The 288,358-nt window shown below is 41.2% G+C and overlaps 4 protein-coding genes across 11 annotated transcripts; 2 read left to right on the top strand and 2 right to left on the bottom strand.

Annotated features, from left to right (window-relative positions):
• Positions 1 to 45,972: 45,972 nt before the first annotated feature.
• Positions 45,973 to 64,913, bottom strand: ANAPC16 (anaphase promoting complex subunit 16). Of its 8 annotated transcripts, none has more exons than XM_043983007.1 (7): positions 64,785 to 64,888; positions 62,167 to 62,318; positions 61,641 to 61,717; positions 55,015 to 55,163; positions 54,489 to 54,572; positions 48,326 to 48,400; positions 45,973 to 47,239 (listed from the first exon to the last, which is right to left on the bottom strand). In XM_043983007.1, exons 4-7 carry the CDS (start codon positions 55,154 to 55,156, stop codon positions 47,124 to 47,126), a joined length of 417 nt encoding a protein of 138 aa, XP_043838942.1. In that variant the 5' UTR covers positions 55,157 to 55,163; positions 61,641 to 61,717; positions 62,167 to 62,318; positions 64,785 to 64,888; the 3' UTR covers positions 45,973 to 47,123. The 8 variants fall into 8 exon arrangements, with proteins under 8 accessions (XP_043838942.1, XP_043838945.1, XP_043838943.1 ...); XM_043983010.1 differs by having other exon boundaries at positions 61,678 to 61,717; XM_043983008.1 differs by lacking the exon at positions 62,167 to 62,318 and adding an exon at positions 61,035 to 61,113 and having other exon boundaries at positions 61,678 to 61,717; positions 64,785 to 64,862.
• On the top strand, positions 64,890 to 194,511 carry ASCC1 (activating signal cointegrator 1 complex subunit 1). Its single transcript, XM_043983014.1, has 12 exons — positions 64,890 to 65,023; positions 66,483 to 66,627; positions 85,931 to 86,030; positions 87,995 to 88,092; positions 97,828 to 98,006; positions 138,179 to 138,315; positions 160,068 to 160,187; positions 163,344 to 163,468; positions 166,592 to 166,650; positions 168,198 to 168,218; positions 192,985 to 193,102; positions 193,981 to 194,511. Exons 2-11 carry the CDS (start codon positions 66,516 to 66,518, stop codon positions 193,099 to 193,101), a joined length of 1,068 nt encoding a protein of 355 aa, XP_043838949.1. The 5' UTR covers positions 64,890 to 65,023; positions 66,483 to 66,515; the 3' UTR covers position 193,102; positions 193,981 to 194,511.
• Positions 134,751 to 135,769, bottom strand: LOC122740595 (receptor of activated protein C kinase 1-like). Its single transcript, XM_043983005.1, has one exon. It carries the CDS (start codon positions 135,767 to 135,769, stop codon positions 134,816 to 134,818), a length of 954 nt encoding a protein of 317 aa, XP_043838940.1. The 3' UTR covers positions 134,751 to 134,815.
• A 5,062-nt stretch (positions 194,512 to 199,573) lies between the features above and the next one.
• Positions 199,574 to 232,138, top strand: SPOCK2 (SPARC (osteonectin), cwcv and kazal like domains proteoglycan 2). The gene is made up of 11 exons (XM_043982499.1): positions 199,574 to 200,060; positions 219,597 to 219,605; positions 220,132 to 220,177; positions 220,441 to 220,555; positions 221,600 to 221,714; positions 224,772 to 224,886; positions 226,235 to 226,354; positions 227,615 to 227,833; positions 228,540 to 228,602; positions 230,330 to 230,467; positions 230,659 to 232,138. The coding sequence occupies exons 1-11, from the start codon at positions 199,860 to 199,862 to the stop codon at positions 230,802 to 230,804; spliced, it is 1,287 nt and encodes a 428-aa protein (XP_043838434.1). The 5' UTR covers positions 199,574 to 199,859; the 3' UTR covers positions 230,805 to 232,138.
• Positions 232,139 to 288,358: the final 56,220 nt, after the last annotated feature.

Raw genomic sequence — 288,358 nt, 5'->3', positions numbered from 1 at the left:
CCAGCCCTGGATTCAGGAGGACCCGAGTTCAAATGTGGCCTCCGACCTTGACACTTCTTAGCAGTGTGACCCTGGGCAAGTCACTTAACCCTCATTTCCCCTCCAAAAAAACAAAACAGAACCAAAAAATGAGATAACATGTATAAAGTGCTTTGCAAACCTCAAAGCCCTATGTAAATTCTTATCATAATATAGATACTAAAACAGATACAAGGAGACTTTGAGGGGTGCAGGAGACACTAGCAGCTGGGGGAGATTAGATGTGGAATTGGAATTGTCTTGAAAGAAACTAGGGATTTCCCTAGCTGTCCCCCCCCAAAAAAAATTACCTGGTATTTATTTTAGTTTGTACTATATGGGTACAAGTTCCTCCCTCTATAGAATTCAAGCTCTCTGGGAGCAGGGACCGGTTCTCATTAGTCTTTCTATCCTGGGCACAAAAGCACATGCCTCAACAAATGCTTGTTGATCGAGTAATTAAATAGATGACTTTGTCTCCTGGGCAGTGAATCTTTGATATACTTAGAAAATTCTACATCCTCCGTCCCATTCTCCTTCCTAGCCTGGAGCCCGAGGATTTGGGAGCATGTCTAGACATTCTCCTCTAGCATCAGCCTAGAAGGATTATCTTTCAGGACCAAGCCCGAAGGGTGTGGCTTTGCTTTTGGCCGGGGTGGGGGGGGAATGGGGGGAGATTTCTGAATGACCTCTGGAGTCTTCTCTTGAGAGTTGTGTTTTACTGAGGTAGCTGTCCAGGAAGAAGGGGGGAGGAAAGAAACTACTCCAGGCTTACTCTAGGGAAGAGACCTGGGGAGGCTGCCAACATTTCTTTTAAAGGATTAAAAGTACTTTAAAGTCATTGTTCTTGGGAATGGAGAATGGGGGAGAGATCTTCCTGAGCTGGGGCTTTGAGGTGGGGGGAGGGGGGCGGTGCCCAGGGTCCCACAGGAAGTCAAGAGTGGGTTTCCGATCTCTAGCCACTCAGGTCAGTGTCTGGCCATTTGGCTACCCAGCCTTCTGAGCCCCATTCCCGTGGGACGCGCACCACACTCTGCAATTTTCAATGAGCATTAACTATCCAGACTTGACTCGGCCCCTCCCTGTTCAGGCTGCTTCAGTCCCGTGCACCAGTTCCCAGGGCCTCAGTCTGGCAAGCCACCTTGTTCGGGTTTGGGGAGTCGAACCAGATTTGGAGGTGGAGGAGGAGGAGGGGTGAATCTGGGAACCAGGGAGATCAAGATGGCCAACTGAATGGTTGCCTTGGAGGCCCTGTTCAGAGCATTCTCCCAGTGGGCATTGCTGGTCACATATCTGGGTCAGGACAGGAACTAGGGAGGAGCATTGGGGGGAGGGTGGGGGGTGAGATCTAGACAATGCACACTGTGAAATAATGATAGCTTACATTTATATAGTGCTTTAGGGGAACAATGCCCTTTGCATACATTATCTCATTTGGTCCTCATTAAAAAAGCCTGTGGAGTAAAAGAAGGGAGTAGAAGAATTCTTATTCCCTGAGAAAAGTGGAAAGAGCCTAGGTTTGGGTGGGAATCTGAGAAGTCAGATTCTTGTCCAGTCTGGTTTCTGCCGCTTGTATAACCTTGGGTAAGTAATTTCCCCTTACTAGGTCTTTTTCCTTAACTGTAAAATGAGACAGATGAGAAAATGGAGGTTTGGAGAGATTGCAAGTTGCTTAGGGTTATAGAGTTCATGAAGGTGGTTGGGATGGGCAAGAGAACCACAGCCCCTATTTGAGGCCCCCAGACTGAGTGACCTGCAGGATGTGATTTCTCTGCTTCCTAACTATTGCCATGTGGGGTGTTTGACTTCTTCAATCTGGAGACCTTAAAAAAAAAAGTTGTGTAAATATTACAAGTATTCTGGCCATGAATGTGAAAAGTTGTGTGGAAATTTAGCGTTGGTCCCTGGTTGTTAAATGCCAGAAGGGAGTCTATAATGTCAAGAAACCTGAAGATCCAGGAATCTTTTTGTAGTGGAAATAACAAACACCATGTACAATCTTCATTTGTTCGTTTGTCCATTTATTTGTTTTATTTAGAAACCAGCTTTATTGTCCCCCTTTCTCTGATGGGGAAACTGAGGTCACTTGCTTCTGTTCTTGCTGGGAATCAATTTCATTTACTGAATATTCACCAAGTACTTTGTGAACCAGCCCCTTATGAAGTACTGGAAAAGATATGGGAGAATGAATATAATTAATATACAAATAAGCATAATAAAAAACATACCATACTAACTGCTTAAAGAGAAAAAAGGAAAGGCATTTCTTAGCGGGAGGAGGGAAAGATAATTTTCACCTGGGTAAGAAGCAGGGAAGTATGGAGGAGGTGGAATTTGAGTTCATTTGGGGAGGGAGTATATTCCAGTTCTAGAGTCTAGCAGTAGCAAAGGCCTACAGGAGAGAAGACTAATTTGATTGTAAATGGAGTATGTATGTAGAAGAGAAAGTGTGAGATAAGTCTTGGAAGGTAATTTACTATATCATGGGCCTTGAATGCCAGGGCAAGGAGTATGAATTTTATTTGGTAGACGCTGTCGGGATGCATTCCTTGTCCAAATCTAACTTTTTGAAGGGCAACAGAACTCAGAATCCTGAACCCTGGATTCTAGATCTGGTAGCTCAACTCACTTGCAGGGTAATCTTGGCAATCACTTAACAGACACATAATTTAATTATAATTCAATAGTCATCATTCTTTGTGTGTTGTCTTACAATCACAAATTAGTGTGCACTTGACAAATTCAAAGAAGTTCAGAGTCTCTACTACAGTCCCCTTTTAGAGGAAGCCTTCCCCAACCTTCTTTTTATTTTAATTAATTAATTAATTAATTAATTTTCTGGTGAGGCAATTGGGGTTAAGTGACTTGCCTAGGGTCACACAGCTAGTAAGTGTTAAGTGTCTGAGGCCAGATTTGAACTCAGGTGCTCCTGAATCCAGGGCTGGTGCTCTACCCACTGCGCAACCTAGTTGCCCTCTTCCCCAACCTTCTTACCTCTAGTGTCTTCCTTCTGTTAATTATTTCCTATTCATCCTGTATATAAAGTTTGCTTTGTATATATTTGTTTGCACCTCATCTCCTCATCAAAAGCTCCTTCAGGGGACAGGGACTGTCTTTCACCTCTTTTGCATGCCCAGGGCTTAGCACTGTGCTCAACATATAGTAGGCACTTCATAAACGTTTATTGACTGTTTGCTATGAGAATCTAGAGAGGAAATATCAATTTTTTGCTTTGGTGATCAGGGAGAGCTTGTTAAGGGGCAAACATAGAAAATGCCCATGCATGAGCTAAGATACAGAGAAATGAGAGCAGTGTAGCACTAGTCTGGTTTGGCTGAAAAAGTCCAGTATGTGAAGTAGGTAGTGTGCGATAAGGCTAGAGTCTAATTCATAAGGGCCTTTTAGTCTGGGTAAAAAACCTATACTTTATTTGGTGGTAATGGGGAGCCACAGAAGATTTCAGTGTAGACAAATGGTTTGATCCAGTCTGTGCATTAGGAAGATAATGGAAAACAGTTTTAAGAACTGTTTAGAGAGGAAACTGGAGGCAGTAGACTAGTGTGGAGCCATGATGTGAGGCCTTGAAGCAGGGTTATTTCAGTGGCAGTGGAAAAAGGAACAGATGGCAAGGATATTGTGGAGGGAGAATCAACAGGGCTTGGAAACTGATTGGGGCAGCGAGGGAGAGGGAGAAATGAAAGATGACTCACAATACTTCTAGCTCATTTTTCTTTTATGTAAAATGAGGGGGTTGGACTATGACAGTGGTTCCCATTTAGTGGTTTGGATGGTTTGTTGACACCTTAAGCATTAAATAATTGTACAGGATGTTCTATTATGAAAAGTAGATTAAATTACCCTAGGGATTTACAACATTTATTTTTGTTGTTGAAAGGGATTCCCAGAACAACAACAACTAATTGGGAACCACCGGACTAGAAGACCTCTAAGGTCCTAGCCAGATCTACATTTCTGGGTGATTCACAGGTAAATGGTTAGAGAGGGCAGAGACTACTTTGGAGGCACCCCCTAGAAGCCCATCTTCTTAGCCTGAAATCAAAAAGATGGAGAGAGGCACCAGATCTGTGATTTTACTGATAAAGAGAGCTCCCAGACGAAAAAAGAAAAAAGAAAACTCCCTCCCTTGACCAAGGCCAGTCTGCTTCTTCTCTTTAACTTAGAGACACAGAGGACTGCTTAGAGGTCTAGGAAGTTAAATTACTCGCCTAGGATGACAACCCAGAACATATGTACTGGAGCCGGCTCTAACCTAGAGAGAATAGTGAAATTGTCAGTGTGAGCATTTACACCTCATAAATCAGCAAATGCTACAAATCTGGGCTTGATTTATTGTTTTATTGATTGTTTAACCCAAGAAAGTGATGGGGGAAAATGTTAATAAAGCAAATGAAACATAAAAGTGTGTCAAAGTACATTCTCCCCTTTCCACCCCTTTTTCCTTTCCCCCCAGGTAGACTTTTACCAGCACACTCCTGGCACAGCCAATACATTTTATTTTATTTCTTTTTTAGAGGCAGCCGCATAATTATCCCAGGAAACCTTATTACCAAATATTCCTGTTTTGGCTTGTGAGGATAGTGGATGGTGGTAGGGAGAGATACTTAGAATTATTGATATTTATAGAGCTGCTTTAAAGTTTGCAAAACCCCTTTTCGTGATCTCTTTTGGTCTTCCAACAGCCCAATGAGGGAGGTGCTATCGTTGCTCCCATTTTACAGATGAGGACAATAGTGGTGAAGAAGACAGGGTGAGGCTGCAGGACAAGTGTGATTTGCCTAGTTAAGAGTCTGAATCAAGATTCAAACTCAGGTCTTCTGTGACTCCAAAACCAGTCCTTCACTATGCTTCTGTAGGAGGAAAGAACATTTGCTAAGCTATAAACATTTGTTGTCTCAGTTTAGGAGTTTTGATCTTTGTAGACTCACCCTAGATGTATATCAAAGGGTGTACTAGCACTAAGAAGAGAGCTGGGTTGAGGCAGAAGGGAGTGGGGGAGGGAGGGTGAAGAGAGGAGGGAGAGGGAGCAGGGTACGGGGAGTGGAAACTTTTGGCAAATTTCTTCCCTAGGGGCAATCAAATGAAAACTAGCCAGGAATGATGAATGCCATAAGGGCAGCCCCAACTTCAGCCCCAATCCTGCCGAGTGCAGCATAGAGAGGATTTTCTTTCTTCTCGGGTTAATACCAGGACAGAACAAAATAGCCTTGCTCAGGGCTGGAGGCATTTTCTAAGATTCGGAACAAGACAATCTACTTACCCACATTCTAGCCGAGCAGCCTCGGGTCTGAGAGATGCAGTCAGAGAATTAGAGGATGCAGTGGGGGGGGGGGGGGAGGAGAGAGACAAGTTCCATTCTTTTCTGTTATCAGGGAACTTGGATCTTTCATAATCAGGCAATGTCCCAAGGAATGCAAATTTCTAGTTACATTGAAATTCACTGGATGAATGGATGAAAAAGGATTGATTTATTAAGTGTTTATTATATGCCAGCCACTGTGCTAAGTACTGGGGATGCAAATACAAAATTGAGAGAGTCCCTGCCCTCAAGAAACCTACATTTTAAAGAGACCACTCATTCGGGGAGTTGTAGGCAGGAATGGTGTAATTTGGTCCAGCAGGACATGATGATGCTGAGAATTAGTGGCCATCCGCTTTGATCTCATTTTACAAATGAGGACATTGAGGCCCGGAGAGATAAAATAACTTGCTCAAGGTCACATTTGTAACAAGAGATGATGATAGATAGATGGGTAGATAGATAGATCATATATGGATGGATAGATGGATATGTAGTAGATGGATAGATGGATAAATAGATGATAGATGGAAATAGCCATCTATCTTCTATCTATCCGTTTATGCTCTATGTCTCCATCTATCCATTCAGCTCTCCCAGTCTCAAGAACAAGCTTAGGGTCCCTCCTGGCTCATAGCAAACCCAAGCAAAGGGGGTTTGAGGGAGGAAGAGGATTTCCCAGAACTGGTTAGGTAGTTCCTGGAGACCAGAAACCAGTGAGTCAGTACATTCATGAAAAACCTTAAGTGCGGATGATGAGATAAATAAGTAGATCGATGGATGGATAGATGATAGATAAATAATTAGATTGATAGATGGACAGAGAGATAATTAGATAGATAGATAGATAGATAGATAGATAGATAGATAGATAGATAGATAGATAGATAGATAGATAGATGACAGATATGAATGAAGAGTCAGGGAGAGAGAGAACATTTAGTAAGTAACAAATTTACTTATTATGTGCCAGATACTGGGCTACAAATACAAGCAATCAAGACAGCCCCTATCCTAGGTTTGTGAGGAAGAGGAGAAGGAACATGAAAAGAAGTCTAGAGAATCAAATTCTGAGTGATAGAGGTGGAATCTGAACCCGGGTCCTCAGGGCTCAGAGCCAATGAACTTTTCACCATAAGCTCTCTTTAGCCTCCACAGGCAGAAGACTAAGGACAATCTTTCAACTGCAGACTTCTGGGACTTTGAACATTTCCCAGTTTCCCAATCTTCAGAGAAGGTCTTGAAAGTCAAAACCTTGAACTCCTTCCCCTAACCCAGACAAAAACCACAAACAGCCCATTCTGTAGAGGATGCTTCTAAGAACACTGTTACAATATACCCAATGATCCCATTCCTCCTCCCTTTTTTAACTGGTGGCAGTCATCTAGTTAAACCATGGGGTCAGGCCTGTGCCCTTGTACTGGGTGTCTTCTGTAGCTTTGCCGTCCCAGGCTCATTCCCTTGAACTGGACTCTCATGTCCTTAGGGACAAGAAAAGGTCACTGAGCCTTAAGCTTTCTGTTCCTTGCAACAGAAATGTGAGATAAAATAAATTGTTACAATATGTCCCCATAGCATAGTCAGTCAACAAACAATTAAGCACCTGATCTCTGCCAGGCACTGTCCAAAGTACTGAGGACATAAAGAAAGGCAAAGGGGCTCACTTTCTAAGAGAGAGCATGTAAACAACTAGGGACATAGGACATTGATACTGAGTAAATGAAAGGTAAATCTTTTTTTAATTATAAAAGTATTTTATTATTTTCCAGTTACATGTAGAGATAGTTTTCAACATTTGTTTTCCTAAGATTTCTAGTTTCAAATTTTTCACCCTCCCCTCTCCCCAAGATAGCAAGTAATCTGATATAGGTTATATATGTACAATCACATGAAACAAATTTCTGCATTAGTCATGCTTTGAGAGAAGAATCAAAGCAAAAAGGAAAAACCTCAAAAAAGAAAAACAACAGCACCAAAAACAAAAGAAATAGTATGGTTCAATTTGCATCCATATTCCACTATGGGAGGTAAACAAAGGTAAATCTTAGAAGGGAAGGCCTTAGCAGCTTCTGTCAATTGAGTCTGAGAAAGCCTGGCAAACCAAGCAGCAAAGTGGGGCAGGGAGAGCATTCCAGGTGTGGGGGCAACCAGAGCAGAGATGGCGGGTGGAATGTGGTGTGTGAGGAACTGCATGCAAGGAGGCCCCCTGCTGCCGCCTGGCTGGTGTCTAACCAGATACTCCATCTCCTGACTCCAGGAGTTTCCTCTGTCTGTCCCCCATGCCTGGAATCCACTCTTGCTCCCCCTTCTCTTGCTCCTCTCCCTCCTGCTCCTACCTCCCCACCCCTCCCCTGCTCCTTCTCTCTCCCTCTCCCTAACCCTCCCCTCCTCCTCCTCCTCCTTTTTTCTATTTTCCTTGGCTTCTTTCAAGTCTCAGCCACAGCCTCAACTTCTGCAAGATGCCTGTAGCCGTCCCTATTCTATGTGCCTTTCCTCTGAGACTACTGCCAATGTATCCAGTCTATATCTGGTTTGTACACAGTTGTTTGCCTCCTGTCTCTCCCATTAGACTCTGAACTCCTTGTGGGTAGGGACTGTTTTTGGACTTTCTTTATATCCCTAGCACTTAGCACAATGCCTGGCACATAATGGGTTCATTGACCTACTGACTTGAGACCCAAGCTCAGGAGAACAACTGGGACTGGGTATATAGTTCTGCATGTCATCTGCATAGAAAAGTACCTGTGAGAAAATGGGTAGTTGTCTCCTCTCAATGTGGTATAACAGTCAGTCAAACTCCTCCTGACCAGTTTGTAGGACAAAGATCTCAGATTCCCCTCCTCCCCCTCAGGTTAACAAAATCACATGGTTCAAGGAGCCCTGGTCTCAATAAGGTCCGCTCCAGAGTTGTGTCCATATAAGGAAGTATAAGGTCTACTCCTGAGCTATGCCCATACAAGGAAGAGGGGTGGGAATACTGTGTTCAGATTAGCTAGTTTTTGCGCATAGATTGTAACCCTTGAGTAATTGGACCAGAGATGAAAAAGGGGAGGGTCCATTCACGTTAGGGACTAGGGTATAAAACAGAGCCTGCAAGCCCCTTTTCGGGGCACCCACTAGTTGCACACTAGGGTGCCTCCCCATGAGAAGAAAATAAAGAGCTTTTGTCACATCCCTGTTGAGTTCCTGAGAATTATTGAAAAGAGGATGGGTTTTTTCCCTTTACAGTACCCATGCCAGCTGGTGAGAAAGCATGGAGCAAAAAGAGAGGAGGGCCATGGACAGAGACTTGGGAGACACCCATAATTAGGGTAGTGGGCATGGGCAGAACCAGTAAAGGAACTGATCATTCAGGAGGATCATAAAATCAAGAGAGGGGACAATAGTCAGGAAAAGATGGTGAGCAGCAGTGCCAAGTATTGCAGAGGTTGAGAAGGATGAGGATCCAGAGAAAGAAGGAAGGGAGCATTTATTGATTTGATGTGAGGGAGATGTTATCATTCACATTTTATACCTGAGGAAACTGAGGCAAACAGAAGTTAAGTATCTTGCCCAGGGTCACACCACTTGTAAATGTCTGAGGCTAGATTCAAACGCAGATCTTCCTGACTCAGAAATTAAGAGATCGGTCGTGGGCAACTTGGTAGGGGAAAGAGAACTTTAAATTTTGAGTTAAAAGTTTCAAAACCTGGTCCTACTATGTGACCTTGGGAAAGTCACTTAACCTCTGGCTCCTCATCTGCAAAAATGAGGGGTTTGGGTCAGATCACAGGATGACTTTTTTTTTTTTTTTTGGTGAGGCAATTGGGGTTAAGTGACTTGCCCAGGGTCACACAGCTAGTAAGTGTCAGGTGTCTGAGGCCGGATTTGAACTCAGGTCCTCCTGAACCCAGGGCCGGTGCTCTATCCACTGCGCCACCTAGCTGCCCCTCAACCTCCTCATCTTAAAGATGAAGAATTGAGGCTTTGAGAGGTTGTGGACTTGCCCAAAGCCACATAGTGAGAAAATTAATGAGAGAGGTAGGATTTGAACCTAAATCCTTCAAGTTCAGATGCAGAAATCACAGTTCCACCTTTCTTCAGGTTCCAAAGCCTATAAACCTATAAGTAATACATCAGGGGCAGTTAGGTGGCGCAGTGGATAGAGCACCGGCCCTGGGTTCAGGAGGACCTGGGTTCGGGTCTGGCCTCAGACACTTGACACTTACTAGCTGTGTGACCCTGGTCAAGTCACTTAACCCCAATTGCCTCACCAAAAAAAAAAAAAAAGTAATGCAGCCCCTGCATCTGTCATCCTAGAGGCTTCTAGGTGGTATAATGGATAGACAGTTGGATCTCAAGTAGGGAAGACTTGAGTTCAAACCCAGCCCAAGACACTTATCAGCTGCATGACCCTGCGTAAGTCACTTGACCTCTGTCAGCCTCAGTTTTTTTCAACTGTAAGATAAGGAAAAGTAGAATAATAATTGTAAAGCACTTAGCACATAGTAGGTACTATTCTCTTCCCTCCCCCTTCAATCCCATCTCTTGTTTCTCTCCATTCCCTCTGATTTGGGGGGAAAACCTCAGGAAGCCATTGCCTCAGGAAGTGGGGCCCATAAACACCTCCTGCACGAAGTCCATTTTTCATCACGCAGACTTACAGCTTTCCATGAATGCACTGACTCACTGATTTCTGGTCTCCAAGAGCTGTCTAACCAGTTCTGGGAATTCTGTCTCCTCCCCAGAGCCCCTTTAGCTTGGGTTTGCTGTGAGCCAGGAGGGACACTGAATTTCTTCTTGAGGCTGGGGGAGCTGGAGGCAAAATAGGGAGAATTCAAAGAGACATTGAAAGGAGGGTGGAGAAGGGGACCTCCTGCCTCTGAAATTCGGAGTCCAGGATCCTGGGATTGTACAAATCGATGGGGAATGAAGAACATTGGCTATGAGGCTATATTTAAAGACAAACAAACAACAGCAGCAGCGAAATGCTACAAGTATATGGAAAACAGAACAGATGGGACAACAAAGAATGACTTTTTTAAAAAGTGTTTTTCTTTTGTCAAAATTTAAGTAATTTGGAGTTTATGGCTTTATATGGGGTTTTAGTCCTCATTCCATTTATTTGATGGTATTTGATGAGATTGTTATTCTTATAATGAAAAGTAAGCAGTTGGAGGGGGAAAGAAGGCTAAGAAAAAAAAAAAGTTAAAAAAAACAAAATACCAACCCACCACCAAAAGCCCAGACCCAGGAGCTGCTGTGGTAAGCGGGAGCCTGGGAGTTGTTTACACAAGACTCTTTCCTCGGCCTGTCTGTGCCTTGGCCCCAGCTGTTTCTGCTGCCCTCTGTAAGGGTCCAGTGGGGCCCAGCCCAGCAGATGAAGATACTGACATGCCATCACCCTGCTCAGCTGGGCAGAATGAGAAAAAGCCATCCAACATCCAGGGAAGGTGCCCTGCCCAAACCAAGAGCAGGAGTGGGAGCTGGGTGCAGACTGACTGAGGCTGGCTCCTTCTGCACCTCCCCTCCCCCAATTCCCACCTGCCCTCCCTCTCCAGGCATCAGAAGATAAGGCTTTCCGGGAGCCAGATCTCTCTACTGCATGGCTCGGGTTTGCTAGGAGATAGATTCTCTCCCCAGGAGATCCATCAGTAATTAGGTTTTAACTTAGATCAGGCAGTTTCTGAACTTGTTACCCACCCCATCTCCCTATTTATTATTATTATTATTATTAAATTCTGGTTGGTTTGGGCAACCAACAATGTGCAGGGAGATAGTAAATTGACTTTTCCTTAAACCTTCTGTGGATTTGCTCCCTGTGTCTGGAGGGGGTGAGGGGGAAAGGTGGTGGAACAGGAAATTATTCTTAACACCCCCACCCCACCCCCAATTTATTCCCACCTCCCTCCCCCAAGCCTAGGTGGGTTTTGCCTGGTACAGTATATATATTATTATTATTATTATTATTTTTTGAATATTCTGAATAGAATTTTATAGTATATATATTTTTTAAAAAAGAAATGCCACCTCAAAGGTAACATGCTGAGCAGCGGACACCAACATTTTGTCCCCTCTGACCCTCAGTGTTAGGAACCTATATGCTAATGAGGCTGAAACGTGACCCAGTGAACGTGCTACTGAGGGAAGGGCTGGGAAGCTGGGGCCGAGGGGGCTGGGGTTGGGCTTCAGATCCTGCCTAGTTGCATCAAGAAAGGGAAAGCCAACCACATAGTTGCTGTGAGCTCAGCATTTTTTGGCCTGCTTGGGGCTACTTGTCTGGGGGAGGGACTGCACATACATCCTCCACCTTCGGACCCTGGCTGGCTGGGGGAGGAGGAGACTGGAACAGCCTGGAGGCTTTCAATAGTTCTGCAACGAAGTTGTACTAACCCGGGGAAGTTTTTCTTGGGATGGGGGGAGGGCAGGATGGTGGGAGGGAGGAGAGAAGCCCACTGAACTTTAGGAACTAGAACTCCATGGATCAGAAATCACCTGATCTGACCCCTTCATTTGATAGATAGGGAAACTGAGGCCGAGAGAGGTGAAGTTAATTGTCCAAGGTCACGCCAGTGGTAGTATCAGCAAACATCTGTATAACATCTCCTAGGTGCTGGATACAGTGACTGACACCAAGATTGAATGAAAAAGGAGGAGTCACACCTTCTGTGGACCCCTTGTCAGAATCAAGTTTTAAAGTAAACAAATGGGCAGCTGGCCTCCAAGTGGACAGGAGTCAGGAAGACGAGTTCAAATTTAGCCTCAGACCCTTACTTGCTGTGCAACCTTGGGCATGGCACTTAACCCTGTAGGCCTCAGTTTCTTCATCTGCAAAATGGAAGAGTATAATCCTAGACCCAAATACCACTAGTATGGGACTCCTCATTTGTGAAGATGAATGCCCTGCCCTTCGTAAGGGGGGAGGCAGAGTAGGAAAGAGCTCCAGAGAGGAAGCCTGCCTTCTATGGTTGTTGTGAGGATCTGGTGAGATAATATTTGCAAAGCTCTTTGCACGACTTAAAGCACCATATAAATATGAGCGTTTATTATGGAAGGAAATGCTACATTTTAATTAGAGGTTAGAAATTAAATATGAAATGTGTTTTTTTTCCCCTTTGGTTGTCTATCCCTATACTCCTTGGAGGGGAGAGGGTGTCAGTAGACCCCAGGTTAAGAACCCCTGCTTTAAACAGATAAATAAATTATACTATTCATTATATTACAATAAAATATCAAATACAATATTAAGCAGATAAATAAATTATAATTCAAATTCAAGGAGAGAAAGGGTACTAACAATTTTGGGACTCAGCAATTGCTGCTATTAGGAGAACCAGGAATCCCTAGAACCTCACATTCCATATCTCAAGGCTCTTTTTCTCCTATGCTACCTTCCCCCTTTCTGATCCTCCCTGATCTTCCCCTCCTTTTCCAACCCTCATGGTAGCTGGTAGTGGTGGTGGGTTTGTGGTAGAGGTGAAGCTGAGCCAGAGAGAACAATTTCCTGTGTGAGGTCTGTGACCAGGACAGTCAAGCCTCACTCTTTCCAGATAGTTTGGAAAAGACTTAAGGAAGCATCCTTTAAGTCAGTCTCCTGAGTTAAAAAGAGGAGTAAAATGAAGAAAATCCTTCATACCCACCTGGCACAAAGGATTACTCACCCAGAGCAAGGAGGTGGGAAGGTGTCTATTGTTGAGTCTGACCTACATACCTGTTTGCCTCTTTAAACTTTTATGATCACACATGATTATTATGTAGCTTTCTTTCACCCTCCAAGCTCTCCTTGCTCTAGACTTGCTGGGTTAAACATCTTGCTTCTTGAGGGTCCAGCTTTTATTCTCTCTGAGAAAACTCTTCCCTAGCTGGACATCTTTTTTTTTTTTGCGGGGCAATGGGGGTTAAGTGACTTGCCCAGGGTCACACAACTAGTAAGTGTCAAGTGTCTGAGGCTGGATTTGAACTCAGGTACTCCTGAATCCAGGGCCGGTGCTTTATCCACTTTGCCACTAGCCGCCCCCCCAGCTGGACATCTTAAACAAGCTACAGCTTGGTATCCAACAGACCTTGACGGCCAGAAGTGCTAGGGGAAAGGAGCGATGGTGGAGGGATGTAGTAGGCATTGGCAACTATTGTTATGCTTGGTTTTCTTTTTTAAAAAATGCTTGTTGGGGGTGGCTAGGTGATGCAGTGGATAAAGCACCGGCCCTGGATTCAGGAGTACCTGAGTTCAAATCCAGCCTCAGACACTTGACACTTACTAGCTGTGTGACCCTGGGCAAGTGTGACCCTGGGCAAGTCACTTAACCCCCATTGCTCCACAAAAACAAACAAAAAACAAACAAACAAAATGCTTGTTTTTTCAGCACAATTATTTCTGGATACACTCCACCTACTCCTTTGCTTACCCCCTTCTTGCCCCAGAAATGAACTGTATCTTATCACCAAGAAAAATAATGAAGCAAAACCAATGGGAATAGTGACCTTATATGATAGTGTACATAACATTTTGTACCTGTAGTCCCCTATGTAAAGAATTAATTGTTGGGGCAGCTAGGTGGCACAGTGGATAGAGCACTGGCCCTGAGTTCAAATTTGGCCTCAGACACTTAACACTTACTAGCTGTGTGATCCTGGGCAAGTCACTTAACCCCAATTGCCTCACTAAAAAAAAAAAAAGAGTTAACTGTTATTTGAGGTTTTGATGACCCATCTTTTGGCTAGAATTTAAAAAACCCCAGTGTATGCACTGGCCTGGGGCTCAGACGCAGCCCCTCTGCAAACTCACTGTGTGGTGCTCTACCCACTGGTTGTAGCCGTTGCCATGGTGCTGGCAACTTCACGTCTGGCAAAATTATGACTGGAAGCCCAATGAGGGCAGTCATGTGACTGTCAGACTGGCCAGCCAATTGACTTGGGGCTGTGTGTGGTTAACCTGGGGTCTGCTGGGAAGAAGGGAGGTTTTTCGCCATTCTAGCTTGAAGCTGGAAGGCGACAGGACGCTGCTGTGTATTCTCAGCTGATTCCTGGGCGGTGGTGTGATTCAGGTTGTATTATTTCCCTTTCCCCATTTTATTTGCTTTCCTTTAATCCTACTGATCCTCTTTGTGTTTTTTAAAGTTCGTTCTTGTTAAATAAATCCTGCTCTGTCTTGAAGGAGGCTGTCAGTCTCCTTCCTTGCCCCGATATTGCGGCGAGCTGCCCAGCTAACACTCCCCAATTAAAATTGGTCCCTACACCTGCTTCTCTACTTAGAAGGCCATGTGTTCTCAAAGAGCATGTTCTCTCAGAGCTTTTAAGAGTTCAACTACCTTTTAGTGTTCTTTTCATTTACCTTACATTGGTCTCCCGGCTCTGCTTGCTTCATTTAGCATTAGTTTTGATGTTTCTCTGGATACGAGGATCTCAGATTTGGAGCTCGGTGGGACCTCAGAGGCAATCTAGACCAACCCTAACACTGAGGCTCATAGAGACGAAGGGACTGATCCAAGGATACACACACACAAGCATAATTGGAACCCAGGTCCTTTAACTTGAAATTCTCTCTTCATATTCATGTTTTTTCACAGCACAATAATATTCTATTATGATCTTATACCACACTTATGGCTTGGTATTCACTGAGGCAAGCCTAATGGCTAGGTCAGGCCTAGTCGTTTGCCTGGCCTGTCTTTATTCTTTGGCTAATTTCAGAGTTTTTCCCCCTCGGTCCAGGCCACGGAGACCATGGAGAGCAAGGCTTGGAACGTACAGCTCCGAAGCTCTTCAGCTCCTGGTCACTGTGACCCCTCAGTTCTTAGACCAGTGGGCTGGTGCTTCCAGGAGCGAAATGCAGTGGCTGGCTAGTACTTTGAAAAATGAGGAACAAGGAGAAGAGGCAAAGCTGGTATTTCCAGCGTCTTTTCCTCTTCTTTGGCCGTGCCATTCAAGATGACTTCTGTGGACTGCTTCCCCTTCAGTGAAGTCCTTTTCTAACCACCCTCAGACCACAGCGGGGTGACATCTTTGTTTCTCCTAGGAATGACTAGAACCCTGAGATGGGCTTTAGCTGGAAGGAAACTTGATGCTTAACTAACATAGCTCTCTTTATTTTACAGGTAAGGAAAGTGCAGGCCAGAGGAAAATCACAGGTTTTTGTTTTTTGTTTTTATTTTTAAGAACTAGAACAGGGGGCAGCTAGGTGGCACAGTGGATAAAGCACTGGCCACTTGATACTAGCCGTGTGACCTTGGGCAAGTCACTTAACCCTCATCGCCCCACAAAAACAAAAACAAAACAAAACAAAACCAAAACCAACAAACAAAAAGAACTAGAACAGACCCTAGAATAGTCTCTTGGCCCCCTGGGGCATTCCACTCATGTCCCCGGGGGAGATGAAGAGACTTCTCCAAAGCCACAGATTTGTTAGAGGCAGGGTTCGATTCCCAGGCCAGGCTTCTCCCCTGCACACCAGGCTCCATCCTTGCACTCAACAGTGTTTGGCACTCCTATATATCACGGGTTATCTTTGAGGAGTCTTATCTTCTCACCTAGATGGAGACCCTCAAGGACAGAGCCGGTATCTGATGTCTTAAATCTACCACAGAGCCCTTTCTCCTGGTCTCTGTCGGGGCCCCCCACCTCCTGCTGCTGTGGCACCTTCCTCCCCTGTCCCTTCCCTACAGTTCTTCCTGGGGGTTGAGAAGACAGGTACTTTGGGGTATGCTTGGACACCTGTGTGACCCTGTACTTCCTAGAGGCCGGCTGCCCTATCTTCCAGCTCAATTCAACTGAGTCCTTTGCTGTCCACAACCCACTCCTCTTCCTCACCCCAACCAAAGTTGCCCTGATTGCAAGAATTCCTGGTTAAGGCTCTGCTGTGCACAGCAGAGTCCAATGACTATTGCTGGGTAGGAGTGATCTCCTCCAGCCGTGTTCCATGAGGCTTAAAAGTGGCTGGAAAACCAGATGCTGGTTCTCCTGTGTCTGGGAAGGCCCGCGTCCCAGGGGAATTCCCAGGGAGGCGCTATCGTGCACGGCGCTCTGGGCACAGCTCCTCCAGATGCACAGCTCTGGACTGGCTTTGTGAGGGGGTGGGGAAAGATGCTTGCTGTGCAGCGCTGGGGAGGGCGTGCAAACTTGGGGATGGGTGACCTTTAGGACCCCACGGATTCCTTGGCAGCTTGCCCCAACTTGGGGTTGGGCCCAACTCTTGGTACAGACCGTTCTGAGGCTGGGCTGGGACACAAACAAACAGAGGCCACCTGGCTGGGGAATGAGGTTTGCAGCTCGGCCTGCCTCCCACCCAACAGCACAAACACCCTCTGAGGCCGATGTGGCTGGCCTTGCCTTCCCTTCCCTGGTTGGCCCACCGAAGTGAGGGGTGGGGGGCAGGCCAGCTGCTTAGTCCTGCCTCAGTCCTGGGCTGGGAGTGTCTGGCATTAGCCCTTCTGTGCCTGGGAGAAGCCCTTGGAAAACGCAGTTCTTTGGCCAGCTCGGCTTCCCCCCAAAGCTAAAACAATACAGCAGCCTTCGAAGATAGGATGTAGTGATCCAGGGAGGGGAAGAGGGATAAGCAAGAGAGAAGGATTTTCTTGGCTTAGCAAGGATAACATAAAGGCAGAAAAAGGTCAGTGATGAAGCTCTGTTCTGAGATTTCTAAGAAAGGCCTGTGCTGTTTTCCAAACACTTCTTCCGGAGCCCCCACTGATTCTAGGGGATGGGGGTGGCAGGCCAACCTCCAATGAGTGGTGAGAACCTGCTAAAGAAGCTACCAGCCCTTTCCCACAAGGAGTTAGCACTCTGTATTTCAAGTGACTCCCATTTGAATACAGTCTCCAAGTCTGCAAACACCTACACGGTCTTTGGGTAAGGGGGTCACAGAATCATAGTGTTAGACCAGAAAAACTGGAGGTTTATATGAGAGCAGGAAGAGAGGTGACCTTATCCAGCTGAGCCCCTTCATGTTATGGGTCAGAAAATGGAGTCTCAGAGTGGGGAAATCACTTACTCAAAGTGGTAACTATATGGAGTATCTCTACATATCTGGGAAAGGCCAAATGTTCTTAAACTTGTTTTTTGTCATGGATCTGTTTATTGGTCTCTTGAAACTATGGACCCCTTCTCAGAATCATAAAATACATAGGATTTCTTTTTTTTTTTAATCTTAATAGTATTTTATTTTTTTTCCAGTTACATGTAAAGACAGTTTTCTTTTCTTTTCTTTTTGTTGAGGCAAGTGGGGTTAAGTGACTTGCCTAGGGTCATACAGCTAGTTGTGTTAAGTGTCTGAGGTCATATTTGAACTCAGGTCCTCCTGACTCCAGGGCCTGTGCTCTATCCACTGCGCCACCTAGCTGCCCCTCAACATCAGTTCTTAAAGTCTTTCCAGGTTTTTCTGAAATCTGCCTGCTCATCATTTCTTATAGTATGATAGTATTCCATTACATTCATATACCACAACTTGTTCAGCCATTCCCCAATTGATGGGCATCCTCTCAATTTCCAATTCTTTGCCACTACAAAGAGAGCTGCTAGAAATATTTTTGTACATGTTTTTTCCATTTTTTTGTACAAAATTTCCTATTTTAGTACATTTTCCCCTTTTTTATGACCTCTTTTGGATATAGACCTAGTAGTGGTATTGCTGGGTGAAAGGGTATAGACAGCCCCATAGTCCTTTGGGCACAGTTCCAAATTGCTCTCCAGAATGGTTGCATCAGTTCACAAGTCCACCAACAATGCATTAGTGTTCCAATTTTTCCACATCTTCTCCAACATTTATTATTTTCCTTTTTTGTCATATTAGCCAATCTGATAGGTGTGAGGTGGTACCTCAGAGTTTAAAAAATTTCCATTTATCTAATCAATAATGATTTAGAACATTTTTTCATATGGCAATAGATAGCTTTGATTTCTTTACCTGAAAACTGCCTGTTCATATCCTTTAACCATTTCTCAATTGGGAAATGATCTCTATTCTTATAAATTTTATTCAGTTCTCTATATATTTTAGAAATGAAGCCTTTATCATAAACACTGACTGTAAAAATTGTTTCCCAGCTTTCTTCTTTCCTTCTAATTTTGGCTGCATTGCTTCTGTTTGTACAAACCCTTTTTAATTTAATATAATCAAAATGACCCATTTTGCAAAATGCATAGGATTTCAAAGAAAACCAATTCTATTGAAATATAATGATCAATATACTTAAAAAAAAAAACCCTCTAGGGGCGGCTAGATGGCGCAGTGGATAGAGCACCGGCCCTGGAGTCAGGAGTACCTGAGTTCAAATCCAGCCTCACACACTTAACACTTACTAGCTGTGTGACCCTGGGCAAGTCACTTAACCCCAATTGCCTCACTTAAACAAAACAAAACAAACAACCCTCTAAGTTTACAGAGTCCAGGTGAAGAATTCCTGCTCTAGCCTAAAACCCTCATTTTACTGATGAGGAAACTGAGGCACTGGAACCTTTTCCCCTCCCTTATCATAGAAACAATGTTATAGATGATTGTCAGGGTCCACAGGCAGCTTATAACAGGAAAGGCAGTGTGGTATGGTAGAAAGAAGAGACCTGGGTTTGAACTCACCTCTTGGACCAGTCACTTAATTTCTCTGAAGTTCAGTCTCCTTATCTGTAAAATGGGGGTATGTTAATGCTAGTGTCTTCCCTCTATTAATATCCCTCATTTGTTTGTACATGGTTCTTTTCTTGTTCTCTTTGAGAGCAAGGACAGTTTTTTCATTTCTTCATTTGTCCAGGGATTTGCATAATGCTTGACCCTTAGCAGGAGCTTAATAACAGCTTATTGACTGACTAATTACTCCAGTACCTGACCTGGAGGGTTGTTGTCAGGCTCAAATGAAATAACTTCTCAAATGCCGAATCAGCTTCAGCACCAACTAGTACTAAAAGCCTGTTTTGCCCATAATATTATAATATGTAACATAATCTATAACATAACACAATATAACATAACATACTATAATATAAATTAGTAATATATGGTGGGGGAAACAAATCTGTAATTTCATTAGAATAAGGAAGCTTCCTCTACCAGTGTAGATTGTCTCGTCACCCTCTTTGCAAGTTATGATTGAAGAGTTGTCTGTAGGCATTGAGAGTTTAAGTGACTTGTCCAGGGCCACACAGCCAGTATGTCAGGCAGGACTTCCTGACAGCAAGTCCAGTTCTTTATCTGGGATACCTCACTACCTCAGAAAAGGTATAAAGTCAGGGCAGCTAGGTGGCACAGTAGATAAAGTACTAGCTCTGGATTCAGGAGGACCTGAGTTCAAATCTGGCCAGACTCAGATACTTGACATTTACTAGCTATGTGATCTTGGGCAAGTCACTTAACCCTCATTGCCCCACAAAAAGAAAGAAAAAAAGAAAAGAAAAGGTATACAGTCAGTAGAGTAGTCTTTGAACTTAGCTCATGGGGATACTATTGGAGTAATAACCAAAGGGCGTGAGTTCTACTACATTTATATATATATATATATGTATATATATATATATATATATTTTTTTTTTTTTTTGTGTGTGTGTGTGTGTGTGAAGGCAAGTGAGGTTAAGTGACTTGCCCAGGGTCACATAACTAGTATGTGTCTGAGGTTTGATTTCAACTCGGGTCTTCCAATTCCAGGTCTGGTGTTCTCTTCACTGCCTAGATGCCCCTGTTCCTGCTGCGTCTCAGGCTTGAATCTGTCTTTTTATGCCCAGGGATGGAAGTGTCTTAAGTGACTTACTTTGTATCATGCTGTTTTACAATTTAACATTAACTTAAAATCCATCATCTCTTTTATGTTTCACAAGAATCCTATCATCTGGTGCTCCAGGCATTATTATTCCCAATTTACAAATTAGAAAATAGAGGGTAAGTAATTGGCCCTAGATCACATAGCTCTTAGGGTTGGGATTTGAACCTGAGACTCCAAGCTCTGTATGCTCTCCATTAAGGTACTCCGTGTTGCCTCTCCAAGTCTCAATTATGTATGTGTGTTTGTGTGTGTGCGTGTATACACACTATATATACATATTACATATGTATATATAGTGTGTATATAGCATATATGTATACATGTTTACTTTTATATGTGTGCACATATACTTACACACATACTATAACACATTATACAGTATATATACTGTATGGATACTATAGATACTGTGTGTATGTGTACTTATATATACACATAATATACATTACATCATATATACGGTATTGTAGTATATATACTATATGTATATATCCATGTATATATAATTGTATATACATACTATAACATATATTATCTAGTGTACATATACTATATGTATAATATATACTGTATGCATATATGTATGTGTATTTATAGAGATGCCTGTATATACATACACACATACATATACATACATTCATAATACATATGTGCACACACAGAGTACCTTCCCCAGTAGACTGTAAACACCTTAAGTGCAAGGTTCTGTTTTCCTCTTCTTATCTCCAGCACCCAGCACAAATCTTTGCACATAGTAGGGTGCTTAATAAATCTTAGTTGATTTGAATTTGAATCAATGAAAGCATTATAGGTCTATGTTTCCAGTTCAGTTGTTTTAGAACAGATGAGATAGAGGCTGAGCTATGAGCTAAGGGGGGTTCGTTTCTGCAGATCCAATTTACCAAAGGGCCATTCCTGCCCTCTAGCACCAAGGAAACCTGTTTATTAGCAGAAAAGGTTTCCCAGGAAATATCTATCTAGTAGGCTTAAATAGGATAAGTGGGAAGCTGGGGGCGGGGGGGGGGGGGGGGAGGTGCAGGAAGAGGCTTGTCCTGGGACTGTCCCTTGCTCTGCAAACCAGGAGATGGGGAGCTCAGGGCCCTGTACCCTGACTCCCCCCTTCCCCATTTTAGTCTGAGGTCTGTTATAGCTTTAGTGTCGAGAAACAGGCTCCAAGAGATCTGGGCTTTAGCCCCAATAACTAGCCAGGTGACTGTGGATTAAGTCACTTATCAGAGGCTGTCATCTTTAAAAAGTGGAAAGAATATTATCTACCCTGCCTGCCTCACAGGGTTCCTGTGAGGATTAAAAGAGGCAAGGTATGTAAAAATAGTTTGAAGACTTTGAACGACTGTACAGGAAAGGTATTATTATCCTAAATTCTCTGGTTCTTACCTAATCACTCCCTTACTTAATCTCCATCAGCTGCTATCACTGTTGCTTCCACTTCTTGCTTCTAGCTCTCAAACCTAAACGAAACCAATTCTGTCCTTGCTCTTGGAAAAGGTGGGGTGTTGACCTATTTTCTTATGCCTCCCCTCACCAGTCTCGGAACCTAACAAACAAAACATCCCTCCCCGGTCACTACTTCCCAATGTGTTGTCTCTCCATTGAAGGCAAGCAAGTCTTTGTTTTTGTATTTGAATCTCCAGCATTCAGCACCGTCCTTGGCACATAGGAAGCACTTGCCTAATGCCTTTCTTCCCCCCTTCCTTCATCACAGACTTAGATCCCTGGAAGGGATCTCAGGGCCAACCTTGGCCAACCCCTTCATCTTGCCTCGTGAAGTTGGCAATTTAATGGCAGCCCACATTTATAGAAGGCTTTTGACATCTTTCCCTCCCTTGATCTCCGCAATAACCTTGTGAGGCTGGTGTTATTATTAATCCCATTTTAAAGATGAAGCAATTGAGTATCAGAGATGTTAAGTGACTTGCTGAGGACCACACACCTAACCAGTGTCTGAGGCAAGAGCTGACCTCATGTTTTCTCCACTCCAAGTCCAAAGCTCCGTGCAGGATAACGTGCCCCATTCATGAGACTTACACACCTCTAGTCTTAGAAGACGGTCCTGAAGAGTGGCTATAGGTGGAAAAAGTTCCTTTGTGGGGACAGCCAACCTAGGGACAGGCCTTTTTGCACTTAATCAAGCTGCTCCAAGACAAGAGGCACAGAGAGTCCATTACATCAAGCCTTTCCAGTTTGGGAGGCTCTGCCAGAAATGACGCCCTGCTTGCATAGCCTTAGAGCACTCAGGCTTGCCTCCATACCACAAGGAACCATTGATAAAGGACTTGTTTGCAATGGCATTTCATGGGACTCGTGGGAATATTTATAATATTGTTTCCACAGGAAAATATATTCCAAATTCCAAAAAACTGACAGTAAAAGTTTAAAAAAAGAAAGACTTTTATTTTGTTTTGTTTTTGCAGGGCAGTGAGGGTTAAGTGACTTGCCCAGGGTCACATAGCTAGTTAAGTGTCAAGTGTCTGAGGCTGGATTTGAACTCAGGTCCTCCTGAATCCAAGGCCAGTGCTTTATCCTAGCTGCCCCCAAAAGAAAACCTTTTAATGATAATAGCTATTACTTTAGGGTTTGCAAAGCACTTTGCAAACATCATTTTCTCTACACAACAATTCTGGGAGCTAAGTGCTGTTATTATCCCCATTTTACAGATGAGGAAACTGAGGCAGACAGAAGTGACTTTCTTAGGATTATGTTGTTGTTGTTTGTCCTTCATTCTCAAAGAGGACCATGACATTGGGGTGATGTCATGACTTGCAGTGAATTGGATTTAAGTGAGGGAGGGCTGTGCAAGGTTACCAGCCTCACTCTCTCCTCCAGAGCCATCTGGGTCCAGTGTCAAGATAAATATTAGGATAACTAGAGACTGCCCTGGATGTTTTAAGGCAATTCAGGGTAAGTGACTTGTCGAGGGTCACACAGCTAGTGTCTGAGGTGAGATTATGTAGCTAGTAGATATCCGAGGCTGGATTTATATAAACAGGCCCTTGAAGAAACTCAGCCAGCCCCAATCTGCCCATCCATGTAGCACTGACAGCAATAGCTTGGCTGCATTTTGGGTTAAATAGGTTTTTATTTAACTCAAGGAAAATGGAGGCTCTTGTGGGATGGTCTGAGAACCTAACCATAATTTTTTTTTTTCAGGGCAATGAGGTTTAAGTGACTTGCCCAGGGTCACACAGCTAGTAAGTGTCAAGTGTCTGAGACTGGACTTGAACTCAGGTCCTCCTGAATCCAGGGATAGTGCTTTATCCACTTCGCCACCTAACTGCCCCCCTAACCATCATTTATAACAGTGTTTCTATGGAAAAAATGATCCTGCCAACAAGTGAACATCAATGGAGCCAAGAGGCTCTTTCAGGTCTGATTGAACCAAGGAATGTGTCAAAAACTGGTCATGCACACACATTTTCTCCTTCCACTGTAAGAAATTCCCTTCATGGAGATCCTCATTGGGAAGGAGGTGGTAGAGCTTCCTCCAATTGGGAGATGCCACAGTGCTGGGGAGGGGACCAGCTTTGCTTGGGCTCACTTAACCTTGATGGGGATGCAAGGTGACTCAGCAGACACATATTAATCACTCAGAACATGGCTCCACAGGGATCAAGCATTAAAAGCATAGGTCAGGGGCAGCTAGGTGGCACAGTGGATAGAGCACCAGCCCTGGATTCAGGAGGACCTGAGTTCAAATCCGGCCTCAGACACTTGACACTTACTAGCTGTGTGACCCTGGGCAAGTCACTTAACCCCAACTGCCTCACCAAAAAAAAAAAAAAGCATAGGTCAGTGGCAAGGCTTGACCAATCACAACGAGGGACTCTAGCAGTGTACCCTGGCTGTGCTAACCATCCCAAGATACAAAGAAGGGCAGGGAACACAGTGATTGAAAGCTTCGAGAGGGAAAATCTCACTGTCTGCTTAGGAGCATGACCACCTCCTCCAAACTTGATGCTACCATCTGATCAGAAAATCAGGACCTTGGTCCATGGCAAGAAGCAGTCCTGGGCTCCCCAGAGGATCCTCTCTCTTGTTACCCACAAAGTGCTGGTCAGCTACATGGGTTTTTTTGTTTTTTGTTTTTTGTCTTTTTGCAGGGCAATGGGGGTTAAGTGACTTGCCCAGGGTCACACAGCTAGTAAGTGTCAAGTGTCTGAGGTCGGATTTGAACTCAGGTCCTCCTGAATCCAGGGCCGGTGCTTTATCTACTGTGCCACCTAGCTGCCCCAGCTACATGGGTTTTTAAGTTGTATGATTGTAAATCTGGAAATGCCAGTTGGAGAGTGAGCCATGATGATTTTCTTCTGAAAGATTTCTCTCCCTTCCTCAATTCAAGACTAACAAACATTAATTAAACACCTACTGTGTGCAAGACACTTGTGTGAAGCATTAGGGAGATGAAGACAAATTTGTTAGACAGCATTTGCCCTCAAGGACCTTATAGTCCACCTGGGTCTACAATGTGTATACCTAAAGGCAGATGATAGCCCAAAGAATTTTTTTTTAGTGAGGCAATTGGGGTTAAGTGACTTGCCCAGGGTCACACAGCTAGTAAGTGTTAAGTGTCTGAGGCTGGATTTGAACTCAGGTACTCCTGACTCCAGGGCTGGTGCTCTATCCACTGTACCACCTAGCTGCCCCTAGCCCAAAGAATTTTTGTTTTGTTTTGTTTTTTTGTGAGGCAATCGGGGTTAAGTGACTTGCCCAGGGTCACACAGCTAGTATTAAGTGTCTGAGGCCAGATTTGAACTCAGGTCCTCTTGAGTCCAGGGCGGGTGCTCTATCCACTGTTCCACCTAGCTGCTCCCCTAGCCCAAAGAATTTTAAGAGGAAAGAACACTAGCAATTGAACTGGGGAATCTGAAAGGGACCCATGTCAGAGGTGGAGACTGAACTGGGCCTGGAAAGAAGATGGGGAATTTGATGAGGTTGTGGGGAAGCCTTGGCAGGAGATTGAATAGAGAAGATGGGGACTAGCTAGTAGTTCAGTTTGACTGGAACAGAGTACATGGAGGCAAGACCCAAGATGAGACTGCAAAGGTGGTGGGAGCCTCCCTCCCTCTCTCACCATCTCCTTTTGCTGGACTGAATGAGGTTACAGGTTTCCTTCTTCAGAATAGAAGACCATCCCTATTGGCACCAGTTTGGAAGTCCATGATATGCATGATAATAATGGCTGACATGTGAGTCAATGTCTTCAGCACCCTCCTGATGTCATTGGTCCTCTTTGAGAATGAAGGATGAACTGAAGTCTCCCAAACCTATGAGCTGAGAATGGTAAGTATTATTGTTCCCCTCTCACAAGTAGTCAATGTTGTATGTAAGGACTCGAACCCAGGGCTTTTCTGACTACAAGTTCAGTGGTCTTTCCACTATAAAAATAGTGTATTACCAGGGTCAATTTATACAAATATATCTGCAATTTTTAGGTTAATCTCCATGAGGACACAGATTGTATTTGTTCTCAATTTTGTATCTCCCTCAGAGTCTGACCTGGTAGGTGCTTATTAATTAATGCTGAATGGAGGAAGGAAAGAAGAAAGGAATAGAGTGTTCTTGGGGTTGAATGAATGAAGGAAGGAAGGAAGGAAGGAATAGAATGTCTTGAAGGACTGCTATTAAAAAGTTGGGTGTGGGTGCATGTTCCAAGCACTCTTTCCCACAAGCAATAAATAGAATCCCCTGCTTCCCCTTCTTGTTTCTTCCCTGGAAGGAGAGGGGCTGGTCAGTGGAAGCACAGAGCAACAAATCGAGGAGGACAGAGGCCTTGGCTTACCCAAATTTCAAGGTTTGGGGCCAGTTTTCTCATCAGGTGGCTTTGAATGTAGGGCCCACCTTGAAAACCAGAGTCCAGAGCAGAGGGTCTCCCCTAGTAGGGAGATAGTGTGCTGCAGGTTCCCCATATCGGCTGCCCCAAACTGCTCATCAGCTCCCTCCCCTTTCCACCCTGGAGCCTGTGCTCTGAACTCTTTTCCTCCCGGGTCCCTGCTGTGCTTGACCATTGCGGGCAAAGGTCTCTCTGTCTTCTTGAAGTCAGCCAAGCCCTTCTGTTTGGAGGTCAGCTAGAAAGAATGGCAAAGCACAGAATGTCAGTCTAGAAAATCCAGGGGAGATGAGGTAGGTAGTGAGGTCTCCACAATTCAGTTAGTTTAAAAGCAGTGGGGGAGAGGAGGAGTGAGGACAAGAGCATCGCTTCTGATGGAAGTCATGGGACCATGAGCGTTGGTCAAAGCCTTAGTTTCTTGTAGCAGCTCCAGCTGCCATTTGGGAAGACACCTCCTGTACCTGGCCTCTTCTGATCCCTACAGTTAATAGTGCCCTCCCTGGGCTGATTACTTTGTATGAATCTTATAGAGACAACATGGTGTAGGGGGATAGAATGCTAGCCTCAGAGTCAGAAAGGCCTGGGTTCCAGACCTCTGATCTGACCGTGTGACCCTGCCCAAGTCCCATAACTCCTCAGTGGCTACTTTAAAAGATGCTTTATGCTGATTGGACCATACTATTTCTTTTGCTTTTGGTGTTGTTTTTCTTTTTTGAGGTTTTTCCTTTTTGCTCTGATTCTTCCAACATGACTAATGCAGAAATATGTTTAGCATTATTTTATATATATATATATATATAAAACCTATATCAGATTACCTGCTGTCTAGGGGAGGGGGGAAGGGAGGGGAGGGAGGGACAAAAACCTGAAATTGGAAATCTTATATAAACAAATGTTGAAAACTATCTCTACATGTAATTGAAAAATAATAATATATTTTTATTTTTTTAAAAAAGATGCTTTAAATGGTAACCTTTGCCCCCTCTTCCTTGGTAGGGGGAGTGTTCCTCCTCAGGAGTATTCTGATTCCTCAGCGCTTGGCACATAGTAGGTGCTTAATACATGTTTATGAATGAATGCATCTGAAAGCAGGTATTTGTAGGCACTACCTTGCCAGGCTGGTGGTAAGGACACCTTAAAAGGTCCCCTCCAAGTGGGAGTTATTTATTTGCATGGCCCGGGTTCACTTTTCCTATTTCCAGGCTTGGCTCCGGGCCCGGAGCTGAGCCAGCAGATCTGGGCCCTTTGGTGACGGTCCCTGTGGATTTGACCGCCAGCGCTGGAAGAGAGTTCCCATTGTTCTCGATGTGGGAGGCTGCGGGCCGCGCTAGGACCCAGCGGCTGAGCGACCGCGGGCTCCTCGTACACCGTGTTCTCTCCCCAGCCACAGGAAACCCTAAAGGGAACTGAACGGGGGCCTCGCTTGGGCGTGTTCTCGGCTCGGGCTTTTTCTGCTCCTTCCTAACCTCAGCCCCCACTTGTATCGCGCATCCTGTGTAACCTGGCCTGGCCCAGGACCTGGGCAAAGCATCAGCTGAGCAACAGATGGCCTGCTGGCTCCCTGGAGGAGACTCATTTTGTGCTAACCTCAGTTTCCTGATGCAGCCTCTCGGGGTGGAAACTTTTCTTTTTTTTAAACAGGGCTGAAGACAAGGGAGCAAAGGTAGATTTCAGTCTGGCCCAGCAGACGGGAAACAGCTGATGGCCCTGCCCTTCCTCACCCTCCTCCTCCTCCTCCTCTCCCCCCCCCCCTTTTTCCTCCCTTCCTTTCTGGTGGCTCATCCCCATCTGGGACCCGCAGGCCTCCTCTGCCTGCTGTTGGGAACATCAGGAGAGGCTGGAAGCTCCTTGCCAAGTGTGGAGCAGAACGTTATAGGGGCTGGTTCGGTTTTTGTTTCCAGGAATGCTGGGATATGCCGTCCCACCAAGCTATTTTTACGGCATGGAAAACAAACCAACCAAACAAACAACCCAGCCATCCCGGGACAAAAACAAGATGGGACACTACACTGTCAAGTGTGCAATCACAACATGAACTTTTCACATCTCCTCTCCCTGCCAGTCTGCTCACATGTGTGGTTTGGTGCCCCCCCCCCAAGTCCCTGCCCAGGCCTGCCTGGGGCTGGGTAATCAGTGGCCTTGTTTTGCTGGATGCCAGGGCCAAGCCCTCAGTCCGGGCTCCAGTGCCCCTCTGAGGGGCTCCCCGAGGACACCTCTGGTGTGTGTGGTAGCTTCTCCCAGCTCCCTCACAGCACCCATGAAATCTGGCCCCTGCATACACAGGCAAGGTACCTGGCTGGAGGCAGAAGGGGAGAAAGTGAAACCCTGTGAAAGCAAGTGTGAGAAACCAAATAAATTCAGAGCTCCAAACACTCGTAAGTGCAAACTCCACGGAGATTTCTGAAGAACCACCTTACCCTCCCCCCTCTTCAACTTGAAGAACTTCTCGTTTAATTTTATTCTTTCAAAAGCATTTCCAAAGGTAATTTTGAAAAGGGATATTTATTGGGGAGATGTAGTAATACAATAACTTCCCTCCAGCACCTATGGCCACTCTCTTCCCTGTAACCGGCTCAGTCTCTGGAACAGTGGGCTCAGAATTAAGGCAGTTTCTACCTGTAAGGAAATGTCTCATGGTCTTGGGATGTTGTTTTTGGTTAATACACCTAACACTCCACCAAGTTTACCCCCAGTTTTGGCATGGCTAATGGATGAATGAGTCTGCATCTCTGCTACTTCTGGGCTGGGGTAAGCAGAACCCTGTATTTTAAAATAAAACTGAGTTCCTATAAATTTGTCTCGTTTATAAGGATCCTTTCACTTGGAGGTTTCATAGTCTTTCCCACATATTTTTAAAGGACTGTGCCTTACTTCTGGCTCTGTTGGAGGAAACAGCTGCTTGCCAACCCTTTCCTAAACTCAAGGGCTGGGCATCTGGAAAGGAGTCACTAAAATGGATGCTGCTGCTGCTCCCTGGTTTCTTTCTTTCTTTTTCTTTTTTTAGTGAGGCAATTGGGGTTAAGTGACTTGCCCAGGGTCACACAGCTAGTAAGTGTTAAGTGTCTGAGGCTGGATTTGAACTCAGGTACTCCTGACTCCAGGGCTGGTGCTGTATCCACTGCGCCACCTAGCTGCCCCTGCTCCCTGATTTCTGTGTTGGGTGTTGGCATCTGTAGAGACATCAGAGTGTGATGGGAAGATCCCTGGATGTGGGAGTCTAGGGGGTCTGGGATTAAGTCCCAGCTTCCCATGTGTCTGGAGAAGTCACTGACCTCTCTGACCTTCAGTTTCATCAGATGGTTTTTCAGGTCCCATCTAGTTCCAATGTTTTGTGATCCTTTCTTGCTACCCCCTTTCCACAATACTCCTATTTCTAGGACACCCTTTCCTGAACCCATATACTGCTACATTCTGAAGGCTTCTCCATTCCAGGTAAGGGCAATCAGTGCTGCAAGACCACATTAACATGCATTTATGCACTTATTAAGTACCTGCTATGTGTCAGACACTAGACTAGGTGCTGAGGCTACAAAGACAAAATTAAAACGATCCTTGCTTTCAAGGAACTTATATTCCACTGGTGGAGGGAGCAACATATACATGTTGTTCAGCTGTGTCAGGACTCTTTGTGACCCCCTTTGGGGTTCTCTTGGCAAAGATACTGAAATAGTTTGCCATTTCCTTCTCCACATGAGGGAGAACTGAGGCAAACAGGGTGAAGTGACTTGTCCAAGGTCACACAGCTACTTAAGTATCTAAGGTTGGATCTGAACTCAGGAAGATGAGTTTTTCTAACTCTAGACCAAGTGCTCTGTGTCCTTCACCACCTAGCTACCCAATACACACAAATATATTATACATGTAGCACATATTATATGTCATATACAACATCACATACTACACGTAATATAAAACAGTATATAATATACCACATATAATAGTATATATTATAGGCCTGATATTACTCATAACAGCATATAATATATAAAAATACACATTATATATAATATGCATGTAGTATATATTAAATGTATTTATGTATAAATCATATATTAAATATAATATGATGCAAAACATCATCCACCATTTAAAGTAACATAGGTAGGGCACTAGCCAATAATAATAGCTAATATTAATGTAGTGTGATCTATGTGCCAGGCACTATGCTAAAGACTTTACAAATATTGTTACATTTAATCTTCATAACAAATCTGGCAAGGTAGGTGCTATTACAGATGAGGAAACTGAGGCAAACAGAGGTTATAAGACTTGCCCAGTGTCACACAGCTAGTTACTCAAGTCTAGTTGACTTCAGGCTCTGTGCTCTATCCACAGCACCTCCTAGCTATTTATCAGGATAGGCTACCTACCTTGAAGGTGGGTCTTAGGCCGAGTTTTTGAGGAAGCTAGAAATTCTAGGATGTAGAGGTAAGTGAGTGTATGGGAGTGCATGGGAGACAGCCTATGCAAAGGCATGGAGGTGGGAAATGAGATATTGGGTAGTAGAAACAGCAAGTCACACAGTTTGACTGGGACATAATAAGCAAGAGAATAATGAGCAATGGACCGAGTATGGTAGATTGGGGCAAGAGTTTGTATTTTATCCTCAGAGGCAGGACCTTTGTGATCTACTCACCTTGTGATCCTGGATTTCTAGCTGGAATGGGCCCTAGACACCATCTAGTTCCACCATTTTATGTATGAAGTCCTGAGAGGTTAAGAGATTTGTATAAAGTCACCCAAGTAGTGACAGATGTAGAATTTGAATTTGGGGCTTAGGGCTAAATTTTGCAAGTGATTCTGGTCCCAGGTGTATGACTATCATTCTGGGCAGGTAGGGTCTACAAGTGGAATTCCCACTAGCCTTTTTTTTTTTTGGTGGGGCAGTTGGGGTTAAGTCACACAGCTAGTAAGTGTCTGAGGCCGGATTTGAACTCAGGTCCTCCTGAATCCAAGGCTGGTGCTCTATCCACTGTACCTACCACCTAGCTGCCCCCCCCCCACCAGCTTTTACAAAGGAAAACTGTGACAGCCTAATCTTGAAATGATCATGTTAGTTATGCAACAACCTGATTGTTAATATCACATGTTTCAACACATGACACATGGAGACTCTGCTTGCCCTGGCAACTAGGCAGTGGATAGTGGATAGGGATATGAATTCAAATCCAACTTCAGATGCTTACTGGCTGTATGGCCCTGGGCAAGTCACTTAACCTTTAGCTGCTTCAATACCCTCATCTATGAAATGGGGATAATTCAGAGTGCATAGCTCCCAGGGTTGTCATGAGGATAAAAAGAGGCACTTGTAAAGCACCATATCAATGTTACCTGTTGTTGTTCTCATGCTGATCGTGTCAGCCTCTAGAACCTGCAGAACCTCCTAAAGGAGATCTGTAATAGCTCTGAAAAGTTGTTCCTAACCTTCCACACAGGGGAAATAAAGTGATTGAAGAAGGCCTATTTTCCAGATTATGGTATACAATTAGATGGACAAACCATCGGAACTTATAGCCTGTACAGATGGTGCCAATGGACACTTCATGCATTCATTCATTCACTCATTTATGGTTTGGACTTAGGATTTCATGGATGTAAAAGATCACCAGTGTGGATAGAACACTGGCCCTGGAGTTAGCAGGACCTGAGTTCAAATCAGGTTCCAGACACTTACTAGTTGTATGACCCTGGGCAAGTCATTCAACCCTATTTGCCTCTGTTTCTTCATCTGTGGAATAAACTGGAGAAGGAAAAGGCAAACCTCTCCAGTTTCTTTGCCAAGTAAACCCCAAATGGGGTCACAAAGAGTCAGACATATGGGGGCAGCTAGGTGGAGCAGAGGATAAAGCACCAGCCCTGAATTCAGGAGGACCTGAGTTCAAATCCGGCCTCAGACACTTGACACACACAAGCTGTGTGACCCTGGGCAAGTCACTTAACCCCCATTGCTCTGCAAAAAAAAGAAAAGAAAAGAAAGACAAAGAGTCAGACACAACCGAAAATGACTGAATGACAACAAAAGCATTTATATAGTGCTTACTCTGTGCTAAGAACTTTACAATTACTATCTTCTATAAACCAATATTCATAGTCACATAGCCCTTCACAGTCTACCAGACATTTTGAGGTGTGTAATACCACTATTATTGTTTCTATTTCCTAGATAAAGAAATGGAGCAAAACCAAGAGGAGTGAATCGACTTGTCCAAAGTCACCCAGCTAGCCGTGGTTCCCAGGACTGTGACTCAGTGCCAGGTCTTCTGAACCCTCTGTCACATCTCTCCAAATCGGTTAGCCAGCACATTATCATTTGAAATGCTTGGTGGAACTTGGTGGCTTTTTTTTCTTTCTTTCTACTTTTCAATGAATAAAACTCACTTTGGCTTTGAAGGCAGGCGACAGGGTCAGATGAGACTCTCCCCAAAGCTCAGGAGAAAGTTCAGGGTCTCCAAGCAGGAAACATAAGGTTTTATAGGGAGGAAGCAGTGATAGAGTTGTCTCCTATATTTCCCCACTTGTCCAAGGGGGATTTGACTTCACTCCATCCTGATCACAGATTAACTAGAGGTGGGGCTTTATGCTTCTGAAGAAAGGGACAGTATTCTTCTTGCTGCCTTCTCCTCAGCTGGACTGAATGCCCCCACTGTGTTTCAAGATGGGATGAGGAAGATAGACAGCTTTTTCTCTGGCTTACCACTCTACCGGCCTCCTAAGTCTGACGCGTGTCCATCTTCTGCACATTCCATCTTGTAAGGGTCCCTGTCATGGTGAGATTGTTTTCCTTTCCATTAACTGAAGGGTTTTCAGAAATCCCACCTCCTTCCCTAAGGGTTGAAACAGGATTTGAAAAGCAGCATGAGGCCGCTAAACGCACCCAAGCTGTCACTAGCTGGGAAGGTGAAAGGGGAGAATGAAGAGGCCCATAGCTTTGTCTGCCGAATGTTCCAGGTCACCTCCTTTCCTGAATTTGCCGTGCATCATATAGCAGGGGAGGGAAAAAAGCAAGTACACAGGCTAGAGCCAACAGCCCTGGAGTGCCTAGGTCAATTGCATGAAATTTACAACCCACTGGCAGTCTTGCCCTCAAAATGTATGCTTGACGATTTCTGAGAATAACGATTCGGGGAAGAGAGTTGGAGGCTACTTTCAGGCCCACAGTGACTGACCATGGAGGGAAGAGAGAGACTTTTTATGGAAGAAGAAAAAAAAAAAGAAAATTCTCAGCATCAACCATCTACTTGAAATTTAATCGTTTTAGGCTGTTTCTTTTCCTGCTTTCTTGGCACACAGCCCAGAAGGGGAGGACCCTTTAGCATCCAGCTTTTCCCTTAAAAAAAAAAAATCTTGTCAGTGTTCATTTTCTAGACAGATTCCAAATATGTTCTCACCACCTAGTGGCCTGCAAAAATCTCATTCAACACATTTTATTGGGCTACATGTACGGTTTAACTATTCCAGGAGGCTGGGAACATTGTCTTCTGGCTTATTGTTTAACTCAGGTATTCATCTCATTTGTCAGATGCACCTTGGTGCTGAACAATTCCAGAAAAATGAGATTTGTGAAGGAACATCCCTCCCCGCCCCCCTCATTTCTCAGTGCCAGTAGGGTTAAATGACTTGTCCAAGGTTACACATGAGGTCACATTTGAACTCATGAAGATGAATCTTTCTGACTCCAGGTCCTGTGCTCTATCCACTGTCATCTACCTGCCCATAAATATTATGCATATGATATATATATATTTTAAAATTAAGATAATTTTTTTGAGAAAAGGAATACACGTTTATATAGCACTTACTATGTGCTAGTCACTGTGCTAAGCACTTTACAAATATTCTCTCATTTGATTCTCACAACCCTTCAGAGTAGGTGCTATTATTATTCTCATTTCTCAGTCATTGAAACAGGTTAAGTGACTTGTCCACAGTCCCACAGCTAGTAAATGTCTGGGGAAGGGGGGAGGTACTAGTAGCCCAGGGTGGGAGGGGGGAATATATCTCACATAGAAAGTGGCACATTAACTGAGCTTTGAAGGAAACTTGGGATTCTAAGAGGTAGAGCTGAGGAGTAGCTTCCCGGCATGGGGGATAGCCTATATAAAAAAACACACAGCAAAGGGAGGGGTGTCCTCTGTGAGGAATAGCAAAGACAGGGGCAGCTAGGTGGCAAAGTGGATAGAACACTGGCCCTGGAGTCAGGAGGACCTGAGTTCAAATCTGGCCTCAGACACTTGACACTTACTAGCTGTGTGACCCTGGGCACTTAATCCTGATTGCCTCACCCAAAAAAAAAAAAAAAAAAAGGAAAAGCAAAGACAGTTTGACTAATCTGGACACTTCATGGAAAGGAGCGAACTATAATAAGGTAGATTAGAGTCAGATTTTTAAGTGTTTTTAAGTGTCAAATAGAGCAGTTTATAGTTGATCCAAGAGGTAATAGGGAGCCACTGAAAGTTGTTGAGTAGGGCATGTCTTGTACTTTGGGACAGGGCTTCTTAAACCTTTTCTACTGGAGACCCCTTTTCACTTAAGAAATTTTTACTTGACCCTGGGTATATAGGGTCTCAACCCACAGTTTAAGAAGCTAGGCTTTAGGATATTCTTTTTTGGGAGGGAGGGGTAATTTAGGGTTAAGTGACTTGTCCAGGGTCACACAGCTAGTAAGCTTCTGAAGCCACAGGAGCACTCAGGTCCTCCTAACTCCAGGGCCAGTGCTCTCTATCCACTGCGCCACCTAGCTGCCTCTTTTAGGATATGCAGGAAGGTTTGGAAAAGGAGACTTGAAGAAGGGAGCCCCATAGGAGCAGTCAGACAGGTAGGAGAGCCAAGCAGGCAGTGTCATGAAAACAGAACGGTGTATCCAGGAAAAAATAATTGCCTTAATCCTGTTATGGGGATTTCAGGTAATAGCAAAGAGATGAGAGAGTGTGGAATTGGGGATGAAGGAGAGGAGAAAGGAGCCTTCTTGCCCTGGGGTTTGGGCTGGTCATGATGGTTGGAAGCTTGGGCAGGAAGGCCTACTCCCTTTTCCTCTCCTTTAATTTCTTCTCTCTCTCAGATTCTTCAGACCCAGAGCTCATTCTCCCGATGGTCTTTGACCTCTCTAGCTCCACCACTGATGAGGTCCTGGGTCTCCTCATTGCCCTGTAGACTGGTGATCCTGATATAATCTGGGCCATGTTCCTGGATTTTGGGTGATTTTTGACTCTCCAAGCAGCCAGGTTACCTAGCTGGAAATATGGGTTCATTCGATGTTGGCCAAAAGGGGCAAGGGGGTGTGCACCCCATTTCTTTCTATGGAGTAAGACTGTGAAGACACGGCAACTCCACTGAACTATTAGAAAGTTAATGTCCAGGAACAAAGCTGACCCTGAGGACAGGATTCAGAGCTGGGAGGGACCTCAGAGATCATCCATCAATCATCAGGATTTCATTTTCATTTTGCCCTGGGCCCCTTGGGCAGTTCTGTAAACCTTGCTGAACACTTCTGAGAACCATGTTTACTTTGATAATTGAAAGAAATCGTAATTTCAGTTAGAGGTTACTGAAAATAAAGATGGCATTTTTTTTCTATACAAGTTCATGGAGCTCTTGAAATCTATCCACAGGTCCATGGACCCCAGATTAGGAATCCCTGGTTTGACAGAAGAGGAAACTCAGGCCTGGAGAGATAAAGTGAAAGGGTCCAGTAATAAATCACAAAACTGGAATTTGAATCCATGTCCTTTTTTTTTTTTTTTTTGCAGGGAAATGAGGGTTATGTGACTTGCCCAGGGTCACACAGCTAGTGTCAAGTGTCTGAGACTGCATTTGAACTCAGGTCCTCCTGAATCCAGGGCTGGTGCTTTATCTACTGTGTCACCCAGCTGCCCCAAATCCATGTCCTTTCATTGCAAGTTCAGGACTTTTTCCACTACAGACTGCTTAATGATTCAATGGGACATGGTATCAGGGTAAATTGTTAAATGAAACTGATTATAAACCCCTAGAGAACAGAGTTAGAGGAAAACCAGAGATTTGCTCTGGCTGTCTAATGGTAATGCTAATTATAGTCATTTCTGTGAACTGTTTACTATTTCCATTTGTGCCTAATTACCCTGCAGCACAATAACAATTACATATACGGATATACACACATATATAAAATTAAACATGTCAGATTAACTTTATTCTAAGTTTAATGTGGTTATAACAGCAAACTATAAATGCTTAGCTTGGTAGGTTCATTAGGACGCAGAGCATATAGGACAGCTCAGTGTTGGTCATTGGTGTCTGTGGCTTGTCTGCAGTCTTCCTCTCACTCAGGTGGTTCCCAGGTTGATTGCCAAATTAATTTAGCACAGCATTTTAATTTTTTTTCCTTTCCTTTTTTTTTTATTTTTAAGTGAGGCATTTGGGGTTAAGTGACTTGCCCAGGATCACACAGCCAGTGTTAAGAGTCTGAGGCTGGATTTGAACTTAGGTACTCCTGACTCCAGGGCCAGTGCTCTCTCCACTGCGCCACCTAGCTGCCCCAACACAGCAATTTTATAAACAGACTCCTGAAAATGGAAAATACCTTGAGCTTGGCTTTAGAACCCCACACCGCTACTTACTAGGATGGAGATGGGCAATTGGCTTCATCCTTTTACACCACGTCTCCCATTTCCCCAGCCATCTTGTATTTATTCTGTATAGGTTTATTTTGGCATGTGTTGTCTTCCCTAATAGAATCCAGGTTTGCCTTTGGCTCTCTGGTGCCTGGCAGATGGGAGGTGCTTCTTGGTAGTAGGATGTAAGCAGGAAGTACTCTTGTCTTTGTAGTCTCAGGGCATACTACATAGTAGGTGCTTGGTGAATGCTTTTTACTGTTTGGGTTTCTAGGACCGTGCACCTGAGTGATATCTCTGAGCACGGGTGTCAGGTTTTGCCTTCGGTCCAGTCTCAATTCGATGATGTAACGATTGGAATAACGCCACCTGCTGGATACTTACTGTAGAGGAGTTCTGCCCATGAAGGGAAGGTCTTTGAGGGCAAGACCAGGAGTCAGGAAGTGACGCGGGCTAGTGGGAGGAGGAAGGAAGAGACTGGCGCTCAGTCTCGCTCTCTTTCCTGAGGACGCTGGCGGAGAAGGGAGCTAGAAATGTGCTCTCCCTTTAATAGATAGGAATCTAGACCTTTCTCTCTCTCTTTACCAAATTCTTATTCTCCTTAATAAATGCTTAAAGTCTAACTCTTGCTAAAGCTTATAATTTATTGGCGACCACTCATTAGATATTTTAGACAGACTAGCTAGAATTTTAGCCCTTAACAGATGGCTGACCACGAAGAGGAAAACTAACCCTCAGTCTTCTTCTGATCTGCTGGTTGGGTAAGAAATTTCCCCTCCCTCTCCCTTTAACTGCTAAGTACTGGTGTACTGGCTGTGTTTTTCCTTTGAATTTTTTCGAATGGACCTTTTAAACTCCCTAATTATCCTATTTTTGATTTTGGTCTGTTTAACCAGACAAATGGGAGATAAGATCATGTTAATGCTTTGTTTTTGTGGATTTTCTATTTTTCTTTTTATTTTTGTTAAAAGAGCCAGCAACTTACTCACACAAGGAAATATCTCTCCCTCTCCCAACCATGCTTTTTCAGAGAAACCTGAAGAGATTCCCGCAGCTTTTCCCAGTTCTAACACTAATTGTTGCTCTAATTTTGCATGCCTGGAGGCAATGACCCACCCTCTAGAAGCTTTTAATCCCCTAGCACCTGGAGGCAAAGTGGGGGAAGAGGAATCCAGGCCTGAGTTCAAAATCAAGTCTGATTCAAATTGCTCTGGTCCCTCCCCTCCTCTCCAGACCCCACCCTCTACTCCTCCTATGGCCAAGCCCATTGCTTCCCCTGCCTGGGAAGTCCAGAGATCTGATGCGCATGCTCAACTTTTTCTACCTGCATTTGCAGCTTCAGGCTCAGCCCTTCCCCGGCCTGGCTGTGCTTTTGAGACAATCTTAGAAAACTCTTTAAATTCCAGATATGCTTGTTTTGTTCATAATTTTGCTAACCTGCTTTTGTCTTTAATTAGTAATCTTATAAAGCATTTGTATGGTGAAAAGACTGACAGACAATATAAAGGGGTTAAAGAAGAAAAACTTAAACTGAATAAGAATGACAACCATCAACATAGTTCAAGACTCTGCTTCTTTTGCCATGGAAGGGTATATATATTTTAGAGAAATGTAGAAGTAAGCAGCAAGGTATTGATACGAGTGTTGGGGATTTTAGATATCGGAATCAAAAGTGTTCTGAATTCACTCAGAGTATTAATGTCAGTTCAGAGGTTACATAGGATTTCTATGCTATTATATATACATTTTGAAATTAATGGTATGGGTTTATTTTCATAGAGATTTTCATGCTTTTGAGATTGTGTCTTATACTTAGTTTTTAAAACAAGGAGAATATTTGTAAAAGCTTTTTATAGTCATGTGATCAAGTTTATATTTTATAATACTCTTATTGATATTAAGTTCATATTCATTTAGATTTCCTTAGTTTGAATTTCACTGTCTTTTATTGTTCCATTTGTATTTTCTTCTATTCATTTGTCTATCTAATTTTGAAACATGGCAAGATGGTTTTGATTTCATAATACAATGTTAATTCTAGGAGTATTGTGCTCCCATATTCTGAGTTGTTTGTTTTTGTTATTTTTTCTCAACTGATTATTTGATCAAACTCTTTAAAGCATTTCCCTGGCAAATTGGTTGCCATGGCAAGTGTAAATTGATTCTAGAAGTATTATTTTTGATAAGCATATTCCAAAAAAAAAAAAAAAAAAAAAGAGGGGAACATTTGTAAAAGTTTTCTTTTTTCAAAAAAAAAAAGTTCTTTGAGATTCTGTTGTGCTTTAACTTGTATTTAAGTATGTTCTGATTTTTCACAAAAGTAATTGTATACTAAGTAAAAAAAAGGGTATTATTTGAAATTGTTGCATAATTATATATTATATTTTGAGTCAAGATGTATTCACATTTTTTGCAATCATTTATTATCCTCAATTTTAAATCCATATGAGACTTGGATTATGGGAACTTATCATTTAAGACAATTAATTGCCTTTATTCTGAGTTATCAGATGCCAGTTGGCCAAGATGCCATCCAATCACAAGAGGAATACATGCAAGAGCAGACACTGAACTGTCACATGAGGGGAGACATGCATGAAGTCAAGGTATGGCCGAGGGAACGGCTTTTGACAAATGTTGAGGTTGGATTCTCTTGGTTTAATATTTTATTCTCTTTTTCCCCACAATATTGTACAGATGGCTGGAAGTATTCATCCCACCCATCTCACTTCTACACCTGGCTTCTATGCTCCCTCCTATATGCCTGATGCCATGGACATCTCAATCCCATGCATCTGATTAAGTCTGACTCAGTTTCTTCCAATATGTTTGGTGGCATGGACATATATTCCATCCACCTATTTTAAGCCTGGCATACTGTATGGGCAGTACATATCGCTCAAGTGTGGGAATGCTCATATCCCATCATTTCTCTGTTCTTTTATGGTAACCCCCATAATTATCTCAGGTGTCATGATAAATACAGTGTTGAATTTGGCCTTGACACCTGTTACCAATTATATTAGATTTTTTAATTTCTCATAATGGCATGAGGATAATTAGGCAGATGATGCAAAAAGTGATGAAACAAAGATAAAAAATTATTTTTAATAATTAATATCGCAGCAATTGTCTTCTCAATTACCCTCCATAAGGGGGGGACTATAGTAATATTATAACTTTAAAGAATGTTTCAATTTTTGTTTTATTATATGTTTCATGTGTAACAACTAAGATTCTGAATTCCCTTAGACATGTTTTTGAGAACTTTCATTGTTTGATTTGATTATTGACAAAGCTATTTTAAAGTTGTGTTAAGCTCAATTTTGTAGGAAATTTTCCTGGCTGATTACCAGCATCCACACATCAACCCCTGAAAAGACTTCCATTCCACGACTACACCTAGAGGACATCTGAGAAAAGACTTTCAGAGACTTTAAATGAACAGTTTTGATTTGTTGTTTTTGTTGTTTTTTTTTCTCTTTCTGTTATAATATACACCATCTGTAACATGTATTCTCTGCAGAGGCCCTCCCTTTGCAAGACTAATGTCAAAGCGTCGGTTCATGAGGACAAAAAAAAAATCGCCCCTCTGGACAAAACTTTCCTCTCTTCCTTTTCTATATTGTTGTTCACATATTATTAGTTAGCAATAGTTATCATATTGTTTTTACTGTTCCGTCAAGGAAACATTTTGTTTCTTGAGGAACAACAGGGGGGACTGTAACGATTGGAATAACGCCACCTGCTGGATACTTACTGTAGAGGAGTTCTGCCCATGAAGGGAAGGTCTTTGAGGGCAAGACCAGGAGTCAGGAAGTGACGCGGGCTAGTGGGAGGAGGAAGGAAGAGACTGGCGCTCAGTCTCGCTCTCTTTCCTGAGGACGCTGGCGGAGAAGGGAGCTAGAAATGTGCTCTCCCTTTAATAGATAGGAATCTAGACCTTTCTCTCTCTCTTTACCAAATTCTTATTCTCCTTAATAAATGCTTAAAGTCTAACTCTTGCTAAAGCTTATAATTTATTGGCGACCACTCATTAGATATTTTAGACAGACTAGCTAGAATTTTAGCCCTTAACAATGAAATACCCACCGTTTGAAGGCTCTGGACTGGCAGTGGCAAATTCCTGACCTTTAAGGTGGTGGTGACTTTCCAGTGGGTGAAAGGGAAAGGAGGATGCAACATATACACACAGAAGGAAGATATGAGATAATTTGAAGGAGAGAACACCAGCAGCTTTGGGGGTTGGGGGGATCCTGAGGATGGGCTGATGAAAATTCAGAAGTGACGATGGGGGGCAAGGGAGGGAAAGAGATTGGGGGAAGTTAGAGGGAGTGAATGAAATGTTGAACAGAAGAAAATGGGAGAATCTGAATGGGAGCAACGTAGAACAAAGCTCTTTGCATTTTCCCATGATGTCTCCTCTTTAGGTTTTCAAGTTAGTTCTATATTGAAGAATTCCAAATTTCTATCCATGTGCCTGGCTTTTCCCCAGAGTCCATCCTGTATTTTCAGTGGTCTGTTACAAACCTCCATTTGGACGTCTGTTGGCATCTCATACTCAAAAATCTACGCTTTCCACACAGCACCATCCTTCTGAGTGTGTGTGGGGGGGCATCTCCAGTTGTCCTGATATCTATCTTGCCACTGGACCCAGATGGCTCTGGAGGAGAGGAGGCTGGTGACTTTGTACAGGCCTCCCTCACTTAAATCTAATTCACTGGAAATCATGAGGTCACCTTCCTGATGTCATGGGTCCTCTTCTAGAATGAAGGACAAACAAGGAACACTGATATTCAGGTTCTTCCTGTTCCTCACCTGACTCATCTAATCAATTGCCAAATCCTATTGTTTTTCTCTCTCCAGTAAGAAGTCTTTTCCTCTCCCACTATTATCATCTTAGGTTAGACTCTTTACTTTCAGACTGGGCTATTCTCATTGTGTAACTTGGTCTTTCCTATCCATCCTTTATGTGCCTCCCCAAATAATCTGAATTCAATGCCCCATGGCTATATCATTCCTCTACTCTAAAACCCTCAGCTCCTTGTTGCCCATGGAGTATTTAAACTCCTGACCCTCGAATTCAGGGGGCCTCCGCATCTGGGTCCAACCTCCCTATACAGCCTTATCCCATCATTACTCCCCTTCTGTGACGGGTAAAACTAAATCACCTTACCTGCCCCTCAGTGTGGGGGAAGCTAGCTAGGATTTACTTATAAATTAGAAGCTTCAGCAACAGTTTAAGCATTAAGCATTTTTTATTTATTTATTTTTTTTTTTTTGCGGGGCAACGGGGGTTGTGACTTGCCCAGGGTCACACAGCTAGTAAGTGTCAAGTGTCTGAGGCCGGATTTAAACTCAGGAACTCCTGAATCCAGGGTTGGTGCTTTATCCACTGAGCCACCTAGCTGCCCATTAAGCATTTATTAAAGTATATTAGAAGTTGGTGGGGGCAGCTAGGTGGCACAGTGGATAAAGCACCGGCCCTGGATTCAGGAGGACCTCAGTTCAAATCCAGCCTCAGACACTTGACACTTACTAGCTGTGTGACCCTGGGCAAGTCACTTAACCCCTTGCAAAAAAAAAAAAAAGTTGGCAAAGAGAGAACACACCTATCTCTGAAAGAATAGAAAACCCTAGCTAAGGTCTACGCGGGAGAGAGAAAAAACTGCCTCCACCTAGCAGATCAGCTTTCAAGAGAAAAATCCTTTTTTTTTTTTTTTTTTTGCAGGGCAATGGGGGTTAAGTGACTTGCCCAGGGTCACACAGCTAGTGTCAAGTGTCTGAGGTTGGATTTGAACTCAGGTCCTCCTGAATCCAGGGCCGGTGCTCTATCCGCTGCACCACCTAGCTGACCCCTAAAATCCTGTCTTTTTGAACGGAAGCTTCCTGAGGGACAGGAAGAGGGGCCATCCCCACACACAGCTCCAAGCTAATTGGCTGGTAGCATTCAAGTCTATTGATAGACATGACTTGAAGATGGTCCATGAACTGTGAGGTAACTTCTGGACACTGAATCGACCTTGGAAAAGTCACCCCGTGTTCTCTCAACAGGGAGTTCCTGGTAATAATATTCTTACACTTCATATATCATTTTGTTATGGACAAACTGGACTAACGTCTGCCATGCTTGGAAGTAGTGCCACCCCTAGACCTTTCTTCATCTATTGAAATCCCTGTTTTTCAAACTAAGGGAACACATTCCATACCCAACTCTACAAATACTCCCATTTCCCTCAATAAAGGTCAAGTGTAGCTTCCTTAAGTCCTTCTAGAATATCACACCACCTTTCCCCCATCCCCTAACTTCACTAAGGCTGTTTCAATATTACTTTGAATTATTTTGTACATAGATTGAATTTACTTCTCTGTGTCTTCCTATCCCTTACCCCCTATTGTAGTTTGAGAGTAGAGATGATTTCATTTTTGTCTTTGGATCTCTAGTGCTTAGTGATGCCTTGCATATAGTAGGTGCTTAATAAATGTTTGAAGTGCCAACTTAGATGCTACCCCTCCCCCCATGGATGATTTCCCTTTCCTTAATTTTTTTATATCCTTTATCTCCTTTTTCCTGAATCCTATTCTTACTGGGATGATGCTTCTCATGGTACACACTGTAAACCCTTCATCTCCAGACAACTGTAGTAAACTCCTTAAGGGCAGCTATTACATAATTTTTAACCTCTACCTCCAGTCCTTAGCAAGTGCTTAATAAATGGCTGAGCTGAAATGAAATTTCTTCACTTCTCTGGGCTTCTTTCCTAGACAGAATACTGCATGTAAACATGATTTGTAAAGTGCAATATATGCTTTAAGGCATTATTATAGTTAATCTTTTTTTGGTGAGGCAATTGGGGCTAAGTGACTTGCCCAGGGTCACACAGCTAGTAAGTGTCAAGTGTCTGAGGTCGGATTTGAACTCATGTCCTCCTGAATCCAGGGCCGGTGCTCTATCCACTGTACCACCTAGCTGCCCATATAGTTAATCTTAAACAAAACCAAACCAAACCCTGAGATACAATTAATTTACATCAAAGGAAAAAGAGAGAGTTCTTTCAGAGTACTGGAGAAGGGAAGATAGGATGACAAAGCTGACTTCTTTCTTTGAAATTTGTGGGATATGTGTGTGTGCGCGTGTGTATATATAATATGGACATATTTAAGCTTAGGGTTTGTAGAAAATACCAATAAATCAGAAACTAAACCAAATGTGGGGGAAAATCTCCCAAACATGAAGTATTTACTCTGACCAAATAGAAAAAAATCTAATAAAATTTTATCAAACCAAAACATTTTCTATCCTACTCCAAATCTATCTAAATAATTGTAGTCAATATGAAAGCTACTTATTTACAGTCATATGAAAATATGTTCTCAATCACTACTGATTAGAGAAATGCAAATTAAAACTACTCTGAGGTACCACTTCATACCTAATTGACTATTATGACAAAAAAGGAAAATGATACATGTTGGAGAAGATGTGGGAAAATTGGAACCCTAATGCACTGTTGGTGGAGCTGTGAACTGATCCAACCATTCTGGAGAGCCATTTGGAACTATGCCCAAAAGGCTATAAAACCCATTGACCCAGCAATGCCACTACCAGGTCTATATCCCAGAGATCATAGAAAAGGGAAAGGGACCCACATATACAAAAATATTTGCAGCTGCTCTTTTTGTGGTGGCAAAGAATTAGAAACTGAGGGGATGTCCATCAACTGGGGAATGGCTAAAACAAGTTGTGGTACATGAATGTAATGGAATACTATTGTGCTGTAAGAAATGACGAGCAGGCAGATTTCAGAAATACCTGGACTTAAATGAATTGATGCTGCGTGAAATGAGCAGAACCAAGAGAACACTACAGTATCAGCAACACTGTGACAATCAGCTATGACAGACTTAACTCTTCTCAGCAATACAATGATCGAAGACAATGCCAAAAGACTCATGGTGGAAAAGGCTCTCCACATTCACAAGAACTATGGAGTCTGAATGCAGATCAAAGCTGACTATTTTCACTTTTGTTGTTGCTTTTTATTGTTGTTTTTTCCCCTTTTGTTCTGACTCTTCTCTTACAACATGACTAATGTGGAAATATGTTTAACATGATTGTAATGTATAACCTGTATCATATTGCTTGCTGGCTTTGGGAGAGGGGAGGGTGGGAGAAAAATTTGGAACTCAAAAAAATATCTTTACATGTAATTGGGAAAAAAAATGTAAAAAATATGAAAGCTACTTATTCCATTGCCTTACATTTCTATCACTTCATAAGTCTTTTTTCTTTTACTCTTATTTATGGCATCACAGCATCTCATATATTACCCTTTATTCAATCATTCCCATTGTTGGTTGCAAAAATTGCTTTTTAAAAACCAGTTAATAGTATTTTTATATAGACAGAGTAGAATATTGATAAACCATTTTTGTATTCATAGGCCTTCCCTGCCCTCTTCTCCCCCTTTTCCTTTCTGGCTACCTTTGGGTCAAAGGGTATGATTAGCTATGTGATTTATACAGGGTGTCCCAAAAGTCTTAGTGCAGCTTAAAGCTATTAAGGAGCTTTGGAAAAAAAAAAAATCCCCAGCAGCCCACAGTCCAGCAGTTTTCCTGAAGACCTGGCAATGTTTTGCCATTTGCGAACTGTTGGATATGAAGTAGTCTTTCAACGTCTTGATTTGTATTTCTTTTCCTAAGGGAATCTGAACTTTTCATGGGGTCATTAACAGGAGGAATTTCATCCAAAAGAAATCATTTGGGTCCTTTCGGCATGTCTCCAACAAGCACGCTCACTGAAAGCTATCAAGGAGGAAGACACACAACCTTCTGGTCCCCAAAGGTGATGCAGCAGAAGTTGGATGGCTGTACACTGGGGTGCTCTCCCTAGTGGTAGGTCAGACTACACAACTGCCACAGTCCTTCTTAAGGATGTGTTTCTGTGATAAAAAGACAAATGGTGTACTAAAAGGAAAAACATCACAGTCAATCTAAATGTATTAAGACAATGGCTGTGTAAAGTCATTAGGCAGCTGTGTACAAAGTTACAAATGAAATAAAAAGGTAAAAGATATTAAGTACTTTTGCTGGAAAAACTGAAAATGTTTACAGGCTTACTAGAGGCAAGCACTTAGAAAGTCTTTCTTGGGTAATTACTGTTAGTTTTGATGCTAATATGTAAAATCTATTTAGAAACATGACTGCTTTCTAAACGTGAAACTTGTTTACTTTTGAGTTGAGAAAACTAAACGTGGAAGCAGGTTTGTCCGTAGCTCGGGACTGGCATTTTCTGCTTTGGTTTCATGGCTCCAACCGTGGTTTGAGTTAAGATTAGCAACTCTTGGTGGGATTCCAAGGTCCTCTACTGACCCTGCTATATTACCATGAGCAGGTCTCTAACTATCTTCAGCTCCACACTTACTCAACAGGGTCAACATCAAGTGCCAGGTAATGTTTGTGAAGTATTCAGAACTTGTGAAATCCAAGACAACCAGTTCCAGTTACTTGTTTATTAATGTGGTCTAAGTAGGTCAAGTTTAAGTCACTAAAAAACAAAACAAAAAGCTCAACCCAAAACAACAAAGACGCTTTCTAAAAGGCAAAGTTTGCACATGGTCCAATAATGATGTTTGCAACTCTGGGACCTCAGGAGGGCTAGCAGAAGGACCAGCTGTCCACTTTCAGGCTTTCCTTACCACTGGAGAAGAAATGTATTCAGGCTTTGGTGAGGAAACTTCATACATTTGTCCACAGACAAATCCATCTGATGCAAAGTGAAACACCACCATTTGCTTATGAGAAATGGTTTTGTTTCCCTATGGACAACAATGCAATTTAACCTCCTCTCCCTTCTCAAATCCCTGAGACTTTGAAAGGATAAAGAAACCAATTTGAAGCTCTTTGAAAGGCTTTCTTTGCCACAGAACAGCTTGAGTCCAGCACTGAGAAGGGCCCTAGATTTCTGGGTTGAAAAGGGTCCTGCTGTTTCACTTCTACACTGTGCCAACATGAAAACGGCAAGTCCCTTTCCAAGCATTCTGCATGCAGTCAGCAAGGTCGGGTCACAAAGCTGGACTCAGCGGTGCCGAGGTATCGATGACAGAAAATACAGCTGATATTTTTTTCTGTTCTTCATTTGGATCTGTCCTGATTATAATCCCATTCATCTTCAAATGGAACTGCTATCTTTCCTACCTCTTTATTCTGACCATGACTTGGTGGGGTGTCCTAGGCCCAGAATGACTAGACAGGGTGGACTCTTCTCAAGTAGATGGACCACTGTGGGCACATACACTGCTTGCTGAGTGAAGTTTCCTAAAAATCCCTCAAACCCCAAATAGAAACTTTCCAATTCTCTGAAACTGATCGTCTCACTCAAACCCAATCTCCAGCGGGTTCTTAGGGAAGAAAAAATGCTCCCCAGCCAGATAACCTAGTTAAGTTGTAGTGGTTTCCCCTCACCCACAGGTGTTCTAGCTGACATGGAATGTAGTTTATTACAGAGGCACCAAGTGTGAATGTGAGCAAACCATTTCATATGCAGCTCTGAATCCCTGGATCCCAGATGCTGTGCAGAAAAGACCCTCCCCAGCTATGCCCTTGCTTGTGCTCCAGAGGTAATCCCAGCATTGTCAGCCCGAGGAGGGGGTAAACCCCAGCAGCTGTTCAATGGGCTTGTACCGCCATTCATCTGCCTCTAGCTCTTCTACCAAGCCAGCCAGTTTTTCCATCCGAGCAACTTGCTGATCTGGAAGGAATCGAAGAAGAAAGATGTGGTACGGCAATATATCGTACACTAAATACGCAACAGCCACAGAGATGCTCATTAATATAATCAATAAACAATTCTCAGTCGGGCTTAGCTTTGTGCTGGTTTGACTATTTTACAAAGTTTTAATCTGCACTACTGCTGCTTGCCAGTAAACAACTCTCATGACAACAAAACCATCAGTCCTTCCTCCACTTTCAATTTCATTAGTTTACAAGTCAGAAGGCCTAGAAAGGTACAACGCCTATTGTTTTGTCACGCATCAGTCCCATTCAATCTCAAGGAGTCCTAATATGTTTAGAGCTTGGACTGAGAAGGTCAGGGAGCCAAGTTAACTGGCCCACGCTCAATGAATACCCATGGTAATGTATTTGATTTGTATACACCAGAGTATCAACAACGATGAGGTTTCTCTTCAAAAAGTCATCATTTATACTCACTCCATTCATGAGAAAAGGAACCCTTCTAATTCCTTCCCTATCCCAGACTGCTTTGCATGCTACAGGCCTAATGTCAGAGGTAAAAGGAGCCTGGATACTCTCCAAATCTCATGCACTTGTGGAGAAACAGTTTGGGGGAAACGGGGGTGCTGGGAAGGTGGAAGGAAAGAAGTATCGTAATGACGTTGTTTTACTGTGCGTAATGTGACACACAGATAAAGAGCAATAACCAACGACATAAAGTAGCATGAATGAAGTGACCAGGACTGAAATTACTAGCATCTCGGGCTTTCTACACTGGAGGGTTAGTAAACAGTAATCAAGATTATTATAATTAAATTGATATTCCACAGACGGAAGAACATGGAAATGAATGGAACAGAAAAAACCCCAGAGGCAGAATACACCAGTGCCCTAAGAAAACCGGACTACTCCAACTTCAGCTTTGAGCATTCATTATGTTCGGATCAAGACCTCAGAATATCTTTGATGACCGGTAACTGAAGAAGTCTTGGCTTTTGGCGATTTGCATCACAGAGTGCCCTGACCTTTGGGGTTCTCTCTCTGTGGCCTACACAGCCAATTTGCCCTCGAGCTGTGAAGCATGCAACAGTCATGCACTTACCATGTTTCACCTGTTTAAGTGTAGATGCCACTTGATAGCTGAAAACAGACTCACAAAGGAATCTCTCTGAACCATCTGTAAACAGGAAAAGAAGACAATTTATCTGTCCCCAAGACTTATAGTTCTTGACAAACTGAGTAAAGGCCGCTGATCTGTTCATGTTTTTCTATCTCAGAATTAATTTCTATGTCTCTTTCTGGAGGGTCTATATTTTTCAATTGTGGTCAGTCTTAAAAACATTTCTTAAAAAAAGTAAATGCAAATAACCCCACCCTGATGCCCTGGTCAACAGCTTCCTCTCACAGATGAACAGATTCTTTCTTTTAACCTTTTCTGTATATGATTTGCTCTAAAGGGCACTCAAGTAACCAATGGACCCACCATGGTATCTCTACCCCATTGCCCTGTAAAGCTTACTGAGACACAAAGAGCACAGAGGTGTACGGTAGCTTAAGTTCAATTCCTTTTCATTCTAAGAAAAATAAAGCTGAAAAAAACAACTTGTTGATTTCTGAGGTGACACTACTATCCTTCCCTCTGATCACCACAACACATTGTTGGGTAATTTTATCCTTTAAACACAGACTGTGACCTTGATTTTCCAGATGAACCAAAACATGACAATTCTGAAGGAGATTAAGAGTATGGTACAATTTCTGAAGCTAGCACTATGCCTGTCCCAAGAAACAACACACAATGTGGTGGCTGACTCATTCATGAAATCAGCACAGAAATTGGTCTTGCTATGACACAGGACTTGGAAACCGATTATGAAGCTGGTATGATTGTGTGTTACTTGCTATCTTGCAGGAGCTATCAAAGAATACAACCCGAATGTTGTATGTATATGACATCCCATTCCTCCCCAGGAGAGCAGGAAGCATTTGCTGCAGTTGTCTTATTGCAAAATTCTAAGCCGTGTGAAGGTGGTGGTCCCCAACGTCTTTCGACAGCTGGCCATTCATGACAGCATCCCCAGGTCATGTACTCACTCAGTGACTGATCAATCTTATGCTATTGCATCAACCTGGTATTACATGACAGAGATAGGGCTAATTCACCCTGTTCTCCGTATCATTTTTACCCTATTTAAAAAGTTTATAAAGTAACAAAAAATAAATCAAACCCAGCACATGATATATCTTGACTACACAATGAAAGGAGTGCAAAAGAATTGCTGATTTGGAAAATGATTAAGTGAGGGGTTAAAAGTAACCTCTTCTCTTGGGGGGCAGCTAGGTGGCGCAGTGGATAAAGCACCAGTCCTGGATTCAGGAGTACCTGAGTTCAAATCTGGCCTTAGACACTTGACATTTACTAGCTGTGTGACCCTGGGCAAGTCACTTAACCCTCACTGCCTCACCAAAAAACCAAAACAAAACAAAAGTAACCTCTTCTCTACATATTGTGCAAGAGATCGAACCCTTCTTTCATTTCATCCTCAGCACCTAGTACTGTGCCCAGCACACAGAAGGCAACACGTGCCTGTTGAACTGACTTGGACACTATTAATCTTCTATTCTTTTGGCTGTGTGCAGGCTACTCATAAACCACGATTTACTAAGAGCCTACTATGTGTTAAGTGCTGGGGTTACAGAAACTTCTATTAGAGTCTTTTGACTAGTTGAACTCAATGGAAATGCTAAATGTGGGATGGCAAATAACTATACTTGAAACCACAGATGGATTGATTATTTGACACCAATGCTGAAACTTACTATTTTAGCTCCTTTGTGTAACTGATGATTTAGTGTTTATTATCCTACACATAACCTTGTTTAAACTATTTAATTATATATAAGCATAGGGAATCAGGGATACTATACTGGAGAACTTGGTCCTATATATTAGTATTCCACTTGAGTTAATAGAGAAACACACTGGGGTTGTAAGGAACAGGTCCAGACAGAGGGCAGCAGCTCCAACTCTCTTTTTTGTTTAATTACTCAGGCTATTTGGATAAAACACTGCAGTATTTATTGATCTTTTATGATAATGGACTTACAAGTTAAAATAATCCTCCAAAAAGCAGCATACCAATTCTATTTCTATCATTACTATCCCTTTATACTCTGATGTATCAAACAGATTTGCTGAGAATATTAACCACCTACCCACATCCTATTAGATATATAATGTTTATACCAATCTTAGGCCTGGAATTTCTCCAGAGAGGAGCTAGCCTATAATTTTCTGGCTTCAATTTTGAAACTACAATCAAATTCCCGTATAACATACCAAGTATAGATAAATTAGCTTTCCTTTTAAGGAAACAGAAGAGGTTATAGAATAGGGAAAAATTCAATTGCCCAAATCTAACAACCTCAGCCAATTCTTACAGATTGCTAATAGAGTGATTTAAAGGAGTATCATCTGATAACAGGAAATCAAATAATGACTAACAATTTTAATTTACCTTGCATTTTGATACAAGGCTTTTACAGGGTTACGAAAAAGCAGCCTCTTGTGGGCTATGAAGTACCACCTAACTAGCTCTATACTAACTATATAAAAGGGCAAGGAAGAATGAAAGCTTAGGGCACTGGAGAGCCCACTTCTGTACATTTTATGTGGGGCTTCACCAGGAAGTTTTCTTACAGGATAAACTGCAAGATATTTGGTTTATCTCATGGAAGGTTAAAAAGACTCCAGCAGAACCTGAGAAGGCACACTGAATGTGCAATCAAGATTTCTGCATTCTAGTCCTTACTCTACCACTAAGTCACTAGCTGAGCTTGATGAAATAATACTGCCCAACCTGCCACCTGTGCTGCCCACCCCCCCAACCCCGGGCCTGTTTGCTCATCTTCAAAATAAGGGTGCTGTATGAGAAGATTCCCAAGGCTCCTCCTAATGTCTAACCATCTACTGTATGGCTCTGTTGGGATTTTAACCTATACCTCTTTTTAAAAATTAAATTAAATTGATTAGTATTATTATTGTTACTTTTGTGGGGGGTTAATGAGCGTTAAGTGATTTGCCCAGGGTCACAAAGATAGTAAGTGTCAAGTGTCTGAGGCTGCATTTGAACTCAGGTCCTCCTGAATCCAGGGCCGGTGCTCTATCCACTGTGCCACCTAGTTGCCCCAACCTATACTTCTCTCTTTTTTTTTGTTTTGTGGGGCAATGGGGGTTAAGTGACTTGCCCAGGGTCACACAGCTAGCAAGTGTCAAGTGCCTGAGGCCGGATTTGAACTGATGTACTCCTGAATCCAGGGCCGGTGATTTATCCACTGCGTCACCTAGCTGCCCCCCTCCAACCTATACTTCTAACATCAGCCCATGATCACTTTTATTCAAGAGGCAGACAAATCTCATTCATGTGTTCTATGACATTAAAGCAAAAAAAGAAAAAATCCATGGATGACTTTATGAAGACTAATAATTTTACTTAATTATTAAAAAAGCTAAACGAGGGGCAGCTAGATGGCGCAGTGGATAGAGCACCGGCCCTGGAGTCAGGAGTACCTGAGTTCAAATCCGGTCTCAGACACTTAATGCTTAACTAGCTGTGTGACCCTGGGCAAGTCACTTAACCCCAACTGCCTCACTAAAAAAAAAAAAAAAAAAGCTAAATGAAAGAAACAAGAGAAGAGATTCTTACAAAGTGAGTGTCCTTATCAGCCCCTATTTATAGGTGCTATCTTCATTCTAATTATCTCAGTTTGTTTTTAATTGTCCTCCCTCTATCATCACTGAAAAAGAGAAAAATAAAACTCTTGTAACAAAAGGAGAGTTAAGCAAAACAAATTCCCACATTGCCCATGTCCAGAAAATGTCTCACTCTACTCTGAGTCTATCACCTGTCAGGAGGTGGGTAGCAAGTTTCATCATGAGTCCTTTGGTGTCGGTTTTTAAGTCTTTCAAAGTTGTTAGTCTTTACAAGTTGTTATTGTGTAAATTGTTCTTCTGTTTCTGATCATTTCACTTACTCTGCCATTAGTTCATAAAAATCTTCCTGTTTCTCTGAAATTGTCCCTATCATCATTTTTTTACAACACAATAGCATTCCATGACATTTATATGTCATAATTGTTTAGTCATTCCCCTGATGATGGGCACTCCCTGAGTTTCCAGTTCTTTGTCACTACAAAGAAAGAGCAGCTAAGAACACTTTTGTACATGTAAGTCCATTTTAGGTTTCTCTGATGTCTTTGGGGGTATTGGTCTAGTAGTGGTATTACAGGGTCAAAGGGTATGCACCGTTCAGTCACTTTTTGGGCACAGCTCCAAACTCCTTTCCAGAAGGGCTGGACAAATTCACAGCTCCACCAAGAGTGCATTAATGTGCATATTTTCTCATAATTCCTCTAACATTTGAGACTTAAGGTTCTCAAATTGGCAAAAATAGTTAGGGAGCAACCATCCTCTGATTATTTCTAACAGTTTGCTCTCTGAAAGGTTCGGTAACATTTCCCCAGATTTTGGTGAAGTTTTACAACCAAGAAAATGAATTAGTGACGTGCTGTGAATGGAAACTTACTGGAGTTAGTTTACTTAAATTTTGAGACTCACAAGTTTATACTAGAAAACAACCACACCTGTCCATAAACTGTAATGGGCTGGGAAAGGAACTGATGAAACCGTAACTTAGAAAAGCATTAACATTTAGACTCAATTCAGAGGGCTTTCTTTCCTCATGTTAATATTTGAGGGCAATCTGGTATACACTGAAAAATGATGCTGATGATCTCATGGATGTGAAAATACTATGTTAAAAGCAGAGGTTTTTTCCCCCTTCTGTGGCTAGAATGAAATGTTGCCAATTTGACTTACTTATTTCTAAATCTAAATGAAGCATCTTCTGCCTATGTGGAGTACTAAGCAATTAAAATTTTAATTTGCTTTAAGGCCAAATTCCTCCATTCCCTATAACTCATACTGCCATATGGGGTATTGTGCTTAACAAACAGAACACTCGCTACAAGTTGCCTACAGGGTCAATGGTGCTAACACATGCATCCTGCTACAAAGAACTCCTTCTAGTTCCAGATTTCTATAAGCCACATTAGAACTGTTACTAATTACACTCCAAGAACAAATATAAAACCCTCTGACGTTTAGAGACCTTCCTAAGCCGGCTCTTCCTCACCCTTCTGGGCTTACTCACTCCCCTCCACACTCTTAGAACCAGCCATGTTGCCAGTTCTTGTACAAGCGAGAATTCTCCATCTCCTCATCCCGGGCATTTTCACTGGCGACCCCTTATGCCCAGACTCTTCTCCTTGCTCATCTTTGTCTCCAGCTAAACCACCACCTTCTAAAAAGCAGCTTCCCCCAATCCTCCTAATTCTTCTGCGGGCCTTGTTTGTATGTGGTTCTTTGCATGTTGTCTCCCTGTTTTGCCGTTCTTTGTATCCTAAGAACTTAGCAGTGCCTGGCACACAGTAGGAGCTTAACAAATGTTTGTTCACTTGACTGAACTGCTAAGTTATCCACTATCATTAACAATACGAACCAAGTCTAGCAGTCTTCATGGGCTTCACAGATAACCCTCCTGCATTTTTCTTTCACAAATTACCTTTCTGCTTCCCCAGGTTAAAAGCACTGATTCCACAAGCAGATTCCTCAAGCGGCAGATTTCACTTTTCTCACGTGTATAAGCAAAGAGAAATTTCCAGATAAATTTATAAATGTGGATACTGAAGGCTGTAATAGCCAAAAGAATGATGGATTGCTTTTTTTAGGGGTGGGGCACAACTTTACACCAAATAATAAACCCTCCTATTTATTTATGTTTTGCTTTAACGTTTATAAAAGAACTTTTCTCAAACCAACTTTATGATGTAGCTGGGGCCAATACAATTATCCCCATTTTACAGATGGGGAGGATTCAACTCAAGAAAGGTAAAGTGACTAGCTACACAGCTATCAAGTAGCAGAATGAGAATGGGAAGTGAGGTCTTCTGACTCCAAGTCCAGCCCTCTTTTTACAGACCACAATGCCTGCCTCTCATACACCCTAATCTTTCCAAGGATCTGCTGAGAGGCCTACATGTACCCGTGACAGTAGAAACAGAGATAAAGGGCCAATCACCCATATACAAGAAAGAGGTTAGTGGTGATCAGAAGGGCTCCCATACCCCCAAAAGATTAGCTCAGTTGTTACGGCACAATGCTAGAGGCCGAGATCCAGGGTTGGTTTCCCCATATGTCCAGTTACCTTTGCTCTTTTCCATGGCCACAGACTGCATCCCTAACCTTGGCCAGCTGTTTTGCAAATGTCTGTTGTTGGTCACAAGGAGGTCTGAATGAGAGAGTGAGGATGGTTCAATGTAAATCCATCTCTACCACTGGAAAAACTCAAAGCACATACCCTGGCAGTGGGGTTAGTAATGCCATCTTTACATTTAGTCTATTTTAAGATTGCTTATATATACATAGTTAAGTCTACATTAAGATTATTTTCAGCTCCCAGAAACTACCTAGGTAATGAAGTTTACTTTCCTTTAGTTTGGTAAGCTAAAAATAAAAAATACAACCTGCTAACTAGAGGTCAGAGTTTTCATGCTTTGGGACAGATGTTGCCTGGATGTTAGGGACAAAAAAGGGAACTTGAAAAAGAGCCTATTTTGTTCTGAGGCTGGCATACTTTTGTCTACATCCCTTTTAATATATCCTTTACTATTTTGATAATATTAATTACAGATTTGAGTCCAATTATTCAGCAACAAGCAGAGTATGATCACCTTCTAACATTTCTCCAGCTCCTTTGGGGTAGGTGAAAAGGGCTTTCCGTGGTGGGGCAAGGTCTGAGACACTAAAGCCAGATCCAGTTACAGAACTTCCACTGACCCCTCCAGCTGAGGAGGAAGATGAAGAGGCAGCCATTTTCTTTCTAGTCAATGAGAGAGAAAGGAAAAAACAAAAACAAAACCAAAAACAAACAAAGACACAAAACAGCAGTTGGTAAATTTATGGAACACAGAACCAGAGAAGACTGAACTCTGTTCTAGGCAACCGCCAGATCTTTTCTCACACCCTCCCCTTTTCTTATGTCCTAGGTAAAATCCTGACTCTAGTTTGGAAGAGAAAATAAATTTGCTGGTAGTTGGCTTTCTTAAAAATAACAAAAACAACAAACCCCCACAAACCCCCACTAACCCCCCCCCCATTTCACACCTTCTAAACAACATCATTATTGATCTGTTAAAACTAAGCTCAGGAAAGAAGGTGTGAACAATCCATAGGTTATGACCCAGGTGCCAAGGCAGGCAATGCTGATGTAACAATGTGACTGGAGAAGAAACCAAATGATGTCATTGAGAATGCAAGTATTCCAGAAAGAACAATCTGTCCTGGATACACATTTTTCATTCCACGACAAAACCAAGAACAAAAAAGTATTTCCAAGTAAGTCTCCAGCCTCCTAAGGTGAACAATGGCTTCCATTCCTGGGGTGAGATAATCAGTGAGAAATACAAATTATTAGCCTTTTCATTTTTAGAACTTTGCATACTGTAGATTTAAAGCGAGTGTAGTACTCAAAGTCATCACCTGGTGGCGTCCCAAGCTAAAAATACTCCTCCTCATTAAAAGATAACTAAAACCAATCAATGTAATAGCCTTGTAAATGTTTAACATTCATGTTGGATTCAAGTGCCAGAAAAACAAAGGCTCCAATGAAAACAGAAAAATTTGTACTGAACAAACCAACTACTCACAACTGGCAAATCTTTTTTAAAAAATACATTTTTGCTAGACTTGTTTAGATAGTGTCTTGCATATAGTTGGTATTTTAATGTTTGCTGCCTGGAACTGAATTACATTAAACCTAAATGTCTCTGGAGAAAAGGTCCCCATTGAAGCTTATCTGTTTTCTGAAAAGGATTCTCTATGTCTGGTTTTCCACATGAGGAAAAAAAACCCAACACAAAACAAAACCCACTTCTGAAACACCATTCTGCTTCCTCACTTCTCTGATGAGAATTATTTATAGGCTGTTCAAAACAAGGAGTTTGGTTTCTGGTTTATATGTGCAAGTGATACTGAAATAGGTTACAGGTCTATAGGCTAGGGGGCAGTATAGAAACTAGTAGAGCTGAGAGACCATTAAAAGTGTGTTTCAATGAATGAAATTAACAATCTTACTATGAATGCTTTACATAATTGTACATGTATAACCTATATCTGATTGCTTACTGCCTCAGGGACAGGGTAGGGGAGGGAGGGAAAAAAATTGGAACCCAAAATTGTAAATAAAATGTTTATTATTTAAAAAAAAACCCCAATCTTACTATGTCCAACATCAAAAACCCTTCTTACTTCCCACTGAGTTGATGATAATCACCCATAGGGAGAAATTGATAGGATTATAGGTTTTAGAATTGGAAATGACATTAAAAAGGGAAGGAAATAAACATTTATATAGTCCCTTCTGTGTGCATAGTGCCAGGCACTGTGCTGAACGTGTGTATGTTTTTTCACCAACTATCTCATTTGATTCTAACACAACCCAGCAAAGTAGGTACAATTATTATGTCTAACTTACAGTTGAAACTGAAACAGAGGTTAAGTGACTTGTCCAGGGTCATACAGCTGGTAAGTGTCTAAGCTAGGATTTGAATTCAGGTCTTCCTGACTCCAGGCTTGCTGCTCTATCCACTGTATTACCAAAAGGCTCTGGTCATTTAGTCTAACCTTCTTGTTTTACAAGTAGTGGGGAAGATGAGGTAGGTGTGGAACTGAGGCTCAGAAGGTAGAAATGAAATGCCAAAACAGAAGTTAAGTAGAACCCAGGTCTTTTCATTGTATATCTCTTCTCTTCCTACACCACCATTGCTGCCTTCTCTGTGATGCTGATGGTAATAATAAGTAGGATGATTAAAATAATAATGAATGGTGAACATGATAAGTATGATGATGTATACAATTTATAGCAAAAATCTTAGCTACAATGCACAAAAGCGGAGTCAGTAAAAAGTTACTGGATCAAAAGAAGGCTTTACAATATTTTTTGAATGCCATAATGTCTAACAAAGAGCCTCAATGGATCAAGCCTAAATCTCCCAAGTGAGTCTTGATGTTAGCTTGGATAATAAGTGAAATAGGAGAACCATACCCCTCCATCCTGCTTTGGGAGAAATCAGAGACCTTATTTTTCCCCAATTGATGTCCCTCCCCCTAAATCTTCAAGTTTTTTTCACAGAAAAAAAAAAAGATGCTATTAATACTTTTGTATATACGGGTCCTATCCTTTTCCTCTTTCTTTGATCTCTTTGGGAGTATAGAGTTAGTAGTGCTCAAATGAAGTTTAATAGCTTTTGAGCATAATACTGAAATTGCTTCCCAGAACAGCCAGACCAATTCCTAGCTGCAGCAACAGTGCATTTATTAATGTGCCTGCTTTCCTACTGCCCTTCTTTGTTGTTTAGTCATTTCAGTTGTGTCTGGTTCTTCGTGATCCCTCTTTGGGGTCCAACAGATCTTCCTAAGGCACAGGTCTGACCATGTCACTCCCCTATTCAGTAAACTACAAAGCTCTTTTTGAAGCCCTTCAAAGCCCTTCATAGTTTGGCTCCTTCCTCCCTTTCTAGTCTTCTTACACTTAATTTCCCTCTCCACACCCAGTGATGCAGTGACTTTGGTTTCCTTAATATTCCTCACAAAAGACAATCTCATAAATTTTCACTTGCTGTCCCTTCCATGCTTAGGAATGAACATTTCCTTTATGCCTCATCCTCCTGGTTTCCTTCAAGTCTCCACTAAAATACTACCTTCAACAAGAAGTTTGCCCATTATTGCCCAGAAATTTTTGGTCACAGTTTCATGGCAGAGAGGAGCTTAGGATAGTGCTTCTCCACCCTTAGGTGAATAGAGCCCAACTTTAACATGAAATTCAAAGTCAGAAAAACAAAGTGAACAACAACTTGACCAGAAAAACAAACAAACAAACCAAACTTCTGTAGTGGCAGGAAAGACCAACACACAAGCTAAGAAAACAACAATGTGAAAACAGCTACAACCAAAGCCTCAAAGAAAAATGCTAATTGGACCTAAGACAATAAAGAATTCCTGGAAGAGGGTGGGGGTCTCTCTCTCCCTCCCCCCATTGTTGTTTTTTGGGCGGGGCAATGAAGGTTAAGTGACTTGCCCAGGGTCACATAGCTAGTAAGTGTCAAGTGTCTGAGGATGGATTTGAACTCAGGTCCTCCTGAACCCAGGGCCGGTGCTTTATCCACTGTGCCACCTAGCTGCCCCTGTCCTGGAAGAGTTAAAGAAAGATAAGAGTGGTGGAGGAAAAACTGTGAAAAGAAATGATAGTGATGATGAAAAGAGAACTAATAAACTGGTAAAAGAAGCACAAAAAAATACTGAAGAAAATAACACCTTTAAAAAGCAGAATTGACCCAATGGCAAAAGCAGCATATAAATTCACTGAAGAAAAAGTAGAATAGTCCACAAATGGAAAAGGAGATACAAATTCACTGAAAAGAACTCCTTAAAAAGCAGAATTGTTGGGGCAGGTAGGTGGCGCAGTGGATAGAGCACCGGCCCTGGAGTCAGGAGGACCAAATCCAGCCTTAGACACTTAACACTTACTAGCTGTGTGACCCTGGGCAAGTCACTTAACCCCAAATGCCTCACTAAAAAAAAAACAAAAAACAAAAAAACAAAAACCCAAAACCCAAACCCAAACCCAAAAGCAGAATTGCCCAAAAAGAAATACAAAAGTTAACTGAAGAAAATAGAATTCCTTAAAAACTAGAATTGTAGAAGTAAAAGCTAATGACTCCGTGAGACATCAAGATACAATAAAACAAAGTCAAAAGAATGAAAAATTAAAAGAAAGTGTGAAATATCTCATTGGAAAAACAACTGACTTGGAAAAGAGATTGAGGAGAGATTATTTAAGAAGAATTGATTGGATTACCTGAAAGTCACAATCAAATGAAGAGCCTAAACATCATATTTCAGGAAATTATCAAGGAAAACTGCCCTGATATTCTAGAACCAGAGGGTAAAACAAATTGAATGAACCCACTGATCACCATGTGAAAGAGATCCTAAATCTCAGAGCTCCCATATCAAGGAGAAAATATTGCAAGAAGCCAGAAAGAAACAATTCAAATATTGCAGGTTCACACAGGAAGATTTAGTAGCTTCCATGTTAAAGGAGTAGTGGGATTGGAATATGATATTCCAGAAGGCAAAGGAGCTAGGATTTCAACCAAGAACCACCTATCCAGCAAAACTGGGGTATAATCTTTGAGGAAAAACAGACATTTAATCAAATAGAGCACTTTCAAGGATTCCTGATGAAAAGTCCAGAGCTCAATAAAAACTCTGATATTCAAACACAAGACTCAAAAGAAGCATAAAAGGGGCAGCTAGGTGGCACAGTGGATAGAGCACCGGCCCTGGATTCAGGAGGACCTGAGTTCAAATTTAGCCTCAGACACTTGACACTTACTAGCTGTGTGACCTTGGGCAAGTCATTTAACCCTCATTGCCCCGCCCCCCCAAAGGTAAACATTAAAGGGACTCAATAAGGTTAAAGTGGTTACATTCCTATATGGGAAGATGATACATGTAACTCTGAAGAACTTTGTCATTATTAGGGCAGTTAAAAGGAGTTAACATAGACAGAGGACATGGATATGAGACAATTTTGTGGGCATGATTTCCCCAAAAAAATGAAGGGGTAAGAAAGAGGGGATCCATTGGGAAAAGGGAAAACAGAATAGGGAAATTTTTCTCACATAAAAGAGGATTGTAAGGAAGAGCTTTTATAGTAGTGGTGGCAGGCAACACTGATCAGAATTGGTTCAAAGAAGGATATATACATGCTCAATTGGGTATAGAAATCTATCTTATTCAATAGGGAAATAGGAGGGGAAGGGGATAAAAGGAGGAAGGCAATAATAAAAGGGTGGGACAGAATAAAAAGAGAAAAGGATAAACAGAAGAAAATAGGATAGAAATACATAGTAATCCTAACTGTAAATGTGAATGGGATGAGCTCACCCATAAAATAGAAGCAGATAGCAGAATGAATTAGAAACCAGAATCCAGAAATATGTTTACAAGAGATACACTTGAAACAAAAAGACACACAGAGAGTTAAAGTAAAAGGCTGGAGCAGAATCTCTTATACTTCAGTTGAAGCAAAAAAGGCAGGAGTAGCAATCATGATCTCAGACAAAGCAAAATCAAAAATAGACCTAATTAAATGTTCATCAGGCAATTGGTGGTGCTGGACTGGTGTTCTGGAGTGAGACTAAGGCTAGATATAGGAATCTGATAGTTTTCTGATAAGGTGATCAAGTAAGAAAGTACAGGGAAAGAAAAGGAAGAATCCTGGGAAAGAGCCTTAGGGTATACTCACAGCTAGGAGCAAGATATGGATGATGACTCAGCAAAGGAAAATGACCTCTGGTCAGGTAGGAGGATAAAGAGTGTCAAAAATCCCAAAGACAGTAGTCAGTATTATTAAATGCCTAGTGAAGAGGTCAAGAGATATAATGATTATGCAAAGGCAAAAATTGAGTAGGGTTTTGAAGAATGGATAGGAATTCAACAATCAAACTAGTCTACTGTTATCTCCCAGTAGATATGTCCCATATTTCCTGCTTCTAAGCCTTTGTACAATTGGTCTCCTATATGCATGCCCTCTCCATCCAGTCTCTCAGAACTTTTAGCTTCCTTTGGAGCACAGCTTAGTGTCCACTGATTACAAGTCAGCAACAAGCATTTATTAAGTACTTACTATAAGCCAGGCACAGAGCTACAGTCTGGAGATACAAAGAAAGGCAAAAGATTGTTCCTGCCCTTGAGACACTCCCAATCTAAAGGGGAAGACAACAAGCAACAAATTCATACAAACAAGCTACGTACAGGATAAATAGGAAATAATTCAAGGAGGGAAGGCACTAGAAATAGGATGGATTAGGAAAGGCTTCCTCTGGAAAATGGCATTTTAATTTAGATTTGAAGGAAGTCAGGAAGCAGAGATGTAGAAGGAGAGTATTACACAAATGGGGACAGCCAGAGAAATTATATGGAGTCAGGAAATTGGAATATCTTGTTCACTGAACAGCTAGGAGTCCAGTGTCACTGTATGGAAGTTATATGTTGTTGGTGGTGTATAAAGTGTTAAGAAAACTGTGTGTAAGTGGGGGTGGGGCAGAGTAAGTTATAGAGGGTTTTAAATGCCAGAGGACTTAGTATTTGGTCTCAGAGGCAATAGGGAGCCAATGCAGTTTATTGGGTTGGGGGGAGTGACATGGTTGGACCTATGCTTTAGTTAAATCACTTAGGTGGGGGCAGCTAGATGGCGCAGTGGTTAAAGCACTGGCCCTGGATTCAGGAGTACCTGAGTTCAAATCCGGCCTCAGACACTTGACACTTACTAGCTGTGTGACCCTGGGCAAGTCACTTAACCCCCATTGCCTGCAAAAAAAAAAAAAAAAAAAAAGAATAAATCACTTAGGTGGCTGAATAGAGGATGTATCGAAGTGGGGGAAAGCTGGTGGCAAGCAGATCCATCAGTAGCTATTACAATAATTCAGGTACCAGGTGATGAGGAACTACACTAGAGTGATGGCTATATCAGAAGAGAGAAAGGGGCATATTTGAGAGATGCTGCAAAGGTGAAATAACAGACCTTGGAAACACATTGGACATGAGAGGTGAGAGATAGTGAGGAGTCCAGGATGGAGCCTCCTAAGCTATGAGCCTGAGTGACTAGGATGGTGGTGTTCTTGACAGTAACAGGAAACTTAGGAAGAGGGGAAGGGCTTGGGGAGAAAGTTAGCAAATTCAGTTTTGGACATAAGATGTCTAAAAGATGGACTGGATAAATAGATTTGGGAATCATCAGCTGGTCATGAGGTTAATACCTGAGAAGTATAGAGAGAAGAGAGGAGGGCCCAGGACAGAGCCTTGGGGATAAGCAAGGCTACCAGGTGTGAACAGGATGAAAATTCAGTACAGGAGACTGAGGAGTGGTCATAGAGGTAGGAGAACCAGGAGAAGGCAGCATCAGAAAAACCTAGAGAAGAGAATATCAAGGAGAAGAGGATGAGCAATATCACCAAAGGCTGCAGAGAGGTAAAAAGGGCAAATGAGGATTGAGTACAGGGCTGGAAGTGGGCAGTTAAGAGAGCAAATTAGAATTAGAGCAAAAGGAAGTGGGCTAGGTGGTTCAGTGGATAGAGCACCAGCCCTGGAGTCAGGAGGACCTGAGTTCAAATCTGACCTCAGACACTTAATACTTACTAGCTGTGTGACCCTAGGCAAGTCACTTAACCCCAACTGCCTCACTTAAAAAAAAAGAGAGAGATTATTGATAACTTTGGAGAGAGTTGTTTCACTTGAATGAGATAAAACGTCAAGCTACAGATCATGAAGGCATCAATTACAGAACAGCCTTCTAGAGGCATGGGATTAGGGATATAGAGATGAATGGATTAAGTGAGACAGATGGTGTATTTGTAGGCAGCAGGTAAGCAACACTGAAGGCCTTTCATTACCCTTTCAGTTGCTAGTTCTCTTTCCCTCTGGAAATTTTCTTCTTTCTTTGTTGGTGTAAATGTCACATTCCTTCTCTCTCCCAGTAGACCATAAACTCCTCCAGGGCAGGGACTGTTTTGTTTTTTGTAAACCCCAAGCCTAAGCAGTGTTTAGTTGTATTTATTTGCTGAACAAGCAAAGAACAAGACCTATGGTAGGGAGGTGGGGGAAATGTGAACCGGATAGGGAGGCAGTAAGAGGAAAAAAAGACAAAGTAGTGTCCTATTAGGGAGCCTGAACTTTCATGGATACAATGGATAACCACTGAAGAGTTGTGAGCAGAGGAGTGACAAGTTTAGTGTGTTTAATGCCAGATGTCTGCAGGATGAACAAGGGAGGGAGACAACAGAAGGGGGAAGGGGAAAGACTGGTTAGGGCTTCCCCCTTTTTTTGCAGGACTAATAATGATGGACGGCCTGTACTAGGGCTGCTGCCATGGCAATAAAGAATAAAGGATATATTTGTTAGAGAGACACTGGAGAAATATCTTAGGGCTCTGACCTCTGAATAAGACTCGGGGTCACAAACTGCAACCCCGAAAGAACCTACTCTTTTTTTCTGCATTTATTATTTATTTATTTTTTAAATCATAAAAGTATTTAATTATTTTCTAGTTACATGTAGAGATAATCTTCAACATTTGTTTTCATAAGATTTCTAGTTCCAAATTTTTCTCCCTCCCCCCTCCCCAAGACAGCAAGCAATGTGATATAGGTTAGATATGTACAATCACATTAAACACATTTCTGCATTAGTCATGCTGTGAATTAGAGCATGAAAAACCTCAAAAAAGAAATAGAAATAGTAATAGTATGGTTCAATCTGCATCTAGATGCCACAGTTCTTTTTTCTGGATTTGGAGTGCATTTTCCATCATGAGTCCTTTGGAATTATCTTGGACCATTATATTGCTGAGAAGAGTCAAGTCTATCACAGTGGATCAACACACAATGTTGTTGATACTGTGTACAGTGTTCTCCTGGTTCTGCTCATCTCACTCAGCATCAGTTCATGTAAGTCCTTCCAGGTTTCTCTGAAATCTGACTGCTCATCCTGAAGGGACCTACTCTTTTTTTTTTTTTTTTAGTGAGGCAATTGGGGTTAAGTGACTTGCCCAGGGTCACACAGCTAGTAAGTGTTAAGTGTCTGAGGCTGGATTTGAACTCAGGTCCTCCTGACTCCAGGGCCGGTGCTCTATCCACTGCGCCACCTAGCTGCCCCAGGGACCTACTCTTAAAGGAGCTCATAAAGTGATGTCCTTTTAAAGTACTTAAATCACTCTGACTTTAACGGACAAAGACCACCCAAGTGGGGGTATCAGCCCGTTTCCACCTCAGGGCCAAAGGTATCGTTCAGTAATTAAGAATGCATTTCTAGGAACTACTGTGCAATGTATGTGTTTCTCCCCAATCTTTCTAATTTAAACCTCCTCTTTGACAAGCGAATGAAGCACCAGGGGCAGAGCAGATAGTACTTTGCGGGTGGGGATGGTGACGGGGTAGGGGGTTGAAATTCTAGCTACAAGGTCCTCCTTAGGGGCTGGAATTTACGTCGGTGCCAAGCCACGCCACGCCACGCCACGCCACGCCGATCTAAGCCAAGCCAAGCCAAGTCAAACTCAAGTATATTCTAGCCCTTGTCTCTCCTAGGGCACGAAAGAGGAATCACATTGCGCACGCGCAAACTACGGGAGGGGGGTGGTTGGGAGTGAAAGAGAAGGCTCGATTCCGCATGCGCAGTGGGAGCAGCGCGGCCTGAAAAAGAATTCCATCAGCACGCCCGCCGCTTGGACTGGCTTCCTCCTCTCAACCCAGTGCCCTTTTACTTCTCCCTCGTTTCCATCGTGACGGCTGGAGCTTTCGGAATCCCCGTCTCTTCTCGCCCTTTCCCACCGTCCCTCCTCGCTCAAGCTCCCGAGCACGCCTGCAATAGCCAGGTCACTTACCTCAGCTACTGGCCTTTCGGCCGCTCCGGCGCTCGCTGTTCCGACCCCTCCCCCCGGGGGCCGTGCGGGCGGCAGTGACGAGAGCGACGTAGGGTACCGCCCGCGCCCCGGGAGCTCAAGGCGGGGCGACGTGCTCGCGCCCGTCCTCAGCGCGAGGCGAGGGCGCGCACGTCCCCCGTAGGGTGGAACGCCCTCTTTCCAGGCCCTTGCTGGCTGTTCTGGGGCAGCGCTGGGTCGCTGTAGGTGTTCTCTTCTCAATTTTCCTTCCCATACCTACTTTCCTCCCTTTGTGCCTTTGACTGCTGTGGTGGTGGCTTCCTGCACCGCCTCAGGGCTTCTGCTCTTCCGCAGGCCTCTCCTGAGCCTCAGACTCGGGGGTCGTTTTTTAGGGCAGAGCTGTCACCCTGAGGAGAGGAGGGGGAGGGGAGGCTCGGGGCCTGCCCATCCCGCCCCTCCCCCCAACCAGTCCCGTGAATGGGGGAATGGAAAGCGCTGGTTCTGTTCCCTCTGAAACTGACCCTCCTCACCTCCCTTTGGGGACGGAGAGCTTGGCTGGTCGGTGTTGTTGGGGTGTTGATGCCTCTCGGGCCTAGAGAAGACGCAGAATAACGCCCTGGGTGGGATGGAGTGTCTGAATTGTCACTGTAGCAAAATGAAAACTGGTGCCTGGGCTTCCTTTTCTCCAAACCCCCACCAATCTCAGTTGATTTAGCAGCTTCCTTTCGCCTCATTCTTTTAAAAGTTGAATGTAAGCTCCTTGAAGGCCTGGGTTACATTCTTTTTTGTCTTGGTATCCTCATTGCTCGGCTTAGAATGGTTCCTTTGCACCTAGTAGGTTCTTAATAATAATGGTTAAATCTAATTGGGTTTTCCCCCTTACGTGGTTAGACTTGGTATAAAAAAAATGAATTATTGATCCAAAGCACATCTTGGCCTTCGTGGATTCACAGTGTTGACCTGTTTGTACTAGCTTTTTGGAATAGTTTGATCTTCTATAATATTGGGGGATGACCTAGTTTGGATTGTAGAATCTAGCCAGAACCTTTGCTGAAATCCTAGTCTGTTAAACAGAGAGCTGAAGTTAGTCCATGGTGTGAATTCAGCTGGCTAGAAGCCCCACAAAATGGTATGCATGCAAGGAAAGTCATCAATTAAACTATAGTACATTGGCAGAGCTTTTTGTCAGTCCCAAGATACATTTTGGTCCTTTTCCTTTTATTTTACATACAGAAGATGGTAATACTTTGAAATGTATAATTCTTGGTGACTGTAGCTAGGCTTATGTTTAGGGAGATTGACTTTTCCCCTGTATAAACAAACAAACAAACAAACAAACAAACAAATAAATAAATAAATACAAAAGGTATTATTCTCTTTAGGCTAATAATACAGGCAGACCAGCTCATATTTTGTTTTTCAAACAAAGGAAATGGACTAAATGCCCTCTTCTCTGGGTATTAACTGAGTATACAAATAAGTTGTTTAAAGCAGAATATGTTAGAAAAGTTAGGAAATAAAAGTGACAACTTTCAGATGTTAGATATCCAATGGAGGTGGTGGGCCTTTTTTGGGGGGGGGTTCCTAAGGGTCAGATGTATTGTGAATGTATATTTTTTTAAAACCTCAACTTTCCTCCATTGTGTAAGGAAAGAGCATGGGTTTCTTTCTTTCTTGGTAAGGCAACAATTTATTTTCCAGAATTTTGCTGGAAGATCTTTTGGAAAAAACATCATGGAAGTCCTCCGTCCACAGCTTATAAAAATCGAAGGGCGCATCTACAGGAAAAACTTGATACAAGAACAGACCTATCAGCATGAAGATGAAGATGAAGATTTCTATGGAGGTAATAATACCTCATACCTCATAGTCAGGTTATAGATAGGGTATTCTCTCACTTTTTAGGTTAAAGATAAAGATGTTACTTATACCATAGTAGTGATTCTTTGCTTTAGAAGTTTGTCAGCACCTAGGTTTGAGGTGTTAGCTAGGTAGCCTAATTCTTCAGACTCCTTTAGGGGATTATTGTCAGGCATCACATTGCTATTCTAGATTCTGGAGGAGATACAAAAGTTAGTTAAGACTGCCTTTGCAGTGGATAGATAGCTATTCCATCAGGAAGTCAATAAACATTAAGTATTTACTATGTACCAGGCACTCTGTAGGTGCTGGGGGTAAAAATACGATTTTTTGTTTTTGTTTTTCTTTTTCTTTTTTTTTTTTGCAGGGCAATGAGGGTTAAGTGACTTGCCCAGGGTCACACAGCTAGTAAGTATCAAGTGTCTGAGGCCAGATTTGAACTCAGGTCCTCCTGAATCCAAAGCTGGTGCTTTATCCACTGCACCACCTAGCTGCCCCCAGAGGGGTACAAATATGAAAACCGAAAGACATTCTTCCTTCTCAAAGGGCTTACAATCTAATGGAGGAGGACCATGCATAAAAGGGAGCTAAAAAGCTAGAGGGTGGGGAAAAGGCACCTAATGAGGTCAGAGCATGGGGGAGAAGCCAGAGATAACCCAGAGTAGTGCAGCCAGATGAGGAATTATGTATGAATATGTGTGTATACAAATAATTATAGTACAGCATCCTAAAGATCCTTTAGGATTAGGATATTCTTGTTAAGTGACTTGCCCAGGGTCACACAGCTAGTAAGTGTCAAGTGTCTGAGGCCGGATTTGAACTCAGGTCCTCCTGAATCCAGGGCTGGTGCTTTATCCACTGCGCCACCTAGCTGCCCCAGGATTAGGATATTCTTGAAGATGACTACTATTGTAGGATTTAGAGCCAGTTGAGACATTAGGATTATCTAGTCCAGGGCTTCTTAAGTTTTTTCTACTCTCAACCCTTTTCGCCTGAGAAATTTTTATGCAACCCCAGGCATGTAGGTATATAAAATAGATAGATATAACCTTTTTCTGTTGCCAAATTTTTTGCAACCCTTACATTCAGTTACTTGACCCTACATGGCAGTCAAGAGCTCAGTTAAGAAGCTTTGGTTTAGTCTAGCCCCCTCAATTTTACAATATATAAGTACATTAGGGTAAAACATTCTGTGAAGAGGGAATGAAAGGCCATTACTAATCTTGGGGTGACATTGTTTAAAACTTTAAAATATGGGGGCAGCTAGGTGGCACAGTGGATAAAGCACCAGCCCTGGATTCAGGAGGACCTGAGTTCAAATGTGGCCTCAGACACTTGACACTTACTAGCTGTGTGACCCTGGGCAAGTCACTTAACCCTCATTGTCCAGCAAAAACAAAAACAAACATACAAACAAAAAACTTTAAAGTATAGATAGATATTCAACAGGTGGGTTAGAACATTGCAAGAATAGGACTCAACATGAGCAAAAGCATGAAAAGAGGGAAATAGGGGTCATCTGTGGGGAATGCCCTGAAGTTTGCTCTTTGTCTGTAGTTTAGAACTTATGGTAGGAGAATAAAGTAGTATGGAAAGACTGAAGGTCTAGAGTGGTCCCAAATTCTGAAGAGTCTTAAATACCAGGCATGGGAATCTGAACTTTACTCAGTAGAAAATAGGGAGTCAGTGAGAGAAAAAGGGATAGTTACATAGTTAAGTGGATAAAGTGCTGGACTTGGAGTCAAGAAGATGTAGGTTCATTGCCACCTCCGACACAGACTGTGTGGGTTACTGTAGGCAAGTAGCTGTTCTTAGCCTTAGTTCCTTACCTCTTAAATGGAGATAATCAGAGTTGTGGCACTTGCCTTGTTAGGGTGGTTGTGAGGATCCAAAGAGAAAATGTATATAAAGTTCTTTGCAAACTAAAAAAGTTCCGCATAAAATGTTTGCTACTATTAAAATTATAGTGAAAGTGTCCTGGTCCTCTGTCTTTTTTGCTCCCTTCTGCTCCTGGGAGTCTTACTTTTTGGGGTGCATCATGGACCCCTTTGCTAGTCTGGTGAAGCCTGTGGACCCCTTCTCAAGATAATGATTTTAAATAATTGAAGAGAGTGCTAAGTTTCAGTTAGAAGTCAGTGAAAGTAAAGATGTAATTTTTTTTCCTATCCATGTTTATAAACTCCTGAAGTCTACCTCTGGAACTCTTGGGTATCTATGGACCCCAGTATAAGAACCCCTGAATTTGAGAATTTGGGTTTGAGTCCTGGTTTTCATACTTAATAGCTACATGATTTGGGGCAATTCCCTTCTATTCTCTGGGTCTTAGTTTCCTTATAAAATGAGGGCACTGCACATTGCTTCTGTGGTTCCCTGCTGCTGTGAGGATAACCCACAGAGTCTTCTGTTGGACATTTGAAGTTCTCTGTAGTCTGACTGACTCCAGCTTACTTTTCCTGGCTCATTGTGTATCACTTTCATTCCTGCACTGTCTTCCTCACTCCTCCTGGTGGTTCATTTCTAGTCTCCATGTCATGCATAGATGCTCTTTCATGCCTAGGTTGCACTCTTTACCTCTTAGGATTCCTGACTTTCTTCAAAGTTCAACTCAAGTGCTGTCTTCTAATTATAAATACACAAAATCCTTCCTTCTCCCCCTGCCCTCCCCAGTTGTTAATGCCTTCTTCATCAACCTTCCTCAAGTTACTTTGTCTGCACTTATTTGTTTACATATTATTTCTCCCTAGAGAACTAATAGTGTGTACTTACTGAATGAAAAAATAATGAGTAAATGACTCCAGACTTTTGAAGTTCCACCGAGCTCTAAATCCTGCAGTCCTCTCATCCTCTGAGGATATTTTGAGGTATCAGCTTTTTGAAGCTGAGGTATGTTGCAGATATGGTTTTAGAGAGGCATTAGGGGATACTGGAAAGAGCTTTAAACTTGGACTCGAGAATTCACAATGTGAATCCTGCCTCTGATAGTGTGACTTTGGACGAATGACTTAACTTCTATTTCTTCTTCCTTAAATGAAAATAATTTCCATTGTTTCCACCTTGGAAATGTTATTAAGACCAAATAAGATAAAATATATAATGTCCTTTTAAAATTTTTAAGTACTATCTGTGTATCAGCTATCATTATGATTATATTAAGTTTAGTTAGGTTTAATTAGATTAAGGCACTCTGATAATGTTTCCCATTAGTCTGCAGCTTGTTCCATTAAATATATAATATGCTTTTGGGTGGGGTAGTCAGACCTCCTTGTTTCCATGGGTCCCCTAGGTTCTTTTCCAGACTTTCACACCTAGAGTTAGGCCCTCTTGGATCTTTGAGGTTCAGAATGCTAGATGATCACGGGCCTTGTATGGTCTCTTAGGTCCTTGGAGCCCTTGGTTGCCTTGGCTATCCTGGTCTAAACATTGAAACTGTGATGGGTAAAACTAAATGTGTGTGGTCACCTTATCTGTCCCTGGTGTGGGAAAAGCTAGCTAGGATTTACTTATAAATTAGAAGCTTCAGCAACAGTTTAGGCAGTAAACATTTATTAAAGTATATTAGAGGCTACCAAAGAGAGAACACATGTCTCTGAAAGAATAGGAAAACCTATCTACCCTAGAGGAGAGATCAGAGTTCAACCTGTCCTGGTTCTTCTGCCACCACCACGAGGTTCCAGCAATGAACTGAAAGAACACAGCACTTCCTGTGTCCCCTGAAGAGGTGGTCCTTACACATTGCTTCAAGTTGATTGGTTGAGGGTGGTCTCATGTTGTGAGGTAACATCTGGATGCTGGATTGACCTCAGAAAGGTCACCCCATTGCTCTCCCAGCAGGGGGGGCCCTGGTAATAATAGTCTCACACTCCCCCTGTGCTTCATTGAGAAACAGAAGTTTCCTTAAATGAAGCAATCACTTTATAGATACTTATATAATACTTATAATCACTTTATAGATACTTATATAATACTTATAATCACTTTATAGATACTAACAGTGTAAAGGGAATGAAAAGAGAGAAAAGAAATTGAGTGACACATTGACAAAAACTAAAGGGGACACTCGCCTTTAGTAGATGGACAGTACAAACAAAGAAAAACTAAAGGGGGCAGTCCCTTTTAGGAGGTAGATGTTACAAATATCATATGCAATGGGAAAAGGAAAACAGGTAAATGTCCATTTAAGTCTTTGGAAGTCTTTTCTCAGATGATTTTTGAGATGTTCTCTGGGTGTAGTTGTAGAGTGAGAGTCTTTCAGTGTGGATGCTGATGATCACCTAGAAAGTCTCAGGTGGAGAGTTTCAGGTGTGGTTGTAAGTCTCTCAGGTGTTTCAGATACTGATAATCAGCTGGAAAGTTTCCTGCAAAATTGATCTTAACACAACTTTAAATAGCTTTGCCAGTAACCAAATCAAACAATGAGAGTTCTCAAAAACATGTCTAAGGAAATTCAGAATCATTTAGATATATAATAAAAACAAAAATTGAATTTTTAAAAAACTTAATATTACTGTAACCCCCCCCCCCCCCGCCACCGTGGGGAAGAAATTGAGAAAACAATTGTGATATTAATTATGAAAAGAATTTTTTATCTTTGTTTCATCACAGGAGGGGCCCTGGTAATAATATTCTCACACTATGCTGCATTGGTCACTTCTTCTCCTTGGGGCTTCTAAAGTTCTCACATTGTGGCTTTATGATTACTCTGGGATTTTCCTTCTTCCTTGGAGATTTTTTTTTTAGGAGAGTCCTTGATTTTTGCTGCCCCATACACAGTGTGTCTTTGGTTACTCTGGGAAGCTGTTGACTTGGTTTCTTTGCACTGTACTGCCACACTCAACTTGGCATGCTTTCCTATTACCTATGGGGCTTCTGGCTGACTTTTTGTGCAATTTGTGAGTGGAAGAAGTCCCTGTAGTTTCTCATTGAATTTCTTGTAAACAGCATATTTTTGGATTCTGGTTTCTAATACATTCTGCTATCTGCTTCCATTTTATGAGTGAGTTCATTCCATTCACATTCATAGTTATGATTATTAATTCCCTCCATCCTATTCTGTTTATCCTTCTCTCTCTCTTTTTACCCTGTCCTTCCTTTGAAGTCTCTTTTGTTTTCAACAATTTCTTTTTATCTGCTCTCCATTTTATCACCTTCCTTTTTCCTTATCCCCTTCAGCTCCTACTTCTCCGTTGGGCGAGATTGATTTCTTTTTTCTTTTTTTTTTTTAAAGTGAGGCAGTTGGGGTTCAGTGACTTGCCCAGGGTCACACAGCGGTAGATTCTTTCAGTTTCTATTTTACCCTCTGGTTCTAGAATATCAGACAGTTTTCCTTGGTAGTTTCTTGAAACATGATGTCTAGGCTTTTTCTTTCATCATTGGATTTCAGGTAATTCAGTAATTCTTAAATCTTTTCTTATTCATCTATTTTCTAGGTCAGTAGTTTTTCCGATGATATATTTCACACTTTCTTTTCTTTTTTTTTTTCATTCTTTTGACTCTGTTTGGTTTCTTGATATCTCATGTAATCATTAGCTTCCACTTGCCCAATTTTAATTTTTTTTGCAGGGTGGGGCAATAGGGGTTAAGTGACTTGCCCAGGGTCACACAGCTAGTAAGTGTCAAGTGTCTGAGGCAGGATTTGAACTCAGGTCTTCCTGAATCCAGGGCTGGTGCTTTATCCATTGTACCACCTAGCTGCCCCTCCAATTTTAATTTTTAAGGAATTATTTTCTTCAGTGAGATTTGCACTTTTTTCATCTGGCCAATTCTACTTTTTTAGGAGTTCTTTTTATCAGTGAATTTACCTCTTTTTTCCAATTCTGTTTTTTTAAAGGTGTTATTTTCTTCAGTATTCTTTTTTTGAACCTCTTTTACCAAACTGTTAATTGTCTTTTCATAATTTTCTTCCTTTGCTTTTGTTTCTTTACCTAATTTTTCCTCTACTACTCTTATTTGATTTTGAAAATCCTTTTTTAGCTCTTCCAAGAATTTTTGTTGTGCTTGCGTCCAATTCACATTTTTTTCTTTGAGGCTTTACTTGTAGCTGCTTTGACTTAATTTTCTTCTTCTGAGTTTGTGTCTTGATCTTCCCTGTCACCATAGTCACTATTTATGGTCAAGTTCTTTTTTGTTGCTGTTTGCTTATCCCCCTTACCCCCACCCCCTTTAAAAATTTGGAACTTTATGTTAATGTTGGGCTCTGTTCCTGCTGGGGGTGGGGTGGGACAGGGGAGGGGAGGGACTAAGTTTTAGCCAACAGGGTTTTTCCCCCCACTGTTGTTTTCAGAGTTAGTTCTAGGGTTTTGGAATTTTTGCTTCCAAGGTGGTGTGATCTGGGGAGGGTTGTGGTTACTGCTCCTTTGGTCTGCACTCTGATCCTTCCCCAGGAAGGGCCTCTCCTGCCTTGGGATTGGAGATGATACTGACCCTAAAGGTTTCAGATCCCTTGGGACCAGAAGTGATACTGCCCCTCAGGGCTTCCACTCCCTCTTTTTTTTTTTTTTTAAAGACTTTCAAAGCAGTTTACATGAATTCTTTTATTTGTGGTCACAACAGCTGTGTGAAGTAGGTACAACAGAGATCATCCTCTTTATTTTGTTTGTTTTGTCATAAACGTTTTTTATTTATACTTTTGAGTTCCAATTTTTATCCCTCCTTCCCTCCCTCCCTTTCCCCTCCCTGCAGATCAGATATGAGTTATACATGTGCGATTATGTAAAACATTACCATATTAGTCATTTTGTACAAGAAAACTTGAGTAAAAGAAAAAAAATGAAAGAAAGTGAAAAATAGCATGTTTCAGTCTGTGTTCCAGCAATATCAGTTTTTTCTTTGAAGGTGGATAGTATGTTTCCTCCATAGTCCTTTGAGATTGCCTTGGATCATTGTATTGGTGAGAATAGTTAAGTCATTCACAGTTCTTCATCTAACAATATTGCTGTCTCCATGTACAACATTCTCTTGGTTCTGCTCACTTCACTATACATCAGTTCGTACATGTCTTTCCAGGCCTTTCTGAAATCATCCTTCTTGTCATTTCTTATAGCCCAATAATATTCCATCACCATCACATACCACAGTGTGTTTAGCCATTTCCCAATTGATGGGCATTCCTTTGATTTCCAATTTTTAGCCATCACAAAAAGAGCTGCTATAAATATTTTTGTACAATAGGCCTTTTTCCCTTTTTTGGGATGTCTTTGGAATATAAACTTAACAGTGGTATTGCTGGATCAGAGGGTATGCACAGTTCTATAGCTCTTTGGGCACAGTTCCAAATTGCTCTCTAGAATAGTTGGATCTTTTCACAGCTCCACCAACAGCTTCCACTCCCTCTTGATAGAACGTGCTTCTTTATAGGCTGTGGAGTTGCCAAACAACATCTGGTAGTACAGGAATACCCTATAATCTCTTTCTGACCACTTGCCAAGTCTCCTTTTCATCTCTTGCTTGAGAGCTTCTGAAACTGCTGCTGCTTCTGTCACCAGCTCTTAGTTCCATTGCTGGTGTTTCATCCTCTTGGACTCCAGGCTAGCTTCTTCCCCTGTGTCTCTCTTCCTGACATCATATGTTGACTTGGGCTGGAAGAATGTCTCACTCTGACCTTTTATTGGCTCTGCCACTCCAGGGTTCTCTTTGAGCTATTCTTTTAAAGTTGTTTGGAGGGGAATATTGGGAGATCTCAGCTGAGCGAATCTCTATTCCACCATCTTGGCTCAGCGCCACTCCCCCCCCCCCCCCATTGGCTTTCTTGCTCATCATTCAGTGTAATGTGAATTTTAGGTTTTTTCTGGAGTAGGTATGAGCTGGGCATTTTGCTCTGGTAAGGTTTCTCTTTTGACCAGCAGTCCCTAGATCTTTTAATATTTCATTTATATGATTGCAACTCTTATTCTGGCCATCTGTTAATTACTTTCTCTTGCAACAATAATAATAGTTAGCATTTACATGGTACTTTAAGTTTTGTGAAGTGCTTTATATATGCTACCTCATTTGGCTGTCATAGCTGTGTGATGGAGGTGCTATTATTATCCCCATTTTACAAATAAGGAAAGTGAAGCTGAGAGAAATTAAATGACCTGCCCAGGGTCACTTAGCTAGTAAATGTTGGAGGCAGGATTTGAATTCAGGTCTTCCTGATTCCAAGTCTAGCATTCTTTACTTTGCTCCAACTAGCTGCCTCAAGATTAAATCATTTTGGGGCAGCTAAGTGACCAGTGGATAAAGGACCAGCCCTGGATTCAGGTGGATCTGAGTTCACATCTGGCCTGAGACACTTGATACTTACTAGCTATGTGACCCCGGGCAAGTCATTTAACCCTCATTGCCCTGCAAAAAAAGAAAAAAAAGATTAAATCATCTTCTTTTCTATCATTCATGTCCTTATGTAATGCATTTTACATAATTTTTTTATGCAAGTCATTATTAGTGTGACATTTAAAATCTAATGTGTCACCTTATTCCTTTCCCAAGTGTAGGGAGAACTAGCTAGGGTTTACTTATAAATTAGAAGCTTTAGCACCAGTTTTTGGGGCATTAAGCATATATTAGAAGAAAAGAGAGAACACCTGGGTCAGAAAGCCAAGAAAAAAACCTATCTAACCTAGCATCCTCAATTATCCCACCACCAGCTGTTCGAGAGACAAACTGTGAGAAGGAAGCTCTTCCTGTGTCCCTGGAAGAGGCCGTCCTTCCACACTACTTCAAGCTAACTGGTTAGCATCACCCAAATCTATTGGTTCACTGGACTTGAGGGTGGTTCTGTGTTCAGGTTAGCTGAGAACAATACCCTCTTCAGAATCAGCCATGTATGGCTTCAACTGAATTAACTTTAAGTGGGTTAATCAGTGAAGTCAGTCACTCTCAGTCAATCCAATCAGTCCAAATCAATCTGGGGCCTTTGGGCGTTGGCAAAGTCCATTATTTTTTTACATAAATCTTTCTACTGAACCTTTGGTGCAATTTTGAGTCTTCTCTTTGATGACTTATAGCCATGTGACATCACTGGGAGGACTGTGATATTGAAAGATGGGCTTTTGTGGTAGAAAGTAGTAGCTTGGGACCTCTGAAAGCTTTTCATCTCCTAGATGCAACCTACCCAGTCTTCCTTCTTAATTTGGGGTCTAACTTGTTCATTTTTAGTATATTTAGTTGTATAACTCTAAATACTTGGTTTTCTGTGGAAAATCATCTGAAAGTCTGCCAGTTTTCTTTTTGTATTTTTATTAGTGTTACCCTGATATAGGAATAGCCTATTTCCACAAACATTTTATAGAGATAATAAAATATGCTTATGGGTCATTAGCTGCTGATGTTTTTCATTTGCTTTTTTAGTACTTAAGGGTCTGCTATTTGTTAGGCACTGTGTTAAGTGCCAAGGATACAAAGACAAAAAGGAAACAGTTCCTGAACTCAGCGTGTTTACATTCTGCTGGGGGGAAATACCATCCATATACATTAATATATACAAAATAAATACAAAACACTTTTTTTGAGGAGAAGATTACTGATGACTAGGGAGCTTAGGAAAGGTCTCTTGTAGGAGTAAATACTCTCTGTGATCTTTTCTAGGCTTTGGAATTCTCCCCTTTTTGTCAAATTTTGAAGACTGAGTATTTTTAAAATTATTGCTTTCTGCACAGATTTCTTCTGTCAGATCTAGTCATCCTTCCTTATTTCTTCTTAAAGTGCTATTTTTACTTGGGGACTGAATTTAGTGGTTCTACTTTTTTGTGTGTTTTTGTTTGTTTTTGTTGTTTTTTTTTGTGTGAGGCAATTGGGGTTAAGTGACTTGCCCAAGGGCACTCAGCTAGTAAGTGTCTGAGGCCAGGTTTGAACTCAGGTCCTCCTGACTCCAGGGCTGGTACTCTATCCACTGTGCCACCTAGCTGCCCCTAGTGGTTCTACTTTTAGTGGTTTTTTTTTCTTTCCATTTTGGCCTTTTTTGGTATAACCAGTGCTTAGCACAGTAACTGGCACATAGTAGTTGCTTAAAAATGCTTATGGACTTGAGGGTAGTATAGAATTGCTGGCAGATGTGTTCCATTGTGTGTTTATATATTATTCCCCTTCTATTTCCCTCTGTAGATGCTCTTAGGATAATTTTGCCTATTTGAATTTCAGTGTTACACTTTGTGCTGGCTGCTTTTCCATTCCACTGCTTCGTGAAATGATTCTGTCAGTATCACAGATTCAAAGCTGGAGGGGACTCTAGAGCTCATCTAGTCCAACTTCTTTATTTGACAATTTAGGAAATTTGAGAATTGGAGAGATTAAGTGATTGGCTCCAGGTCTCACAGGTGGTCAGCACCAGAGCTAGGATTCAAGTACAGATGACCTTCAATTCAGCACCCCCTCCATAATGTTTTGCACACGAGCTTATCTTTCAAACTAGCTTGCCTTCCATTTGGCAAGGAAATTGAATTAACTGCCCAAGGTGGTTTCAGGACTGTTGGCTTCTCAGTATGGAGAATGTTTTATATAAATTGTGTGTTTAGAACTGTGAAATCATTGGTATGAATTCCTGGTGAAGAGATTCTCTGGAGCATTGAGAGGTTAAATGATTGGCCCAGGGTCACAAAGCCAGTGTATAAGAGACAGGACTTGAACTCAGTGCTTCTTGACTTGGTTCTTTAATTACTATGCCATACTAGCTTTAAAAAAAAATCAGTTAAATTTCTATAATAAATCATGATAATTAGAGTGAATTTCTTTACTTTTTTCTATTTCCAGTTTTCCATTTCCATTTTTCTGTTTCAGCAGCTTATTTAAAAAGGCTATCATAACTGAGTGCAGCTTTTTTCTAATTTGGTATTGATTTTCCATCTTTTCCCCTAACCAGTTGGTGATCTGACTGCACATAGGTATCTGGTTTTGAAATAACTCTTGTGTTAGTAACTTTTTTTTTCTTTATAGTTTGTAGTCAGAAGTATATAAATATGGTTTGAAAGCCAGTCCATTGACTTAATATAACAAGACACATATATGTGGGCCTGGCAGTGGATATGGACAGTGAATTGGGCCTTGAATTTATAGTAAGAAAATTGCTGCCTGGATTACATTTGGGAAATTGCACACTGATTTTAATGGTCCCAAGCTGCTTTCCAGCACATAAGTCCCATCTTTTTAGCAAATACATTCTGGTTGTAAATCTTACGGTGCCGCTGTCTCCGAGGAATCTAAGTTGTGGATGACACAGAGGTCATTGGAGAGACTTCTGGTAGTTGGAAGTAGGCTGGAGTGTATTTTCAGGGATGATATGCATTAAAACTGGCATAAGGGCTCTCATTCAGGAAATGGATGATCAGAAAAAGGGAGTGAACTGGTCATTGAAGGCAGCGTGGTCTGGTGGATAGAGTGTTGGATTTGGAGTGTGGAGACCTGTGCCCAAATCTTCCTTCAGACTCCTCCTTGCTGTGAGAAACTGTAGGCAAGTCATTTAACACGCCACGGCTTCCGTCTCCTAGATAGAAAGTGGGTATATTTGGAGCTGGAGCAGGCTCTGGGGCTCAACTACTCCAGTTTTCTCATTTGACAATTTGGCAGCATGTGAATTACCCAGGTGACAGAGTCGTGATGAGTAAAGCACTTTGTAAACATCACAGTATTATATGAATAGGAATGATGAAGCTGACGTTTTATGGTGTTGTGAGATTAAGGCATTAACAGATGGAAAGCCTGAGCACTGATACTGATAAAATGTCAATAAATAGGAGGTAGAGGAAGGCTTCCAGTGTATGGAGCAGATTCTCTCTGGAGGATCTGTGGGAGAGCATGGATACAAATCATTTAGGATGAAAAGGCCTGGATGATGGATGGATGAGATCGCAGGTCTACAGAAGTTTTAAAGATATAGTCAGTTTCATTTTTTTGGTAGTCATCATAGTTCTGTGTCTAGTGCCTTTTAGTTCTATTCTTTTTTTTTTTTAAGTATTTAATTTTTTCTAGTTACACGTAAAGAAAATTTTTAACATTCATTAAAAATTTTTTTTTTGAGTTCCAGATTTTTCTCCCTCCCTCCCCTTACCTCCCTCTTCTCTAAAATGTCAAGCAGTTTGATATAGGTAGTTCTGTTCTTTTTTTTTTTTTCTTTTGTTGAGGCAATTGGGGTTAAGTGACTTGCCCAGGGTCACACAGCTAGTAAGTGTCAAGTGTCTGAGGTCGGATTTGGACTCAGTTCCTCCCAAATCCAGGGCCGGTGCTTTATCCACTGCGCCACCTAGCTGCCCCCCATCTTATTCTCAAAAAAAAAAAAAAAGAATAGAATATAACTACCAGGGCAGCTAGGTGGTGCAGTGGATAAAGCACCAGCCCTGGATTCGGGAGGAACTGAGTCCAAATCCGACCTCAGACACTTGACACTTACTAGGTGTGTGACCCTGGGCAAGTCACTTAACCCTCATTGCCCCACAAAAAAGAAAAAAAAGAAAAAGAATAAGATGGTAGTTTATTTAGGGGCAAGGGAAGGGAAACCATGAAAGAAATCCTTGGACTTCTCATGGGGAGATAGGTATGGAACAAAGCACATGGCTCTGAGGTACCAATCTCCGGTAGTTTTATTCTTTTTTTTTTTTTAAATTAAAAAATTTTTTTATAATTTTTTAATGAAAAATTATTATTTTTTTGTGGGGCAATGGGGTTAAGTGACTTGCCCAGGGTCACACAGCTAGTAAGTGTCAACTGTCTGAGGCCGGATTTGAACCCAGGTACTCCTAAATCCAGGGCTGGTGCTTTATTCCTCTCCCCCCCCCCCAGTTCTATTCTTAAAGAAAGTATTCATGATATACATGACTTGATATTTCTGAGTCTTTTATAAGCCTTTGCATTCTTTGTTTCTTCAGCCAAAATCACTGTCTTTCCTTGTACTAATCTTCACATTGAAATCTTCAAGATTAAAATTATACTTTGGTTTGGAGTAACTCATCGATTTCTTTTTAGAATTTCTCTCCATCTTCCTGTTGGTGAATAAGTTAGAATTCTCTTCATGGTGGCATTTTACTTTTTTGCTTATCATTAACACTGCAACTCAAAATGATCAAGTATCTTAAGAAATTATTTCTTCTTGTCTTTGATTGTATAGTGAAAGAAACAAATTCTACCAAATGTAGTCATAGAGAAGAACCTGTGAGTGGCCCTTCCATCTAGCTACAACTTGGTTTTTCCCTATTTCCTGACAATATAGATATGGTTTGGTTTGCCCAGTGTCCAAAAAATTGATACACTGGAGAAGTTCTTACATTTATGAGTAGTTAAATTAATGTTTCTAACTGGTTTTAAAACTTTGTTATTCTTTAAACCATTTATCCCTCCCTCCCTTTCTTTCTGTGCGCCATTGGCATTGTTGCATTGGGATAGAACTATGGCAGATCAAAGTGGGTATTTTTGTATTTTTGTTTCATAGGTTACTACATCAGTTTTTCATGTGGGTAATCTGGGATTTTTTTAGAATAATATACTTGGCTAAGATTTCCATAACATGTGTAGCCAATACTTGGAATGTTAAATGCATTATAATCTAATTGTAGCACTGTTTTTAGGATCATTTTTTGGAATGAAATGGCCTTTTATAGAGAGGTCTTTTTGGTCCTTTATTATCCCCAAGATGAAACTTGCCTTATACCAAACTTCACTTTATGTGAAATAGTGATATAAAGTTCCAATGAATATAAGTAATACTTATTGAGTACTAGTATATCATACTTAGGCCGTATGGAGGATGCAAGAGCATAAGACACATTTCCTGACATTAAGGAAACTATCATCTATATCAGAAAATACAACAAATGTGAAAAGTTAAATTACTTTCAAGACAGTATGAAAAGTGCCCAATGAGTGGCAGTGATAACACTTATCTAGGAGAGATGAGAGATCACTACTACTTGGGAGAATTAAAGAAAGCATCACAATGTCAGTTGGATTTCTTTGACCTGAAAGAAATAGGGAAAGAAGTTTAGATTAGCAGGTAGTGACATAAGCAAAAGTATGTAGATAGGATAACAAAAGATGTATTTGGGGAACAATGAGTAGACCAATATGACTGGGACAGTTTATATGATGGAATAGTGAGAGACTAGATTGCAGAGAACACCTTCAATATTTGTCCTCATGGAGCCAGTCAGTATATACTTCTTCAACTTGATTTATCATTTGGAGCAGTGATTATCAAAGGATGTACCATGAGTTTTAGGAAGGTGTACCGTGAAATTCTCAGTCCCTCCCCAAAAGCAGTTTTCTGTTCATTCTTCCTGGCTTGGCATTGGGAAGGACACAGTAGCAGCTCTATCTGCAGAGGTGCAAAGCTGGCTCTTCCAATGTGAGTCCTGGCGAAGTAAAGAAAGAGGAGGGAAGGGGGCGGCTAGGTGGCGCAATGGATAAAGCACCGGCCCTGGATTCAGGAGTACCTGAGTTCAAATCTGGCCTCAGACACTTACTAGCTGTGTGACCCTGGGCAAGTCACTTAACCCCCATTGCCCCGCAAAACAAACAAAAAAACAAAACAAAAAAAAACGAAAGAGGAGGGAGAAGAGGAAAAGGTAAAGGAGAGGTGGGGAATCTCAAGGCTCAGCTAATAGGTCTGGAGGCCTAACTGGAATCCTTTTTTGACAGTTTAATTGTTCAGTGTACTGCAATTCCTCACTGTAAAGAATACTCTGCTGTGAGTAAAAAAGGTTTGAGAAAGGTGGGACTCTTTTTTTTTTTTTTAAATGTATGAGGTATTTTATTTTTTCCGTTACATGTAAAGATAGTTCTCAACTTTTGTTTATACATGCTTTACAATTTCAGATTTTTCTCCCTCCCTCCCCTCCCTCCCCCCTCCCCTAGACAGCAGGTAATCTGATATAGGTTATATCTATATATCTCTATACATATACATATAGATATATATACATATACACACACATATGTATATACACATAATAACATTAATCCTATTTCTGCATTAATCCTGTTACAAGAGAAAGAATCAGAGCAGTGATGCAAAACCTCAAAATAGAAAAAAAAACAGCACCCAAAACAAAAGAAATAATATGGTTCAATCAGCATCTATACTCCACAGTTCTTTCTTTCTTTTTTTTTCTTGGATTTGGAGATCCTCTTCTATCATGAGTTCCCTGGAACTCTTCTGTACCATTGCATTGGTGAGAAGAATATAGTCCATCACAGTAGGTCAACACTCAATGTTGATGATACTGTGTACAATGTTCTTCTGGTTCTGCTCATCTCACTTATCATCAGCTCACGTAAGACCCTCCAGGTTTCTCTGAACTCTTCCTGCTCATCATTTCTTACAGTACAATAGTATTCCATTGTATTCATATACCACAACTTGTCCAGCCATTCCCCAATTGATGGGCACCCCCTCAACTTTCAATTCCTTGCTACCACGTAAAGAGCAGCTATAAATATTTTTGTACATGTGGGTCCCTTTCCCCCTTCCATGATTTCTTTGGGCAAAAGACCTAAAAGTGGGATTGCTGGGTCAAAGGGTATGCACAGCTTTATCGCCCTTTGGGCATAATTCCAAATTGCTCTCCAGAATGGTTGGATCAGTTCACAGCTCCACCAACAATGCATTAGTGTTCCAATTTTCAGGTGGGACTCTTTTTAAGAATATTTCTTACTTTTCCTAATGTCTGACCTCCATCTTGAGTGACACTTAACCCCAATCTTCATCCCTCTCAGGAAAAATCCAGACTCCTTCTTTATCTAGACCAGGGTTTCTTAAACCTTTTCACTCAGGACCCCTTTTCACCCGAGAAATTTTTACATGACCCTGGGCGTATAGATATATAAAATAGGTATGCAAATTGAACATTTACTGCCAAATTTTTCACAACCCTCACATTCAGTTATGTGACCCTATGGGGTTGTGACCCACAGTTTAAGAAATTTTGATGTAGACTCTTCGGCCCATTTCTTCCTTTCAAATGGTGATGGGCTGCTCCAGAGGGTGACGTCCTTGAGAGCAAGGACTAACTTTTTCTATTTGTGCTTCTTGTGCTTATCACAGTGCTTGGCATGTAATGAAAGTTTAATACGTGCTTCTTACTCATTCATCCATTTTGGGAATCACAATACCTTATAATAATTTGATTTTATATATTGTCTCTTTCTCTATTCCCAGTACAGTATGGGATGTTCATAATCATAAAAATAGTATTTTTTCTTTTTTCTTTTTAAAAAATATTTTATTTTCTTTTTAATTTTTGCCAATTACATGTAAAGGTATTTGTTTGAGTTCCAAATTTTTCTTCCACCCTTCTTCCCTCCCCTCTCCCAAAGCCAGCAAGCAACCTGATATAGGTTATATGTTATAATCATGTTAAACATATTTCCGTGGGCAGCTAGGTGATACAGTGGATAAAGCACTGGCCCTGGATTCAGGAGGACCTGAGTTCAAATCCAGCCTCAGACAGTTGAAACTTACTAGCTGTGTGACCCTGGGTAAATCACTTAACCCTCATTTCCTTGCAAAAAAAACACCCCCCCCCAAAACCAAATGAACATGTTTCCACATTAGTCTTGTTATAAGAGAAGAATTAAAACAAAAAGAAAAAAAAAACACAAGAAAGAATAAACAAGAACAATAACAAAAAAGCAACGACAAAAGTGAAAATAGTATGCTTCAATCTGCATTCAGATTCCACAGTTCTTTTTCTGGATGTGGAGAACATTTTCCACCATAAATCTTTTGGCATTGTCTTAGATCATTGTATTGCTGAGAAGAGTTAAAGCTATCACAGTTGATCATCACACAATGTTGTTGATACTGGGTACTGTGTTCTCTTGGTTCTGCTCATTTCACTCAGCATCAATTCATGTAAGTTTTTCCAGGTTTTTCTGAAATCCATCTGCTTATCATTTCTTTCTTTCTTTTTTTTGAACAGTATTTTTATTAAAACAAATTTTGTCAGACAACGAATGCTACAAATTCCGGGTATGTTTAGCAACAGTACAATCCCTAAGAATCACAAGATTTTAGAGCTGAAAGTGACCTTAAATAGACTTCATTTCACTCCTCACCACCAATTCCTTTTTTTAAAAAAGATATTATCTGCTTATCATTTCTTACAACATAATAATATTCTATTACATTCATATGCCACAACTTGTTTATCCATTCTCCAATTGATGGGCAAAGAATTTCCAATTCTTTGCTGCTACAAAAAGAGCAGCTATAAATATTTGGTACATGTGGGTCCTTTTCACTTTTTTATGATCTCTTTGGGATACAGACCTAGTAGTGGTATTACAGGGTCAATGGATATACAGTTTTATAGCCCTTTGGGCACAGTTCCAAATTGCTTTCCAGAATGGTTGGATCAGTTCACAACTCCACCAGCAATGCATTAGTGTTCCAATTTTCCCACATCACCAACATTTATCATTTTCCTTTTTTGTCATATTAGCCAATCCTATAGGTATGAGGTAGTACCTCGGAGTAGTTTTAATTTGCATTTCTCTAATCAATAGTGATTGAGAACATTTTTTCATATGATTATAGATAGCTTTAATTTCTTCATCTGAAAACTGCCTGTTCATATCCTTTGACCAAGAAACATGTATTCTTTAGTAGTCTTTATCTATTTATTTATTCATCCATCTATCTATCCATCTATCCATCTATCTATCTATCTATCTATCTATCAATCTCTCATCTTTGACTTGGTAAAAAAATCATTCTTTGCCTCATTCTTTGCGTACTTAGCCTTAATTACTGAATGGGCTTTGCCTCAGGCAAACTGAGACCTGGGAAAGACCTTATTTTCAAAAGACCAAGGTGTCTTACTTCATCCAGGGCCATCTTCAGTTTTTCCCATCTATATCTTGCCACTGGACCCAGATGGCTCTGGAGGAGAGAGAGTGTGAGGCTGGTGACTTTGCATAGCTCTCCTTCACTTAAATCCAGTTCATTCAAATCACAACATCACCTCCCAATGTCATGGTCCTCATTGAGAACAAAGGATAGACAATAACAACAAAAACAACAATATTAGCATATGTGTGTGTGTGTTTGTGTATATACAAAAATAAAATTCTAGTTTCTCCCTTGGTTTATTAACTAATATATTTTTGTTTATCTTTCTTTAGACTTATCCAAAACTGAGAGACATTTAAATCTCCTGTCACTATTGTGTTACTGTTTGTGTCTTTTTGTAATTCATTTAATGTTTGCTTTATGAATTTAGAGGCTGACATTTGGAGCATATAATTTCTGTATTGATGTTGGGGGTGTTTTTGGTATGTAGTTCCTTTCAGCATAATATAATTACCTTGTTTATCTCTTTTGTTTCAAATGTTTGTTTTTGCTGCTTCTGTTTCTTTTCAGTAATTTGATACCTAGTAAATTTCTGCCCCAGACCTTCATGATTCTGTCTGTCTTTGTTTTTAAACAGATTGTAGGCTTTTTCTTATCCAATCTGTTACTCTCTTTTATTTTAATAGATTGCTAAATATATCATATTTAAAATCATGAGAGTTAGGTTTGTGTTTTCCTCCATTTGTCTCTATTATGATGCTGTTGTTTTTTTCAAATTAGGTTTTTCCCCTTCTTCCTCTGTAAAAAAAGTGCTATATCGCTTTACTTATTTTAGCTTACTCTATTTTAAGACAGTCTTATTCATACAGACTGTCTTCTGTTTATTCTCAAACCCTCCTACCCCCTTGTTGCCCTTTTCCCTAGTTTTGCAGTTTTGCTTATTAGTTCATTTTTCCTTTTTTGCTTTTATCTATTTATTCTTCCTCTCTTTCCCCCCCTCTCAGTTAAATGGTCAAATGATATTTCTTTCTTTTCTCCCTTTTGGATTTTGTTTATAAGTTTTAAAATTTCATTTTCTGCATTTTTTTCTTTAAAAAAGTCTTTCCCTTATTATATCTTTATTATTTATCTTCCCTTTCTATCTATTTAAAATTTTTTCTTTTGATTCATGGCCCATATACTTATATAGTCCTTCTTTAGCATCTGTATTCCTCTTAGAAGCATTAAAGCTTCTAAGGTGCCTATTTTGGCATTCTTCTTCTGAACAGTTACTATGTTACTGTCTTGTAGATCTTGCCCTCTGACCCCCTTTTTCTTTTGTACTTCACTTGTAAAAATACTAATTCCTGTAGATGATAAAGATTCCTACTTGGTAGGAATTTTCCTCTGGCCCTGATTGTATATTATTGATCTTTGTCCTGAACAGATTATATTGGAATAAGCTGTGCTTTAAAAAATGAAACACAAAAAAATGTGAAGATGGGGGAAAGATTTGTAGTCCATCCAGTTTCTTAAAGATTTAATTGTTTCTGTGCAGAGCCCATGGAGTATTCAGAAGAGCTCAGTGATTCCTGTATGGTGGAGCAGACCGAAAGAGGCTTCCAGTGTTCAGTGGCAGTCCCTAGTCTACTGTTCAAGTAAGTTCATTAAGTTTTATATAAGTTTTATGCTCATAGGAAACATGGTAGAAGGTAGAAACGTGATTCTTCCCTGCTACTTTCATTTCAACTGAGATATCTAATGGCTAATTATGTTTTAGTTTACCTGTATTCATTGTTTTGGGAGTAAGCATTACATTACCACCATTCTTTCTGATCCATACTTCTTAGTAGTTATACAAACATCTCTTTTGGAGCACTAGGTAATACACTTTTCCCAGATCCATCTTTGTAGATAACTTGTAATCTTTGTATGATAGTCACACTGATAAATTTAGTATGCCATACTAACATATTTACTTTGCATATTGAGTATTATTATAGATTAATTATAGACATAATTTAGTATTCTAGAATGCCAGATAATTTGACATTTCCTCCTGTGAGGTAAGCATCTTTCTAATTTTGAGCTTCCTCTAAACTAGATACCTTAGAAATAAAAGTCTTTTTTTTTTTTTTAACAAAAGGAAAACTATCAGATAAGTCTTTTGACAGATTTCTTTCCTGATGTTATCCTTTTCATGGTTATTAACCTAAATGTTCCTTTCTCTTCTCATTTGTTTTATGGTTCCACTAGTTCTTGGTCAAAGCCTATTTATATCATTGTTTTACCTCTTAAATCTTTAGATAGACACACATTTCTTTTTGGAGACAAAGTCTTTATCAGTCTTTGTTTTGTAAATGCCAAGATGTCCAAACTATTGCCATCTTCTTGCAAACATTGTATATTCCCATAATTCTGGGGCCCCAAAGCAAGACCATTTTTTTCTCCTTATTTGTTATTTCAGAACTAGATACAACAATAAACATATGTAGAATGTTCATCATATTCAAGGCTTTGTAGTATGTATTGAGAATACAAAGTAGTGTAAGAGTCTTTGCCCTCTTACATCTCATAATCTGGGTGGGGAGTTAGGAGGTATGTATTATTAATAACTAATGATACAAGGTGGCATACCCTAGGAAATAGAATTTTTTTTTGTTTTGCTTCAACCTTATCATAATAATAATAGCTAATATTTATGTAGTGCTTTCACTGTGCTAAGGACTTTACAATTATTATGTCCATTGATCCTCCCAACAACCCTGGCAGATAGGTACAATTATTACCCCCTTTTGCAGATAAGGAAACTGAGGCAAATAGGGTTAAATGACTTGTCTAGGGTCACACAGCTAGTAAATGTCTGAGGCCAGATTTGAACTAAAGTCTTCCTGACTCCAGGCCCTGGCCTCTACTTTGCTACCCAGCCCCGTATGTTATAAACTAAACCAATTCTCTCACTCACATTTTCTTTCTTTTTTTTGGTGATCCTCCATATGCTTTGGGTTTATTTCTATTCTACTATTCCATGCAACTTTATAGTGGATGTTTCTATAGTTTCTGATATCTTGTACCTATACTGACTTTTTTTTTTTTGTTTTTTAAGTGAAGCAATTGAGGTTAAGTGACTTGCCCAGGGTCACACAGCTAGTAAGTGTCAAGTGTCTGAGGTCGGATTTGAACTCAGGTACTCCTGACTCCAGGGCTGGTGCTCTATCCACTGCGCCACCTAGCTGCCCCTACTGGCTTTCAATAAGTTGGAGCCTGGTATTATAAAGGAAAATACTACCATACCTTACTCAGCTTCCTACAGCACAAATGGAGAAGGAACATAGCTCAGTGAATGCACAGAAGGCCCTGTGAAGGTGATAAGCTGGGGGTTGGCCTTCAAGAGTCACAGTTGTTGAATCCAGGTTAATAATCCTGCTTCTCATGTCTTTAAGGCTTATCTGAAATCTATGTATTTCTCTCTATCATAGACCTTTTGCCACTTGCTAATTTTCTTTACTAATATAGAATTCACGATGCTGAGTGAAATAAAATTTTGTGACATGTTATGATTTAAAACATTTTAGCCACTTATTTTGCAAACATTTGAATTACTTTTTTCTTTATGTTGCAGGTATATAATTGGGAAGAAAGGCGAGACCAGAAAGAAACTAGAAATGGAAACTCGAACTTCTATTAACATTCCTAAACCTGGAATGGAAGGAGAAATTGGTGAGATTTAGCATGCATGTAAAACAGTCGTTTTCACTTTTGTGTATATGTGAAAATAAGGTATGTCTAGCTGAATGTAGTTATATTCTTTTTTGTTGTTTTTAAAAATATGAACAAAAATCTATTTTCTCTTTTCCCTCATAGAGGAAAAAAAGAAAAACCAAACCCTTGTAACAAATTTTTAATAAGTATGTAACAAATATAGTTAAACAAAACTAATTCTTTCATTGGATATATATTTTTTAAAAAACCCACATATGTTTCAATTTGTATCCTTAGTTCATTACCTCTTTCAAAAGGGGAGTAGCATGTTTTGTCATGGATCATCTGGTTTCCCTGGCTGGTCATTGTATTGATTAGAATTCTTAAGGCTTTCAAAGTTGTTTTTGTCCTTACAGTGTTGTTATTGTATATAAAATTGTTCTTTTGGTTCTGCTTACTTCACTCTATCAGTTCATATGAGGCTTCTCTGAAATTGTCCCTTTCATCAGTTTTTATAGCACAATAATATTTCATTACATCATTGTGCCCTAATTTGTTTAGCCATTCCCCAATTGATTCCTCCTTTAGTTTTTAGTTCTTTTTCACCATGAGAAAAACTGCAATATTTGTGTATATATGGGTCCTTTTCTTCTTTCTTTGATCTTTTTGGGGTCTAGGCCTAGTAGAGGCATTGCTGGGTCAGAGGATATGCATAGTTTATTTTTATTTTTTATAAATATTATTTAATTTTTTTCAAATTACATGTAAAGATAGTTTTCAACATTAATTTAAAAAATATTTTTGAGTTCCAAATTTTTCTCCCTTTTTCCTTGCTCTTCCCCCTTCCCAAGATAGCAAGCAATCTGATATAGATTATACATGTGCAGTCATGTTAAACATATTTCCATATTAGTCATGTTATAAAAGAAGAATAAGAACAAAAGGGAAAAAACCATGAGAAAGATTAAGAAAACAAAAACCAAAAAGTGAAAATACAGGGTGGACCAAAAGTCACAAAGGGGTCTGATGCTTTAATAACTTTTTGAAAATTATTTTTTCTTTATTTTTCACCATTTACAAGATTGGATTTTTCACACATAAATTCATTTCCTTTATATACTGTATACAGTACTATAGTATTTTAAATTAAATAAAAATAAAGGAGTTATTAAATATTCATAACTTTTGGCCCACCCAAAAGTTATGAATATTTTGACCTGCATTCAGACTCCATAGTTCTTTCTCTGGATGTGGAGAACATTTTCCATCATGAGTCTTTTAGAATTGTCTCAGATCATTGTATTGCTGAGAACAGCTAATTCTATCATAATTGATCATCATTACAATATTGCTGTTGCTGTATACAATGTTCTCCTTGTTCTGCTCACTTCACTCAGCATCAGTTCATGTATGTCTTAACAGGTTTTTATGAAATCCACCTGCTCATCATTTCTTATAGCAGAATAGTATTCTGTTATATTCATATACCATATGCATTAGTGTCCCAGTTTTCACAATAGGATATGCATAGTTTAGTAACTTTTGGGCATAGTTCAAAATTGTTTTCCAGAATAGCTGGATAGTTGGATCCAGATTTCCAGAACTGTTGGATCAGTTTACTGCTTCACCAACATTGTATTAGTATGCCTATTTTTTTATAGCTCTTCAAACATTTTTTTTTTTTTGGTCAGCTTTCATAATCTGATGGGTATGGAGGGTAGAATATCAGAGTTATTTTAATTTGCATTTCCCTATTACTGAGTGGAGCTTTTTTTTCTTTTTAAACATAGCTGTTGATAGCTTTGATTTCTTCCTTAGAATACTATCTGTTTTTTTGTTGTTGTTTTTATTTGTTTTTGCAGGGCATTGAAGGTTAAGTGACTTGCCCAGGGTCACACAGCTAGTAAGTGTCAAGTGTCTGAGACCAGATTTGAACTCAGGTCCTCCTGAATCCAGGGCCAGTGCTTTATTCACTGCGCCACCTAGCTGCCCTAGAATACTACCTGTTAATATCTTTTGACTGCTTATCAACTGGGAAATGGCTCTTATTCTTATACATTTGAATTAGATCTTTATATATCTTGGAAATGAAACCATTATCAGAAAAACTTGCTTCAAAGATTCCTCCTTTCCTCTCCTCCAGTTACCTGTTTCCCTTCTAATTTTAGCTGTATTGATTTTTGTTTGTGCAAAAGCTTTAAATTTTTTTGGGGGGTGGGGCAGGGCAATGAGGGTTAAGTGACTTGCCCAGGGTTACACAGCTAGTTAGTGTCAAGTGTCTGAGGCTGGATTTGAATTCAGGTCCTCCTGAATCCAGGGTCAGTGCTTTATCTACTTTGCCACCTAGCCGCCCCTAAAATTTTTTGTTATCAAAATTGTCTATTTTATTTTCTGTGATTCTCTCTGTCCTTTGTTTGACCATGAACTCTTCTTCTATACATAGAAAAGAAGGATGATTTCTTCTGTGCTCCTCTATTTTTTTTATGATGTCACCCTTAATGTCCAAGTCATATATTCTTTTTCAGCTTATCTTGGAATACATTGTGAGATGTTGGTTTATACCTGTTTTCTGGCAGACTGCTTTCTAGGTTTTTCAGAAATTTTTAGTCAAATATTGATTTCCTTTCAGATCTACTTCAGGAGCTATGTTTTGGGATTTATCGTATGTGAGGCTATTGTGTTCTTTTGCTTCTTTATATCGTTTACCTTCTCTGTTCAGTGATTAATCTCTATTTCGTAGCCAATACCAAATCATTTGGATAATTGCTACTATGTTTAAGTTCTGGTACTGCTAGACCCCTTCCTTCTCAATTTTTTTCATCATTTTCCTTGAGATTCTCGATCTTTTGTTCTTCCAGAGGAATTTTGTTATTCTTTTTCCTAGCTCTACAAAGTAATAATTTGGTAGTTTGATTGAAGTGTCACTGAATTAATTTAGGTAGCATTGTCATTTTTATTGTATTTACTTGGCTTATCTATAAGGAATTAATATTTCCTCCATATTTTATTTGTATGAAGTATTTTGTGGTTGTTTTCATGTAGTTCTTTTGTTTTTATGTTACCATAATGTTCCCTGGTATTCTCTGCTCCAAAGGAGTCATCTGATGTCACAAGTAGTATATTTAATTTTTAAAAAATAATAAATATTTTTATTTATAGTTTTGAGTTCCAAATTTTATCCCTCCTTCCCTCCCATCCCCCCCTACTCTGAGGCAGTAAGCAATCATATATGGGTTTGTGAGAAAATAATTGGTTTTGGGATGCCCAGAGGCGCCCCCCCCCCAGGGGATAATATTAAGATTGATTAGATTGACCTTGCTGATTAACTCACTTAAAGTTAAGCTTTCAAAGCTTGGCCCTCAGAGGGTGTGTTCTCTGAACTCTGACCTCAGGATATTCTGCCCATGGACCTCAAGTCCCATAAGCCAATAGATTTGAATGATACTAGCGTTGAGCAGTGTGGAAGGGCCACCTTTCCTCTGGACTCGGAGGAAGCTTACATAGACACAAACTTGGAGAAAGAATGAAGCCAGGCTGAGCTCTGTCTCTCCTCTAGGCTAGATAGGCCTTTTTAACTTTCTGAGCCACGTGTTCTCTCTTTACTAATATTTAGTATGCTTTAATAAATGCTTAATGCCCCAAACTAGTGCTAAAGCTTCTAATTTATAAGTAGCAATATATTAGAAACCCCAGTGTAATGATTGGAATGATGCCACCTGCTGGAGACTTACTGTAGAAAAGCTCTGCCATGAAGTGAAGGTCTTTGAGGGCAAGACCAGGAGTCTTTTCTTTGGTGTCAAGAAGTGACATTTGCTTGTGGGAGGAAGAAGGGGGGAGCCTGGCGCTCTGAGTGGGGCCCTTTCCTGTGGACTCTGGTGGAGAGCGGAGCTAGAAATGCGCTCTACCTTTAATAGATAGATGAATGTAGGCCTTTCTATCTCTCTTTACCAAATTCTTATTCTCCTTAATAAATGCTTAAAAGTCTAACTCTTGCTAAAGCTTATAATTTATTGGCGACCACTCATTAGATATTTTAGACAGACTACATAGAATTTTAGCCCTTAACAGATGGCGACCACGAAGGGATTTGTAGACAGGCCCACATTATTTTCCCAAATTTTACAGCAGGATCTGGCCTCCATTACCTTTAAAGGCTCCACCTTAGTACAATATGTTGATGACTTACTTTTGGCCTCCCCTAATGCTGAACTTTGTCAGGAAGATAGCTGTCACTTACTACTAGAGCTGCACAAGAGAGGCCACAAGGTGTCCAAGTCAAAAGTACAATGGTGTTTGCCCCAGGTAGAATACTTAGGATTTATTCTGGCTGCTGGAACTCGCTCTGTCTCTTCTAAGCAAGTCCAGGCAATTCAACAACTCTCTGCCCCCACTATGAAGAGGCAGTTAAGAGCCATTCTGGGAGCAGCTGGGTACTGCAGACAATGGATACCTTCTTTTGGTGAAATTACTAAACCTCTCATAGCTCTAACAAAAAATTCTGTCCCAGACACTTTACAGTTGGATCCCCAGCATCTCTCAGCCATAACAGAATTAAAATGGGCCTTGTTATCAGCACCTACCCTAGGACTCTCAAATTATAGTAAGCCCTTTACTCTCTCTGTGCATGAACAAAGAGAGGAATGTGGTAAAAAAACAGAAGTTTTAGCTGAATCATTTGAGAGTTGAGCGCATGCTACTGAAGCGGCTTTTGAAGGACCGCCCTTTTGGGGAGGAGACCGCAACGAACGGTGGTGCGCCTGCTGCTGCCCGGAGAGCATGGCCAAGTGCGCCTACTTCCGGGATGCCAACTTAAAAAGTGAGAGTGGGAAGGAAGTTTGCTCTGTGTCTCACTGACTCTGGCTTCTCAGCTTAGCGGTGACGCTTTGGTGATCGGCTCTGGTTCTCGGTCTGGCAGGCAGTTTTGGGATTCAGTGAGTTTTATAAAAGAATATAGACTAAGCTTAGATCTAAGATTATTCATTTGTATTTCTACTTTCCTGTTTCCCTAATTGGTATCACCTATTTGTTGTCTAATTAATTCCCAAACAATAAAAGCTAATCCCTCACTGATTAAAGCTCAGAGGCTTCTTTTTCTTAGTGGTCTGGGAGATATATAAGGGAAGAGTTAAAAGGAGAGTTTAATGCTCTTATATCCAATTTTAAATCTCACACCAGCTAATTTTCCCTAAACTTGGGACAGAAATAAGGCAACCACATATATTTTTATGTTGTTGTCTTTTGTTTTTTGGCCAGGCAATGAGGGTTAAGTGACTTGCCCAGGGTCACACAGCTAGTAAGTGTCAAGTGTCTGAGGCCGGATTTGAACTCAGGTCCTCCTGAATCCAGGGCTGGTGCTTTATCCACTGCGCCACCTAGCTCCCCCCAACCACATATAATTTTAAACGCCACAGGTTATACATGTGTGATTATGTAAAACATTATGATATTAGTCATTTTGTACAAGAAAACTTGAATAAAAGAAAAAAGTGACAGTGAAAAATAGCATGCTTTAGTCTGTGTTCAATAAATATCAGTTCTTTCTTTGGAGGTAGATAGTATGTTTCATCCATAGTCCTTTGGGATTGTCTTGGATCATTGTATTGCTGAAAATAGTTGTCACTTACAGTTCTTCATTAAACCATATTGCTGTCTCTGTGGACAATATGAACTCTTTTTTAATGATTACTCTTTTGCAAACTGTTTGAATGCTTACCCTATGTTATATCACCATACTAGGAATTTTACATTTTCAGATTCTAGTATTATTCTTTGCTGTATCTATCATATGTTGTCGTTCAGTTGTGTCTAACTCTGTGACTCTCTGGACTATACTGTCCATGTCCATGTCCAGATACTGTCAAAAATAAATATAAGGACTTTCCCTTTTGGTGACTATATGAAAGTTTTATTACATTATTGTAAGAATGGGCACATACTGGAAAAGAGTGGCAGACTTTGCCACAGCAAACTTCTCTTTTTATCCCTAAATCTTACGCAAAGTCTTATCTCACATTGTTTGAGGACTAAGAGGTGTATAATCTTCCCAGAATGCCTCTACATATTTCCTCTTAACGTGTCCTCCCTCCTGTTATATATGTTGCATGTTTGAAAATGGTGGCAGTCTCCACTTTTGGGGTGTTGGCAGTTACTATGCATAAGCTAATTAAGCAAGCCCAATATAAACTAGCTTTAATCTTTGGCATACTTGACTAGCTAGACTACTGGCCTTGAAGCCCCCTTCTATATCTACTTCTAGCCTTCAAGACTCTCTTTTATCCTTGAGGCCCTTTTCTGCAATTCTTCTTCTTTACCCGGATTCCCTCCCAGTCTCATTTTTCTGAGATAACAGCATTTTTCTGGTGTGAAACTTTTTCTCTCAATAGTGTCTGGTACCTAAGGATACTGAAGTGGTTTGCTATTTCCTTCTCCAGTGGATTAAGATAAACAGAGGTTGAGTGACTTGCCTAGGGTCATACAGCTAGTAGTGTTTGAGGCTGGGTTTGAACTCACTTTTTCCTGACCTCAGGCACAATGCTGAATCCACTGAGCCACTACCTTGTTGCCTACTGTAGCATAAGTAGTTTTTAATGGCTATTTATTTATTTATTTTGGTGAGGCAGTTGGGGTTAAGTGACTTGCCTAGGGTCACACAGCCAGCAAGTGTCAAGTGTCTGATGTTGGATTTGAACTCAGGTCCTCCTGACTCCAGGGCCGGTGCTCTATCCACCGCACCACCTAGCTGCCCCGGCTGTTTATTTTTAATTTTTGTTTATTGGTGTTTTTTTGTTTTCATACCATATTTCATTCCTTCCCTTCCCTTACTTTCATAACAAACCATCTTTTATAACAAGATTGAAAAAGGAAAAAAAAACAGTTTAGCAAAACCAGCCAACATATTGACCAAATCAGACTGCATATGTAGCACCTGATATGCATAGTCCTTCACTTTGGCAATGAGGGGAGGGAAGTATATTTTCTCAACTCTTTTCTATTGCCAAACCTGTTTGTGTAGAGTTTTATTTTATTGTTCTTTCGGTTAACATTATTGTAATTATTGATATTATTTTTCTGGTTCTGCTTATTTTACTCAGTATCAGTCAATTTTAAGTCATTTTTCTGCAATATTCACAACTTATTATACTTCTGTATTATATTAATGTATTACCATTTTCTTAGCTATAATTTAATCTCAGTGCCTACTATGCTTCCATTTATTTGGTGCCACAAAAATGTTATAATTAATATTTTAGTTTATGTGAAACCCCTCTATCTGTTTTTTACCTCCTTGCATTATATGCCTAGCAATGGGATCTCAGGAACAAAGGATATGAACATTTTAGTTCATTTTGGGGAGAGGTGAGACATAATTCCAAATTTTTTTTCAGAACAGTTGGACTAATTAATAGCTCCCCCAAGTGTTTTAGTGAGGTTTCTTCTATCCTTTCAAACATTGACTATTTCCATCTTTTGTTATCTTTAACAATTTGTTGTGTGAGAGGTGAAACCGCAGAGTTGTTTTCATGTTCATTTGTTATTGTCAGTGATATGGAGCAATTTTGTCATACTTCGTTAGTAGTTTTCAAATTTTCTTTTGAAAATTATACATATACTTTGACCATTTATGTATTGGGGAATAGCTGTTGATTTAATATATTTGTGTGAAATTTCTATATGATTTGGATATGACTTTTTTTTTTTTTGGTGAGGCAGTTGGGGTTAAGTGACTTGCCCAGGGTCACACAGCTAGTAAGTGTCAAGTGTCTGAGGCCGAATTTGAACTCGGGTCCTCCTGAATCCAGGGCCAGTGCTCTATCCACTGTGCCACCTAGCTGCCCGCAGATATGACTTTTATTAGTTATATTTTATACAAAAATTTTTTTGAACTTTGTTTGCCCAAAATAAAATGGACATTAACTTTCCTTTTGTATCCCAGGATATTTTGAGAATAAAGGGGCAGTGTTTCTACTATTAAACTGACTTAGGTAAATGTGCTAGAATAAGTACATGAAATTATTTCTCTTTGTTGAGTGTGTTATAAATTCCTGTAAAGAAAGGAAAATATTTCTGTAAAACATATGAATACCTATTCATCTAATACTTTTAATATTCTTCTTTTTTATTGAGATCCCTCATTTCATCAATTATGTGGAAACTTCTGCCACTGAAGCTGATTGTCCACTTTTTTGAAACTGAGAGTCTTAGAAATGTGCTTCTGGCCCAGAGAGGTGAAGGCACTTGCCATGCTCACACAGCTAGTATGTGGCCAAGGCAGGGTTTGAATATAGGTCTTCTTTTCTGGTTGACCTTTCATCTACTACATCATGCATCTTCCTGCATATCTTAATGTTCTTTTTCATGTGTTCGTTTAGAATGCAGCATAGAGAGCTGGCCATGGAGCCAAGAAGACCTAGGCTTAAGGCTTGCCTCTGACCCATGCTGCCTATGTGACCTGGATGTATCACTTATTCTTTCAATGCTCTGGCAGCTAAGACTGTGAGGTGCCTGCATTGGCGGAGGAAATGGGCTACACTAGTGAAACCACTGCTCCAGTCTCTGTATTTATCTCTATCTCTGCTCTTTATTCAGACTATTATCATTAGACCTTTAAAATGGTCTCTGGGATCTGTCTGCTGGATTATTGATTTAATTGTTCACAGTTCTTTCTTTCGGATTTTCTTCCATACCAATCTATGCAAGTTGTGGAGCCAGGAGGGTTCCAGGTACCATCTGCTTAAACAGTGGCTATGATCTATTCATCTTGCTTTATCAAAAAATGTTGCAATGTTTTGTGACTTCTGTATGCTTAAAAACAATTTCTTTTATTAATTAAAAAAAATTTTTGGCGGGGCAGTGAGAGTTAGGTGACCTGCCCAGGGTCACACAGCTAGTAAGTGCCAAGTGTCTAAGGCTGGATTTAAACTCTGGTCCTCCTGAATCCAGGGCCTGTGCTTTATCCACTGTGCCACCTAGCTGCCCTGAATTCTGTATGCTTTTTGACTTAACCTGTCTGTCTCAAGGATATTCTCTTTGTAGTTTCACTTTTCTTAGATTGATTTCTTAAGTCTTCTAATCCATGACACTGTTGCTGTCCTAAATTTTCTGAGCAGGTGAATAATATTAAAAGGAAGAGGGCCTAGAAATTAGTTTTAGCTATGTATCACCACAATCAGATATTGTATCTTTTACACATACTTACAATAGTCCATTTAAAATTCAAACAATTGCTGGCATTGTGAGTTAGGAAGACCTGAATTCAAATTCTGCCTTTGACTCTTACTAACTGTGTGACCCAGAGTAAGTCACTTCTTCTTCTTCTTCTTTTTTTTTTAAATCATAAAAATATTTTATTATTTTCCAATGAACTATAGAGATAGTTTTCAACATTTGTTTTCCTAAGATTTCTAGTTCCACATTTTTCTCTCTCTCTCCCCTCCTTCCCCCCTACCCCAGACAGCAAGTAATCTGATATAGGCTATACATGTACAATCATGTTAAACATATTTCTGCATTAGTCGTGCTGTGAAAGAAGAATCAGAGCAAAAGGGAAAACCCCCCAAAAAGGAAAACAACAAAAGCAGAAACAGTCTGGTTCAGTCTGCCTCCAGATGCCACAGTTCCTCTCTCATCTGTAAAATAGGGATTATGGCATCTACCTCACCTGATTGTTTGGAGGATCAAATGAGATAATAATATATGTAAACGCTAGTTATCACCATCATCGATTTTAAAAAGTGTTTTTCTGTTTGCTCACAGTAATCACGGGCCAGCAACGAGGGGGTGTCATCTCAGCAAAAACCCGAATTGATCTCCTTGTGGAGAGTTTCCGAAGAAAGCAGCCCTTCACTCACTTCCTTTCTTTCTCCCTCAACCAACCTGATGTTCAGGAAGGGTTCTTGAAGTTCCAGGAGAAAGTCTTGGAGAAGTGCTCAATGGTAAGCAGCAGCCGAGATGTTAACATGATGATGTTCATTGTAGGGCTTCTTTGTCTAGCACAGCAAGACTCATTAGATGACAAGACTTTGGTTTTCTCCAAAGGTAGAAAAAAGTGTGTGATGGTGAAGTGCCTTTAGGGCATGTTAAAATAGTTCATCTGTATTAGGAAATAATTGTTAAACCTATCTGGATAGACTTTGAATGTACTAAATAGTACTCCTCGGTTATTTAAAATAAATATCTTTCAGGTTAAAACTTCAAAGAAGCTCTTGAATTAATTCAGAGAAGAAATTAATGAAACAGAAAGTAACTGAATTCAGACAGATGTTAATTACATATTCTGATTGTGGAGGGAATCAAAAGAATAAGGGACAGTTCTTCAAACTGAAACTATAATATGTTGTACATCTAACAGACATGAGGTAGCAGACCTTGAATGAGCTGTTTCTCTCTTTTATTACACTCTTAATAGTTTTTTGTTTTATTTTTAAAGTAAATTTTTATCAATGCCTTTTGTTTTTATATTAACTTTATTTTTCATTATATCTTTTCCCCCTTCTATTTGAAGTGAGCTATCCTTAAAATGAGACATAAAATAGAAGGAAAAAACCCAGGATAGCAAAACCAGCCAAAAAATAAAAATAATTTGATAGTATCTGCAGTGGTATATCCCCTTCAAAGAAGGAAGGAGTATGCTTTCTCACATCTCCTCACTGCTGAGTTTTTCCTGATAATTTCATAATATTCAGTTTTGATTCTTTTGTGGTTTCCACTTATATTTTGCAATTGTGTATAGTCCTGGTTTTGCTTACTTCACTTCATATCCATTTGTAAGTCTTTCCATGTCTCTCCATATTCATCGTGTTCATTGTTCTTTACAACACTGTAATATTTTATTACATTAATTTACCTCAGTTTGTTGAACAGTTCCCAAATTGGTGGGCATCTCCTTTGTTTCCAGTTCTTTATTGCCATGAAAAGTGCTGCTACAAATATATTGGCTTATAGGGGGACTTTTTGGTATTGACCTCCTTGGGAGTATATGTCTAGGATGTTGTGAATCGAAGAGTATGGATAGTTTAGTCATTTTCTTTGCATAATTCCAGATTCCTTTCCAGGATACTTCACATGAGTGTGTCTGACCATAAATTGCTTCCACACTATTTCTATCTTTTGGCGTTTTGCCAGTTTGCTGAGTGGGAGGAGAAACTAAAGAATGGGTTGGTTTCATTTGCATTCTCTTATTATTAGTGATATGAAGCATTCTTTTATATGGTTCTTAATAATTTGCAAGTCTTCTTTTGAGAAATGTTTGTTCATTATGGCCACTTATCTATTGGGAATGACTTTTGGTCTTACATATTTCTGTTAGTTGTCTTTTTTGTTGTCTCTCAGACTCTTGTCAGTCAGTTAACAAGCATTTATTGAGCACTTACCACAGTAAGTGGTAGTTCCAGGTACTGTGCTAAGCTCTGGGGATATAAAAAAGGGGCAAAAACTCAGTCCTTGCCCCCAAGAAATGAACATTTTAATGAAGGACACAATCTGCAAGATATAGCCAGTGTATATGGAAGGTAATTGCAGAGGAAAGGCACTAGCAGTGGAGGCCGGGGTAGAGCTGGATGGTGATTGGGAAGGGTTTTTGCAGAATTTGGGCTGTCCTGAAGGAAACCAAAGAATTAAGGAGGGAGAGTTCCAGCATGAGGGACAGCCAGGGATGGCATGATGTGTGTGAGGATCAGTATATAGGCCTGTGTCATCAGATTGTAGAGTGCCTCAAGGGACAAAAGTGTCAGAAGAATGGAAAGCATGAAGAGCTTTCAATGAAAAGCAGATGTTTTATAATTGATCACGGAGGTTTTAGAGAATTACTGGAATTTATTGCGTGGACGGTGATGTGGTCACCTTAGGAAAAAGAGCTTTGGAGCATGGATTGGAGTACTTGAGGCAGGGAGACCAATTAGAAAGCTATTGCAGGGGCGGCTAGGTGGCGAAGTGGATAGAGCACTGGCCCTGGAGTCAGAAGTACCTGAGTTCAAATCTGCCTCGGACACTTAACACTTACTAGCTGTGTGACCCTGGGCAAGTCACTTAACCTCAATTGCCTCACTAAAAAAAAAAAAAAGAAAGCTATTGCAGTAGGACTGGCAGGAAGTGATGGGACCTGTACTAGTGTGGTGGCTGTGTGAATTGAAAGAAGATGATATATAGGAGATGTTGTCAAGTGTTAAGGGCTAAAATTCTAGCTAAACTGTCTAAAATATCTAATGAGTGGTCGCCAATAAATTATAAGCTTTAGCAAGAGTTAGACTTTTAAGCATTTATTAAGGAGAGTAAGAATTTGGTAAAGAGAGAAAGGCCTAGATTTCTATCTATTAAAGGGAGAGCACATTTTTAGCTCCCTTCTCCGCCAGCGTCCTCAGGAAAGAGAGCCTCAGAACGAGCGCCAGTCTCTTCCTTCCTCCTCCCACTCGCCCGTGTCACTTCCTGACGCCAAAGAAAAGACTCCTGGTCTTGCCCTCAAAGACCTTCACTTCATGGGCAGAACTCTTCTACAGTAAGTCTCCAGCAGGTGGCGTTATTCCAATCGTTACACAAGGCAGAAAGGACAGGATTTCACAAAGGGCTGGATATGTGGAGTGAGTGAAAAGACTGTATTTGGACTCTTCTCAGAGCCCTAAAGGCAGAGAGTGAGTCTGGTTTCAGGCCCTACAGCTTTGTTGCCCATAGCTCCCAGCAGGGGGCTGCCAGCACATGAGGCTCGAAGGAGCTGAGGCTCCTGGGCCTTAGGCCCCAGCAGAGCCAGAAGAGGGGCCTGGGTTTTATGGGAGTCAGGTGGGCTGGGAGTTCACCTTGAGGCCCCCAAGGAGATTCCCACGTGACCCTGATGTTCAAACCCCGATTTAAGTTTTGTTTCTTGACAAGTTATGTATGGTTATGTGTGTTCACACAGCACTGTTCTAGAGAGGAATGGGGACATTTTTGCCCAGAATAAGGTTAAGGCCTAGTGCCGCAATCTGATTAGTCAACTGCTATCACCTGATGGGTTCTTAGGCTGTTACTGTTATTCTGTATAAATAGCAACTGTAATAACTAAAATAACTGAAATGTAAATAGGGAGATAGTAAAATACCTTAATGTGATTGGTCAGGAGGCACCCCTTGAGGGGTATAAATAGACTCACTTCAGTGCACTCTCTGGCACATTCAGAAGAGTGCCCATCTTCGAAGATGAATAAAGATGCCTTCACCCACACTCTGCTGCCTGCTTGGATTCTTTGAGCTGTGTTTCTAACATGGAGTGAGAGTTGAGGATGATTTTCAAGGTTTTAGATAAATAGTACTTAATATTTTAAGTACTTTAAGAGTTGACTGGAAGGTTGGTGACACATTCGATACAAGGTTTTTTCCTCCCCAGTCAGTTGCTTTCTGTCTTATCCTAGGTGCATTAATTTAGTTCTTGAAAATCTTTTAAAATTTCACCTAATAAAATTAACTATTTTAGCTTTCTAATTGCCTCTAACTCTTGTTTAGTTAAAAATTATTCACCTTTTAGTCATAGCTGTGAAAGGTACCTGATCTGATTCTTTTCTGATATTTATTCTATTATCTTTAACATCTAAGTCATGTGGCTATTTAAAATTTATTGTGGAATTTGGTTCAAGATCTTAGTCTAAACCTAATTGGAAGTTCTTACTTAAGTACTTAATTAAATTTGTGCCATGGGATTTATTTAACACTAGGCTCTATTCAATATTTGATAAGTTTTGCTTACCTATTCTGTTCTTCTATTTATCAAACCAGTTTCAGTGATTTTAACTCTATAGTATAGTTTGAGATTGGTGGTTATCTCAGATGATTTTCATACACTAAACCCTTTTAGTTTATTTCCCTTGAGATTCTCAACCTTCTGTTCTTCCAGGTAAATTTTGGTACTTTGTCTAGTTTTTACAAGTTCTAACTCTTCAAGTGTCTATTATTAAGTACCAGGCACTCTGCTAAGTGTTGAGGATACAAAGAAAGACAACCAACAGCCCTTGCTCTCTAGGGGCTTACTGTCTAATGGGGCAGAGAGCATTCAAATATTATGTACAAACAAGATAGACACAGGATAAATTGATAGTAGGATCAGAGGGAAGGCACTAAGATTAAGGAAGACTGGGAAAGGCTTCACACACAAGTTCAGACTTTGGTTGAGATTTGAAGGAAGCCAGGGATGCTGAGAAGTAGAAATGAGGACAGAGAGTATTCTAGGCATGGGATTGCCAACCAGTGAGAAGAATGACAGTTGGGAGCGTGGAGTATGGAGCTTAATTGTTAAATTATTTTAGTATCATCATTATATTGGTGAAACCAACTATGAGTATTGGCAGGCTTTCCCATTACTTTCTATATTTCTGTAAAGTGTTTTGTAATTATGTTCACATAAGTCTTAGGTAGGTAGAATTCCAGGTAATTATGTATATTATACTTAATTTTGAGTGGAATTATTTTGATGTCTCCTCTTGCTGTCTTTTGTGAGTATTATATATAAAGGCTAATGTTTGTGGTTTCATTTTATACCCTGCTACTTTTCCGAAGTGACTAATTGTTTTGATTACTTTTTTTCATTGAATCATTGGGATTCTTTAAGTAAACCATCATATTGTTTGCTAGTTTTCCTCTCTGCCTATACATATTATCTCAATTTTTTCTGCTTATTTTCTGTAGCTAACCTTTTCAAAGCTACATCAAATAATAGTAGTGATGGTAAAAATCCTTGTTTTGTACTGATTTTATTGGAAAGCCTTCTAGTATTTCTTTATTACAAATAAACCAATATAAATTAATAAATAATAACTTTTGGTTTTAGACAAATATTTGTTATCATATTAAGGATATGTCTTTTTCCTTAAATAATTTTTGTATTTAATTCTGAACTTAAACATCAAAAAAGGAAATTTCCATACACACAGCAGAACACAAAAAAAGAGGCTTTCAAATGAAATTGTGAATCCTATTTCATGTCACTGGCTTTAAAAAAAAGTAGGTAACAAATTTAACAGGTTATGTTCAAATCTATCCTGTTTGCCTGTGCTTCTTTCTGAACTTCCTTCTTTTCTGTGCATTTAAAAAGTTTTAATCGCTGTGTTAACTTCCCCTCTTTACCATAGCTGGCTCTCCCCTAACAATCTAAAGGAAAAAAAAAAAACACTTGTAAAAAATAAGCACAGTTAGGCAAAACAAATCCACAGAGAGGCCCCATCCACTTTAAGTCTATCACGTCTCTGTCTGGAAATGAGTAACATACTTCATTCTAAGTCCTCTGGAGACCTGATTAGTCATTGCATTTATGAGAGCTCTTAAGTCTTTCAAAACTATTTTTCTTTACAGTGTTGTTGTCTTTGTATAAATCGTTCTGGTTCTGCCCATTTTGCTATTCCTTAATGTTTATGGTACCCAAGATTCTCTGATATCATCTCTTTTGTCATTTCTTATGACACAATAATATTGTATTACATTCATAAGTCAGTGAGTCAGTAAATATATATTAAGTGTCTACTATGTGCCAAGAAGTATGCTAAGTGCTGGGGATACAAAGAAAGGTAAAAGACAGTCCCTGCTCTCAAAGAGCTAACAATCTAATGAGAGAGACAACATGCCAACAGCTCCGAACAAACAGGTTATTATCAGCAGAAGGAAGGCACTAGAATGAAAAAGGATATCTTTCAGGAGATTAGAGAAAGCAAACATACTTATGAAGCCTGGTAGAAAGAGTTTCTAGTGAGACAGGAATTGATAGAGATCGTTAATTGAATCTGGGTTGTACATTCAGATATTACGAAGTGGCGTTGTCTCAAGTGAGAGGTAAAATGACTATAGCCATTATAGCTAGTTTGGATCCACAGGACTTTTTGTAATAGTGTAGTTTATAACATTTTCTTTTCAGATTTTGGCAAAGGAATTTTCTTTTGACAGATTCTAGATAGTTTAACTTGGGGTTGGGCTTCCTATCAGCATGCTCGCAGTGTTGCTTTATATATTTGTTCTTAAGAAATATGTGAGAATTTATCTTTTTGTATAGTTTTGGAATATTTCCAATGCTTTGGGAGTTAAGGCTTCTATTGAAATGAACTGATTAATTTCATCTTTATTAATCTGATAAGCATTTTGACTTAATGTGTTCTGAGCTTTAGTAGGGTTAAAGTTGATCAGTGTCTATACTGTCCCAAGCCAATTATGGTGAGCCCCTGGAGGGGAGGGGCACTACCATTCCTAAGAAAGAGCAAATGAGCCCAGTTCAGAAATGAAGTAGGTCAAAGCTGCTGGTCAGCAATTGATTTGGCCTAGTGAGTAGCCACTAAGAAATAGGGAGACCCAGTCCGCATTCCTTTACTTCCCAAAAGAAGGTACAAAATAGTGGGGAAAACAGTGGATTTGGAATTTGAAAGATATTGGGTCAGAGCCTGCTACTTACTAGCTCAGTGACCCTAGGGATGTTCCTGCATTTGTAAAATGAAGATAATAATACTGTATACCTTCTTCACAGAGTTGTTGTAAGAAGTGAATTAAATGATGCATATAAGAAACTAAGTCAAAATACACATAAATGTGAGATTATCATCATTGAATTTGTTTAACAATAAATGAACACTGTATATACCATAAAAATAAGGGTTATCACTTTACTTTGGTGTTTGCAACTGCTAACATTGTATATCTATTTGTATATGTTTTGAGTATTCTTGTACTTCCTGCAGCAGTTGCTTCAAAAACTTCCTTTTTCTAGTGTCTTTTACTACTTCTCTCTATATTCTCTTAGCAAATGCCCTTAACCTGATATTTTACTGAGAAAATAGAGTCCTTTTGCTCTGAGTTCCCTATTTTCCCCTTCTCTGTATTTCAAAACCCCTTGGTATCATCCCCCATTTCCCCTCTTTTTCTCTAATCTTCAGTCTTTCCCTGTCTGTCATTTTGTTGTTCATTGTTGTTGCTGCTGCTGCCTTCAAGTGTGTGTAGGTTTCCTTTATCATTAAAAGACCTCATTTCATCCTTCTCTTAAGTTGTCTGTGTCTTAAGAGTCTTCTCCCTTTCACTGTAAACTTGTAGAAAAATCAAATCTACTCTTGTTACCTCCACTTCTCAACTGTGCAATTTGATGACCAATTTCATCATTCAACCTGTCGAATTATTAAAATACAGCCTTTGTATCTGCCTGTCTCTTACAGACAGATCAGAGAAATAATGTTTAATTTCTCCTACAAATTAATAAACAAACCAGAGAAATTATAATATCTTATAATATCTCCTACTAACTAGAAAGAGAACATGATATCCATACCTGTCCTCCTACGAAACAGATCAGAGCGGGCAGCTAGGTGGCGCAGTGGATAGAGCACCGGCCCTGGAGTCAGAAGGACCTGAGTTCAAATCCAGCAACAGACACTTGACAACTTACTAGCTGTGTGACCCTGGGCAAGTCACTTAACCCCAATTGCCTCTCCAAAAAAAAAAAAAAAGAAAGAAAGATCAGAGACAGAAAAAAAACATAATATCGATTTAATATTTTGTTGTCCCAAGAAGATAACACGACATGATCACATGGAGACTTCCCTCCTAAGAGCTCTAGAAGCTTGGGGGACTCCCCATTTCTGAGGATATATATGGTTTTAGTCCACTGATTACAGGGCATTGTCAATTTCAGTAGTAAGATACAGAAATCAACCCAGAAGCAAAAAGTAGTTTAACAATTTCAATTATAACAAGTATGGAGGAAATACAGAAGCATCATGATAAGACAACAGGATTCCAAAAAAGGTTTGGCAAAGATGAGGACATGCAGATTTTACCATTGTAACGATTGGAATGACGCCACCTGCTGGAGACTTATTGTAGAAGAGTTCCACCCATGAAGCGAAGGTCTTTGAGGGCAAGACCAGGAGTCTTTTCTTTGGTGTCAGGAAGTGACTCGGGCGAGTGGGAGGAGGAAGGAAGAGACTGGCGCTCGGTCTGACTCTCTTTCCTGGGGATGCTGGTGGAGAAGGCAGCTAGAAATGCGCTCTCCCTTTAATAGATAGAGGAATCTAGGCCTTTCTTCTCTCTTTACCAAATTCTTATTCTCCTTAATAAATGCCTAAAAGTCTAACTCTTGCTAAAGCTTATAATTTATTGGTGACCACTCATTAGATTTTAGACAGTCTAGCTAGAATTTTAGCCCTTAACACCATAAGATAGGGACTTACCATCCTGAGGGAAAAGAAGTGACTAGGTAGGTTCTTTTATCTGCTAGCTATCTGGGTTCAGGTTTGGAGTTCAGTTGAAGGACATTTTGCTCCTATTAATCCTATTAATCCAGGGTTTCATAAAACTCCCTTTGGATAATAAGGTACTGCCATCAAATCCAGGTGATCCATATATTCATATTAACAAACCAAAACTGCTCTCTTTGTAATTAGCAATGAAATTAAAATGTTTTTCTTGATATCTTTTGTTTTTACATCCTTGTATCCTTTTCCTACCTTCTCCTAGTCATACCATATAACAATATTTTTTAAAGAAAAAAAGGAAAACACAAAAAACAGAAAACAAAAACAAAAAAAAGAAGAAAAAAGGAAAAGAGGAAGAAGAGGGGGAAAAATCAGCTAAACCTAGCAATACATTGATAAAATCTGAAAATACACTCAATATTTCATATCTGTGGATCTCCCACCTCTGCAAAGAAATATGTCTTCTGTATTATGCCAAATCTAATAATCTAGATTCAAGTGAGATGGTTAACAAATATTTGAATGAGTTAGAGTTGATGGAACTGCCTTATTATCCAAAGGAGTTTTATGAAACTCTGGATTAATAGAATCAATAGAAACAAAATGCCCTTCAATTGAACTCCAAATTGAACCCAGATGGATAGCAGATTAGCTCCTACCTAATGACTTCTTTTTCCTCAGGATAGTAAGTCCCTATCTTATGATAACACCTGGGCATCCTCATCCTTGCCAAACCCTTTTTTGGAATCCTGTAATCTTATCAGGATGCTTTGGTATTTCCTCCATACTTGTTGTAACTCAAATTGTTAAACTGCCTTTGTTCCTATATCATACTATTGAAACTGACAGTAACCAATAGACAAAAAATCCCTTATATACCCTCAGAAAAATGAAGATCTAGTTCTCTGCATGTCATGCTTGTTTGTTACTGGGATGAAATAAATCTGTGCTTAGTTTTCCTACCAGTCCTCTGATCTGGTTATGTTCAGGTGCTCATCTCTTGTAAAAGTGGGGATTGCCTTCTCTGATCTGTTTAGGTGCCTTCCTGGTTTGTTCCAGGTGCTCACTTCTTATAGGAGAGGTGGGAATTGCCTTCTCTGATTTCTCTTGTATTTTTATTTTTTGGTGAGGCAATTGGGGTTAAGTGACTTGCCTAGGGTCACACAGCTAGTAAGTGTTAAGTGTCTGAGGCTGGATTTGAACTCAGGTCCTCCTGAATCCAGGGCTGGTGCTTTATCCACTGCACCACTTAGCTACCCCTAAATTTTTCTTGTATTTTAATTTTTTTTGGTGAGTTCTCTGATTTCTCTATGTGAGTTCTGTTTATTTTCTAGGAGGATAGGTACGAAAACTATATTCAATTTTCAACATCTGATAGCTCTTTTTGGGGGGCCATACTTGTTCTTTATAGTTTTGCAACATTTGCTTTTGATTGCTTTGTGATTGTTGGTCTTTCTATTTACATTGTTTTAGTTATTATATGTATTGGTTACTTGGTTCTGCTTAATTCACTCCATATCAGCTTATATATTTTTTCAAGCATCACAATATTTATATTGTTTCTTACAGCATACATTCATTACAACATTATATTCATGTATAACAATTTGTTTAACTTTTCCCCATTTGATAGACATCGCTTTTGTTTACAATTCTTTGCTACCACAAAAAATGCTTCTATAAATATTTTGGCATATATAGGGGTTTTCTTTTTATCAATGGTATCATTGGGGTACATGTTTAGGAGTAGAATCTCTGTGTCAAAGGTCATGGACACTTTAGTCTCTTTGCGTGATTCTAAATTGCTTTCTAAAATGGTTGTACTAAATCATAGCCCCACCCTGCAATGTATTATAATTGTGCCTATCTTTCCAAAATCCTTCCAAAGTCAATTATTCCTGGTTTTTTAAAATATATTTTTTATTAATGTCCTATTTTTTATACCATCATGGTTATCCCCTCCCAGAGAGCCATCCCATATAACAAAAAGTATTTTTTAAAGTTAAAAAAAAAAAAAAGAAAAAAAATCAGTGCAAGTGATCATTACAGTGAAAAAGTCCAAAAACCTGTAACACCTGTGAACATCTTACCTCCTTGAAGGAATGGGTTGGGAGTGTCGTTTCATATTTCCTCATTAGAGTCATGCTTCATCTTTATAATTTTGTTATATTCACTTTTTTTTTTTAGTGAGGCAATTGGGGTTAAGTGACTTGCCCAGGGTCACACAGCCAGTAAGTGTTAAGTGTCTGAGGCCGGATTTGAACTCAGGTACTCCTGACTCCAGGGCCGGTGCTCTATCCACTGCGCCACCTAGCTGCCCCTATATTCACTTTTGAGGGTTTTTGGGGTGGGGCATAGTTCTATCATTTATATTGTTGTAGCTATTGTGTATATTTTCTTGTCTCTGCTTACTTTGCTCTGTATCAGTCCACATAGATCTTTCTATGCTTCATATTCGTCACATATAATTTCTTACAGTATGTGTACATATTGCAGTACACATTCATATACCACAATTTACTTAGCCATTCCCCAATTGATGGGTGTTTTGGTGAGCATTTACTTTGTTTCCAATTTTATGCTATCACAAAAAGTGTTGCTATAAATATTTTGGTATATATATGGACTTTCTTCTTATCAGTGTCATCCTTGGGATATGTGCCTAGTAGTAGAACTTCTGAGTCAAAGGATATGGATATTTTAGTTACTTTATTTCCATATTTCAAATTTGCTTTTTTTTTTAGTGGTTGTACTAAATCATAGCTTCACCAACAATGTACTGGTATGCCTATTTCATACAATCCCATCAACATTGATTATTTCCATCATTCCAGTGAACTTTACATTGAAAAATCTGATGGTCTTTTTTTGTGTGTGTGTGAGGCAGTTGGGGTTAAGTGACTTGCCCAGGGTCACACAGCTAGTAAGTGTGTAAAGTGTCTGAGGCCGGATTTGAACTCAGGTCCTCCTGAATCCAGGGCCGGTGCTCTACCCACTGTACCACCTAGCTGCCCCTGATGGTCTTTTTTCAGTCCTCATTCTTCTTAACCTCTATAGCAATTGACACTAATTGATCACTTCTCCTGGTTACTTTCTCCTTTCAGAATTTTTGGGATATTACTTCCTCTGGGCTCTCCTTCCTGATATTCCAACAAGCATTTATTAAACCTTTACTATGTGGCAGACAATGTACTGAGCCATGAAAATACAAAGAAAGGCAAAAACCAATTCCTGCCCTCAAGGAGAGTACATTCTAGAGGAGGAGACAACATGGAAATAACTAGGATTATAGAAGATATTTGTTTAATAGATGGGGTAATTGAAAGAAGAAGGCATTGGAATCTCTGGGGAGTAGGAAAGTCTTCCTTTAGAAAGTGAGATTTGAGCTGAGCTTTGAAGGGAGCCAGGGCTACTAAGAAGTGGAAGTGAGAAAAGAGAGTGTTCTAGGCATTGAGGATAGTCAGTGCCAAGGCACAGGAGCTAGAAGAGGGAGTATTGTGTTTGAAGAACCTCAGCTGGGTCATTATACCTAGGTCACAGAGGGCATGGAGGGGAGGAAAGTAAAACTTTCAGTGCTAAATAGAGAATTAAAAAATTTTATTCTGGATGTGATACATGACCTTTGATATGCACTGAGTGGGGGTGAGGGGTGAGTTATATGACATTATCTGATCTATACTTAAGAAAAATTCTGTTGGTAGCTGAGCAAAGAATATATTGGAGTGGAGAGAGAGACTCGAAGTAGGAAGACCAACCAAGTCTGTTTCATTTTTGTTTTTGTTTTTTTTTGTTTTTTGCAGGGCAATGAGGGTTAAGTGACTTGACCAGGGTCACACAGCTAGTAAGTGTCAAGTGTCTGAGGCCGTATTTGAACTCAAGTCCTCCTGAACCCAGGGCCGATGCTTTATCCACTGCTCCCCCTAGCTACCCCCCAAGTCTGTTTCAATATTCCAGGTGTGAGGTAATGAGGGCTTGAACTATGGCTGTGGCTCTTTTAATGGAGAGACGGGGATGTATGTTAGAAATATGAAGGTAGATCCTACAAAAGATTTGTCAATAGGTTCAATTTGTGGGATGAATGAAAGTGAGGAGTTAAAGATGACATTGAAGTTGTGAAACTGGCTGCTGGGGGTGCCCTCAAAAGTAGAAGATGACATTGAGGTTTCAAGACTGGTTGATTGGGGGAGGGGCAGGTAGCTGTGCTTTCAGCAGCATTAGGGAAATTAAGTGGCAGAGAGGGTTTGGGAGTTCAGTTTTAGACATTTTGAGTTTAAAATGGCTGTGGGACCACCAGTTTGAGATGTCCAGGAAGCAGTTGGAGACTCATGACTAGCTCAGCAGAAAGATTAAGCTGTTAATATGGATCTGGAAATCATTTGCATAGGGATGATAATTGTGATGAGATCACCAAGTGTTGGGTACTGTATTGTTGGGTACTCTCTCCTGCTGACTATGCCAGTTGTTGAGTATGGGGAGGGGCTCAGGCGTATACCTCCCCTGTATCCCTGAGATAATTTGATACCAAAGAAAGACTTTGGCAGCTCCAGGGTTAAAGAGAGAGCATTTATTTAAAGGAGACTAACTTACAGGGGGTTCAGTGTCTGGGACAGCTGGTGGACGTTATATGAATTCCCATCTAGTTCTCTTCCAACCTTCCCTGATATTTATACTTGTAAGTTATATAAGCATACATGGCAAAAAGCCTTCTTTGTCTGTGCAAGTGTGAATCAGAGGTAGAGGGGCATGGGCGGATGCAGGAGGTTGATTGGTCAAAAGGTTGCATGACTTCCCTGTCCTTGGCTAGGATACATTGAATGTACTTTAAGGGAAGCTGGTAGGGCTCTTCCTTATTTGGATATTCCATTCTTCTTGTCTTGGATCTCACACTCCACCTATACTTTCCTGGGAAACTGTTGATAAGAAAGTCTCTGAGACAGTCAAGGATGGCTAACAATGTGGTAGTGTGCCTAAAAGATGCAAATGCACACATACCTCCCTTTATGTAACAGGGTCAGCTGGGAGATAGGGATTGAGACAGTGTGGGCAGGGCAGCTAGGTGGCACAGTGGATAGAGCACCAGCCCTGGAGTCAGGAGGACCTGAGTTCAAATCTGGCCTCAGACACTTAACACTTACTAGCTGTGTGACCCTGGGCAAGTCACTTAACCCCAATTGCCTCATTGAAAAAAAAAAAGAGAGATAGTGTGGATGATAAGGAGCAATTTACAGGAAAGGGATGGGATCAAGGGAGCATGAAAAGGGGTTTACCTCAGTGGGGAGAAAGGCCACTTCTTTTTATTCAAGATCAGTGAAAGAGGAAGCAGTGTGACCTTGGACAAGTCACTTAACCTTTTTGTAACTCAGTTTCCTCATCTTTAAAATAGGGAGTTTGGGCTAGATGGCTTGTAAGGACTCTTCCAACTGACCTGGAAAACAGATAAAAGAGAAAACATTTAATAAACATTGGACTTCCTGAAAGCCATGATCAACAAAAGCCTAGATATTATATAGAATGGTTTCATCCCCCCCCCCCCACTTTATCCCCAGGTCTTCACATAGTGCCTGGCACACAGAAAGCACTTAATAAATGCTTGTTGATTTTTTTTTTCCCCCTCTGTGGTATCTCTCCTGTCTCTGGTCCTTTTTCACCACTCCCATACCTGCAGATGGGTTTTTTTTTTTTTTGTATTTCTTTTCTTGAAATAATTTCTTTTCATACTTATCAGTGACATTAGAAGTGTTGTTTTTCTTCATTATTATCATGCTTCATCCCACTAAGCTTCTCTGTTTAATGTAGGATTCAGATGATCTCAGACATTATTAATAGGATACTTTTCATCTATGTGTGATCTGGACGTGTAGTGTACCATATTTTCTCCCTCTTCTCTAATGTTAGGATTCATAGATAGTTCATTGGCAGTTAGCTCAAGAGGTATATTGCAACCCAGCATGACTCTCAATCATTCCATAATTGCTAATGCCACTTTATTTCCACTTGGTCTCATAGCAGGGTCCAGGAAAGCATATCAGTAATGAAAAATAGTAATTCAAAACTATGTTTGGTGGGACATTGAGACAATTTAAGGATTTGTTTGAAGGAACAGGGGATTTCTCAGGCAGCTTAGAGAACCTGAGTGGGTTGTAGTCAGTATAGCTGCTTGTCTTTCCATGATCAGGTAGTCCAATGATTTTCAAATTATCTCTCCTGGATCTATTTTCCAGGTCAGCTGTATTTCAAGGAGATATTTCACATTGCCCTCTATTTTTTCATTCATTTGGATTTGCTTTATTGTGTCTTTATTTCTCATAAAGTCACTAGTTTCTATTTGCTCAATCCTAACTTTTAAGCAATGATTTTCTTCAGAGAGCTTTTGTACCTCCTTTTTCATTTGGCCAATTTGGCTTTTCAAGCTGTTGACTTTTTTTTCCATGATCCTCCTGCATCTCTCTCATTTCTCTTTCCATTTTTTCCTCTACCTCTCTTACTTTATCTTCAAGGTCCTTTTTGAGCACCTCTATGGCCTGAGACCAATTCATATTTTTCTTGGAAGCTTTAGATGTAGGAGCCCTGATGTTGCTATCCTCTTCTTAGGGTGCATCTCGAATTTCCTCGTCACTAAAGAAACTTTCTATGGTCCTCACCTTTCTCTGTCTGCTCCTCTTGCCTGCCTTTTACTTGACTTTTAATTCCTTCTTAAAGTGGGGCGCTGTTTCCAGGCTGCACTGTCTGTCCCAAGCTTCAGGGATTCCCAGGTGGTATGATTTAAGGAGGGGCAGGTTCTTCACTCACCTGGCCTGTTCCCTGGCCTGTAGATAACCCCAGGCCAACTTGCTAATTAACCAGGCAGCAAAACTTTGAGTGGTGTGGTTGTTAGCTCTGATGAGTCTGCTCCCTTCCCCCACCTGGGCCACTGCCACTCAAGCCTACTTCCTGGTTCTCAGCAGGAGTGAAAAACCCAAGTTCCACCTCAGTGCCAGCAGAGACCCTTATAATCTCCTCCCCAGCCAACCACTGAGCCCTCTCACCAGACTGTGAGTTCAGTTCCAGAAAACGCTGGTGTTGCAGCTGATTCAGAGGCTCCAGGGTCCTCTTTCTCTGGCAAGGCCTGCCTGGGACTGGATCTATGTCAGTGTGACTGTAGGGTTGGGCTCCACCCCCACCCCAGCACAGTAGCCCCCTCCTGCTGACCTCCTAAGCCATCTTTGGCTGGAAAATGATCTTAGCCCATTCTTTTGTGGGTTCTGCTGCTCCAGGAATTATCCTATGGCATTATTTGGAGGTTTTTTGGAGTGATAGTGTTGTAAGTTCTGAGATCTTATTGCCTATCCTTCACCATCTTGGCCCCCGGTTTGGCTGTCAGTATAGCTGCTTGTTTTTTCCCCTATTGTAGCATACAGCTCTAGAATGTAGTAGAAACAGCTAACATCCTTAATGCTTTGAACAAGAATTTATCACAAGGAAAAAATTTATAACAAGAAGTCTTGTTGTATAGTTTAGAATTTATCTTGAGTAGGTGAAGTTTTAGGACTTGTTCTTATTTCAGTAGATAGGATTTCGGTATGATTGGATAATTTTAGTTAACCAAAAGAAGAGTTTAGTTTGGTCTATATATGTTGTTGTTAAGTTTTGTCTCACTTTTTATGACCCTGTGGACAATACAGTCCATGAGGTGTTCTTGGCAGAGATACTGGAGCAGTTTGCCATTTCCTTCTCCAGTGAATTAAGGCAAACAGAGGTTAAGTGACTTGCCAAATGTCTGAGGCTAGATATGAACTCAGATCTCCCTAATTCCAGGCCAAGTGCTCTATCTACTGAGCCTCCTAGCTGCCTTTAGTCCTTACATACCTGTAATCATCTAAGCTGTGTGTGGCATTGGCTAGGAAAGCATAAGTAGAGGAAGGGGTCTTTTAGAAAGTTAGTATGGGGGGCAGCTAGGTGGCACAGTGGATAAAGCACCGGCCCTGGGTTCAGGAGGACTTGAGTTCAAATCTGACCTCAGACACTTGACACTTACTAGCTGTGTGACCCTGGGCAAGTCACTTAACTCCCATAGCCCCACAAAAAAAAAAAAAGAGAAAGTTAGTATGTATTACACTGAAGGGTTGGAGAGGATGATCATGGCTTCCAGATGGGTTAGAGTGGTAGAAATGTTCATCAAGCAATGCTACCTATCAGCAGCAGTGCTGTGGTGGCAATAGCATTAGAATTGAAGTTGGGGCAGCTAGGTTGTGCAGTGGATAGAGTACCGGCCCTGGAGTCAGGAGGACCTGAGTTCAAGTCCGGCCTCAGACACTTGCCAACTTACTAGCTGTGTGACCCTGGGCAAGTCACTTAACCCCAATTGCCTCACCAAAAAAAAAAAAAAAAGAATTAAAGTCAGAAGAATGAGGGTGAGTCTGGACATTGCCACTTTCAGTGGAACCTGGGGCAAGTCAGTTAACTTTTCTGAGCCTTCGTTTCCTTACATGTAAATTGAAGAGAACAGTCATTATATTATTGCCCATCTCACTGAGATGAGGAAAGGATCAACCAAAGTCACATATGTAAAGCACTATTATACAAGTGTAAATTATTATTGTAACAAAATTGAGGAAGGCAACCTTGATGAGATGCTCAGGCAGTGTGATATAGTGGATATAGTGTTGGACCGAAAGACTTGGGTTCAGATCTTACAAGATCATTTTGGGAAGGAGAGGCACTGTCAGCTTGTGGGATCAGGTATCACCATTCTTTCAGATTTTGTAGTCTTGTCCTTATCCTGACTTCCCTCTCCCCTACCTCAAACTATTTCTCCCCACACAAATCTGGCTTCCAGTTCTTTCATACAGCTACCACCTTCATTTAGACCCTTATCAACTCTTATGTAGATTATTTTAAATGCTTTCTAATTGTTCTTTCTTCCTCAAGTGTCTCCCTACTCCAATCCATCTCACACATTGCTACTGAAATGTTTTTCCTAAAGCACAGATCTGACCAAGCTGCTCCCCTGCTCTGTAGACTTCCTGTTGTGTCTAGGATCAAATATAAACTCCTTTGTTTAATTTTTAAAGACCTTTACAACTGTGTTCCAACCTGTCTTTCCAGCTTCATTATACATTACTCCCCATTCTGCACTCAGTCATGCAAATGGACTTTCTCTCTGTTCCTCACACATGACTTCCATCTCCAGACTTCCTACCTTTGCATGGACTATACCTCAGATCTCAAAGGAGCTCTCTCCTCTTGTCTGTCTCATAGAATTCCTTTTCCTTCAAGACAGTAGGGGTATCATCTTTTATGTGAAGCCTTTTGTAATCCCTTGAACTGCTAGTGCCCTCTCTCTCAAATGACCTTTTAATTACTTTGTTGTTTATATTCTCTTTATATTCATTTTATGTGTGTATATGTATATATGTATCTAGGTCTTTATTTTCTTCCTTTTTAGAATTTCTTTTGACACATAGAAGCCACTTAAGTGTTTGTTAATTAGTTAATTTAGAAGATGATACTTGAATTGAGATGTGGAGGTGAGGACAAATAAAACAAAACTATCCCTGTACCCACATGGCAGTTGGGTCAAGTATTTGAAGAGTTCTTATGTAGAATTGCTTTTTTTTGGCTCCAGGGGACAGACTGAGTAGCAATAGATAGAAGTTGCATAGAAGCAAATCGAAGGTAGATATAAGGGAAAATCTCCACAATTTGAGCTGTGGCAACTATCTCTCTCCTTGGAAGTTTTCAATCATAGCCTGCATAATCATTTGTCAGTTATGTTATAATAGGAATTACTTTTATGCGTACCTTAGACTGGATGGCCAATGGGGTTCCTTCCAACTCTTAAATTCTCCGGTTTTGTGACAGAGTAAATTCCAGACATGGGGATGGCCTATACAAAGGCATACAAATAAGAGATGGAATTTTTTGTTACAAACACCAAGATGCTTTTGACTGGATCACTGAATGAATGAAGGTGAGTAATGTATAATAAACCTGGAAAGGTAGATTTGAGCTATTTTTTAAAGGGCTTCCAATGACAGAAGTTGATCCTAGCATCATCTTGGAGTTTATTGAACAGGGGAATGGTACAGTGATAATTGTGCTTTAGGAATACCCCTTTACCAATTGTATGGAGAATGGAGCCCCATTAGGAAGCTGTTACACTAGTCAAGGTTAAAGGTAAGAAATACCTGAATTAATATTGTAGAGACATGGAGGCAAATGCAAGAGATATTATAAAGATAGAATTTACAAGATTTGACAACTGATGGGATATTTGTGGAGAACGTGAGAAAGTCGAATATCATACTGAATTTTGAACCTGAAGACGGAAGGATGGCAGTGCCTTTAGTTGAAATAATGAAGTTGGGAAGAGGGTTCTGAAAAAGGGGTGGGTTTTGGGGGAGAATTCTATTTTATACATAGTTTGAGATGTCTTCAGGACATCTGGTTTTAAAAGTCCAATAAGCATAAGGTAATGTAGGACTGCCAGGTGGTGCAGTGGATAGAGTGTTGGGCCTGAACTGACCTCAGACACTTACTATCTGTGTGACTCTAGGAAAATCACTGACCCCTGTTTGCCTCAGTTTCCTCATCTATAATATGAGCTGGAGAAGGAAATGGCAAACCACTCCAGTATCTTTTCCAAGAAAACCCCAAATAGGGTCATGGAGAGTTGAACACAACTAAAATTACTGAATAATGACAACAATGTAGGGCTGGAGATCAGAAGAGAAACTAGGACTAGAGAGAAGGCTCTAAGGGATGGAAGGTTTTGAATGACAGACTAAGGAATATTGAAGATCTTAAATTTCTGGCCAAAGACTGGACTTGGGGGGAGGGTTTAGGTTACATTTGAGGAATCTGTCCTCTAGTTCTAGAAGACTTTGCTAGAATGGGAAAGAGGGACCTTAGTAGGACTTGTTTATCAGTGGTGAAGCAGACTAGGTGTGTAAGAAAACTAAAGGCACTTTGCTTCTTCCAGACCTCTAGTAATGGTCAGCAGTCTTGGGTTTGTAGGTGAAGTGTAGGGCTACTTCCAGAGATCTTTTATCTGCATATTTCCACTCATTGGAGAGTAATGGGAAGTGATATAGCAGTTCCTCTTTTGTAGTTTTGTATTATGCTACAGAAAAATAGGTGACTCATTTAGTAGTTTGTATACCTTTGTCAGTAGCAAGAAAAGAGGGACTGTCTCATGTGAATAAGGATAATGTCACATGCCTATGTGAGGGCCTAAATTGGGTATACTGAGAGCTATTTGGGTGACTCGCCTTAATATTGGGGTCCTGGAAATACGAGGGACCTTTTTTTAGGTTTAATCTCCCCTCTGAACTATTCTTTTTAGATACTTCTCCCAGGCCAATAAGAAAGGCGCTTCTAAGCTTTAGTTCACAAAAGGATCAGATTTTATTACTTGGGAATTGATTAAACAGCAAAGGTGAAACTAATAAAAATCAAAGATAAGGAAATAGGAAAATGGAAATACAGATGAATATTATTAGCTCTAAACTTAGCCTAAGCTGGTTCAAAGGAATTTAGGGTTTTCTGTAAGTAACTCACCCAAGCCTGAACAGCCTGCCAGACCAAGAACCAGCACGCTGCCACTGAAACCTCAGTCAACCCCCAGAGAGCGTGTCCAGGAAGTGCCTCACCTCCCTTCAGGTCTCTTCCATCTTTCCTCCCCCAAAAGGGGAGGTCCTTCAAAAGCTGCTCATGGAGAGTTCTCCTTCTGACCTCAGTAGCATATGTAATCTCAGGGTGGGCCAGGTGTGGCCCCTCCCAAATGATTCAGCTAAAACTTGCGATATTAATCTTTACCACAAATAATTTTTACCATACCTAGAAGTGGTTATATGTGGTTATTTGAGGCCTTTGAGGTTAAAAAAGGGAGACATGCTCCATTTTTCTCTTATATAGTTCCCTTTTCCTAAGTGACTTTTTGTTTTGTTTTGTCGTTGTTGTTGTAGGTTTTTTTTTGTGAGGCAGTTGGGATTAAGTGACTTGCCCAGGGTCACACAGCTAGTGTTAAGTGTCTGAGGTTGGATTTGAATTTAGGTCCTCCTGATTCCAGGGCCAGTGTGCTCCATCCACTGTGCCACCTAGCTGCCCTATAGTTCCCTTTTAAAATAGGGATGGTGAGTTTCTCTAAAAATAAGAATTATTAAAATTGGTTTATGTATTTCCTAGGAATATTTAAAGGGGAGGAAAAATTATAGTATTTAACTATTAACATAACTTTTTTAGAGTAAAAAGAGATAAGATTAATATTTTATACAACTTCAGTTCCAGATCATCATATAGCTATGGTTTCCTTCTAGGAAAATGTTCTTTCTGTTATACCACATTGATTAATACTCTCAAAGCTCTGGTTACACCTGTATTGCCTAAGAGGTGTCAAAATGACCCTTTAACCACTTTAAATTGTGGTCTACATCCTTTGGAGTCATACTCTTGAGTAATGAATACCAGGGCTTGAAAAACTATCTAAACAAATGAATTTAGCATTTATTAAGCATTCTCAAGCATTTATTAAGTGCTTCCTATGTACAAAGCAACATGCTTTTCCTAATGCCCCCTCTCAAATGATCTTTCTATATATTATATATTTATTTATACTTAATAACTGTATATTTATTCTATACATATTTTTATATGTATTTGCTTTCTCTTCCATTAGAATGTAAACTCATCCTAAATAGGAATTGTTTTATACCTTCTATTTATATCCATGACACCTAGCACAGTTCCTGGCCCATATTTTCTCTCTCTCTCTCTTTTTTTAATGTAAAACATTACCATATTAATCATTTTGTACAAGAAAATTTGAATAAAAGGAAAAAATGAAAGAAAGCGAAAAATAGCATTCTTCAGTCTGTGTTCCATCAATATCAATTCTTTCTTTGGAGGTGGATGGTATGCTTCATCATTAGTCCTTTGGGATTGTCTTGGATCATTGTATTGCTGAGAATAGTTGTCATTCACAATTGCTCATGAACAATAATGCTGTCACTGTGCACAATGTTTTCTTGGTTCCGCTCACTTCATTATACATCAGTTCATACAAGTCTTTCCAGGTCTTTCTAAAGTCATTCTGCTTGTCATTTCTTATAGCTCAATAATATTCCATCACCATCATATACCACAGCTTGTTTAGCCATTCCCCCATTGATGGACATTCCTTTGATTTCTAATTCTTAGCTACCACAAAGAGGTGCTAAAAATATTTTTGTACAAATAAGTCTTTTTCTCTTTTTGGGGATGTCTCTGGGATATAAGCCTAGCAGCGGTATTGCTGGATCAAAGGGTATGCACAGTTCTAAAGCCCTTTGGGCATAGTTCCAAATTGCTCTCCAGAATGGTTGGATCTTTTCACAACTCCACCAGCAGTGGATTAGCTGGTGAATTTTTTCTAAATAAATGCTTGTTAATTGTTTGATTGCTTGCTAAGCACTTGGGATACAAATAGAAAAGCAAAAATAATCTTTGTTTTCAAAGAGCTCTTGTTCTAATAGGGTAAGACAACACATATCAAGACATTACATACAGATCCAATATTCTGTAGGGTGCAGTGGCAAAGCTCTTGGTAATCTATCTGTTAAAATGTCTTTTCAGTTGGTAAATAAAACCAAATCTATTTCTCATGCTTAACCATTTTATGGTTCCAAGAACTTTGATTGGTGAGGAATTTCTTTTCCAGGTTTTCAGTAGTTTTGGCTACTGAGGGGACTGGTCTTTGCAGTCACTGAAAGGACATTTGCCAGATTGCATTTTCACTAGGGCTGTTCTCCTGGATGATGGCTGCTAAGTTGATAGTCTCTTTTGTTGGTTGTTTTCCATTGTTTCTTGGCTGCCAGGGTGGAAGCAGAATAGGTGGGGGTAGGGGAGAGCTCTTCCCAGAGCTCTTGGGCCTTTTTGTTCGTTGGTAACAGCTGGCTAGTGGTTGGTTTTCACATTAATCAGAAGATTCCTTTGCCATCAGGCTAAAACATAAGGTTTTAGAAATTGTTTATTTTCCCTACTTTTGTGCTATTGTTAGTGTAAGATTTAAAATTGGATATAAGAGCATTAAACTTCCCCTTTAACTTTTCCCTTCATATATCTCCCAGACCAGTAAGAAAAGAAGCCTCTGAGCTTTTAATCAGTGAGGGATTAGCCTTTATTGTTTAGACAACAAACAGGTGATACCGATTAGGGAAATAGGAAAGCAGAAATACAAATGAATAGTCTTAGATCTAAGCTTAGTCTATATTCTTTTATAAAACTCACAGAATCCCAAAACTGCCTCTCAGGCCGAGAACCAGAGCTGATCACTAGAATGCGCTGTCATCGCTAAACTCAGAAGCCAGAGTGTGCGAGACAGAGAGCCAACTTCTGTTCTACCCCCAGTTTTAAGTTGGCGTCCCGGAAGTAGGCGTCCTTGGCCACACTCTCCCAGGCAGCAGCAGGCGCATGGCTGTTAGTCACGTCTCCTCCTGTGAAAAGGGCGGTCCTTCAAAAGCTGCTTCAGTAGTATGCTTTTTTTTTTTTTTACCACATTAGTCTTCTGGATTGGAAGATTAGTGATAGAGATTTTTTTTTTTGCTGGGTATCAGCATTGGCTGAGCTATCTGGGTTAGTTCTTGTCTGTGGTCAACAGGTAACTGATTTCCAACTTGAATTTTATAGCAGCAGTGAACGAAATGTTGAGTGGGAGTGATCTATAATGCCTTTCACAATCCCTGTTTCAAGTTTGACATTTTCAGTTTCTGCAGAGCTTTAGTTCCCTGTTAATTGTTCATGCTGATAGCAATGCTAGCAGTTCTGCCCCCAGTGGAGTCCAGAGTACTGGATTAAAAAAGAAATCAATCAAGCATCTGTGATATTGTTGTGATTGCTAATGGTAAATCACAGTACTGAGGATTTCAGCAAGAAGGTTAAGGTAGTGGTGTTGCACTCCACTGAAGACTTCAGAATCAGGAAATGATCATTAACGTAGACCTGTGTTTTGTATTTCCAAGAAGACTTATAAGAATGGCTTCTGCCTTTTAGAAGTCTATAGTCATCATTTGCTTTTTTATAGTTGATGGAGGCCAAACTGAAATCCTTAGAGGATGCTCACTATTTCCTTTACTTAGGCAAAACTTCCTTGGTGGTCCATGTAGGTAGCCATATGTTCCCTCACTACTTATCTGATGGAAACTGGGTAAAATATTCAGGTGCCATCCTTATGGGACAGGTTGCTGCACATGCCAGTCTCTCAGTATCCACAGTTATTAAACACCTGGAAAAGAAAGTTCTCATCAGCCAAAGTCCTTGGAGTCATGAAATGGTTCAACACAAGAAACTGATTTGGTTTTATCAATTGAAAAGACATTTAAAAAGATATATTACTATCTGCTTTGCCTCTGTACCTGTCCTGGTTTTGTCCTGGGCTCTTTTCTCTTCCCTTTTAAACTATTTCACTTAATGATCTTATCAGCTCCCAAGATTATTACCTCTGTGCCAGTGATTCAAAGATCTATTTTTTTGTTTGTTTTATTGATATGCTTTGTTTTTACATTACATTTGCAGATTACCTCCCCTGAATGAGAGATCTCTTGTGACAGTAAAGCAGTTAATTAAAACTAATAATATACAGACCTTACCTGAAAGTTCATGCAACATTCCACATCTGTAGCACCCCCATATCTAAATTAAATCTAGTTTTATCTCTCACCCTCTACTCCATTGGGGGAAAAAAACAAGAAAAAACAAGACAGATTCCTTGTAACAAATATGTATAGTCAAGCAAGAAATTCTCTTAACGGTTGTGTGCATATATACATGCATGCATACACACAATATATATGCACATGTATGTGTATAACATATAATGTATCGGTATTGTATAACATGCATGTATATTTTGTGTGTGTAATATGTGTACAACACATACATACATACACACATACATCTCATTCTGTACCCTGCACCCCAAATATCACCTCTCTGTCATAGATAGCATGTTTTATCATTGGTCCTCTAAGATTAAGGATAATTATTGCATTGATCATAGTTCTTAACATCTTTCAAAGTTGTTTGCTTTTTACAGCATTGTTATTGTTTTCCTGTTATTGTACATTGTTTTCTTGGTTCTGCTTATTTCATTCTTTATCATTTTATAAAAGTCTTCAGATTTTTTCATTTTTGTAATATTGATAAAACAGTCGTGTCAAACTCAAATAGAAATAGAGGCCACTGAACTATACATAAGGATCCTTGAGGGGGTACATAATGACTTGGAAAACGGCATGTCGATATCATCTAGGTTTTATTATATTTTTATTTATTTTATTAAATATTTTGCAGTTACATTTTAATTGCACTTGGCAGTCATGCAATCTTATTAATTGCTCTTCTGTTTGCTTCAATCTGCAACAGTTCATGTGTGATTTCCATGTCTTTTTAAAAATAATTATTTCTTCATTTCTTATAGTGCAATAGGATTTCATTACTTTCATGTACTATGATGTATTCACCTATTCTACAATTGATGGGCATCTATAAATATTTTTGTCCAAATGAGGTTTTTTCCCTCTTTTTCTTTTAATCTCCTTGAATTATGGGCCTAGTAGTGGTTTTACTGGATCAAAGGGCATGCACTCTTTGGTAACTTATTGTATATAATTCCAAATTGATTTCCAAAATATTTGTGTCCATTCACAGTTCTACCAACAGTGCTTTAATGAAAAATATGATTGAAAAAAAAAACCTGGTTATCAAATTAGCTAATGGCTTATATCTTTTATTTTGTTTTTTCAAAAAATAAGCTCCTATTTTTGTGTTTTTTGTTTTAAATTTTGTTAATTTTTGTAATTTTAAAGATTTATATTTTAGTATATAATTGTGCTTTTAAAATTTGTTGATTTTTCTAGTATTTTTAGTTGTATTCCCAACTCATTGATTTTTCTCTTTCTCTTTTTTTAATTAATCAAAGGATTTAGAGACATATTTTTTCTTCCTTAAGGACTGCGTTGGCAGCATCTCCCAAGCTGTGGAATGTTATCTCATTGTTGTCATTATAAATAATGAAATTATCCTTTCTGTGATGTGCCAGTCCTTAGGATTAAGGTATTTAGTCTCCAATTGACTTTTGGGACTTTTTGAAAGAGCCCTTTAATATAATTTTTCATATTATAAGTAAAGGATGTGTATAATATTTCTGCTTTTCTGAATTTGTGAGGCTTTTATGTCATAAGATATGATCAGTTTTTGTAAAGGTAGTTGAGAAATATCTATATCCTTTTCTAGTTCTATTCATTAATTACCCAAGGTCTGTTATATCAAGTTTTTCTAAAATTCTATTCATATCCCTCACATCTTTATTTTTTGGGTTAGCTTCATCTAGATCTGAAGGGGGTAAACTTAGAATCCCACTGTTATAATTTCAATTTTTACTTCTTATAATTAATTTATTTTTTCCTTTGAATATTTAGAAGTTATGCCTATGGGTGCATATATGTTAGGTATTAAAATCAATTCACTGACTGTTACTTTAAGCAAAATATATTTTCCCTTTATAGCTCTTTTAACATGGCTTTCTCTTGTTTTAATATTTCTGGGTAATTTTCCTTAATGATTTTTTGAAATACAATATTCAGTTTTTTTCTTCTTGTCATAGATTTCAGGTAATTCTATGATTCTTCATTTATTTCTTCTTAATCAGTTTTCCAGGTGAGTTGTTTTTGATATTAACTATATTACACATTCCTTTATTTTCCCATTCTTTTGACTTTGTTTTTAAGAATTTTTGTCTCTTGGAGATATTATTATTATTAATTTCTACTTGGTCCATTCTGATTTTTAAGGAGCTTGTTAAGCTATTAATTTTTTTCTAGTTCTTGTCTATTGCATTTATTTCTTTTATAATGCCTTTTTAAAACTCTTGCATCATTTCTTTGAAGAAATCTAATTGTTCTCATTGGCAAGCTGTTTTTTCTTTTATGTTTTGATTGATAGTATTTTTGAGTAACTATTCTCTTCTGGATGTGTGTCTTGATCATCCCTGGCTTCATAAAAGACATTTCTTTATTTCATTCACTTATTTATTTGGTTGCTCATTTTTGTTGCTGAGGCCTTATGAGTTGATTTCTAGGTCTCCCTCAAGGGATTAAATCAAGTAGGGGGCCTTTCCCTTGCCTCAGTGTTCTTTCTTTAGGGCAGAGCCTTCCTTTAATTGGGTTAGGCATAGTTTCAATTTATGCCTTTTCCTTCACCAAGGACACTAAGTTCTCTTCTCCCAAGTCCAGTCCAAGTTGAAGCCCTTTGCTTTGATGAGGTGAGAAAGGAATTAGATAACTTTTCTTTAATCATTTGTTGAATCTGAAGTTGCCTGCTTCTGGTGGTAGCTGAGTCCTTTTCCTTCAATGTGGGGAAGAAAAGGAAAAAGGAATGTTTTATTTCTATTTATATCACTACATTAAGGCTCTTTTCTAGTCACCCGTCATCTTAAGTTGTAGGCTTTTTTCCTTCATGCTGAGATGTTGTGTTTTTTTCCCTTAGAGTATATGTGAGGTGGATTTAAAAAAGTTTTATATTAATCCCTCAGGGGAATTCTTCCCTTAGCCTTACCTCTCATCCCTCAGGGGATTGGGATCTATTTACAATTTGTATGAGGTATGAATTGTTTAGCTTAATTTTGGGATGAAGCTGAGTTGTACTGTTTTCTTCTTCTCAGCCATCTTGGTCTTGTTTCTTTTTATATGATAAAATGGTTCCAGCTGCTAGTAATGGTGAACTTGGAACACAGGGGTCTATGTAATTAAATCTCTGGAGTAAGGAATTTGAAATTGACCCATACTCATTGTAACAAATAGGTTTAGCAGTGTGAATATTATATATTCCTAGCAAAGAAAAATAGTGACTCTAGAGATTTTTTTTTATACATGAAGAAATTACCTCTGAGCCATTTCTCCACAAGTTAATATTTGAATCCATTGTATATCTAGAGAATTCAATCACAGGTAAGTTTTTGGTGGTTGGCTATGGCAAGCAGGATAAAAATTAGGGTGTTATATGAATGTTCAGGAACTTATGTTACTTATTGGGATTTTATAACCAAGAGCTAAAAGTTGAAGAATATTTTGAATACTTAGGACTTAAGAATTCTCTCAGAGGCTTCAGTTTGTGTGGCCTCTCCATTTTGCTTCCTCTTTGAGTATTCTGTTTTTCCTCCTCTTGTATTCTTTCACACTTGTGTTTTTGCTTATCTTTCTCTGGGTTTTCTTGGAAATGAACTGAAACTGACAAGACATATAGATTTCCAGAGCCCCAGAAGGACAAGGTTTCAGAGTTGACCATTTTTTGTTTTGGTTTAAGACAGCCTGTGTAGTGAACAGGGAAGGAAATGAGAGGAAGAAGAGAACAAAAGAAGGCAGTATGAAAATTACAGAAATCATAAACTGGCCATGAAAGTTTTTTTTCTGGATTACTATTTAGTCATTTTTATTTATCTTCAAGACTGGTGTGCTTGTGTTGATCTAGGGACAGTCCATGAAAATGTGTTATCAGGAATTTGGAGTAAATAAGTGGTCTTTTTCTCCTTTCTTGGGGAAGAATAATTTCTTCTGAAGTACAGGTTTGATCATGTTACTTCCTATCCCCATTCTCATTTACTAAACTATAGTGGCTTCCTATTATTTCAGATAGAAAATATAAAATCCTCTGTTTGGCCTTCAAAGTTATTTACAACCTGGCTTGATCCTACCTTTCTCTCCAGGTACTTTCTAGTCCAGCCAAACTATCCTTTCTAGTTCTCATTGTTAAGGGCTAAAATTCTAGCTAGTCTGTCTAAAATATCTAATGAGTGGTCGCCAATAAATTATAAGCTTTAGCAAGAGTTAGGCTTTTAAGCATTTATTAAGGAGAATAAGAATTTGGTAAAGAGAGAGAGAAAGGCCTACATTCATCTATCTATTAAAGGGAGAGCACATTTCTAGCTCTGCTCTCCACCAGAGTCCAAAGGAAAGAGAGAGAAAAAGAGCGCCCAGCTCCTCCTTCCTCCTCCCACCAGCAAACGTCACTTCCTGACGCCAAAGAAAAGACGTGTGGTCTTGCCCTCAGAGATGTTCACCTCATTTCTACAGTAAGTCTCCAGCAGGTGGTATCATTCCAATCATTACAGTCCCCACTTTGTTTCTTCAAGAAACGGGACGTTTCCTTGATGAAACAGTCAAAAATAACAGAATATAATAACCTGTGCTAACTAACAATATGTTAATAACAATGTAGAAAAGGGAGAGAGGAAAGTTTTGTCCAGAGGGGCAGTCCTTCACGAACCGCGCTTTGACATAGGTCTTTCAAAGGGAGGGCCTCTGCAGAGAGTACATGTTACAGAGGGTGTATATTATAACAGAAAGAGAAAAAGAAAAAAAAACAACAACAAAATAAAACTGTTCATTTAAAGTCTCTGAAAGTCTTTTCTCAGATGTCCTCTAGGTGTAGTCATGGAATGGAAGTCTTTTCAGGGGTTGATGTGTGCATGTTGGTAATCAGCCAGGAAAATTTCCTACAAAATTGAGCTTAACACAACTTTAAAATAGCTTTGTCAGTAATCAAATCAAACAATGAAAGTTCTCAAAAACCTGTCTAAGGGAATTCAGAATCTTAGTTGTTACACATGAAACATATAATAAAACAAAAATTGAAACATTCTTTAAAATTAATATTACTATAGTCCCCCCTTATGGAGGGTAATTGAGAAGACAATTGCTGCAATATTAATTTTTAAAAATAATTTTTATCTTTGTTTCATCACTTTTTGCATCACCTGCCTAATTATCCTCATGCCATTATAAGAAATTAAAAAATCTAATATAATTGGTAACAGATGTCAAGGCCAAATTCAACACTGTTATTTATCATGACACCTGAGATAATTATGGGGGTTACCATAAAAGAACAAAGAAATGATGGGATATGAGCATTCCCACACTTGAGCAATATGTACTGCCCATGTAGTATGCCAGGCTTAAAATAGGTGGATGGAATATTTGTCCATGCCACCGAACATATTGGAGGAAACTGAGTCAGACTTAATCAGATGCATGGGATTGAGATGTCCATGGTGTCAGGCATATAGGAGGGGGCATAGAAGCCAGGTGTAGAATGAGATGGGTGGGATGAATACTTCCAGCCATCTATACAATATTGTGGGGAAAAAGAGAATAAAATATTAAACCAAGAGAATCCAACCTCAACATTTGTCAAAAGCCATTCCCTCGGCCATACCTTGACTTCATGCATGTCTCCTCTCATGTGACAGTTCAGTGTCTGCTCTTGCATGTATTCCTCTTGTGATTGGATGGCATCTTGGCCAACTGGCATCTGATAACTCAGAATAAAGGCAATTAATGTCTTAAATGATAAGTTCCCATAATCCAAGTCTCATGGATTTAAAAATTGAGGATAATAAATGATCGCAAAAAATGTGAATGTACCTTGACTCAGAATATAATATACAATTATACAACCTCTTTTTTTTTTTTACTTAGTATACAATTACTTTTGTGAAAAATTGGAACGTATTTAAATGCAAGTTAAAGTACAACACAATCTCAAAGAAAACTTTTTTTTTGAAAAAAAAAAGAACTTTTACAAATGTTCCCTTTTTTTTGGGGGGGAATATGCTTATCAAAAATAATACTTCTAGAATCAATTTATACTTGCCATGGCAACCAATTTGCCAGGGTAATGCTTTAAAGAGTTTGATCAAATAATCAGTTGAGAGAAAAAAAATAACAAAAACAAACAACTCAGAATATGGGAGCACTATACTCCTAGAATTAACATTGTATTATGAAATCAAAACCATCTTGCAATGTTTCAAAATTAGATAGATGAATGAATAGAAGAAAATACACATGGAACAATAAAAGACAATTAAATTCAAACTAAGGAAATCTAAATGAATATGAACTTAATATTAATAAGAGTATTATAAACTTGATCACATGACTATAAAAAGCTTTTACAAATATTCTCCTTGTTTTAAAAACTAAGTATAAAATACAATCTCAAAAGCATTGAAAATCTCTATGAAAATAAACCCATACCATTAATTTCAAAATTTATATGTAATAGCATAGAAATCCTATGTAACCTCTGAATTGACATTAATAATCTGAGTGAATTTAGAACACTTTTGATTCCAATATCTAAAATCCCCAATACTCATATCAATACCTTGCTGTTTACTTCTACATTTCTGTAAAATATATACCCTTCCATGGCAAAAGAAGCGGAGTCTTGAACTATGTTGATGATTGTCATTCTTATTCAGCTTAAGTTTTTCTTCTTTAACCCCTCTATATTGTCTGTCAGTCTTTTCACCATACAAATGCTTTATAAGATTACTAATTAAAGACAAAAGCAGATTAGCAAAATTATGAACAAAACAAGCTTATCTGGAATTTAAAGGGCTTTCTAAGGTTGAGTCAGAAGCACAGCCAGGCCAGGGAAGGGCTGAGCCTGAAGCTGAAAATGCAGGTAGAGAAAGCTGTGCATGCGCATTAGATTTCTGGACTTCCCAGGCAGGGGAAGCAATGGGCTTGGCCATGGGAGGTGTGGAAGGTGGGGTCTGGAGAGGAGGGGAGGGACGGGGCAATTTGAATCAGACTTGATTTTGAACTCAGGCCTGGATTCCCCTTCCCCCACTTTGCCTCCAGGTGCTAGGGGATTAAAAGCTTCTAGAGGTTGGATTGTTGCCTCCAGGCATGCAAAATTAGAGCAGCAATTAGTGGTAGAACTTGGAAAAGCTACAGAAATCAGAGTTTTCTCTGAAAAAGCATGGCTGGGAGAGGGGGAGATAGTCCCTTGCATGAGCACCTTGCTGGCTCTTCTAATGAAAATAAAAATAAAAATAGAAAATGCACAAAAACAAAGCATTAACATGATCTTATCTCCCATTTGTCTGGTTAAACAGACTAAAATAAAAAATAGGGTAATTAGGGAGTTTAAAAGGTCTATTTGAAAAAATTTAAAGGGAAAACACCCAGAAATTCAGCAGTACTTCGGATTTAAAGGGAGAGGGCAGGGGAAATTTCTTACCCTATCGGAAGATCAGAAGAGTGAGGTTCAGCTTTCCTCTTCGTGGTCAGCCATCTGTTAAAGGCTAAAATTCTAGCTAGTCTGTCTAAAATATCTAATGAGTGGTCGCCAATAAATTATAAGCTTTAGCAAGAGTTAGGCTTTTAAGCATTTATTAAGGAGAATAAGAATTTGGTAAAGAGAGAGAGAAAGGCCTACATTCATCTATCTATTAAAGGGAGAGCACATTTCTAGCTCTGCTCTCCACCAGAGTCCAAAGGAAAGAGAGCGAGAAAGAGCGCCTGGCTCCCCCTTCCTCCTCCCACCAGCAAACATCACTTCCTGACGCCAAAGAAAAGACGTGTGGTCTTGCCCTCAGAGATGTTCACCTCATTTCTACAGTAAGTCTCCAGCAGGTGGTGTCATTCCAATTGTTACACCATGCAAGACACTGACCTTGCTGTCTCTATGCCTTTACCATGGTCATTTCCCTTGTCTGGAATATACTTCTTTACCTCTACCTCTTTGAATCCCTGGTTTCCTTCAAGATTTAGCTCAGGTGTCACCTTCTGCATGACACCTCTTTCTCCTTAGCTTCTGATGCATTTCCCACCAGTGTTACTTTGCATCTGTTTCATATATTTTGTTTCTTTCTATATATGTCCATGTAGCCCCCCCACCCCATCCCCTTAGAATGTAATTTTGAGGGCAAGGACTTTTTGCTTGGCAGACAGGATGTGTTGACTGATTGAATCTAGCTTTCCCCCCAGACATTTTTAAGGCCATTAAACAGTAGTTTCGCTTTAAGAAAATATAATTTTATTTACATTTATTATAACTTCAGGAGCTTGAAACCAAGTTCTTTTTTTCTATCATATATAGCTTTTTTAATAACATAAGAGATTAAGAAGGATCCTGGGATTTCATCAGATAGTAAATCATTAGATAGGATAAGATTATCCTTAAATAAACTCAGAAAGATACATTTTAACAGGTTGAATCATAACTATAAGATTATGTAGGGTAGATGGGTAACTTTAAATATAGAAAGAAACAAACATGAAAACCAAACCCCCTTCTTATCTTTACTTTGTGTGGTTTGAGTACTGTATACATTATGTATGCTTTTTTTCAGGAAGGTTAAAACCAGTCTCTGTGTAATTGTTTAGGATTCTTCTACAATTGTCACCACAATATTTTGAAGAGTCACAGGAGCATTCAGGATCATAAAGCTTAGGTAACAATCCTTAGATAGATGGTGGACATTTAAAACAGACCTACTATAATATATGTATATGGCACTTTAAGGTCATAAAGCTCTTCCTTTTCAAAAACCCTGTGAGATAGGTAATTCCAGTATTATTATTATCCCCATTTTATAGATGAGGAAACTGACTAGCAGAGAAGTTAAAAACAGCTAAGTCCCATTCATAGTCTAGAAAAACAAAATCTGATAATTCTGTTTGCTTAATACAGATATTTCTAGATGTAATGAAGTAGACTACCTAGTATATGGTATCCAAGATCAAAGGTGAACTATAAAATTGAGTGATATATGTATGGTTACAGAATAGCTTATATTTATGTATCATTTTAAAGTTTACAAAGAATTTTACATAGTTTTTCATTTGTGTTAGTTATGTCATGAAAACCCCTAATGAGTTGATGCTATTATTATTCCCATTTTACAAAGCAAGAAATTGAGGCCCAGAGGTTAAATGACTGGCCCAACCAGTAAGAATCTGAGGCAGAATTTGACTCAGGTCTTACCGACTTCAGTTTAGTACTCTCTGTTGTGTACTCTGTTTCATATAGATATAACACTTTAGCAGTCCACTTCTCTTAGCAGCAAGGATGTCCAACATAATCAAGGATAGACACCAGAATTTACTCTAGGCTCATAGATTTAGACCTCAGCAGCCATCTAGTTCAGTCCCATCATTTTATAGATGAGCACATTGACACACAAAGAAGTTAAGTGATTTAACCAAGATCACATAGGGAGGAAAGTGCTCATCAGGATTCAAAGCCACATCCTTGGACTCTAAATCCAAGGCCATTGGCAAAGGGCCATAGTAATCTTCCCCCTCCCCCCAAATTTGTTACATTTGATTTATTGTGTAGAATTATAACTATGAGTTGGCCAGCGAAATAGATTAGGTACATAACATAGAGAAGCAAAGTAGCTTAGTGTTCAGTAAACATAAAAACCTTGAATTCTACAGAAATTTCTGAGGAAACTGGAAAGCAGTCTGGTGTGAATTAGGGTTAGAACACCTCAGAGCATATAACAAAATAAGCTCCAAGTGTATCCATGACTTAGATATAAAAGGTCACATTATAAACAAATTAGAGGAGCAGAGTAACAAATAAGCATGTCCAGAAATGGAGATCTCAGTGCCTTGTGCCCGTCACCTCTCTGTCAGAAGAGTGACAGGCTTCATCACAGGTTTTTGGAAGACATAGTTGATCATTGCATTAACAAGAATTGAGTCTTCCAGAGTTATTTTTCTTTACAATGTATTCTCCTTGTATAAATTGTTCTCTGTGTTTCCACTGTATTTCAGTTCATGGTGCCTAGGATTCTTTGAAATCATCTCTTTTGTAATCTCTTATGGCACGATAATGTTCTATTACATCCATTATAGCATAGTTTGTCCAGTCATTCTCCATTTCATGGGTAACCCCTTAGATTTTGGTTATTTGTTTTTCTCCCCCCCCCACTCTTTTAATCTGCCTTTTAGGGTCAGTAAATTCTTTTTCCTTGTTGCTATTTCCTCTTCCTGTTATTATCCTCCCTCTTTAATCAGCACCTTCTTCCCACCTCCCCTTTTCCTGTTGAGTTTGATGTATCTTGACACTAAACTCTGTATGTGTATTTTGTCCTCTTTTGTTCATTTCAGCTAAGAATGAGGTTTATCTAATGCCTAATCACCCCATTTCTCTGATATTTTCATCAGAGATACTTGAAAGTTCTCTGTTTCATTAAAGGTAATTTCTTCTGTAGCATTTATACTCAGCTTTGTAAGGTAAGTTATTTTTGGTTGTAAATGTATCTTCTGCCTTTTGGAATATTGTATTCAATGATCTCCACTTATTTTTAGTAGAAGCTGCTAGGCCTTGTGTGATCTTGATTGGTTCCTTGATATATTTACTGCTTTTTTCTGGATGCTTATGGTATTTTTTTCCTTTGGGAAATTCTCAACTTTCGCTATGAATTTGCAGGTAGTTTTCCTTTTTGGGTTTCTTTCAATAGATGATTGGTAGATTATTTTTGTTGCTCTCTAATAGATCTGGACAGTTTTCATTTATGACTTCTTAAAATATAGTGCCCAGACTTTAAAAAAATATGATTTTCAGGGAGTTCATTGAGTCTTAAAATTATCTCTCATTGACCTCTCCTCTTGATGGGAAGTTTTTAATATCAGGTATCTTACATTTTCTTCTCTTTTTTTCAATCTAGATTTTATTCTAATACTTCTTGCTATCTCATGGAGCTACTAATTTTTTTTTTGGTCTATTCTAGTTTTCAGGGAATCTGTTACTTGAATAGTGCTTACCATTTTTCTAAGCTATTTTCCTAAGCTTTTCCTCAAAAGCTATTATTATTACTATTATTTTATCTCTTGATTAATTTCCTTTAAGTGTTCATGTAGGCCTTGTGGAAAATCTATTCTTTTGTTGAGCCTCTGTTTTCAATTGTTTTAGAGTTAGGTTTGCAGTAATTTTTTTGCTGGTAGATGATTTCTCTGATTTACTCATATCTCCTGCTTTAGTTCCTAAACTGGGGCTTTGTGCCAGGGTCCTCTTCCACCCTCCTGCTTCACTTTTTTTTTTTTTGGTGGGGCAATTGGGGTTAAGTGACTTGCCCAGGGTCACACAGCTAATAAGTGTCTGAGGTCAGATTTGAACTCAGGTACTCCTGACTTCAGGGCTGGTGCTTTATCCACTGTGCCACCTAGCTGCCCCCCCTGCTTCACTTTTGAGTGTGGTACTTGTGCTAACTCTGGGTCCCCTGGACCCTTGCATTGACTTTCACCTTCCATGTTGTCTTTGTTTGATACTTGTGTGTGATAGAGATGAAGGATTTCATTAAAGGTATGAGAGGAACAGGTATTCAAAGACAGGGGATGGAATGTCACAAATTGAAAACAATCATCAGGCCAGTTTGAGTAGAATGGAGAACGTTTGAAGTGCAACACTGTGAAATTACACAACAGGCAACAGGGAATGACTGAAGACTTTTGAGTAGAGAAGTGATGTGTTCAGATTTGTGTTTTAGGAATATCAAACTGATATTGGCACCTATGTAGACGATATCTTTGCAAAGGGAAAGACTGAAGACAGGGGTGCCAAAACTAGAAGCTGTTAGTATAGTCTGAGAGGTGATGAGGGCCTGAACTAAGGTATAATCTGTCAGTGGAGATATGTGAGAGATTTGTGAAAGTAGCATTGACAAGGTTTTGCAATTCATGATTGAAGGACAGGCAGAAGTCAAAGATGACTTCAGACTTGTGCCTGGGTAACTGAAAAGGTGTTGGTGCAATTGACAGAAATAGGGAAGTCTGGATAGGTTTGGAGGGAAATATGAGTTTCGATTTGGACCTGTTGAGTTTCAAATGCCTGTGGGATAGTCAGATAGAGATGGACAGCAGGCAGTTGATAAAAATAGATTTGGGAATCATTAGCACAAAGATGATAATTGAATCAGTAGGAGCTGCTAAGGTCATTACCAAGGGAGAGGGTATAGAGAGAAAAGGGCAAGGGACATATCCTTGGGGAATAATAAAGTCCACTCAGTGGGGGAGGGAAACCCAGCAAAGGATGTGAGGAGTGGCCAGACAGAAAAAAATCAAGAAAGCAGTGTCACAAAAGTGAAGGGAGTAGAGAATATTCAGAAGGAGAGGCATAGTCAACAGTATAAAAAGCTGCAGAGAAGTCAAGCAGAAGAGGTCACTGCATCAAGCAATTAAAATATTGTTAGTAACCTTGAGAGAGCAGTTTCAGTGATGTGAAAGCTAGATGCAAGGGTTTGGGAAGTGAATAAGAAGTCAAATGGAGACAGTGAATGGAGACAGTCCTTTCTAGGAACGTGGCTATGAAAGAAAAAAGAGATATAGAATTATAGCTTGAGAGAATGACACAGTCCAGTGAAGACCTGGCCTTGTTTGTAGGCAGGAGTGATGAAGTGGAAGTTGTGGAGTTGTCCAGGAGATCTAAAGAGGGAGGAGGTTTGGAATAGCTGTTGAGGAGGCTGTGATGGTCATTCAGGAAGACTGTATCAGTGAAGGTTCACTTTAGATAACAAATTTGTAGCAAACCCATACAGCAGAATTGTGACTTTCTCCAGGGTTGTTCAGCAGTGTGTGAGTAGGAATATCCCAAATTGGAGTCTGACAGACAGAATGAGACAAGTGATAAGACCAGAGCTGAAGGCCTTCATCACTTCTTGCCTGGACCCTTGCTTTCAGTTGCCTTTTTTTTTTTTCAAAAGGCAGAAATTAAAGTCTTTATTTCAAAATCTGATTATAGTCAACCCTTTTATCGAGTGCCAATGGTCACTTGCCACACCCGCACCAAGTTGTCTGTGTATACAGCAAATAGAGTCTGACCATCAGCTGACCAGGCTAAGGAAGTACACTGGGGAGGCTCAGCCTTGCTGCTGGTGCTGATCACTTCTTGCTTAAGCTCATCCACAATGATTTTACCCTCTAGGTCCCAGATCTTGATGCTGGGCCCAGTGGCAGCACAGAGCCAGTAGCGATTGGGGCTGAAGCAAAGGGCATTGATTATATCACCACCATCCAAAGTATAGAGGTGTTTACCCTCATTGAGGTCCCACATCATGGCCTGACCATCCTTGCCTCCAGAGGCACAGAGAGAGCCATCAGGAGAAACTGTAACTGTGTTTAGGTAGCCTGTGTGGCCAATGTGGTTTGTCTTCAGTTTGCAGTTGGCCAAGTTCCAGACCTTGACCAGCTTGTCCCAGCCACAGGAGACAATGATGGGGTTGCTGCTATTGGGTGAAAAACGAACACAGGACACCCACTCTGAGTGGCTCTCATCCTGCACAGTGTATTTACAGACACCCAGGGTGTTCCACAGCTTGATAGTCTTATCTCGGGAACCAGAGACAATCTGCCAGTTGTCTGAAGAGAAGGCTACACTCAGCACATCCTTGGTGTGACCAACAAAGCGCCTGGTGGTAGTGCCAGTTGTAAGATCCCACGGTCTTAGTGTGCCATCCCAGGAGCCCGAGAGTGCAAACTGGCCATCAGAAGAAATAACCACATCACTAATAAAATGTGAGTGACCCCTGAGGGCATGCTGGGGGATCCCATAGTTTGTTTCATCTCTGGTAAGCTTCCACATGATAATGGTTTTATCTCGGGAGGCTGACAGGATCACGTCTGGGAACTGGGGAGTCGTAGCGATCTGGGTCACCCAGCCATTGTGGCCTTTAAGGGAACCCCGAAGGGTCATCTGTTCAGTCATGATGACGAGACTTTGGGGGATCGCTCCAGGAGGAAGGATGGATCCAGATTGCACGGAAAGAGCCCAGCCAGCGTTCCTACACATTAGGAGCCTAGCAAGAAAAGCTCAGTTGCCTTTTAATTGGTCTCTGCCTAAAGTTTCTCTCTATTTCAGTCCATCCTCCACTCAGCTGCCAGTGATTTTCCTAAAGCACAAGTCTGACCATGTCAGTCCCAGCCCCTCAACCCCCACCCCTCTTCAACTCAACAGCCTCCAGTGGCTCCCTATTACTTCTGGATCATATCTTCTGTTTGATATTTACAGCTCTTCACAACCTAGCCCCTTCTTACCTTTCAAATTCGAGGGAGTGCATTCCAGGGATGGGAGCAACTTAGGTGAATGCAAAGAAGTGGGAGATGAGAATGCTGAGTTTGGAGAATGGCTGGGTACAATTTGGCTAGCATGTGAAGTGCATATAGTAAGGCTGGAAAGGTAGGTGGGAGCTAAATTGTGGAGGGTCTTAAATCCCAGACTTAAATAGTTTCTTTTTTTTCCTGTGAACCAGAAGTTTTAAACAGAGAGTGACACTGTCAGACCTGTTATGTAGGGAGATTATTTTGACAGCTTTATGGAGGATGGATTGTAGAAGAGAGCCAGACTGAAAGCGGGGAGACCATTTAAGAGGCTATTACAGGGGCGGCTAGGTGGCGCAGTGGATAAAGCCCCAGCCCTGGATTCAGGAGTACCTGAGTTCAAATCCGGTCTCAGACACTTGACACTTACTAGCTGTGTGACCCTGGGAAAGTCACTTAACCCCCATTGCCCCACAAAAACAACAACAAAAAAAGAGGCTATTACAGTTGTCCAGACAAGAGGTAATAAAGGCTTGAGAGTGATGACTCTGTGAGTGACTGTAGAGAAATGGACAGGTATAAGAGATACTGTGGCAACTTACGAGATGTAGAGAATGAGAAAGAAAAGAATTAAAGATGACCCCAAGGTTACAAACTTGGAAGCATGGGAATGTGGTGCTGCTCTCAACAGAAGTAGGGAAGATTGGAAAAATTGTAGCTTTTGTGGCCAGATGATGAATTTGAGATGCTTACAGGATATCCAGGAGGAAATAGTCACCGGCAGTTAACTTTGTGGGGTCACAGTTTACAAGAGAGATTGGTGCTAGACAGAGATTTGGGTAAAGATGATACTTGTAGCTATGGGAACATTTGAGGTCACAAGGAAGGGAATATGGAGCTTGGGGAAAGAAGGCACAGTACAGAGTCTTAGTAGACACTTATCCTAAGGGGGCAGAAGATGAGTGATGATGTGGTAAAGGACCCTGAGAAAGAGTGCAGGAGGAGAGCCAGAAGGGACTAGAGTGTTCCCGGGAAGAATAAGGTTGTCCAACAGAAGAGAAGTAAAGAAGGGTAAAGACAGAGGAGATCAGATTTGGTAGTAAGTTAGACATTTCCATGGCAAGGAGTCCTTGACAGGTATCAAGAGAACAGTAGCAGTGAGCAGAGAGGAGTCTTTTCTTTCTTAGGTGCAATGGTAATGCAGCTGATTGGTGCTAAAGGTGCTCCTGGGTCATCCACATTGATCAAGAGCAGAAGATATTTTTAGAAACTTCACCTCATATATTCTCCACCCCCAGATAGAGCGCTGATGGACGCAGTACAGATTGAAACATGTTTCCTCGTTCTTTCCTTCCTTCCGTCCGTCTGTCCTATCCTGACATCATGAGTATATCAATGAAATACATGAACTATCCACTGCTTATCCCTTGTACTTGCCACGTGACTGGCCCATTTTCTCTTGTCAATCTTGTATTTTTTGGATAACATTCTTTATTCGAGTTTTTCTTCATAGTTTCTTGTTTGCCCCATGTTCTAGCCTGCTTACACCCATTGTACATTACTCTTGGAGCGATTCTTCTGAGACTAGTAGTCTTATTAGGGGCAGCCAGGTGGCATGGTGGATAGAACACCGGCCCTGAAGTTGGGAAGAGCTGAGTTAAAATGTCACCGCAGACACTTACTGGCTGTGTGACTCCTGGGCAAGTCACTTAACCCCAATTGCCTTAAAACATCTGAGGCCATCTCCATTTATCCTGATATATATCTTGCCACTGGCCCCAGATGGCTCTGGAGGAGAGAGTGAGGTTGGTGACATTGCCCAGCCCTCCCTCACTTGAATCCAATTCATGGCAAGTCTTGACATCACGCTGATGTCACGGTCTTCTGAGATTGAAGGACAAACAAGAAGTAGTCTTATTATTCATAGTTAATAAAAAGAGTGGAAAATTGGCATGATAAATTTTTCTTTTAGCTTAGGAATCATTTGGCAAATTTCTTGAATGCTACCTTTTTTTCTCACAGTATCATTCAGTTTCCATATTGATAAGGCTTTTTCCTTTTCTTCCTTTGGCAACAGGATCGTGGGGTCAGCAGTTGCCTTTTCCAGAATCCAGCAAAACTTCATCTAACTATTGGAACTCTAGTGCTTCTCAGTGATCAAGAGATCCAGTGGGCGTGTGAACTCCTGCAGCAGTGTAAGGAAGATTTTATCAGGTAAGTGATCTACATGTGTGGGGAAAGGGTAGTCTTCAAGTACTGCCTACCTTTTCAGAGAGCTGTAGTATAGAGAGAACAGTATTAACTGGTTCACTCGTCTGTAGCACTTGAAATTGGAATTACTAAACAGTGATTCACTAATTTACTAATGAAGTAAATTATAAATATAGGTATATTATTGAATTGTTTTGGTTATATCTTGAAGATGAGCAGTATTTTAGGATTGAGAGATTTAGTTCAGATGGTCCAAAGTATACTTTCTCCTGAGGGATTTTCTTTTGTTCACTAGAACTTGTCTCTTACTTTATCCCTAAATCTTTTCATTACTTTTCACAGTTAGAATTCAGTTTATTCAAGTAGAATCAAGCATAGCTTGCTCAGTAATCTGTTTTTTCTTCCTCAAAAGACTCAAAGGTATCTCAATACAAGTAGCTATGTCTGAAACACTAGGGACATGGAGAACTGTCCAAACAATTCGATTTGACTACGTACGGTTTGGACAGCACTGATGCCTTCATTTCAGGACTCTTTTTATTGTAGTTCCAGTTCAGATGTAAATGTAGCTTAATAGTTTTCACCTTTGAGTAATTCTGATATCCTCCCTTCCTCCCTACCCCCTCTCCTAGCCCACCCCACCTAGTGGTAGGTAAAGAAAGATTTGAAAATTATAGAACTGGACTTTGATATTGAGTTAAAGAAGGTGAACGTTTAAAATGTGGTTACATAAAATGCCAAACTCTATAATGCAGTGATTTTTGTTTATGGGCCATGTCTGTTTCCCCCTCCCTTTATTAATTTCTATAACAAGACAGTTTTCTTAAAAAAAAATCACAAGCTGATTTGGTTTGCATTATGCCTTTCATTTATAGCCTCCGGTGATAAAAATAGACCCTGTGTGTTGTGCTTCAGTTAATGCTGGGTGAAACTGCTTTTTTTGAGCTTTTTACCTAGAATTCATAACAGCTTGTTATTCTCAATTCAGTATTTACAGACTCCTAGTTCTTATATGTGCTTTTGCTATAAAGAATAAGATAGATTTAGCTAACTGAAAGAATCCATTTTTACTCTAATTTGTTCCTAGAACAACTAACCTTAATCCAAACAAATAAAATCCAATAGCATAAATTTCTGGTCACAGGTTTGTTTATTCTACAGTCTCTTTCATAGCTAATGGGATAATTCTGCTCAGAAAGATTTAAAGGAAGATATGTTATTTAGAAAATTACTAGTTTTCTTAATCTTATCACATTCAGGCCACTGGTTTTTATCACCTGAGTTTATCCTGAAAGTTCTCTTTGATGCTTCTTGGATATTCTTTGTGTCTTTTTTTAAAACATTTTTTAGAGGAACTATTTTTTTTATTTAAAATTTTTTAACTTATAAAAGTATGTTATTATTTTCCAGTTAGATATAGAAATAGTTTTCAACATTTATTTTTATAAGATTTCCAGTTTAAATTTTTCTCCTTCCCTCCCCCCCAAGACAGCAAATAATCTGATATAGGTTATATATGTACAGTAACATTAAACATATTTCTGCATTAGTCATATTATGAGAAGAATCAGAGTAAAAAGGAAAAACCTCAAAAAAGAAAAACAATAGCATCAAAAACAAAAGAAATCTGCATCCATATTCCACAGTTCTTTTTTTTTTTCTAGATTTGGAGAACCTTTTCCATCATGAGTCCTTTGGAACTATCTTGTACCATTGTATTGCTGAGAAGAATCAAGTCTATCACAGTTGATCAACACATAATGTTGATGATACTGTGTATAGTGTTCTGGTTCTGCTCATCTCACTCATCATCAATTCATGCAAGTCCTTCCAGGCTTCTCTGAACTCCTCCAGCTCATTGTTTGTTACAGCACAATATAATTCCATTACATTCATATACCTCAACTTGTTCAGCCATTCCCCAATTGATGGGCATCCCCTCAATTTCCAATTCCTTTCCACCACAAAGAGAGCAGCTATAAATATTTTTGTACATGTAGGTCCTTTTCCATGATCTCTTTGGGAAAAAGACCTAATAGTGGTATTGCTGGGTCAAAGGGTATACACAGTTTTATAGCCCTTTGGGCATAATTCCAAATTGCTCTCCAGAATGGTTGGATCAGTTCACAGCTCCACCAACAATGCATTAGTGTTCCAATTTTCCCACAGCTTTTCCAACATTTATTATTTTCCTCTTTTGTCATATTAGCCAATCTGATAGGTATCAGGTGGTACCTTAGAGTTGTTTTAATTTGCATTTCTCAAATCAATAGTGATTTAGAGCATTTTTTCATATGGCAATAGATAGCTTTGATTTCTTCACCTCAAAACTGCCTGTTCATCTCCTTTGACCATTTCTCAATTGGGGAAATTCTTTCTGTCTTAATGCCAAATCTGAGAACTCTAAAAATCAAGATTTGTGTTCTTGAAGAATAAGTAATAAATCTAATTGTTACTAAGAATTTTTTACATAAGGTAAAAAATAGCAATTGCATCATTTAAGAGGCTTGGCAGTACTTTTCAAATGAGAGAGTTGCTTTGCAAAGATTCTTTAGCATGTGGGAAAAACTCAAGCTACCTTCTCTAGAATGTGATTTGAATCCAATCAATTATCAAGTAAACTGTTTGACTATTTACTGTAAAATTAATTTGCTTTCTGGGGGGAGTTGTTTTGGGAGCAAATGAAGTATAAAGCTTCATTATTGAGCTGGCTAAATGTTCCTTGTTTTCCCAAATTGTTTATTTAGATGAAAGAAAGTAATTTCCTCATCTCCTGAAATCTATGCTGGATAAAAGCTATTACCCCAACATTAAGAGCTAGGGTAGTTAGCCAATAGGTAATGATATTTGGCAGTTAAATAGTATTAAGATCCCAACATAAATAATTTATTGGTATACTTTCTGTTTTATTTGATAGTTTTTTTGATTTTAGGATTTTGAAAAATGTGGCTGGATTGGCTCTTAAATAGGTCAATGTTACAGTATGGATATTTGAAGAAAAGGTCTTTTGTGCAGGTTTGAGTATTTGTTTTAAACTTGGGAATATGTTTAAAGGTTGATACTAGGTTGGAAGCTTGACCTTGTATTTTTAGCTCTTGCTCTGAAGGGTCATGTAGCTATATAGACTCAAGATGAATTATTCACTGTGGTTAGTGAACTTTAATGCCCTAAATATGTCCCTAGTGGGTACCTTTTTCACTGAGAGAAGTAGAATTGGAAGGATGTCAGTCTAACAGAATACAAAGCAGTCATTATATACCTAGCCTATCTGTGCTCTTATATCCCATGTGAGCAACGTCTTCAGCTGTTGATGCCACTCTAGGTGTGAATCACATGAATTCCAATACTCTTTTGTAAATGTCTGCTCTGTTTTTAAGCACTGTGCTAGGCACTATGGATACAAAACTACAGCCAAAGCACAGTGCCAGTATTCAAGGAGCTTACATTCTGCTTGGGGGCAGGCTGTGGAGAGCATGACAGATACATAGAAGTATTGGTTTTCTAGGTGCACTAAGGGGAGGGTAAAGATTAGTAGCAAGTGGCATCTGGCTGACCTGAGAAAAATGGTATGGAAATGGAAATGAAGTGGGAGAAAAGGGAGACAGAAATCTTGAGAGAAAAGAAAGACAAAAAGTACATAGCAAGCAATATTATCAGAAATTGGCACATTTGCTTTTTAGTAGGATTACCTCCTAGGGTCACATATACTATTTTGGATGTCGTAGTAAAGAGGAATTATTTAAGATTCGAAAATTTCCCTGTTTTTTACTTGCCACAAGGATGAAAATCAACATAAAGGATTTTTGTATCACTCTAAGTATAATTGCCATTTTGACCCAGTACTGGATTTTATTAGATGACTATTTGGGGCTATTGAGGGCAGCTTAGGTGGCACAGTGGATAGAGCACTGGGCCTGGAGTCAGGAAGAACTGAGTTCAAATTGAGCTGCAGAAGCATACTAGTTTTGTGACTCTTAATCCTGTTTGCCTCAGTTTCCTCATCTGTAAAATGAGCTTGAGAAGGAATTGGCAAATCACTCCATTATCTTTGTCAAGAAAACTCTAGGGGTGGCTAGGTGGTGTAGTGGATAGAGTATCGGCCGTGGAGTCAGGAGTACCTGAGTTCAAATCTGGCCTCAGACACTTGATACTTACTAGCTGTGTGACCCTGGGCAAGTCACTTAACCCCAATTGCCTCACTAAAAAAAACCAACACACACACACACACACACACACACACACACACACACACACACACACACACACACATGAAAACTCTAAAAGGGGTCATGAAGAGTTGGACACAACTGAAGTGACTAAATAACAACAATAACAAAATTTGGGATATTGACTTTTCCCCCAAATTATGCAAAATTACATCTCTGTTGTGGTTTTATAAAGGAAGCTGTGTGTAGTTGGCAGGTTTTGAGAGCTATATGGGCTTTGCTTTGACTTAGTAAGTCAAGTAAGGATACTGGGAGAAGTAAGTTTGGGGTGTCAAATTATAAAATTTCTAATTGAGAGAAGTAAGGAAGACAAGGCCTGAGGAAGGACCAGCAAGATGTTTGTATTAATCAATTAGCATAGATATGCATCAATAATAACCTGCCGTGGGACTTCTAGCCAAGTTGGCATCCTAAATGGAGTCAGACCTCCCAGCTCCTATATACTTACTCTAGAGAAAAACTTGAAATTCATGCCAAACTGAATAACATTCAAGGAATCCAAAAAGAATCTAAAATAAATGATTTCTTTAAGCTTGGAACTTAACAAAAATTCAACCAGAAGCCTGTTGGACAGTAGGAAAGGGGACTGATAAGATCAACAGCCTCTTAGCATGACTAGGGGCTAGACAGAAAGACATTTAGCCTTCAGAATTGTATCCAGATGCAGCAAGTACCAAGGGCTCATCTGAGAAAGTCTGAGTAGTGGGAAACTAATAACAGGGATCTATCCTGACCAGTATAGCACAGCAGTGCCCTGACTTCCAGGGGCTCTGAAGTCCCTATCGCTTTGTCCTAAGACACTGAAGAAGGCCCCAAAGGTCTAGTTCTCTTGGATTCAAAGATACAGGTAGATCTCACTCCAGAAAGTAAAGTTACCATAAGAGCCTAGGAGAACAAGAGTAAGACCCAGTAGGGATTGCCACTGAACCCTGAAACACAACATAGGGCGAAGCGTGACCTTGCCACAAAGCACTGATTCAGGAACTAAGGCTGGAGAAATTTATTAAAAAAGAAGACACTGACCAATATAGAAAACGATTGCAGATTCAGAAGTGCCATCAAACCCACATTTCTGGATGTGGATGGATAGAGGAACTCCATAACAACAATAAGCAGAAATTTAAAAGAAAAAACGGATTTTCCTCAGAGACTATGTGAATACATAGGAGAATTGAAGCAAGGTATAGAAAATGAAATAAAAACTCTACAGAGGAAAAAATAGGAAGGAGAACTAGCTAGGGAAAGAGAGGGGGAAGGAGAAGTAGCTAGGGAAAGAGAGGGGGAAACAATCAGGTAACAGACTCCCTGAAAATTAGAATAAATCAAACAGAAATCGATGACTTCATGAAACAGTAAGAAATAATAGGACAAAGCTGAAAAAGTTGAAAAACAGAGAAGAAAATATAAGATATCTGATTAAAAAAAAAACCCCAAAACACAACTGACCTGGAAAGCAGGTCAGAGAGAGATAATTTAAAAATCACTGGATTCCCTGAACACCATGATTTAAAAAAAAAAAAAAAAGGCTTAGCCATTATATTTCAAGAAACCACAAACGAAAACTGCCTAAATCTATTAGAACTAGAAAGCAAAGTAAAGGCAGAATCTACTGATAAGATACCCATCTTTTGGAGAAAAGCTAAATAAATTTTGATATATGAATGTAATGGGATATTTCTGTTTTGTAAGAAACAATATATATGATGAATACAGAGAAGCATGGAGAGATTTATATAAGCTGATGCATTGTAAAGTAAGCAGAGTTAAAAAAAAATAAACCAAGTGATTGGAACAGTGTAGATGGAAGGAACATACACAAAACAGTTAAAAGTGAATGTTGGAAAATTACAAAGAACACACCTTTTTCCAAAGAAGAGATGTGAGAAGACACCCCCCCCCCCACACACATACCACACTCCCTTGTGGAGGTGGAGGTCCACAGTTATGGTACATTGCACATACTTTTGGCTTTTTTTTCTTTTAAAAATTATTATTTAAAAATTTTTATTATCAATTTTTAGCATTCTTTTCTTTTTAAATTTTGAGTTCAAAATTTTCATCTTCCCTGTAATCCACACCAACCCACTAGGAAGACAAGCTATATGATAGCAATTATACATGTGAAATATGCAAAACATTTCCATATTAGCCATATTTTAAAAAAGCAGGAAAAATGAAGTGAGAAAATTGTACTTCAGTTTTCACTCAAAGTTCATCATTTCTCTCTCTGAAGGAAGATTGCATTTTTTCATCAGGAGGCCTTCGGAATTGTCTTGGATCATTATATTGATCAGAGTAGCGAGGTCTTCCATAGTTGATCATTATTACAATATTGCTGTTATTGTGCATGATGATCTTCTGGTTCTCACTTCACTTTGCATCAGTTCATATGTCTTGCCATGTTTTTCTGAAACCATCCCCCTCTTCATTTCCCACAACACAATGGAACCCTATCACAATCATATGCCACAACTTAATCAGCTGTTGTCCAATTGATGAGCATCCCCTTGATCCTTCTAATTCTTTTGCCAAGGTGGGAAGAACTGCTGTAAATATTTTTGTATATGTGTTTTTCTTTGATCTCTCTGGGATATGGACCTAGTAGTGATATTGTTGGTCAGAGAATATGCACAGTTTTCTAGACCTTTGGACATAGTTCCAAATTATTCTCTAGAATGGTTGGATTGGTTGACAACTCCACCAGTATTCATTAGTGTACCTATTTTCCCTCTTTCTCTTAAGCATATATCATTTCTGATAGGTGTGAGGTGGTATCTCAGAGTTGTTTTGTTTGTTTGTTTGTGGGGCAATGAGGGTTAAGTGACTTGCCCAAGGTCACACAGCTAGTGTCAAGTGTCTGAGGTCAGATTCGAACTCAGGTCCTCCTGAATTCAGGGCCAGTGCTTTATCCACTGCACCACCTAGCTGCCCCCTCTTAGAATTGTTTTAATTTGCATTTCCCAAATCAGTAGTGCTTTATGACTATAAGACTATAGATAGCTTTGATTTCTTCTTCTGAAAATTGCCTGTTTATACTTTTTGACCATTACATATTAGGGAAGTGGCTATTATTTTTATGAATTTGGCTCAGTTCTGTACTCAGTATATATTTGAGAAATGAAGCCTTTATCAGAAAAACTTGCTATAATTTTTTTTATATTACTTCATTGTGTATGGTACCTTTTTTTGTTTGTTTTGTTTTGTTTTGTTTTTTGCGGGGCAATGGGGGTTAAGTGACTTGCCCAGGGAAACACAGCTAGTAAGTGTCAAGTGTCTGAGGCCGGATTTGAACTCAGGTACTCCTGAATCCAGGGCCGGTGCTTATGTATGGTACCTTTTAAAAATATAGTTTCCTCTCTCTTTTAATTAGGTCTATTTTTGCTTTTGCTTTTCTGAGAGCATGATTGTTACCCCTGCTTTTTTTTTTTTTTAACTTTAGCTGATGTATGTTAGATTCTGTTCTTGCCATTTATTTTAACTCTGTAGGTGTCTTTCTGTTTCAAGTGTGTCTCTTGTAAACAATATATTATTGGATTTTGGCCATCCATTCTGTTATCTGCTTCTGTTTTATGAACAAGCTCTTCCCATTTCCATTCCCAGTTATGAGTACTTTGTATTTTCCTCCATCCTACTTTCTTCTGTTTCTTTGACTCTCCTTTTATCATGTCCCTCCTCAAAAAATTATTTTGCTTCTACACTGCCTCCCTCAATCCACCCTCCCTTTAATAATACTTCTCTACTTTTCTTTTATTCTCTTTCCTTAATATGTCCCTATTGGGTACATTAGATTTCTTTGAACCAATTTTGATGAGAGTGAGGTTCAAGCATTGCCTGCCAGCCCCACCCTGCATTTTCCCTTCCACTGTAAAAGCTCTTCCCTGAAATATTCTTTTATGTGAAACAAATTTCCCCATTCTACTCTCCCTTCCCTCTTTCTCAGCCCTTCTTTTTTTTGGAGATTATTCCAACATAATCGTCTCACATTCATACCTTTTATCTGTGTAACTCCTTTTAATTGCCCTAATGATAAAGTTCTTTTTAAAAATAATATTTTATTTTTTCTAATTTAATGTAAAAATAAATTTTAATATTCTTAAAATTTTTTTGAATCCCACATTCCCTCCCTCCCTGAGAAGGCAAGCAATTTAGTATAGACTATCCATATGCATTCATGCAAAACATATTTCCATATTAGCCATGTTGTAAAAGAAAACACGAACCAAAATGCCCCCCAAACCAATAAAATTAAAGAAAGTGAAAAATAGTATGCTTTGATCTGCATTCATCTATCAGTTCTTTCTCTAGAGGTGGATAGCGTTTTTCACATTAAGTCCTTCAGAATTGATTTTTTTTTTTGCCTGCTTTATTTTTTTTGCATTTTTATTTATTTATTTCCATTACATGTAAAGATAGTTCTCAACTTTTGTTTATACAAGCTTTCCAATTTCAGATTTTTCTCCCTCCCTCCCCTCCCTTCCCCCTCCCCTAGACAGCAGGTAATCTAATATAGGTTATATATATATATACACATAATAACATTAATCCTATTTCTGCATTAGTCATGTTATAAGAGAAAAATCAGAGCAATGATGAAAAACCTCAAAATAGAAAAAACAACAGCACCAAAAACAAAAGAAATAGTATGGTTCATTCAGCATCTATACTTCACAGTTTTGTTTTGTTTTTGTCGTTTTTTTTTTTTTTCTTGGATTTGGAGATCCTCTTCTATCATGAGTTCCCTGGAACTGTTCTGTACCATTGCATTGGTGAGAAGAATCTAGTCCATCACAGTAGATCAACACTCAATGTTGATGATACTGTGTACAATGTTCTTCTGGTTCTGCTCATTTCACTCATCATCAGCCCACGCAAGACCCTCCAGGTTTCTCTGAACTCCTCCTGCTCATCATTTCTTACAGCACAATAGTCAGAATTGATTTTTAATTAACATTTTTATTTAGAGTTTCAAATTCCCTCCCCCTTCCCTCAGGCAGTAAGCAGATATAGGTAAAAAGAAAGAAGGAAAGAAAGTGAAAAATAGCATGTTTCAGTCTGTGTTCAATCAATATCAGTTCTTTCTCTGGAGGCAGATGATATATTTCATCTTTAGTCCTTTGGGATTATCTTGGATCATTGTATTGCTGAGAATAGCTAAGTCATTCACAGTTCTTTATCAAACTATTTCTGTTACTGTGTATAACTTTCTCTTGGTTCTGTTCACTATACATCAATCAGTTCATATAAGTCTTTCCAGGTTTTTCTGAAATTATCCTCCTTATCATTTCTTACAGCACAATAATATTCCATTACTGTCATATACCACAGCTTGTTTAGCCATTCCCCACTTGATGGGCATTCTTTTGATTTCCACTTCTTAGCCACCACAAAAAACTGCTATAAATATTTTTGTACAAACAAGTCTTTTTCTCTTTTTGGGAATGTCTTTGCTATATAAAACTAGCAGTGGTATTGTTGGATCAAAGGGTATGCACAATTCTATAGCCCTTTGGGCATAATTCCAAATTGTTCTCCAGAATGGTTGGATCTTTTCACAACTCCACCAATAGTGGATTAGCATCCTAGCTTTCCCACATCCCCTCCAACATCGCCTACAATTATTTTAAATGGAATTTGTCTTTCCATCTGTTGTTCTTGTACTTTGTTGGTAATATATAAAAATGCTGATGATTTGCATAGGTTTATTTTGTATCCTGCCACTTTGTTAAAGTTGTCAATAATCTCAAGTAGTTTTTTAATTGATTCTCTAGGATTTTCTAAGTATAATAACATATTGTCTGCAAAGAGTGATGGTTTTGTTTCCTTATTACCTATTCTACTAATTCCTTTAATTTATTTTTTCTTCTCTTATTGCTATAGCTAACATTTATATTACAGTATTAAATAATAGAGGTGATAATGGGCATCCTTGGTTCACCCCTGATTGTATTGGGAAGGCTTCTAGCTTATCCTCATTACAGATAATGCTTGTTGATGGTTTTAGATAAGTAGTATTTATTATTTTAATGTAAGCTCCATTTATTCCTATGCTCTCTAGTGTTTTTAATAGGAATGGGTGCTGTATTTTGTGAAAGACGTTTTTGCATCTATTGAGATAATCATATAATTTCTCTTGGTTTTATTATTGATATGGTCAATTATGCTGATAGTTTTCTTAATATTGAACCAGTCTTGAATTTCTGGTATAAATCCCACCTGGTCACAGTAGTATGATCCTTGTGATATATTGCTGTAATCTCTTTGCTAGTATTTTATTTAAAATTTTTGCATCAGTAAAATTTTCTTTCTCTGTTTTGGCTCTTTCTGGTTTGGGTATCACCACCATATTTGTCTCATATGTAAGGGGCTAAAATTCTAGCTAGTCTGTCTAAAATATCTAATGAGTGGTCACCAATAAATTATAAGCTTTAGCAAGAGTTAGACTTTTAAGCATTTATTAAGGAGAATAAGAATTTGGTGAAGAGAAAGAGAAAGGCCTAGATTCATCCATCTATTAAAGGGAGAGTGCATTTCTCTCTCCCCTCTCCACCAGAATCCTGACGAAAGAGAGCAAGAGAGCCAGCCTTGCCTCCTCTTCCTCCCACAAGCATACGTCACTTCCTGATGCCAAAGAAAAGCTGAATGGCCTTGCCCTCAGAGGCCTTCTCCTCATGGTGGAGCTTTCCTACAGTAAGTCTCCAGCAGGTGGCATCATTCTAATCCTTACACATAAAAGGAATTTGGTAGGATTCCACCTTCACCTATATTCCCAAATAGTTTTTATAGTATTGAGATTAATTGTTTTTTAAATATTTGTTATAATTAGCTTGTAAATCCATCTGGTCCTGGGGATTTTTTTTTAGGAAGTTCATTGATGGCTTATTCGACTTCTTTTTCTAAGTTTGGGTTATTTAAGTTTTTTATTTCTTTTACTCTTAATCTGGGTAATTTATATTTTACTGGTATTAATCCATTTCATTTAGAGTGTCAAATTTATTGTTATATAATAAGGCAAAATAGCTCCCAACAATTGTCTTAATTTCCTTTTTATTGGTGGTGAGTTCACCCCTTTCATTTTTGATGCTAGTAATTTGTTTTTTTCTTTCTTTTTTAATCAAATTAATCAATTGTTTATCTGTTTTATTGTTTTTTATCATAAAACCAGCTTCTAGTTTTATTTATTAGTTCAATAGTTTTCTTTTAATTTTATTAATCTCTCCTTTGACTTTCTAGATTTCCAATTAAGTCTTTAATTGAGGATTTTTAATTTGTTCATTTTTTAATTCTTTTTAGTTCCACGCCCAATTAATTCATCTGCTTTTTCTCTATTTTATACTGCGAGGGCCACAATTTGATATACGGAGCATTATTTGAGTGACTTGCCTTAATATTGGGGTCCCGGAAATATGAGGGACCCTTTTAGGTTTAACCTCCCCTCTGAACTGCCCTTTAGATATTTCTCCCAAGCCAATAAGAAAGGAGCCTCTAAGCTTTAGTTCACACAAGGATCAGATTTTATTACTTGGGAATTAATTAAACAACAAAGGTGAAACTAATAAAAATCAAAGATAAGGAAATAGGAAAATAGAAATACAGAGAAATGCTCTTAACTCTAAACTTAGCCTATTAGGGTTTTCTGTAATTAAACTCATCAAACACCTGAACAGCCCGCCAGTATATGGTTGCTCGCGTGCCACCCAGACCGCAGTCGTCACACCAAGACAGAGCACGATCACGTGCTGCCAGCTCAAGAGCCCAGAAGGAAAAGGCTGACTTCTGGAGAATGCTTACCATTCTGGAAGCAGCCTGCCTCCCTTCATCGAGCATTCAATCTCTCCTCCCCCAAAAGGGGAGGTCCTTCAAAAGCTGCCTTTCTGAGCTCAGTAGCATATGTAACTTCGGGGTGGGCCAGGTGTGGCCCCTCCCAAATGAGTTAGCTAAAAATGGGAATATTAATTTTTAACATAATACATATAATCAATTAGAAATATAAAATTTCCCCTAAATACCACTTTGGCTGTATCTGATAAATTTTGATATGTTGACTCATTGTTGTAATTTTCTTTAATGGAATTATCAATTGTTTCTATGATTTCTTCTTTGACCCACTTGTTTTTTAGGATTAGATTACTTAATTTCCAATTAATTTTTAATTTATCTTTCCATTGTCCATTATTGAATATAATTTTTATTGCATCATGATTTGAAAAGGATGTGTTTAGGTTGTGAAGTTTTTATGTCCTAATATGTGGTCAATTTTTTGTGTGCCATGTACTGCTGAGAAAAAGGTATATTCCTTTCTATTCCCATTCAGTTTTCTCCAGAGATCTATCATATCTAACTTCTCTAGAACTTTATTTACTTCCTTAACTTCTTGTTTATTTTTTGGTTAGATTTTTCCAGTTCTGAGAGGGGAAAGTTAAGGTCCCCCACTACTATAGTTTATTATCTATTTCTTCCTGTAACTCATTCTACTTCTTCAAAAATTTAGATGCTATACCATTTGGTGCATATATCTTAAATATTGATGTGACTTCATTGTCTGTGGTACCTTTTAGAAAGATATCGTTTGCTTCTTTATCTCTTTAAATTAGGTCTATTTTTGCTTTTGTTTTGTCTGAAATCATTATTGCTACCCCTGCTTTCTTTGCTTCAACTAAAGAATAGTAGATTCTGTTCCAGTCTCTTATCTTTACCCTGTACATATCTCTGCCTCAAATGTGTTTCTCATAAATAACATATTATAGGATTTTGGTTTTTAATCCATTCTGCTATCTGCTTTTGTTTAATGGGTGAATCCATCCCATTGATGTTTATAGTTATAACTGTGTATTTCCCTCTATGCTATTTTTCACTTTTTTTATCCCCCCCTTAACCCCTTCCCTCCTCACAATTGTTTTGCTTTAGATCACCACCTTCCCCAGTATCCTCTACCTTTTATCAGTCCTCTCTCCCCCTTCTTTTATCACCATCCCTTTTTTACCTCCTTATAGGGTTAGATAGATTTCTATATCCAACTGAGTTATTCCCTCTTTGAGCTTTGTCTGCCACCTCCCATCTTTCCCTCCATGAAAACAGCTTTTTTGCACCTCTTTTATATAGGATAATTTATCCCATTTGATCTCCCCCCTCTTTCTTGCAGTGCAGTTTTTTTCTTACCCCTTTATTTTGTCCCTTGGGGAATTATCTCATCAATATCACCTTATATCCACACCCTCTGTTTACATAAATTCCCTGCAATTGCTCTTATAAATAATAAAGTTGCTAAGATTTACAAATATAATCTTACCATATAGAAATAAAAACAGTTTAATCTTATTGAATTTATGTTTTTTCTTTTTTTGTTTCTTTTTTACTTTTTTCTGTTTCTCTTGAGGCTTGTATTTGGAGTTCAGATTTTTTATTTAGCTGTAGTCTTTTAATCAGAAATGCTTGGAAGTCTTCTATTTTGGTAAATGTCCATTTTTCCCCCTCTAAAAATGATATTCAGTTTTGCTGGGTAGGTGATTCTTGGTTGTAAACCTAACCTCTTTGACTTCTAGTATACCATATTCTAAACCCTCCCGTTCTTTTATGTGGAAGCTGCCAAATCCTGCCTATAGCCCCATGATACTTGAATTGTTTCTTTTTTGGCTGCTTGCAATACTTTTTCTTTGATCTGTGAACTCTGGAATCTGGCTATGATGTTCCTGGGAGTTTTCATTTTGGGATCTTTTTCAGGCAGTGATTGGTGGATTCCTTCCATTTTTATTTTGCCCTGGTATCAAGGCAGTTTTCTTTGATAATTTCTTTTTTCTTTTTCTTTTTTTTCTTTTTTGATATTTCTTGAAAGATAGTGTCCAGGCCTTTTTTTTGGTCATGGCTTTCAGGTATTCCAATAATTCTTATATTATCTCTCCTGGATCTATCTTCTAGATCAGTTGTTTTTCCAATGAGAAATTTCACATTTTCTCCTATTTTTTATTATTTAGACTTTTTTTTTGTTTGTTTTTTGTTTTTTTGCGCAGGGCAATTGGGGTTAAGTGACTTGCCCAAGGTCACACGGCTAGTAAGTGTCAAGTATCTGAGGCCGGATTTGAACTCAGGAACTCCTGAGTCCAGGGCCGGTGCTTTATCCACTGCGCCACCTAGCCGCCCCCTAGACTTTTTTTAAAATTATTTTTAATATCTCATGGAGTCATTAGTTTTCACTAGTCCACTTCTAATTTTTAAGAAATTATTTCCTTCCATGAGATTTTGTATCTCTTTTTTCCCAATTCTACTTTTTAAGGCATTCCTTTTTTTCCAGTAAATTAATGTACCTTTCCCCCCCTTTCCATTTGGACAGTTATGCTAATTTAAGGAGTTCTTTTTTCTAGTGAATTTTTGTGCTTTTTTTTTTTTTGATTAAGCCAATTTTATTTTTAAGGTATTATTTTTTTTCAGTATTTTTTGTGCTTCTTTTACCAATCTGCTAATTCTCTTTTCATAATTTTCTTGCATCACTCTCATTTATTTTCCCATTTTTTTCTTCTATCTCTCTTATCTCTTTCTTTAACCTTTCCAAGAATTCTCATTAAGCTTAGGTCCAATTAGAATTTTTCATTGAGGTTTTTATTGTAGTTGTTTTCATATTGTTGTCCTCTATTGAATTTTTGTCTCAAAATTCCCTATCACTATAGTAGCTTTTCATGGTCAAATTCTTCTTCTTCTTCTTTTTTTTTTTGGCTTATTTTTACAATCCATTTCATGACTTTTAACTTTATGTTAAAATTGGGCTCTGTTCACCTGAGGATAGGGAAGCACTATTCCAATCTTGAGGCCTTTTGTGCTACTATTTTCAGAGCTAGTTCTGGGGGTCTACAAGTTTTTGGTACTTCCAAGGTGGTGTGAGGCAGAGAGAGATTTGGTTACTGCTCTCCTGATATGTGCTCTTGTCTTTACCCAGGAAAGGCCCCTGCTTCTCTGGAACCTTAAGCCCTAACATTTTTCTTGACCTTGGAACTGCAACCTTGATCTCCTTATAGGCTGTTCTGTTGCCAAATAGCACTGTGCCTATTGACAGCATAGGGATCACCTGTAATCTCTTTTTGAATAGTTGTCTAACCCCCTTGCCATCTCTGGACTGAGAACTCCTAAAGTTGCTACTACTGTTATGGTCCCCATGCCCACTATTACTATTAAAGTGACATGGTTGTATTTGAGATTTAGGAAAATCACTTTGGTGGCAGAATGGAGGATGGATTGGATTAGATAGAGACTCGAGACAAACAGACCTACCCGCAGGCTATTGCAGTACTCAAGGTATGAGGTGATGTAGACCTACACTATGGTGGGTTTCAGTGTCAGAGGAGGGGGCACATTCCAGAGATATTGTAAAGGTTAAAAATTGAAAGACTTTGGCAAGAGATTGGGTATAAGGGATGAGGGGTAGTGAGGAGTCAACGATAGCTCTTAGGTTTTAATCCTGAGGGTCTGGGGGGATGGTAGTGCCCTCTGTAGTAATAGGAAAGTGGTCATGGAGGAAAGGTTTAAGGGAAAATATAGAGGCAATTTTGGACATGTTGAGTTTAAGATGTCTACTGGCCATCCAGTTTGATATATCTGAAAGGCAGTTGGAGATGTGAGCTTGGAGATTGGTAGAGAGGTTAGGGCAGGATGGGTAGACTTTAGAATAATCAGCATAAAGATGGTATTTAAATCCCTGGGAGCTGATGAGATCTTTAAAATTATTATTTGTTATATAGAATGACTCTCCAGAAGGGGAGAGGGAGAGAAATATTAGGAGAAATTTTGGTTATATAAGAAGATATCACTTAAAAAAATTTTTAAGGACAATTTTTTTTTTTTTTTGCGGGGCGATGGGGGTTAAGTGACTTGCCCAGGGTCACGCAGCTAGTAAGTGTCAAGTGTCCAAGGCCGGATTTGAACTCAAGTACTCCTGAATCCAGGGCTGGTGTTTATCCACTGCACCACCTAGCTGCCCCCAAGGACAATTTTTAATGATCATCTCCTGAAGGAAATGCCAAAAGGAACAGTCCTGTCAATGTCATAGACAAAAGCCAACATTCTCACATCAAAGAAAAAACTACTAAAAGCATCAAGAAAGAACCAGTTCAGGGGGCAGCTAGATGGTGCAGTGGTTAAAGCACCGGCCCTGGATTCAGGAGTACCTGAGTTCAAATCCAGCCTCAGACACTTTGATACTTACTAGCTGTATGACCCTGGATAAGTCACTTAACCCCCATTGCCTGCAAAAACAAAAAACAAAAAGCTCATTTAAAAGAAAGAACCAGTTCAAGTGCTCAAGGAACCTTAGTCAGGATCACCAAGACTTAGCAACTTCTACAATTTTCCAGAAGGCAAAAGATAAAGACTTATATAGGCAAGAATAATTTACCTTACAAAGCTAAATTTAAACCTGTAGGGGAAAAATATATCTTTAAGGGGATAGAAGACTTTCAAGCATTTCTGATGAAAAGACCAGAGCTAAATAAGAACTTTGAAGTACAAACACAAAGTTTAAAGAAACCTATAAAGGCAAATTTATTTGAGAAATTGGAAGGAACTGTATGTGGATATAGTTTTAACATACAAATAGGGAAAGAAAAAAACAAGTATCATATCAGAGCCTTAACATCTTTAAAGTGTATTTCAAGAGTTATATAAGGAAAGCAGAGGCCCTTGTAGATTGGTTCTATTCTGAGGGTTTTAGGAAGGGAAAGAGATGAGAAGGTAAAAGAAATATACTAATGTAGAATAGAAGAAAGGGGTAGAATTTGCAGTTTTTCATAAATGCTATGTGTGAAAAGAAGGGAAGAGAGGGTTATGGGAGCTGGCATCAACTCATTCTGATCTGAAATGGTCAAAAGACCACTCACACAGTTTGTAATAGAAATATATCAAACTCAACAGGGAAACAAGTAGGGATAAATATTAAGAGAAAGGATAATACCAGAAAGAGGGAATAATCACAAACAAAACAAATTATGATCTCGAATATCAGATTAAAAGAAAAAAAGAGAACTAGAATATAAGGGGGTACCTTAGATAGCTTCTTTGACAGTTGGGGAATGACTGAACAAATCATGGTGCTGCAATGTAATTCAATATTATTATACTGTAAGAAATGATGAAAGAGATGATTTCATAGAATCCTCGGTAGTATCAGTTGACATAGTGAAATGAGCAAAACTAGGAGAAAAGAAACTTTGACAGTATTCTGATCATTGCAATGATCATCTGTATTTTCAGAGGATCTATAATGAAACATTTTACCCACTGCCTGACAGGTGATATGCACCAAAAGTTCAGAGACATACATTTTTGGACATGGCCACTGTGTACAATAGTTCTCTTTGAGTATGCATATTTGTTATAAGGTTTTCTCCCTATTTTATCTAAGCTAAGTGTGAGGAGTGTTGAGGGAGAGAGATTAGTAATAGTAATGCCAAGAGAAGAGGGTCATTGAAACATTTTTTTAAAATGCACGAAACAGAAGAGAAGGAAGTTCAGAAGGAAAAAAAAAGATAAGCAGATATTTTTGAATGTAACATGTTGAATTTGTTACACACTTAAAAAAAGGAGGTAGTATAAAACGGAGATTCATGGTTTCATATATAATCCTCATTCTGTTTTTTGTTGTGTATATAGACATGATTTTTTTTAGGTATTTAAGTTGAGTAAAAGGCAAGTGGTATGTATGAAGTGGAAATTTCCAGTTTCATATACAGGCCCTCCAAGAAGTTATTTTATTTTGAATTTCACAAATACAAAAAAGAAAAGAACAGAACATTTCTATAGGAGAAATACAAAACTATTAGATATAACTTGCTTTTAAAAATAAGATGTAACCTGGAGCTTAAGCCTATTTGCATAAGACTTTCCTCATTGATGGAGATTAATTATTTGATTCTCCTTGTCAGCATGACATGTCTTCCAGTTGGCTTCCAACTTCCAGAGAGGCTCCAGATTCTGTTCAGGGAGTGGTCCCAGAAGTGAGAGAAAGACTCTGAGAAGCCAGTATGTAGAGGAACTGGCACCTCAATCAATCCTTATCTACAATTTACGATTTTAGAGACTTAGTGGAATTTCTTCTTGGGAAATTCTGAAACTCTCTCTTATAGTTAAGCTGAGATGTCTCACTCCCAGTAGGAGAGCTCATTTCTATTTTCCACTGGTTTTGAGAAATTAATTAATTTGCTGTTCTTTATGTGTGATCATCTTTGTAGAAATGGCATGTGGTGGGAAGAAAATTGAACCTTTGCATATATACCTTGGAGTCCTTTTTTCCATTAATGGGATAGTGATCAGGAGAATGGCTTGAACCCCCCAAAAAATTGCTCTAGGCTAACAATATCTTTTTTAAGCTCAAAACTGTGTTACTTGAGGAAAGGCAGTAAGCTCTCAGAACTTACAACACTATCACTCCAAAAAACCTCCAAATAATGCCATAGGATAATTCCTGGAGCAGCAGAACCCACAAAAGAATGGGCTAAGATCATTTTCCAGCCAAAGATGGCTTAGAAGGTCAGCAGGAGGGGGCTGCTGTGCTGGGGTGGGGGTGGAGCCCAACCCTACAGTCACACTGACATAGATCCAGTCCCAGGCAGGCCTTGCCAGAGAAAGAGGACCCTGGAGCCTCTGAATCAGCTGCAACACCAGCGTTTTCTGGAACTGAACTCACAGTCTGGTGAGAGGGCTCAGTGGTTGGCTGGGGAGGAGATTATAAGGGTCTCTGCTGGCACTGAGGTGGAACTTGGGTTTTTCACTCCTGCTGAGAACCAGGAAGTAGGCTTGAGTGGCAGTGGCCCAGGTGGGGGAAGGGAGCAGACTCATCAGAGCTAACAACCACACCACTCAAAGTTTTGCTGCCTGGTTAATTAGCAAGTTGGCCTGGGGTTATCTACAGGCCAGGGAACAGGCCAGGTGAGTGAAGAACCTGCCCCTCCTTAAATCATACCACCTGGGAATCCCTGAAGCTTGGGACAGACAGTGCAGCCTGGAAACAGCGCCCCACTTTAAGAAGGAGTTAAAAGTCAAGTAAAAGGCAGGCAAGAGGAGCAGACAGAGAAAGGTGAGGACCATAGAAAGTTTCTTTAGTGACAAGGAAATTCGAGATGCACCCTGAGAAGAGGATAGCAACATCAGGGCTCCTACATCTAAAGCTTCCAAGAAAAATATGAATTGGTCTCAGGCCATAGAGGTGCTCAAAAAGGACCTTGAAGATAAAGTAAGAGAGGTAGAGGAAAAAATGGAAAGAGAAATGAGAGAGATGCAGGAGGATCATGGAAAAAAAGTCAACAGCTTGAAAAGCCAAATTGGCCAAATGAAAAAGGAGGTACAAAAGCTCTCTGAAGAAAATCATTGCTTAAAAGTTAGGATTGAGCAAATAGAAACTAGTGACTTTATGAGAAATAAAGACACAATAAAGCAAATCCAAATGAATGAAAAAATAGAGGGCAATGTGAAATATCTCCTTGAAATACAGTTGACCTGGAAAATAGATCCAGGAGAGATAATTTGAAAATCATTGGACTACCTGAAAACCATGATCAAGGAAAGAGCTTAGACATCATCTTCCAGGAAATTATCAGGGAAAATTGCCCTGATATTTTAGAAGCAGAAGGTAAAATAGAAAATGAAAGGATCCACTGATCACCTCCTGAAATAGATCCCAAAATGAAAACTCCCAGAAATATTATAGTCAAATTCCAGAGCTCCCAGATCAAGGAGAAAATATTGCAAGCAAAAAGAAACAATTCAAGTAATGTGGATCCACAGTCAGGATAGCACAAGATCTAGCAATTTCTACATTCAAGGACTGGAGGGCACGGAATATGATATTCCAGAGGGCAAAGGAACTAGGATTACAACCAAGAATCACCTATCCAGCAAAACTAAGTAGAATCTTTCAGGAGAAAAAATGGAACTTCACTGAAAAAGAGGACTTTCAGATATTTGTGATGAAAAGACCTGAACTGAATAGAAAATTTAACTTTCAAATACAAGACCCTAGAGAAGCATAAAAAGAAATTAAGAGGGATGTTAAAAAGTTAAACCATTTACATTCCTACATGGTATGAGAATATTATTATTACCAGAGGTCCCCTGCTGTGAGAGCACGGGTTGACCTTTCCAAGGTTCAGTGTCCTGAAGTTACCTCATATCAACATGAGACCACTCTCAACCAATCACCTTGAAGGAGTGTGTGAGGCAGTTGGTTTTGTCAGTTGGTGGTTGGAACCTCATGGGGTTGGCAACTGAACTAGGAGTGGTTGAGGTAGTTAGGGTTTTCCTATTCTTTCAGAGACACTTGTTCTCTCTTTGTTAACTTCTAACATATTTTAATAAATGTTTAATACCTAAACTGTTAAACAGTTGTCCTTGTTAGCTTTCCCCACAAGGGGACAGATAGAGTGACCACACACATTGAGTTTTACCTGTCACAGTTTTGGCGACCATGAAGGGAAGATGATATGTCTAGCTCGTAAGAACTTTCTCAGTATTAGGGCAGACGATGGAAATAAATTTAGACAGAGGGCACAGGTGGGAATTGATTATGAAGGGATGATATCTTTAAAGCATTTTTTGTTTATCTTTTTTTGTGGGGTGGCTGGACTTGGGTGACATGTTTGGGGTCATACAGTGGGCATCTTGTCTCTGAGGCCAGATTTGGGCTTGGGGGGGTGTTGGGTCCAGGGTGGGTGCATTGTCCATTGTGTCACCTAGCTGCCCCATGTTGACATCTTTAGGGTAAAATTGAAGGGTCAAAGGAAAGCACTGGGGGAGGGGGAAGGGAAGAGGTAGAATGGGGCTAAATTCCACATGAAAGAAACAGGAAAGGGCTTATGGAGTGGGGGGAGAGATGGGGTGGGGGGGTAGAGCAGAGCAGTGAATGAGCCTTACAATCATCAGAATTGGCTCAAAGACCATAATCTCATCAGAGTTAGCTTAAGGAGGAAATAAAATATACAATCAATTGGGTGGAGTAATTTATCTAACCCTTCAGGAAAGTAGGAGGGGAAGGGGATAAGGAGGGAGGGGTAAAAGAAAGGGAGGGCATATTGGGGGGGAGGGGGCAGTCGGAAGCAAATCACTTTTGAGGAGCAACAGGGTGAAAGAAGATAGAGTAAATATCATGGGGAAGGGAATAGGATGGAGGGAAGCAGTTAACAATAGTAACTGAAAAAAAATTTGAAGTAGAGGCAAGAGTAATGGATGATGATGGGGATTGATGATTGTGTTGATTGGGTGATGATGGGGATTGATTTATGACAATGAGGATGGATTGATGATGATGATAAAATGTAGGGTACTTACCAAAAACACCCGTTACCCATTTATTCTTCTCTTGACAATATACTATTAAATCTGTAAAACATTGTTTTCAGTAATGCATTTTATAAAATTGCTGAGGATCCCCATTAAAAGTGTAACCACCATTGAAAAAATCAGTACTGTTTTGTTGTGAATCTGTGAACATGTCTCCAAAGTAGATAATGCTATTGGTTTAATGACATGAATCTTCCTTTACTTTTTTCCTCTTTGAAGCAAAATTTCTGGAGGTAAACCCCTGTTAGCAGAGATGTTGGGGATAGAGTACATGAATGATGATCCTAGCATGATGGATGTTCTTTATGCTAAAGTCCACATGAAGGATGGTTCTGATCGGTGAGTATCTTATTTGTGTTTCCCTTCTATTTTTTTTAGAAGGTATCTACGATTATTACTGGAATTCAAAATGAACATATTGCACTATTTCATTATTGATCCTAGTGATTAGCTGTTTTAACTTTGGGGATCTTACTATGTTATTGAGAGGTAAGGTCACTGTAACATTTTTTAGTAGTAGAAAATGAACAAGTTTTCAATCTGTTGAGTTGGTTGTTGTTTACTCATTGCAGTTGTGTCTGACTCTCCATGACCCCATTTGGGGTTTTCTTGGCAAAGATACTGGAGCATTTGCTATTTCTTTCTCCAGCTTATTTTATAGATGAGGAAACCGAGGCAGACAGGATGAAGTGACTTTCCCAGGATCACACAACTGGTAAATTTATTAGGCCAGATTTGAACTCATGATGATGAGTCTTCCTGATTCCAAGCCCAGCAGCCTATCTACTGGGCCCTGTAGCTTCCCCTTTGGGTTGGTAGCACTGGCATTCTTTTCAAGGGACTTAACCCTAACATACTGGTGATGTTAGATATGTGCTTCATTTTTTGTCTTTATATCTCCAGTGCTTAGGATGGGACCTGGCAAGTTGTAGGCACTTAATCAATGATTGTTGATTGCTTTGTGTGTCCTTCAGCTTCCTTGTCTTGCTGCCTAAAGTAGCATGTATGATATAGATGTGCTAGTTCATGGAATTTTAATGTTTAAATACTGGAATTAGAGGCTGATTGGAGCACAAGTATTGAATCATATGGCCAAACAGATAGGAACTTCTAAGTGACTCCAGAACTGACCTAGCATCCTAGTGACTCTCCAGGTCACAGGGGATAGAGAATTAATATTTTTTGGAATAAGTTTAGAGGGGACCTTGGTCATGGGTTTAGCTACGTTTTTTTTTTTTTCCTTTTTCCTTTTTTTTTTTTTTTGTGGGGCAGTGAGGGTTAAGTGACTTGCCCAGGGTCACATAGCTAGTAAGTGTCAAATGTCTGAGGCTTGCTTTGAATTCAGGTCTTCCTAAATCCAGAGCCAGTGCTTTATCCACTGTGCCACCAAGCTGCCCCTAGCTAAGTTTTAAGAATGAAAAAAAATGAATTTAACACATTTGAAATGTCCAAGAACCATTGTGTGGGGTAGACTCTATTTCTTTCTAGTCCTGCATGGAAGAAATGAGTAATGGAATTACCTTTTTTAAGTATACATAGTTTCTAGGAAGGCATATTTATTTGACTTGAGTATAGGAACAGAACGTGCTCCAGTGTTGATTCTTATAGTAAAAAGCAAAGTCTTGTCTCATTTAAAATGAAAGAAATATGTTTTATTTCCTTAATTGGTTTTAGAATATAACAAAGCAACATTTCTTTTGTTTGTTTTTTGTTTTTTGTTTTTGCGGGGCAATTGGGGTTAAGTGACTTGCCCAGGGTCACACAGCTAGTAAGTGTTAAGTGTCTGAGGCTGGATTTGAACTCAGGTACTCCTGAATCCAGGGCCGGTGCTCTATCCATTGTGCCATCTAGCTGCCCCTAAAGCAACATTTTTAATTAGGTTCTTTTCTGTTGGTTTGCTTAAGTGTCATCCATGGTGATATAATTTTTGTTTTTGTCATTGCTAATTTTTAAATTCATTGATATAAATACACACACACATATGTACATATTTATATGTGAAGTTTTAATCAATAAGGGAAAACAACCCACGAGAGTCAAATTAGCGTATGGCCTTATGAAAAAATTTATATAGATAACAGAATACTTAGACTGAATATTGAACTTTTTTTTGAACCTAGGAAACAAGTAGTTCTGATGTTTCTCCTTCCTGACAGTAATGCCAATTCTGAACTCCAATTAGTTTTAATCCAGAATGAAAAGGTGTGTTTGGTAGTGGCCCTTTGTGGAAAATGAAAGAAAAGTTAATAGTGGTCATAGGGAAAGTAGACAATACTGTATTTACCTTTGGTTTTAATAGTTAGAGTATTAATTCTAGTGGGTACTATTTGGCTGTTATGGGCAGTATAGATTCTTGAAATAGGAAGAAAACATGAGAGCTACAGGGACTAGGAAGCTAATTTAAATCTCAATATACAGATGTAGTTTGTATGGCATTAATGGAAAGATATGGGCTCAGTTGAATAAATCCTTTAATTTTGATAGAATTAGCCCTTCCTAAACTCATAAATTTTCCATTACTAAAGGTTTGTAAGTTATAGATATCTTAGGAAATATTCACAATAGTACCTGGCATTAATTATCTAGAGACATTTCTGAAAAGCTGATATCTCCCTAAAGTTGCCTTTTCTCTTTATCTTCTTTATATAATTTTCATTCTCCCTTCCCAAGTAAGAAACAAAGACCCTTTCCTGTACCTGATTTTCAAAAAGAGATAGTTGGAGTAAACATGAAACAAAAGGAACCTGCTTGGTATGAGAGATTTGAGTTCATCTCTTATTTTTATTCTGTTTTTTTGTTCTCTGCATATGTGAAAATACCTCCCACTAAGTGAGAGCCTATGCTTTTGATGGAATAGACAAAAACTGGATTATGGGCATCTTTATGTCTTCAGCCTGTGCCTTGCACTTGCAGTGAATGTTTTAGTGTATGGTTTTGTGTTTAAATATTTTTTTGTGATTGGGAAATGTCTAAAATCCTTTGTAAGTCATTGGCTGATTATCAAAACCTTTTGAGGACTTATTAAAGGAAAAATGAGCTAATATGGTTTTTTACATCCTTAATCCCTAAAGTACAGTGTAGTATAAAAAACTTCTATGCCTGGAAGTTTAGGAGATTTGGGACTAGCCCTAGATCTGCCACTATGTAGTCAACTCACTTCTCTAGGTTTCAGTTTTCACATCTTTAAAAGAGGGAGTTAGTTAAACTAGATGATCTTGAAGGCCCTTGATTCTACTTGTTTTAAGTTCTGTGAGTCTACATATTTGAATATGGCTCCTTACTTAGTGATCCTAATGTTATGATGGGATATTCTGGCTGAGAAATTAATTTTGTAGTAGCTTTATTTGAAATAAACAGTATGAAAGTTACTATTCATATCAGGCTTTTCCAAGATTTTTCTTGAGGATATAGGAACCCAACTAAGTGATCGCTTTCTTGGTAATGAGATCTCTTTATCATGCACTGTCTTACCCTGCATGTCCTCAATTTTTCTAGGCTGCAGTTGATAGCTGATGAGCTGGTAGAACGGTTTGTGTCATCTGGATTAATGATGAAGGAATGGGACAGAGTGAAACTACATGCTACAGTCATGAACACTCTATTCAGGAAAGATCCTACTGGTATGTATGTTAGAAGACATAGCCTCTAATTGGGTGAGTACATATTGAATTCCTATGGGCTTAAATTGGACAGGCTATCAAACGATGCCGATTCGTATAGTTTTTGAGATTTAATATTTTATTTTGATGAATGGTAGGAGGAAGTTAGTTGGGATATATTTAGTGTAGAGCTAAGAAGTTTTTATATTTCTCCTTCTACCATTAGAACTCGGAAAGTACAGTTGAGGTGGGTGAGGAGAAATGATCGTTTATATTTTAGAAAGATTTTTTTGTCTGACTGGAAGAGTCACTACAATATACCTTCAGAGAGTAACTTCTCCCTTGGTAAATGTAGAATATGGTTTACTAATAAATTCATTTCACATATTATTGTGAACACACATTGCATAACATACCTTTTAAATTTTACTTGTTGGCACCCTGATGTCAGTTCTAGAAGAAGTGAGATAAGCCATTCTTTTTTTTTTTTTTTTAGTGAGGCAGTTGGGGTTAAGTGATTTGCCCAGGGTCACACAGCTAGTAAGTGTTAAGCATCTGAGGCCGGATTTGAACTCAGGTACTCCTGACTCCAGGGCCGGTGCTCTATCCACTGCGCCATCTAGCTGCCCCAGATAAGCCATTCTTATTAAGATCTGGGACCATGTACCATTTGTGGAACTGAAAATTCAAAATATCAATATTAAGAGTGTTAAGGGTGGCAGGCAGCTAGGTGGCACAGTGGATAAAGCACTGGCCTTGGATTCAGGAGGACCTGAGTTCAAATGCGGCCTCAGACGCTTGACACTTACTAACTGTGTGACCCTGGGCAAGTAAGTCACTTAACCCTCATTGCCCCACAAAACAAAAAATAAACAAAGAAACAAAAAAGACCGAAACAAAACAAAAGAAAAAGAGTGTTAAGGGGTCCCTTGAGCTTGTCTTTTTGAGTTGCCGTATTTTCCGGAAACACTGGAGTATGCAAGAGGCCCTGAACATGTCAGAGATGAAGTCCCTCCCTGAGCTGACCCAGTTTGTTGTTTGAACCCCAAGTTGGACTCCCTTTGTGTCTTTGGGAGTCAAGATAAGGACCAGTCAGTCTGTACCAGACTTAGACACTGTTTCTGCAGCTGGGACCCTTGGAGAGAAGCAGACCATCACATCTTCATAGTCTCGGAGTTCCTAAGGAAAGAATTTATTCATGATTTCTCCTCCCCTTTTGGAGGGCATTAGTCCCTTTCCTCCTCTCCAGTGACTTGCCACTTTCCCTGTAACTTAAATACCATGGCTTTCCCTGCATCACTGGGCTCCTTGGTATAGGGACTTCCCACATGTATGTGCCTTTCTCCAGTAATAATTTCAGTTGCAACACGTCTCATGGACTTGTGATATTGTTTTTGGTTAATAAGAGTATAGTATTACCAGTTTCTTCTGCTATGGCATCCATAAGTAATGTTTCTTTTTATTTCTCTGAGACATATAGTATGATCAAAGACCCTACTGGAAAATGTTTAATAGCAGCACTGTGTGGTTAGAATCATTGCAACATGCCAGGACTTATCTGCTTATTTTTCTTTTTTTTTTTTCCTTTTTTTTTTTTAAAGTGAGGCAGTTGGGGTCAAGTGACTTGCCCAGGGTCACACAGCTAGTAAGTGTTAAGTGTCCAAGGCCGGATCTGAACTCAGGCCGGATCTGAACTCCTGACTCCAGGGCCAGTGCTCTATCCACTGCGCCACCTAGCTGCCCCTGCTTATTTTTCTTACAGTGCTTGTGTTTTGAGATTTTATATTGTATTTCATTTAAGAATCCATGCTTCCTTCCCTCAACCCCCCAAATCATTATTCAGCCACTCTTTTACAGTTGGGGATACTGAGATAGTGAAAAGTCTTGAAGTCTCTATGACTTAGAGTCCTTAGAATTCCTTGTTGGGTCTGCTATGGAATGAAGGGGTCTTAAGTCTACTTTTTGTTTCCTTTAAAAAGCACAGTAAAGTACTTAGAACATTTGGGTTATCATTAGAAAATTTATCTGAAGTTATACAAAAGTGTTTTAGCCTTTGCTAAATATACATAGATTAGGACCTTTAACTAGGAGAACACTTCTATTTAGAACAGTTGTTAGATAGCTCATCGATTGTAACAGCACTTGGTAGTTGCTGCATCTGTTAATATGTCAACTCTGGCATGACATTCTATGTCTGTGTCATATATAGGGCACACTCAAAATGAGAATAAAAATTTTCTGGGGAATGTCAGAAAAATAATATGTATTTTCAGAAAATAACTGGAAAAATAACTTGATTAATTTAAATGATCTAGCAAATTTTCCTCCGTTGACTTTTATTTTTTAGGACATAAAAAGAAGCAAAATTTTATTCCTTTCTTGTTGTTCCTTTTCCTTATTAACAGTGTTTTGATGAAAGTCATTGTATTAATTATCTTAGCAATTATTAAATTATTAATTTAATGGAAGTCATTGTATTAAATATCTTAGCAAATTTCATTCCTAGAAGAAGTTGATATTAAAGGGCATGATCAAAGGTTTACCAGTGTTTTTTGCATTTATTCCTGTGGTAATACTATTAGCTTCCAGCACCAGAGAAATCTACATTGCTGACTCTGGTTGTTTATCATGCAGTGCTTGCCCTTGGCCACGAGGGGGAGGTGGTAAGAGAAAGTGTGTTGTGAAAATGTGGGATAAAACTCAAAAGTCTTTATAATGGTGATGGTATTATTCAGAGGACAGTAAATTTTAACTTTTGTGGTAAATCTTTAAATCAAGATACTAGTCATCACTATTAATTTGAATGTCACTTTAGGCTAATGTGCAAAGCATGTCCATGTGTATTTAAAATTGCATCAAGGCCATATAGTCATGGAATGGAGCTAGAAGGAATCTTATAGCTTATCTTGTCCAACCCCCTCCTATTGCAGATGAGAAAACTGGAGCCATAATATTTAATCACATGAGCTAGTTAGTGGCATAGCCAGTTTTCAGTTCTAGATCACTTGGCTAGTTGTGTGTTCCCAGATGTGCATAATGTTTTATAAAATGGACTTTTTTAAGAGTGAAGGGGGGGAAAAAGAGTGAAGGAGGAAAAATACTTCCCAACCATCTCTTCTAATTTCCAGTTTGATATGTTTACAGCTGAAGACAGGAACAATGCCCCAGCAGGCAAATCTGGCCCTCGGGAAAGAGAATCGTTGGTGATGGCCAAAAGATTTGAAAGGTCAGATGGAACAGAATGATGCCTGAATCGTACTGGTGTTGAATGTGATTAAAATTAGTGGGAGAATGAGTAGCTTCCCCTTAACACTAGATATGCTATCCTCTTTACTTTCCACAGGAAATGTTGATGAGGAAAAGGCTGGTTTCAAATTTCTTTTTACATTGTAAAGAGGGAAAAGTCAGTTCAGCTATGTTAATAGTTATGTAGGCACTTCAATATGGAGGCATCTGAGTGGCTTTGGGGTGAGAGGGTGGATATGGATGAGTCAGGAAGACCTGAGTTCATATCCTGTCGCGACACTTGGTAGCTATGTGACCATGGGTCAAGTCACTTAACTTCTGATTGACGTTAATCCATTGAGAATCGGAAATATTCAATCACTCGATTACCTTGCTAATAAAACTCCATGAACAGTAGTAGCATGCTATGGGCCATGGAGTCACAGAAGAATTGAAGCATGACTGAATGGACTGAAAAACATCTTCCAATATACTTAAAGCTGGTGGGTGATTTATGAAACAATTTAGGTATCCCTACTACTTGGATCCACAGGAGAAAGTAATTGTAGCTCCAGTAGGTTTTTACTGTTAGACTTTCAGTTTTGGAGGTGTTAACTTTGCATTTTATAAGGTGAAAATTAATTGCTTGTCATCTCTAGTGGCTTTTTTCTTATCATCCATAAAGTTACTTTCTATAGTTATATTCTGTTTCTACTCAGGAATAGCTTAGTTTTTGAAGGGTGGGTTGTCCTTTCCTTACTTACTGGGTTCTGCCTTTCTTAGGACTAGATTGATCTGTAAAATTTAAATGAAAGGTTCACTTGAAAATCACTTTAGTCTTAGCTCCACAATTCATGTTGAATAGTATTCAAGGAGTGAGAGCTGCTTTTTCTCTGTGTCATATATATTTTTGTGCCATTTTTCACTCTCACAAACAGAAACATAAGTCAATATGAGCACAAGAAGTTTTTCTTCTTCCATTCCACCACTCTGCAATCTGGTATGTTTTCAGATCTTCTAACTGATGCTCTTGACATCAGAGGTCAAATGGTGTTTGGGGGACAGGCAGAGATTATGTGTAATAATTTCAGAACCGATTGCAATATTAGCAATGTCTCCCTTCCTCTCCAAACAATTCCCTGTTTCTTGGCAGTTTTTTCTTCTGTCAACTGCCTAGAGTGACCCCATTGACCTTTGATGATAGGCAGTTACACCACAGAGCCCAGCCTGACATATGGGGAGCTGGTGCACCCAGCATGTGTTCTAAATCTACACCTAGGGCTAGGTGGGCTCCTTCCTCTCCTCTTGTCATGTGTCTTTTACTGGAATGAGAAGTCTGGTATCTTTCCACTTTAGTGACAGGCTGCTAATTAACATAGTTTAAACTCTACTCTATTGGCCTGTGCTACAGATGTAAAATATGCTTGGTAGTTCTTTGCAGCGCTTCTCTTTTCCTCAAAAGATAGCATCATCCATTAATTTTCTTTTTATTGCTTTTATTGAGGAAGACAAAAGACTGGGGAAGACACATAGGAATTATTTAAAAGCAGCTCACTTGTCTTGTTGGACTCAGGCTTGGGACCCAAAAGGTGTTGCAAGTCAACTGGGAAATGGCTTGATTGCTCTGTGTGGAAAGTGATTGGAGAAAACCTCAGGGTCGTGGCAGGTAATGTGCAATTACCTGTTACAGCTCTCTTTAACCTTGGTAAAGGTATTCTCTGTGAGTAATCTTGCTAATTACATCAGAGACTTCCAGGGTGCTAAGATCTAGTCCCCTCATTATATAGATAAAAAACTGAGCTTTAGAGTGGTTAAGTAATTTTCCCAAGGCCTTATAACCAATTAGTTGGCAGAGGTTGGACTAGATCCCTTAGTAGCTCCTGGTTATTGCCCTGTTATTGTAAACTCCTTAGCTTAGCATTTAAAGCTCAATGCTTAGCAGAGTGCCTGGTACCTTGTAGACACTTAATAAATTCTTACTGATTGACTTATTGTATATTACTCTTCGTCATGTATCTGCATTCCAACCAAACTCATGTGCTGGTTGTTCCCTGAATATGGTCATGAATTTCCCATCTCTTTAATTTCAGATAAGTTGCTCTTGCAGGCCTGGAATGCCTTCTCTTCTCATCTTTGGCATTCAGAGTCATCTTCCTTTTGAAGCTTAGTACAGGTATTACCTACTTTATGAAACCTTTTCTAATTCTGCCCTTTTCCCATAGTTTTTAGTGCACATGCCACCGTTTCATTTTTTGTCATCGTATTCCTAGCATCAGGCACAGGGCTGCACTTAGTAAATGTTTGTTGAGTTGAATAGAAAGCAGGTCTTTTGACTCTAAATTCTTACTTTCCTTTTATTCCTCAGTGAATACCAATAAGATGAAGTTAATTAATGCAAAGTGCTATATTGGGGACAGAACAGCAGGCAATATATATCCATTAATCCTTTTACACTATGCTGCCTACATAAGGTGTTTCTTGTGTTGGCAAGGGAGCCATCTGGAATGTGAGCTTGAGAATACCTTTCTACAAGTAGATACTCTATTATCCCACATGTTAGGGACAGTGAGAGTCCAACATTTTAGTTAACTGAGGATTTTACTTTCTATTTGACTATTATACCACACTTAGATTATAGGATGTGTCTGGCTTGTTTCTTCTGTGGCCTAGCCTTTTACAGGAAGAAGTCGTATGAAAATCTACAGAGTAGAGTTTAGCCCCATGAAGCATTCTTTTATCAAAGATCTCACCTAAAATTAATATGGGGATGGTTTTCATTACCTGCCTGTCATCAACACCATATAGCTTTAAAAATGTGAAGGCAGTATTTTAAATATATTGATGGGCAACGGAACTAAATTTTCTGCTAGAACATAAAGTAGAGATTATAATCACCAGAAGTTGCCCCTACGAGAGGTGAAAAAAAAAGTCTGTATAAATAGACCTCTAAATAAAGAGAGCATTCAACAAACCAGCACAGTCATATTGCGATGCTAGGTAGGTATTCTTTTCTGAAAGAAAACAAAGAGACCACTTAATATTGCTAGGAGAGGAACTGAAACAAAAAGACAAACTATTAGTCACTGAGCCAAAGCATCTGCACAAAGCGGATGAACAGCTCTATAGGCCAGGGATCAAGAGGGTGGGTGAGGGGAGACAAGATTGGGGGGAAAATAGAAATAGATAAAAGAGACAGCATTTGTTAAGTACTTATCATGTGCCAGGCACTGTGCTAAGATCTGGGAATAAAATGCAAGCAGAAAGGACAATTCCTGTTCCTAAGGAGCTTACATTCTAGGGGGGAAGACAGCATATAAAAGGGAGCTAAAAAGTAGGGGTGGCATGGAGGCAAAGTGCAGAGAGTCGTGGTCTAGGTGTGAAGTGGTCATGGCTGGCATGTGTGCTTCCTTAAATGTGTATGTATGTGGAAAACACTGATGGGGAGTCATGGGCTGGTCTGGGTTTGCAGTGAGATTAATTAATCTTATTGGTATTTACTTAGGCATAAAATGGTAGCAGCTTAGTGCCCATTTCTGTGTAAATGTGATCCTGTGCTTTCCTATCCTTACCAAGTGGAACGGTGGTCATTTAAAATCTATCGTTTGACTTTGTACACCTGGGAATACAGGTTTGCTTTTTTCTCTGGTTATTTTCGGAGGTGGTCGTAGCTGTTTTATGAGCAACCTTTTTAGGAAGTGGTGAAAGTGTGGTACACATATATCTAGTAACTAGTTTATTGAACCAGAAACTAACCAAAGTAAGGGTCAACAAAAGAGGAGAAATGAAAAGCGAAAGGATCATTCTCCTTCTTCATATCTCCAAATGAAAAAAAAAATAGCATTTAAAAATCAACATCTGGAGCAACTAGGTGGCGCAGTGGATAGAGCACCAGCCCTGGAGTCAGGAGGACCTGAGTTCAAATGTGGCCTCAGACGCTTACACTTACTAGCTGTGTGACCCTGGCAAGTCACTTAACCCCCAACTGCCTCACTAAAAAAAAAAAAATAAAAAAAAATCAACATCTGAAGGAAGGTGCGTCAGTAGCTACTCAAGATCAATGGGAGCTTTGAACAAAGAAAATGAAGAAGTGATAGACATAAATTTCTATAAGCTAAAAACATTAACTTGTAATTGAGGAAAACTTGCTGAACTACATGAAATCACAACACCAGATGGGTGCCTTGGCAGTCCAGGAGTAGAATCAGTCAGTCAACCTAGCATAGTCAAGTAGCATTGAGTGCCTACTATGTGCCAGATACTGTGCTAAATGCTGGGAATACAAAGGAAAGCACAAGCCCCCCCCCCCCCCAGTCCTGTTTTTGAAAAGTTTTGAGTCTAATGAGGAGACAATGTGACAACAACTATGTACAAACGAGACACATCCAGGATAATTGGGTGTTGTCTCAGAGGGAAGGCATTAAGATTAGGAGGATTAGGAAAGGTTTTTTGCAGAAAGTGAGACTTAGGCTGAGACTTGAAACTAGGAGGTTAGGATGTGGATTTTTGAAGGAAGAACTAGGCATAGGGGTCCACCAGTAATGGAAAACCCTTGGAGGTAGGAGATGGAGCGTCTTGTTACAGTATGTGGAGGGGAGTAAAGTGTAAGAAGACTGGAAACTTAGGAGGGGGTCAGGTCATAAATAAGGGGCTTTGAATGCCCAAGAAAGCATTTGATATTTGATCCTGGAGGTGCTAGGGAGCTAATGGAGCTTATTGAATAGGGGTGTCATACTGGTCAGACTTATATTTTAGGAGAGATCACTTTAATAGCTGAGTGGAGAAAGGCTTGATGTGGAGAGGAGACTTGAGGCAGAGAGATCAGTTAGCAGACTATTGCAATAGTCCAGGTGTGAGGTAATGTGGGCCTACACCAGGGTGGTGGCAGAATATAGTCATCACTAATGATTGTTAACTACTAGAAAGAGAAGTCATTTTAATAACAGTTAATGTAGGGACTTTATTAAATGATCCAGAGGGTAATAGAATCAGTATTTCAGCTTAGTGCTATTAGCAGACTGAATAAAAGGATAGCATTGTACCTGAAGTTCAACTCCAAATATAAAATGGTCTAGTGTTTGTTTAGAGCCCAAGATTTAATTCACTAGGTGAAATTATTTAGGCTCTTCTGAAACCTTTTTTTTTTTTTTTGTGGGGCCAATGAGGGGGTTAAGTGACTTTACCCAAGGGTCACATAGCTAGTAAGTGTCTAAGTGTCTGAGGTCATAATTGAACATGCACATGCCTCCTGAATCCAGGGCCGGTGCTTTATCCACTGCACCACCTAGCTGCCCCCTATATAGGCTCTTCTGAACTCCACTATTTGTATCCAATACCTTCTCCATCATCCTTTTAGTCTTCTAGCTGCAAAGCCATTTTCTAAAGGCACGTGTTTGGCTGCGGCACTTCCTTGCTTAATAAACTCCAGGATCAAATACAGCATCTCTAGGTGGGCGTTTGAAGCCCTATAGTAGACTTGACATTAGTCTGCCCTTTTAGCCTTACTACATAACTCCCCTGTCTCCTCTTGAACCCAGAGTATAGCAGTCCATTCTGCCACTGTACCATGGGGACCACTGGCTCTTCCCATCCACTCTGTAATTGAGCCTTCCCTATAAGGATGGGGACTCTCTGAAAACAGAGGTTGTCTTGATTTTCTGTTTGTATCCCCAGTGCTTATACTGATACTTTTTTTTTTTGGTGAGGCAATTGGGGTTAAATGACTTGCCCAGGGTCACACAGCTAGTAAGTGTTAATTGTCTGAGGCTGGACCCGAACTCATGTCCTCCTGACTCCAGGGCCGGTGCTCTATGCACTGTGCCACCTAGCTCCCCCTATTCCCAGTGCTTATAACAATGCTCGACATCGTAAACACTTAATAAATATTTTCCCTTTCATTTACTTATGTACTTTACAGTTAGGCCAGTCATTGTAGCTATATCTTATGCATTACATTCCAGCTCTCATCTCCATGCCTTTGCACAGATTGTCCCTCATGCCTAGAATTGACTTCCTCCCCACCCATGCCTCTTGGTTTCCCATTTTTCTTATAAAGCTCAATGCAAGAGTTCTTTCTTATAGGGGATTTTCCTGAACCCCTAGATGCTGATACCTCCCCTCTATTACCTTGTGCATATTATATGTTCAGCTTGTCTCTTCTCAATAGAATATAAGTGCCTTGAGGTCAGGAACACTTTCATTTTTGTCTTTGAATTCAGAGTGCTCTATTTGGGACAAAACATCAAGATATATACATGCAAATATATATACACACATATACATAAAAATATCTACATAAATTAAATTATTTTTTGTAATTTAACTTTTATATCTCTTTATAGAATGTCTTAATAAAAAAGATTCAACTTAAGATAAAATATAACTTGGTGGCACAGTGGATAGAGTTCTGGGCCTGGAGTCAGAAACGTCTGAGTGCAAATCTAGTCTTAGACATTGGCTATGTGACCCTGGACAAGTCACGTAACCTCTGTTTGCTTCAGTTTCTTTATTTGTAAAATAGAGGTGATAATAGGTATAATATATATCATATGATATATGCACATATAAAACATATTGTATGTAATACAACTTGATGTTTTATCCCAAGTATATACACATATATACATACATATATATATACACATACACACACACACACACACACACACACACACACACACACACACACACACACATATATTCACCCTTCCCTCCTTATCCTCTTCCTCTCCTACTTTCCTGTAGGGTTAAATAGATTACTCTTCCCAATTGGGTGTATGTGTTATTCCCTCCTTGAGCCCACTCTGAGGTTAAGGTCTTTGAGCTAATTCTGCTTTCTAAATTTTTCTTCCTCCCTCCCTCCCTCCCTCCCTGTGAAATCAAGTAATTCAATATATGTTATACATGTGGTGTTATGCAGAACATCTTCACCTTCCTCGAAAGTGTTTTGCTTTTTACAGCTCCCTCCCCCAAACTTCCCTTCCCTCCTTTCCCTCTTCTCCCCACTCCCCTATCTCCTTCTCCTCCCACTTTTCCTCAAGGCAAAAATATATTACTATACCTGCTTGAGTATGTATGTTATTTCCTCTTTGAGCCAATTCTGATGATAGTGAGGTTCACTCACTCTCCCACTCCTTCCCCCTCTTCCCCTCCCCTCTATAAGCTTTTTTCTTGTTTCCTTCATGTGAGCTACCTTTCTCCATTCCACCTCTTCCCTTCCCTCTCCCCCAGTCTATTCCTCCTACACCTCAACCTTATTTTAAAGATGTCATCATGGATTAGTTAGGTGGCACAGTAGACAGAGCACCAACCCTGGACCCAGGAGGCCCAGAGCCCAAATCCACCCTGTTTGTTCCACAAAGAACAAGGATACACAAAAAAGAAATGCTTTATAAATACCATCCCTTCATATTCAGTTCAGACCTGTGTCCTCTATGTATTCCTTACTGAAAAAGTTCTTACGAGTTGGAAGTATTATTTTCTCATGTATGAATGTAAACAGTCGAACCTTTTAATGTCCCTCGTGATTTCTTTTCCCTATTTACCTTTTTATGATTCTCCAGGGTCTTGTATTTGAAAGTCAAATTTTCTATTCAGTTCAGGTCTTTTCATTGCAAATTCCTGAAAGTCCTCTTTTTCATTGAAGTCCCATTTTTTCCTCTGAAAGATTATAATCTGTTTTGTTGGGTACATGATTCTTGGCTGTAGTCCCAGTTCCTTTGCCCTCTGGAATATCATATTCCATGCCCTCCAGTCCTTTAATGTAGAACCTGCTATATCTTGCTTTATCCTTATTGGAGCTCCACAGTATTTGAATTCCTTTTTTCTAGCTGCTTGCAATATTTTCTCCTTGACCTGGGAGCTCTGGAATTTGGCTATAATATTCCTGGAGGTTTTCCTTTTGGGACCTCTTTCTGGAGGTGATGAGTAGATTCTTTCAATTTCTATTTTAGCTTCTGCTTCTAGAATATCAGGGCAATTTTCCCTCACAATCTCTTGGAGGATGGTTTCTAAGCTCTTATTTTGGTCATGGTTTTCAGGTAGTCCAATGATTTTCAAATTCTCTCTCCTGGATATATTTTCCAGGTCAGCTATTTTTCCAAGGAGATATTTCACATTACCCTCTATTTTTTTCATTCAGTTAGATTTGCTTTACTGTATCTAGGTTTCTCATAAGGTCACTAGCTTCCATTTGTTGAATCCTAATTCTTAGGCAACTATTTTCATCAGGCAGTTTTTTTAATCTCCTTTTCCATTTGACTTTTCAAACTGTTGACTTTTTTCTCATGACTTTCCTGCATCGCTCTCATTTCTCTTTCCATTCTTTCCTCCCTCTCTCTACATCTTCCTTCTATCTCTCCTACTTTCTCTTCAAAGTCCCTTTTGAGAGCTTCCATGGCCTTCTTTTTCAAAAGTGTTTGGCATTCATTCCTTGACTTCCAGAATTCCTAAGGGGCCAGATGCAAGTAAGTAGAACTAGAGTAAAGGAGTATGTGAAAAGGGTAGGGTAAAGGACTAGGTGAAAAGAGAGAGGCAGCAGAGTCTCTGTGTGTAAAATTAAAACAGTAGGCTATGCTATCTCTCTGTGATTCAGACTGAGGGAAAAAGTGTTTTTTTAATAATATTTTTTCTCCAGTTACATGGAAAAATAATTTTAAAATTGTAAAAAGTTTTGAATTTCAAATTCTATCCCTTCCTCCCCTCCCCCTAGATACAGTAAAGCAGTCAGATATAGGTTATATATATGTAATCATGTAAAACATTTCCATATTAGTCATTTTGTGCAAGAAGATGAAAGAAAGGAAAAGAAAGAGATAAATGGCATGTTTCAATCTGTATTCAGACAATATCAGTTCTTTCTCTGGAAACAGCATTTTTCATCATGAACCCTTTGGGATTCTCTTGGATTATTGTATTGTTGAGAATAACTAAGTAATTCACCATTCTTCATTGTACAGTATTGCTGTTACTGTGTACAGTGTTCTCCTGGTTCTGTTCACTTCACTTTATATCTCTTTATGTAAGTCTTTCCAGATTTTAAAAAATCATCCTCCTTGTCATTCCTTATAGCACAATAATATTGCATTACAATTACATACCACAACTTGGTCAGCCATTCCCCAACTGATGGGCATCCCCTCAATTTCCAATTCTTGGCCACCACAAAAAGAAGTGCCATACATATTTTTGTACAACTAGGTTCTTTTAAGCCCTTTTAAAAAAATCTCTTTGGGATACAGACCTAGCAGTAGTATTGCTGGATCAAAGGGTATGCTGTTTCATAGCCATTTTGCCTAATTCCAAATTGCTCTCAAGAATGGTTGGATCAGGGGCAGCTAGGTGGCGCAGTGGATAGAGCACCGGCCCTAGAGTCAGGAGTGCCTGAGTTCTGGTCCGGCCTCAGACACTTAACACTTACCAGCTGTGTGACCCTGGGCAAGTCACTTAACCCCAATTGCCTCACTAAAAAAAAAAAAAAAAAAAGAATGGTTGGATCAGTTCATAACTTCAGCAGTACATTAGTGTCCCAGTTTTCCAATATCCCCGCCAACATTTATCATTTTCCTTTTTTGTATGGAAGAAGTGTTTTTTAAAAGATCTCATAGCATGTCTTTTAGAGGTGGAAGACTATATATGAGAAATGTTGCATACATTTATCAGATGCAGCCACTTTGCTGGTTTTGCTTAACTTTGTTATAAGGGCTTAATTGTGGGAGTGGTATATTTTGGAAGTGACTGATATAAAAATGAGACATCACTAAAACACTTTTTCAAATAAAATAACTATTCAATATTTAAAGTTTCCCTGGTAATTCTTTTGTGTAGATTTATGATGCTTCTGATTACCTGAGAAATGAGAGCTAGTGTATAAAATTTCTGCAAATAAATAAATTTATTTGATGCACTTTTATTGAGGGTTTTAAAAGCTATTTGGAACTAGGAGACCAACTCTGCCTTTGTTGCATATGCCAGAATTAATGACTTGTTTCAAGATTCAAGGCAAGTAACATGTAGCAAATTTTACCTCTTTCTGCTAAGGCTTAATTCAACCACCAGTTATTTTTTGGGGAGCTGCTATTTGTATGAAGCTAAGCAGGTCACTCTGGGGTTCAGTGCTGCCTTCAACACTACATTTTTTTTTTTGTCTGTAGGACTTTTTTTTTTTTTGCGGGGCAATGGGGGTTAAGTGACTTGCCCAGGGTCACACAGCTAGTAAGTGTCAAGTGTCTGAGGCCGGACCAGAACTCAGGTACTCCTGAATCCAGGGCCGGTGCTTCATCCACTGCGCCACCTCGCCGCCCCTTGTCTATAGGACTTTAACTTGCTTTTCTCTTCTGTTCTTGATTCTCCTGTTATGTAGGAAAAGTCGGAGTAAAGATAGAAGGATAAATTAAAGGTAGTCTTTAACATTTTTTAAAAATAAATTTTATTCATATATTTTATTTTAATATCACCTCAATTTCCTTCTGTGTCCTTTCTGCACACGCTTATCATGGTGTTTTCTCATATAATAAAGAGTTTATTTTTAAAAGAAAAAAGAGAGAGAAAAAAAAGTCAATTAAGCTGATTAACTCATAAAAAAAAATCTGACAATATATGGAGTATTCCACACGTGTGGATTCTACCTCAGCAAAGCTGTGAGGGGAGGTGTTTTTTCATATCTGTTTTTTGGATAAAGCTAATTTTTTATAATTTTGAAACACGAATTTTCGATAGTTTTGTGGTTCCATTTACTTTGCCTTAGTCTTGAATATAGTTTTTCTAACTACTTATTTTGCATCAGTTCATGCAAGTCTTTCCATGCTTAACTGTATTCATCATCTTCATTTCTTACAGCATAATGTGGCACATTATGCTCATATACCACAATTTATTTAGTCATTTCCCAATTGATAAGTGTCTACTCCCTCTCCCCAGTTCTTTGCTATCATAAAAATGCTTCTGTAAATATTTTGATGTATCTGTGGTATACAAGACCTTTCTTTTTATCATTTACCTCCTTGGGATGTCTTAGTAGTGGAATCTCTGGGTATTTTAGTCATTTTATTTGCCTAAGTCCAGATTGCTTTCTAGAATAGTTGTATTAATTCATAGGTCCATCATCAGTGTCTTACTGTTTCATTTATCAGCATTTGGTAACCTACACCACAGGTGGTCTTGGCATGGTCAGTCTTCCTGAAACCTCTTGCCCACACACCTTGATCTAACCTGGTAATACATCCTCTCTGCCACCACATTGATTCAGGGGTTTGCTTCTGTTGCTGTGTAGCTAGTGCCCTTTGAATGCTTAAACCAAACAATATTCTTTAGGTTTTTCTTTCATTTTTTAAGGAATCCTCATGAGCAATGCCTGATTTAGGGTAAAATTAAAAAGAAAAGACATAACACATTTAACTGGCATGTAATGATATTTTCCTGTAAATATCAGCTTGTTGGCAAAGTCATTTTCCTGTCTTTAAAGGCAAGTGCCTTTAGGTTTGCTGGTCATGGGCTAATGGTATTAGAATGTCTCTGCTAGCCAGAAAGCCACAAGGGACAGTTTTGTACTGGTAACTCTGTAATGCTTTTGCCCTGGGGCAGGGCTTTCTGTGGAAAGGATTTTGCAGCAAACTCAATTCCCTGCATACTAGCTCTGATCCTAATTCTACATGCTGCTGTGGAAACCAGCTGTGAGAGTGTCTATGTGCCTGGATTATATATGTGTTCTTCAGTGGGTGACAGTTTAGCCCTTCCTTCCCCCCAACCCCCCTTCCATTTTTAATTGAAAGCCATTTCAAGGAGTGAAGTTCCCTTGGTACTTTGAGTATGGAGGAGCTCAGCAGAATTGCATGGTATCTTGTTTTTGTTTTGTGGTTTTAATTTACTTTTCAATAGGTCCTTTGGCCTTACCAGCATAGTTGCAGCAAAGTCTTAAACTTTATAATCCTGACATCAGCAATGAGATATAGGCCAAATAGCGGAAAGTAAGAACCTTTGTGATTACTTGAAGGAAGTCTTAATACTTTAATTCTCTGACTATTTGCCTGTTCCTGGTGCCTCCTTAAACTCAGGCAGTTAGCATTATTTATGCTTGCTTAATACATTTAAGATATAGAGTGGCCAAGGTAAGAGAGAAATTCTACTCTTCCTTTTTTTAAGTGCCACTTGTAACTCAATATAGCAGAAAGTAACTTAGTCTCTTATTATTAGATTATTTTTTAGAAATCAAGTATTCTTTTCTTGAAAAAACCCTTATTTTTCCATGTATTTATAATCTGTTCCTCACAATACCCCCCCCAACTAAGTAAGCAAAGAAAGCAAAAATGAAAAATAAAGCTTTCATCATAAATATGTAAATGCCCACATTGGACAATCTCCAAAATATTTCCGTGCTTTTTAAGTTCATCACCTCTCTGGGAAGAGGTGAGTGCTGTCTTTCATCTTTATTCTTCTGGACTCATAGTTTGTAATTGCATTGATCAGAATTCTAAAGTCTTTTCAAGTTATTTTTCTCTATAATTTTGTCACTGTATACATTGTTCTAGTTTTGCGTATTTTGTTCTGTAATCACTTGAAGAGGTCTTGCCAATTTGGGATTATGCCCAAAGGGTTATAAAACTGTGCATACCCTTTGATCCAGCAATACCACTGCTAAGTTTATATCCCAAAGACATCCCCAAAAAGAGTAAAAGACCTATTGTACAAAAATATTTATAGCAGCTCTTTTTATGGTGGCTAAGAATTGGAAATCAAAGGAATGCCCATTAATTGGGGAATGGCTAAACAAGCTGTGGTATACATGACTGTAATGGAATATTATTGTGCTGTAAGAAATGACATGCAGGATGAAAAGACTTGTATGAACTGATGTATAGTGAAGTGAGCAGAACCAGGAGAACATTGTGCGCAGTGACAGCAATATTGTTCTATGAAGAACTCTGAAAGACTTAACTGTTCTCAGCAACACAATAATCTAAGACAATTCCAAAGGACTATGGATGAAATATGCTATCTACCTCCAAAGAAAGAACTGACATTGATGGAACACAGACTAAAGAAAGCTATTTTTCACTTTGTTTCATTTTTTTCTTTTATTCAAGTTTTCTTATACAGAATTACTAATATGGTACTGTTTTACATAATTGCATATGTATAACCTATACCTGATTGCTTACTACCTCAGGGAGGGGAGGGGGAGAGGGAAGGAGGGATAAAATTTTATGTTTATTATTTTTTTAAAAAAAGGAATCAATGGCAATATGAATAAAACTCTCCATTGTAGGGAAAAAAAGAGGTGTTGCCAGTTTCCTCTGAAACTATTTCATTATGATAATATGATAATATGAAACTATTTCTTATGATAATAATATTCTGTTACATTCCTATACATAATTTGTTCAGACATTTCCCAATAGGGTGACAGATCCTTAGCTTCTAATTTTTTACTACTTTGAAAAATACTGCTATAAATATTTTTGTACTAAGAGTTCTTTTTTTCTCTTTCTTTGATCTCTTTGACTTCTTTATTTGACCTTATGGATTGGATTTCCACTTACTTTTCAGCCTCTTTTGTACACCAGATTTGTTGTCTTTAAAGGAAATTATGCATGCAAAAAAAAAGATGAAGTGTGAAAAAGGATGCAAGTCTGAATTGCATCCCACCTTGGGCTGAAACTTAGTAGGGTTGGAGTGCTTGAACATCTTTTTTTTAAAAGAAAAGAAAAGAAAGGTTAATTGAAATTCTGATTTTGAATAAAATTTTCAACATCACATGCAGAACTTCAAAGATCTTAACAGACTTTGCTATGTATTTATAATTTTAGAATATACTGACCGCATCTTCTGGCATATGCTTTAATTTTATACATCCCTTCTTCTTAAAGATTTCTTTCATAAAGAATACCTCTGAGAAGTAACAATATTTTATTTTTCACTTAAAATAGTCAAAGAATTTTTTGTTTGGGGTTTTCTGTAGCATTTCATTCTCAATCACAGCCACAAAATGGATGAATAGCTTTGCAATTCTTTCTTTTGCAAAATCCGTGTGTGTGTGTGTGTGTGTGTGTGTGTGTGTGTGTGTGTAAAGTATATACATTATTTGGTATTCTTTTATAGGAGTTTACATTTCTCGAATTCTGTACACAAAATCCAAACACATTTTTGCCTGCCTCGTAGAAAGCAGCATCACCTAGAAATGTGAGCTTAAAATCTGTTGCCCACAGACCTGAAATCTGTGCCCTGATTGGCATTGACTTCACCTTGATTTCTGTCTTAGTTTCCCCATCTTTTAAACCTAGCTCTTGTTTATATCATAGGAATTCTTTGGAGAGTTAATGAGCTGGGTTTTGTAAAGCACTTTTAGCTTATTTAAACTTTTTACCAGGAATACTTGTCTGAAGAACTCAAAGCACTCTTCAGGCATTATTTCATTAATCCCCATAATATCCCAGGGAGAGGGGCATTTGGCTTAAGTATTATTATTATTATTATTATTAAGAACAAAGCAGTGTTATTATCATTATTTTATTTCCTGTAAATTGGGGGTGATTGTATTGACCTACCTCACTGTGATGTTGTGGGCATTGGATTGTAGGTAAGACAATTAATTTGAGATTTGTGGAAGAAAGGCATGGAGGCAGTATCGAAGCTGCATGAGTAGTTTTGCTTTTTATTCTGGCATTTGGTTTTCATAAAGTCCAAATGTATATTAAAATAAAGGAACCACTCTTGGGGGAAAGTGGTTCACAGTGTGTTCTTTGAATTACTCAGTTTAATCAGGTGCTTATATACATTTTATTTGGACTCTCTTCTACCAGGCAGTGAGGATAATTCAGGTTGGTTTAAGACTTGTTTTTCTATATACCATTCAGATGAACAGAAGAAGAGCAAGAAAAGCATGGGTCTGTGAGAGTTATAGCATGACTTCAGACATCTTATTCTATCATTCTCTGAGTACTCTAGGCTTTAGAATTGGACATTTCCCTGTACTCAAGTCATATTTGACAGCAGGAAATTTACCTGCGGAAACCACACAGCCCAAGTAGCAGGTTTCCATGCTAGGAACAGATATTTGGAAAGAGTCCTATTTCTACCATGTTTACTCCCAAGATTGAGGAAAGATTGAGCCCAGAAAAACTAGGTAGGACCATTGGGGGTTGGGGCTTAAGAGATAAGGTCTTCAGAGAGTTCTCATGCTGCTAATTGTTGACTGTTTAAGCTTTTATAGCAGGAGGTACTAGACCCCAGGAGGCTGTCCTCTAACAGTTGCAGAGTTTCTTTTATATTCAAGTCAAAGTCTGAGTTGTTTGTGGCCTTTGATGGCTCCTGCCATAGGCCTGCCTGAGGAGAGGGAAGCTGTCAATCAGAGTAGAACATCTGAAACAAGACAGGAAGGAATAGCTGCAGTTGACCCTTAACTCTCTCCACATGTTGACTCTCAGAGTATACAACTGCATTACCAAAAATCAATTGTTCCAGCAATATTCTCCACAGGAAACAAACATGCCCTAACCAAAAATGGTGGGCAGTAGGCTTTTGGTTTTACTTGTTTTTTTTTTGTTGTTGTTGTTTTTTTAAAAAGCTTGACAAACCCAGGTTGCATAAAGCTGCAGAATAGATGGATTTTGCCATGTTTTCCTCTATCCAGGGAAACTTTCATCTTAACTAAAACCATTTTAGGGGCAGCTAGGTGGTGCAGTAGATAGAGCACTGGCCCTGGAGCCAAGAGTACCTGAGTTCAAATCCAGCCTCAGACACTTGACACTTACTAGCTGTGTGACCCTGGGCAAGTCACTTAACCCCCCTTGCCTCACCAAAACCAAAAAAACAGCAACAACAAAAAACTAAAACCATTTTGTCTTGATGGTGAGTTACTTTTTCCTCCTTTTCAATGATAGGAAAAATTAAAGTTCTTTAAATATTAAATTAGTATCGTTTAAATAATTATTTAACAAAACAATAAAAGAAATAATTTAAGTAAAATTTTCAAATATAATACATTAATAAAATAACAAAATAAAAATTTTATTTAAATATTGAACAATAAGTATTCAGTAAAGGGTATGAGTCAGGCATAGTGCATTGGAGAGCTAGCCATAGAGCCAAGAAGCTCTTTGTTCACCTCCTGCCTCTAATGCCTACTGAGACCCCAAGCAAGTCATTTAACTTGTAGGCTCTCTATACTGCACTCTAACTGTGTAACTTACAGAGGAGATGCTGACAGGCATTGGCAGAAGGAATTTCTTCATCCAGGAGTTCTTTATATCAATGAAAAAACAGGTTCAATAACTTTCTCTGCCCTCCTCCTCCTCCTCCTCCTCCTCCTTCTCCTCCTCCTCCTCCTCCTCACTACTACTAGCATTTATAAAATGCCTTAAGATCTGCAAAACACCTGATGAAGCCTCATTTCTCAATTATATAGAAAACCGAGTCAAATTTATAAGAACCCAAGTCATTCCCCAACTGAGAAATGGTCAAAGGATCTGAACAGGCAGTTTTCAGACAAAGAAATCAAAGCTATCTATAACCATGTGAAAAAATGCTCTAGATCACTATTGATCAGAGAAATGCAAATTAAAACAACTCGGAGGTATCACCTTACACCTGTCAGAGGGGCAAATAGAGCAAAAAAGGAAAATATTGGACGTTGGAGGGGATGCGGGAAAGCTGGGATGCTAATGCACTGTTGGTGGAGTTGTGAAAAGATCCAACCTTTCTGGAGAGCAATTTGGAACCATGCCCAAAGGGCTATAGAACTGTGCATACCCTTTGATCCAGCTATATCACTGCTAGGTTTATATATCAAAGATATCCCCAAAAAGAGAAAAAGACCTATTTGTACAAAAATATTTATAGCAGCTCTTTTTGTGGAAATCAAAGGAATGCCCCTCCATTGGGGAATGGCTAAACAAGCTGTGGTATATGATGGTGATGGGATATTATTGTGCTATACAAAATGACAAGCAAGATGATTTCAGAAACATCTGAAAAATGTTATAACACAACACTGGGAAAGGTGGGGTGGGAGTGGGTTAGGAAGGACTTTGAATGTCAAACAAGAGTTTATGTGATCCTAGAGGTGCTAGGGAGCCAATGCAGTTTATTGAGTATGGAGATTGGGATTGATAACATGATCAGACTTGTACTTTAGGAAAGTCACTTTGGCCGCTGAGTAGAAGATGGACTGGAATGGGGAGTGACTTGTGGTAGGCAGACCAACTTGCAGGCTACTGCAGTAGTCCATTGTCCAAATGGATTATCTGAAATAAAAAGGAAACTGAGGAAAAAGTTACTAAGACATCTATGATTTAATTTGCAAAGCTAGCATTTGCATATCAAACCAGGACTCCTGACTCCTCAGAGGTCAGAGATAAGGAGTCATTTACAAAGATGGTTTTTATAACAAAAAAGAACTGGGAAAATTACAGAAACTTGTTTTGAATATAATTCTATTGGACAAGGCAGGTCACCTGACTGGTTAGCATCTCCCAGACTTTCTTAATCCTATGCCCAATGTCCTTTCCTCCAGGTGGCACCTGTTGTAACAGAAAATGTACTAGGAAGGAGGAATTTGTGGTTTGTGGTTAGTAGTCACCCGCCATCTTCCTTAGAATAGTCTATTCCTCAATTTAGACAGTAGCTCAAGGAAAAAAGGGGGGGGAAGAAGGAGGGAGGACCCTTAATTTAGCCTCTGGCTAACCGTTCTTCAGCTGCCAGAAAGGGGAACTTAGCCTCTGGTCAAACCCTCTTTCTTCTAGAAAGGGAAATTTATCCTTTTGAAAAACCTAATAATCTTATTATTTTGTTCTTCTAAACTATTTGCTCATAAATGATAAAGTCTTCTCAATCTATCTATTCATTAAATCTATAGGTAATCTAGACTTAATAGACTGTTAGTCTGGTTTAGTTTGTGACTGGCTCTTTCTAAAGAAGAGAGCCTAATCCTATAATCAAAAACTAAAAAGAAATTTTAAATAGCAGATATCTTTTTCACCATTGAGGTGTGAGGAGATGAGGACCCATACCAGTGTGGTAGAAGTGTCAGAGGAGGGGGCAGCTAGGTGGCGCAGTGGATAGAGCACTGGCCCTGGAGTCAGGAGTACCTGAGTTCAAATCCGGCCTCAGACACTTAACACTTACTAGCTGTGTGACCCTGGGCAAGTCACTTAACCCCAATTGCCTCACTAAAAAAAAATAAAATAAAAAAAAAATTAGAAGTGTCAGAGGAGAGAAAGGGGCATAAGTGAGAGATCTTATAAAGATAAAATTGGCAAGCTTTTACAACACATTGGATGGGGTGGGGGGGTGGGGGAGGCGAGGGATGAGAGAGAGTGAGGAATCTGGAATGATACCTAGGTTGTGAGCCTGGGTGACTGAGAGGATAGTGATGTCCTCCACAGTAACGGGTAAGTTAGGAAGCAGGGGAGGAGAGAGAATTTTTTTGGGAAAGATAATGAATTTAGTTTTAAACATGTTCAGTTTAAGATATCTGTGGCACATCCCAGTTTAAGATTTTCAGTAGTCAATTGAAGATATGAGACTGGAGATCAGGAGAGAAATTAGCACCAGATAAATAGATGAGAGACATTTGCATAGTGATGATAATTGAATCCATGGGAACTGATGAGATTTCCAAGGTAAACCCTTCTACAAGCACAAATGATCGATCCCATTCCGTCCTGGCCTAGGACAGACCCTTAGTGGGATATCCACTGTTAACAGGCATGACATGGGTGAAGATCCCATAAAGGAGACTGAGAAGGAACAGTCAGGTAGAAGGACAGTCAGGAGAAAAGTATCATGAAAACAGAGAGTATCAAGGAAAAGTGGGTGATCCACAATGTCAGAGGCTGCAGAAAGGTCAAGAAGTATGAGGATTGAGAAAAGGTCATTAGATTATTCAATTCAGAGACCATTAGCTAGGTGGCACAGTGGATAGAGCACCGGCCTTGGATTCAGGAGGACCTGAGTTCAAATCTGGCTTCAGACCCTTGACACTTACTAGCTGTGTGACCCTGGGCAAGTCACTTAACCCCAATTGCCTTACCAAAAAAAGAGAGAGAGAGAGAGAGAGAGACCATTAGTATCTTTGGAGAGAGTGGTTTCAGTGAAATGATTAAGTAGGAAGCCAGAATACAGAATTAAGAAGAGAATGAGAAGAAAGGAAGTGGAGGCACTTATTGTAGATGGTCCCCTCAAAGAGTTTATTCACAAAAGGCAGGAGAGATATAGGATGATGGTCTCGTTGGGATGGATGGATCAAATGAACATTTTTTGAGGACAGATGAGTCATGGTCATGATGGTAGGGACTTAGGAAGCCACCAAGAGAGACTGAAAATTAGTGAGAGAACAGGGGCAATCTGCTGGAAAAGATAGGATGGAATGGGATCACTTGTGCGTGTAGAAGGGTTTACCTTGGTAAGGAGAAAAGCCACCTCTTTGTGTGAAGCTTGTGTGAAGGAGGAAATAGTGGCAGAAGACATAGGCAAATGAGATGAGGAACATGGTAGAAGAGGGAGCTTTCTGTGAATGGCCCCAATTGTTTCAATGACATATGAGGCAAAGTCCTCAACTGAGAGAGTTAGGGGAGGAGAAGCTATGGGAGGTTTAAGGAGGAATGAAAAAGTTTGGAAAAGCTGTTGTGGTAAGCAAGGTAGTAAATTAGGGAGGTGTATAAAAGGATCACCTTGCAACAGTGAGGGCTCAGTTGAGGCAATATAATTAATATAAACTTTCAAGTACCCATTTAGCAGGTTTCATGATTTTCTCCAGCATCATTCAGTATATATGTAAGAGTGAAAGCAGCTGATGGCTAGAGTGATCCAAGGCTCAAACTTTGCAGGGAAAGTATGGTGATACTGAGGGCGTAAGAGACACAACAGAAGAGTTGAACTGATTCATCAGAGAGTCAAGATGGGAAAGGGAGAAGTGTAGCTAGTGCTTCAATCATGACTTTAAAAGAACTGAAGAGTTGAGGGATTGGATATCATGGTGTAGATAAAGCATAAAATGTGGGATTACAAGGCAGAGGGCGAGATGGAATCACAACATTGTGATCAGATAAGGGAATTTCAGAGTTCACAAACATGGTAGTACATTTGTGGGTGTTCGTATGATCAAAGGTAGGCTCATTTTGGTGGAGGAGTAGGTCATATGAAATGAGTAAATGGAGGAACTGTGAGGTTAGGGTATTTGAGGGAGTATCAATATATATGTTGAAGACCCTTAGATGAAATGAGATAATATTTGTAAAGTATTTAGTACAATGCCTAGCATGTGGTTTGTGCTTGATAAATTCTTATTCTTTTCTCTTCCCTTCCCCCTGGTATGAGGGCAGGAGTTGAGAGAGCAACTTGATTTTCTAAAGTGCAGGTTTGACAGGTCATTCTCCTATTCATTAAGCTCCTGTGACTCCCTGCTGCTTTTAGTATCAAATAGAAGTTCCACTGTTTTGGTTTTCTTTTTTTAAAAAAAAGTTTTTCTTGATGTTATTTGTTTCTTTCATCATCATAGTTATCCCCAGTATGCCTCCACTTCCCTCTCCCAGAGAGCCATTCCAAATGACAATTGTATTTTTTTGGGGGGGGCAGGGCAATGAGGGTTAAGTGACTTGCCCAGTGTCACACAGCTAGTAAGTGTCAAGTGTCTGTGGTCGGATTTGAACTCAAGTCCTCCTGAGTGCAGGACTGGTGCTTTATCTACTGTGCCACCTAGCTGCCCCTTGACAATTATATTTTTTTAAAGAGGAAAAAAAGTCAGCACAACTGATCAATACATTGAAAAAAATCCTTGGGCAGCTAGGTGGTGCAGTGGATAGAGTACTGGCTCTGGAGTCAGAAGGACCTGAGTTCAAATCCAGCCTCAGACATTTGACACTTACTAGCTGTGTGACCCTGGGGAAAAAATCCTTAAACATGTATAGTGTTAATACCTGTGGACCCCCCAACCTCCATGAAGGGGTATATTTGGGGGCGTTTTCTCATTTCTCTTCATTTGAGTTTCACTTGATCTTTATAATTTTGTTCCATTTACTTGTGTGTGTATAGTTGTTCTTTCCATTTACGCTGTTGTAGTCACTGTGTGTATTGTTTTCTTGGCTCTGCTTACTTCATATAAATATGTCCATGTTTCTGTATTCATTATCCACATCATTTCTTAAAGCACAGTAATATGCCATTACATTCATGTGCCACAATTTGTTTAACCATTCCCCAGTTGAAGTGCATCTCCTTTATTTCCAATTCTTCACTATCATAAAAAGTGCTGCTGGGGGTGGGGGAAGCTACGTGAGCAAACTGCTTGCTGGTTAATCTGGTAGTTTGCTCTGTCTACACAGTGGCACATAGTAGTCATGTGACCAGTCTTATAGTCTCTTCTTGCTTAATTGTACTATACCTGATAAAACTCTTTAGAACAAACAAGAAACCTTCCTAGCCCTTGCAGGAAATTCTCAGGTGGAATAAAGACTGAGGCCATTTGGGGTCAAGAATATTGGCATTTAAGAGCAAACAGGAGAACTACTTGATTTACTGTCTCACACTAAATATGTCCAAAACAGAATTCATCATCTTTTTTCCCCTACTCATCTTGGTTTTGTCAAGGATACCACTATCCTTCCACTCACTCATTTCCGGTATAAAATCATTTTCCAAGTTTTATTTGCAAAATTCATTCCCTTCTCTCCACTCACGTAGCAACCACAATACTTTAGGACCTCATTACCTCTTTCCTTGAATATTTTCTAAATTTGTTTCCCTGCTATTTATCTTTCCAAAGTGATATCAACAGTATTTTCCTCACACACTTTCTAGCTCATCCAGTCTAGTCTATTTTATGTACCCTGTGCATGGCATTTCATCTCTCACCTCCATGCTTTTGCATGGGCTATTTATTCCCTATTCCTGAAATGCATTCCTTCCCCACCTCTAATTCTTAGAATCCTTCTTTTCCTTCAAAGATCATTTTGATATTGCCTTTTAGAAGATACTTTCTCCTCCAAAATTACTTTGTATTTACTTTATATACATTTTTTATATTCTCATCTTTGTACATATTGTTTTTCTTAGCTATATATTTATTTTTTAGTTATCTAGCATTTGTTTTTCTCCTGTTCACCTCCCTACCTCCCCCCTTCCTCATCCCAATTAGTTAATGGTTTTTTCTTGTAAATTTGAATGAGATCCTTATAAATCTTTTAAATTAGACCTTTATCATAGAAATTTGTTACAATTTTTCCTCCCACTTAAATGTTTAAAATAGGATTTATTTGTACAAAAACTTTAAAATTTTGTGCAAAGTAGTCTGTTTTATCTTCTGTGATCTACTCAGAATATAAGGTTTTAATTCCAAAGATTGTCTTGGTTTTTGTATTTGTATCCCCAAAAGTTCCCATTTAATTTTGTATGTCGACCTGTGATAAATCAAAACCATAATGGGGGAAAGTAAGCATTGTGGAAGGGATAATTGTATTTTAAAAACCAAGAGGGGAAGCTAGGTGGCACAGTGAATAGAGCACCAGCCCTGGAGTGAGGAGGACCTGAGTTCAAACCTGGCCTCAGACACTTGACACTTACTAGCTGTGTGACCCTGGGCAAGTCACTTAACCCCAATTGCCTCACAAAAACAAAAACAAAAAAAACAAACAAAAACAAACAAACCCAAGAGTTGAGGGTGTATGCAAGAAAAAGGGAGTGGTTAATGATACCATAAATTGCATTGAGGTCTGGAAAAATGAAGACAAAGTTGCATTGATAACCTCTTTTTTTTTTTTTTTACATCAGTTATTTCCAGATGTATATCTAACTCCAATGAGCCCTTTCCTTGTAGTAGCAAAGAAAACAAAATAGATGAGCAAAGAACAAACACATGGACCTCATCCAACAGTGTTTACAAAATTTTATACCTATAATGTTTCCCATCTCTCCAGTGTTCATTATTTTCCAGGAGAGACTCATACCCTATAAATTGAATTCGTAAATATTGTAGAGGCATATCTATCTTCTCTTCTTCTCTAAGCACTGTAATACTGACATCTGCAATACTTAGTTCTACTTATGATCACTAGAATAATTTAAACAAAAGGAAGACATTGTAGAGAAAAGTTAAAAGGACTAAAAACTTAAAAGACTAACTCTCCAAGAATAGTTGAGACATCATAATATGGAGACTGTTCATTTACAAGATAACTACAAAGGGGCAGCTAGGCGGTGCAGTGGATAAAGCACCGGCCCTGGATTCAGGAGTATCTGAGTTCAAAGCCAGCCTCACACATTTGACACTTACTAGCTGTGTGACCCTGGGCAAGTCACTTAACCCCCATTGCCCCCAAAAGAAAAAAAACCCAAAACAAAACAAGATAACCATGAAAAATTATTGCTAAGTAATCTGTGGTTGTTTGTCCTTCATTCTCAAAGAAGATCATGACATCAGGAAGGTGATATCATGACTTGTAAGTGAATTGGATTTAATTGAGGCAGGGCTGTGCTAAGTCAACAGCCTTACTCTCTACTCTGGAGCCACCTGGGTCTAGTAGCAAGATATAGATCAAGATGACTGGAGATGGCTCCCACTAAGTAATCTATAGCTCAAACAAAAGAAGAGGAGAAAAGGAAATTATTTATTAAAGCATAGGAAGGTAAAAATAGAGATAAATGAAGATAAATGCTAGTCTATGGACTTTGAGATGGTGAGATCCATTGGATTACTGAAAGGATTGTCAAACAATGTGGAAAGTAGTCAATAGACTGTTGTTTGTGGAGATAAAAGCAGAACAGGTTTCAAAGGGACAAAGATCTTAAAAGCTTGAGGCAGGGCATAGGTAGTTGTAATAGGCTTAAATATGGGCTTTCATAATTTCTGCAGTTCTTTTCATCACATTCAGTTTAGCTTCATCCTTGGTGTTAATACTAACTTTGAAACTTAAGAATGAAAATTTTCATAGGGCCTCATTCTTTTGAGATACAATTATTCAGGGGTAAAGCAACTTGTGCTTGAGCCAATATAACTTTTACTTGCTCCAGAATGTCCATAACTTGAAAAATCAAAGGGGGCGGAGAGGGAAGACATGTCAGGTCTAAAAAAAATGACTTGTTGAAAGTAAATGAGCTATTTATTTTTATTATTTCTGGTCATGCTTCTTCTGTATGTAATTGGAAGACTTTGAGTTCCAGAGCTCAGTTTGTCATCTATTACCAACATAGCTTTCACATCAAATTAAAGGCCAGCAAAGAAGGATTAGCTTGCAGCCATTTCAAGCTGAATTTGTTCCACAAAGAGGGTAGATGTGATCTGTACAGGCTGCCAAAGCCAGCAAAAGAAGTTAATTGTCTAAATCAATGCAGGCAAGAGCTGGACTCCTTTCTGAAAAAAAGACACAATGCACACTACAGACTCTAAATAGATCTTTGGGGTTAAGTTGATGTCATATCTAGAGAAGGATCAATATTTCTTGGGTTTTGTAAAGTCAGCCTTTAATGAACCCCAGGTGCTTTGCTTGGCCATCAGTGTCCAGAAGAGAAAAGGTGATGATGACAGGAGGCCATGTCTGAGAGACAGATCTAAAATTCAATAGAGACTCAAACAAATGAAGAGGTAGTAGTTCTTCTGAGGTGGGTAGACATCTCCATCCTGACTGCTGTTCAAACATTTGCCTTGGAATTCAACTGGAAAATGCAATACACTTAGAAGACTTTCCTAAGGCCTTATTGGCATCCTAAACTAAAGGAGATCAGTTTCCTGCATCTTAAAGGAATGGGAAGAGTACTTTACTCCTTGACACTCTACTTATCTGAATGATGTGGCTGAACTTTCCTGTGATGAATTCTAATAAAATTTTGGGGTCTGCCTTATTACATGTGTTAAATCTGGGGTGCTAGGCCCATAACACTTCCTAGATTAGACTTATCTCTTCTTCACATACTTGAAAGCTTTTATGGAGTAAAGGAAGACTGCAGTAAAGAGCCTTTTACCCCTAGGAGCACTGACTTGAATCCATGCCCAATTGAGGATAATTGAAAAAGGTTACCACCTGTACCTGTAAAGGTGCATACATCTTTTATGTTCTCCACTAAGTTTTGGGGACACCTTGATGGCAGTTTGTCTCATTCCTTTTGTACCTGGTGTGGGGCTTGCTCAAAGAATGTAATAAATGTTGTTGACTTACTATGTGTTTTGTGAAATTAAGCATTTTAATTTTCCTTCCAGCTGTTATTTTGGTAATTATTTGTAGATTTATTTGGTCCGAACCTGTGGTTCAGAGAACTCCTGGGGATGAAACTCCCTCTAGCAATGCAGATCAACAACTGTCCTGAAACTTAGTATTGGATAAATTGCCCAGGTTACTGCGAGGTGAAAAGACGAGGCCAGGGTCAGATCAGCACGTCTGAATTGGGACTTGAAAGGGCTTCAGAGTGGCTAGAGAGCAGTCTTAGTGTCAGGAAGCCCTCAGTCTTTGTATGTAGTGACTAAAAAGCACAGAGACTGGTTTTGTTGGGCCGTCTAAACAATTAAACCAGTGCTGAGAATCTTCGACCCTCCCCTTGCCCTACCCAATAGGAGTAATTATGCTAGACGCCCTCATGACTACATCTGCTTTATGGTATTTTCCAGCTATCTTTACCTCGTGTTTTTTGTTTTCATATTTTAAAAAAGAATTAGAGGTTCCATACATGCTGACAAGAAGAAAGCATGAAGTTGAAACACACAGGCGTACCCAATAGAAGTCAGAAGTGTGATAAAATATCCAACAGAGATAATGCAACTGAGCTGTATTTAAAAAGGCGTAACGTCTAGAACTGTGGAAGAGATAGTTCCACTGTAGTCTGCCTTAATTGGACTACAGTGGAAGCATCGCATTCTCTTCTGGACACCTTATTTTACGAGGGACATTGATAAGCTGGAGGATAAGTGAAATGATGCTTGAGCTGTTGTATCATGTTGACGAATGAGTATTGGTTGAAAGAATTGGTGGGGGTGTGATGGCTGTGTTTAAGTACTTGTGATAGTAGAAGAGGGAGGGATCAGAATTCTGCTTGGTCTCATAGTAAAAGGAAGTTGTTGACTTCATGCATTTCCTTAATAGTTTCAAAGCAGAATGGATAAGTTGGAGGCTGTGGGTGCCTCCAACCTTTCACTTGAGGTCTCTGAGGAAGGAGTGACAGCTTTGGGAGGGTAGGTTTTAAAAGGGCATTTTGTTTGGATTTGTGATATGAGAGACAGGCTCCTTCTGAACCTTGTTGGGAGGTGGTTGTAGTTTGACACTTTGTCCTGTGGGCATTCACCTGGAAGTTGCTTTGGTTCTCCTGAGAGAACTCACTCTGGATTCTGGTTCCTCTTTCAGCTTTTTGAAAACTTCAGCTTTGGGGATCTGTGCCTCAATTCGATTCACATCTCTCAGAGGTTCTCCACAGACAGCTCTGGATACTATGCTTCCTCCGGGCAAGTTGACTTCTCCTGAGGTGCCGTATTTCTTTCTTTTGGTTTACATTACATGTTGAATATTTTCATGATACAAGTGTCCAAGGGATTGTCCTAACTTTATTTAGCAGGGATGATGTAGAGTCCAGGGAAATGTGAAATAATAACCTATTAAGGTAGGACCATGGAAAGTGAACTTAGCATGTCCTTTCAAGTAAATCCATAGATACCAACCTGACCGCCAAAATAGGCTATTAGGCCTTGTCTCAGGTGAAGCAAAGATTGGACAGAGAGCCCTTAACCTCTCAATTGCTAGCAAGATCTACCTTCTTTTCCAAAGCCTATCTCTACAAATGAATTTCTGAGGCCCTTCAGAACAACACATGTTAATGATTAATTAAATAATAAAATTCTTAAACATGCCTTATGATCCTTTATTTCTTGGGTTCCATCATCTTAAATCATGAATCTCTCCTTCAATCCCTATTTTGCTTTTATTCATTGGGTTTTCCTAGTATTAGTGCAAGTGCTTTAAAAAATATTAAAAATTCATGGGGCAGCTAGGTGGTGCAGTGGATAGAGCACTGGCCCTGGAGTCAAGGAGTACCTGAATTCAAATCCGGCCTCAGACACTTAACACTTACTGCCTGTGTGACCCTGGGCATTCACTTAACCCCAATTGCCTCACTTAAAAAAAAAAATCTTAAAAATTCATGATCTTCAGCAAACGATTGCACCCTTTTGAAATCCTTTCCCTTCTAGGTGTCTCTGTCACTTATGGTTTTAATAGCTAACCTTTATACAGTTACTGGATAGAAATTTTTAAGAGGAAAGAATTTTAAAAGGTTTTTCTTTTTCTCTAAGATGCTAAAGGGTTTTTCTTTCTTGCAAGTTTGATACCTTTACATTTATTTTTCAGATCTTCATTTTATCCAGCCCCTTGTATCTAATGGAACTGCAGTCAGTGTGATGGCTTTTATTTATCTCTCTGGACAGCGGCAGTGAAAACATTGATGATATCAGCAGGACTGTGCAAAGTTCCCTGGGAGAATGTCAGTGCTAGAACCTGCTCACTTCTTGCCGCAGACCAGCAGAGGGAGGAGTGCTCACAGCTCTGGCTTTGTCCCATCCCAATCTTCCATCCTTATGCAGGTGTACTGACTGTTAATTTGTTTTTCTCTTTCACCCCTCCCCTGACTCCAAGTACCTTTCCTTTTATTTTTTGTCTCAGGGGAACTCAGAAGTTTGGGGGCTGTATTTGAGGTGAATGCTTGAAGCCTTCTCCAAAGTCTTTCCATAATTTCCCTTTTTTCACTCCTTCCCCATTTCTCCCAAAGTCCGACTACTCATTTTTTAATAAAGTCGCTTAACAAATGTGGAATGCTTCTAGAGTTGTATAATAATGTAACTCTTTAGCTCATTTGTGAATAAATTAATTTCCAAAACTAAATGTGTGACTTTTTTCTTTAATATTTCCAAATATCCTTTTCATGACTGACTCTGTTCAGACTGTTTTTGTTTAGAAATTTACCACTTAAAATAAAACTAGTATTCAAAAATATTTATAGCAGCTCTTTTTGTAGTAGCAAATAATTAGAAATTGAGGGGATGCTCATCAATTGGGGAATGGTTAAATAAGTTGTGGCATATGATTGTAATGGAATATTGCTGTGCTATAAGAATGATGAGCAGGCTGATTTCAGAAAAATCTGGAAAGATTTATACGAACTGTTATGAAGTGAAGTGAACAGAAACAGGAGAGCATTGTGTACAGTAACAGCAATACTGTAAGATGATCAACTGTTGGGGCAGCTAGATGGCACAGTGGTTAAAGTGCTGGCCCTGGATTCAGGAGTACCTGAGTTCAAATCCAGCCTCAGACACTTGACACTTACTAGCCGTGTGACCCTGGGCAAGTCACTTAACCCCCATTGCCCTGCCAAAAAAAAAAAAAAAAAAAAGATGATCAACTGTGAATGACTTGGCTGTTCTCAAAAATATAATGATTTAAGACAATCCCAAAAGACTCATGATGAAAAATGCTATCTACCTGCAGAGAAAGAACTGATGGAGTCTGAATGCAGATTGAAGAATACTATTTTTCACTTTCAGTATTTTTGCATGTGTTTACTTTTCTTTGGGTCTGTATCTTCTTTCACAGCATGACTAATATAGTAATATGTTTTGCAGGATTGAACATGTATAACCTATATCAGATTACTTACCATCTCTAGGAGGGGGGAGATGAGAGAGAAAATTTGGAACTAAAATTTTTTTTATATGAATGTTAAAAATTGTCTTTACATGTAACTAGGGAAAAATAAAATATTACTTTAAAAAATTAAAAAGATATAAAAGATAAAACTAGTATTAAAAATGCTTTCATTCCGGGGCAGCTGGATGGCGCAGTGGTTAAAGCACCAGCCCTGGATTCAGGAGTACCTGAGTTCAAATCCGGCCTCAGACACTTGACACTTACTAGCTTTGTGACCTTGGGCAAGTCACTTAAACCCCATTGCCTGCCAAAAAAAAAAAAAAAAGAATATTTAGGGGCAGCTAGGTGGTGCAGTAGATGGAGCACCGGCCCTGGATTCAGGAGGACCTGAATTCAAATTCGGCCTTAGACACTTAACACTAGCTGTGTGACCCTAGGCAAGTCACTTAACCCCAATTGCCTCACCAAAAAAAAAAAAAAAGCTTTCATTCATAGTATCTGGTAAATAGTAAGTGCTATACAAATGTTAGTTATTATTATCAATTTTGTATCCAGGAACTCTGTAGTCCAATCTCTTTGTAGGCTGTTTGATTTTGTTTTTTTTCCTCCTCCCCCACCCCCCCATTTAGTAAAGGACTTGCTTTTCATAATACTTATTTTTGTATTAAATTTAGATTTTACAGCTTATTCCTTCATCACTACTTAGATGGCATATGGGAATAGGAACTCACTGGTGGGATAGTACTGATTGATTAATCAGGCTTAGTCTAGAGTTCATTTCCTTTATCCCAGCGCCAGTTGTGTTCTCTTGTGTTCTTTCTTGACAAATACCATTATTACCTCTTTATTCCCTATCCACCTTTATCCTCATCTTGTTACCTTGTTAGTAAAGACCTTTTCAGTATTAAGGTGTCAAATTATACGTCATATATGAACAATGTGGAACAAGGCTCCTAGCTTTTACAGTCATTAACCTAAAATACATGTCATTAGAGAAATTATAATAAATACTAAAATCCCAGCAGAAACCATGCAGTTTTGGTCTTTACAGTTCCCTTCTAGAAGGTTGTTGATCCACTTTTCCTTTATCTAAAAGCAGCATTAATAAGCCAGCATTCCTTTGGGAATAGCAAATAGAGCTGCTACTTCAGAAAGGGGAGTAACTGGTAGTTTCGGTAAGGACTTGGGTTTTTTTGTTTTGAAAGTAATGACATAAGGAAGCTCCTGAAGTGTCTTTGTGGAGGACGACAAAAATGTGTGTTCAGGATTCAGAAGTCCCTTTCTCATCAGATCAGGACTTAGTTTGAAGAGGCTGGTGTTGTGTGTATGACCTCACTTTCTTTTTAGCAATGTCACCTTGTAATCATACTCTGAGGAGATGTGAATAAATTGGGTAAAGTACAACTTTGTGTTCTGAATCACTGTGGACTTTACCCACAATTCCAGGGTCAAACTGACCACAAAAGATTTGGAGAAATCTGTCATCAATCTTGAATGGAACATGAGCTGTGTGGTGCTACAGTGTATTTGGAATTTTCCAGAGGTTCTTTGATAATGTCTATGGAATAAACTCCATATTCTTGGTAAATACTTAATAAGTATTCTTTTTTTTTTTTTTAGTGAGGCAATTGGGGTTAAGTGACTTGCCCAGGGTCACACAGCTAGTAAGTGTCAAGTGTCTGAGGTCGGATTTGAACTCAGGTACTCCTGAATCCAGGGCTGGTGCTTTAACCACTGCTCCATCTAGCTGCCCCCTAGCTGCCCTCTTAATAAGTATTCTTGATAGTGATCGATATCGTGAATGTAGGCTCTGATATCGTTTTTTTTCCTTGACCATGTTTCAGTGTAAAGTTCCATTATTTTACTTCATTTAGAATTGTGTAGAAGTTTTATTAAACTTGATTCAAATTTAGTCTCATGCTTCTTGTTCCAGGAGTGCCTGAAAAGGGTACCAGATGCTTTGGTGAAGTTCCCAGTTAAACTTTCAGGTAAATTGTAAAAACCTGAAGTGGCAACAACTGAGCGAGTTTTGAAAATATGGTCATTTGTTTCCTCCTAGGACACAGATTGGTTCAGTAGTTTGAACAACCTCTCGTACAGAAAATTCTAGTGCTTTCTTTCCTTTTAAAACCAAACTACTAGCCATTTTGTGAAGCGTTCTGTCACTCATTCTGTGTCATCTTCTTTCCTTCACCCCCAATTCCAAGCCAATTTGGAAAAATGAAACCTCTTCTCTTTTACAACTTTGGTTCTGGCTTATTTAAAGAACTTGAACATTTACTTGCTTTCAGTATAGATCTCTTATTTATTTGGCTTAAAGACGGTTTGAAAGTGAAGTCATCATTTCAGAGCTATGCAGAGGATTATGGGAAATATCTTATGGCCTTTTAGTACTTGGACCCAAATTTCTTGATGGGGTGGCCCATTGGCCTTTCCAGACCCACAACTAGACTGTTGCTTCTTACCCCATTCTGGGAAGGGGTTATAAGATTGGAATGTTTTAGAGAAGAGCTATGACGTCTAGAATTCCCATCTCAAATTCAGTCCAGTATGTTAGCAGTTTAACAGTTGAGGAGCTGACATATACAGAAATGGGTTTAGTGTTCCTTACTGAAAGGCAAAGCCACTAATAGAAATAAGTAGAATGGCTCAGTGATTTCAAGGACCCTGTGGATTCACAATCCTCCCCTTCCCTGCCAAGACAGAGTATGACTTCTTTAGTTGGGATTAGATGAAGGCATCAATGCCTAGGACCCTTAATCCAGTACCACCTTTTCATTCAGTTGGAAAAAAACAACCCCAAAACTCTGAAATGGATCTATTGTTTTCTGCTTTCCCAATGGGACTCCAGTCCAGACTACTGAAGTATGCATATTTAATTACCAAGCAGACCAAATCCAGGCTAAATGTAAAAATCTTAATCTGTGCCTTTTCTGCTTTCCAAAGATTGAGATCATGTTTTTCAGTTTAAATTTTTTTTCAAGTTACAAAGACAGTTAAATTCGAATGAAAATAATATAATTGAGTCTTGAGAGTTAACATGTTTTATGCTAAATTATCCACTTCCCTTTTCAATTTATTTGTTTTGTTTGTTTTTTTTTTGTTTTTTTTTTAGTGAGGCAATTGGGGTTAAGTGACTTGCCCAGGGTCACACAGCTAGTAAGTGTTAAGTGTCTGAGGCCGGATTTGAACTCAGGTACTCCTGATTCCAGGGCCGGTGCTCTATCCACTGCGCCACCTAGCTGCCCCCAATTTATTTGTAATATAAACATCACCTTGTTCCTCTTTTGATACTGAGGCTGTACTCTGATTCCTGCTTTTCCAGATTCCAACAAGCAGTTTACAGGGGCCATATAAAAATGTGTGTGTGTGTAATATATGCATGTAATTGATCAATCTTTAGATTTTCCTTTTTGAAAGAAAAATAACAGTATATATCTAAGCTCTCCCCCTTCCCTAAATTAATGGTTCACTATGTCTAATTTGAGGTGAAAGTCAATGAAAAAATAAGACCATTCAGAATACCAAGCTTCTTGGCATGTGAAATGGGCAGGCTTTTGCCTTTTAGAATTGTCTTGGTGAAAGCAGACAAAAGGATTAATAGTGCCCAACCAGCTGCTTGAGAAAGGAGGACATCTGCCCCTGTTTTCCATCCATTCAGTTTCTAGACCTTGTGAAAAGAGCATGTGAGTCTGAAGACCAACAACCAGTTCTTAGATCCCTTTTGTCTTAATGGAGTCACCATTACCATAATTTAGCTGAACCCAGCTGTCATACTCAGAGGCAGCACTGAGGTTTACCTGTCCTAGACAGCTCTAGTCTTAGAAGTCTGAACTTGGGGTGAAAAAGAAAAAAAGGGAGAACTGAAACAAAATGCCCCTTTAGACAGCTGTTCTGGGTTTTTACGAGGTCTAGAAACTCCTGTGTCTTCTTCCAGAATCCCATCCTTGCTGGGAAGATGGGCCTTGCACCGTCCTACCCCTTTGTCCTTCTGGGAAGCCTCTAATCCTTGTTAGTCAGGGCAGTGCCCTCCATGGGACTTGGATTCCCTTGTTTTCAACTCCATTTGTGAGCTGGGTTGGGCTGGACTCTTGCTCAGGTTTGGTTTTCTGGTCTGGCCATTTGCTTGGAAATCATTGCCTGTAGTTTTTCTGGGCTCCTGTTCTCTCAATGTCACTATCTCACTATCTCAGTCTCAGTCTCTCTCCCCTCTCTTCCTTTCCTCCCTTCCTCCCCCCCCCCCCGCCCGCTTTTTTTTTTCTTCAAGCCAGGTATGATGATGTCAAACATGATGCTGATGCTACAGTTACAGACACAGCCCCTCCTGGCGCAGTCTCTCTGATTCTCTTTGCCTCTCTGCTTCCAGCTCTGGGGGTTTTCAGACAAGTGCATCTCCTAATCAGGTCACATTTCATCTCGGACCCACCATCCATCTCTTCCCCCAGTCATTTCGGTGGTGGAGGAGGAAGAGAGAAGGAGACTTTGTGCTGCATTGTGTTGGGAGAGGGAAGGAAATTAAGGCTAAGAAAAAAATTAAAACCCCCCCCAAAACAAAGACTAACCAACCCCAATCCAGATCAAAGATGAGCGCTGGGGGCTTTGGGCTGCGGCTGCTGCTGCTGCCCCTTCTGCTCATTGCCGCCCCTGCACCGGGCTCGGCGGAGGGAGATTCTAAGGGGGTCAAGGATGGCGAGACCCCTGGCAATTTCATGGAGGATGAGCAATGGCTGTCGTCCATCTCCCAGTACAGCGGCAAGATCAAGCACTGGAATCGCTTCCGAGACGTGAGTCTGCAGAGCCGCAGCCCCGCGCGGCAGCGTGGGACTGATGTGGGGTAGAGTGAGGTGGGGTGGGGTGGGGTGGGGTGGGATGGGGTGGGGTAGGAGGGGAGAACTGGCTTGGACCAGCCGGGATGAGCTGGAAGGTGAGGGCCCTGGCCGGCTCCCGGTTCCGGGCTCCCGGCTCTAGCCGCCCCGGAACTGGGGAGTTGGCTCCCAAAGGATGGGGATTTCAGGTCCGGGCTGAAGCTGGGCGGTGGGAGTGGGCTTGCAGAGTGCCTTCGGGTTCTGCAGCAGTGAAGGCGGCCCGGGGCACCGGGCAGTGGGAGGGGGTTTGGTGCAGAACCCGAGCGGCTGGCAGCCGGGAGCCGGGAGCCGGGAGCCAGGGAGCGGCGGCGGCGTGTTGCAGCCAGCAGCTTTCGCGGCAGAGCCTCCTAATTGCCTCGGCAGTGAGAGTAAACAACATACACCCGCAGCTCTTGCCAAGCCGCCAGCTCGTCGCCGCTGCCACCGCCGCAGCTCCTCAGCCCCCGCGGGGCTGGGGGTGACCCTCACCCTTACTCTTCTCCTTGAAGGGGAGGGAGGTGGGAAGACCCGGCGCCGGTCCCTCGTCCTCTCCAGGAGAGCCTGGGCGGGGGGTCCGGGCTCCGGCAAACGGGGACAACCCGTGGGAGGGGTGGGGCCAGCCCTCGGGGCCACGTAGGGTTAATGGAAGGGCAGAACAGGAAGGTCTTTCCTCATCTTCCCGGATAAGGATGGAGAGCTATTTTCCATTTCAGGAGGGACTGTGGAAATGGGGGTGGTCGTAAAGGGCAAGCGAAAGAAGCTTGTTCTTCACCAAGACTTCTCTCTCCTGCTCCTTTTGTGAAGCCGTAGTTTCCTGCCCTCTCCTGAAAGCCCAACCTCAGACCCTGGGCTGTACTTTTCAGCCCCTCAAATGACTGATGGACTTTGCTCAAACAGAAGTGAGGAGGGCCAGAGAGGGGCTACTATGTTGGCAACCCCTGTTTGGCCAGGGGGCTGGAGGGAGAGCTAATCCTTGCTCACCAGAACAACTGGGATAAGATAATGGGGTTGAACATGTGTGGGGGAAGGGAAACTTCCCTGGGCCATCCTGGGCTCCTTTGCTCAGGCCCTAATATAGGTGAGAACAGTGGGCTTGATTTGATCTTTTCAATCTTTGATGAGGGAACCAAGTGCAGAAAAAGGACAAAATCTGAGGTGGAGAGTTTGGTTTGGGAAAAGACCGGCCTAGCTGAGGGCCTGCTGGACTAGAGCAGAAAAGGGGAGGGAGGGGAGATCCTTTCCTTATACATACTCAGTCCCTGGTTTCCCCTTGGTCAGGGTTTTGCAGTGAAAGAGGGGCTGGGGGTGGGGAGGGAGTTGCAGGGATTGTGCAGACAGGCTCCTGGGCCAGTGTTGATGCAGCACTTTGTTTACTGGCACCTGTAGATCAAAGAGGAAATAGGGGACAGTTTTCCCAGAAGTGCCATCTCCTTGGAACCTTAGGATTGTAGGAAGGGGCTAGGAGTGTCTGGGAGGACTTTTGAAGGAGAAGGCATAACCCTATGAAATTGACCCAGAGACGGTGGGCACCTGGATGCCAGATCAGCATTCCTGTCCTTTTTCGTGGTGGAATGCTTCAGCCTATTTGGAATCAGTTTAGGATAGATAGTAAGTATGAAAACGCATTTCTCCACATTCTCCTCTTAACAAATACTGCTCATCTGGAATTTGGTTTGAAACGTTTTAAGCACAGGAGTAGACACATGCATATACACAACATAAGAGATTCTGCAGTGGAATGGGAAATGCCTGAAGAAAGGCAGTTCAGGAGTGGGATTGTGCAGCAGCTGCCAGTTAGCCCAGGCTAAAATTCAGGGGCCCCATGTTTGGGAGCAGTAGTCTTTGTGTTTTGCATTGCTGGAGACGGGGCCTACAAAGAGAGCAGATGAGCCAAAGTCAGGCCATCCCTACTTTTCCCACTCAGTTACTGTTACCTGAACAGAGAGGGTAGATTAGCTGCAATCTCCTATTGTGCACTGAAGGCAGACAGCCCAGTGAGGGGGTGGGAACTGGGATGGTGTGATCCAAGACCCATGTGTCACTGTGCTCAGAGCCCCACTTATGGCCTCTCTGGGAATTTGTCCCTCTGACATGAAATCTGTTGAGGTCAGAGGAGTTAGAGGGAATGGGGGGACTAGTAGATGTATGAGGAGATAATCAAAATTTTAATAGTTTTTAAAAGAAGCTTTCAGGGTAGCCTCACTTTTTACCTTCTCCCACTTGGCAGGTCAGTTGATGGGAAGAGATGATTAATCACTTGGCCCCTACTTCACACGAACTCTATCCCCCTAATCCTTTCCCAACCATTTTCCTACATCTATCAGAAGACAGGTTCTAAATTTGAAATCCTTTGGGATCCTGCCTGATGGAAGCTGTAGGATGTATACCAGTTTGGGTGGTCTTAAATCATCTCTTCAGGGCAGGAGGTCCCTTTAAAGCCTCATCACATACCAGGTGCCAGGCCCTGGCAGTGAGAACAGAGACTGCCTTAGCTGCTGGAGGAAAGGGGTGGGGAATTGATCCCTTGGGATCCGTTGGCTGATTCTGCAGGAAAGCTGAAGTATGCTAGCATTGCAGCCAGTGCTGCTTCCTTTATCCACTCTGAGAACTAGGGCCTGCTGTGAAGGCAGATAGTCAATCCAAAAGGAGTCTGGGAACAATAGACTTTATTTCAATATTGACCTTGGGCATCTGTGGCCTCCTGGAAGCTGGTCCTGTTTTGAAATTTTATTCCCTTCTCATATGAGAGAAAGAGAAAGAGAGAGAGAGAGAGAGAGAGAGAGAGAGAGAGAGAGAGAGAGAGAGAGAGAGAGAGATTGATTTTGTTTTTACTGATGCTAATTAGATCATAGATGTGATGTGATGTGTCTGGACCTTAGCCTTGTCCTTAAAAATGTTAATCATAGAAATGGCAAAGGGTTTCCTTTTTTTTTTTTTTTTGCACTATAGTAGAGTATGTAGGGGGTGGGGGTGGGGGAAGGATAGGTAGAGGAGAGGTCTTGGGGAATAGGACTGACAAGGCTTTATATTAAATAGGTTCTAATGAATAAAATGGAAGAAGCCTGGAATAGAAAAATTCAGGGAGCCAGATGAAAGGAGTCAGAATGGGAGAAGAGTCATAGGACTTGAAGGAGTTTGTGGGAGGAGGGCTTTTAGATTAAGTGTGAGGAAGTCCAAGGAAAACAAGAAATGCCCTTGTTTGGGATTTTGAAGGACTGAGCTAAGATCATGTGGCTGGAACTTAGTGAGACCTGAGATCGAATCCAGCCTCAGACATTTACTAGCTGTTTGGCTCTGGGCCAGTCACTCTGTCTCCCTGTTTCCTCAACTATAAAATGGGAGTAATAATAGCACCTACCTCTCAGGGTTGTTGTGAGGATCAAATGACTTAATATTCATAAAGCATTTAGCACAGTGCTTGGTACATATTTGGCATGTAATACATACTTGTTCTCCTGAGATGAGCTCCGGATAGTTGGACTGTCTACTTTCTTTAGTACTGGGATGAGATAGAAAATGGCATTTATTAGCTGCTTAAATCTTTCCCCCCGCAATAGAACAGTATTCTGCATTTAGTATTCCCACTTTCTATGTAGGAATTTTTTTGGTAACCTCCCTCTCCTCCCCTATAACTCTTTTTTGTTTTGTTTTGTTTTTTCCCTATAACTCTTAATGTCCTGCTGCTAATGGTGGAGGAATTTAATGTCCAAGTCAGTTAATAAGGAAACCAGGAATCTGTCTGTTTCACTAACCTTGATCTGTCCATCCCTACAACAACCCTGGCTTCTGAGAAGCTGGATAACCCCGCCTCAGCACTGTTCTGATTTTAAGCACCTGATTGGACTTGATTGTAGGTAGGTTTTCTGACTCCAAGGACACGTGATGAAAATTTTAGAAACAGAGTTATCATCAGAATGGGGGTTTTTAGGGCTGTGGCTAGAAAGACTTTGTGGTTCCTTCTTTTCCTAACTCCTCTACTTTAATTACATTTCTCATTTGCTTGCTTCTTAGGAAATTCTAGTTGAAACCTCAGTGAAAATGAGAAAGGTAGGGGAAGAGGTTATTTTTCTTTTGTTAGTGGAGGTCAAAGTCCATTCCCTACTAGAACCTGGGAGATATTTCCACTGAATGACTAGCCCTGGGGTGCTGAGAAAAGGAGGTAGGACTGTTGATTCCTATCTAAGTCTACTTCTCTCCAACTTCTACCCATTGTTTTTAGTCTTACCCTCTGTGGATAAGCCGAACAAGAGCCCTTCAAATTCTTAAAGGCAGCTATTGGTTCCCAGCGAGTGAGTCCTCTCTTCTGGATGAACATCACCCTCATGGGGCTTGTTGGTACCATAAGAAAGCAAGCACTGGGTCTGGGAGTCAGGAAGACTAGAATCAGAGTCCTGTCTCAGATACTTTCTATCCGTGTGGCCCTGGACAAGCCACTTTCTCTGTGCCTCTTTCCTTTGATAGTAAAATGAGGATTATAATAGCACCTCTCTCACAGGGTTATATTGTGAAGATCAAATGAGATTCTGTACCTTAAGTGTTTTTTTCGAACCTTAAGTCTCTATGTAAATGCTAACCACTATGATGACATCATTGCCATCGGCCTCTCCAGGCTCATCCTTGCTCTCTTCCTCTGGATGCTCTTCAGTTTATCAATATTCTCCCTAAAATGGGGGCAGCTAGGTGGCACAGTGGATAGAACACTAACCCTGGAGTCAGGAGGACCTGAGTTCAAATCCGACCTCAGACACTTAACACTAGCTGTATGACCCTGGGCAAGTCACTTAACTCCAATTGCTTCACCAAAAAAAAAAAAAAAATTCTCCCTAAAATGTGGTGTCCACAACTGAACACAGTTATTCAGCTATGGCCTGCTCAGGGACTATTACTTCCCTAATCCAGGATGTTATGCTTCTTTTAATGCCGCCTAAGACCAGATGAGCCTAGTTAAGGAATAGTAATAACAATTAAGATATACTAATTTCTGGTTGGTGGAGTACACTTTTGGAGCCTGCTTGGTAGAGTAGAAGAAGCCCTAGTGTTGGAGCCAGGAGAGACTCCTGGATCCTCTATTAACCATGCTAGCTATATGATTCCCAGCAAACCTCCTAAGCTCTATGAGCCTCAGTTTCCTCATCTATAAAATGGGAATAATAAATACTTTCACTACCTACCTCTCAGGATTATTGTGAAAATCGCTTTGGAAACCTTAAAGGTTCTATAGAAGTGTGGACTATTATTCTTATTCCTTCACCCATTATCTGAGTTGGTCCTCACAACAACCCCTGCAAGGTAGGTAAGGTTAAATGTTATCATCCCATTTTACAAATGAAGAAATTGAAGATATGATTGCTAAGTAGCATGGCCGTGATTCTGTAGCTTAGTAAGTGCCAGGGCTCAAACTGGAATTTAGGTTTTCTTAGTCCAAGTCTGAAAGATTAACTTTCACAGTTGAGGGTAGCTAGAGGCCCTCTGTGCTTGATATTAAGAACTTAGTGGGGTGGGGTGGGGCAGCTAGGTGGTACAGTGGATAAAACATTGGCCTTGGATTCAGGAGGACCTGAGTTCAAATCCAGATTCAGACACTTGACACACTAGCTGTGTGACCCTGGGCAAGTCACTTAACCCACATTGCCACACCAAAAACCAAGCCAAAACAAAAAACTTAGTGGCCCACTCCTGTTTCAAGACAAAGTATGCATGGGCCAAAAAAACAAAAAAAAAGGACTGTGGCTTATGACTGGGGTGGAGGTATGGGGTAGGAAAGAGGGTGCTTCTGTTTTGCAGAAAGAGCTTTTTCCCAGAGAACATCAAACAGGAACCAGCCCCTAGCTAATGGATGCTCTAATATCCATGAAAGAGTCGACACGATGTATTATACTAAGTTTGTGGAATTTGATAGACCTAAGGTGACAGGTATGGCCTGAAAATATTTACAAATTTAAAAGACAGAGAGATACTTAGTGGATCACAAACCTATAATGTGTTCTTTAGAGGAACTCAAATGTTTGGGGATTATGCCTGAGGTTGATGATTGTGCTCTTCTCCAAACTTTTCTTTAGAACCCTGGGCTAGATGCCCCAAGAGCCTGACACAGTGTGGCAGTTCTAATAGTCTTATGGACACCAGATGGCCTCAGTTACAATTGTTGAGCCCCAGAGGACTCCCTTTGTATATGGTTCTGGGCATCCTTCATGAGGGCATGTGGGTGGGTGAGATGGAACAGGTCAAAAGCTCTCAGAACTTGACCAACACTGATGCTTGCTTATCGAGTTCTGGGAAAGGACAAAAGCAGGGGGACAGGTGGGTCTGCATCCTCCTCAGTTTGCTAAGGTTCCTCCAAATAAAAGCCCCTCCCTCCACTGCAGTTTTAAAATCATTTCCCTAACCAGAGAGCACTGGTACCTCTCAGAAATATCAGATATGAAAAGTGATGCATCTATGTCTCTTGGCCTCTGCCCAAGATTATCAGACAGGCAAGTAAATAGAGTAGACTGAATGTTCTCCTGTCCTAATGGGAAGAGGCATGGGAAGAGTGTGGTCTAGAAGAAGGACCAGACCTGGAGTCAGATTCCAGCCCTGCCACTTACTAGTTGTGTGACCTTGAACAAGTCACCTCCACTCTCCGTTCTCTTTGTTCAATCATTTCAGTCATGTCTGACTCTTTGTGATCCCCCATTGAGGTTTTTCTTGGCAAAGATACTGAAGTGGTTTGCCATTTCCTTCATTAGCCCATTTTTACAGATGAAGAAACTGAGGCAAACAGGGTAAAGTGACTTGCCCAGGGTCACACAGCTAGAAAGTATCTGAGACCAGATTTAAACTCATGTCCCCCTGACTCTAGGCCCAGCACTCTAGCCACTGTGCCACCTAGATGCCCTCCAGTCTTTAAGTCTTTCCTCATTTGTAAATTGAAGGATTTAGACTGGTTGATCTCTGAAGGTCCCTCCTAACTCTAAAACCCTATTATAAGAGAGAGGTTCTTTTCCTCTTTGTGTGTCATCTGGTGAAACCCAAGGACCCCTTCTCAGAATAATGTTTTTAAATGAGTAAGATAAGATACTTAGGATTACAAAGAAAATCAATTATATCAAAGCAGAATTATCTGAATATTTTTTAAACAATTCCATTGACACCAAGTTAACAACTCTTGTTCTAAGATAAACCCACAAGACGATAAAGAAGGTGAGAGAAGACCCAGTTATGCTTGTTGGCTTGGGAGCCCATGATCTCAGATTTGTCAGAGCTGTGGTACACGAAAGGCTAAGTGTTCCCCATCCCATGGCTGAGAAGGGTGGGAAGACAGGAGAAGCCCTGGGCCATTAGGTCCCTTGGGTGACACTGACAGCAAGAACCAGAGGGAAATTTTTCTCCCCTGTGCTTGAAGTGGAAGCTTTTAAAGATGCTAACCTGGCGATTTCTCCTCCCTACTCCCCCATGCCCTCCCTCCAAGCCTCAGCTGGAAGGTTGCTTGGGAAAGTCGTTTCCTTTCTGTATCTCTGAGGAAGCAGACTTAATTTTTACATCCATGGCTAAGTCACACAGGGGTATGTGCTCTTCTCAGGCAGGGTGGGTGTTGGTGAGGTGCCAATAGAACAGCAACGTCTCTTCACATGGAGGGAGTGTAGGAGTTTTTGTTTCAGGTTATCCACCTGTGTGTCTCTTCATGTGGAAGTGGTACTTCGTATAACTAGGCACATGTGTAGGAGAATGTATCTGAACAGGTTCATACCTGGAGAGAAAGCTACCTGGTCAAGGGAGACCCGTGGGTGGGTAGAGTGGGCAAGTCTGGGTCTGACCTCTGGCTACGTGCATCCAGTTGTCTTCATCCCAGGACTCTTGTGCAAGGAGCAGACACAGGTGCAGCTCCAGGAATGCTTTTTTGGTTCTGATTTGATTAATAAGAGGATCTTGGAGTCATTCTGGCCTCTTGAGGCAGAAAGGGAAAGGGATAAATCTGTAAAAGAAGCCCACTTTCTTCTCTGCATGGTTTGTAGCTAATGGGGTGGGGGGGATAGTGGCAGTGATAGTTGTAGGGGCAGACAACCAGGATTTACCTACTTTCCCTGGAGGGAGTGTGTGGGGGGAAATAAAGTGCTGAAAACACCCTTTTACCCTCTATATTCCTTGGCTTTGAGATCCAACTGCTTCTGCCCTTTCACATATTGATGCCAGATTTGGAATGGGGACATTGAGCAGAAATGCCATCCAAGTTTTTCTTTCTTCATGGATTCTTCCTGATCATGACAGTTATAGAGATCTTTCCCTGCCCTCTGCACCTATGGTAGTTATCATCCCATTGGCATTTATCCTACATTTTGTATTTTTTAAAGTTTTGTACCATTGTTTAACATTTAAAGTGAATAGCAAAACTCCTGAAAGGCAAGGACTGTGAATTTATATGTCTTTGTCACCCACTCAGTGCTCTACACATAGTAGGCTTTTTTGGGGGGCGGGACAATGAGGGTTAAGTGATTTGCCCAGGGTCACACAACTAGTGTCAAGTGTCTGAGGTAGAATTTGAACTCAGGTCCTCCTAAATCCAGGGCTGGTGCTTTATCCACTGTGCCACCTAGCTGTCCCTCTTTCTTTTTTATTTTTTTCTCAACTTTCTCTCTCTCTCTTTCTCTCTTTTTGGTGAGGCAATTGGGATTAAGTGACTTGCCCAGGGTCACACAGCTAGTAAGTGTCAAGTGTCTGAGGCTGGATTTGAACTCAGGTGCTCCTGAATCCAGGGCTGGTACTTTATCGACTGTACCACCTAGCTACCCCTACCCCTTTTTCTTTTTTTTTTTAATTTTAATTTTTTTGCCCCTCTTTCTTCATTTTTTTTTGGGGTGAGGCAACTGGAGCCAAGTGACTTGCCCAGGGTCACACAGCTAATAAGTGTCAAGTGTCCAAGGCCAGATTTGAACTCAGGTCCTCCTGAATCCAAGGCTGATGCTCTATCCACTGCGCCACCTAGCTGCCCCGCCCCTCTTTCTTAAGAAATATTTCTAGGATTTACAGAATTTTAGACTCTTAGTGGTTATCTGCATCTTCATTTTATAGATGAAGAAACTGAGGCCTATAGAAATTAAGTGACTTGTCCAAGGTTGAACAGCTAGTTAAGTGGGAAAAAAATGTCAGTGGCCCTTTAGGTTATACTGTGTGTCCCCTAGTTTATGTGTGAAATGAGTGAATGAAATAAAAATTGCCTCTTGTCCTGTTTCCCACCCACAACAACTTGCAGCTTTGACAGATCTTATGGATGGCACCCCTTGGTCTCCTCCCCTCTCTTCTCTTTCCTGTATAAATTCAGACCTATCCTCTTTCAGAAGCAGACTCCTTGCCCAATCAGACATACTCTGAATATGTGATGATTGTGCTTCCCAAGTGGGGGGAATTTCCTTTCATATCCCTGTACCTTTTTCTCCTACAATGTTGGGGGTTCACTGGTAGGAACAAGGAAGGACACTCAACCCCTCTCTGACTCCCACTTTTGAAAATAGCATTTTTTTCTTCCTAATGTGACCACTTGTAAGTAGAAGATAAACCAGTCCCAGACTAGGGTCCTGTCTCTTTCTGGGTTTTGCTTATAGGCTTAATACTCCTCTATAGGCCCCAAATCAGGAAAACCAGGGCTTTAGACTTCCCTGACTTCTAATATGTATAAAGCCTTTGACTGCTCCAATCTGTGATCCTTCCAGGTATCATAGGGCTTTGGAATGATTCCTTTTCTTCATTTTTGCATTTTATTTGACTTCTCATTGATTTTGGAATGATTTCCTAGATCGAAAACCAGAGGTTCAGAGGGGGTCACTTAATGAAATTCAGAGCATAAGACCAGAACCTTAATTTCTTAGCTTGTGGTTCTAGACCTTTCTCCCTCCTGTCCCCGTCGCTTTCAATGCTGAACTCTAGAGTCAGGAGGGAGAGGGAATGTTATATTGTGGATGATGCCCCCAGACCAGCACTCGTGTGGAGGAGGCAGTGGGAGTCGATGAGAAGCTGGGCAGCGGGGGCCCTGGTATGGATGCGTTAGTGTTACCAGGCATGTGATTCAAGCTAGGAGCCGTGCCTGGCACCAAAGGAGTAAGTGATAAGCACATTCTTCCCCTGACAAAAAATGCCTCCGAGGGGGAGTGGAGAAGAAGATTGGATTTCCGACTTCATTCTGTTTACTTGGGCTCCAAAGAAACCCTCTTTCAACTTCTTCAAGAGGGGAGTAAATATTGAATGACTCGCCTTCCCTCCCTCAGAGTTCACTCCCATCCTTAGTTCCTTTTCCAATCTCTCTTCTCCTCTTTTACCATGTGGAGAGGTAGTTTTTCAAGGTGTTTCTGGCTCTGTGGACCAATTGTTTCTAAATCCTCAAGGATGAAGGAGTTAAGAACAGAGAATGGGCTGAAGCTCTGGAACTGGGGAGCGAGCGGGATACAGTGCCTTCCAAGGTGTCCTGGCCATCTTCTCTTCTCTCCCTGCCCCCACGCCCTCACCTTCAACTCAGGACTATTTCTTCAGTGATCTGTATAATTTGAGAGTTTAGTCCTTTCCCTGAAGGCCTGCATTTGGGAGAGACTTGGGAATCCCAGGCTAGCTTAGTTTCTATACCAAGAACCATTACAAATGGAAGGAAGGTTCCATCCAGTCCAGAGAATATGTCATCTCCCCACCCTTCCCTACCTGCTACTGTAGGATGGAACCAGTTAACCTTCAGAGGCCTTCTTAGTCTGTGGAAAGGCCAGGGAAAAGGGGGTTAATTTAGGCTATGAAGGTATCAGAGGGATTTGGATATTAATGAAATAAACAGCAACAACTGAAAACACCCACTGTGTGGCTCTTACCCACCCTGCCTGGCTGGGGGGTGCGAGGGTGAGGGGAATCTCCCAAGCCCAGGCTTTCTCTGAGCTTGCAGCAATGGGCCATGTTTCCATGGCAACGGAGCAGAGCTGCAGAGATCAAAGCTGGAGGTGGGTTAGCTTCAAACCACCAGTGTGATGGGGCTTCTGAAAAGTGTGTGTGTGTGTGTGTGTGTGTGTGTGTGACAGAGACAGAGACAGAAAGAGAGAAGGAAGAGAGGTGAGAGGAAGGGAGAAGGGGAAAGAGAGAGGAGAGGGGGAGGGAGGGAGAAAGAGAAAAAAGAGAAGATGGAGGAGAGAGAAAAGAGAGGAGAGGGCAGGAGGAGAGAGAAGAGAGAGGGGGAGGAAAGAGGGAGGAAGAGAGAAGAAGGAGGAGAAGGGAGGGGAGAAGAAAGAGGAAAGGAGGAGGAAGAGAGAGGAAGAGGAGAGAGAGGAAGAGGAGAGAGAAGAGAGAGAGAGAGAGAGAGAGAGAGAGAGGAAACAAGAAGAGGAAAGAGAAAAGAGGAGAGAGAGAGGGAGAGAAAGACAGAGAGGGACAGAGAGAAAGCAGCAGCAGCATGTGCCTCCCTCTTGCTACCCAGCCATACTGAGGTTCCCCTTTTTCTCTAGTGCTGTCCAGGAGGGCTCTGATGGAGAAGGCTGTGCCCCTGACCTTGTGACTGCCTTTCTTCCTTAGAGTCCAGGTTATTTATCCTGAAGAAGAGAAGGCTTGGGGATCCATGATAACTACCTTACAAGTATTTGAAGGGCTGTCCAAAGGAAGAGGGAATTCTATTCCTCTTGATCTCAGAGGGTAGAGCCAAAAACAGTGGGTGGAATTCGTGAAGGGATAGATTTGCTTTGATATTACCATTTATATAAGTTTTAAGGTTTCCAAGACCTTTTGTCTATATGTTATCTTGGGCAAATCACTTCATACCTTTCTAGGCCTCAGTTTCTTTTTTTGTAAACGAGGGGTTAGAAGATATGGATTCTCAGATTTTCTCCAACTCTAAATCCATAATGCAATGATGATATGATTTCATTTGATTTGCACAAGAACTTTGGGAGATAGGGGTACTTCTGGTGTTACTGTAATTTATGGCTGAGAAATTGAGATTCAGGTTAAATAAATGATGTCACATAGAGTAAGTATCAGAATCTGGAGTCAATCCCTGGTTTTCTTTTCTTTTCTTTTTTTTGTGGGGCAATGAGGGTTAAGTCACTTGCCCAGGGTCACACAGCTAGTGAGTGTCAAATGTCTGAGGCTGGATTTGAACTCAGGTCCTCCTGAATACAGGGCCAGTGCTTTATCCACTACACCACCTAGCTGCCCCCTAGAGTGCTTTTTGTAAATAAAAAACCTATGCAAATATAAGATATTCTATTGTATGGTAGAGTTCTTTCTCCTTGGAGGTGTGCAAGCAGGGGCTGGAAGATGCCTGGTTGGGGATCTTTTTTTTTTTTTTTTTTGTGAGGCAGTTGGGGTTAAGTGACTTGCCCAGGGTCACACAGCTAGTAAGTGTTAAGTGTCTGAGGCTGGATTTGAACTCAGGAACTCCTGAATCCAGGGCCGGTGCTTTATCCACTGCGCCACCTAGCTGCCCCATGGTTGGGGATCTTATGGTGGTGATTCCTTATGGGGTATGGGTTGGGCTGGATGGCCCTCAAGATCCCTTTCAGCTCTTACATTCTGGGATTCTGATTCTGTGATCTCTATCCATGAGCATCATCACCATCCCTTGCTTTGTATAGTGAGTATCTATGTTAAAGGGAAAGTGTGTATTTAGTTTCAAAATCATCAGACTTGCGGTCCTAGGACCTGAGTACCTGGCCCAGTTCTACCACTTTGTCATAAGGCACCTAACTGGATATGCCACAAAATAAATGTCCAAGTTAATAACATTTGTTCAAAAGCTTAAAAGGCAAGGGGGCAGCTAGGTGGCACAGTAGATAAAGCACTGGCCCTGGATTCAGGAGGACCTGAGTTCAAATCCAGCCTCGGACATTTGACACATACTAGCTGTGTGACCCTGGGCAAGTCACCTAACCCTCATTGCCTTTCCCCCCCCCCAAAAAAAAGTTTAAAAGGCAGGTGATTCAGAGCAGATCATTTTACCTCTTTGGGGCTCAGCTTTTATGTTTCTGTAAACTCAGGGCATTGGATAAAATGATCTCTAAAGATCCTTCTACAATTCCTTGATTTTATGATACAGTCCAGCCTTTAAGGAATGTCTGGTTAAAAACTAGAGATTTGATTTTAAAGGGTTCTTGGAGACTAGACTCATGCTTCTTTCAGCCATATGCTTACTTCCCCCGCTCCAGCCAAATGGTAGGTTGACATGGATGATGATGGGCTGAGGAGAAGAGCTGGTGTGCTTTCTACCCTTTTCATGCACCCACATGGTCATTGGCATGGATTCCTTGGAAGTCTTGGAAAATCAACCTAGGGACCTCTTCTCAGAAGAACATTTTTAATTGTATAAAATGAAATGCATGTGATGACAAAGCAATTATGTTGAAATATCATTATCAAAATATTTTTTAAAAGACAAAATCCACCAAGTTTCCCCATTTTAGGTTACGAACCACTGTCAGTTGTTTAATGGACTGCATTGATTGGTCAAGATCTTTGCTAAGGAACTGCTGTGTTGGCCAGTGCAAAGGTGACGAACAGTTTTCTATCAGCTGCTGCTCCTTTGCCATCAAACTCCCCCTCCCCTCCCCACCCCCACAACCATCTGGAGTGACTTCAAATCAGAAGCAGAATATTTTTGAGCTGTATGGAAGTGACCTTGGAGGTGACTTCGAACAGCTATCTCATTTTTTTGGATGAGGAAACTAGAGAAAGAAGCGAAGGAGCCTACTCAAAGTCACATGTCTGGTCAGTGGCAGAGCTGGGAGTGGGACCCGGTCTCCTGATTTTCTTGATTTCCTAACACACTCTGGTGTCATTATTTGGTCATTTTTCACAAATGGTAATGAGCCCACTTTGGTGATATAAATAAACACATTCCAGTGGCATTATTCACACTTGCTAATGAATATCTCCTTTTGGTTTATAAAATGGCTCAAATCCAATATGTGACTAAAAGGGTATAGAAGTGAGTTATGGGGCTGATGTGTAATCCTTGCCCCCAGAACACTTATATTTGGCCTCTGGTCTCCCATAAATTGGAGGACTAGCCCCCAACCTGGTTGGAAGTCCAACTTTCCCTGCTCTGCCCTTACTGCTACCTACCTATACTTTAGTCTTCACTGCCAGCTAGTCCCAGCACTGGGAAGCCCAGCAGCCTTTCCGAGAAATGTTCTCCTTCCCAGGAGGCTGTTTTCTTCACTCCACAGCCTCACTTCTGATTCCAAAGTTGTTTGTCTTTTTTTCTCCTTCTCTTGAGCTGAGGTAGGATCTATTCTTCACTCATCTCCCTGGGGCCATTCTCTCCCATAATTCCTGGAATGAAGGTTTCTAGAAGCATCAAGCTTACTTCTGGTCCATCCCCACCCCACTGACTGCCAAACAAAAATCTTTTCACCTAGACTTTAAGCCCTTCTCCTGATTCTCACCTTGGAACTCAGCTCTCCCTAGGGTGTGCCTTACAAAAATATATATACTTAAGAATCTGTGATTTCTCCCATGTGGGTAGTCCTTCCACCCATGTAGATAACAAGCCCTCTATGTATAATTTCCTTTTTTTGTGGGGCAGTGAGGGTTCAGTTACTTTCCCAGGGTCACACAGCTAGCAAGTGTCAAGTGTCTGAGGCTGGATTTGAACTCAGGTCCTCCTGAATCCAGGGCCAGTGCTTTATCCACTGCCCCACCTAGCTGCCCCCCTCTACATATAATTTTATAAATGGTCTTTGAGAGTTTCCAACCTGGTGATGAATTTCTCCAAATTTAGTGAGTCTGGTCCTGGGGCAAGAGATATACAAGCTGTAATTGGATCCATACTTGAAACCTGGCCAACTTCTGCTCTGATAATACAGCCTTAGAGAAGCAAGGATCAGGGGGGCAGCTAGATGGCGCAGTGGATAGAGCACCAGCCCTGGAGTCAGGAGTACCTGAGTTCAAATCCGGCCTCAGACACTTAACATTTACTAGCTGTGTGACCCTGGGCAAGTCACTTAACCCCAATTGCCCCACTAATAAAAAAAAAAAGAAAAAAGAGAAGCAAGGGTCAGGAGGTGTGGGGAGAGGATATCTTATTTAAAGTCCAAATAACATGTTCTAAATAAATATGATCGATTGTTGGGAATGAGTCAGTCTCCCTACTCCCCCTCCCTTCTAGGATGGTCTGAGGACTCTTCTTATCCTCAGGGGCTTGGCAGAAGGAATGGTCTAGGGGCTTTTGATGAAAAGTCTCTTCTCATGCACCTGCCGGCCTTCACAGTCATTCATGAATTTCCCATTTGAATTTCCTGGCAGGACTTCCTGAGAGAATTCATCCTCCCTGCTGTTCAGTATTGACCATCAATAACTTACTTTGTACTCAGCTCTGTATGCCTTTCCCCTCCTGTTTCTATTAGAGATTGAGGCATCTGGGGGTGACTTGGGGACATGGCCATGGAGAGCCTGAAAGGGAGAGTCCACAGCAGAGCTGGGACAAAGCACTTAACTAGGTGGGATGGGAAAGCAGGATACCTTCTATGTCGCTGTCCACCACCAGAGGTTTTGAACCTTTCCTACAGTAATGCATGCACCTGCACATAGCACAATTCCATTGAGTTCAATGAGAATTTATCAGGCTCCTTCTCTTGGCCAGGTAGTATGTTGGTGCTGGGGACACAAAGACAAAAATGAATAGTCTTTGCCCTTACAAAACTTAACAGTGTGTTCATTTATATGAAAAAGTAAGGAGGGGCAGCTAGGTGATGCAGTGGATAAAGCACTGGCCCTGGATTCAGGAGGACCTGAGTTCAAATCTGGTCTCAGACACTTGACACTTACTAGCTGTATGACCCTGGGCGAGTCACTTAACCCCCATTGCCCGGGGAAAAAATGAAAAAAAAAGAGTTATTCCAGCTTGAACTATAGATAGATAGATAGATATAGATATAGATATATGGTTCCAATAAAGCATCTCCATGTACATTATGGCTCTTCCTGTATCTTGTGCCCTTGTTTATTCCCTATATCTGGAGAGACTGATCTAGGGTCAGGGGTGGAGCCCAGAGCAGAAGCTCCATAGTTCCTTTGAGCCTAAGTCAACCCTATGAGAGCCCCCCACACCATTTCCACCATAGCTCATCAAGTAGCCTAGAGTCAGGAGAAGTTGGATTCAAATTCTGCCTCTGCCATGAGCTGTATGACCCTGGACAAGTGACTCACCCACTCTGCACTAGAGTTTCCATATTTGTAAAATGGCGATAGTAATAGCACCTACCTTGCAGGATAGTTGATAAGATGTAAAGGAGATAATATGTGTGTATCACCTTGCAAACTTGAAGATGTTCTATGAAGGGCAGCCAGGGGATCACTGCTCTCTAGTGATGATCCTGGATTTTAACAAACCACCAACCCAACCCAGGTCCCTTAGAGGCCTTGCCTAGTCATCCTAACTTCTTCCCCTTTAAAGTTACCATCCACCCACTCTCTCTATTCACTATTTGTTTATATTGTGTCTCCTCGTTAGAATTTAAGCACTTTGGGGGCAGGGACTGCTTTTTGTTTTTGTTTTTGTTTTTTTTTGTTTGTCTCCCCACTGCTTAGTGGTGTTCCTGCAACAGCTTAATAAATACTTGTGGACTGATTGACTGATGTCTTGCCTTTCTCTACACCTAGTAACCAGGCAGCTTTGGTGCAGATTGGCCTATTTACATGTCATCTCCCCAGTTGGAATGTAAGCTCCTTGAGAAGAGGGACTCTCATGATTTCATATTTTTATCCTCGGTGCTTAGCATAGTGATCCTTGGTACCTAGTAAGTGCTTAATAAATGCATTTCTGTTCCACTCCCTTCCCAGACCCTGTTTCAAGTGCCTGCTTTATTACAAACTTATGATTACTTCCAAGAGTGAAGATGATGTGGTACAAGGCTGACCAGGAATGATGAGAGGAAAGGACAGAGACCCTCGTATAAGAGGAGGCTCTACCCCTTCTCATCTCTTTGCTTTTCACCATCTCCTCTTCTTGCCTCTCCTCTGGTCTTCTTCCTCTCTTGACACCCAGACTCCCATTCCTTCTGCCATCCAGTAGGGGAGTCCCAAGGTTATAAGGCTCAGTGGGTTGTAGGTCTTCAGAGACTGAAGCCTCTGAACAGAACCCTTTCTCAACTCAGTCAAGAGAGTTACAAGAAGCTGATGCTGTGATTTGAGGCTGGGTCCCCAGTGATGGATTTTATTACCTTTTTAATGAATATAAATCACTCTTGCTCTTAGTAACTTGCTTTTTCTCTGATGATTGTGCCTAGCACTCATTAGTTATTACACACGGGCCCATATGTACGACACACACACACACACACACACACACACACACACACACGCCTACATTGACACTTGCCATGCAATAACACAGTCCCCAAAGCTCTGGCCATGGTGCTGACTGTTCATTGACCCGGTCCTTCACTGTTTTTCTGCTAGACTATTTCTCCTTGTGAACCATAGAAATAAATGTTCCCTCTGAATTCCTATATTATACTTATTCTGACATTCATTGACTTCATGGGGGCCACTGAATGCATTCCAAGGTCCTCTTGCTGTATGAGACTTGAGATTTCATTATCTCATGCAGGTAGCTGCTCTGTCCTGGGTGCCTAGTTGCTATAGCGGTACCCCGTGATTTTTGGATTCTGCTCAGCTCAGGTATCATTTTCTACTTGAATCTCATGTTTGAGGTGATCCAGGAGGTAGGTAGTCCAAGTTATCTCCATGACTAGTCAACTGTGAACTTTGCCCCTTCGAGGGCATGTAAGGGTAGTGTTGCCAATTTTCTCTTACAAAGCAGATGCCTAGGTAGGAGTGATGAAGGGAGGTAGAGGCAGAGAGGAAAGCAAATTCTCACATCCACCTAACCTCCTAGTCCTTGCTGCATCAGTTCCTATCAGTCCCTCTTGGATCTTCGCCCAGAGGCTATAGCTGGCAGCTGGCTCCTCAATGCAGCAAGCCTCTGGCCCCAGAGAATCCCTGCCTGGCTGCACTCCCACCACCTGTCAGGGAATCATGAGCCTCAACAATGAGGTCTCTCTGGGAGCCATTTGTCAATTTTCCATGGGTGACTCAGTCCCCTCAGATGCTGGGCCTGGTGATGTCAGGGGTAGGAAGGAGTTGGAGTCTTATGCCAGGGGGCTAGTGTGGGAGATAGCAACTCAGTCCCCAGACAGCTGGGGGATCAGCTGGCATTGGACAGCCCCCTGGGGCAGGAGCAGACAGCAGTTTTCCAGAGTCTCTTTACCTAATGTGCATTTTCTGTTGTTCATTTCCCTCCCCCTGTGTTTTGGAAGTAGCATGCTGCATTGGAAAGACTATTGGGCTAAAGGGTCTTGGGTTCTAGCCCCAGCTTTGTTGTTGATGATATAGCCATGGGCACGCCCCCTAATTCCTCTGGGTCTAGGTTTCCTCCTTTGTGAAATGAAAGAGTTGGATCAGGAGATCCCCAAGGTCTCTTCCAGATAGGATTTCCTTTGGTTCTGTAGTCTTGTGACTGGATAGAGCTGCTGTACAGGAGCTCAGAGGCCAAGCATGGAGGAAGGGAACAGGCTTCTACCACCTGCTCCAACCACCTTGGCTGAGAAAGTCTGAACTTGATCCACTAATAGTTTCCTTTGTGTTTTTCTTAAGTTCAGTGGCTCCCCTTATGGAAAGGGCCCTTTCCTTTCCCTCAAAGCCTTAGCAGGTGGGATTAATTCCAGGCAAAGGAACTGAAGGAAAAGGGAAAAGCCCCGGTGGAAAGACGATGGAGAAAGTGACAGGGCTGGGGTGGAGGGGACTGCCCAGACTATTCCCGAGACAATGAGCTGGAAGCCCCCTTTTCTTTTTGCGCCAGGCAATGCTACTGACCAGGGCGTGTGGGCCCTTTGGGATGACTCTCCGCTGGTGTTGGTGATGAGGACAAAGCAAGGGTGGAGAGGAACTAACTGTCCCTTAATCTACTACTCTAGGACCAGAGAGTTAAAACTATTCATTAGACCACCCTGCAGCCTCAGGCCTCCCTAGACTCTCTTGAGTTTAGAGAGGAATAGCTTTGGTTTCTAGCTGTAGTCTCTTGCTCATTTGGCCCAATGCCCCACCTTGAAATCAGAGAGCTATTGTAGTCAGCTGTTGTTGCCATCTCTCTGATGGCCACCTCGGTTTAGTCAATGCAAGTGAAGCTGGGGAAAGAAGAACGGAGCCATTTCAATGAAGGGTTATAGGATGGTAGATTCGGAGCCGGAGGGGATCTTCGGGGCCATTGAGTTCAACTCCCTCAGTTTTACAGATGAAGGAACTGAGGCACAGAGAGGTTAGATGACTTACTCAGGGTCATACAGCTGGTAATTATTTGAAGCTGAATTTGAACTCAGGTCTTCCTGGCTCCAAGTCCAGCACTCTAGCCGATAAAATATGGGGTAGCCATTTGACTGTATCAATCACCCTTTCTGAGGTGGATCTCACTCCTAGATTTTTCTCTTTTTCTTTTCTTCTCCTGCCCCATGTTCTGTGGCCTACTGTCCTCTGAAAGCCCAGGAGGTAGAGGTGAGTACTGGCTGAGTCTCCAATGACTTTTATTTCTCTGGCGTTGGAAACCCCCTCCCCTTCTCTTATTCTTCCTTCCCAATACTCTCTCTTTCCCCTACAGGGTTGTGTGTGTGTGTATGTGTGTGTGTGTGTGTCCATGGATAGAGTTGAAGGAGACTTTGAAGGTAAAGTACAGATAGTACTTTTAGGTACAAGAGTACTTGACCACAATTGGAGATGGGTAAGTGAATAGGAGAACTCTGGTAAGAGCCCAAGTAGGCTGGAGGTCTCTGGTAAGGATAAAGAAAAGTTTGAGTGGTGAATAATTGCACAGGGAATCAATCTTTCCACTCCCTTCCTTTTGCTGCTTCTCTTTCCTTTCCCTTTTTTTCTTATCTTCCACCCCCAAGTCCTTGTCACCATCTAAATCTGATTTTTGTTCACCCTGAGCACTGAGCTTGACCACTCACCTCTCCTGTAGGATTTCAATACTTCCTTTCTCTGATCAACTCTTCCTTCCCCTTTCCCCTCTCCTCCTTCCTAGGATGACTACATCAAGAGCTGGGAGGACAGTCAGCAAGGAGATGAAGGTAAATGTTTGCTAGGGGGTGGAGAGAAGGGTGTTCAATACCAGAGTCAAGGATAAGCTGGGGAGCCTCAGGTTTTCACACGATGGATCATCAGGGATCTCAGCCCTGAAAGGGGAGATGATGGGAGTTACCAGCATCTAGAGAACTTGGTACCAGAGGGAGAGGATGAACAAGCAGAGGGCTTTGGAAATCAATATTCCTTGGGTTCTTTCCTGTGGACCTCCCCTCCCAGATATTTTTTCCCCAATCCTGTGTCTTTCCAGCTCTGGACACCACCAAGGACCCTTGCCAGAAGGTGAAATGTAGCCGACACAAGGTGTGCATCGCTCAGGGCTACCAGAGAGCCATGTGTATCAGCCGGAAGAAACTAGAGCACAGGTAAGAAGGATGAATTTCAGGTCAGTAGTACCTTTCGGGCCTTTTTCCCAGAAAGTGACATTCTGTTTTGTTTCCCCCAGAGAGTGAGAAAGTTATTAAGAGTACCCTGTGCAGTGTGGGAAAAGAGCAGGTTGAAGAGAGCTGCCTTGGGAGGGTCTTTGTCCTCCCAGGAGGTCTCTGCACAAAGTGTGGATGACTACTTGCTGGGTCTATTGTTTTTTGTTTTGTTTTGTTTTGTTTTTTGGCAGGGCAATGGGGGTTAAGTGACTTGCCCAGGGTCACACAGCTAGTAAGTGTCAAGTGTCTGAGGCCGGATTTGAACTCAGGTCCTCCTGACTCCAGGGCCAGTGCTCTATCCGCTGCACCACCTAGCCGCCCCTTGCTGGGTCTATTGTAAAGGAATCTTATTTTGGGTGTGGGTTAGGTGAGTTGTCTGCTGAGATTCCCTGAAACTCTGAAATTCTATGGTCCGAGGAGAAGGGGAAGAATGCATGTGATTAGAGTCCTCTGATTGAAAAGAACCTTGGATGGTTCTTCAGACATCCTGCTCTCTGCTTCCTCTTCCCATCCCCTCTTGTGTCCCTTTATTATCTCTCCCTTCATTCAACACTTCTTTTCTCTGTCTTCCTTTCACTTTCCTTTCCCTATCTCCATTTTGGTATTCTACTAATTACCAACAAGGCTGCTAGGTGGCGCCATAGTGAACAGAGTGCCAGGCCTGGAGTCAGGAAGTCTCATCTTGAGTTCAAATCTAGCCTTAGACACTAGTTGTGTGACCCTGGGCCAGTCACTTAACCCTCATTGCCTCAGTTTCCTCACCTATAAAATGAGCTGGAGAAGGACATGGCCAACCACTCCAGTATTTTTGCCAGAAATACTCCAAAAGTGGTCATGAAGAGTCAGACAAGACTGAAAACAACCACAATTACCAACAAATTACTTTCTCCCTCCCTCTCCCTTTCTCTTTTGATCTTGATTTATCTCCTTCCTTCTCCTCCCAATTTTTCTTATTCTTGTCTCCCTCCCTTTCTTTTTATTCTATAGGATCAAGCAGCCTGCCCTGAAGCTCCATGAAAACAAGGAAGGTTTTTGTAAACCATGCCACATGACCCAGCTTGCCTCTGTCTGTGGCTCTGACGGACACACTTACAGCTCTGTGGTGAGCACACCTGTGGCCTTCTTCATGAAATGGGGGTGGAGGGGGCAGGGTGGTTAAGTCTAGGAGACGCAGGGATGCTACATCCTGTGTTTCTGATGTTGGACTTCAGGGCCCAGCTGGGGAACTGGGGACTCCCAAGGATGCTTTCATTGACCATCCACGCATCCTTTCTCTGGGACAATATGCCCCTTCGATATGGAGAGAGATGTACACAAAATCACTTTGGGTAGCCATAGCAGAGTCTGAACTCAGGCCTGCCTACCCTTAGCCTGCCTCTCCATGGCTGTGTGTGTATAGGGTCAGCCAGACTTTTGACTAATGGAAGTTTACCTTTCTGAGACTGGCATTCAAGGCCCTCCACAATCTGGCATTGATTTTCCAGCTGTATCTCAGCTCTGTTGCTGGCTTTATGTTCCAGCACAACTCAGTTCCTCTCTGTCCTCTGAATACTTGCTGTACTCTCCTGCATTTGGGCTCTTGCTTACACTTTTCCTTTGTCTGGAATGTTCTGTCCAATGCTCCCCATTCTCTAAGGTCCAAGTCAAATGGTGCTTCCTTTATCTCCCAGATTCCTTTCAGCACCACGTAGCCCTTTGCTTTTAACCCTTGAGTGTACCTTATTTTATAGTAGATTTACTAGTCTGACTTTCATAGTCCCTGACTTTAAACTACATGATAGCAGGAACTATATTTTTCCTGGTTGAAGACAGGAAACTAATTAGGATGCTGTTGTAGTGGTCCAGGCAAGAGGTGGTGGGGGCCTGAATTAGGGGAATAATTGGATGAATGGAGAGGAGATATATTTGAGAGATGCCTTAGAGGTAGAATTAGCAAGACTTGGCAACTTAAGGGAGAAGGAAGCATTAAGGATGACTCTAAAGTTTTGAACTTAGGTATTGGAAATATTGTGTTTGCTCTCATCAGAAGTAAGGATGATAAGATTAAGCTCAGAGAAGGGAGAGAACTGTCTTGTGCAAATGAGGCAGCTGTAACTCCTCTTTTTTTCTTTTTTGGTCCTTTCCTTTCCTCCTTTATCTCCTGTATTTTCATCCACGCCCCTAACAGTGGGTGTACCTCTGTGCTCTATCTTGAGTTATTTTACTTGGTGACCTCATCAGCTCCTATGAGCTTACTTGTCATCCCTAGGAACAACTCCCACTCTCCTGATTGTCAGTTTTGCATCACCAGCTGCTGATTGGACATTTCATGTTGGATGTCCTGTCAGTATTTCAAATTCAACGTACCCCAAACAGAGCTTTATTTCCAAATCTTGTCATTTCTACCTCCACAATGACTCTGCCCCTTTCAATCCATGCAGCCATCAACCTCGTTCAAGCTCTCATCACCTCTTCCTCTGGACTACATTTCTATTTTCTAATGAGTACCATAGTAGTTTTGAGAATTACTGATTGAGGTCTGGAAATACTGTTTCCCCCTCCCTTCTTACTTTTAGGATATTCTAGCTCTTTTGTTCCTTTAAATCAGTTTTGTTGTTTTGTCTATAATTCCTTTAAATCAATTTGGTTATTTTGTCTAATATTTTAGAGAATATTCCCTCGATAGAATAATTGGTGTGGCACTAAGATCTAGGTTTTATTGTAATGGCTTAACCATAAACACCAAATATCTTCCCAGTTATTTAAGTTATACTTTATTTTTTTCATATTTACCATTTTATTTTTCCCCAATCACATGTAAAAACAATGTTAAACATCCATTTAAAAAAACTTTGTTATACTTTATTTTAAGGATCATTTTATAATCACATCTCTATAGAATATTGAGTGTGCTTTGGTAGACTGCCAGCCCTTTTATGAATTTTGTAGTTATTTTGAATAAAACTTCCTGTTCTGTTATTCCCTTCTGGATTCTGTTATTGTTAAATAGAAATGATGTTGGTTTTTTTGTGGGCTTAAATTTTTTAATCCTACTATTTCACTGAAGCTATTGGCCATTTCAATTAGTTTCTTTGCTGATTCTCTAGAGTTTTCTAAGTAAACCATCATGTCACCAGCAAATAGGGTGCAAAAGCCTTCTAGCTGGTTTCCTTGCTTCAAGTTTCCTTGCTTCAAGTCTCTCCCCCTTCTAATTTATCCTCTACCCTTAAGTCCAAGTCTGATCATATCATTCTCTTCCTCCGTAAACTCCAGTGGTTCTCTATTACACCTAAGATCAAATATAAAGCATTTAAAGACTTCACAGCATGGCACCAACCTACCTTTATTACACACTGCTCCCCGCTGTGTGCTCCATAATCATCCAGAAGGGCTTTTTTTTGACTGTTAATTATGCATGGCATTCAGTCTCAGATCTTTGTGCCTTTATCTTGGCCATTCCCCACAGCTAGGGAATGTGGGGGTACCTCTTAGAATCCCAGGTTTTTTATAAGATTTGGCTCAGTGTCATCTTCTGCTTTTTCTGATCCCTTGCACCTGAGCTGCTAATGTGTGTTCTCCCCTCTAAATCTTGCCTCTTTTTGCATGTGTAAATGTATACATACATATAGAGGCATATATTGGTATAAATATGCATGTGTGTACAGGTATTCATATATCATATGTGCATGTAGATATGTGTACCCACAGCTACACATATCCATATACACAGACAAATATATATACACAGATAGACACATATATCCATATGTATACGTGTGTTCTCAGGACAGGAGGGAAGAGTAGACAGGTTCATTTGTGAATAGCAAGCTCATGTTAGAGTCTGGTACCAATGAGCCCCAGTCCACACAGGACACCTATGGGGCCTGGTTAGTTTTGTTTTATTCCATGGACTTGACCCCCCTCCCCATGGCCAACATTCTGGATTCATTGAACCCTCTTAGACAAGTTGGGAGAGAGTGCATGACTGTGTAAACCCATCCCTACAATGAAAAAATCTGTTGTCGTATTGGGAATGTTCTCTTCCTATTTGGATGGGTATGGTTGAAATGACAGGTTTGGGAAATATTTTGTCCCAGTTGTTATTTATAAGTTGCTCAGGGTAGGAGGGAAGGGATCGCAGGCACAGTGGTTAGCTCTCTGGTCCTTCCCTTCCCTACAGTGCAAACTGGAACAGCAGGCCTGCCTGACCAGCAAGCAGCTGACAGTGAAGTGTGAGGGTCAGTGTCCTTGCCCCACAGAGCAGGCCCCAGCCTCTACCACAGACACTAAACAAGGTAAGAGCAGCTGCAGCACCCACCTCCCCCCTGGGCCCAGCTTGCTCTCTGACCTAGCAATAGCATCCATCCTTTCCAGAGTTCAGCCTTTTCCCCAGAGTCCTCAGGACTCTGCCTGGTCCCTGAGAGAGGGAATGGTTTCTTTCCACAGGACTAGGTCTGATCCTGGAGATAGGCATAGAATCCACTTTCCCCACTCCCTGAAGTGGAGGACTATTTGACCCTTGGTGGGGTGGGGGGAGGGATCCATAACCAGCAGAAAAAATGGAAGGGAATAAGAAGTTGAAGAAAGCAGAAGGGTAGATGAGCAATGAACCCAGGAAGAAGGAAGGTGGGGACAGAGCTATAACCAGCACTGGGCAACAGGGGCTTTGCCTCAAGGTGCTGACCTGAGGCATGGAAGAAGCCCAACCACTACTTGTCCATAGGCCACCTCCCCAAGGTCACCCTGAAATGTTCCTCATGCCCTTCTCTATGGTGCCTGCCTTCCTGATGCTGGCTAGACTGCTCCTCAATGGGTCTGATTGCCTAGGCTTCACCTCTCAAAGACCCCCGTACCACTCTGGCCTTGGACTTTCCTGGGTGCTCTGTATGTCTCCCTTCTTACTAACTCAGTCTGCCCCATGGGGCTAAGACTTTAAGTTATGGCCCTGAGTGAACCATAGGACTTCGGGTAGGCCGGCATTAACAGCAACTTAGAACATCAGACCCTCCACATTCCACCCCCCCCCCATGTCTGGAAAGGAGTAACTGATGACCACAATTGTAAAGGCCTGGGAGGCTAAAATCCTGAATTTAATGAAATCCTGGAATTTTTTTCCCCCATACCAGGAGGGAGAGAGAATTTGGAGGGGAGGGATATAGGACTGATGATGAGATTGAGGGAAGAGAAAGCGTGGGGGGCCAAAAAGCAGGGAGAGGGGGGCAGCTAGGTGGTGCAGTGGATAAAGCACTGGCCCTGGATTCAGGAGGACCTGGGTTCAAATTCGGACTCAGACACTTGATACTTGCTAGCTGTGTGACCCTGGGCAAGTCACTTAACCCCCATTGCCCCACAAAAAACCAAAACCAAAAACAAAACACAGGTGGGGGTGAGGGATAGGAGTGGGGGAGGGGGAGGGGCTGGTAAGGGTGGTGGGGTGGGGGTGGTGGAGTAGGGGGGTTGTTGGTGCGGGAGGAGAGACCTGGCCATTCCCATTTCCTAACCGTGCTCCCCTTTGACTTTAATCATCATCCCTGCTCCTTCTGGCCTTGGACAGGGAGCCCACAGTGAGACAATGTCCCTCCGCACTCCCTTCCCATTCCCCGCCCACCCTGCCTCCCCTCACACACCTTGTGTTGGCCGCAGAGACCTGTACGGGACAGGACCTAGCCGATTTGGGAGACCGCCTGCGAGACTGGTTTCAGCTGCTTCACGAGAACTCCAAACAGAACGGCAGCGCGGGCACTGGAGCCAACCCTGCCGGCGGTACTGGGCCTACGGGTGGGGATGGGGCTGGGGACTGGGCGACGCTTTACCCCTGCTTTCATGGCCGCCTCACAGTGCTCCCATTTCAAGTCCCTGGAGAATGAACCAAATCCAGGACTAAGAGGAAGGAGGTTTCAACCATGGCTGGAGGGAGGCAGCCTAGGGGCCAGGGATAATTATACAGTGAAATAGGGGACTGAGGAGAGGACAACATTTTCTTCAGGGTTTGCTGAATTTAATCAGAAAAAGCTGGGCTCGAATCCTGCCTCAGATACTTGCCAGTTGTACCAACCTGGGCAAGTCACTTAACCTATCTCACCCTCAGGTTTGCTCATCTGTCAAATGGGGATAATAGCATCTACTTCCCAGAGTTTGTTGTTAGAATCAAGTACCATAATAGGTGTAAAGTGCTTTGCACAGTACCTGGCATATAGTTAAGAGCCGCTAAGTGGCACAGCGGGCTTGGAATCGGGAAGACTCATCGTCGTGAGTTCAAATCCGGCCTCAGACACTTATTAGCTGTGTGACCCTGGGCAAGTCACTTCACCCTGTTTGCCTCCATTTCTTCATCTGTAAAATGAGCTGGAGAAGGAAATGACAAACCCCTCCAGTATCATTGTTAAGAAAACTCCAAGGGGCATCTAGGTGGTGCATGGATAGAGCACTGGCCCTGGAGTCAGGAGGACCTGAGTTCAAATCCGGCCTCAGACACTTGACACTTACTAGCTGTGTGACCCTGGGCAAGTCACTTAACCCCAATTGTCTCACCAAAAAAAAAGAAAAAAGAAAAAGAAAAGAAAAGAAAACTCCAAATGGGGGCACGAAGAGTGGGACAAGCCTGAACAACAACAACATATAAATAATAGCTATTATATTTCATCTCTCTGACTCTTAGTTTGCTCATCTGTAAAATGGGAATGATGGCAGCATTTACCTCTCAGAGTTGTTGTGAAGATCAAAAGAGTTAATAGATGTGAAACATGATTTGCAAACATGAAACATAAACACTTGTTTTGATTTCTTGAAAAACAAGAGGGACACTGAGATTTTGTGTAGGTTTGGAGGTGGGTAGATAGATGGAGTAAGATCTAGGATCCCCAGACTATGTTTAAGCCATGGCCAGCAGAATTAACTGGGAGAGGGTGGGAGGTATTTAATAAGCTTGGGAGGTCTCGGGGGAAGCATGGAGGACATGTGGAGTGGGGATAGGGTCTGCAGGGGCCTTTTAGGGACCAACCGCGGCATCCCTTTTCTCCCCAGGGCTGGATAAGAGCCTGGGAGCCAGTTGTAAGGACTCCATTGGCTGGATGTTCTCCAAGCTGGACACGAGCAATGACCTGTTCCTGGACCAGTCTGAGCTTGCAGCCATCAATCTGGACAAGTATGAGATCTGCATCCGTCCCTTCTTCAACTCCTGTGATACCTACAAAGACGGCCGCGTCTCCACCGCCGAGTGGTGTTTCTGCTTCTGGAGGGAGAGTGCGTAGGCTCTTTGCTCTCGGTGCCCCAGCCTTGGGGAGCCCGTCCCTGAAGGGAAACAGGGAAAGGGGCCACCAAAAGTCAAGGGGTCTTGGAAACTTTGGGGGCCAGTCCACTTGACCACTTACTCAGCCCACCTTGCAAATGCTGTAAAGACAAAACATTTGCCAACCTGGTCAATTTTTAGATGATCTTTCTCCCTTTCAGACATTCACAAGGGCTAAATAAATGAAACAAGTGCTCCTTCCTAATTATCTGCCATGCACTGGCAGCTAGGGGGCATAGCAGATAGAATGTTGGGTCAGGAGTCAGGAAGATCTGGGTTCAAATACCATCTCAGAAAGAAAACTTCCTAGCTGTGTGACCTTAGGCAAGTCACTATACCCTGTTTGCCTCAGTTTCCTCAGTGGTAAAATGAGGATAATAAAGTACCTCCCTTTACCTGTTCTATTTGTTAAAGTGCTTAACTCAATGCCTGGATCCTAGTAAGTGCTATGTAAATATGAACGATTATGATTATCACTAGAAGAAGATTATTTAATATTACTTGTTCATTATCTTCATCATTAGTAACTTTTTATAGGGCTGTTTTCCTTCTCCCTCCCCCCATTGGGGCAGCTTCCATACCTTATGGTTCTAAGCACATAGTATGCGCTTTAAAAATGTTTGTTGGTCGGTCAGTTGATATGTTCTGTGTCCTCTTCAGAACCCCCCTGCCTGGCTGAACTGGAGAGGATTCAGATCCAAGAAGCAGCTAAAAAGAAACCTGGTGAGTGCCCATCAGCAAGGAGACTTCTCAGAAGGGAACTGCCAACACCAGGCGGACAAGAAGATGTGGCCCTGGTCATTCGGGGAGAGCTTTGGGCTGGGGTGGCTGGAGGTGGGAAACACCACCTTTGTTTTGCTTCTGTGGGAGGAAGTGTAGCCCCACCCAATTAAGGAGTATCAAACTCATGCTGGGTGTCTGACCCTGGTCAAGATTCTATGAGGACAGGGGGCAGCTAGGTGGCTCAGTGGATAAAGCACTGGCCCTGAATTCAGGAGGACCTGAGTTAAAATCCGACCTCAGACACTTGACACTTACTAGCTGTGTGACCCTGGGCAAGTCACTTAACCCCAATTGCCTCACCCAAAAATAAATAAATAAATAAATAAATAAATAGAGATTCTAGGAGGACTGGGGGCAGCTGGGTGGCATAGTGGATAAAGCACTGGCCCTGGATTCAGGAGGACCTGAGTTCAAATTTGGCTTTAGTCACTTAACCGTCATTGCCCCACCAAAAAAAATTCTCTGGGGATGCATAGAAATGGAAAACCCCTCCAGTGTCTTTGGGGGTCACAAAGAGTTGGACATTACTGAACAACAACATGAACCAGTGCAGTAGGAGGTCATGAGTGAGAGGTTTGCATGGAATGGAGGGATTGGAGACACTTTGATGGAAGATGAGCCAAGCTCTGAAGGATGAGTGGAATTTGAATAGGGAAAGGGAAAGGGATACACATTTCTTAAGTGCCTACCATGTGCCAAGAACTGTGCTAAGCACTTTACAAATATTTCATTTGATCCTCACAACAATTTTGTGAGGTATCATGGTGCCCATTTTACAACTGAGGAAACTGAGGCAGACAGAAGTTAAGTGACTTGCCCAGGGTCACACAGCTTGTAGGTGTCTGAGGTTGCATTTGAACTCAGGTCTTCCTGACTCCAAGCACAGCACTCTATCTACTGTGCCCCTTAGCTGCCATAGACAGGAAGGAGGGGAACATGGGAGAGCAGGAAGAATATTGTTGGCAAGAGGAACAATGGCAAAGCTAGAGATAAATGGGTCAGAACCAGCAGGGGCCGGGCCTGAATGAGAAGTTGTAGGAGATGAGCTCCAGTAGGGTAGGAGTATCCTAGAGGAGTGTGGGCTGGTCAGGTGGGCTATGCTGAGCCCTGGGAGAGGCAGAGCATGAATTTCACTTGACTGTTCAGGAAACCCTTTACAATCTGGTCTCGACCTGCCCCTGCCGTCCTAGCCTCAGTCTGTCCATCCATTACGTCCATTATGCTCCTTCCTGCCCTCTGTGGCTGGCCCGGCCTGGCCCACTGGCTCCCTGCTGCTCCCTTGCTGCTCCCCGCTCAGCGCGTGCCATGTCCCCTCTCCTTCAGAGTTCCTCGGCGGCTCTCAGGTCTTGGCTCAGACTCTACCTTCTACACGGAGCCTTTCTTTCTCCCTCCAGCTGCTAGTGACCGACCTCCTTCCCCAAATGACCTTGGTTTATTTTGTATCTATTCATGACAGACTTGGATGTGACATGTGGTCACTCTGGTAGAAGTAAACCCCTGGAGGGCAGGGTCATTTTCTCTTCTGTCACGGCAGCTCCACTGCTTATCAAAGTAGACCCTTCATTAATAAATGCTTGTGGGTTGATGATTTCTGTAACATGTGTTCCCGTGGTTCCTGTTACATCTGCACCGCCACCCCAACACTGCCGTCCTCCCCTCCTCCCTAGGCATCTTCATCCCCAGCTGCGATGAGGATGGCTACTACAGGAAGATGCAGTGTGATCAGAGCAGTGGCGACTGCTGGTGTGTGGACCAGATGGGTCAGGAGCTGACGGGCACCCGGATACACGGGAGCCCAGACTGTGGTAAGCTGGGAAACGGCCCTTCTGAAGGTCTGGGGATGCAGCAGGTGGAAAAGGGGGGCCTCTCCTCTCACCCCAGCTAAGACCTGAGGCTCCTCTGCTCTGGGAAGACCCTCTAGGCCTGCCTTCTGAGGTGGGGATCAGGAAACCAGCCTCCCTAGTTCTGACCCCTTTCCTTTGCTGTCACCCCACAGATGACATCGTTGGGTTCTCTGGGGACTTTGGGAGTGGCGTTGGCTGGGAGGACGAGGAGGAGAAGGAGACGGAGGAAGCTGGCGAAGAAGCTGAGGAGGAAGAGGGCGAGGCCGGCGAGGCAGATGATGGAGGCTACATCTGGTAGAAGCCCAGTGAGGGAGGCCTGGGGGGGAGGGGATGCTGGGGGACTGACATCTGGGAGGGGACGAAAAAACAGTGAACTGGGCAGAAACAGGACAGCTTAGTGCGTTGATCAGGAAAACACAGTCGAATGTAACTTGACTCCAGTGGGGAAGAATGAATGCGTGTGAGCGTGTGGCATATTTGTGGAGTGTGTGATGGGTATGTGTGTGATGGGTGTGACAAGTGAGCATGTGCATGACCTGCAGCTGTGGGCAGTGTCATTGAATGATGCCCCTCCTGGCAAACTGAACCACCAAAAGTCACCTCCAGCCTTCACTTATTTGTCCTTTTTCTTTTTAAACACTACATTAAAAATTGATGGGATGTGATATTCTTTCCCACCCCCCGCCACTGACAAGCCTACCCAAAGCTAGAAGCTGACCCACCCACTCACCCCAAATGCCCTGTGATTGCTGTCATGGACTAGTCTGTCCCTGGCTGCCATTTATACCAGGCCCAACTCCTCCATATACTGGGATCAAGCAGCCCCTTGCCCAAGGTCCCGGCCTTTATTCCGAAGGAGAATGGTCCATGGACCACCAACACTGAGCAGGCAAATTGTTCTCAGGGTGTGCATCCTTCCCAAAGACCTGGGGCTATGACTCTTGAGCTGATTTGGTGGTGAGACTGCCAACCATATTGTCAGGAGACTCAAAAAGGAGGAGAAAGCCATCCACCTGGGAGCGGGCCCTTCTGACAGCTCAGTCCTTGCAAAGCCAGAGGACTTTTTCCAGCCCAGGTTGTGGGGGGATGAGGGGTGGAATGGGAGAGAAGCTCCCATGGCTACTGGAAGAAGTTTAGCACTGCTGTTTAAGAGAAGGCCTTGCCTACCCAACAGCCCTTACAAAGTTGTGGCCAAAGGTATCATGGGGTGGGCTCGGGTCCCCGTGGATGAATGCCCAATGTCCCCAGACAGAGTTCATGGAGACCTTTGGGTTGAGGATGGGAACAGTTCTGACCTGTAGATCATAGGTTCAGGGCCTACCTTATTCCTATAGCTGTGATTTCCCCTAAAGGTTCAGCTGGGGTTTAAAGTCGGGACTGCTTTTTTTGGGGGGAGCCCAAGAGTGGGTCATTCCATCAACCTTCCCCTCCCACTTCCTGCCCAAGAGCTGGGGTGGGTTACTTGTTGCCCCTGTACATTGGCGTTGAGGATGTTGGGTCTTGCTGGGAATAGAAATTAAACTACCCAGAATGTGTCTGTATCTTTTCTCTGGCCCCTTTACCAGAATTCCACCCCCTCCTTTCCTGGACCAGTGAAAATAGGCAATCCTATATCAGCTTTTTGTTTTGTTTTTTGAAACAAATTTTGAAGATGGCCAGATGACTGGGGTGGGGTGGGTGGGTGGGTGGGAGGCATTCCCCTTTCCTGCCTTCTCTGGGCCTCTGTCCTCCCTCCCCCCAACTCATCTATTCATTCAGTAAGCCCTTATTAAGCGCCTACTATATACACTAGGCACTGGGCATACAAAGATGAAAAAAGACAGGCTTTTCCATTCAATCAGAGGAGGAGGGAAAGAACCCTTATGCCTATCCCAAATATAGACAAGGAAAGAGAAAGTGATTTTAGGGTAGGACGGCATTAGCCCCTGTGGGGATGAAGGAGAGGCTGGCTACAGGAGCTGGACCTGAGCTGGAAGCCTGGGACTTTGGGAGAGGGGGCAGGGCTGGGAAGGGAGCCGAGGCGAGGGCACTCTCGGAGCAGCGCTCCCATCACCCTCCTGAGCCTGCTCCCTGGCTGGCCTGCTCTCTGCAGCATCACTGGGAAGATTAGAGGGCAGGGGGAGAAGGAGAGAGGGAGAATCAGGATCCTGGGCAAGATCGCTCCAAGATGCCCAGGCAGCCAGCAACAGGCATGTCCTGCAGGCCTGGGAAGGATCCGGTGAGTTACAGACCAGGCTGGGAGGGGACTGCTAGTTCCCTTGTGTGTGTGTGTGTGTGTGTGTGTGTGTGTGTGTGTGTGTGTGTGTGTGTGTGTGAGTGAGATGGGCCGGGGAGGGAGTGGGGGGTGGGAGGAAGGGTAGGCACGTGCGGATGTCTCTGGGCTGCCTACCTTTGACTTTCCCCATATATCCCATGGGTTGGGCTTGAGCTCAGTCTTGAAAGACCCTCCCCGACAGTCCCCTTCCTGTCTCCCCACTGAGGGTCTCCACACTCCCCTCTCCCTCGAGGAGTCAAGCTCTGCAGTGCCAGTCATCCCAGCTCACTGCTCGCAGTGGTACCATAGGAAAGGCCATTGTGTAGTTCAGCTCTGATAATAAACGTGTCTTGCCTTCCGAGTCCTCCTCTTCCCTCCTGGCTGTCTCTCACCCCATACCCCCCACTCCCTCCATCACCTTCTTCAATCGACTCTCTCCCTACATCCAGGGAAAGCTTGTTTGAGGTTCCCCTGCCACCCCCACATTTCCCGAGGGGCCCACTCATGTGTCCCCGAGTTCCCTGAGACCCTCTGATGTTTTTAGGGTTTCAGCCACTCTCTCCCCCTTCCTCCCCTGACCCAAACACGGACTGTTCTCTTGACGGCTTTCATCCTCAGTCCTTGTTCTGGTGGCTGGGAGGAAGGGGGCCAGAGGGCAGGAAGACCCGTGTCCCCCTTCTCTCCCTGTTCCCCTCCTCCCTCTCCGAGGAGGCTTGTGCTCTCTGTGTCTGCTTGTCCTGGGTCTCTCTCTGGTTGTGCACGTTTATATAACCTTGTAAATATGTTTTAGAAAGCAAAAGGCGCCACATAGGATGCTGGGAGCATTGCTGACACCCTTCGCTCTCCTCTGAGGTCTTGCGGTTGCCCTCCCCTCGAATGTTTACCTGAGGTTCCCCAGGGTAGCCATTCTCCTCTGCTATGGGGTGGGGCTTGGGGAGACACAGTAGCTACCGAAACCTCCTTCTTTCCCTCTGCTTGAGAAGGCCTTTGGCTGTTAACTTCCAAATCAAACCTTTGTCTGGCATTTCCTTCTCCATGAACCAGAGCTGGAGGAGCTGGGGGTTGGGAGGGGGCGGAGGAGAAATTCTCTCACCCTGAGTTAAGAGGGTTTGGACCTTGATCCATTTCTCTCCCACTGAGCCCCTGGGGCCACTCCGATGTCTCCCTTTCCACACCTGACTGTCCTTGCTGCAGTAAGGCAGCTGCTGGGGCTCCAAGCAAGGTCAGCTGCGCCCCCCCCCTCCCCGGGAGAGACCTTGATGGCTGAATGAACAATGGTGGATGAGAGGAGGCCTGGAGCCCAGGCAGCTGCAGAAGGGGCAATGGGATCAGAGTTGAAAACAGTCTCCAAACTGTGTTTTTGAAAGTCAGTAATTTGCTTCACCTGGTCTTAGCTCACTGATGCCCAGGATGTTGGGGATAAGGCTTGGTGGGGCATGGGAGCCTGGGTAAGAGAATACGCAGGAACAACTTTGTCCCTCATTCCACCCCAGGGAGGAACAAGAAAGGGACCGCTTCTAGTTCCCCTTTTTGGTCCAGGCTTGAGAAGCCTTGAGAAGGGAGGAGCAGTCTCACTAGCTCATCAAAGGAGCCTTGTGACTGACCCATGCACACACATAGACCACCCCCACTTTCTTTCACCCCCACCATAGACTGGGTTTTTTGAGGTTGTAAAGATTCCTACTCCTTACCCCTAAATCTCAGGCCCTGGGCCTTGAAGGGAGGTACTGGCTGCCCAGCCCTCAACTGGGAGGTCCTGGAGGTGTTGGGACACCTGGAAAGACCTGTGTAGTAGAATATCCCCACCCCCAAGGGGTAGTAGAGGGAAGGGAGGGATAGGTGTGTGAAATCAAGACCGACTTCCAAGAGGAGTGGACTGCTTTTAGCCTGAAACATATTCCACAGTCTGATGTGCAATAACTGACCTTAGAGTTAAGAATTGTTGTTCAAGGGCTTGGATCCCAGTCTGTATATTTAAGTGCTAACACTGTATATCTCAGTAATTTTAGATGTTTTTACAAAAATCACAAAAGAAAAAACCAAGTGTTAGAATGTGTGTGTGTGTATGAATTGGACGGCACTGAAGCATCCAGCGGATCAGCTTACAGAGCCCCTCTTTTCCCTCCCCCTCCCCTGGCCCCCTCTCTCCCTCCTTGTGGGCCCCCCACCCCCTCGGAACACAGCCTTGTGTTGTCTTTATCTGCCTAATACTTAAGAAGCTAAGGAAACAAGTACATACACATACATATAAGTAAATAAGATGTTATTTTTAAGAAAAATGAAAATAAAAACTTATAAACGCTGCCTGTTGCCAATACTCTATTCTTGTTTCTTCCCCCCTAACCTCAATGAAATTCTCAATGGCTGGCATCTCACAGAAAAAATAACTTGCATTCATCTAGTATTTTAAGGCTTGCAGAGCACTTCCATCACAACAAACTCAACATAGGCAGCATGAGTGTAACCCCCATTTTATAGATGTAGAAACTAAAACTCAGAAAGGGTGATTTGTCCAAAGTCACACAATGAATGGTAGAACCTCGATTTGAACACAGATTTTTGTGGTTCCAGATCCAGCTCTCTACATCAAGAATCTCAGTGGCAGGGGCAGCTAGGTGGCACAGTGGATAAAGCATCAACCCTGGATTCAGAAGGACCTGCATTCAAATCCAGCTTCAGACACTTGACACTTACTAGTTATGTGACCCTGGGCAAGTCACTTAACCCTCATTGCCTCACTAAAAAAAAAAAAGAAAAAAAAGAATCTCAGTGGCAGAATTTTGCTTTTTTGTTGATCTTCATGTCTGTGAATGTGTGGGGGGGGGAGATGGCACTGAAGAGAAGGGACTGCTTGGACAGGGGAGTAGAACCCAGGGCTGCTTCTCTTTTGCCATTTATCTCCCAGTGCCCAGCATGGCTTGGCTCAATGTCTTCTTGGAAGAGGACATTTCCCCAGCGTTCCTGAACCTTCCAAGGAGGACCAACAGCTTTCCAGGCTGTTTCTTTCTATGCTTAACCTTTTTATGTTGCTGCATTTTTTTACCTGTCAGGCTACGTGATGGCTTTGGAGATTCTCCCGAGAAGAGAGAGGAAAAGGAGTATTTAAAGGAGACACAGAAAGAGTGACAGACTGTCTACTCCAGTGAATGAGAGGGTTGCTTGGTTGAGCACAGAGGGATGATTGAAGAGGAGACATAGCAGCACAAGTAAGGGATGATAGGAAAAGCCAGGCCCAGAACTAGTTTGCTCAAGGGGAAGCTGGGCTGGGCCAGAGATTGAGTAAGAGGAGGAGAACAGATCAATGCTCAATCACACCTGTAATTATCGAGGTTGCCTAATATGTATGAGGTTCTCAGTGCTTTCTGTGAAGGGATGCAGAGATGAATAAGAACCAGCCCTGGTCCTCATGGAGGCTGAAATCTGTTGAGGGGATGAGGCAGAAATAGGAAGAGATAACTAACAGTAGAGATGGTGTTGTCAGATCGCATATGAATGGTACCCAGGAGGTCAGCGCAGGGAAAGATCACCGAGAAGGCTTCATGAGGCAGCTGGGCCTGGGAAAGATGAGTAGGAGTTAGACAGCAAGGAGGGCAGAGGACTCCCAAGGTGGGACAAAGAAAGGCGTGGGTGGAGATGGGGATGAACCTGTGGGCAGGGAGGCAGTGAGGATGATACTAACTGAATCGAAGGGGCTTGGACAGAGAGCTTAGCTAGGAGCAGGTTCAATGGGTCTATGCAGCAGGAGGCTGGAGAGCAGTGACAACTGGCCGCTCTTGTTCATGGAGCCTGGGGCTTTCCATAGCTTCATTTTCTTTGATTCATATATTAGCTATTTGATTAACATGTGCTGAATGTCCTCTAATGGCTTATGATATCCTTTTCTTCTTCCTCCTCCTCCTTCTCCTCTTTCCTCTTCTCCTTCTCCTTTTTTTCTTCTCCTCCCTTTTCTTCTCCTCTTTCTCCTTTTTCTTTTCTTCCTTCTCTTCCTCCTTCTTCCCTCCCTCCCTTCCTCCTTCTTTCTTTATGATTATATATACTTACTTATTACTGTTATTCATCTAATCTTACTCATTTGGAAAGCTGAGTAAAATCCATTCACCGCCCCCCCCTCTCAAAATTCTTCATGTTAGCACCTCTCTCTGTGAGCACTGCTTGGCCCAAATGATGAAGGAATATAAACTAGAGTCTTAGAACCATGTAAAAATACAATAATTACTATTGTATCTTAGCATCCCTGAGTTTCTCCCTTCCCCTGGGCCAGCTAGGGAGAGCAGGGAGGAGGCCCCTGGGGAGCTGTCCTTGCCACTAGCCAGCTGCTCATCTTCCTTTCCCCCTCTCTAGAAGCAGCATCTGTCTCCTAGTTGGGGGTGACAGAATCTGATGCTGATGAAGGGAACTACCTGAAAAAATCTGATGAATAGGGTTCCTGATTGTCCCCTGAGCTTAGCAATCCCGCAACCACAAGTGCATATTGGACATGAGCAAGCTTCCACATACAACCAATGGGGGAACTTTGAAGAACAAGAAAAAAAAGTATCATGAGAAAAAATGAATGGGGTGGCAGGGGAGAAGAGAGGCTGATCCTGGGATGAGAGATGACAAGGGACAGGTGAATTTTCTGTTGGTCCCCTTGGAATGTCAAGTGAAAGCAAAGAGGGCCCTCCAGCACATTGGGCAGCCTCCCTGTTGGGAATCTATGACAGGATATGGACAAGAGTCAGGCATGGGTGGGTTGTGACCGACATCATTGGTAGACATCTAAATCGATCCATTTGACTCTCAGAATATCCAACTGTGTCAGTCTTAGCTGACTATGGGAGACATGGCTTGGTAATGTGCTCTTGGCCAGGGATTGGAGAATGGGCTTGGTCTAAGTCTCACTGTGGACAAGCAGATAGACTCAGACTTCAGGTGTCAGCTGGCAGCCTAAGAGGTTATCTAGACCAAACCCCCTTCTACTGCAGGAATCCCAAGAAAATCAAGAGGCAGCAGGAGATCATCTGGAGCAGGTGGCAGTCCTGATTCATAGTTTTCCTCTTGAGAATGGAGGTCTGGATTGGTGAATGCCTTCCTCCCAGACTATCGGCAGAATGGAAAGGGTAGTAGGGTTAGATTCAGTAGACACCGAGGCTCAAACCCTGCCCCTAGTACTTACTGGCTGTATGACTATGGCCACGCCATTTAACCTCTCCAAGCTTCAGTTTACCCATCTGCAAGGGCATAATGACACTACCGAGAAAAGCATTGTACAGGGGCAAGAGCACTGGATTTGGAATCAGAGAAATGGTGTTCACAAACTACTTCGGTCACTTATTTATTGCCTGTATGACCTTGGGCAAGTCACTACCTCACTGGCCTCAGTTTCCACATCTGTAAAATGAAGGGATTAAACTAGATGGTATCTAAGGTCCTTGCCAGCTCTAAATCTATGATTCACAGGGCTGTTGAATAGTAGGTTTGGGGCAGAGAAAGCTCTGGCCTTTCAGGGATCAGAAATCCCTCATGTGGAAGGTGTAGCCTAAGGAGAACCTTGGAAAGGGACTTGATGAAGTGGATGGGAGGAGGGGGTGCTTTTTTAGGCACTGGGGATTGGGGAGGGCAGGGCAGCCAGTGCAAAAACATGGTGATGGGAGACAGAAGGGAATAGGGAAGAGTCGGGTTTGGTTGGTCTGGAGAGTACAGGAAGGGAAGTAATGGGTTTAATGACCCTTGAAAGGCAGGTTGGGGCCAGGCTTATTTAAAAGCCAAATGGCATTTATATTTTAGCTTAAAGTCAATCAGGGCCACTGAAGTTTCTCCCAGTGCTCAGCATAGCTCCTCTAGAGAGCCAACATTACTTAAGACTTAGAAAACAAGTTCAAGGGGCAGCTAGGTGGCTCAGTGGATAAAGCACCGGCCCTGGATTCAGGAGGACCTGTGTTCAAATCCAGCCTCAGCCACTTAGTAGCTGTGTGACCCTGGGTAAGTCACTTAACCCTCATTGTCCTGCAAAAAAAAAAAAAAAGACAAGTACAAATGAGACTAATCTTCCTAAAACAGTGAGGTGCAAATACTATTAGACTAGGAGTCAAGAGCCTTGTGTTCAAGTCCCGACCTTCCACTAATTGGTGATTCGATTTGGGGGCAAGTCATTTCTTCCTTCTGAAAAATGAGAGTTGGGCTACATCAGGGGCTCCTGACTTTTTTTTTTGTGCCTTCTGGTAAATCCTGTGTTTCCCTTCTCAGAATCGTGTTTTTAAACACATAAAAGCAAAACACATAGGATTAGGAAGGAAAGCAATTACATTGAAAAGCAGTTATTAAAATATTAAGACCCAAGTTCACAGATTTCAATTTAAGAACTTCTGGACTAGTTAATTTCTTCCACTTGATCTCGTTATTACATTACATTAAAATTCTTTTCAGCCTAAATGGTGTGGGAGTTGCCTCCACCAATTCAGATCACATCTTCTCTATGACTTAATAGATAAATATCAGGGAGTTATTTTATGCACATAGAGAATTCAATGACTTGCCCAGGGTCACTCAGCCACTGGCAGCAGCAGGATTTGAACCCTGGTCTTCTCGACCCTAAGCCCAGAACCCTCTCCACTTTGCCCCCACTGTGTATACTATTTATACAATAAGTACCAACTGTTATTGTTATTAACATCCAAACCTGGGGCTTGAGTTTGAAGAATTGGGCGGGAGTGGGGGCAGGGGGAAGGCTAGAATGAACAGAGACATGATACCTGGAGATCCTGCTTCTCTCTAGGCTGGGGCAACCTCTTTTGAACAGGCTGGGTTCATCCCCAGGAGGACCGGGCCACTAAACAATGTGTGCAGAATCTCAGGTCCCATTGTCCTCAGCTTGACATTTTGCCTTGCTCTCATGTCCCAGAGGAGTCTTCCCCCAAACTCCCTGTCCCGCTTTGTAGTTAAGGTTTCGCAGCTGTGGGAAGTCAAGGGCGCAGGAATCTATAGCTAGGGAGGGGAAGGACACTCTCTCAAACCATCCCCACGCCTATTGTGTCTGGCCACTGGTCCAGGGCTCCATTTCTCACATATACTCTTTGCTGGGGGGAGGGGGTGGGGGCGGCAGCCGCCTAGGGGCTGGCAGCTCCCAGATGCCCAGCATGGAGTACATCTGCTCAGGAATGAGTGGGAAATGAGCCCAGACGAGGGAATCTCAGCATGTAATAAGATCTCTGAGCCCAAAGCTAAGCTTCCTCATGCTTGAGTGTGAGCTTTATCCAACTGATGGGAAGGTCTCTCCCCACTCCTAGCCCTGCCAGGGATGCTGAGCCCTGCCCAGCCGCCCACGCTCTCATTCCCGGCGGCAGTGAGCTCCCCTTCTCTCCCATGAACCTTGCCTTAGCTCCAAGCTTCTTTCTGCCCATCTCGGTCACCATGCTCTCTCTCCCACTGAGGCTGACCTTGCTGAGGGCCCAGGCAGCTGCCCTGCTATGACTTATGACTTGTCAGTCCATTTGGTAGTCGGAGCCTAAAACCAAGTCCATTGCATCCCACAGTTAGGTGCTTACTGTGTGAGGGGCACAGTGCCAATTACTGGGGGCACAAAGACAGAGACGATCTCTGCCCCAAAGAAGCTTACATTCTTCTGAAGGATGAAAGCATCTAAACAGATAAATAAATAAATGCCAAGTAATTTAAGCAGGGAGGGGGCACCAAGAACTGAGGGTGGAGGAGATGAAGAAAGCCTTCCTTATAGGAGTTAGCATCTGAGATGAGCCCTGAACAAAGCTTAAGGATTCTGTGGAAATAGGATCATAGGCCTGTCCTTCCTGTTGTTCTTGACGTTGCTGTATGGGGGCAGCTAGGTGGCGCAGTGGATAAAGCACCGGCCCTGAATTCAGGAAGACCTGAGTTCAAATCCAGCCTCAGACACTTGACACTTACTAGCTACGTGACCCTGGGCAAGCTACTTAACCCTCATTGCCCTGCCAAAAAACAACAACAAGAACAAGAACAAAAACAAAACAAAACAAAAAACCAAGACATTGCTGCAAAGGACTATGGGTAGATGAAACATTGCTACCCTGAGGGAATATAGGACATGGGAAACCTTGCTATCCTCAGGAACAGCGATAGACAATGTATGCCCAATACGTTATAATCAATTTTCCTTTCAATATGTTACTCATTCTTGGAATGTTCCATCTGCCCATATCCTGTTCTCTATACTGCCCCCATTTGTCTTTCAAATTTGTACCAGCCTCACTTGACCATTGTCTGTTCAGTTCACTTAGAGGATTATGTTGAACCTCCTTTTCTTTTCTTTTTTGTTGTTGTTGTTGTTGTTGTTGTTGTTGTTTTTTAGTGAGGCAATTGGGGTTAAGTGACTTGCCCAGGGTCACACAGCTAGTAAGTGTTAAGTGTCTGAGGCTGGCTTTGAACTCAGGTACTCATGACTCCAGGGCCAGTGCTCTATCCACTGCGCCACCTAGCTGCCCCTATCCTCCTTTTCTTAGCTTAGAAATAACCTTAAAATGGTGCCCATTGGCCTGCCTGGGATCTGACTCTTCCTTTGTCACCAAAAGAAAGAAAGATCTTGGGTAATTAAGGAAATGAAGAGTCCTCAGTCAATTTTTCAACCAGTCTAAGAGGCAGAAGTGAAAGAGTATGCCCTGGGCAGCATGGAGAACAAGCTTTTAAAAAGGCCTAGAGACTAGAGAGGGAATGGTGGGTTTGATGACAGCAATTATACTAATTTGACTGGAACATTGAGGCCTCAAGGGGAGTTTTGGGAAATACTGCTGGAAAAGCTGTGCTGCTGTGACCAGTCTGTGTAAGGGTCCAAACACTAAGCTGAGGTGTTCTAATGTCATCCTGGAGGCAACCGGGATTGGCTTGAGCAGGAGGCTGACTTGGTCAGTTGTGTGATCGTGGCTTAGAAAGGGGAGGAGACCAGTTAGAAAGAGGCCATTACAAGATCCCAGGAGAGAGTGAATGAGGGCCCACAGTAGGGTGGTAGCCATGTGAATGGGGAGGACAGGGCTGATGGAGAGACACTGTAAAGATAGAATTGACAATACCTGGCCATTGACCAAGGAGAGGGGCAGTAAAGGAAGGGAAACTTAGGTGGGCTGAAGAATCATGGCACCACTAAGAAATAGAGAAGTTTGGAAGAGAGATTTAGGGGGAGAAGATAATGAGTTCAAAACTCCCACGCGATGCAGGATTCTCTCTCAGCATCCCTGGGAGATGGGGAAGAGGAGCCTCTTGGAAGGTATCCCCCACGTGTGGGCTATAACTCTGAGTGATGAGGAGAGGCCATGTAGGAATAAGAAGACTCTTGGTGCTTCAGTACAATGAGACTTGAGGCTGCATACCTCTGCTAGTGCAGGTCATAGCTGCCTTTGTGCATGGGCTTGGAACCGAAACTATTCATTTCCTAGGGGCCAACCTTCTAGCAATGGGGTTCTCCAAGCTGGGCCAGACTGGCCCTTGAGTCTATTGCTGGGTCTTCTCCCTAAGCCTTTCTAGCTTGGTGGCACTGGCTAGAACTTGTGTTTCTCAGGTTTAAAGCTGATGAACCCAGGGCTGCTCTATGCTTCAGCGAGGAGGATTTTAGTGAGGTGGTATCAATAATGTAAATATGTAAATATATTTGACAGGCCTGGGAAGGTTTTGTTGTTGTTCGGTTGTTTCAGTCATGCCTGACTGTTTGTGACCCCATTTGGGACTTTCTTAGCAAAGATATTGGAGTGATTTGCCATTTCCTTCCCCAACTCGTTTTATAGATGAGTCAACTAAGGCAAACAGGATTCCGTGATTTGCCCAGGGTCGCATAGTTAGTAAGTGTCTGAGGCTGGATTTGAACTCACAAAGATGAGTCTTCCTGACTTCAGGTCCAGCCCTCAATCCACTATGCCACCTGCCTGCCCACTTGGAAGGTTGTGGTGTGTTCATTCTGAAGGTAGTTCTAGACACGTTGTATCCCCTCACCAGGAGATGTTGGTCCTAACAATAAATTATGATAGGGTCCATGCTATTTTAAAGACTACAAAGCCCACCTGGGGTTACACTGAATCTCAGAATTGGAAGTGACTGGAGAGGTCCTATGCCTGACCATGAGTCTCCTCTACAACAGAACCAACAAATGGCCAACCAGCTTTTACTCATTCTCTATTTGAAGGGAAACCAATTCCTGAGGCAGCCACTTCCACTTAGGGAGAGCTGTGCTTGTGAAAAAGCTTTTCCTCATATCAAGTCCAAATTATGTCCCCAGTACCTCCCACTTCTATGGCCCTGCTCTCCAATCCTCTCCACCTCACTGGGAACCTGGACTAAACCCCTGGATTCCCTGTCTGTGAAAGGGGGGCTTCTGCTTTGTCATGTCAGGGCCTAGGACTCCATGACACTTCCCCACTATTTCCCTGCCAGCTCTCCCCACCTCTGTACCCTTCTTCCTCCCCCTTCCCACTTTTCAGCACTTCTTTGTGTTGTCTTCTCTATTAGAATGTAATCTCCTTGAGGGCTTTTATTTATATCCCCAACACTTAGTACAGTGTCTAGCACAAAGGAAATATTTAATAAATGCCCTATCTATTTCTCCCTTCCTTTCTCTCTCTCTCTCTCTCTCTCTCTCTCTCTCTCTCTCTCTCTCTCTCTTTCTCTGTCTCTCTGTCTCTGTCTCTGTCTCTCTGTCTCTGTTTCTCTCTGTCTCTGTCTCTTTTTCTGTCTCTCTGTCTCTCTGTCCCTGTCTCTTTCTCTGTCTCTGTCTCTCTATATCTCTCTATGTCTCTCTCTGTCTCTCCCTCTTTTTCTCTCTCTCTCATGCTTAGCACAGTGCAGTGCCTGCCAGTAGTAGCCACTGTCAAAATGCTTTCTCCCATCTATCTGCCTATCTCTCTGTCTACCATCTCCATCTGTCTGAATTGGTTTCTTTACAGCTTCTTCCCATTGTACCTCGTTCTACCCTCGGAGTTCAAGAAGAACAAATCTAACCTCTCATCTATATAACGACCCTTTCCCAAATTGAAAGCAGTCACCGGACCATCATCATGTGACATGGATTTGATGCCCTCCACTACCCCGGTTGCTCTCTTTTGGATACCATCCAGCTCATAAATGTCTTTCCTAAAATGTGCCATCCACAACTGAACCCGATACTCCAGATGTCATCTGACTCTGGCAGAGTACAGTGGGACTATGACCTCAATTGTCCTGGACACCAAACCTCTCAATGCAGTCTAGTTGCCTTTGTTTTCTTGGCTGTCATATTACACTGCCAATTTATTTTGAGCTCACAACTCTCTGATGTAGGGAGGACAAATGTGATATGTATTTTACTGCTGCCTTGTCAAGGTGAGGAAACTGAGGCTGAAAATGATTAAATAATGTGCTGGTAGTCACACAGCTAGTAAATGTCAGAGATATCTGAATGCCCACTCAAACCCTGGCTCCAAGTTCCATCCACCCCTCTGATATGCCATGCATCTTCATAATGAATTTACAGCAGATTCATGTGAACCAAAAAAAGAGCACAATTCTAATAGTAATACTAGTAGTTTTCTATAGATAAGTCTTTTTAAGGAAGTAGAAATTTATTATAAACTAATGTAAATTCAGAGAGTGTCATATGTCAGTGGGGTTAGGGTGAGGAAATATGGCAAGATTTCTAACTCAATGACAGTTATAGGACTGTAGGATTTAGAGTTAGTTGAGACCCTAAAGATCATGCCAGTCAATTCCCTCATTTTATAGAAGAGGAAACTCAAGTCCCAAGGTTTAATGATTTGTCCAAACTGGGATTTGAACCTGGCTTTTCTGACTCAGAATCTAGCTCTCTTTCCATTTCATTGTGCTCACACTCTGGGTGAGGTCGCACAGACCACCTAATCCAGTCCCAGGCATGAAAGGAATCCCCAACTGATGAGATGACTTGTCCATGGTCCTAAAGCTCCTGTCAGAGACCCGAAAGGAAACCAGGTGTTCTAGATTAAAAAAAAAAATCGAGTGCACTATCCATTAGACAGCACCTCCAAGCTTCGGCTGCCACCCTCAGTATCTCTGACCTAGAGGAAACTCGTTTCATTTAGTCCAAGCTGAGATTTTACAGATAAGGAAACTAAAGACAAGGGAAGGCTTTTTTGTTATCAAGGTCAGATGAATCTGAGAACCAAAGTCAACCAACGAGCATTGATTAAGCACCAATCATGTGCCAGGCTCTGGGCTCGCAATGACAGTACAAAGACAAATAAGAAACATTTATTGCCCTTGAGGAAATTACATTCTATCCTGAGACAATATGTACCTATGTAATTAAGTGAAAATAAATACAAAGTAATTTTCAAGAGGAAGACACTAAGTAACAGAGGATGAGGAAAAACTTCATCAAGGATGTGACATTTGAATTGGGTTTTTTCCTTTTTCCTTTTTTTTTTTTTTTTTGTGGAGCAATGAGGGTTAAGCGACCTGCCCAGGGTCACACAGCTATTAAGTGTCAAGTGTCAAGTGTCAAGTGTCTAAGGCCGAATTTGAACTCAGGTCCTCCTGAATCCAGAGCCAGTGCTTTATCCACTGCACAACTGCCCCCTTGCATTGAGTTTTTAAAGAAACACGGCACTCTAAGAGGAATCATCATGATTAAGGCAAGCATTTATATGGTGGTTAAAGTTTTGCAAAACACTTTACATGTGTTTAATCTAATATGACTCTTACAATAACCCTGGGGTGTTGTTGGGTCATTTTTCAGTCTGACTCTTTGTGACCCCATTTAGGATCTTCTTGGCAGAGATACTGGAGTGGTTTGCCATTTCCTTCTCTGGCTCATTTTATAGATGAGGAAACTGAGGCAAATGGGGCAAAGTGACTTGCCCAGGGTCACACAGCTAGTAAGTGTCTGAGGCTGGATTTGAACTGAGAAAGATGAGTCTTCCTGACTCCAGGTCTAGCACTCTATCCATGGCCCCACTCAGCTGCTCCTGGGGGGCTGCCTGTGTCAAGGCAAATGAGAGATGTAGAGTTGTGTGTAAGGAAGGCCAATTTGGCAGAACTGAAGAATGTGTGGAGGGGAATGACGATAGCTGGGTGGCATAGCAGATAGAACACTGGGCCTAGAGTCAGGAAGACCTGAGTTCAAGTCTACTCTCAGACACTTATTAGCTGTATGACCCTGGGCAAGTTATTTAACTTCTCTCTGCCTCAGTTTCCTCATCTGTAAAATGGGGATAGTAGTACCTACTTCACAGGGTTGTTTTGAGGATCAAACGGCGTAATATTTGTAAAGTGCTTAGTGCAGTGCCTGGCACATCATAAGTACAATGTAAATGCTAACTCTTTTTGTTTTTGGTTTGTGTGGTTTTTTTTTAAAGTGGGGCAATGGGGGTTAAGTGATTTGCCCAGGGTAACACAGCTAGTGTCAAGTGTCTGAGGCCAGATTTGAACTTAGGTCCTCCTGAATCCAGGGCCAGTGCTTTATCTACCGCGCCACCTAGCTGCCCCCAATGCTGACTCTTATTAATAATATATAGTAAGGTTGGAACCAAGTGGTGAAGGACTTTGAAAGGCAAATAAACCAAGAATCCAATGCCCTTATGCCCCTCTTCCTATTAGCTCCAAGTGCCTTTCCAGATCCCACCCAGAACCTCAGGGATGTTTGGAATTTCAGGGCAGGTCATTGACCTAAAATGAGTGATTATTTTTACTTAGGGATGAAAAGGCCTCATGTCCATAGTGCATAGCTTTGGTTTGAAGGGACCAGACATGCTCCAACTAGACAAAAGAAGACTAGGGGGAGGGAAGAAAATTGCCTTCAGGGATATTGTTATGTCAGAGAGGGATTGGGTTTCTTCTCTTTGGCCCCAGAGGGCTTCTACCTCACAGGTGGAAATTTCAGAGGGACTCCATGTCCAGAATAAATTCCTAACAACTAAGAGGGGTCCCCCAATGGCACAGGCTGTCTGGGGGAAGTTGTGGCTTCCCTCTCACGGGTGATCTTCAAGCACTTGCTTGCTGGAAATGCTGGAGAGGAAACTCTTTAAAGACATTGGGTTCGATCAAAGGGCTACTGACTCAAGTCCCCTCCATCTCTGAAATGTCCTGATTGAGCCAGAAATACCACTTGGTTCTTCTGATTGGCAAACCAGAGCTCTGGCAGACGGGCATCTCTGCCCTTCTCTCCACAGCTGCTCCCCTCGTGTGGTTGCCAGGCAATGAGATAGCTCCTTCCAGGGATAGGAGCCTTTGTTAGCCTTCTGCTTTCTAGCTCTGGACTCTCCAGGGATTTGACTTCAGCTTCCTGGGTCCAGGCCAAGCCCATCTTAGCTCACCTTTTTCTACAGGATTCACACCTCCCCTGGGAGTGTCCTCTTGTTCCCTTCTTTTTCTTGGGTCATTCCACTGGTATAGCTGCCTGTGCAACTTTGGTAGGGAATTTGCTGGTGTAGCTATTCATATATGTCTGTGCAAATGTCTGCATCAACAGAAGCAAGACAAAGAGATGAGAGGGAGTCTGTGTCATGGTCAGACCACATATGATATTCACATATGATGTTCAATTCTGGCCACAACATTTTAGGAAATTAACAAACTGGAGGCCATCCGGAGGAGGAGGACAGCTAGCAGAGGTGGGGGGGGTGACTAGAAACTGAATCATGGGGCAGCTAGGTGGCGCAGTGGATAAAGCACTGGCCCTGGATTCAGGAGGACCTGAGTTCAAATCCAACCTCAGACACTCGACACTTAACTAGCTGTGTGACCTTGGGCAAGTCACTTAACCCTCATTGCCCTGAAAAAAAAAGAAAGAAACTGAATCATGGGAAGATCATCTGAAGGACTTGGGAAAGAGGGAAGATTCGGGGGAACCTCTGGTAGCTGCCTCCAAGTAATTGCTGGACTTCATATGGAAGAGGGATTAGACACCCCGGGATCTCAGAGTTGGAAGTGACCTTAGAAGCTATAGGGCCAACCCACACACTGACCAAGAATCTGTGCTACAACACATCCAACAGGGGTCAAACCAATCCTCCAGTGAGAGAGGCTCTCCCTACCTCCTTAGGCAAACCATTCTACCCACTTTTGGACAGCTCCAATTCCTGGGATCCCTCCTCCCAATGTCAAGCCCAAAGCTGCCTCCACGCACCTCCCCACCCATACTGCTAGACCCACTTGGCTCCAGAAGATCGAGCCAAGAACAATAGGGAGGCATTTCAGAAAGGAAGCCTCCTTCTCCAGATACACAATAACTTTCCAGTGTTCCAAATTTCCAATATTTCTAAAGTAGAATGAGTTGTCTAGGAAGGTAGTGAGTTCCCTGTCACTGGAAGTCCTTCAACTGAAGCCCTCATGACTATTTTAATGGATTCCTGTCTGGGTAGGGGTTGGACTAGATCAGGGCTTCTTCAACTTTTTCCACTCGCGACCCCTTTCTGCCAGAGAAATTTTTATGTGACCCTGTGATGGGCAATGCAAAGCGTGCATGTTGTGTGTTCAGAACCCAGACTGCAGCGACCCCCACATTCAGTTATGTGACCCCATTTGGGGGTTGCCACCCATAGTTTAAGAAGCTAGGGACGAGGGGGCAGCTAGGTGGCGCAGTGGATAGAGCACCGGCCCTGAAGTCAGGGGGACCTAAGTTCAAATCCGGCCTCAGACACTTGACACTTACTAGCTGTGTGACCCTGGGCAAGTCACTTAACCCCAATTGCCTCACCAAAAAAAAAAACCAAAAAAAAAAACCCGAAAAGAAGCTAGGGACTAGATGATCCCTGAGGTTCCTTAAAATTCTGGAATTTTGTAACTAGCCCACAAAAGGGGCTTGATTTGCAAAGGCCAAATATGACCGCCAGGGGGCGGAGTTGGCCCGTCCACGCAGGATAAAGCCGGGATGGATTGAAGTCAACCAACTTTGTATGTCCACAGGACAGTAGGGTCCTTTTCCCTCCGGCATCTTTCTCTTCCCTTCCTGTCTCGCTCCTCCCGCCTTTGCCTGATGCTCTGTCCTATTTTCTCTTGTTACTTATCCCTCTGCCTCCAACATCACCCTCACCAGAGCTCCAGCCGGGGAGGAGGGGCGTGGGTGGATGTGTGCTCAGACTACATTTGACTAATGCCACTATGGGAACAGCCTTGGCTCCCCTCCCACTCGTTCGGAAAAAAACAGGGCGGGGGGGGGGCGGAGGCGTAGCTGGTCCCCTACAGGATGTGTGCGTTTGGCTTCAGGGAACCCCTTCCCCTTCCCCCTCCCCCTCCCCCTCCAAAGTTTCCCCCTCCGCTGCAGGGTACCAGCATCCGAAATCGCCATCCCTGCCCTGCCCTGGGTGCAAATCATGTTCTAGCAAGACAGGAAGCTCTTCTCTGAGCTCAGTGTGCCGCCTCCTGACTCCACCCATTCCCGTGGTCCCCGCTCTCTCTCTGTCAAGAAGATGCTGGTGAAGAATCCTTCCCTTCCTCCCAGGCTCAGTGGAGAGAGCACCTCCTCCTAGAAGCTGCTCCCCAAGGCGTTGCTTCACCCCAAGGCTCTTTACTCAGCTGTTCCTGGAGTAATTTGTCTGCTTCTCACTTTTGCCTCTGCCGCTCCCTATGCTGTATTTTAGTAATCTGTGCACAGGCCATGTCCTCTCCACAAAATGCTAATTCCTTTAAGGCAACGACTATGTGACTTTTAATCTTTGAATTCCTAGCTCTGACCAAGTGGCCTTATATACAACAGGTGTTTGATAAATGTCCGTGGCTTGGAATGAAGTGGTAATTCTTTCATTTGAGTCAAGCATCCCTGAGTCCTTGCTTCTTCTTTCCTCCCAAAGACTGTAATTGCATTTTTATAGGAGCCTTTTGGAAGCACAATTCCTTAACCCAAGGGAAGGCCTTGAGAATGGCAGCAGTTTCAGGGTTGTAAGGAGAATGAGGCTTAGTGAAAACAGCACAGGAGTCCGGAGGTGTGTGTGCTGGACCTGGGCCCTCCATCCATCCACCAACCATTCTGTAAGGCAAATGTGGCGATAGGGGAGCTTCCAACCCCCTTTCCATCACTCTCATCCTGGTCACAGGGGGCAGGCTTTTGCTTGGGGGCCTAGAGTTTATAATTCTTCTTTTTTTTTTTTGGTAGCCCTCCTCTCCCCCCTCATTCTCCTAGTGCCTAGAACAGGGCTAGATTGTTAATATTAAAATTTTTTTTTCTTTTTCTTTTTGTGGGACAATGAGGGTTAAGTGACTTGCCCAAGGTCACACAGCTAGTAAATGTCAAGTGTCTGAGGCAGGATCTGAACTCAGGTCCTCCTGAATCCAAGGTCAGTGCTTTATCCACTGCACCACCTAGCTGCCCCGTAGATCGTTAATATTTGCTTGTTTTGACAACACCAGCTACCAGGGAAGGAAGAACCAGAATAGAGAAGAGATGTCACTCCTAGGGAAGTGCTGGGGTGTCTCTGATTAAGAGTAGGCTCTCTTGAACAATTTTTGACTGACTAAGCTAGGGCCTAAAAGCCTTTTCCTGTGAGAAAGGAAGGAAAGAAACAAATATTTATTAATGGCCTGATATGTGAGAGGCACTGAGCTAAGCACTTTACAAATATTATCTACTTTGATCCTCACAACCCTTTGAAATAGGTGTTATTATTATCGATGTTTTTACAGTTAAGGAAACTGAGGCAGACAGAAGTTTGGGTGATTTACCTAGGGTCACACAACTAGTTAGGATATGAGGTCACATTTGAACCCAGGTCTTCCTGACTCGGCTCTTTGCTCTATCCACTGCCAGGGATTTTAAAATAGCTATATCTGACACTTAGGTAGCTTTTTCTTTGAGGTACCAGTGAATAGAGAGCTGCCAGAGTCAGGAAGATCTGAGTTCAAATCCAATTTTAGACACTGAATATCTGAGGCACCCTAGGCAAGTCTTGTCACCTCTGTTTGCATCAGTTTCATCAACTGTAAAAAATGGGGATAATAAGGGGGCAGCTAGGTGGTGCAGTGGATAAAGCACTGGCCCTGGATTCAGGAGGACCTGAGTTCAAATCCAGTCTCAGACACTTGACACTTACTAGCTGTGTGACCCTGGGCAAGTCACTTAACCCTCATTGCCCCACAAAAACAAACAAACAGACCAAAACCAAAATAACAAAACAAAAATTGGGATACAAATAGTACCTCCCTCACAGAGTTGTTATGAGGATCAACTGAGATAATAAATGGGACTCAAATGATATCATATTTGTAAAAGAGGTTAGTTATTACAGTTCCTGGTGCATAATAGGTACTATATAAACGCTTATTCACTTTTCCTCCCTATCCTCAAGCGCTTTACATACATGGCCTCATTTGAGTCACAGAATAACCTTCTCGGCATTATTTTTCCATTTTCGAGATGAAACTGAGGATCATAGAGGTTAAGAGGACCATCAAAGGTAGGATTCAAACTCAGGTCTTCCTTCCAAGTCTGGCATTCGATCCATCAGGCCATGCTGCTTTTAGCCTGGAGAGGAATTAGGGTGAGTGAGTACATGGTAGCTATTTTTCAGATATTTATAAGGCTGCCCCATAAATGAATGGGATTAGACTTATTCTGAGCAGCTCCAGAAGCAAACCTAGCATTGGTGGGTAGGAGTTATCAAGAGGCACATTTTAACTCAATATAAAGCAATAGATTGCCTTGAGAAGTAATGAGAGAACACAGGAAGGGTTCAAGAAGAGGCCATATGGGGGCAGCTAGGTGGCACAGTGGATAAAGCACCAGCCCTGCATTCAGGAGTACCTGAGTTCAAATCCAGCCTCAGACACTTGGCACTTATTAGCTGTGTGGCCCTGGGCAAGGCACTTAACCCTCATTACCCGGCCAAAAAAAAAGAAGACGAGGCCATATGACCACTTTTCATGGATGCTACAGAAGGAATTCATGTATGAGATTCGATGAAATAATGGTGCCAAATGCCTTCCAAAACTAAGCTTCCAGGATGCCATGAAATGCAGATCTTCATGCAGCCAGTAGAGGGAGTGTGGGCTACTTTGCCTTTGCTCTATACAAGCGGCTGACTCTGGCAATATTTTTTAATACTCACAGTGGTAGGAGAGATAAGGCTGCTGCCCTGTGACTCCTTCACACCCAAGTGATGTCACACTAAGAAGGTATTTTAGTCCCCAAACATTTCCCCATTTAACTGATATAGTTACGAGTCTGGGACCATTACCTAGTCAACCTCTAAGAGTTTCATTTTCCTCATCTATAAGATGCTAATACAAACACTTTTCTCTACATTCAAGGACAGTTCAACAAACATTTGATGTGCCCACTGTGGGTTGGGTATTGGGGATACAAAGGAGTTCTTGCCCTTAAGGATCCTGTTATCTAACCATGGAGTTCCATCCTCGCCCACATCAACTAAGAAGATATTCTATACCTGGACACTTTTATGAAGGCAAATGGGATAAAGCAGCTTGGAGATGGGAAGAACTGAGTTCAAATCCAGCCTCAAACACTTACTACTTATGTAACCCAACCTCAGTTTCCTCATTTGTAAAATGGGGATAATAACAACACCTACCTCTCAGAGTTGTTGTGAAGCTCAAAGGAGATATTTGTCAAGCTTTTGCAAATCCTAAAATGTTATATATAAATGCTGCTTATCATTATCATCATTATTCTCATCAGATGAGGGTCCTCACTTTGAATTGCAGAATCAATTAGCCAATCAAGGGACATGGTTTTTAAAAGTATGTAAACAAGTTTGTTTAGACTCTGTGATCTCTTTATGAGCCGAGACCCTTTTTCACTGGATCTAGAAGGAAAGTCTGTTGGCTCAATAAACAAGCTAACCACTTCTGAGGGCTATAAAGAGAAGAATTGCTTAAGTAGTCGCTTGGTCCATCAGGGTCTAGTCTAAAGGTGGAGAATTTTGTTTAGAGGATTTCAGTTCAAGACTTGAAGCTAGGGCTCTAGGAATGAAACCCTCTTGGCAGAGTGGACAGAGTTTTTCTTTTTCCTTCCCTTCTCTCCTTTGATTATTTAATTGGAGAAAATGTATGAGTAGGAGACAATACTTCCAGTTGGGAGTAGAGATATATAAATAAAAGGAGAAATCCAAGAAAAGGAGAATCTATATCTTTTCCATATCCTGTCCAGAAAGTGACAGGCCTCAGGACTAATATTGTAAGGGAGCCAAAGGGGCTCCTGTATCTCACCTGGCTACCATGTGTCCATGAGCATGTAGCAACTCTGTTTCTGTTGTGTGTATTCTTTCCAGATCCTAAGTCAAAGAGTATCCTGAGATGAGCATGCCCAAGTGATTTGGCGAGTTCAGGAGATCTAGAAGCTTCATCAGAGTTCTCATCAGCATCAGTAGTAGTATCCCTGAAGAGACAGTGGCTAATGGTAGCTCCTGCATTGAGAGTTAGAGAGAAATGCTGGAAATTGGAGGAAAGGTAGCTTCAGGGACCATAATCCCTTGGGGGCAGAGAGAATTGTCAGTTATGGATTTCCCAGAGGCACAAACCCTTCAAGCTCAGCAGAGTTACACCTAAGAGAAACTTCATTAGGACTCTGAGAAGGGAGAAAAGGACTTTCGATAACCAGGACTTGTAAATTTGGGAGGGATTTTTTTTACCACCTCTTTCTATGATGCTTCCAAAAGTAAATACTTTTGCTAAATGATAATTGAGCCTCCTGGATGATAATCAATGGGGAACACACCAGTGGAGCCAGTTGGTGATAGTAGTAGAAACCCCAGCCTCTCAGGATTGGTCCCTAAAACCCTGAGTAAGAGCAGCTGTTATCTTTTGAGGGTGTGGTTTGCCAAAACCAGTGTAATCTGGGGAAGTAATTGTGGAAGGGTTGGCAGATATGTAAACAGATGAGCAAATACAAGATGATTTGAGGAGGGAGAGGACACCAACTGCTATAGGTTGTTTTTTTTTTTGTGGGGCAGTAAGGGTTAGGTGACTTGCTCAGGGTCACACAGCTAGTGTCAAGTGTCTGAGGCTGGATATGAATTCAGGTCCTCCTGAATCCAGGACCGGTGCTTTATCCATTGTGCCACCTAGCTGCACCTTGCTATAGGTTTAAAAAAAAAAACTTTTTTACGGGGCAAGGAGGGTTAAGTGACTTGCCCAGGGTCACACAGCTAGTGTCAAGTGTCTGAGGCCGGATTTGAACTCAGGTACTCCTGAATCCAAGGCCAGTGCTTTATCCACTGTACCACCTAGCTGCCCCAACATTTTTTTTTTTTTTTGGTGAGGCAATTGGGGTTAAGTGACTTGTCCAGGGTCACACAGCTAGTAAGTATCAAGTGTCTGAGGCCGGATTTGAACTCAGGTCCTCCTGACTCCAGGGCCAGTGCTCTATCCACTGTACCACTTAGCTGCCCCCACCTTGCTATAGTTTTTAGGAAAGGTTTCCTATAGGAGATGGAACCTGATGTGGGTCTTAAGGAAAGCTAAGGATTGCAATCAACAAGTATTTGTTGAATACTCATTGAGTGTGGTGCTGAGTGCTTGGAAGATGCACAAGAGGCAAAAATAGTCCTTGCCTTCAAGGGCTTATGTTGTAATAGGAAGACAACACATACATATCTGAGAATATATGTGTGTGTTTATGTATGTATATGTATGTGTATGTGTATGTGTATGTGTATGTGTATGTGTATATGTATATACACACAATGGTTACTGTGTAGTTTTGGGAGTAGGGACCCCAGAAGCTGGAGGGGATCAAAGGAGGCTTCATGTGGAAAGTGATGCTTGGGTCGAATCTTGAAGGAAACCAGAGATTCCAAGAGGCTGTGATGAGGAAGCAGTGCATTCTAGACATAGGGAATGGCCAGCTAGGTGGTACAATGGAGAGAGCACTGGGCCTGGAGCAGAAGACTTGGGTTCAAATCTGACCTCAGATACTTTCTGTGTGACATCGGGAGAGTCATGTCACCTCTTTTTGCTTCGGTTTCCTCAACTATAAAATGGGGATTAGACTAAAACCTAAATGAGATATTTGTAAAGTGATTAGCATAGTTCCTGGCACATAATAGGTGCTTAATAGAGACTGGTCTTAAAGAAGGAGATTGGAGATGGAACATAGCCTTTATTCAGAGCAGTAAGTGGGGTAGTATGATAGGAATGTAGAGTGGGAGAATGTGAGTCAAGTAGGGCTTAAGAAAACTGGAAAGGTAAGAAGGGGCCAGGTTGTGAAAAGACTTCAGGGGCAAACAGAAGAGTTTATAGACACATTGTCTTCCTTGATAGAATGTTGTTGTTTTTTGTCCTTCCTTCTTGAAGAGGACCATGACATCAGGAGGTGATGTTATAAATTGCACTGAATTAGATTTTTAAGTGATGGAGAGCTGCGCACTCTCTCCTCCAGAGCCATCTACGTCCAGTGGCAGGATATATTTATCAGGAAGACTGGAGATACTCCTGGGTGTTTAAGGCAATTGGGGTTAAGTGACTTGCCCAGGATCACACAGCTAGTAAGTATCTGAAGTGAGATTTGAACTCAGGTCCTCTTGACTCTAGGGCCAGCACTCTATCCACTGTACCACCTAGCTGCCCCTTGATAGAATGTAAGCTCTTTAAGAATAATGATGCTTTTGGGGCAGCTAGGTGGCACAATGGATAGAGCACTGGCTCTGAAGTCAGGAGGACCTGAGTTCAAATCTGGCCTCAGACACTTAACACTAACTGGCTGTGTGACCCTGGGAAAGTCACTCAACCCCAATTGCCTCACCAACAATGATGATAATGATGCTGATGATGCTTTCATATCAGACGGCTAGGTGGCACAGTGCTGCATATGGAGTCAGCAAGACCCGAGTTCAAATCCAGACTCAAACACTTACTAGCTGTGTGACCCTGGGCAAGTCACTTAACCTCTGTTTGCCTCAGTTTCATCATCTGTAAAGTGGGGATAATAGCACCTGCCAGGGTTGTCGTGAGGATCAAATAAGATAATTATAAAGAACTAAGGGGGCAGCTAGGTGGTGCAGTGGATAAAGCACTGGCCTTGGATTCAGGAGGACCTGAGTTCAAATCTGGCCTCAGACACTTGACACTTACTAGCTGTGTGACCCTGGGCAAGTCACTCAACCCCAATTGCCTCATCCCCCCCCCCAAAAAGAACTAAGCACAGTGCCTGTCACATAGTAAGCTTTATATAAATGATAGCTGTTAACTGTACCTGGTACCTAGTAGGTGCTTGATAAATGTTGATTGAGCTTTTGTTTGTCCCCAAAGAAGAGAAGAAGAAATTAATCCTACTCCTTTCAGTAGAGACCTGGGGATCTATGGGTGCTGAATGTTGCATATAGTGTCAAACAGTGACTGTAGGTTTTGCTTAAGTATTTTTCTTCATTACAAGAAAGGGTTTATTGGGTAGATGGGGGTGGGGGGCTATATCCAGACTATGAAATAAAAACAGAAGTCATTAATTCATTAATAGCAAGTATTACTATTTTAAAGCCTTTACAGAGTTTCTGTGTTGAGAGGGAGAGAGGAGAGAGAGAGAGAGAAAGAGAGAGAGAGAGAGAGAGAGAGAGAGAGAGAGAGAGAGAGAGAGAGAGAGAGAGAGAGAGAGAGAGAGAGAGAGAATCCCAAAGCTAGACCAGGGCAGGACCACTGTGAACTGTGATTCAAAGACTCACTAGGGAATAGACACAATCCCTGTCCTGGGGCATGCTGCTGCTGTGACAGGAATGAACAATGAGTACTGACCTCTCTATAAAGAAATACACAGAATATATAAAATGGGAGACCTGCAGGCAGAGATAGCATCTCTGAGTGTGAATCATAGAATTATAAATTACCGAGCTTGAAGGGATCATTAGACACCAAACCTGTCAGCTTAGGAAATTGAGAACCAGACAAGAGAAGGGATTGGCCTGGGATAAATGATTATGGCTGACAAGGAGAAGAGCGTCCAGAGGGAGGCGATCAGAATGATTGAGCGCCTCAAGATCATACATCATGTGAAGGCTGAGTGAGAGAACTGAAGATGTTTAACCTAGAGGAAGGAAAACAGGGGGGATGTGATTGCTGTCTGCAAATACCTGAAGGGCTGTCAGCTTGGAAGAGGGATATGAATTGTTCGCCTCGGCCCCAGAGGGCAGAAGCAGGAGCAGTGGCAGGAACTGCTGAGAGTGCCTTGTTATCAGGACGAGAGCTGTCCAACACTGTGACCGGCTGCCTCACTGGAAAGCTTCAAAAAAAGGATGTGGAAGGAACTCTTGTCCAGGGGAGTCCTAATTTAGGGACACTTTGGACCACATGGCCTCCGAGGTCCCTTCTGGCTGTTAGATTCTGGGTTTTTGTTTAATCTGAGTGCCTTCCCTTTGAGGTTATTTCCAATTTGTCCTGTCTATACATTGTCTGTACGTAGTTGCTTAAATGTTGTCTCCCCCATAAGACCATCGGCTCCTTGAGAGCCGGGATTGTCTTTTTCCTTTCTCTGTCTCCCCAGAGTGGGGATATGTTGTTGTTAAGTCCTTTCAGCTGTGTCCGACTGTTTGTGACCCTCATTTGGGGTATCCTTGGGAAAAATACTGGAAAAATATAATAAGATACTGGAGTGGTTTGCCATTTTGTTCTCCAGCTCATGTTACAGATGAGGAACTGAGGCAAAAAGGGTTCAGTGACTTGCCCAGGGTCACATAGCTAGTAAGTGCCTGAGGCCAAATTTGAACCCATGAAGATGGGTTTTCCTGATTCCAAGGCCAGTGCTCTCTCTACTGCACCACCTAGCTGTCCCACTGGGTATAGGGGCAGCTAGGTGGCTCAGTGGATAAAGCACCGGACCTGGATTCAGGAGGACCTGAGTTCAAGTCCGGCCTCAGACACTTGACACTTACCAGCTATGTGACCCTGAGCTAGTCACTTAACTCTCATTGCCTCACCAAAAACAAACAAACAAAATAAATAAATACTTCTTGGATGACTAGAAATGATTCCTAAACCTTCTGGACGGTGATTGAGGAAGCAATGCCTTGGGGGAATCTATTCTTGACCATCCATCCAACACAGATATGATTGGACATCTTACCATTGTGGAAATTTATTTTGATTTGGGGACCCTACCTTTAGGCTGAGATTAGAAAGCCTTAGGCCCTCAGGGTCTCTTCCCCTCCTCCTCAGCTTCAGCTGAGCCAAAAAGCCCCGTGGGCTGTAAAAGACGCCAGGTCTGACAGCTGGGGGGAAAAAGCCCCCAGCAACCTGAGTGGAGCCATCTGAGAGATGCTGGGTTCTGGTGTAGCCTGTGCGGAGGCATGTGAAGCTGAGGCACCCCCCCCCCCACCAGCCACAGCCCTGACTGGCGGATTAGCTTGGTCTGTGGGGGTGCAAAAAGACCCGAGATTTGAATGGAGAGAAGAAAAGGTATATATAGACCTGGGGGTTAGACTCAGGAGGGGGGTACAAGGACGAAGGAGGGGGCGGAGAAGGATGAAAGAGAGAGGCTGAGAAGTTCGGTTAGGACAAGGAGACAGGGGGCTGAGAAGAGGTCAAGAGGGCAGCTGACGAGATTAGAAAAGGAGAGATAGGGGACGAGACAAACAGCAACGCAGGACTAGGAGCAAAGGTGGCAGAAGACAGACTGAACGGGAGGCAGCAGAGAGCACAGAAGGGGTCAGCACAGGGTATAAATTGGAGAAAGTGAAGATTAAGAGGAGTTAAAATAAAGTACCTGAGTGCCCTGAGGCAAGAGGCGGCTAAGGCCCTTATTGTATTAAAAAAAGTTTGAGGCCCAGCAGGTGGGAAAGAGATGCAGTGGAAAGAGATTGCAGGAAAGCAGTCAGGTTGTGCATTTTATTTTCCTGTATTCTTAATTTTCACTAGTATCTCATAAATAAACTCTGCTTTGATTATTTGGTTAAGAGGCTTCTTCATCTTTAGCTTATCAATAGTGGAGCAGTGTGGTGGAACTTTATAAACGGCCCACATTAAATTAACAGTAGTCAGATAGCCAGTTAGTCAAGAGTCCCAGATTAAGTACCCCAGTCAGCTTTAGCCCCCCAAATCAGGCCCAGTCATTAAAAATACTCTTTCACCATCCACCCTGCTATGAGGATTTTCTTCTCCCTCTGTTTCCCATCTCTTGTGTGTGTTGGGATCAGTAATCAAATCAATGGTTCTTTTCTGGAAAGGGCATGATGATTGACTATTTTATGAATGGTGCCCATTCCTGTGACAGTTTGGGAGTGGGGGGAAAGGTCTTCTCTCTTGCTATCAATCCTTTATAGGGAGTTGGGTGGTGCAGTGGTTAGAATGCTGGATTTGGGGTCAGGAAGACCTGAGTTTGAATCTTGCCTCAGGCACTTACGTTGTAACTCTGGGCAAGACACTTAACCTCTGTCTGCCTCAGTTTGCTCATCTGTGAAATGGAAATAATAATAACACCTGCCTCCCAGGGTTGTTATGAAGATCAAATGAGCTTTTATTTATTTTAAAAATAATATTTTACTTTCCCCCAATTACATGTAAAGGCATTTTTTTTACATTTATTTTTTTAAAAATTGAATTCCAAATTTTCTCCCTCCTTCCCTTATCTCCCCCTTCCCTGAGATGGTAAGCAATTTGATATAGGTCATACATGTAAAATCATGCAAAACACATTATGGTGTGACCCTGGGCAAGTCACTTAACTCCCATTGCCCCGCAAAACAAACAAACAAACAAAAAAAACACATTATGATATTAGTCATGTTGTGAAAGAAGACAGAGACCCAAAGGGAAAAAATATAAAAAGTTTAGAAAGTGAAAAATTGTATGCTTCAATCCACATTTAGACTCTATCAGTTCTTTCTCTGGAGGTGGAGAGCATTTTTCATCATGAACCCTTTGGAATCGTCTTGGATCATTGTACTGCTGAGAATAGTTCTAAGTCACTCACAAGTCTTCATTGTGCAATATTGTTATTACTGTGTACACTGTTCTTCTGGTTCTGCTCACTTTATTTTTTATCAGTTCATAGAAATATTTCTAGGTCTTTCTGAAATCATCCTGCTTGTCATTTCTTTCTTTTTTAAATTATTTTTTATCATAAAAGTATTTTATTGTTTTCTAGTTACATGTAAAGATAGTTTTCAACATTTGGTTTTATAAGATTACTAGTTCCAAATTTTTCTCCTTCCCTCTCCCTCCCCAAGACAGAAAGCTATCTGATATAGGTTATATGTGTATACTCACATTAAACATATTGCTGCATTAGTCATGTTGTAAAAGAAGAACAGAATACAAGGGAAAAACCTCAAAAAAGAAAAAACAAAACCAAAAAAAGTAGAAATAGTATGGTTCAATCTGCATTCAGAATCCACAGTTCTTTTTTTCTGGATGTGGAGAACATTTTCCATCATGAGTCCTTTGGAAGTATCTTGGACCATTGTATTGCTGAGAAGAGTCAAGTCTATCACAGTTGATCACCACACAATGTTGTTGATACTGTGTACAATGTTCTCCTGGTTCTGCTCATCTCACTCAGCATCAGTTCGTGTAAGTCCTTCCGGGTTTCTCTGAAATCTGCCTATTTATCATTTCTTACAGCACAATAGTATTCCATTACATTCATATTCCACAACTTGTTTAGCCATTCCCCAATTGATGAGCATCCCCATAATTTCCAATTCTTTAACGCCACAATAAGAGCAGCTGTAAATATTTTTGTACATGTGGGTCCTTTTCCCTTTTCTATTGTGAGATTAAAATTGGATATTAGATCATAAATCTACCCTACTCAACCTTTCCCTTAATTTATCTCCCAGACTAGTAAATGGAAGAAGCTTCTGGTTTTCTAGATAGAACTTTTATTGTATGGTAGTCACAAGGTGATGTTGATTAGAAGGATAGGAAAGTAGAAATACAATACAAATCATCTTAAGTCTAGGCTTAGTCTATATTCCGTATAAAACTCACCAAAAGCGGAAGGCCACCTTTGGGGCGAGAGACCGAGTCAAGCGCGTGCTGTTAACCGAGAGCCGGGCCGAGTCAAACTCCAGTCCGCTGTCTGTGCAGCACAGCCAGGAGACCAGCGGAGCAGGAAAAAAGGCCCCACTTCCGTTCTCTCCTTGCCTTTTAAGCTCACACCCCGGAAGTCGAGTGCTCAGCAGGCAATCTGGCCTGCGTTGCAGGCGGACTGGTATGTGTAGCTCATGCTGTTGGTCTCCTCCCCAAAAGGGTGGTCCTAAAAAAACCTGGCATCTCTCCATTATCTAATCGACTGTTAAAACTTTTTACCACACTGATCTCTTTGGGATAAAGACCTAATAGTGGTATTGCTGGGTATGCACAGTACTATAGCCCTTTGGGCATAGTTCCAAATTGCTCTCCAGAATCATTGGATCAATTCACAGCTCCACCAACAATGCATTAGTGTTCCAATTTTCCCATATCACCAACATTTGTCATTTTCCTTTTCTGTCACATCCAATAGGTGTAAGGTGGTACCTCAGAGTTGTTTTAACGTGCATTTCTCTAATCAATAACAATTTAGAACATTTTTGCATATAACTACAAATAGCTTTGATTTATTCATCCCAAAACTGCCTGTTTATATCCTTTGACCATTTATCAGTTGGGGAATGCCTTTTATTCTCATAAATTTGACTCAGTTCTCTATATATTTGTGAAATGAGGCCTTTATCAGAAATACTTGCTACAAAATTTTTCCCCCATTTTCTGCTTTTCTTCTAATTCTGGTTGCATTGGTGTTTGTGCAAAACCTTTTCAATTTAATATAATCAAAATTATTCAATTTATATCTCATAATGCTCTCTATCTATTATTTAGACTTCCCTTCTCCATAAATCCAAGAGGTAAACTATTCCTTGTTCTCCTAATTTGCTTATGGTATCACCCTTTATATTTAAACCATGTACCCATTTTGACCCTGTTTTGGTATATGGAGTAATATGTTGGTCTGTACCTAATTTGTGCCCTATTGTTTTCCAGTTTTCCCAGCAGTTTTCTTTTCTTGTTTTTTGGTGGTGCACTTGGGGTTAAGTGACTTGCCCAGGGTCACACAGCTAACAAGTGTCAAGTGTCTGAGACCGAATTTGAACTCAGGTCCTCCTGAATCCAGAGCTGGTGCTTTATCCACTGTGCCACCTAGCTGCCCGCCAGCAGTTTTTATCAAAGAGTGAGTTCTTATCACAGAGGCTTGTGTGTTTGGGTTTATCAAACACTAGATTACTATGATCACCTCCCACTATGTTTTGTGTACCTAGTCTATTGCACTCATCTGCTACTTTGTTTCTTAGCCAGTACCAGATGATTGTGATGATTACTAAATGAGCCATTATTTCTAAAATGTTTTACACATCTCAAAGTGCTATAATAGGTGGTAGCTATTACTATTATTGTTATTATATGCATCCTTACCTACAAGACTGTAAGCTCCTTTAGGGCAGGGGACATCTCTCTTTATATTCCTAACATCTAACATAATACTTAGTACACAGTAGGCACTTAATAAATGCTTTAAAAAAATTCAGTTCATTCCTTCACAGGTCACTTCAGAGAAACAAAGATTGATGCTATATGAGTAAGAATATAAATGTTTTTAAGTGGAGCCTCTAGGAAAAGGTAAGAGCAAATGAGCATTTGTATAGCACCTACTATGTGCCAGATGTAGCGCTAAATGCTTATCAAATATTATCTGATTTGATCCTCACAACAACCTGTGAGGTGGATGCTGTTATTATCTCGATTTCACAGCTGAAGAAACCAAGGCAGGCAGAGGTTAAGTGGGTAGGTGACCTCTGCCAAGTGTTGGGGAAAGACTTGCTCAAGGTCATCTGAAGCCAAATCTGAACTCAGGTCTTTCTGACTCCAGGCCTAGCACTCTATTCACTGTACCACCTCACTGCCTCTAAAGAAGAGAAAAGAAGGGAGGAAAGGTTACCTGGTTTGGGGGGTTGGGGTGGGGTGTGTTTCTAAGCCCTACTTGTTCCTAACATGTCTACCCCACCCCCATCCTTATTTCTTCTCCTTCCCTGACTCGAAGTATTTTAAACTACTTTCAGTGGGAATGATGGGGGGCTCAGAAGAAATCATTGCCCATTTTAAAAGCTTCTTCTAGACTCAGCTTATTACAGTAATCACACACTGACAATATCATAGGCATGTCCCAGGTGATGCAGGCAGCTGAGGCTCAGATGGGGATCAGCAAACTGATGGGGAGAAGTGGGAATGGATCCTGCAGCTGATCTCCTACCTGGCACAGAGTCATTATCTGCTCCTTCCATATAGTCCCCCTTTTAGGTCTCCCTATGTTACCTCTGCTACCAGATTGGCATGAGCCTCTACCTACTTCCTTCCGTGCCTTACAGACAGTTCAGCAAAGTCTGGGACTGGCTACTTTGGTTCCTGGCCTTTATTTGCCTGTCTGACAATCGTGAGGTTGTGTGGTGCCCCAAACTGTAAATAATTCATAGCCCTCCAGTGCCTTGGGGCATAACCCACTCTATCACTGTCCCTATCCCCAACTCCCTCCCCCCACAGCTGGCAGAGGTCACCTCCCCACTACCTGGTAAACAACATCTGGAGCCCTCCCCGTTGGGGCAGACAGGGCCAACCCAGAGGACCAGCCCAACTAAAACAGCTGCCGGAGAAAGGAGCCTTTATGAACAGGGTTGGTGGTGATGGGGCATGGGACTGGAAGCAAATGGAGAAGCTATCTTGGTTAGCAAGGCAGGCTGCCTGAGGATATGCAGGCAGGGAGGAAGGGGAACTGGCCAGCTGCAGGTGTGTGTACTTCTGCCCTGCATAAACACTGTCAGATTCCTAGGGGGTGGGATGTTATATCCAGTGAGCAGAGACTGAGAAGTACCTGCCAGGCCTTTTAAAGAGGGGCTGTTGTCTTACTGGAATTGCAGGGAGATTCGAGATCATTCTTCTCTCTCCAGTTGGCTAGTGGATTATGGAATCAGAGGAGCAAAAGTTTAGAGCCAGATGTTGATCAGGAAGCAGGATAACTCTGTTGGGACTTTGCTTCCCTCTTCCCCCCAGGGAGAAGAGCTATAGAAACACAGGGTCATATGGTGTGTGCAGATAAATTTAGGGACAATAGACATACATTTCCTGGGATATATTCCTAACTATGAAAGTTGATATCAAGAATGACATCTATGGGGCAGATTTCAGAAAATCCTGGAAAGACTTAAATGAACTGATGCTGAGTGAAGTGAGTGGAACCAGGAGAACTGTTGGAAAAATTTCTAAGTCCAACGGAGGAACAGAAACAACAAAGTCTCCAGGCTGAAGCAAATAGGTTTATTGAGAGAGGTTTTTTTCTTTGTTTGTTTTTTAGTGAGGCAATTGGGGTTAAGCGACTTGCCCAGGGTTGCACAGCTAGTAAGTGTTAAGTGTCTGAGGTCGGATTTGAACTCAGGTACTCCTGAATCCAGGACTGGTGCTTTATCCACCGCGCCACCTAGCTGCCCCTATTGAGAGAGTTTTAATCCCACAATAAAGCCAATAGGTTTATTGAGAGAGTTTTAGTCCCACAATAAAGCCGGTCAATCAGGGGTTGGGCCTGAAAGACATTGAGTTACCAAACCAACGGGTTTATATACCCTTCCAGAAGTTAATATTAATCTTAATTAGTAATTTCTAAAATTAAAGCATATTCTTAGGAAATATGGGAAACTGCTTATGTGACAAATATCAGCATTTTCCAATAATCTTATCAGTCCTATTATGGCAACAGGGTCATAGTTATGCTGCATGACCCCCTTCTATTAGTCAAGCATGCCTCTGGTAAGCTGCATCAACCCCTTGAGTGAAGCATATCACCAGTGAACTGCATGACCCCCTTGAGTCAAGCATAACACTCATGGTTTCTAAAATACAATATTGCTGACTACTGTATTTTCTGATATTATTTAATGCTTGACATCGGAAAGTTAGTCAGAAAAGAGACTTAACCTATTAATATCATTAAAAAATTAGATATCACAATTTTAGTTAATATATTGATTATTATCTTAATTAAATCACTTATAACTATATTAAATCTCTTCTAACTAAGGGATAGGGAAAATCTCACTCACAGAACATTGTATACAGTAACTGCAACATTGTGTGATGATCAGCTGTGAGAGACTTGGCTCTTCTCATCAGTTCAATGATCCAAGACAATTCCAAAGAACTCATGATGAAAAATGTTTTCCACATCCAGAAAAAAAGAACTGTGGATTCTGAATGTAGATTGAACCATACTGTTTCTACCTTTTTGTTGTTTTTTTTCTTCTTTGAGGTTTTCCCCTTGTGTTCTGATTCTTCTTTCACAACATGACTAATGCAGAAATATATTTAATGTGATTGTACATATTTAACCTATATAAAATTGCTTTCTGTCTTGGAGAGGGGGGAGGGAAGGGAAGGGAAGGAGGGAGAAAAATTTGGAACCAAAAATCTTATGAAAACAAATGTTGAAAGCTATTTTTACATGTAACTGGAAAATAATAAAATACTTTTATGATTAAAAAATTTTAAAATAAGCATTATTGTAAAAAAAGAATGATATCTGTGGCCTTCCCTAACATATTTCTTGCTATTCCCTTCAGAGGCAGGATTCTAGGCTGAATGGGCCATATGAGTGATTCTGGGGGACATTTTTTATGTTCTCATTAATTCTTATATCGACATATATATGGTGATGTATTTGTTGTTGTTCAGTCGTTTTTAGTTATGTGTGACTCTTCATAACCTCATTTGGGGCTATCTTGGCAGAGATAATGGAGTGGTTTGCCATTTCCTTCTCTAGTTCATTTTACAGAAGAGGAAACTGAGGCAGACAGAGTTAAGTGACTTGCCTAGGATCACACAGTGTGTAATTTAAGATTCTAAATGTGGATTCTAATCTGTTCCCCTAGTTTGGGGGGAAACTGACTAAAATCACTGATAAAATGAGTTTAGGTTTTTAAGGGTTTATTGGAAAATGGAAAGAAAAAGATTGAGAACAGAATTCCAACAGCCTGGCATTCCTATCTTTCCTCAAATTTCCTGTGAAGTCCTCTGCCGCCACCACCACCATCAAGTCAGGAACCCAAAAGAGAGTGAGCTCTCCGCACAGGCTCGCTTTCCTCCTTCCTGTCTCCTCCCAGAAAATAGGAGGCTCCTCAAGTTGATTGGCTGGTAGCCTTGATAGACAGCACCCATGAGTAAACGTCATTTCCTGACACCAAGGAAAAGCCACAATGCCTGTGAGGCATTTTTCTCATGGTGGAGCTTTCCCACAGCAAGTCTCCAGTAGGTGGCATCATTCTAATCATTACAACAGCTAGTGTCAGAAGTCAGATTGAACTCAGGAAAATGAGTCTTTGTGACTCCCAAATCCAGCACTCTATCCATGACTCCACTTAGTTGGCCAGATAAAATATACATGTATTATATATGATAAATTTGCATGATATGCAAATAAATCTATATATGCACATACAACACACACATATATGCATGTACACACACATATATATGCACACATGTATGCGTGTGTATTTATTAATTCTTAGGGTCATTAAAGATTTAAAGCTGGAATGGACTTTAGAGGTTATCAGGTAGGAACTCTAAGGCCTAGAGTAGGGAAATATCCTGTCCACTGTCACCCCGGTAGGATATGACAAAGGCAGCATTTGAACACAGGTCCCATGTTCCAAATTTAGCAGTCTTTCCAAGAACATTTGCTCAATGCCCCCTGAGTGGGAAGTCCCATGCTAGATGGTGAATGGGTGAAGATTCTTTGTAGAATGTTCTTTGTAGAATTTGCAGAATATGTACTTTACCATTTCAAATATCTATGATTTCCCAGTACATGTGGATCCTCCTTTCTCTTACCAAGAGAAGAACCTATTAGTTGGTGGTTTCCAGAGTCATTGTGGCTAAAAATCCCCTCATCGCCAAATGGTCAACGAGAGGGCATGAACCCTTTTACCATTAGCCAGGCTGGTGATCAGATGAGAGCTACGCAGTCCCAACCTGGACAGATGGAGTAGAAGGTACTGAGTATGAAGTCAAAAGACAAGGATTCTAATCCAGTCATGGCAAATTTACTGACTTTGACCCTGAGTCACTTAACCAATCTGAACCTCAGTCTTCTCATCTGTAAAATGAACAGATTGGTCTAGACCATCTCTAAGGTCTGTTGTAGTTCTAAATCTTGTTATTGTATGGTCTGTTTTCTCTCTTTAATCTCTCCTGCCTTAATTTCCTCATACACAGGACAACTCCAATCCCAGTCCTCCCTGCAAAAAAAAGTACAGGGGCTTCTCTTTGTCCCTCAGGACTTAATGATGGTTGAATCGACAGGAATGAATGAATTCCACTTTGCCAGTATTTGCAGTGAATTTCCGCCCATTGTATTTCCTCCCTGTTGAGTTTCCTTCAGGATTCTTTGTCTCTTTATTCTCGTCCATTTTTCATCTCAAATGGTGCTAATTAGTGAATACTTTATTCTTTCGGTTCTGTTTTCTCTGCTCTGTATGATTTTAAAAAAGGTTTTCTCTATATTTCCCTATAGTCTGACATCTAAAATAGATTTTCCAAAACTGTTAAAAAATGATCAAAGTTAAGACTTCTCCTTGTCTGCAATAGATAAATGGTTGGTCAAAGGAGATGAACACTTTCCAAAAGGGCAAACATGAATTGTTAATAATTACAAATGCTTGGCCTCGTTAATAATGGAAGAGATGCAAAAGAAAATTTCAAGTAGGGTTTTCTTAATCATGTTGATATAAAACAGCCTCTGGATCTCTGCCCTGGGTGAAAGATGGGGTTGGAAGGTGAGTGCCCCCAGGATGGCAGCCCCCTTCATTCAGATTTTCCTTCTGGGGCAGCTTCCCTCCCTCCCCCCTTCACCCCCCCAACTTCCACCTGCCTCATACCTGGCAGTCCATGTTTATAAAAGTACCCTGGGAAGTGTGCGGTCCCCCTCTCCATTCTTCTCTCCCTCCCTTCCACCCCATTTGACTTTGCTTCCCCATCCTTATCCTCTGCCTTCTCATTACCCCACCCTATAATTTCCCTGTCTGCATATTGCAAGGTAAGTGTTTGTTTGGGGGAGAGTGTTTATAGCCTCAGCTCTTTCTGCTTGGCTGCCTTGGCCTTGGTCTCCAGCGGCCATCTCTGCAGGCCATGGAGGCTGGAGGGATTAGAACCCAAGGCTGGAGATCAGAGCTTTTAGAAATTGAAGGGACCTTTTAGATCTTCAACTACGGGCTAACTATGGCCCATGGGCAAAATCTGGAGGCTGCCTCTCTTTGAATAGCCCTGGCCCCATTTAAGTCCCTTATTTTAACTATGAGGAAACAGCCTGGGAGAGGGAGAGGGACTTACCCAAGGTTACATAGGTTGCAAGCGATCCCTAACCCTAACCCTAATTTCTCTCTGTATGGATATTTATTCTCTCAACAGAATGTGAGCTTTTTGAGAGTAGAGATGAATCCGTATTTTACTTTGTCTCAAGTGTCTAGCACAGTGGCTGGAATGTGGTAGGTCCTTATTAAATGCTTGTTGAATTGAATTAAACTGAACTGTCCCTTCCACTCCACTGCCCTGCAAATGTTCTATGAGAGTTTTGCGTCAATTACTGGATCTGCTGTAGTAGAGAGAAAGGGAGGGGGCAGCTAGGTGGCACAGTGGATAAAGTGCCAGCCTTGGATTTAGGAGGACCTGAGTTCAAATCGGCCTCAGACACTTGACACTTGACCCTGGGCAAGTCACTTAACCTTCATTGCCCAGCCCCCCCCCCAAAAAAAAAGAAGAAAGAAAGAAAGGGAGGGGACTGAGAGTCAACTAGAACTAGAACTTGGGGTTCTAGTTACTGACTCAGTATTGACTAGCTATGTTCCCTTGGACAAATCATTCACCCCTCTGGGTTTCAGACTCCCTAACATTCTGTGATTGCTTTGTCATTCTTTGGGTTGGGTTGGGGAGGAGGTGATGGGAAATGATTAGAATTCAGGCCCCTGATGGTCAATACAGCACCCTATTCCATGACCCATCCTGGCCCCTCAAACATCAGCTGGCTGGTAGAGCTGTAACAAGATCTTTCCCCCTAAAAAAATTGTCCTTCAACAAATCTGCTTGGCTATTAAACTCTTCTTACCAAAGTATCAATCAATGAATAAGCACTTAATGATGTGCTTACTATGTTCCATGTCCTATAATATTTACGGGGATACAGAAACAAAAAGGAAACCATTTCCTGCCCCTGAGGAAGTTACATTCTGTGGAGGAGAGTGAGAATATATGTAAATATATACAATGTATATAAATATTGATAGCAGTACTTTCTGAAGCAGCAAAGAACTGGGAACAGAGTAGATGCTCATCAACTGGGGAATAGCTAAATAAACTGTGGTATTAGAATGTAAGGGAAGATGACTATGCTGTAGGAATAATGAATATGATGAGTCAGAGAAGCAAGCAAAGATACAAGTGAACTAATACAAGGTAAAGTAAGCAAAAGGGGCAGCTAGGTGGTGTAGTGGATAAAGCATTGGCCCTAGAGTGAGGAGGATCTGAGTTCAAATTTCACCCCTGACACTTACTAGCTATATCACCCTGGGCAAGTCATTTAACCCCAATTGCCTTAAACATCTGTGGTCTTCTCCAGTCATCATGATATATATATCTTGCCACTGGACCCAAATGGCTCTGGAGGAGAGAGTGAGGCTGGTGAGTTTGCACAGCCCTCCCTCCCTCCCTTAAAATCCAATTCAGTGGGAGCAGCTAGGTGGCAAAGTGGATAGAGCACTGGCCTTGGATTCAGGAGGACCTGAGTTCAAATCTGGTCTCAGACCCATGACACTTACTAGTTGTGTGACCCTGGGCAAGTCACTTAACCCCAATTGCCCCGCAAAAAGAAAAGAAAAGAAAATGCAATTCAGTACAAGTCATGACATCACCCCAGTGTCGTGATCCTCTTTGAGAATGAAGGACAAACAACAACAACAAAGTAAGCAAAACCAGGAAAATCTAGGAATTCCTTAAATGGAAACAGTGAAACAATTGAAACTGAATGCTGTGAAATTATCAGGACTAAGCTTGTTCTCAAAAATTAGATAAGAAAAAGTTTCTCCCCCTGCTTCTTTGTAGAGCTGTGGGACCACCACAGTGGAATATTCAGATGATATCAGACTTTTGGGATATGTTGGTTAGTTTTGCTAATTTTGTTCTCCCATTTCCCCCTCTTTTTTCTTTTCTTTTCTTCTTTTTTTTTCTTCTTTATTATAAGTAATGGCTCAGAGGAAGGGAGGGGAAGGGAAACGGGGCAATAGGCAATGTAAAAATAAAAATATTCATGAAATCTCTTTTTTAAAAAACTGCATTTTATTTACAAGGCTCTTAGAATTTCCCAATTACTCTCACATGGCAAGTGAACAGGTTATGGTCTCTTTCGTATGACAGAACTGAGGCACAAACACATCGTATCTTGTTGGTGATGTCAATGACCAGGACCTTTGTCCCTAGCTCGCTGTCTCTAGGGCATTGCTCATCAGAGCACAGGCCTTTCTCATTTCCCAAACATCCAGAGTCACAGAATGCTGCAGTGTGAGGTCAAATAAAATCGGATTGGAGAGGAAACCTCATCCAGTCAGAATGAATTCATTAGAGACCTTAAGGAAGGCTAGGGAAGGAGACAAAAGCCACAATGATAGACATCTTATATTTTTCTTGAGTAGATTCTTACAATGTACCTCCCTCATAGATCTAGTTGTGATACAAGGAATATTAATATATCATAGCATAGCATTTCACATAACATCACATCACATCACATCGCAACACAACACTATACTACACTACACTACAATACAGTGTAACATAATAATAAAAGGAAATAGTCTTGTGACTTACAGATAAGGAAATTTCCTTATAAATAAGGAAACAGGGATGGGAGGATCTGAAGGTTATTCAAGTTGGACTTAATCCCAAACTCCCCCTTCCTAATCGATTGATCAACAGGTATTTATTGCACATCTACCATAGGTACTGGAGATACAAAGACAAAAATAAAACAATCCCTGCCCTCTAGAAGTTTACATTATACTGGGGAAATGAATTCATGTACATTTATGTATAGGCATTTATGTTAACATGCATAGACATATATAATATATCCACAAAATAGATATAAGGTCATTTGGGGGGGGGGAGGCAGGGAACACAGGAAAAGTTTTGTGTAAAAGGGGCAGAAGCAAGGAGGGAAGGCATCCTAGGCATGGGTGGGGGGGCAGCTAGTGCAAAGGTATGGAGATGAAAATGGAATGTCATGTAGGAGGAACAGTGAGAAGAATAGTTTATCTGGAACAAAGAGTCCATCAGAGGGAATAAGGCATAATAAGGATGGAAAGGCAGATTGGGGCAAAAGAGATTCTATCTGATCCTAGATGATCACATAACAGGGAGCCACTGATATTGCCTGAGTAAGCCAGGGTTGATTCTGCTCTGCAGAATGGCCTCTAAGAAGGCTGAATGGGTAATGGCGATTTTTGTGTCTGCATGGAAAGCCTAGAGGGGAGCTGGGACTGAGGAGTGGGGTGTGGAAACCATCCTCTTGCTCTGCTAACTTGGATTGTGGGGGATTGAATGAGGTCAGTATAGACTCAGGGAGCCAAGGAGAGGAGGGAAAAAAACAACAACCCCAGACCACTTCCTGGCTGGTCAATCAGAGTCAACATTAACTATTTTTGCTTAGTGAATAAATTCCACATTTCAAGAGATGCTTGGGTGTATTTTTTGTTTTTTCAAGAAAAACCATTTATTCCTGTGTCCAGAAACTAATTCCTTCAGTCCAGCTTCTGGGTGACATCACCCAAAGTCACCTATGGGAGGATTTTCCCCATCTTAGATGGTCTTTTTAAAAAATAAAAGTATTTTATTATTTTCCAGTTACATGTAGAGATAGTTTCAACATTTGTTTTTATAAGATTTCCAATTTCCAATTTTCTCCCTCCCCCCTCCCCTAAACAGCAGGCAATCTGATATAGGTTATATATAATTAATATTAATATATAATAATTATTATTTATAATAATATCAAACATATTTCTGCATTAGTCATGTTATAAGAGAAGAGTCAGAGCAAAAAGGAAAAACCTCAAAAAAGAAAAACAACAGCACCCAAAACAAAAGAAATAGTATAGTTCAATCGGCATCCATACTCCACAGTTCTTTTTTTTTTTTTCCTGGATTTGGAGAGCCTTTTCTCAGATGGTCTTTCTGATAGTTCTACATCCCAAGTCGGAAGCCACGGGATGCATAGAAAGATGCGTGAGAGGGCAAATCGGAGGAATTGAATGTGGACAGAAATTTAAAGAGAAGGGTATTGAAGAAAGAGAAAGGCAACACGGTAAAGTGGAACAAACTATAGATTTGGAGTCAGTAGTCCTGGGTTTGAATCCCGCCTCAGTCATTTACTAACTAAATCACTCTGGGCAAGTTCTCAAATCTCTCCAAGCCTCAGATACTCCTCTGGAAATGGGGAAGGGGTAGATTGAATGATTTCTGAGATAGCTTCCACCTCAAAATCTAGCATTCTATGGTTTATTCTATTATTCTAAACACGCCCTCTCCCCAACGCATCCCATCATGAGGTTTCAAAACTGCAGTAGAAAAAAAAAGAGTTCACGAGGTTGCTGCCAATGCGGGAGGAGCGTCTGTTCTCTCCTTAGGTTTAACTCCAAGAGTATTTGCTTGTGCCTTCCAAAGAGCTGACATGTGGCTGTCCAATCACTGAAGACCCCTAGTGGCAGGGAATCCTCTACATCCCGAGGATCCCATTGTTCCTTTAAATAATTCTAATTGTTAGGAAGTTTGTCCTTACATTAAGCCTAGATCTAACTCTGCAACTGTCACCCAATGTGCCTCGTCCTGTCCTCTGAGGCCAAGCAGAAAGTCCAATGTTTCTGCTACGTGGAAACCATTTACAAAAGTTATCAAGTCGGGGGCAGCTAGGTGGCACAGCGGATAAAGCACCGGCCCTGGATTCAGGAGGACCTGAGTTCAAATCTGGCCTCAGACACTTGACACTTTGACATTTACTAGCTGTGTGACCCTGGGCAAGTCACTTAACCCTCATTGCCCCACCAAAAAAAAAGTTATCAAGTCCTCCCCCTCCCTCAATCAAGTTTTCTCCAATAGAAAACTTCCCAGGTCCTTCTACTGACCCTCGTATGGCATAGTTGCCAGGTCTTTCACCAACCTAGTTGCTCTTCTCTCATCTATGCCCTCCAGCTCATCTGTATCTTTCCTCAAATTTGATGCCCAGGACTTAACAGAGGACTCCAGAAGGAGGTTTACTAAGGAGGCTTATGGATAGGGTTTGTTTTTGTTTTTTGCCTTTTCTCTTCCCTACTTTCACAGCTGAATTGTCTACCATGTTGATAGTCCTAGATAGAGGTCTTTGCCATCAAATATAGCAATTGAAATGGATAATATAACTCAATGAAGCCTCTTTATTTATTTATTTACCATTTATTTGTCTATCTATCTATTTATTTATTTATTTGCAGGGCAGTGAGGGTGAAGTGACCTGCCCAGAGTCACACAGCTAATAAGTGTCAAGGGTCTGAGACTGGATTTGAACTCAGGTCCTCCTGAATCCAGGGCCTGTGCTTTATCCACTGTGCCACCTACCTGCCCCTGACCTATTTATTTTAAAATTACTAGAAGCCATGCAGAACCCTCAGTCAACTTGCTGTAAGCAGCAGGCCTGACTCACCCTCCCTCTAACTTTCCTTATCAAGGCAGGTAAATAGTTTTCTCATCAGTAAAATGGTGATAATAGAAAGGGGTGGTTGTGAGGAAAGAATCTTGAAGTCTTAAAGTCCTTTATAAATGTGAATCATTAGGGGCAGCTAGGTGGTGCAGTGGATAGAGCACCGGCCCTGGAGTCAGGAGGACCTGAGCTCAAATCTGGCCTCAGACACTTGACACTTACTAGCTGTATGACCCTGGGCAAGTCAATTAACCCCAATTGCCTCACAAAAAAAATAATTGAAGGAAATAAATGTGAGTCATTATTCATAAATGGTAGGCTGGCTGTTTTCTTCCTTATTCAGGAAGCCAAGATTCTACTTTCCAGTAGCCCAGTGATCCTACTGAAAGTGTTGATGACAACATCTGAAGTCTTTTCGAACTCTGAGAGTCTATTATTCTAAACACTGGGCTGAAGTTATAGGAGTGAAAGCCTTGGGTCCAGTATAAGTGAGTCAGCTGATCAACATAATTTTTACATTTTAAAATATTTTATTTATTTCTAGTTATATGTAAAAACAAATTTTAACATTCATTTAAAAAATTTTTGAGTTTTAGATTCTTTCCCTCTCTCTTTGATAAAGCAAGTAATTTGATATAGACTTCATATATGCAGTCATGCAAAACATGCTTCTTTTTTTCTTTTAAATAGTATTTTATTTTTTCCAATTACATGTAAAGACAGGTTTTTTGTTTGTTTTTTCGGGGCAATGAGGGTTAAGTGACTTGCCCAGGGTCACACAGCTAGTAAGTGTCAAGTGTCTGAGGAAAGATTTGAACTCAGGTCCTCCTGAATCCAAGGCTGGTACTTTATCCACTGTGCCACCTAGCTGCCCCCATAGAGACAGTTTTAAACATTCATTTTAAAATACGATTTTGATCAACATTTATTAAACACCTGTTATGTGTCAGGCATGGTGCTAAGTTCTGAGGATACAAATTTTTTTTGTTCTTTTTTAGTTTTGCTTTTTAATCATAAAAACATTTAATTATTTCCCAGTTGCATGTAAAATAGTTTTCAACATTTGTTTTCATAAGATTTTTAGTTCCAAATTTTTCTCCCACCCTCCCTTTCCTTCCCCCCTTCTCAAGACAGAAAGCAGTCTGATATAGGTTATATATGTACAGTCACATTAAACAGATTTCTTCATTTAGCCATGACAACATTGTAAAAGAAGAATCAGAACACAAGGGAAAAACCTCAAAAAAGAAAAAAAACAACAACAAAAAAGTAGAAACTGTATGGTTCAATCTGCATTGAGTATCTACAGTTCTTTCTTTTTTTTTTTTTTAGTGAGGCAATTGGGGTTAAGTGAATTGCCCAGGGTCACACAGCTAGTAAATGTTAAGTGTCTGAGGCAGGATTTGAACTCAGGTTCAAATGGGAGTGGGAGGGTCAGTCAGACTGTTTGCATGGAGTCCAGATGGTACCATCATCCAGACTGGGGCATAGCGTCCAAAAGCTACCATCATCCAGACTGGAGCTGTGGTAAAGAGGGCCGGATGTGGAGCTGACGGACCTGGGTTTGAATCCTGCCTCTGCTACTTCCTGCCTGGATGAGCCATTTCTACTCAGTGGATTTTAATCTCATTGTCTAGAAGGTAATGGTGTTGGACATGTCTGTGATTCTGTGACCCAGGTGATCACTGTGCCTTAGAAGGTAAGAGGGGGTAAGATGTTCATGTCGAAGCAGAGCCAACTTTTTCCAATATGGATTCTACTCTACAGGCAGGAAGCTGGAGTCGAGGCTCGGCTTTGGCTGTTCCTCTTCTTCATGGGGACTCACTTTCCTGTGTAATTCCTGGGAGTCATTTTTTCCTTCTCGCTGGTCCTATAAGAGAGGGAGCTAAGACCTTGTTTTTTTGTTTTGTTTTTTTTTAAGTTGTGTCCTCAAAAACCAGTCACCATCCTAGACAAGGGCCCTTTGTCTCAAGGTGCAAGGGAGAGGGTAAATATGGGATGGTGTCCAAGAGCTGCGGTCGGGTCAGGCACGCTGTCTCTGGCAGCTCTTTGGAAATGATGAACTTGGCATTTAAATGTGAAGCCCTCCTGTGTGTGTAGTCGGCAAGAGGCTTGGTCTCTGCTGCTCTGGAAAGGGAGCCACGAGCCTGGAGCTGGGGGAGAGAGAAGGGAGCTATGGAACTGGGCCCCCTCTGGAGAGGGGAGAAGGAAGCATCAGAGGCTACTTCCTTTGGGATCTGAGGGACATGTACTTTCAGGAGGGCCCCGAATCCTTGCTTCTGCCAGAGCAAAGAGGGGTCACTGGTCATCAGCCACATGTTGACTGGTCATCCTGGGCCCCGAGATTCTTTTCCATTGTTTAGCGAACTTGTTCTGTGAAGGCAGGGATTGGTGGGGGTGGGGGTCCCAGCCTGGCTTCTGGGCAGCAGAGGATGGACACTGATGGGAATGTGGACATATACTGACAACATAAATAGAGACACTGTGGAAGAAGTGATGTCATTCACCCTGGAGCTTGTGCCCTGCCTTCTCTTGCTGCCTGGAGTCAGGTGATGAATTCACTTTACTTATTTCTTGGAGTCTGGGTTTTGCCATAATGGACTATAAGACCCTTGGGGAGGGGCAACTAGGTGGCGCAGTGGATAAAGTACCGGCCCTGAATTCAGGAAGACCTGAGTTCAAATCTGGCCTCAAACACTTGACACTTACTAGCTGTGTGACCCTGGGCAAGTCACTTAACCCCCATTGCCCCGCAAAAAAAAAAAAAAGACCCTTGGGGAGGGGGCAGCTAGGTGGTGAAGTGGATAAAGCACCGACCCTGGATTCAGGAGGACCTGAGTTCAAATCCAGCCTCAGACACTTGACACTTACTAGTTGTGTGATCCTGGGCAAGAGGCTGGAGCCAAGCCTTGGCTTTGGCTGTTTCTCTTCTTCAGGGGGACTCACTCTCCTCTGTAATTCCTGAGAGTCATTTTTTTCCTCTCACTGGTCCTTATAAGAGAGGGAGCTAAGACCCTGTGATCCTGGGCAAGTCACTTAACCTTCATTGACCCGGAAAAAAAAAAAAGACCCTTGGGGAGATTCACAGAATCATATCATAGACTGGAAGAGATCTAAGAGTTCATCCAGCCCAACCCCCTCATTTTATAGCTGAGGCCCAGAAAGGCCAAGTGATTGACAGGTTCAAGATCCCAGCGGTAGTCAATGGAAGAGGTGAGATTTGAACCTAGGTCTTGATGGATGAAATAAGTCTTTTATCATGGAAACTTTCAAATGGGGATTGGGTGACCACTTGTGAATTTCCTAACATTGGAGGTATGATGTAATAATTATAAATGACATTTACATAGCCCTTGAATGTCTGCCCAGTCCTTTACATGCATGTTCTCTTTGGATCCTCACAACAGCCCTGTGAGATGAGCGCTACGTGGATCATTTCCCCCATTTTGCTGGTGAGGAAGCTGAGACCTCCTCCCAAGGGGCTGAGTGGGTTGTTCAGAGTCACATGGTCAGTAAGTGTCAAAAGGTGGAGGCCTGGCTCAAGTTCAGCATTCCATCCCCTTATGACACTATGTCACTAGAATGACTTGCCCAAGTCACATGGCTAGGAAGTTTGTGCAGGTCAAATGGGAACTCAGGTCTTCCTGATTCCAGTCCTAGGGCTCTCTCCGCAGTACCACCTAGCTTCCCTAGGCAGCTAAATGATCTCAAAGATCTTTGCAGTTAGGATTCTGTCATAATTTTTCCATCATAACTTTTCCTTATAGGTCAACATACTGGTAACTAAAACGTGTGGACATTCTGTTAAAACATTTTTTAGCTCATCTCCATGATATCTCTAAAACAGAATATTAAAGACTTGGAAGGGGCAGCTAGGTGGCACCAGAGTGCATAGAGTGCTAGGACTACATCTTCCTGAGTTCAAATCTTGCCTCAGACACTTATTAGCTGTATGACCCTGGGCAAGTCACTTAATCTTGTTTGCCTCAGTTTCCTCATCTGTAAAATGTGCTGGAGAAGGAACTGGAAAACCACTCCTGTAACTTTGCCAAGAAAATCCCCAATGGGGTCATAGAGAGTTGGACACAACCAAAATAACCGAACGACAACAAAGACTTGGAAGATGACCTCCAATGTATGGGGTAGATCCTTTATGGAGGATTCATAAGAGGACCTAGACAAGAATCACACAGACTGGGGGCAGCTAGGTGGTGCAGTGGATAAAGCACTGATCCTGGATTCAAGAGGACCCGAGTTCAAATCCAGCCACAGACACTTACTAGCTGTGTGACCCTGAGCAAGTCACTTAACCCTCATTGCCCACAAAACAAACAAACAAACAACAAAGAAGAATCACACAGATTGAGAAGGCAAGGATGGGTTGTGGTCTGCACTGGTGAAGGGGGTAACTACATTGATGAGATCATGGATCCACTGAAGAAGTGAAGAACTCTCTCTAGAGGGAACAGGCCCAATTATTTGACATTAGGTAGGGACTGGTTAGGTTTTCCTTTTGTATTCCCAGCTCTTAGTGTGCTGCCCAGCACATAGTAGGCACTTAATAAATGTCTTTCAATGGACTGAAGAACTTTTTTTTGTGTGTGTGTGTGTGAGGCAATTGGGATTAAGTGACTTGCCCAGGGTCACATAGCTAGTAAGTGTTAAGTGTCTGAGGCCGGATTCGAACTTAGGTACTCCTGAATCCAGGGCCGGTGCTCTATCCACTGTGCCATCTAGCTGCCCCAGAACTTTTGAATGAGCCATCCGATAATGTCCTAGGCTGCTTTGGAGGGTAGGGAGAATTTGTATTTCAGTGGTAAGCAGAAGCTGAACAGTCAGCCATCTCTCATAGAGGCTATTAACAGGATTCCTCACTAAGTGGAAGGTCAGACTGGATGACCTTGAAGGTTCCTTCCAAGTCCATGATTCCATTTCATCAGACCTATGCAAAAAGCCTCTCCCTCCCACCTCCAGAATCAAATACAAAATCCTGTTTCAAAGTCCTTCATAAACTAGGAGTCCGCACCCCAACCTTTCTAGTCTTCTTATCCCTTATAACCCCTCCCCCCCCCACATACTTTGAAACCTCCTTGAACAAGACACTGCATCTCCCAACGTTGGGCATTTCCAGAGGCTGTTCCTCATGCCTGGAAATCTCACCCTCCTCATCTCTGTCTTTTGGCTTCCTTCAAATCTCCTACTTTCTGCAAAAAGTCTTTTCTGATCCTCCTTCACCTTGCAGGGTCTTCCCTCCAAAATGATCTCCAGTTATCCTGCATATATCTCACTTGCACAGAGTTGTTTGCTCACCCATCAGGCTGTGCGTTTCTTGGAGGTGGGACTGTTGATGCCTTTTGTTGTGTTTCCAGTGTTTAGCACAGTGCCCGACACATAGTAGGTACTTAATAAGTACTGATTGATTTGGACTTGACACTGCACTCTCTTCCTTTCCTTCTCAGCCTTTATAGCTTCTGGGTACTAGGCACTCCACCAAGGCATCTCTGCCCTAGATCCTGGATACAAATCTGTGGGTCCATTGAAAGGAAGAGCTTGCTACTGATATAAGGATGAAATTGTATGTATACATGAAGTGGGATGGGTAAGAAAGAAAGCCTGGCAGGGCTGCTTCATTTTTTAATGGAGATGTAGCTTTAAAAAAAAAAAAAGCACCAAAAGAAGGGGCAGCTAGGTGGCACAGTGGATAGAACACCAGTCCTGGATTCAGGAGGACCTGAGCTCAAGTCCGGCCTCAGACACTTAACACTTACTAGCTGTGTGACCCTGGGCAAGTCACTTAACCCCAATTGCCTCACCAAAAAAACCCAACCAAAAACCAAAAACCAACAATAAAAAAGCACCGAGAGAGAGAGAGAGAGAGAGAGAGAGAGAGAGAGAGAGAGAGAGAGAGAGAGAGAGAGAGAGAGGGAGGGAGGGAGGAAGAGACAGACAGAGGCAGAGAGGCAGACAGACAGAGAGAGACAGAAAAAAGACACAGAGACAGAGAGAGGGAGGGAGGGAGGGAGAGAGAGAGAGAGAGAAAGAGGAGAGAGAGAGAGAGGCTGTTGATATTTTCTTTGCAGGTGAGAAATTCTTGGGATTCTGTCCAGATCCTGGGCCTCGGGCCAAGTTCAACAAGCACTGTCCACTTGTTGGCTATGGCCGGAGGGCCAGCCCTGCTCCTGAACAGAGCAGGAGTGTCTCAGAGGAGTCAGGGAGGAGGGGTGGCCTGTCTGCTGGACCTACGTCAAGTCTGGAGGAGACAAGAAGGAGGGTTGATCCACCAGTCCAGGGAATATCCCAAAGTACTAATTGGGAGCCCTATGAGGAGAGGCCCCCACCCAGTGCTGCCCACCAGAGACCGCTGTGTCTGGAGGCTCTAGAATTGAGATCCAGTGACATGGGCTGGAGATGGGGGTTTTTAGTCAATAGAATTCTATTTTTTTCCAATCACATATATAGCTTTCACCATTCATTTCTGTAAGATTTTGAGTTCCAAATTTTGCTCCCTCCTTCTCTGCCTTCTCCCCAAGATGGCAAGCAATCTGATAGAGGTTATGCATGTACCATCATGTTAAACATATTTGGGCTGGAGATTTTTTTGAGAGAGCCTGTCTGTCCTTTGACTTCTAGCCAAAAGTACATCTCCGGAGATTAAAAATCCAACTTGAAAAATTATCAATGGAATAGCCCTCCACAAATAATCAAGTATACCGACGGATAAGTAATTCTCCAGATTGTGTTTGAGAATGTCCAGGGAAGAGTGCATGCTCCCTTATACCCACCCAGGCAATCCACTCCACTATGGGACAGCTCTAAGGGTAACAATGCTACATGGCAGCCACATTCTTGCTTCTGAGCTGCTTTCAAACAGGTCCTCTTAGTGCATTTATCTGAGGGGCTGTTTTTCTTTCTGGTCGTCAGAACTGTCTCTAGATGCTTTTCTCACATGGGTGTTCTTTTCCTCTCCCTCTCAGCAAGTAAAATAGCCCCCTAGAAAGGGAAAGTACCTAGAGCAGGCACAGATGATAACCTGTGCAAAGGCATGGAGGTGGAAGATGGAAATGTCAAATTCAGGGAATGGCTAGAACAGTTAGTGATAGATGATTCGTTTTTCTAATTTGGCTGGAACAGAGAGTGTATGAAAGAGAATAATGAGGAATAAGTCCGAGAAGATGGGCGGGAACCAGATTGAGAATGGTTTCTCAATGACAAGCTGAGGTATTTTTAGTTTGCCACGGAGGCAATTGGGTGCCATTTAAGTTTCTTAAACAGGCAAATGGCATGATCAAATTGTGTCTGCTATGGGGAGGATAGATCAGAGAGGGCAGAGAGTGGAAGGAAGCCAGCATCCCCTGGGATAGGCTATTGAAATGGTCCAGATGAGAGCTGATGAAGGCTTGAACTTGAGGGGGGAACAGGATGGGGGAGGGGGAGGGAGTCATCAGAGTGGAGAAAAAGGGACAGATTTGAGGGATGTGGATTCCCCTGAAATGGAGATGCCTGGAGGTAGAGACGCTTCTCTTGTCTGCATGGTGAGCCTCTGGAAGAGTCATTAGGGTACAATTTCACACCACTCTCCGTAAGGTCAACAGCCAGGCGCTAATTTCACCTAGTTGAAGAATCTTGACCTTCATTGTTGCTTCCTGCCAAAGAGCAACAAACATGAGTCACAGTGCCCGAGTTCAAATCCCAGCTCTGATGCCTTACTTGCCCTAGGCAAGTCCTTAACCTCTCTGGGTCTCAGTCTTCTAATCTGTAAAGTGAAGGGCTGGACTTGATGGGATCTAGGTAACCTTCCTGTTCTAGGACTGTAATTCCCACAAGCCTTCCAGCCCCCAGCCCAGAACCATAGAAAACAGTTCTTTCTCCTTTCCTGGCTGGGAGGCAGGGACTGTGACCCAGCTGGGGGGTAACTGAATGGTTTCTTACAAAGGTACAGCTGGGAGGGCTCTCAGAGACCTAGTCCCACTTCCTTATTTCACAGCTGAGGTGTCAAGAACATTTCAGTCAGATTCAGTAAGAATTTCTCAGGGACCTGTTATGCGCCAGGCACTGTGCGGAGAATCTGATGAGAGACTTAAACCATAGGAGCCTAGGTTTAGAGTTGGAAGGAGCCTCAGAGTTTCTCTTGTCCAACTCTCACATTTTACAAATGAGTAAACTGAGTCCCAGAGAGGTTCAATGATTCGTCTAGGCTCACACGGGAAGTAAATGTCAAAGGTGGGATTTGAACCCGGGTTCTCTGGCTTCGGCTCCATCTTTCCATTGCAGTGGGCTGCCCTAGATCCCAGTCTTTCTACTGCATGAACCCAAGGCCTTCCCTTCATTGATTGCTTTCCTGGGAAGCTCTCTAGATTATTAAGGTCCTTCCTGAAATATGCTTCACATCTCTCATAACACTGAAGATGAGAGGAAGGATTTGGGGATGGTTAACCTAAAGAAAGCTATAACTAGGGTGGGACAAGTGGAGTTCAGACCAAGGCATGGCCAAATTGAGAGTAAGGCAAATTGGTCAACCTGTATGTGGGAGTGGCTACTGTCCACACACAACCTGGGAGAATTGGACTGAATACTCCAGAGGTGGTACCAGGGCAGAGGATGGCAAGTCTATCTCTCTCTCTTGTGATTCTCCCTCCATCCTCATCTTCAATGCCTCTTTTCTGGGGATTTTTCAGCTTCTTTTTCTGGCATCTTGTGATATGGAAAATATACTTGCAATTGAGCAATTGTGGGAGTCTTATTAATCCCAGCATCCTCTTTGGGGGGGTGGGGGAGCAATGAAGGTTAAGTGACTTGACACAGCTAGTGTCAAGTGTCTGAGGCTGGATTTGAACTCAGGTTCTCCTGAATCCAGAGCTGGTGCTTTTTCCACTGCACCACCTAGCTGCCCCCCTCTCCTGCTCTTTTAAATAGAATCATAATCATCATCATCATCACCACCATCTTCTTCTTCTTCTTCTTCTTCCTTCTCCTCCTCCTCTTAGCTGGCCTTTATATAGCACCTTATGGTTTGTAAAGTGCTTTATAAATATCAGCTCACTCGATCCTCACAATGATCCTGGAGGGGGAGGGTAGGTGCTATTATCCCCATTTTACAGATGAGGAAATTGAGGCAAACAGAGGTTAAGTGACGTGCTCAGGGTCACACAGTTAATGAGAGTCTGAGATCAGATCTGAATTCAGGTCTTGCTGTCTCTAGAATCATATTTCATATGATCATTTCTTCTTTCTTTGGGTGACTGGAAATCTGATGGGAGCACGAAGAAAGAGACTGAAAAACAAAAGATGAGTAATTAGGAAATGACTAAACAAACTGTGGCATATGAATGTAATGGGATGCTGCTGAATTGTGAGAATCAATGAATGGGAAGAATACACAGGAGCATGGGGGAAAATTAGTGAAGTAAACAGAGCTGGGAAAATAATATATACAATGACTACAACAGTATGAAAGATGACAGTAATAGCTATTATGTATATGGAGCTTTCAAGTTTACAAAGAATATAAATATATCACCTCATTTGATCTTCTCAACAAATCCTATTAAGGTAGGTACTATTAATAATCACCATTCTAGGGGGCAGCTAGGTGGTGAAGTGGATAAAGCACCAGCCCTGGATTCAGGAGGACCTGAGTTCAAGTCCAGTCTCAGACACTTGACACTTACTAGCTGTGTGACCCTGGGCAAGTCACTTAACCCTCATTGCCTGGCAAAAACAAAACAAAATTTTAAAAAAGCCAACACCATTCTACAGAGGGGGAAACCAAGACTTAGGGAGGCTAGATGATTTGCTAGGAATTGTCTGAGACAGGATTTGAACTCATGTCTTCCTGACTCCATGTCCTGGTGCTCTATCCACTGCACCAATGCCATGTAAATATAATGACCAAGATTTGTCCCATGAAAAGAGGCAAGCAAATGTATCCCCTTCTTGGTGGAATGAGGGAGGAGGAAGGACTATGAATGTAGAATTGCCTGTGCTCTGTCAGACTTGGGTAGGTTAGGTTTTCTGCACTGATTTTTGTTCTCTTTCGTTTTTATTCTTCATCACAGGGCGTGGCTTTCTGGGTAAAGGAAGTAGGAGGGATATATTCAGAAATGAAGGTGATGTAAAAATATTTTTTCAAACAAGAAGAAGAAGAGATAGTAGGAGTGGAGATGGGAGGGCATAAGGAGAGGACAAACAGCTGGGAACATTTGGTAATGTCTCCTTCCCTCCTTTTTTTTTTTTTTCATCACAAGCTGATTTAATATTAGCCACTCAGAGGCCAAATCAGCTGGTTCTTGCATGTAAACAGATCCATCTCTTTGGTTGACAAAGACAAAAAGGACAAAGATTGTCTTCCTTCTTCACCACATGGAACAAACAGTGAAGGAATCAGGTTTCAGGGAACCTGTGAGGACTCGGTCTGTAGGACAGTCTGCCCTCAGACCGACACTTACATCTTATCTGAGGGGAATGTTCATTTCCTAAAAATTGGAAGGCAGTGTAGTAAAGTGGATAGAGCACTGAGTCTGGAAGATCTGGGTTTGAATCTTGCCTCAGATACTTACTAACTACATGACCTTGGGTAAGTTACTGAACCTCTCTGAGCCTCAGTTTCCTTATCTATAAAATAGGAACAATAAGGGGCAGCTAGGTGAGTTCAAATCTGGCCTCAGACACTTGACACTTACTAGCCGTGTGACCCTGAGCAAATCACTTAACCCTCATTGCCCCACAAAAAATAAAATAAAATAATAGGTTAACAAAATAGGAATAATAATTACCTCTCTCTCTTATAAGTTTGATTTTTTGAGTGGGGGTAGTTCAAATGAGATAATATCAAATAGATGAGATAAAATCAGATATGAGCCAATATGAGATAAATGAGATTGATAAAATAAGATCAAATGAGATAATGTGTAGAGCACTTTGTAAACCTTAAAGTGCTATGTGTAGAAACTATTATTATAGTTTTGGTTTCTTGAGTTTGAATGTGTTAAAAGGGGTTTTATGACATAAGCCACCTGTCTTTGCCAGATTTGACATTTCAAAGGACACAGAAAGCATTGAAGGACAATGGGACTTACCTTAGAAAGATAGGAGGGGGAACCTAGGTGGTGCAGTGGATAAGGCACCGGTCCTAGATTCAGGAGGACCTGAGTTCAAATCCAGCCTCAGACACTTGACACTAGCTGTATAACCCTGGACAAGTCACTTAACCCTCATTGACCTGCAGAAAGAAAGAAAGAAAAAAAAGGAAGGAAGGAAGGAAGGAAGGAAGGAAGAAAGAAAGAAAGAAAGAAAGAAAGAAAGAAAGAAAGAAAGAAAGAAAGAAAGAAAGAAAGAAAGAAAGAAAGAAAGAAAGAAAGAAAGAAAGAAAGAAAGAAAGATGGGGAGGGAAACGGCTGGTCTAAGGTGACACAGACAGCAGGTCTGGCTCCAGTGACTGCATTAGCCCCTTAGAGAGTCTTTGAAATGGAAACTGGGCAAGAAGCAGCCCCCGACCCCTTCTTGATGCCAGAGTCCTGGGCTACAGACTCTCTAGTGAAGTCATCCTCAGAAGCATCTGCTCCATCTTTGCTAAGTATTGCCAGACTTGGGGCAGGAGGCAGAAAGAATATGTTGTAAAGTGTTCTCAGATGAAGAGTCAGGGGTCACACAGTCTCCACTGGATGATTCATCGCCAGATGGGTGCAGAGTCGAAAGTTGGTTGGATATTGGAGCAGGGCGACTTGCTACAGTCTGTTTCATTTAAGACTCCAGAGCCTGTTCGACTAGTTTCCAAAGGGATAAAAAAAGACATTGGGTTCACTGACCTTCTCGGTAATGACTCTACTCCAGCATTGATTGTCTGTCCTGTTCATTTTGTCAACTAATCACTGAGAATCTCAATTGCAAGGCAGTGTGGCCCACTGGACTTGGGGTCGGAAAGATCTCAGTTCACACCTTGAGTACTTACCAGCTGTGGTGACTCTAGGTAAGTCACTGAAACACTCTGAGCCTCAGTTTGCCTACCTGCCAAATGAGGATAATAGCACCTTTCTCAGAGTTATGATGATTCAGTGAGGTAATATATATCGACTCTCCTGCAAGCCTTCAAGTGCTATTAAATATGAGCAATTCTGTGAGGAGTATGTGATTTCTCCAGCTAGAATGTGGATTCCTTCAGGGGAGGGATGGTATCTGTTAATCATTCAACAACAACAAAAAATTTAATCATTCAACAAACTAGTATTATGAGGTGGCAGCAGGAATGGAGAGAAAGGGGTTAAATTCTTCAAGGAACAATCTACTGTGGCAAAGATCTTGTGACCTCCTGGATACAGAGGGTGAAGGAAAGGGAATGATAGAAAACTGGGTGATGGGAGCCAGAACGTTAGTCACCGAAAGAGAGAAGAGTTAGGGAGAAGGGGAGGAGGACAGGGAGGAAGATGCTAAGTTCACTTATGAAAAAGTTGTTTGGAGCGTGAGCTTGGTGACCTTGCACAGCCCTCCCTCATTGAAATCCAATTCACTGCAAGTCATGACATCACCCCCATGTCACGGTCTTCTGAGAACAAAGGACAAACTACACCATGATGTGTGTCTGGAAGAAAAAGTCGAGTTTGAGATGATGTTAGGACATCCCAGGGAAGAACAATTGCTTATAGATTGTGCAAAAGAGGAGAGAATGGAGATATCGGACTTGGCGACTATTTACATAGCAGTCAGAGCCCAGAATACATAGGGGAGAAGAAAAGAGGACCAAGGAGAGAACTTGGGCGATATCCACAGTGAGGATAAGAAGCAGGAAGCAGCAGGTGATGCTAACAGGGCTGCCAGCTGAAGAAGGGGGGAAGGGAACAAGCCTTACTAAGTACCCACTATGTGCCAGGCATTGTGCTAAGCACGTTACAAATATCTAATTTGACCTTCACAACCACCCTATGAGGTTGGTGCTCTTATTATTCCCATTTTACAACTGAGCAAACTGAGACAGAGAGAGGTTAAGTGACTTGCCCAGGGTCACACAGCTTGAAAGTTTCTGAGGCGAGATTTTAAATCAGATCTGTCTAACTCAGGGTCTAGTGCTCTATCCACTGTACCACCTATCAGTCTTAGAAGGGGTAGGACTGTGAAGTGTCTTAGAAGCCAAGAGAGAAGAAAGTTTCAAGAACTTAGGCATGGTCAATGGTGGCAAGTAGTAGACACCATCTAAAAGTAGGCTTAGATTTCTCCTGCCTTGGCCCCAGAGGGTAGTGAAAGGAGAGATGAATGGAGGCTGCCCAGAGTCAGGTGTTAGCTCAGTGGAAGGGAACACATGCTAACAATGAGCACCATCCCCAAGTGGGCTACTTTAGGGAAGAGGGGAGGAGGGGGGGGAAGGAGGGGGCAAAATGGGAGGAGAGAAAAGGAGAGGGGGGAGGACGGGTTTCTTCCCTCACCTGGGGCTCTTTTAGCAAAGGCTGGGAGACCATTCTCCAGTCAGGTTGTGGATTTTTTTCCCTATTCACTTTGTTCAATTTTTAAAAAATTCATATCTTAACAAACACCAACTAATGAGCACTTCCATATAACAAAGTAGAATAGAAAGGGAGGATTACAGTAAAACTGGAGATCTCTATTCTGCACCGTTTGCTTTTCTTTTTAAGTATGTAATAAATTCAACATGTAACTTTTACAGCTGCTCTGGTCGCTTGTGATTCCTTCTGACCTTTTTTCTGTTCTCTTCTATGCATTTAAAAATGCTTCAATGACGCATTCTTTTCTTTCTTTCTTTCCTTTATTTCTTCCTTCCTTCCTTCCATTCTTCTTTTTTCTCTCTTTGTTGCCTTCTTTCTTTCTTTCCTTTCTTCCCTCCCTCTCTCTCTTTCTCTCTTCCTTCCTTCCATTCTTCTTTTTTCTCTTTATTGTCTTCTTTCTTTTTCTTTCTTTCCTTCCTTCCTTCCTTCCCTCCCCTCCCCCCTCTCTGTCCTTCTTTCTTTCCTCTATATTTTCCACACCCTCCACTTCCAGCTCTCTTATTCTTAGGAGGAAAACACTCTAAAACCTTTGTAACAAACATGAATAGTCAACAAAACAAATCCCCACATTGGCCATAAAAAAAAAATGTGTCAATTGAGTCCATCACCCTGTCAAGATGTGGGGGGCATGATTTTCATTGGTCCTTTGAATAAGTATGTGGTAGAGGGGCTTCTTGTTTAGTCATGGGCTAACCTAGGTAAAACATCTGAGGTCTCTTGCATATTTGAAATGCTATAACACTGAATGGTATGGTCTAGTGGAAAGAGGACTGGATTTGGGGTCTGAGGAATAGGTTGAAATTCTAATCCCATTTTCTATCTTTGTCACAAGTGGAGACTCTCTTCACCTCCATCTTGCCATAGATCCATCCCATCTTTTTCAATCACACCCATTCTGTGCTCTGGTTCTTTTTTGTGACTGCATATTGTGGTACCTTTGCAGCCAGTCAAGTACATGCACCTTTTCTTTGACCTCTCAGGGATGCTCAATCTTAATTCTTCAGAGACTTTGTCTTGGTGATGTGCAGCCACACAACATTGTCAATAGAATATTGGTATTTTTAAATAGGCCCTCTTTCAGGGGAAAGTTAGTTAAATGAGTTCTACAATTTCCCATAGAAAATTCAGCCCACTTTTCAGCCCCTATTTAATTCTGGACCCAACTCATTGTCCATTTGCAGTGTCTATTTGAAATTATCTATGTCTATGTCCATGTCCATGTGTATATCCACATCTGTGTCTATGTGTATATTCTTGTCTATGTCTGTGTGTCTTTGTTTATGTCAGTACCCGTCTATGTTTGTGTCTGTGTCTATACCTATATCTTAATCTATATTTGTGGCTATATCATGCGTATCTGTAACTGTGTCCATATCTATGTCTTTGTAGACTATAGGGAGTAGATCTGTGTTGTCATTGTTGTAAGGAGTCTCTGGTGAGGAACTCCTTCTACCAATTCAGGTTGGCACCTTCTC

This window comes from Dromiciops gliroides, chromosome 2 (assembly GCF_019393635.1).
Source record: "Dromiciops gliroides isolate mDroGli1 chromosome 2, mDroGli1.pri, whole genome shotgun sequence".
In the NCBI taxonomy this organism is placed as follows: domain Eukaryota; kingdom Metazoa; phylum Chordata; class Mammalia; order Microbiotheria; family Microbiotheriidae; genus Dromiciops; species Dromiciops gliroides.
This window is presented reverse-complemented; position numbering and strand designations above follow the sequence as displayed.

What these genes read in the sequence shown, in the direction of transcription:
- ASCC1 (XM_043983014.1), top strand. Translation starts at nt 66,516, where the DNA reads ATGGAAGTCCTCCGTCCACAGCTTATAAAAATCGAAGGGCGCATCTAC. An exon ending in TGGAATGGAAGGAGAAATTG is followed by an intron (nt 88,093 to 97,827) that starts GTGAGATTTAGC and finishes GTTTGCTCACAG; the next exon opens with TAATCACGGGCCAGCAACGA. An exon ending in TCTTGGAGAAGTGCTCAATG is followed by an intron (nt 98,007 to 138,178) that starts GTAAGCAGCAGC and finishes CTTTGGCAACAG; the next exon opens with GATCGTGGGGTCAGCAGTTG.
- ANAPC16 (XM_043983006.1), bottom strand. Translation starts at nt 55,156, where the DNA reads ATGGCTGCCTCTTCATCTTCCTCCTCAGCTGGAGGGGTCAGTGGAAGT. An exon ending in AGCTGGAGAAATGTTAGAAG is followed by an intron (nt 54,573 to 55,014) that starts GTGATCATACTC and finishes TCTCTCATTCAG; the next exon opens with ACCTCCTTGTGACCAACAAC. An exon ending in ACTTAAACAGGTGAAACATG is followed by an intron (nt 47,240 to 48,325) that starts GTAAGTGCATGA and finishes GATTCCTTCCAG; the next exon opens with ATCAGCAAGTTGCTCGGATG.
- LOC122740595 (XM_043983005.1), bottom strand. Translation starts at nt 135,769, where the DNA reads ATGACTGAACAGATGACCCTTCGGGGTTCCCTTAAAGGCCACAATGGC.
- SPOCK2 (XM_043982499.1), top strand. Translation starts at nt 199,860, where the DNA reads ATGAGCGCTGGGGGCTTTGGGCTGCGGCTGCTGCTGCTGCCCCTTCTG. An exon ending in CGGAAGAAACTAGAGCACAG is followed by an intron (nt 220,556 to 221,599) that starts GTAAGAAGGATG and finishes TTTATTCTATAG; the next exon opens with GATCAAGCAGCCTGCCCTGA. An exon ending in TACCACAGACACTAAACAAG is followed by an intron (nt 224,887 to 226,234) that starts GTAAGAGCAGCT and finishes TGTTGGCCGCAG; the next exon opens with AGACCTGTACGGGACAGGAC.